We start from the raw sequence: 260,224 nt of genomic DNA, 5'->3' as shown, positions 1-260,224 counted from the left end.
ACTAAAGGTAGCATACCTCCGTGTGTGTGTGTGTGTGTGTGTGTGCATGGCCTGCAGAGTGATGAAGTCAAGCCATCTGTTTGCACGAGACAACAAGAGCACCCTAATTAAAAGGCATTGGTGCCTGGAAGTAAACCATTAGAGACAGCTGGGAGACAATAGTTTGTGGGAATGCAGGTTAGCCCCAGCTCAGTTTGACCAGTTCAGAAAAATACAAAAATAAATAAAATGATAACTATAATGATTATTTTTTTTAGGTCTGATTTCATTAATTTAGTGCATCATTTAGTGAATTGAATTGAAAATTCTCTCAGCATTTACTCATTCTAATGTCATTTCAAAACCATAATATTTTCTATCTTCTGTGGAACCCATTAGGAGAAATTCTGAAGTGTGTTGACACTTTTATATATTTATTAATTTATTTATTTTAATATAACAATTAAAGTGCATGGAGACTGAGGTTATCAGTCCATAACATTCTGCCTAACATCTACTTGTGTGTTTCATGTAAGTTAGAAAGTAAAATGGAGTTGAACATTTTCATTTTTGGGTGAACTATTTCTCTTCGGAAAACAGCAAGAACTGACACAAATACAAACATATATATATATATATATGCCACACAAATTTGTAGCTTAGACATATTTCTCACTCTGTCACCCAGTCTTTTACAAACAAACACCAAGCTCACATGCATAAACCAATTTCACATTCAAAGATTCAAAAGAAACTCTGAAACATGCAGAGTAAAATTCAACACTTTTAAGATTATTAGTATATACAGGACATTTCAAGAAAATGCATAAAATCTTACCAGGTCCAGTCATTGTGTAGAATATGCAGGTTAAGCAAAATATGTGTTTTATATTTAGCAACATCTTCTACCTAGGAGATGAAGAGAAAAATTATTGAATCAGTAACTGGATAAGATGTCTTCGCTGTAAGTAGTTGAATGTTGAACTGATTGACTGACGCATTTGCGGTCTAAAGGCTCACGTGTCTGCCCGCTTCACTCGTCTGACTCTGCGGTGGTCACAGCCATAAGGGAATGGGGGGACAGAGGTTGGGGGGGGGTGCAATCCCCCTGCGGGGGTGACACACAAACTTTTTGCCTTCGCGAGACCCACTGACCATATCAGGATGAAAAGGTGATGGACAACAACCCAAAACACACAGTTTGGTCTGTATTTATTTGATATATCGTTAAAATAAAGAAATAGTGAAAGCTAAAGGACGGAAGCCTACACTTTGAATGTGGAACGTCTCATTTATTTACTGTATCAAATCTGCATTTGATCGTTTAACAGTTGTTCATGGACTTCAAACACGTAGGCAGGAGCCATTAAAATTAGTCTAACTCAAATGAATTAGGACTAAGGCTTTTCCTCAGAAAATCATCTATACGACAACATGGAAACAGACCAATTCTCGTCATTAAAAACAAGTCTAACGGGCAACATCATTCTTGCTAGACTAAATCGAAGCTACTTTTTTATAATTTCTTACGTGCATTATAGGCAAACCAACCAGTCATCCATTCAAACGCTCTCTCTCTCTCTCTCTCTCTCTCTCTCTCTCTCTCTCTCTCTCTCTCTCTCTCTCTCATGTTTCTTTTTTTTTATTTATTTTTTTATTGAAAATTGACAATCGCTTATCTTGTTCCACAGAGATGTCAGTTCTTCAGAGTCTCATAATTAGACTTGCCAGACCCTGCTGTTCCAGTAGGCAATCTATTGCAATGAATGCGAATACATAGGCCTACTATTGCCTATTGTATATAGTCAGCATCAGCTGTGAAGGATTGATAACTTCATATTTTGTTCACGTGATAATTCTCTAGTAGGCCTATCATTAACTTCGTAAATTCATGGAAACTTCGGATAATTCCGTGACACTTACGAAAGGTACGAATATTGAAGAATATTCTTTTCTCGAAATCGACTTGGAGTGATGCAAATAATAAAGCATGATGATAATAAATTACCAATGTTCAAATGCATTTACATTAACATGTAAGTCGTGATAAAGCCAAAAGTGTCTCCATATAAAGCTAACAGGAAGTTTTTAAATGAATGAATGGATCATTTGACTGACCACCCAAGTAACTTCATGTTACACGGATTTTTTTTTCTTTGCAAACTTAGAGAACAGACTAAAATAACTCAAATTTCTGAATAAAATAGTGCAGCCTACCTTTCCTGAAAGTTATAATTCCAATAGAAAAATGTGTTCCCAGTTCACAATGAGTCCATATGAAGTTTTATAAACTTTGAAAAACAAATCTTAATGTCAGTTAAAGGATGTGAAATGTCCCGTTCTCCGCTTGAACAATCTCTCTGCACCGTATGCTGCTTGTTCTGGTCCGGTAAAGATCCGGACACGAAAAGTGAAAGCTAACAACCAATTAAAATCCATTTTACACCGAGAGGAGGGGCTCTCTGCCCACCCCAAAAGTGAGTGGACATCACATCACAGAAGGGAGGTGCGGGGAAAGTGAGTGAGACACACATCACATGTGTCCCAAATTGAGAAAACACTTTTTGTTGAATAAATAAATACATCAAATTAAAATAAATTTAAGAGCAGAATATTTACATCTAATTCCAATTGTACATAAGTTATCAATTGCACATTAACGTTTAATCGAGTGTTTGTTTGTTTATTTGTTTGTTTGTTCAAATGTTTTATTTGACCATTAAATAGAAAATAAAAATCCTTCAGGCCTTTGGTCGGTCTGGATGACTGTTGGAGCTGTACGAAGTGAACGAGGAATCATGTCTCGTGCACACAGAAACTAAAGTCAAATTAAAGTAAAATCTAAGTAAAAATGATCTAGTTTGTTGTTCTTCACAGTCACACTTTATTAAGCGCTAATACGCTATCAATTATTTTTACATTAATTTTATCTCTACAGTTGTTTGGCAGATATCAGGGTTTTCCACTGCATCCTCCACATGGAGAAGAGGTCCCATCAGCAGATAAGTGATAAGGGAGAGCAACCGGGTGTTTAAAAGGTAATAAAAGACTCTGTGAACTTTGTGACAAGTCCAGCAACACATCTGGCTTTGCTTTAGTGACTTTTGATATGGAATTTAGTAGTTGTGTTTACTCGTTTTATTTTAATAAAAGGTCATTTGGTTCAGGTTGGTCTTAGCAAGGAAAACTTTTATTATCATCTTAAAGAACATCACCTTTACTTTACAATAAAATCATTCATATGTCCCAAACCAGCACATCTAAAATGAGCTTATTTGGCTGGAAACTAAAAAGATGAACACAGATTAAAATGACGATCATCACTTTTGAACCAGCCTACACATAAATCAATCTAATATATTCATAGATCATCAGATTTGAAGTCTAGGCAATGTGCAATTGTAGCCTTTATCATTATGCATGCAATTTGTGACTAATATAAACAAACTACTAGAGCCAATTTGAGCCATTGGAGGAAGGAAGAAGAGAGGGAAAGGGAATCAATTATTGCACACTCTCACTCTTAAACTCCTCTGTTAAACCATTCCTCCCTCCATATTCTTAAGCCGCTTGTCCTGTGTAGGGACGCAGGTTGTGCTGGAGAATATCATAGCTGTCTTGGCTGAAGGCAGGGACACACCCTGGACAGGTGGCCAGTCCATCACAGGGCAACACACATAAACATTCTCAGTCTTATTTACTTGTATATATGTAAATAGGCATGCAATATAAGAAAATAATCAATAGTAGTTAACTAATAGTAATTAATAGTTAACTATGCAGGAATTAATGCAGGACAAATGAGTTGTTCTACATTAACAATTCAGTTACAGCTATTAACTAAGATGGGAACATGATTAACCAATCAGTAAGTAATAGTGAACTGATGACTGAGGTAGTTCACTGTTAGGTAATCAATAATTACTGAAGTTGATTTGCCTCATTGAGAACTATTAACTAACTATGGCTAATTTAAAATGACTACTGAATAAATAATAATAAAACCATTAACGTGTGTCTAAAATTTGAATGTGTGTTTTTTGTGATTCTGGTTTTCTCTCCATTTTATGTTGAAGTCTTGTGGAGATCAACGCACATGTCCTTTAGACACATAATGTTATTATTTTACTTTATGTTCAGAGATAATACTTTTATAATATGTAGTAACAGTGAGCACCAGCAATTAAAAGCATTATCCTGATGAAATTATGTTAAATGATTTCAATGATTCATAATTCAATGACAGAATATATATATATATATATATATATATATATATATATATATATATAATTTCGGCCCTGCGATGGACTGGCGACCTGTCCAGGGTGTCCCCTGCCTTTCGCCCAATGTTAGCTGGGATAGGCTCCAGCCCCCCGTGACCCTGTACACAGGATAAGCGGTTGATGATGGATGGATGGATGGATATATATAATTTCCATGAATGTTTGTTAGATCTGATTGATTAAATAAATACAATGTAAGAACAAACACTTGATTATTCATTACTAACTAACTAGTTACACCTCCGTTACTGTTAATTACTTTAACTCCCAAGGAAGGAAACAGTAAGATCTCATTAATTAATAATGCATTACCATGTCCCTCATTGGTCCAGATCACTAGTAATTCCTTCATACTTATGTGGTAACACTTTACTCATTACTTATGGGTTACCAGAATGATTTATAAAAGACCTTCAGCAATATCAAACTTGCAGAAGTTAATCATTTTTTTATGAACAGAAGAGATGTCCCAGGGTATACACAGGTTGGGCACATACATCCCTGTATTTCGGTAAGGTAAGCTGACTATGATCATTGCTGTAACATGCTGTAACAGGCTTTTCTGTTTGAGTTTTGAAGGCTTAAGGAGTAATAGTATTTTGTGTGTGATTTAGTCTGTTCACTTTTGTGTATGGGTTTGTATGTAAGGGTTAATAAACACTGTTTCTACATCTCAAACTCTAGGAAAGCCTTATTCATATGGAGTTAAGAGCGCTGCTGTTTATAACACACATCATGATGGATCTCTAACCCATGATGAGATAAAATGAGATAAGATCCTCTCAACAGTTATTGTTCACATACAAACACCCACTTAGCAATAACAAAAGTTGACCAAAACTAAACAAGCTGCAAAAATGTGTACTCTTCAGAAATACTGTTACACTATAACATAACATAGCACAGCATGACAGCTGAATAGTCATACAAATACTGTGGATATATAGTAGGCTATATTACAGACAATATAAATTAAAGAGGAATGATCATTCAACACCACCTCCCAAAACAGACATGCTTGTGTGTTGACATGTGGTGCAGTTAAGTCATTTGCTTTTATTGCTGATTTATAAGACTCAATGGACCATACATACATTGTGTAATTTCCAACAGATAATCAGCAAAATTACTGGGACGGGCCAACTTCCACCCTACTGTGAAACGAATGTGTTAATTTGCTCAGAGTGGGTTAATCAGAGTGGGTTTTAAAAGAGAACCTCTGGTCTGATTAACACTTGAACAATCATCAGAGTCCTTTCTTTTCCTACACAAGCTCTGATAAGATTGTAAACAATAGAGTCACAGTCTAGACAAAGTAAAGTAATTTTATTCAGATTATTCAGATTGGAGTAAATCCAGGGAAATATTTCAAATATTGTTCTTGATTAATTTGAGCATGTACCACTGAATTATTAAATTAATAGTTCACAGAAAAATGAAAATTATCTCATTTATTCACCCTCATCCCATCCCAAACTTTTCCAAATGTTCTTTCTTCTGCAAAACACAAAGATGTTTTGAGGAATGTATGATGTGTTTTTGTCCATTCAACATTAGTCAATGGGATCGAACATTTTATATATATATATATATATATATATATATATATATATATATATATATGTCTTTAGAAAACATTACTTTGCAATATTTTCAGTATATTTCCCCTTGATGTGTGTCTGCATGCTCATATACAATCCCAGCTTCAAACTAAATCTGTAGTGTTTAGAAACTCAGATATGGTACCATAAAATTAAGACATTTACCAAAAAATAAAAATAAAGGGCATCACGATTCAATTGTAAAATGTTATGAGAAAACAAGCTAATGTCATGGTTTACTCCCCCCTCCCCCACACACCCACACAACAGATGAACTTTGTTCTGAGATGACTGACTCCTCTAATGAAGCTTAATTTCTCTCTGTTTGTTTCTCTCTCCCGCTGACCCATCTAATCTTATCCTTTATACTTTGACAGCTTAACAACTTATGTCCACTGCTTTGCCATGTAAACCAAAGACCCCATGGGCCCAGCCCCAGCCCCAGAAACAAACATCATACTTAAGGCAGATTTTGTACAGGTAGACTGTGGTTGAGCCTAAAGAAATGGAAATTAATATACTGTACGTTCACAGCATTTCACTCTAACAAGCTGATACAGTAGGGCTGTTGCTGTAGCCAGTAACATAGACGAGGTAATTGGAGGCCTTTCAAAAAATTTGCAGCCACAGGGTGGGAGTCTGTTCTTAGTCAATTCACTGGCTCATTTCAGTACATACAGAACCTGGACCTTGTAGAATTGAATTGCAGTTACTGTAGAACTGATCGATACTGAGACTCTGAATATATGCCATACAAATGAGACTTCTGCTTCAACCAATGAATCTAAAGCTAATTGGAATGGGGAGGTGGGGGGCACTGAAAGAACTAATTATCATTGTTTGAGCAGGTGAATTATCATTGTGAGAAGTTATGACAACTATTATCTGATTTGTGTCTTAACCCTTCTGTTCTGTTATACAACCAAAATATCCCTTGACTTTCATGGTTTGATACAGGTCAGCAAAACTTTAGAAACCACTCAAGCTTTGCTTCTCATGAAAACTCTTAAATTTCTCTCTTTGGCCCACATTCTCAATGCCCAAACAGACTCAACAGCTGGTTTCTCCACTGCTTATAGAAACTTAACGCTGGTCTTCCCTGTTCCCCTTTGCTCTCTTCTTGTCCACAGCTGTGCGAGGCTCTTGTGCTATGACATAAGCTTGATATACTGATAATGGTTCATTAGAGGTTAGGGATCAGGTGCACTACAGTTGGATGAAAGAGCACAAACACTGTGATGTTCTAAAATAAGCTGTGGTGCTGAACTTAGAGTGTTTCTGTGTGGATGTGTTCATGTGTGCAAGACCATATACAATTTGTTTTAATCAGATTTATAATGGTACAATATACAAGCAATTTAAATCATTGGCAATCATGCTTTAATCCTCCCAATACACAGACAAAATCATATAAAAGTAAATAGAGCATCTATTCAAATCCTGACCATATTAGACAACAGAGTTTGTGATACCCACTACTAATGTGCGAGAGCGAATATACAACCATTATTGTGTGCTGATTACAAATAAATCAATATTTTAACAATTTTCTGCTGGAAGAGGAGACCACCCAGATATATAAATAAGAGCTAGTCCTGGACCCTGTACTTTTTGTACCCTCAAAACACACAGAACCAAATAAAAGAGGATGCATTAAAATGCCACCAAGTGATCCTCTACAGAGAATTAATGCACTCTAGAATGGTACATTTCATGCAGGATTAATTCTAGGATAACTCACACTCCCTCTTCCCCAAAATAGAAGCCCGACCTCCTCACTTTTATAATGATATTCTGAACCATAAAGGTTTAGTTAACCCAAAAATGAACAGTCTGCCATTATTTACACTCATGTCATTCGAAACCCACATGACTTTCTTTCTCTGTGTAACACATGCGGAGGAATTGTAACACACGTTGATGCTCTTTCCCATACAATGAAATATAATGGTGACTGTGGTTGTCAGTACAGCTAGGTATTGATACAGATTTCCCAATTCGATTTGATTCAGATTCACAAACTCTTGATTCAATAAAATGTTTGCTTTTATATGAAGAAAAAAAATATCTCTCAGCGAATGCTGTGAATTATACAGAGGACCTTTAAACTAGCTATATTACAAAATATTCATTTTACAAATTATTCATCATTTTTGGATGATAAATGAGTTACATTGATCTCATCTTTGGACACACATTACATGGAACAAGTCAAACCAAACTTTTATTCTCAACACACAGTGGAATAATCTCCGTTCTGAACTCTGTTGCCAATACACTACTCAATTACTGGTGAGTAAAATGTGATTGGCTAATCACAGACATTTTTTGCCACATAAAGTGAAATTTGGTTGCATATGCCTTATGCATTAACTTGCATTGTAGAGCATTGCCACATAGATCGATCTTGGGAATCGATATCGAGATTGATCAAATGAAGATCGCAATGCAGTGGAAAAATCCATATTTTTACCCAGCCCTAGTTGTCATCCAATCTAACTGTGGAGGTGAGAGCGTGGTCGAGCACCCATCTGGGGAGAGAGAAAGCGGTAAGGACATCCACCTGAGATGAATTGTGACTAATTACCATCTCTATGTTCACAGTGAGATTCGGGGGAGATGAAAAGAAGTCCAGTTCACAGAGAGAGGAGAGAGACAAACAGACCAGAGTCTTCTTGTCTGTCCCCTTAGAGAGAGAGAGAGCCTTGTGTTTTGAGTGAAGCTGTACGACGACTGCTGGTTATTTGTGAATAAAATGGACTCGGTTCCCGCTTCCTCCGTTATCTGCCCAATTCAACCCTTTGTTACACTGGTGCCGAAACCCGGGAGGAGGAGGAAGCGGGAACCGGTTTTCACAGTTCACGTGAGTCCGTTTTATTCACAAATAACCAGCAATCGTTGTACAACTTAACTCAAAACACAAGATGGCTTTTCAGCATCATTCAAATAAACAGTCTGCTTTTCAGCTTCACACAACACAAGGCTCTCTCTCTCAGAGGACAGACAAGAAGACTCTGGTCTGTTTGTCTCTCTCCTCTCTCTTTTATCTCCCCCGACTCTCACTGTGAACATAGAGATGGTAATTAGTCACAATTCATCTCAGTTGGATGTCCTTACCGCATTCTCTCTCCCTAGACAGGCGCTCGACCACACCCTCACCTCCACACTAACATTCTGTCTAATATATCTTTATGTGTTTCATGGAAGAAAGAAATTCATATGGGTTTGGAAGGACATGAGTAAATGCACTCATTGGGGCCACTCTATGTCATCTGTGTTTAAACAGAGCGAGCTATGTTTATGACTCCCTGCCTACTCCTCTAAAACATGGCTGGCCTGGGAGGATGCACTGACCAAGCATTTCTTCTCAAGAGGACGACTAGTGCCAACACACATATATGCCTGTTCACACACATCATACACACAAATAAACGTACACATACAGTAAATGAACAAAACGGATATCATAGGAGTGACAGAGTGTTGTCATAATCAAATATTGTACTGTAATACCATATGAACAACTCTGTCGACACTTTAAACTTATGAAGATGAAATGCTAGTGTCATGCTAACAGTAAGTAATCATAAACAGTAAACAATAAACAGTAGCTCATGGCAGTTTGCAAGAATTCCAGGTATAACAAAACCATAATCACACTCCATATGTTTGGAAGTGAGGCTGGTAGTATCTGAGATCCCTGTTGGACACGGATGCCAAACACTTCCCTTGAGTCCCAAGTGTCCCAAAATTCCCCATCAACTCCTGTTGCAAAGTTATGAAAAAATAAACAAATTTCATAATGCAACACTGTTCCCTCAAATCAAAATGTGTTTTCCTATCTGATATGTAGCAATTTTATAAAAACAATATATTTATTTTCAGTGCTGAATTAGACTGAGCCATCTCAAGCTCTGCAACAACCCAGAAACTGAACCACATAAAACTCATTTCATCTAATTATTTAAAACAGATGCACCATCATGAATTGGCTTTCATCACCATGGTGATAAACTACACTTGACCATTGCTCATCATGTTGACACAAACTACAGTACCCTTTTGGTTGAGTTAGAATACAATCAAAGTGAATGAGAACAAATATTATGTTGTGTCAATGGATCGTGATGTCACAACACAACCCTCTTATCTGCAAAGGTTTGGTGTTTTCTTGTTCTTTGGAGATGTTAAAACGACTTGCAAATGTGTCAAAATTTTCTAATTTAAAAGACACACCTTACTCAACACAGAAATGAAGCCTGGTCACTTGTCTTATATATACTAACCTAATGACACAGACTGGTAAATGACTGTGAAGCAAATCATTGGTTACAGAGTAAGACTTACCATCTTAATTACTTTCCAGTATGGATATTTTGCACAGTAATTAGAAAGTTATTGCTCCTTGTTCATTGAGAGAATACGCTTTTATATTTTCCAAATATTCACAGTCAGTTGTAATTCCCAAATATTTGCACTACATTTTCCAAACACCCAAGTTAAAATTATACATTTAAAACTCTTGATTTTCTGAGCTGTAACACCCACCAACTAAAAGGTCATGATCAACATTTTTGGCAGGTCAGCTGGTTGTGGGTAGATATTTGGAGAGGCACGAGACATTTCATTTTGCATGCAGTTAGAGGGTGAGGAGACTCCCAAAAGTGGTGACCTCCTGATTATTGGTGCATGTTTTTGACTGTGTGATTTGCAGGTTTTCTAAATGAACCATGAAATTAATTAATCACAGTGAGGACATACCTGCTCTGAATTACACAATTGCTATCCATACTCGATCAAAACACCCCAGAGTGAAGTAAACACATGTTGGATTTACCTGCGAGGTAAATTTAATCTTTAAGTGATTACTCTAAGCTCTTGTTAAGCTTACAGAAGTATAAACCTTCTGGAAAAAAAACTCATCATTTTATCATAAATTGTGATCAGCTCCGTGATTTGAAGTCACTTTGGCACAGACACATTTTGAGTGCAATGCAAAGTACAAAGCAAAGTCTCTGCCAAAATGTAAATGATTATATCCCATTAGCATAAAAATAATATTTTTTAGAAAGCTAAGACTTTCTGTTTGACTTAAATGCATAAACTCAATGGGCCTCATTCATGAAAATTTACAACAGACCAGCTTTACGGACGATTTACACAAAATTAGGCCCATGATGTGTTTCTGGGTCAAGGTGAGTTAAAATGATAGAGTAGGTCAAAATGTATGAAGTTAACAATGTATAGTTGTTCAAACAACCATATAAAGACCTCTTTTTTACATTCAAAGATACAGTATGCTTCTCAATTTAGTTGATTTGCCTTTTGTATAACTTTGTTAATCTTCACTGTTTGGTGGAAGATCCCGTCTTTAATTTTAGTCCATTAATAACAGAGACAGAGACAGAAAGAGGAAGAGGACAGTTGTTGTGTGTCTCTGGATCATGCCCACACTGTTACCCTCCAAGCAGTGGCACAAATCAGCCTTTATCAGTTTGCAGACTGGGAAGGCCTGTGGCCTCTAGAGCTGCTAAGAAAGGGCTGTGAAACCGTAGGTGTGAAAGAAAAGAAATTCAACCCTGTAAAAATGTTACCATAACACACAGTGGGCGCAAGAGGAGAAAAGCATTCCTCATTCAACAATTGAGTCATTATTTAATTCATGTACGATTTTGGAACACCCACTCCCAACATAGATAGCGCATCACTCGCCTGGACCCATTCACACTGAGTGAGCAAGTCACTTATGTTAATACACTGCTAGAGTAATATCTCCTAATAGTCAAAATAAAGTACATTCCACAATGGGAATTCATGTATGCTTGTGCAGAAAAACCTAGACAAAGAATACACAAATGATGTACAAAATTGGTGTCCCAAATCTACAAAGGGAGTGCATAGATTATTTCCCATTCTAAAAACAGAACAATATCTCCTAGAGATAAAAAGACAGATTTTAATGCACGTGTGGAGTGGGTGGATAGGGTTGGAGTCTTATTTACCAGAAGTAGAGTATCAAACGTTAAGTGTGCCCCCTCTGTCTGGGAACCCACCTTGCAGAGGCGTCAGGCAGATAAAAAGTGGAAAATGCCCTGATCAGCCAGGAGCACACTATCATTTACACCCGTCTCATGGCTTCCAGGACAACAAAGGTCTGGGAAGGAGTATATAAAGACTAATATTCTAAAGGCTAACTGTATCAGTTATTAACATATGAATGTGAGCAAAGACCAACAGTTGCCTAAGTAATGCATGAGACCAATACTGAGTGTAAGATTTACCAAAAGAGCCAAATGTGCTTCAAGCAGTGTTTGAAAGGATCATTTGAAGCAAGAATAAATGCAATTGAATGCAAACATCATTATTCACTCATTCAACAAGAGCAAGATAAGCTCATCTACATTACAAAGAAAAGAATTGAAGTGACAGTTCAAAAGAAATAAAAATTATGTCATGACTTTAATCATGTTGTTAACCCATATGCTTTCTTTCTTCCATGGAACACAAAAGGAGATGACCATTCATTTTCATTTTATGGAGAGAAAAAAAATGCAAACGTTAATACATAGTATATAAGGCCACCTAATATAAAGTGTGACCGTTTATATGTATTGCAAATTTCATATACAATGGTAATTCAAAGAGCTTTACATAGACATTAAAGACAAATCATTTCAATAAGGAAATAAATATAAATAAAAAAAATATTTACATATCAATTCAAATACAAGAGAAATAAAGTACAAAAAAACGTGAATTGAAATAAAATAATGCAATGCAATAAAGTTGAGTTCAGAACTGCGCTACATTAATCTCAGTGAAAAGAGCATGATTGATTGTGGTTTAGAGACAGGTGGGAGGAAACGCCGATCAGACCTTTAGCAGTGCTAATGCCACAATTCACTGTTTGTGTTAACCTCAGCTGTGGCTCACAGTGACATTGTTGACACAGCAGGCTTCTGTCACTGGCCAAATGACCTGCTGTTTACCCCCCCCCCCCCCCCTCAGGACAACAGCAGGGGAGGCAGCTTTCAAACAAACATTTCCTAACATCCTTTCTTTGTAAATTAAGAACAAATTGCAAATTAGGAATACTTATTTTTCTAGTATTCTCAGTTTTTTTTTTTTTTTTTTTTCACAAAATGTATACTTAGCAAAGTTAAGCATATTTAAGTAAATTTAGCTCAAACCATTTGTTTAAATCTTACGTCTACTAGAATTATTATATATGTATGTATGTTTTTTTTTTTTTATCTCTGATATTCCAACTCAGGCATACAGATGGATAAAAACAGTGCACACAACCTTAATTTTTCTCTCAGACTTCAATATATTCTCTTTCCATCTCATCACCTTTCTTTCACACCCACACAAATTGGTAGTGTCACATTGAGGGTGGTCTTTTTTTGGCTGTCATCACATATCTGCAGCATAGCAGTAAATAAAACAAGATTCCAGTGATGGCATCATTCATTTCTTGCTATCAGTCACCCCAGGGAAATGATTGGAACCACTCTGCATTGTACATACATATATAAGACTTTCACACTTGGTAATGTATTGTTTAAGTTGTGCTGGGTGGAATATGTAAGATGCTGTACTGCTTCATTGATACTGATATAAGTGCTGCTGATTTCTTATAATAGGAACTAGGTCAGTGTAAAGAGAGTTTGTAGAGTAATTTCATGATTGGTGTTTGTATGGCAAATTACAAAATGCAAATGATCACATGGAGGATGTATTTGTTTGCCTTTCCTCTGGTGGGCTACTTGCTGAGACAAAATGGGTGGCCTAGCAGTAAAGTCACCATTCACTCACACAGTCACATTCACACTCTCTCTCTCTAACCCACACACATGCTCTCACACATTCTTAGCCCTATCAGTTACATGTGTAAAAACAGGCTATTTTGACATCAGTCTCTGTCAAGCTGTAGTGCAGTGTCATGTCATTGTTTAAAGCAACACCCGTTGTACGTTTTTTTAGAGATTACAAACTTTGTCTAAATGAAAAATACCTTTTTCTCAGAGTTACAGCCACTGTAATCACCAGGTGCACAAACATGTGTAAACGGAGGGGGCACACAGAGATTTGATTGTCTCCTGTGTTCAGAAAAGTTATTATCAGCTGGTTCAACAGTAACAATTAAGCAATATTCCAACTATCAGTGAAAGATTCAACACATGTGTTTGGGATTCTGTACCATTCTGTATCAGCCAGGTGGGCAGACGCACTCAATTGACTTCTTTGTCTTCATAGTCTTCCTTTCTATTCATCAATAACACCTGGAAAATTCACAGACAGTTCTCTTATTGTAATTTCTTGGCATTGTGTGCCCTTAAAGGGCATTGTGTTAATCGAATTGTCAATCCAAATTAAAGTGATCAATTAGGAATTGTTAACACAAAAATAAAAATTCTGTCATAGTTTACCCACTCTAACGTCACTTCAAATCTGTATGATTTTCTTTCTTCCATGGAACACATAAGGAGAATATTTTACGTCATGATGTTTGGTCACGAGACACGATGAAAACCAATGAGGTTTGATGTTAGTGACGTAGCCACCATAGTTGATTTACAGAGTTTATCAATGATTTGATTTGAGAGTGAATAACAACCTAAAACCTTTAATTATTTTTATTACGCAAAGTGCTCATATGGTATTTGGGAAACTTGAAATACAGTGCATGAACACTATATTTACTGTGGTTTTATGTTTTGTTTTTTTACCGACCCTGTGAGTGTGTTTTTCAAAGAAGAAAGAAAGTTCAATGGGTTTGGATCAAAATTAGGATAAGTAAATAATGACAGAATTGTTTTGTGAACTATTCCTCCCATCAGAAAAGTGAATTTAGCCACAAGGCCATTTGTGAAGTGTACTTGTAGTGGTCGCTTTAAGGATGTACTTTTACTATTAATGATCATGTATTCTGGGTGGTACTCAATGTGATACCTGCGGTAATTTATTTATTTTACCTGGAATTTTGCTCATTTGCTCTTGTACACTCAAGGACAGTCAACAGAAAATGTTATCTACAAATTTACATAAATTGATTTGTTTGTTTGTTTTTACTAAACTCCACATGGCGAGACATTCTGCAAGTTGTAATAAATTGGAATTAAAGACTCAATGATACAATATTTGAGGTTTTATTTGCACCGCAATCTTAAAGGTTATAAGCATGAGTGTGGCGAGGTCATGGTTGAGCGTTCATCCAGGGGGAGGGGAAGCGGTAAGGATTCAACCCTGGGTGATAATTAAGTCTAACAGCTGTTTCTGGATTCTTGTAATTCAGGACGAGCGATAAGATGAGCCCACGCCAGAGCCCAGGAGAGAGAGAGAGAGAGAGCGTTACACAGCTGAAGCTACACAAGTGTTCTTAAAAACTATACAGACTATATTGAGCATGAATAAAGAGGTGTGAGGTTACCTGAACCCGCTTCCTTATTTCTGCAACCAGACCTGTTAATTCCTCACCAGCATGCAACATGCCCAACACCAGGCCCTGCTGGAGCTTCATCAAGAGCAAGATCAATGCTTCCAGGCAATTCTCTGAGCTCAAGTGGAGGACCGGCAGGCATTCCGGAGCTTGCTACACCAGAGGGAAGGTCCAGCCACAACCCCGGACCCAGCAATCTCCTTGCCTTCAGTCACCCTTATGAAAATGGAACTACAGGATGAACCGGAGGCATTCGTTGAACTGTGTGAATGATCAGCAGAGGTCTGGAGATGGCCGAAGTCACAGTGGGTGGCTCGCTTCCAGCCCCTATTGTCTGGGGAAGCCCAGCTCGCAGCCCAATGCCTGCCTTCAGCGAACCTCCTGGTGTATGAGGACTTGAAAATAGCCATCATGCAACGAGTTGGCCACAGCCCTGAACAACAATGGCAGCACTTCCGCTCACTGACGCTGAGCAAGTGAGGCCACCTGTTTGCATTTTCCTAACAGCTCCGTGATACCTACCGAATGGGGCTGTTGGCAGAGGAGCGTGATGCCAAGGAAGTTGTTGATCTGGTGGTGCTAGAACAGTTCGTCCTTTGTCTAGTGACTGGAACAGCAGAGTGGGCCCAGTGCCACTGCCCGGCTCGGTTTATCTGTCTCCTCATTCCCTCTCTCCTCCCTCTCGCTTTCCCTCTACCCCGACCGGGGATATTCAAAGTTACCCTATAGTGACATTCACTATTCCTTTTCATGGACAGAAACATAGTATTGAGGCTGCGGTTAATTCCCACCTCGCCCATCCACTAATTTTGGGAACTAATTGGCATTTACTGCTTTATTGAGGGGAATGTGTGTGGATGGGTCCTGCAATAAAGTGTTCTGGTGTGTGGTGTGTGACTCCAGGGCCCCCCACGTCAGATCCATGTCAGGATGACATAAGGGCGGGGGAAGTCCCGGCTTCCCCAGTCCTTACTGGATTCCCCAGTGGGGATTTCCCTCTCTAGCAGTCGTGAGACGAGACCCTTTAGCACAAATAGTGAACAGATAGAAGTGATGCACGTCAAATATACCATCTCAACCTACTGAAATTATGAAGGGAGGTGGTCCCCTGTGACGTTGGTGATGGTGGTGCTGGAGAGGGCGGAGCTCAGGCTGGAGGTGAACATAAAAGCCAATCATCTCACCCCTTGTGGAGACCACCTCTCACCATCTCAGCTCACAGATGTTTCCAAGTAGCAAAAAAAATGTTGTGTTCTTGCCTCTACCTGGTCATACAAACCTCATAGAGCACCACATCAAGACTATACCCAGGGTAGTGATACGTACTCGTCCCGTCCCAAGCACAAGAAAAAAGTGGTACGAGAAGAATTGGATGCAATGCTTGAGATGGGAGTAATAGAAGAATCCAACAGTGACTGGTCCAGCCTGGTAGTGCCAGTTCCTAAGAGCGATGGTTCAAATTGGTTCTGCATGGATTATCGAAACGGTAAACGCTGTGTCTAAATTTGATGCATACCCAATGCCTCATATTGATGAACTGCCTGGTCGGTTAGGCAGAGCTTGTTATTATTCAACACTGGATGTGCCAAAGGTCTATATGCAAATCCCCTTAACCCCAATATCCCATAAGAAAACTGAATTCTCCACACCATTCAGCTTACAACAATTCGTAATGCTTCCATTGGGTTTGTTTGGCGCCCCGGCTACATTCCAGTGGGACATGGACCGAATCCTCAAACTGCACGGTGCTTATGCCGCTGCCTATCTTGATGATATCATTATTTACAGTAATGATTGGCAGCGGCACCTGCAAAATCTGCGGGCTGTCCTGAAATCGTTGAGATGAGCGGGGCTCACGGCAAACCTCAAGAAGTGCACAATTGGGCAGGTGGAGGTACGGTATCTGGGCTTCCACTTGATCCACGGGCAGGTGCGGCCCCAAATTGATAAAACTGCAGTATTTGCAGCCTCCCTGAGACCTAAGACCAAAAAGGAGGTAAGGCAGTTCCTGGGGTTGGCTGGCTAGTATCGTAGGTTTGTACCTAACTATTCGGCTGTCACCAGTCCACTGACTGATCTTACTAAAAAGGCAGCACCAGATCCGGTCCAGTGGATGGAGCAGTGTCAACAGGCATTTATGCCTGGGGGGGAGTGGTGGGCAGGCCAGATGGCTCCCTGGCCTGAGATGGGCAGTGAGGGTGTGTGGCAAGGGCATGGTTGAGGAGCCCACGCCAGAGCCCAGGGAGAGAGACAGTGTCACACATGCTGAAGCTATACAAGTGTGCTTAAAAAACCACACAAACTATATTGAGAGTGAATAAAGAAGAGTGACGTTACCAGGACCGCTTCCTAATTTCTGCAACATTCAGACCTGTTACAATACATTTTTCAGCTATGTTTTCATGGTAACTTTTTATTTATAACGTACTTTATTTCTTTGTTTTTGGTATCATTTGGACTGAGTTTTGTTCATAGTGATGCTTACATTTGAATTTAATTATCTTACAAAATATTAGAGCATTATTGCATGTGTCTGATTAGACCAATTGAGTTCAACTTGTCTGCAGCCCACCAATTACAAATTACAAACTGTTACTTACATTGTATTTCATCATATATGGACAATAAGTTCACCCATTCTAAAGTTTTCTCATGGGGGGAGAGAGCAAACAGCCCCTTTGTGTAGTCTTTAAAAAAAAAACTTGTGTGAAAAGTGACAACAGCAAAACCACACATTACACATATCATTACAACTTCAAAGGTCATATACATAAAATATTAATGTGAGGTTGAGTTCAACATCTGTTGTTTACGCCTGGCTTGCACCCTAATATTGGCGGTGCCGTTAAAGGGATAGTTCACCCAAAAATTAGAATTGTCCCATCATTTACTCACCTCAATGCAATTTCAAAATCGCATGACTTATTTTCTTCTGCACAACTCAACTAAAGATATTTTGAAGGATGTATGTTTTATTCCATGCAATAACAGGGACCAAAAATTTCAAGCTCCAAAAGCATATATCTTGAGTGGTTTTATCAATGTCTTCTGAAGTGAAACAATCGGCTTTGGGTGAGAAACAAACCAAAAAATAAGTCCTTATTCACTATGACAGTGAAACAGTGTTTGAGAAAGATAAGGGTCCCCTTATTTGTGTCACCAATATTGAAATTAATCGATCTATTAAAAATATGCCATAAATGCCTGTAGTCATCAATGTATACACTTAAGAAACATTAATCCCCTAATAACTCTTAAGAACTTTTCAATACTGTTCAGTCTACTGTATAACTTCAGCAGCAAATCAGAGGTTTCCTTAGTCATATTTTAAATAGGCAATAAATGTTATCTACTGGCTGTTATTGTTAAGTAAGTAGGTGAGGCAGACGAGGAGTGGGGATCAACATGCAGGTTCTTTATTGAACAAAATGAGGGCGGCTCAGGGGGCGGAGCTGTGGGAGACTGGAGAGGCGGAGCCCTGGGAGGCTCGAGAGGCGGAGCCCAGGATGGCTCTGGGATTGAAGCCGAGGAAGGCTCGAGGGGGGGGGGCGAGGAAGGCTCGAGGGGCGGAGCCCTGGGAGGCTCGGGAGGCGGAGCCCTGGGTGGCTTGGGAGGCGGAGCCCTGGAAGGCTCTGGGATTGAAGTCGAGGCTACTGGCACTGGCTCTGGGACGGTCGAGGCTACTGGCGCTGGGACGGTCGAGGCTACTGGTGCTGGCTCTGGGACGGCTACTGGTGCTGGCTCTGGGACGGACGAGGCTACAGACATTGGCTCACTGACGTTCGAGGCTTCAGGCACTGGCTCACTGACATTCGAGGTCTATACAGGCACTGGCTCACTGACATTCGAGGCTACAGGTACTGGCTCGCTGACGTTCGAGGCTACAGGCACTGGCTCGCTGACGTTCGGGGCTGCAGGCATTGGCTCGCTGACATTCGGGGCTGCAGACATTGGCTTGTTGACCATGGTATGCATTTACATTTACATTTACATTTATGCATTTGGCAGACGCTTTTATCCAAAGCGACTTACAGTGCACTTATTACAGGGACAATCCCCCTGGAGCAACCTGGAGTTAAGTGCCTTGCTCAAGGGCCCAACAGTGGCATCTTGGTGGTGCTGGGGCTTGAACCCCCAACCTTCTGGTCTGGTAACCCTGAGCCTCAACCACTGAGCCACCACTGCCCCCATGCGTATGCGTGAGCTCTGGTTTGTTGGACACAGAGGGCAGAGCCGCGGGAGGTTCTGGGGACGGAGCCGTGGAAGGCGGAGGCTGGGGTGCAGAAGCATTCCCTCTTCTCCTCCTCCGGGCGGACGAAGCTGGCAGCGCTGGCTCGTTGACCAAGGCAGGCGTGGGGGTTGGCTCACTGACAGGTGGGGCAGGCGTGAAAGGACGAGCCATGTACGACTGGGGGGTCACCACTGTGGGAGGAGAGGCAGGGTCCTCCTCAACGACGCCCACAGTGAACGGTGAGCCGCAGGCCAGCAGAGTCTCCTCCATAAATTCGAGGAGCCGCCAGCCGCGTGTCGCCGGTGGAAACCACTCCTTGAGCGAACTGTTCAGGTTGTCCCTGAAGAAAATCACCAGGGAGGAGTCCGGGAAGTCCGCGACACTCGCCAGCTCGAGGAAATCAAGGATGTGGTCCTCCGCAGGACGGTCCTCTTGCTTTAGGCAGAGAAGTCTATAGTTCGCTTGTTGAACCACTGAAACAAAATGAAAATAAACAAGACAGGAACAAAGGAAACAACCACGAGGGGAAAAATTAAACCAAAACATGAAAACATCAAGGGAACACGAACAGGGAGAACAGGGAGAACAGGGAGAACAGGGAGAACAGGGAGAACAGGGAGAACAGGGAGAACAGGGAGAAGCATCTACATCAGACATCCACAAACAACGATCGACAAGGAATGGAGAAACAACAGGGTTTAAATACACAGGGGTAATGAGGACTAAACGACATACAGGTGAGAACAATGACTTAGTGCTGGCAGTGATGAGGGCAGGGAACTATGGGAAGTGTAGTTTGTGACAATGACTAGTGAAACACGGGGCAGACAACAAGGGAATCGTGACAGTTATAAAGTAATTCAAGTTTTACAAAGATAACTTAACAAATTTATTTAATTTATGACCTCAACATTTCTTTCCTAGATTTAAAATCTACATGTACGGTCCAAAAAGTGAAGTACTCCTTTGGCTTATAGCAAACAAATCCAATGAAAAGTATGCAAGACTTTGTTAAAAAGAAACTGTGTTGAGTACATTTATAATATATCAAACCATATTTTGTTAATTTCCCAATCATTTCACACAATTAAACACTGCCTTTTAGTAAAGGAAACTTTGTGCATGTGCAAATAATTGTGTAAGTTATACCTATTTAAAGGACACAAATGCAGACGTATGTTGTAATTCCATCATTCAACTCCTGCAATTGTGAAGACTCCTCAAGCAGATTGAATGTAATCTGATGAATGTTGCTGAGGTGGGCATCAGCCTGCTCCCAGCTGTTCTCAAAGGCTTGCAGAAGAAGACTAGTAATTACCCTAGCATACAGCACCAGATCTGGGCCATCTTTCATCTGGCCAATCAGAGCAGGGGCGACAGAGATCACAGGTGTCCATTCCAAAGCCAGCTGTGTAGTTCTATAAAAAAAGGAAAACTTTGCTCACCCCTTTCCTTAGAAACCAAATTCTAGAAAACTAAGATTTGTGTATTGCAGCAGAGGGTCTTATACATTTCATAATGGTTTATTGAATGCTCATTAGAGTAATTTTGCAAGTAACTGACCAATTATTAAAAAAAGTTTTCTGTCTTATCATAAAAGTATGTGAATACAATACTTTGTTAATCAGACCATGTAAAGGGAATTGCTTTTATAAACCTGCAGTTGTTACATTGTGTTTGTTTTGCATTTGTGTATAACATTGTGGGAGTTTATAATAGAAAATAGTGTGCCAAAGCCAATTAGGAGACTCACAATGTTTGGCAATGATCAACGACCCCCAGTTAATGCAGTCAAATCACCCTCAGTATGACATCATACGTAAGAATGTTTAATATTACAGCAGATTACAGAAGATAACTGATATCTTTAAAGGGTTTTCATCAACATGGCAACCGTCATCACTATGCAAAAGTTGCCAGTGATATAATTTAATAACTACTATCTCACACTTTGAAGAATTAAAGATACTTGAGGCACCATTTGGTATTCATCAGCAGGCACACTGGTAGAACCCTCTAGAGATCCTCCTGACACCCTTTCAAAGGACATAAAAATGTATCTGTTTCTCACCCACACCTATCATATCACTTCTGAAGATATCGATTTAACCACTAGAGTTATATGAATTACTTTTATGCTGAAATTCTGGTAACCATTCACTTGTATCGAATTAACCAACAGAGCTATTTTTCTAAAGATATTTGTGTTCAGCTGAAGAAAGAAAGTCAAACACATCTGGGATGGCATGAGGGTCAGTAAATGATGAGAGAATTTTATTTTTTAATTTTAAATCAGCAGCAAGTAAAGTTTGCAAAGCACATAACTACAATATGGGCATTCACACCTATTGATACTGTTGTTTTACTATATGTTGGATGCATAAATATATAGAAGAAATTTTGCTTCTGTGCCAATAAAAACTGTATTAATGTGTTAAGTCAAATTATTTGCTTTTACTATACCATAGATTGCCTTAAAGGGATAGCTCACCCAAAAATGAAAATTATGTAATTATTTGCTCAACCTCATGTAATTTCAAAACCCATTTTTCAGTGAAACAGGTTAGAAATGAGAATATAGAGTAAATGATGACAGATTTGTATTCATCACAATGTGTATTACATGAGTTCATTTAACCAGCATTCAAAGTTTGCTTTAGAGGCATGTCCTTGACAAATTACTCATACAAACACAAAAACTGAGTGCACTTTGAGGAAATCCTTATGTCTAATTATGTCTGTGGCTCTCAAGTAAAGCACAATACTAAATCAAGTAGACCAAGACATGGTCAAACATCAGTCCAAGAAAACTATATGCTTTTGTCTGTCCAAAAGTCTTATTACTGCACATGTGAGGGTGAATGGGGAATTGCAGTTAAAGGGTTATGTGTCTAAACCCCAAGCCAGAGGGACAGGTAAATTGACAGCTGGCAATTTTGGTGATGAATGGTGGGTACTGTTCTTTTTTAGGTAAGAGCTGTGAATTACTCCCATTCCAAACAACAAGCCACCTTTCTCTTGTACTCCAAGACAAGGTGACATTGAAGTAGCAGAACAGATGATTCTCACATTTGCTAGATTAAACCTGACCTAAACCTGACATGCTCAACTTTAACCTCATAAAATGAATCTGGCTACTCATTAGTAACTGTAACATCTGCACTAGGACAGATGATCCCATCATAATGACAGACAGACAGCCAAATTAAAGAATAATGTGTTGCCACTGTGGAATGGAGGACCAGAGAGGTTCTCCAAAGCTAGCATATTCCAGCATCAGACAACATTATGGCTCAAATTAGTAGGCAGTCAATCATCCAAACTTACTTAACTGTTAAATTGCAGGAAATCTTAGAGTCTTAAAGACTTAGAGAAAGTGCTGAAAGTGAAGTCACTTAGGCTGCGCACCTTTATGTGACTGTTTGTTACACCATGAAACATGATTCCAGTTTATTTTTCACGAGCAACGTTTCAGTGCTTGATAAACGTTAAGACTGTGTATTTCCCTTTTGCTCTGGTGTGCATATTTAGTACAATAATTAGACAAGTTATATGTAATTTGATTTTAAACCATTTAAAAATCAAAGCACCCTGAAGAGGCTATTAAACCACAGCAGTAGGACTCCACGCACAGGACAATACTTGCGTTCGCTCACTCACAGAAATGTGAAGCTGCCCTTGAAGAACGCATGCATATAGGTTTAGTTTAGTATTTAGTTCTTGCACACCCAGTTTTCTCTTGGCACACCCAAATTCTTATTTCTGGCTACACCTCTGACTTTAAGGGTTAGTTCCCCACAAAATACAAAATTATGTCACCATTTATTTGCACTTGTGCATGGCATTCCAAACTCATATTGACGTTGCTCTTTTCCTTACAATGTAAATACGTGAATGTGAATGAGGCTCTCCTGTAAAATCATACAGGTTTGGAAAAACATGAGTGTGAGTAAATTTAATTTTGGGGTCAACTCTCACTTTAAATAAATATTTTTTCAGTGAAATGACACTCAATGACACAATTTACTTTAAAAAGGGTTAATTTTGGCAAGATATAATTACATAATAATTGCAAAATGGTAATCATGGTGTGAAAATTATATCAGATTAAACTGATCTGTCCATGCTGGTGAGCCCCCATGAGCATTAAATATTAGAAACCAAGACCCTTAGAATTATGATAAAGTGATGTAATTATGTCTTAAATCATTGCTAGTGATCACCAGTGGACTCAACATTTTTCACATTATGGTTCATAATGATCAAAATAATAATGATCCTTTTCTGGCAGTAACTCAAGTCAGTGTCATCATTCCATTAAATGATCACAAGCAACATTCTCATCTATCTGGTAGTATTAAGGTAATAGTGTATCTAATTGATTTATAGGCCTCCATGGTTTACCACTGGGGAAACGGAGAGATGGAAAGCTGAGAGAACTCAATGGTGAAACTGTGGGTGGGGTTTGAACCATAAAAACCTTCTTAATCGCATAAGTTTAAACAAGATGCTCTTATCTTTCTCTCCTCTTCTCTTTTGACACCTTACCAAGCTTAGAATGATAGTTTTATGTGTTAAAAATTCTAATGACAAATAACAAATCCATCTTTAAGAAAGGGATTTTGTCTTATAATTTGCATGTAAATGCAATTTGACTGATAGTTCCATTTAGGAGTGTCCACTGAATACTCAAGTCCTTTTTTCATGGCTTAGTTTTGCATGTCATATTCCACTGCTGTTTTTAAAACATATATGTGTATCATCAGGACATGAAGCTTAATGCTGGGAATGGAATGCAGCCGGTAACGGAAGCCAAGAATAGGAAAGTTAAAAATTGTGCCTTGTGTCAGCTCTTTCTGAAGTATCCATAAGCAATCAATATTCTGACTTATAGGTAATATGGTATGTCAATTTTAAATCTTAATTTTAGAATTTTAAAATCTTAAAAAAGAGCTTTTGCTGAAAATAAAACCCAAATTAATAATAAGAAGAAATTAATATACATGAATCAGAAAATGTTTAGTTACCTCTGAATCAAGCACCCCTCATATGATCATGTCTTGTTAGAATCTTCTGGTTTCCTTGCCAGCATACCTAAGGAATACCATGGTGCTAGAATTTCTCAACACTGCCCCCTTGGTGTAATACTCTCAATTCTCTGTAACGAAAAGCCAAAATGTGTTGCTCCATTTCACTATTGTTCCCTGTCAAAAGCTACACTTTAATGCTGCACTGATTTAGCGCTTTGGGAACAACTTTGCGTCACAGGTGCATCGTCAGATCTTTTGTCTTCAGATCATTCTGTGTGTGTTGTGCGAGCATTGCAATCTGTTTACAGTCAAAATGCTTCGCACTCGTCTCACTTACTTCCAAGAGCCAGCGCCCACTCTTTCATCGTGGGGCTCTCGCATATATCTGGCTGAGGAGCGAGAGACGGGTCCGTCCCTATCGCTCGCTCTCTCCCCAGATTCAGCTGATCCTTCTCGTAAGCCTGATGCGTGCTTCGGCGCCTCTTCGGTTCACGAGGGGGATGCAGAACCTCTGAACATTCCACACACAATAATAAATGAGGAATTACTCAAGGTGGTTACTCGGGCTGTAGCCAGACTATAGTTAGACCGGCCATACGAACAAGAGACCCCCCAAACACTCCAAACTAGAAGACAGATTTCTGTCTGGTAGCCACAAAAAAAGGAAGGGAATGCTATTAGTCCATTCCTTTCTACGAGCTCTCTTGTTCATGGAGGAAACCTTATACTTCCTGTGTCTTCGTGCCCTCGACGTTGACATATTTGACTATAGTGGGTGCTAAAACTAAACTAAAGCATAAACTAAAGTGTACGATTTTGGAAGCTTATCAATAATTTGACAAATAATTATTTTAAAAACTTTTCCATATTACACAATTTGTACAAAGAAATAAATAATATTACATTAAATAATAAAATAACCATTAAACCATTACCAATTTAGTCAAGTTTAATAACCATATTTGAGCTTTTCAATAAAATACTCTTTTCTGAGATATTGCCATATGTGTGCATTCATGTGCAGCTGTGAATGTGTGCACACACGTTTTGGTAAATCAATGAGAAACTATTTCTGTGGTTTACTTCATTTGGGTGGAAAGTGCTGACTCAATGTCTGAAAAAGTAGCCTGGAGTCTGTTTAATCTCAAGTAAGCATCAAACTTCCTCCATAAATTTGATAGAGCAATCGAGCAGCTTTCTGCCAAAATCTTTACATGTACTGGTACCAACAAACTGACAGCACCATAGAACACAGATTGCTATTTGTGTTGGGCTCTCTTTTCTGTGGTAGCCTAAAATGATTATCAAAAAATGTGCCACTTATATGAAATAAAAATAGAATTAGTGTTAAGAAGCAGCTGAAGACAATGGTCTGACATATCTCCAGAACATCAGATATAGCACTACCATATCATCTCCTGGGGAAAACCCAGAACAATCCAGGCAGTGCAGTCATCTTTGGGCATGTGTACGGTCCTTTAGAGGGGTTCGGAAAAGAAAGATGCTAGTGAGAGGGACTCTTGAAACCAGGACATTCACTAGGACAGTTACAGTTTCCTTTTTATTCCTCACTTTTCCACTTGGAATTAATAAAGTAGGGTTGAATGATCTCAAAGTGAATTCGTCAAACAGTAGGTCAAAAGATTTGCTGCTGAAATTGGTCTGTGCTTACCGAAATTCAAACCCCAGAGACCTAAGCTAGAAGAGTTGTTGAATGAGCACACGTGAAATTCAGATTTCACAGTACACGAACTTTCGGAAACAACACAAGTTTCCTGTGTGATGTTGTGTGATGTGAAGGTTTAAAAGTGTAGGTTTTGCTCATTTATAAAAAAAAATGGGCTGTTGATTTAACACGTTAATTCAGTGCGATTAATTTTACAAAATATAACGTATTAAAAAAAATTTACGCAATTAATCGCAATGCCCCCGGACCATAATAAGGAAGATTCTTGAGAAATGCAAGCTTGTAGTACCACCTGATTACTCCAGAGGGCAGTAAGTGAAATTTCAACTGTATGAGCAATGTGCAGTTTATACAGTGAACATAACAAACACTTCAGTAGGCAGAACAACACAAACATGCCTTACGTTGTGTTTAAAGATTGAATATTAAACTATATTTAACTTGACACAGTGACCTAAACATTTTATGTTTATGACGCAATGCACCCGAGACACTGCAGAAGCATGTCTGATGCAGGTTGTGACTGGATTGAGATGGTGCAAAATTTGGAAATGTATTTTCTTAAACTTATTTATAAGTACTACCCCAAAAATTATTTTCTTGTAGAGAGATTTAATTGTGATGTCGATATATTCTGTACATTTTGTGGTCTGCAGGCGGAAACATTTTTTCATTTATTTTGGAGTTGTCACTACTCGACTTGTTTTTGGCCTGATTTCTGAAAGATTGTTATAGATCATATAATTTCCAGCTTTCAACTTTGGTTTGAAAATGTTTATTTGTTTTTTATAGCTATGACTTTTCATAAGGAATATTATTTGATACATTTTCTGCTTTTAATGGCAAAGTTTAGTATTCACAAATGTAAACCATTAGTTTTAATTTTTAATTCAGAGGTTCAGCAATACCTAAGGACAATTTCCAATTTGAGTAACAAGAAAGCTGTAAAGTGTATTGAAATATGTAAACAAATTGATATTTGTATTTAAACTGTTTATTTATTGTCCTTTTTGTTACTGTTTGTTTTAATATACCTCTTGGCTCTAGATGTAAAAGTTTTGTAAACATTAATAAAAATAAAATAACAATTGTTTGACGCAGATGTATATTGACGGGTCCTTAAACAAGCCCTCATAATAAATCTCCAACTGATTGACAACTTCACTTGTGAAATGGATTGCTGTGAACTGTATGCCAGTGATTGACTTATGTTCAATAATATGATAGTAAACAATACATTGTATTCTAAAGCTGATTTTTGTATTGTCTTATTATTAACTCTTCTGCTACAAGAATGTAATGCATTTTAATTATCTGAATATTTTTTATTATATATACTGTATATATATAATTTTTAAATATTTAAAGATAACTATGTATAATTACATATTGATATAAATATGTATAATCATTATATATTGAATTATTGTTATATGAGGGGCTTTCTCAGCAAATATTGTACAGTATTATGCGATTAAATGCGATTAATTAATCGGGACACCATGTAATTAATTCGATTAACAATTTTAATCGATTGACAGCCCTAATAAAAAATAAAAAAATGTTTCGCTTAAACATTTAAAAACGTTATCTTATTAGCATAACATATTAGCATTCAACTTTGCATTAATTATCTGTGTCAATTAAATGTTTATTTCAACTTTATTGCATTTAAACTTAATCGATTCAGACAATTAAACTGTAAGCACACAAAGACCAGTGTTTCCTTAATAACAACCATGCTTTATTATTGTAACGTTGGTATATGATAAATGTTACAGTAAATGAAAAGGTCAATTATGTCTAATTTGTAAATAATGATATTTTATATGTACATACTTCCATGCCATATACAGTATGTTATGTTAAATATTTAGTCAATACAGAACACAAAACAAATCTCAAGATTATGAAGGATAACAAGTGACTTCAGTGTGCCCCTCATCCTTTGTGTTATATTAACATATTAACAAGTGTGTAATAACCCTCTCATGTATAATAGATGAGCATTTGTTTTATAGAATTTTTGTCAGTAGCTTGTCAGTTGTAAAAAAAAATTGGCTGCAGTTCCTGTTTGCTTCCATCTTCATTCTCACTACCTAAACTCTTAATGAGTCAAAGCTTACAGTGGCAAAAATTAATCCATGAAGCTCTGAAGCTTAATTGAGAATGTAGAGCATGTGTCCTTTGATAATCTCTGATTCCTTGTTTACAACTGAGGCTCCAGCATGTTGACAGGCTGTACACATCACAGGACAGAAGAGGAGCCACTGTCCTGCCTTCTCCTCAAGAGAACTGTGGCACATTTTGTGGCACCTTTCCACTGCACATTATGGATAGACTCGAATCGACTCTACTCGGTTTACTTTTCTGAGCTTGCTTTTCCACTGCTGTTAAGTGTCGCCTCAACATGAGTGGGATTATAGTCTGATCATCATAGTTGATCCGTCTCTACTGCCGTGACATCATCTTAAACGCCACACAAAACAATAAACAATAACACGACTGCTAGATGTTAGCAACTAGCTCATTGTGCTGCAAAAAGTAGTTGTTGCATGGTGATTTTACACAAGCGTAACAGTTAAATTGGCCTGGTTGTTTTAGAAGCAAGCTTTCCAGTCAACTAAACTTCCAGTCAGCTGGTCAAATAAATAAAGTGCAGCTTTCAAGCAGAGTATGGAGTTAACATTAAAAAATGTACCATCCTCCATCGAGTCCAGGGCACTCTCCCTCTCACTGCTTGCCGGTTTAGATAGCATCCATTTGGTCGAACCACTTCAAGGCTCTGTACTCACTTTTAAGTTTTTTTTTTATTTTCCCTACACTGTTGGTAGGTCCGGTGGTAGCTGTGTGTGGACAACAGCTGAGACATTTCCTGAAAGACTTTTCCGTTTCGTTCGTCACTAACGAGAGGAACGTCTACACCTTGTTTATTGACCACGGCATGGTTTTGCGAACAGCCATTTCTTTTTACAATTCAAAAGTCACGTGAACAAATGACACCACTATCGCTGTAGCTAACTTTAATTCTAGCGGGTTGATGTCCCGTGTCGCAAATCCAGTGACATTGCTAGTGATGATTCTCTCTGACCAATCAGTGATCTGCAGGGTTTTCACGTGACATTTAGTATCAGCTCAGCTCGCTTGGAACCTCGACCGAGGAGGTACTAAAAAAGTATCAAGCAGGGCTGGACTGGTAATACCGGGCATTTTCCCGGTGGGCCGATGCACTTTGGGGCCAATCAGGGGTCGACAAGCCATCTGGAGAACCGAGCAGGCTGGTGGGTCGGCACATTATGCAGAACGGACCACAAAACAGCGAAAATGATTTCTCTTCCCAGTCCAGCCCTGGTACCAGATAATATCCACAGTGGAAAACCCCCAAAAAGCGTTTGGTGTGTCGAGAGTCATGTCGAGTCGAGCAGTGGAAAAGCCACATTAGATGCTCCATATTTGAGCCCTTCCATTCTAGCACATTGCAGTATAAAAGCCCACCCCCATGTTACTTTCAGAAAATTCTCTGTGCTTTTATACTGTATACAGAGAGAAGAAAAATAAAAGGTTGCCAATTCCCACTAAATCTCTCCAAAGAGTAAAGCTGTCAAAAGAAGAAATATGAAAAGCTCATGTACTCCCTTAAGGGGAATAATAAAAACAAACAAATGTGTGAACAACAATAATATAAACAATTGTCACATTGAAACCTTTATTCAACACAGTCGAACATTGTAATAATTGTGTGTGTGTGTGTGTGTGTGTGTGTGTGTGTGTGTGTGTGTGTGTGTGTGTGTGTGTGTGTGTGTGTGTGTGTGTGTGTGTGTGTGTGTTAAAATACTAATGAGTACATTTTATTAAACCAAGTAGACATTGGTGGCATTTATGTACTACACCACAAATGAAATTTACCTAATTTATTGTTATTATTTTATTCAAATAACATACATAGTTTTAACAGTAAGAATTAAAAACAAGTTTGCATATATGTATTTTCATATATTGCGATACTTTAAAAATATATTTGTGTTTTTTAACTTTACAGGTGTTAGGAATGCAGACGAGGGCAGACGAGGAGTGAGGATCTAGATGCAGGTTCTTTATTATTAATTAGAGTGAACACAAAACAAACAGGAACAAATGAAACATCCATGGTGGGAAAACAAAACCAAAACACGAAAAACATCAAAAGAATAAACAGGCTGGGGAAACATCCACGACGGGGAAAGGTAACATAAAAACATCTATATTCATCAAAACATACAAAACATCTGAAACATACAACGATTGACAAGGAGTGGAGAAACAGCAGGGTTTAAATACACAGGAGACATGATGATAACAAACGACAATCAGGTGAGAACAATGACACAGGGCTGGCAGTGATGAGGGCCGGTAATTGTGGGAAGTGTAGTTTTTGACAAAGACTAGTGAAACACAGGGCAGACAACAAAAGAATCATGACATAACCCCTCTCAAAGGTTCGGCTTCCAGACGCTCCTAAGGAAAATAAAAAATGAATACCCAAAAAACAAAAATCGTCCAAGGAGTGAGGGGGGGCAGGCAGACCAAAGAGGGCACAAGGGGCAAACAGACAGTCCAAGGGAGCACAAGGGGCAGACAGGCAGTCCGAGGGGGCACAGAGGGCAAGAAGGCAGTCCAAGGGGCCACAGGGGGCAGACAGGAAGTCCAAGGGGGCACAGAAGTCCAAGGGGGGCACAGAAGGCAGTCCAAGGGGGCACACGGGACAGACAGGAAGTCCAAGGGGGCACAGACGGCAAACAGGAAGTCCAAGGGGGCACAGAGGGCAAGAAGGCAGTCCAAGGGGGCACAGGGAGCAGACAGGCAATCCACGGGGAGCACAAGACAGGGACTGGGTCAGGCGGAGGCGGAGCCCTGGGAGGCTCGAGAGGTGAAGCCCTGGGAGGGTCAGGAGGTGAAGCCCTGGGAGGGACAGGAGGCGGAGCCCTGGGAGGCTCGAGAGGCGGAGCCTTGGGAGGCTCGAGAGGCGGAGCCCTGGAAGGCTTGGGAGGCTCGAGAGGTGGAGCCCTGGGAGGCTCGAGAGGCGAAGCCCTGGAAGGCTCGAGAAGCGGAGCCCTGGAAGGCTCAGGTGGCTCGAGAGGCGGAGGCTTGGGAGGCTCGGGAGGCGGAGCCGTGGGGGGCTCAGGAGGTGGAGCCGAGGGAGGCTCTGGAGGCGGAGCTGAGGTAGGCTCTGGAGGCGGAGCTGAGGGAGGCTCAGGAGGCGGAGCCGTGGAAGGCTCAGGAGGTGGAGTTGAGGGAGAGAAAACAGATACACTGTCAAATTAATTCAAAATAAATATTTTTCAGATACTATTTTAATAATTTGCTTAATTTAAATTACCACAATGAAAATATAATTGCCAATTATTTAACTGAAGATGTTGTCTTTATTACATCATGCTCACTGAAGTGTCTGGGGGGCAGTGATGGACTGGCGATCAGGCCTTTTACCAGGCCTTTGCCTGATGGGCCGGTCGGGCATTGGGCCAGTCAATAGAGCTACACTTATTTATTAAGCAATTTAATTTACTGCTGTGATGATCAGGGAAGACAGACAAGAGTGCGGATCCAAACGCAGGCTTTATTGGGATAAAAAATAAACAAACACTAGAACAAAGGAAAGTCCACGATGGGAAAACAGGCAGGAATGCGAGAACAGCAGGGGAACCTTGGACGGACGACAGGGTAACCATGAACGGGTAGACAGACTGACAGGGAACACGGACAGAAGGCGTTTAAGCAGACATCGGAACTGATACACGGAAACGTGATACTAACATTAACGAACGACAACCACAGCACAAACAGACAGGGCTTAAATACACAGACAGAGAACAAAGGAACCAACGACAGGTGCGGACAATAACGCTGTGACAGCGGTGATGAGGAGTGAGGACGAAGAGAAGTGTAGTTCTAACAGAGACAGTGAAATACAGGTGGGCAACAAGGAAGACATGACAGGGAGCGTGTTCGGTGAAACCGAAAACACGGGACGGATACCAAGGAAGAGTGACATGGAACGTGACTGGCGAGGGTGAAACAGAAAACACGGGACAGACCACATGGAAACGTGACATGAACGTGACTAGAGAACACAGGGATCGTAACATAGCCCCCCTCAAAGGACCGGATTCCAGACGGTCTAAACAAACTTAAAACACAAAATGTTCCAGGCGAGGGGGGCTAGAAGAGGGGGAGAAAAGACAGACCAAACGGGGCACAAGGGACACAGGGACAGATCAAGGAGGCACAAGGGGCAATTAGGCAGACCACGGGGGAAAAAAGGGAGATGAGACTGAACACTGGGGCAACTAGGCAGTCCATGGAGACACAGGGGCCAGACAGGCAGACCGGGGATGAGAAAAGGGAAGGCAGGCAATCTATGGGGTTGCGATATCGGGCTAGGGTCAGGTGGTCTTGGAATCCTCCACCGGGAAGGAACTGGTTTAGGAGGCCAGGGAGGTATTGACTGGGCAAGGGCAGGTCTAGGTGAATTGGGAGGTGGCCACAATAGGTGAGCAGGTTTGGATGGCCCGGAAGTTGGCCAGGAGACAGGGACAGGTTTAGGTGGCCTGGAAGTTGGCCATGACACAGGGACAGGTTTAGGTGGCCTGGGAGTTGGCCACGGGGCAGGGACCGGTTCAGGAGGCCTGGGAGGAGGACACAGGTCAGGAACAGGGTCAGGGGCCCTGGGAGGAGGCCCTAGGATGGAAGCAGGGTCAGGGGGCCTGGGAGGAGGCCACAGGACAGGGACTGGGTCAGGGGCCCTGGGAAGAGACCACAGGTCAGGAACAAGGTCAGGAGGTCTGGGAGGTGGCCACGGGACAGAGGCCGGTTTAGATGGCCCGGGGGCTGACCACTTGGCAAGGGCCGGTTCAGGGGACCTGGGAGGTGGCCACAGGACAGGGACAGGTCGAGGAGGCCTGGGAGACGGCCACAAGATGGGGACGAGTCTAGGAGGCCTGGGAGGCGGCCTTCGGACAGGGACAGGTCTTGGTGGTCTGGGAGATGGCCGTAGAGCAGGGGCCGGTTCAGGGGGCCTGGGAGGAGGCCATCGGACAGGAACAGGTCCTGGAGGTGGAGCTAAGGGAGGCTCCGGAAGCTCAGGAGGCGAAGCCGCAGGAGGCTCTGGTGGCAGAGCCGAGGGCGGTGACGCTGTAGGCAGCTCTAGAGGCGGAGGCCTGAAAGGCGCTGGGGACGGAGCTGAGGAAGGCCCAGGAGACGGAGCTGAGGAAGGCGGCGCCGTACGAGGCCCTAGAGGCAAAGCCCTGGAAGGCTCCGGAGGCGGAGCTGAGGGAGGTGGCACCGTAGGAGGCTTTAAAGGCAGAGGCCTGGAAAGCTCAGGAGACGGAGGCCTGGAAGGCTCAGGAGGCGGAGCCGAGGAAGGCTCAGGAGGCGGAGACGAGGAAGGTGGCACCGTAGGAGGCTCTAGAGGCGAAGCCCTGGAAGGCTCTGGAGGCAGAGCCGAGGGAGGTGGCACCGTAGGAGGCTTTAAAGGCAGAGATCTGGAAGGCTCTGGAGTCTCTGGGGTCGGAGCCGTAGGAGGCTCTGGGGGCGGAGCCATAGGAGGCTCGGGAGTCTCTGGGAGAGAAGCCGTAGGAGACTCGAGAGGCCTGGGAGGTGGAGCCCTGGAAGGCTCGAGAGGCTTGAGGGGCAGAGCCCTGGCATGCTCGAGAGACTTGAGAGGCGGAGCCCTAGGTGACGTGAGAGACGGAGCCCCGGAAGACTCGGGAGGAGGAGCCCTGGAAGACTCGAGAGACCCGAGAGGCAGAGCCCTAGGAGGCTCGAGAGACCCGAGAGGCGGAGCCCTGGAAGGCTCGAGAGGCGGAGCCGTAGGAGGCTCGGGAGACGGAGCCCTGGAAGGCTCGAGAGGCGGAGCCCTGGAAGGCTTGAGAGGCTCGAAAGGCGGAGCTCTGGAAAGCTCGGGAGGCTTGGAAGGCGGAGCTCTAGAAAGCTCGGGAGGCGGAGCTCTGGAAAGCTCGAAGCGAGCTCTGAAGCTCGAGGCGGAGCTCTGAAGCTCGGAGGCAGAGTGTGGAGCTCTGGCTCGCTGGCCGTGGCAGGCGTGGGCGCTGGCTCGCTGGCCGTGGCAGGCGTGGGCACTGGCTCGCTGGCCGTGGCAGGCGTGGGCGCTGGCTCGCTGGCCGTGGCAGGCGTGGGCCGGGAGGCGGAAGCCTGTCTTCTCCTCCTCCTCCGGGCAGATGAAGTGGCCCGTGCAGGCTCACTGACCAAGGCAGGCGTGCCACGGGCGAATGGAGGGTTACCACTGTGGGAGGAGTGGCAGGGTTCTCCTCGATGACGGCCACAGTAAACGGCGAAGCGCAGACCAGCAGAGTCTCCTCAACGAACTCGCGGAGCGTCCAGCCACGCGTCATCGGTGGTAACCGCTCCTGGAGCGCACCACTCAGGTTGGCCTGGAAAAACGCCACCAGATCGGAGTCAGAGAAGTCAGTGGCACCCGCAATCAAGAGGAAATCGCGGGTGTACTCCTCCACCGAACGGTCTTCCTGCTTGAGGCTCAGCAGCTTGCAGCTTGCACGTAAAACCGCTGGATCCATGTTAGAGGGTCGTTCGTTCTATGATGATCAGGGAAGACAGACAAGAGTGCGGATCCAAACGCAGGCTTTATTGGGATAAAAAATAAACAAACACTAGAACAAAGGAAAGTCCACGATGGGAAAACAGGCAGGAACGCGAGAACAGCAGGGGAACCTTGGACGGACGACAGGGTAACCATGAACGGGTAGACAGACTGACAGGGAACACGGACAGAAGGCGTTTAAGCAGACATCGGAACTGATACACGGAAACGTGATACTAACATTAACGAACGACAACCACAGCACAAACAGACAGGGCTTAAATACACAGACAGAGAACAAAGGAACCAATGAGCAAACAAAACCAATGACAGATTAATGAAGACAGGTGATAATAAAATAGACGACAGGTGCGGACAATAACGCTGTGACAGCGGTGATGAGGAGTGAGGACGAAGGGAAGTGTAGTTCTAACAGAGACAGTGAAACACAGGCGGGCAACAAGGAAGACATGACAGGGAACGTGTTCGGTGAAACCGAAAACACGGGACGGATACCAAGGAAGAGTGACATGAACGTGACTAGAGAACACAGGGATCGTAACAACTGCGGTGGAATTTTTTACTACGTGGAAAACACCAAATACTCCAAAAATATGAAGAAAGACCGCTACCTGATTAATCTGTGCAGCTTGAGAGCAGAGCGAGAGTGGGACCGGCCCTCTCTGACAAACTTACTATGTGCTCGCTCCATGCAGTCCCGTGGTAAACAGCGCAAGATCTGAAAAACCTTAAAGACTCCATGCAAAACTCTCTGAATCCAGATTAAACATCCCAGACATTCTAAACAGCAATGACATGGTAAACAGGAAAATATTGTATCATTCACAATGGTAATTGCATTCTTTTCAAACCACACATCACCATACTTGTTGCATTGCTGTTAGTAACACTAACTGTAGAAACAATGTTGTTTTGGCAATTTTTAAAACTACTACAAAACTACTTTTTGCTATTTAAAATCATTTTAAATTCCATAGTTTGTTTTTAAGGAACCATAAATACATCTGGTAATAAGGAGCATGGTTTTACCTTTGATCAACATGCTTTTACAATTACATACTATGCAAGAACTGTGGTAAATTATCATAAAGGCAAGTACAAAGGAGAATTTAACAAGCCTGACCCCCGTGAATTAAGGATGAAGTTATGAGTTTTCCCCTGTAAATATGGTCAGTTATAATTAACTTTAATGAAAATAGTAATACTTAAGATCCTGATGAAAGAGAAATATTAGTTCCCCTTCTGTAACTCACTCGACGTTGTGGCGAATGAAGTGACACAAGGGGTCTTCCTGGGGTGCCAAACATATCTGTGGACCTGAAAAAAGGCCAATATCAAGTTGGCAGACAGAATTTGCATGCCCCACCCGGACATACGAGTATAAAGGGAAGCGAGGCAGCGAGTGCCAGTCAGAAATTTTCTTCGGAGCCGAACGGTTGTGCAACAGCAAGCTGAAGTTCATCTCTGTTTCAGTCACCTCTGTCAGCAAGAAGCATTGCTGTTGGATCTATGGTGCATTTCCAGCTGGCGTTTTCTCTCTCTCTGCACGCTGTGCAGTCTACGCCCCTAGGCGTTTGACGGCGCTTTTCACTGTTAAAAGATTGTTATCCTCCTAAAAGAGTTTTGATTTCTCTAAAAGAGTTTGTCCCCCTCCACCTTGAAGGTGTATGTATCTGCTATCGCAGCCCACCACAACGCAGTAGATGGCAAGTCCCTAGGTAAGCACAACTTGATTATCAGGTTACTGAAAGGCGTCAAGAGACTGAACCCTCCCCGGCCTAGCCTATTCCCCTCCAGTGATCTCTCAGTGGTCCTCTCGGGCCTTCAGAGACCCCCCTTTGAGCCGCTTGATTCAGATGATCTCAAGGCCCTACTGATCGCGTTAGCCTCCATCAAGAGGGTTGGGGACCTGCAAGTGTTCTCTGTCAGTGACACCTACCTGGAGTTCGTTCCGGCACATTCTCACGTTATCCCGAGTCCGTGACCGAGTTACATGCCCAAGGTTCCTAAGACCCCCTTCAGGGACCAGTCGTGCAAGCGCTGCCCCAGGAGGAGGCAGACCCAGCCCTTTCGTTGCTGTGTCCGGTACGTGCTTTGCGTATCTATTTGGTCCGCACGCAGAGCTTTAGATATTCTGAGCAGCTCTTTGTCTGCTTCGGCGGATGGAGGAAAGGGACTGCCGTCTCCAAACAGAGGTTAGCTCACTGGGTCGTTGATGCTATTTCCTTAGCTTATCACACCCAGGCCGTGTCCGCCCCCTTGCGGGTTCGAGCACACTCTACGAGAAGTGTGGCATCCTCGTGGGCACTGGCCCATGGCTCCTCCTTAGCAGACATCTGCAAAGTAGCGGGCTGAGAAACACCCAATACCGTTGCCAGATTTTACAATCTCAGAGTTGAGTCGGTCTCGTCCAAACCCACTACGAGTCACAGGTGCTCTGTACTTAGTTACCTTTTTTTTAGGCTAACTCCCCATGATGTATTTCCCACAGTACGGTCCCCCTGTCGGTGGACCCGCGTTTCCCTTGGGCGACGTTTGCCCCAGTCGCCGTGCTTGTAGAGTCCCCCCTCATTAGGCTGGACCTAACACCGTGCCATTTACAACGTATGGCTTCACAACCCTCATGGTGTATTTGCCAAACGTTACCTCCCCCTAGACTGGGCAGGATGTGGCCTCCACAGGGTCTTTCCCCCTGAAAGAATAGGACCGGGAAAGACCGCCTTCCCTGATGCATTTCATAGTGTTAAGATAGCCCCAGCCGCTTCACGTCCTATGAGAGAGACATAGTGATAGAAAAGGTGCGGCTGCTGGGCTTGCTCCCATGCTAGTCATGTAGCGCCTGTTCCCCCCATCAGGGGTGCGGGAAACCTAAGGTCTGTATGTGACACCTCTTTGGGGGTGTTGGGGAGGGCTACGTGCAGATGACACAGTTGCCTCTAGTACACAGTAGCCTGCTTGCACCTGTCTCGGCAGTTCACGTAACACAGTCAGTGCGTGCCATTTTTATATGGGACCCCTTGTGTCACTTCATTCGACACAACGTCGAGTGAGTGACAGAAGGCGAATGTCATGGTTACTGTTGTAACCTCCGTTCCCTGAAGGAAGGAATGAGACATTGTGTCCCTCCTGCCACAGCACTAGACCTACCACTGTAAATGGCCGTACCTTATTTTCAGCTCCTCAGTGCAAAATCCTGACTGGCACTCACTGCCCCACTTCCCATTATAGCCGTATGTCCGGGGCGGGGCATGCAAATTCTGTCTGCCAACTTGACATTGGCCTTTTCTTAGGTTCAGAGGAACGTTTGACACCCCAGGAAGACCCCTTGTGTCACTTCATTCGACACAACTTCTCGTTCCTTCCCTCTGGGAACGGAGGTTACAACAATAACCATGACGTTAAGAAGTCTTGCTGTCATAGCCTTACGTAGATTACTGTTTACAGATTTTATTGTTGTTAATTTCAGTAAATTCACATCTGCCTCCCAATCTAATCATGCAGTATTAATATTTAAAACTGAGATCAAAGAGTGTTTGGCCTATCTCCTGGGGGCGTACAAAATCATTGAAAGCATGCTGAAGGGTTTGCTTACTTTCAGCTGACCTGACCCTTAAATATTACTTTAACTGGTGTAACCCCAACTATTCAGGTTTACTCTGTAATTAAACAATGTATCTATCTAAAATGAGTTGAGTTAGATGTCAGTGCATTAACACAGGCATAAGTGATGATTCAAGGTATTTTCTAATTTTGTTATAAGGTAAAAATGTGTTGCGTTAATAGCAAAAAGTAGTTTTGTAGTAGTTTTAAAAATTGTGAATTTGACCTGATCTACAGGACCTAAAACTAATAACCAGTGAGGTTGTTGCAGTGCATACTGTTGCTTTCTCTAAGAATACTTTTTTTTTTTTTGTCAGTTCAATCTGAATTAATTGGTCATTTTGATAAGCTTACATCAAAAGGTATTCATAACTGATCCTTCCTGTTAACACTTAAAATTAACAAGAGCATCTTCTGGGTCATTGGCCCATAGCCTGAAGAGGAAGGCTCAGCATGTTCTCTTTGAAGCCTATGCATTTAATCTCAGACTGCCCTACTGCGCCAAGGGCTCCAGGGTAAAGTTTCTGGTAACAGGCTTTTCCCAAACAACCTTAAAGCCCACTCATACTGATAAAGCCCTGACTCAGCCAAAACTAGCTTTGTTCGAGGAGGAGGAGGAATAAAACACAAGGATCACCAAAGCCATCTGCTCAAAAAGGGTAAAAACAGATGCTTTCAATTAGATTAAATTATGATACAGCAAATTGTTTCCATCCTCTCCATACTGTTAACTCTTAGTCTAAGATGTGGACATGGAAGTCAGAGGCTCAGAGCGATGGTAGGACAGAACTGAATAAAACACCATAAACACTTTTCTCTTACATCATGTGAACACATGGAGGTGTGATGCCAATTTTGCACTGCAAATTTAGCAATTTCCCCTCTATTATGTTTTCCATAAAAAAAGAATACCATTCAGTTTTTGTGATGCAGTAAAGTGATTCATGGTGATGAAGGAAATTGTCATGTTTTAAAGTTAATGGGAGCTTGAGCTGCCTATGTTAAAATTCTAACACTACAATTCGCCAGCTGGAGCAAGAACTGCTGGTCTGATTTGCAGGTAGATCAAAGTGGTTTCTGTCATTGCAGTGTTTTCCCCTTCATCACAACTTTCACAGAAACCAGTGCAATAATTCTGCTGCTTCCTTCACAAATTCTCAGATTTATTGAGAAAAAGTCCACTGCACTGCTGCATACAATGTGTTTCCTTCCTATTTTTTCTTTACAGCATGGAAAAAACTATGCTATGTTATAGTTAAACTATAATATTTGCTTACATTGAGATGAGCTAATCATTTGTCTTGTGTGCTGCAGAAGCTTGCACCTTCAGTTGTTCTGCAGATGATGCCAGTTTGCACTCCTTTGAAGTTATCCCTAACTGTCTTTTGAGAAAAACCCTGTAAATTTGCCTAAAGAGTTTTCTTTGGGCGGTCACTGTTTGGTGCACATTGTTGGCCATGATTCTCTGATTGGTGGAACTTTCTCTGCTGAATCAGGGGTAATGTAGTTTTTCAACAGGAATCCTGTTATTAAACACAATTTTTATACAATAAAGTTGAAATAATGTGGTTTGAAGGCTTCAACAGATACATATACCATCGATCAACAACCTCAGAGCTCACGTTAAGTCTTTCTTTAAAGATTAACGAATAAAGTTATTGTTTAAAAAAAGTAGATTGCCTGTAGAGAAAATTAATGGTATCTTTATTTCCGTCTGTATTTTTTTCAAACCCGACTATTGCACTCATCCCGTTTATACCATGATTTTCTTTTTATAGAAAATATGCATAAATTATGTGGAGTGACTATTTGCACCCCAATAGTATGTTGGAACTAGAGAAATGTCAGACAAAATAAACAATAGGTGTGAGGTGTTAAAGACGGAGTGAATGTGTACCGACCCTGGTGCTAGCGACCCTGGTTAGATACCGCCTTTTGTCCCCAAATTTGATTTTAGATGAATATTTCAGCTCTGTAGGTCCATATAATGCAAGTGAATGGGTGGCAAAATGTTTACGCTCCAAAAAGCTCATAAAAATAATCCATATTTTAATCCATATTTTCAGAAGTGATATAATAAGTGTGGGTGAGGAACCAATCAATATTTTAGTCCTTTTTTGCTTGTAATTCTTCTCCCTGCCCAGTAGGAGGCACTATGCATGACGAATGTGAATCAGCAAAAACAAAAGAAGAATGTAAAAGTTATCTGTTTCTCACTCACTGTACCTATCATATCATTTCTGAAGATATTGATTTAACCACTTGAGTCTTATGGTTTACTTTTATGCTGATTTATGTGATTTTTGGAGAATTTCTTCTGAAATTCTTCATTTGAGTTCAGAGAAAGGAAGTCATACATATCTGAGATGGCATAAATTATTCCTTTAACATTTTCTTTAATGCTACTTACAATAATAAATAAAAAATTATTTAAAGTTTGATTTCATTGCAGTGATTTGGTCAAAGTGAATGTTGGGGAGTGTAGAGAGTAGTTTGAACTGGAGGCAGGGCCTGTCGATCACACTTGTTCCTTTACTCTTACTCCTGCCATTCAGCATTCCTTGTGTGTAGATTGCATTACTGTATTGCTATAGTAATATTGTAGTAACCATGTTTTTTTGGCAGAAACCATAGTTTTATTGCAGTTAACCATGGTGGTACTTTTCACATAGTGGCAGATATTATTTACACCCCAAACCTGGTGCAAATAGTGGCACCAGTACTACAGTGGTAATGTTGTAACCATGGTTAATTTTGTGGTTACTATTATTTTTCTAAAAATATATAATGGGGAAACTGTGGTTACTGCAGTAAAAACAAAGGTTATTTTTTCTAAGGGAAGGTTAAGGTTAGATTTAGGGGTAGGGGTTGTTATAGGGTGTATGTGGGGCTCTATATGAACACAATAAACATGCTGCAGTGATTCCCATATACTGTATGTAACTATTTAAATATGGGTATAAACAGAATATGCCACTATTTGCACCAGGGTTGGGGTGTAAATAATATCTGCCACTATGTGAAAATAACATCCGCCTAAATTGTGGCATTCTCATTCTAGAGAACATTTGATTGGACAAAATCTGTTGTGCAGGATGAGTCAGCAATATTTTTTGACTGTTTTTCTGGAGGAGAAAGACTGTCAGTTTTAAATGTATATAGCTACTAAAAGTGAATGAGAGTCCCCCAAATCTAATTTTGATTTCAAGGAGTTTCTAATCTTTTCCCACACAGTACTAACCCAGATTGATCACACTGAGAAAGTACCATGGCTCCCTATATGCATATATACACAGTCTGTGTAGGGCACCAACTCACTAGTGGGACACCATCTTACCCTACGGGGACACCAGAAACTCTGCTGAAATCAGTCTATGCTTACCGAAATCCGAATCACTGCCCCCAGTGGCCGAAGCTAGAAGTGTTGTCCAACATATGGGCATGTGTTTTCTCCAGTTTCCTGGTGAAATGTCCACATAATGGCACCAAAAGCGAGTTGTATTTTTAGTTGTAAATTATGTAATACAGTCAACAGTAATGCATATTTTTAACTGTACACCCTAACCCAAACCTCACCCTAAACTTAACCATCAGAGGAGTAAAACTGTCATTTTAGAGTGAAAATACTACCTCCGAATAATGCTCAACATTTTTTTAAATGAACATATCTGCATGGTTTCCACTGGACCAAATCCCATGTCTCAGAGGATTCTTGTGCAAAGAACTATCAGTGGCATTAGAGCAAAAGGTGATTATGCTTGAGTGTCCCAGTGCATTTTGAACTAAGTTCATACAATATGGTTCAAAACATGGTATTGATACTTAAATGCCAATGTTGTTTTTGTGAAGTATATCCTTTCTTCTGTCAGCTATAACCACGATTATCAAACCATTGCCAGTCAGTTGATGTAAAACTGTTGCATTCTATAATTATACGATAATGCCTAATCAACAATGCTGTAAAGCTATCAACAACAAAAATGTAGTTGCAGTGAGGGGGTCTGTATATTTAGACCACAATAGTCACATAAACACAAAGACTCATTTAACTTCAAGCTCAAGGACAGGATCCTGCTTACACAGCAGTTTTTAAACAGCCCCAAGCAACCATTGTATGACACAGTGGGAAGGAAATCAATAAACTTGGAGAGAGGGTGATTATATTATGCAAGAAAAACAAATTACATTATTTCTATATAGTACAAATTATTAAATATTGTCTTCGCATACTCTACATTATATGTAATCCTCAGGTAAAATGCTGTAAAAAATTATGAACCACATGTGTGCCATGTTTGCTTAGTCACCCACTGGTTGGTAAGACCATAGCTTATGTTAACCATAATAAACCTAGGAAGAACTCACCATGTCATCTTTGACCCAGCATCTTACCTTATCAATAAAACTGTGTAGTCTTTGATTTTTTTCTGCAATGGCTTGTTTGTTCTGCCATCCCAAGGGAAAGTGAACTCTATACACACATAAACATACTTTCCTTGTATTTTATGAGAATACAGACCAGGGTTCAAAGGTTAGTATGGGAGGTCATGCCACACATTTAAATGCTGTAGGCAAATTAATTTAAACATACCACATAATGTTGCTCCAAGCAGTGTCTCTAAATAATGTCTGCCATTGCACAGGTTAATGATTCTTTATCTATCAGAGTCTGTCATAAAAACTAAAGGAGTCTTTATTTATACCATATTCATACCGTAGTTCACTGGTTTTCCAAGGAAAATTAGGCAGCGTATTGCATTTTTCTATGCCCAGACAACTTATTTGACCATGCTAGTTATTACTGAATCAACTGCAAAGGAGTTCTGAAGAGAGTTGGAGGATATATTTTCCCTTCACTATTAAATAAATAACCAAGAATACTGCCGTTATAAAGCTATGTTTTCTGCTTATAAATATTGATTCTTCATATGTGCAGTTCCAATTTGTTGCTTAAAATACAAAATATTAAAAATATATTAATAAAGGGGCCTGGGTAGCTCAGCAAGTATTGATGCTGACTACCACCCCTGGTGTCGCCAGTTCGAATCCAGGGCATGCTGAGTGACTCCAGCCAGGTCTCCTAAGCAACCAAATTGGCCTGGTTGCTAGGGAAGGTAGAGTCACATGGAGTAACCTCCTCATGGTCACGATTAGGGGTTCTTGCTCTCCATGGGGCATGTGGTAATTTGTGCGTGGATTGCAGAGAGTTGCATGTGTCTCCACATGCAGAGTCTCTGCGGTATCATGCACAGCGAGCCACGTGATAAGATGTGCAGATTGACTGTCTCGGAAGTGGAGGCAACTGAGACTTGTCCTCCACCACCCAGATTGAGGTGAGTAACCGTGCCACCAAGAGGACTCCTCTGCCCCGTTCCTCCGCATCCAGGCCACTGGCAGCAACTCCTCCATCTCCCAGCCACAGCTGCTCCTTTGGGTGGATGGCAGTGGCGAGGACTCCATGAGAGCGCATCCCTCCTCCTTCCCAGGCATGAGCACAAATGTAACAAGTTTCTAAGTTCTGGGCAAAGGAGGAGTCAGGAGACATAAAACAGTCAAAGGTGAGTGTTTTATTACTCTCTCTCAGTCTTAATAAAACTTAAATAAAAAGGGCTCTTGATGGCCAAACAGCTTCAGGTGGTGGCTCTGGTCTCTCTTATACTGCCGCATTCCGCTCCACTTATCCCTCTCCTCAGCTGATTACCCCAATTGGGGGCCGGGCGTGCATGGTCATGGCCATGCCCTGCCTTCCTCCTCATCACATACATACATTGCAAGAAAGGGGAGAAGAACACTTAAAAGTGCATATATTTTTTTAAATAATTTTTTTTATACAGTTTCAATACATGTTTTTCATTTTTTTGGCTTACTCTGACTTTGTGTAGGTGCTGGGAGCTGGACGTTTGCTGGATTCCATTTCTAAGATAACATTAGTGTTGCAATTTGTTGTCACTGTTGAATAAATATCACAGCGCATACATTTCACATTATAGGATACAATTCTTATTTCAACAAATATAACAGCTATTTTGTGGTTTTGAATTCCAAATATTTGTATCAACTCTGGGGACACAAGTGCGTAAACTGAAACATAGTCATACATAATGATTGATGTGTGGAGAGTGGGATTACAGCAACATTTTGGGAACACAGCAACATTTTGCTATTGAAACATTATTGGAAATGTTGGGAGTTTGCTTTTAATACAGATTTTATTAAGTGTATTAAAATGATGTCTTATCCAGAAGATTACAATTCACCAAACATTTATAATAATCAGTTATATTTATATTAATTCTTACATATTACATTAACGCTCACACCAAAAGGAATCACATGATCTAGAGCACTAAAAAGCCAAAAGGTTTTTGGTTTAAAGATATATTTTGGCTAAAATACTGAATTTATCCACAGCCGAAATAGCCCCTGATTGATGCATAATGTGGAGGATACAAGTCTTTTTTCTAGCTTTTTCAAACAGGCATTTTCGTATGTGCCACACATATTAGGAATTAGTCTGATGTCATTTTATTTTAAAACTGACAAATAATCGGTTTGACTTTATAAAAAAACATTATGTATTTCTAGTCAGTGTACAACAATGTGCCTATTGTGAAAGATCTGTGACTGTTCATCGGGGGGGAGGGGGTTAACAGTCATCCAACACGCTTACAAACATAGCTGCATTTACATCGTTGTGCATCTGAGATATCTTCTCTGACACCTGATCATTTATTACAAGGAAAGGCTTGTGGAAAAACAATTCTTAGAACATTAACATTTCACCATAAATTTTAGCCAGTCACTTCTTTTGTCTTGCTCACTGTCTGAAACTTGTCTGTGAATGTTTTCAGTAGGTTATTTTAAGATTAAAGCACAAAAACTGTGTGAAAGCACAATTTTATCGCTACACCACAGTATGATGGCAGCCTGAGAAAAAAATCAAGTCTGGATTACTCATGATTAAATGAAGAAACCTGGGATTCACTCAAAGGGCTGCTACAAAAGAGATTGACTGGATTAGACTGAGGTTTGCTTGCTCACACACATCTGCTGGGATTTCCATGATGATGATCCATAATGAAACAGAAGTGGTGTGGATGGGGTTATGAGATTGGACTTTTAAAAATTTCAGAAATAAGCTACATGCTTTATAGCACATCTATTTGCAAGCAAACACTAAACTCTTTTAGAAATTAAAATTATGTGGCAAAAAGTGTAACTAAACATAACAAATTAGTAAATCTGTATACATCTCAGTGTATCACAATTGTTGTCATTCACCACTGATTATTATTTCAAAAGGACTTATTTCATTCTTTTTGTATATGTAACATTTAATATCAGCACTGGTGTATTGTATGATACTGCATAATGATTTAGCATTTAAATGACAAACAACTGTGTTTGCTTAATTCTGTTCATTGCATCTTTATTATTTTATATATGGTTGATGTTGTGTCATATTTAATCTTTAAGGGTAACACTTTACAATACAGGTGCATTAATAAGCATTAATTCATGCTTAACTAATGCACAGATAATATTGAGTTAATGTATGACTCATGCTTAACCAAGCCATTCATTAATGATTGCCACATCAGCAACTAATAAAGAGTCTCTCTGATTAATATATTAAGTCATGTATGAATTGCTATTAATTAAATGTTATCCTGGATTAATTTCCTAATAACGTATTATATGAACTAATAGTGTCGATGAATGTGTTAATTACCATAATGAGCTGAAGCCATATATTTGAACTTCCACCCAATATGGGTGCACTAATATGTTATTACTTAATTACTGCATTATTACTGCAAATGCATGTGTTAATTACAACAATCACTTAATAATGAGTTAATAGTCATGTGCCTCAACAGGTATAATATAATGTCACAAGTCATAATATAATGATATCTTTGCAAACCATTAGTTAATAATTAATTAAAACTGCTGATACATTCAATGTACTAAAAAGTCATGATTTGAGGACACATTTATCTTTAATGACCATCATTGGACTTTATAAATGCTGTTTATTTAACATCGGTTTCCAAAAACATTGCCTCACTAAAGAAAAAGAAAAAAACAGTGGGATGCAGAGATAAAAAAGTGATATATAAAATATCACATATAAATACATATATGTAATATTTTGTATATCTCTTTTTTTAATTGTTTTAATTAACACATTAATTTGCAGAAATAATGCAGTAATTAAGTAATAACATGTATTAATGCATATTAGTGCACCTGTATTGGGTGGAAGTTCAAATATATGGCTTCAGCTCATTGTGGTAATTAACAAATTAATCAACACTATTAGTTCATATAATAAGTTGTTAGGGAATTAATCCACGATTACACATTCAATTAATAGCAATTCATACATGACTTAATATATTAATCGTACAGACTCTTTATTAGTTGCTGATGTGGCAATCATTGCTGAATGGCTTGGTTAAGCATGAGTCATACATTAACTCAATATTATCTGTGCATTAGTTAAGCATGAATTAATGCATATTAATGCACCCGTATTGTAAAGTGTTACACTTTAAAGTAAAATAATTATATATGTATATAAAATACTGTATTATACTTCTACATTCAGCATGGCCCATGTTAGTCCATTACTGTTCAAATGTTGTGCAATACAAACAACACGAGAGATTGAAGTTAAAGCCAAGTATACACGAGGCAATCCAAAAATGATATTATATTTAATAGCATTTTAATTGCAAGTAATCTCTACACAGCTTTCCTGTTATTAGTCTTTGTTTGCATTTTCAGTCATAAAAGAGCTGTCTGATGGTGAAATGCAATGAATGATGTGTTTAGTTAAGGAGGGACGAGATGCTTATTTAAAGCCCAGATTCATCACGATCACATGCCGATACACCCTGTGTACATCACAGCATCTGTTTAAATCATAGAACATGCAAGGCTTTATATTCACATTTTATTTTGAAATAGACAATCTAGCTGGCCTTCTGCTTATGTAAACTACAACTCATATAGACTGTCCTCTTATGCAACGGTTTGGGCCAGAAACCAGTGCCTTTGAAATTGCCTTCTCAGAATATCAAAAGAAATCAAAGTGGCCAAAAAAGTGTTTCTCTATGGTTAAGAGCAATTACTGTTGGATCTGGTTGTCTGTTGGAATAAAAAGAGCTTAGTTCAGACTTTATCCAAAACCATTACTAACACAATTCATCACTGATTGGAAACATGTGTTATGACCACAAAAAGTGCAAAGATGGCTTGATGGCCTTTACCTCCCAGGGTGTGTGTAGGGGTATCTGAGAGCAGTTCTCATCAAACATCTTCAAACTGTTTTAGGAAGCAAATCTGGTAGTATAAAGCAAAGAGCTTTCTTTTTTTCACGTATTATTTGTAAGTTAAAGCTAAATGTGAATCCTGTTTAATTCTATGACCTAGTAGTTGTAAGAAGTGCAAACAGAATGTTATATAGAAAAAGAGCCAATACTCATCCTCTGGAATAACTTGAGACGACGGCTCTTATATAAATAGGTTGAACTGTAGCTCTCTCTAGTGGTCATTGATGATAACTCAGCATGTTTAGGTCGGCATAAAATCTAAATGGTATTTTTCCATGCCGTTCTCTCTTTATTGTGAGTATGGTCAAATAAACTTTTCGTCAAATAAAACTTTATAAGTACATTGAAAGCCTATTTTGTCTCAGATTACAAACATGATCTCAGAATATCTCATTCATCCTTAAGGCCATGAAAGATAAATTAGTCTGACAAAAAGATCCAATGTTTGCATGCACATTGTTGCTCAGCACTGGAGTTATAGCTAGATTTTAAGGGTTGGATATATCTGTATTCCATTGGCCCTGTTTGCTAAATTCCTCAGTTGAGTAGAGACCTCAGCTGGAACATGAAGTAGATAATGAAGTAACACTGATGCAATTAAATTTAAGGGATCCCTCTGGCAGAGCCTGCCTGAATCTCAGGGGTGTTTACTCCTGTTTTAGAACCAGTAGCCATGCTTACATCACAAGGAAATACGAATGGGCCACAAAAAGAGCACCAAACCCCAATAGATCACTTATAGTATGTCACTATATTCCTTTTACCATTTGATTAGGAAATAAGATGTTCATCTTACTTCATTTGCATGGTATATCATTCCTCTTAAGGGAAGACATTCCACACAGGATCACACCAGCTAATCCAGACCAGAGTGCACACCATCCAATGCAGAGCTGGCTTTTTTTGTGTGTCAGCATAACAGGGGGCATGTGTCACTGCTAGTTCAGAGATCCGTGCTGCATTAATATAATAATGCAGAAAGGCAGTAGTGCTTTATTATTCTCTTGAATATTATATTTAATTAAAATTTAATTTAATGAGCTACATTTTCAAGTTAGAGATTCTAAGGGAAGGATATTATAATAAAGTAACTAATTCATTCATTTGTCCATCCATTTGCTCTTATGTCAGCAACAGAGAATAAGCTGACTAAGGTAGCCTACTAATGGTAATTATAATATGGATAAGAAGGGACGCTGAATTGTATAAAGGTAAATATCATATGGCAGCTACATTAATGATGAAATTAAGAGGTTTGTAAAACCAATACAACATAGAATTTATCTCTGTCTGTTGGCTACTAATTCTCCTTTTCATCTCTCCTCCATTACTATCTCCACACTCTTTCATGTAGGCTACTCTGTGTCCCTATTGGTCAATGTCTCTCCACCCCACCAATAGAGTTTCTTTGAGACTGCAGCAACTGAGTGCTCTTGGAAAAGTATTTTTTTTTTATTTTTTTTTTACCTCAGTTTTTGTTTGAGGTAAAAAATGTTGTGTTTCTGTCACTGTCACCATGTAGCCTATTTTGCAAATATTAAAGCTCAAAGTGGGTGCTTGTTTTATTTGAGTATAATTAAGACGTAAAGCGATATAGTGTTTCACATGCACGAACAAAATTAAATAAACTCATCACAATGTGTTAAATTACGGGCAGTTTCAAGCATGGGTGCGTACTTTGTTATGTTACGTTAATCATGGTTCATATATTCATCATGTTGTTTGAGTTCATTATTCTTCAAAGAGCACTTTTGTTATAATTACACACAACCAAGTACACACACATAAGATTTATGCATTTCAATTTCATACAGCGTAATCTTTAGCTAAATAAAAAATAATATACAGTATTAGTATCTAATATAGTTTAAAATAATGAAACTTCCTCATAGCCTACTGCTGATACAGCTCAAGATGGATCCACCTTTCATAAAAATGTGCTGAGAAAAACCCAGTTATACGACAAAAGCAGTTGTATCATTGTAAGTATTCATCTGTTCGTCTAACCTACACCTTGGCGTGGAAAAACAAACAAACGGATATATGCTGTGATAGGGCAGGCTAGCCAGGTGCAACGTCAGAACACTTGTCACTATCATTCTCAATTTAAAAACTGGCGCTTTATCGGCTCTTTAAATCTAGAATGGTCGGTGTGTCTCAATGCATCAAAATAAGAAAATCTTAGTTGCAATTTCCAACCTCGAATCAACGCAGAATTATCAGATACGTCAACGCTATAGCTATTCGAGAAATACAAACGATAATGACTCATTATTATTATTTTGCAGTATTATCTATAGGCTCCCTAACGTTGTATCTGATGTATCTACGGGCGCATATGGCCACGCACCGAAAGTGGCATGTGCCAACGGGCATTAAAACAGCAAGCGGCCATCTGCCAGCCTATCGAACTAGCAGCAACCCCAGCTGCCTGCAGTCGCAAAACGCCCTTACAAAGCAGGACATGCAAGCAGCTTCTGACGTCTGCGGCCACAGTGCGCTACAAAGCGTACCAACGCGGGAGCGGAAACCATGAGAAACTATCCTTCAAAACAGCGTGATTCAGAGACCAATGAGTTCTCCGGGTGCACGCGCGAGAACATTTCAGGCGATTTTGAATGTGCGATTAGTTTTGACGAACATTTGCCCCGCTAAAATAAATAAAGGACTCATGCAGGGGCAGTTCAATACCCCGTCATGGCGGCAAGAAAAAGAGGAGAGCTTTTTACTATTTTGGAAACTAGCACTGACACAGAAACGAACGCGGTATCCGACAGCGAGGACTGTCCCATAAATATCCCAGTCGATGTGAAGTGGTTCGAGATTCCCTTCAGAAAGTCCGAATCGGACGAGGACGAAGAACTGCAGGAGAACAAGGGGGAGTCTGAGCTGGAGATCACAGCGGCAGCAGAAGAAGAGACTGCGGACTCCGCCATCGCGGGAGGCGACTGCAATATTATTTTAGTCACTGGAAACGGGATCACGCACGAAGAGTACGAAGAGGACTCCTATTATGCGACTTCCAATAATTGCTCTGAAACCTCTTCAACCGATTCGGATATCGATTTTTCCGATTTAGAAGAAGAGGAACACTCGGATTTATTCAGCACATATGATGCTATAGAAGAATGCACCTCTCCGGATTTCTGGGGAGAGCCTGATCAGGTAATATCAATTGAGCCATTCACCTCTGACAGTGGCCCTCAGCACTCACTTGGGGATGATGCTGACATTTTAGACTATTTCCGGTTGCTCTTCCCAGATTCATTGTTTGAACACATGGTAGAACAAACAAACAACTACGCCCTCTTTCGGCAAAGGAGGAGAGGTAGATCGGACACTCACTGGCACCCAACTGGCATTAGAGAAATGAAGGCATACATCGGTCTTAACATTCTAATGGGTATCAATCAACTCCCAGATTGCGGCATGTACTGGGCAAGTGACATTTTTATAGGGAATGCTGGATTTAAAAAAACAATGACTGCCCGGCGTTTCGAAAAACTCAACCAACATCTGCACATATGTGACCGCGAGTCTGAGCCGTCCAAAGGTGAGCGGGGCTACGATGGACTTTACAAAATTCGACCTTTGCTGGATATGGTTGGAAATACCATTTGGGACGCCTATCTGCCCAACCGTTGTTTGACTATTGATGAGTGTGCCATTGTCAAGAAGGGACGCTTTTCCCCAACTCAGTACATGCCTTATAAGCCTTTGCATAAGGGCCTTAAGGTGTGGATGCTTTGTGACTCTCGCTCAGGCTACTGCCACCGCACTCGTATTTATGTTGGGAAGCCTAGCGGCGATGTGGCAGCTACCGCGGTGGGCCACAAGGTAGTGACATCACTGGTGAGGGGGCTTGAGGGTAGATACCACCATCTTTTCATGGACAGCTTCTTCACATCTGTGCCCCTGCTGCAGCATCTACTGCATCAAGGGCTCTACGCATGTGGCCCCACCAACCCGTGTCGCCGTGGATACCCTGATGCCCTCAAGCCTCGCAGTGTTGGAAAACTTGCACGGGGCGAGTTCTATCAGTGTCAACACGGCAACATTGTGGCCACCGTCACAAGGGATGCCAAAGTTGTTAGCTGCCTATCATCTAACTCTGCACCTGGCATTGTGGGCATCGGGCCAGGCAAGCGGGAAGGAGATGCAAGCGATGGGGATTGCGCTGGTATGGCAGGGCTTGCAATAACACGTCCACTCCCTCTGCTTTTATATCAGGAGAACATGAGGGGTGTTGACTTATGCGACCAGCTAAGGGAGTGTTACCACGTTGGGAGGCCGTGCAAAAAATGGTGGCGCTACTTCTTGTGGTTTTACATTAACCTCTGCATCGTCAATGCCTATGTGGTTTTGCGTGAGAGTCGAGGAGGGTCGCCACCAGCAGGCTTTAATGGGAAACAGTTTACTCAGCGTCATTTCCGTATTCGCCTGGCACAGCAGCTGATTGGTGACTATCAGGGGGCAAGGGCCATGGAACGAGCCGCCCGTAAACGGCATGCAGATTCGCCCCTGGAGTATGGGCACCGCCTTGAGCGCATGTCGAACGCTCACGTCGCTGTCGGAACTGCACAAACAAAGGCCTGAGACACGAGAGTGTTTTTGGCTGTAAGATCTGCAATGTGCACCTATGCAGAGGAGGGTGCTTCAGTGAATTCCACAAATAAGCATTTTTTAAAGAATTTCCACATTCTGTGTGTTTATACAGTATCAAAAATGTTAAAAACAGTGGATTTCTAATCTAAAGGCAAACACTGCAAGTACTCTACCAATCATAGTAGTCAGATTTGATTAGTAATTGTATTATAGTAATAGTTGTCATAGTACTGCACGATTTGGAAGTAAAGAATTCTACAATTATACATTTGCATTAGCATAGAATGTTTTATCTAATTGACTTTCATATTGCCAACAAAAGGCCTTGTCACTTTTTATATGCATTTTTTTGGATGAATAAAACTTTTCAACACAAACATTGGCAACTGAAATGGCATATGCTTTCTGTGAGAAGTTCTTATGCTTTTACAATATAAATATGTTGTGGAGAGAGGCTTCTTTAATTTCAAATTGGTTTATAATACCACCAAATCAAAAAGCTAATCCCTACAAAAAGCACATTTTAATCAAATTTGTTTCATATTTTGCCTTTTACTTTTCAGAAGGATTTTTATTTTCACTTTTTTTGTTTGTTTGATCATTTTGTTGTTTTTGCCTCATTTGAAGTATCTAAATGGCTTGTGTTTTGTTTCATTTTGATGGCATTAACCTGTCACAAAAAAACAAAAAAAATCTGAGCCTTGAGTCTTAATCTAAGTGCAATTGATGTTGAGACATCTTTAACTAGGGTATGAAGATTACTCTACAAAGCTCAGTCCAAAGCTCTTTATTTATATACACCTGGTACAAATATACTTTCATGGTTGGACTTATCATATAGCTCTTTATTAACCAAAAGGGTAGGCCTACACACATTTTTAAGGTTTCCTTTTTTCTGTGTATTTATGTATTTGGTGAAATGTTTAGGAGTAATATTGACATTGTTAGTGTCTTGCGCACAGTCAGGTCTTTATTTTTTTCTTCTTTTTTGTGTGTAGTGAACTGAATAAATCTAATGTTTTTCCCCCTTTCATTTTTGCATCACATTATAGTGAGGAATCTAAAATCACTTGTAGTTATTATTAATACAACACATATCAGCAAGCTTGTTCACCAGCTTAGCATATTGAAGTGCCGTTGCTTGCTTGTTCCCTCGGCTTGTTTTTGTGAATCATAGTGTTAGGCCTCTATGCATGGTCCTCCTGAGGTTTCAGTTTCTCTCAGATCCACAGCAGTATTTTCCCTCTAGCTCTCTGACGAAGAGCGTGTTAGTCAACTGGATGCCCCTCCTGTCGATTTAGGGGGAGTCCCACGGGGAGTTGCCATGGCAACTCCAACATGTGAAGACAGTGAGTTGCCAGCAAGCTCAAATAGTTGTCATGGGTACTTGTAGGCTGGGAGATAGCTCAAACCACACCCTTTGAGCTACAGTCCACATTCAAATGTGAAGAGGGACAGACGCAGAATCAACTGCAGTGTTTTGTGTTACAACTAACTACAAGAGTTTATGTATTTAAATGGTATTGGGGGTGTTGGCTGTATTCCAATGTTTTGTGGGTCACATACAGTATTTACAATACATTCAAACAAATCTTATTCACTTCAGAACTGTGTAGACCATGTTGTAGAAATGTTTGATTTTGAAATCTTTTCTGATTTAATTTTTCATTATTAGTAACATCAGGGTTTTTTATTATTACAAATTTATCAGCAAAACAATTTGGGTGAAAATTGTACAGGAATTTCAGAACTTTGTATTTAGTATTTGGTCTGTCCCTCTTTTTCTTTAATGACAGCATGTGCTCATTTAATGACATGGACTCACATAACCTGATGATCCATGTCATCCAGCATTGTTTGAGATTGTTCCAAAGAGCATCTTGTATGCTTCAATGTAAGGAAAGCAAAGGAAATCTGACATTTTGTACAAAGGAGGCAGCATGGCCATCAAATGGTGCAGAATCTACAGTATATACACCAAGTATTTTTTATTTATTTATTCATTCATTGCATTTTCATTCAACTTATTTAATTATTTTCAGGTTTTAATGAAAAAATACTAGAGCCTTCTGTTTAAGGCTCTAAGGTTGACACAATCAGAGTTTACAGTTGTGCATTAAATATTTGCAAGCAATATGCAATATAAAGTATTTGTTGACAATATTTGTGTATGTAATGGAAACAAACTTTAAAACAAACAAACAATAAAATCTATGCATTATCTTTGGTAAAGCAAATCTGCACAATAGTGAATGTGTTGAGAGACTATACATCTGTTAATCACAATGAACAACATGGTGTTATTTCCACATAGTACAGGAGTCTAACACTAAGCAATCTAGAAGTAAAACAATAATAACTATGATTAACTGGTAAGTTTCAAATTAAATGCAAACTAAAGAGCCAGGTAACACTTGTGGAACAGTATTTACATAAGACAAGAGTGGCTATTTGCTTCTTAGTGCCTTTTTAAATGTCATAAAAAGTTGATATGCACATGAGCAAACCATGCCACTAGTAATAAAATTAACCACCAGCTTCACATTAAAACGAACACATTGAAAAAAGTTATGGAAAAAAGAAAAAGGTGAGCCAGTTGTACTGCAAATATGATGTGTGATCCTGTGAAAATTTTAGGGAGATAGCAAATGAACCACACACATTGATCACATTATTAAAGGAAAACGATACAATTAGGGTTGGGCATAGTCAGTAACATTTCAAAGCCCAGTGACATGTGAACGGCTCAGAAACAAGCAAAATGCCTTTTATGTAACTCTAGCTTTAATTTATTCCAAATCTACATAAACACTACAAAATTTGACTATTCAGTTGTGAAATGATGAAACTTAAATGGAACTATTGGTTAAAAAAAATAAACTTTTTATTAAAAGTTAAAAATGACTTCTAATTCTCAAAATCTTGCAGTGAGGTGGTAAAAAAAACCATGGCAAAATAGCTGTTCTATCCAGTGCTTGGTCTAAACACTTATGTTGGTGCTAAAACACCATCATTCTGGTTTGAGGGAACTGGTAGTTTAATTTATGATTCTCTACAGGCAACCACTTCTTCTGTGAAGTTCATACTTATCTTGGGAACAACACCATGTTGTTGCATTTGCATTTATGCCCCTGCAGAGGGAGCCATGCCTATTAGTGCTGCATTCATTCAAACACAGTTACTGCCGTGGTAAAACAAAAAGAGAATGTAGCCTACTGTAGAAATGAGCTTTGTTTAAAATATACAAAATTATCAAAATACATTTCCCTATAGTCATGTTGATTTCATAGTGATGATTGAATATTCAGTGTTATCTCTATCAAAAGCATTTTTAGCAGCATGGTATGGTTGTTCCATTGACTTCAATCAGTGGCGGACTGGGACTAAAAAGTGGCCCTAGACTTTATGGACCAGAGCGTCCAACCAAACCCCGCCCACAACACACCACACCATAACACACCAGCTCATTGATTTCATTGTCTGGCTCAATTTAAATTTTTGAAGAAAAAAAAATAATAATAAAAAAATATTGACTGCTAGTCATGACAACAGGCCCCACAGTGCAATTATTGCCTTAACTTTATAAACATATAAATCCACTGTAAATGTGATGAGTGGATTTTTTAGAGAAAGCACTCAAATAAGCACTTTATAGCTCAGACTAATAACATGGCCAAAACTTTTTTTTCTAACGTACAGATGTCAGGTTAAAATGTACATGAAAGTACAAGGGAAAGGGTGTATGTTAGGTGCTGTGACAAGTTAGAATTTCTTCAAAGTTTTTAAAGATCTTTGTTTAATGGAAAGAAGGAGGCGTGAACCGGTTTAACAATATAAATAATAGTTTAATGATAAACTTAAACAAAAAGATAAATACACACACGTGTCAGGCTGCTGCCCGAATCACGACCTGGCCCGCCCACCGCCCTGCAACATTTCTCCCTCGTTCTCTCAGCCCACGGGGGGACGGATACAATAATACAAAATAAAACACAATAATAATATTTAAAAGAAAGGGAATGGCCAACATGGAGTGGCAGCGGGAGAAAGAGAGGAGAGAGAGAGAAACTTACTGGTTCTCCGTTGCCTGGTCCTTGGCCACTCCTCCACCCTCTAGCGGATGACTCACGCCTTCCCGGGTGGATTGGAGGCAGTCCTCCGGCCCCTGGTGGACGGAACGCCCGCAACATTCCGGTGGATGGAAGGGGTCTCCCATTGAGAAGGCTCAAGAGAGACCCCTAGTGTTGCTTCTTCGACACAACGTCTCATTCCTTCCATCAGGGAACGAAGGTTACATCCATAACCTAGACGATCTTTACTGCAGAAAGTCCAGAACTGAAGCAATCTGACAGTTAACTGGATCTGCATTATGTGCACTGCACCATCTTTCAAAGACACCCCATTTATTGGCATAAATTCTTCTAGTAGGGGGAGCCCTAGCACTTAGAATGGTCTCGATAACTTCAGGTGAAAGCCCAGTGTCCCTCAGTTGGTACCCTTCAGGGGCCAAACATGAAGGTTCCACAGCTCGACTAGGCCAAATGGAAGAACCCAATATTGGAAAGCTTCTCCCCCGAAAGCGAACCTCAGGAACTTCCTGTGTTGTGGCAGAATTTGCCTGATAAGCCTTCCCCACAAGCGTAGTAGTGGTCTTGAATGGCTTTGTGGCGAGAGTGGGTCTTTTCAGCAATGATGCCGAGCCAGGCGAGAGATAACCCGCAAGTGTCTCTTCTACCGGCGGCATCACTGAATACCCCCGTGCCTCATCACCCGCGATAGTCGAATATGTCGACATCAAGGGCATGAAAATACGGGAAGAATAAGATTTCCTCCATGAACGAGAGAGCTTGTCATGGAGGTCATCAAAGAAGGGAAGGGACTGATGAGGCGTTCCCTTCCCTTGGCCACCAGACAGAAATCTGTCCTCCAGTTTGGAGTGCTTGGGGGTCTCTTGTTCGTGTGGCCAGTCTAATTGAAGCCTGGCCAGTTCTTTCTCTTTTTTTTTAAAGCTGAATAACAATTCTAACTCCTAACAGAGGAAAGTAGAAAGTTCTGATAGTCAAGAAGCACAACACACACAAAATGATCTGAAGACAAAAGATCTGATGATGCACCTGTGGCGCATCTATTTATAGCCCCTTTACCGGCTCATCCTGATGATGTCACCGGCGGAGGCTATACATTTTGTCAATTTCATTGACGAGTTGCACACATATTCACAGCTGGTCACTCCTAAAGATGTTCCCAAAGCACTAAATCAGCGCAGTATCAAAGTGTAGATTTTTGATAGGGAACAGGCACCGCTCATCACCTGGCCAATACCATCGCTACAGTGAACCATGGTGGTGGCAGCATCATACTGTGGGGATGTTTTTCAGCGGTAGGAACTGGAAGACTAGTCAGGATCGAGGGAAAGATGAATGCTGCAATGTACAGAGACATCCTTGATGAAAACATGCTACAGAGCTCTCTGGACCTCAGACTGGGGCGAAGGTTTATCTTCCAACAGGACAACGAACCTAAGCACACAGCCAAGATAACAAAGGAGTGGCTACGGGACAACTCTGTGAATGTCCTTGAGCGGTCCAGCCAGAGCCCAGACTTGAACCCAATTGAACATCTCTGGAAAGATCTGAAAATGGCTGTGCACCGATGCTCCCCATTCAACCTGATGGAGCTTGAGAGGTCCTGCAAAGAAGAATGGGAGAAACTGCCCAAAAATAGGTGTGCCAAGCCTGTAGTATCATACACAAAAAGACTTGAGGCTGTAATTGGTGCCAAAGGTGCTTCAACAAAGTATTGAGCAAACGCTGTGTACACTTATGTACATGCAATTTATTTTGTTTTTTTATTTTGAATAAATTTGCAAAGATTTCAAACAAACTTCTTTCACGCTGTCATTATGGTATTGTTTGTAGAATTTTAAAGAAAATAATGAATTTAATCAATTTGGAATAAGATGAATACTTTCTGGATGCACTGTGTATACAGGTGAAACTCGAAAAATTAGAATATCGTGCAAAAGTTCATTAATTTCAGTAATTCAACTTAAAAGGTGAAACTAATATACTATATAGACTCATTACAAGCAAAGTAAGATATTTCAAGCCTTTATTTGATATAATTTTGATGATTATGGCTTACAGCTTATGAAAACCCCAAATTCAGAATCTCAGAAAATTAGAATATTGTGAAAAGGTTCAGTATTGTAGGCTCAAAGTGTCACACTCTAATCAGCTAATTAATCCAAAACACCTGCAAAGGGTTCCTGAGCCTTTAAATGTTCTCTCAGTCTGGTTCAGTTGAATTCACAATCATGGGGAATATGGCGTTATATATGTGCCTCATTCCTGAGCGAGTAATTGTAAGTTTTGAGCACAGAGAACTATATTTTGCTAGCACATTGCATTATATTTTGAACAGAAATTAACAATCGCAAATAAAAAAATCGTTTGAGCAAAGAAAAAAACGATTCCGTGCTCAAAAAAAGATCGTATAATGTAGGACTATCTGCGTTCGCTTGACGCTCCATTTGATCCATATTATTCTATTTTATTCAATACATTTTTAGGGTGATGACGATATAAAATATGACGACAGACATTAGAAGCTTCATTCTAAAACCTCAATAGAAGTTTCGAATGTAAATATGACATGACATTTGGTACAGTCTAGTATGAACGGTCAGAATGACCACTATGGCCATTCTAGTAGTTCTAGAATTCCGGTAGTTCTCGTGTAATTAGTGTCCTTTGGAAGATCAAAGCGTGTCTCAGCCATGACAGTATTACAAATGTCATAGACAGTAATGTCTTTGTATTGAAGGCCAAGTTTAAAATATATCTCTATAAATTCATAGCATCCAGCTAAAATAGAGCTCCTGGCAGGATTTTGAGGGATCTCATTAATTCAGAAAAACAGAGCAAAAACTTTTTTTCCATGAAAAATTATCTCGTAATTCTGAGATAATTAAATCGTTAATTCAGAAAAACAGAGTAGATTTTTTTTCTCAAGTGAATGCAATACGCTTCCGTGAGATAATAGCAGGGTTTCATCAAAGGCATAGAAAACCATAACATCATAAAACTAGAAATTACTAACTCACCTGACGTTGTGGCATATTGTTGCAGTTTTCACCATTTGACTCTGTCATGTTTGATGGTGGCTAGAGAAGACATCTATCCATAAAATACATTTTTCGTCATCTTTGTGCTGCGTGGTGATTGGAGACCAACAGCCAATCACAATTGACCTTTACTTTTCCGATTGGTTGATTTTGTGGCACACTTGTAACGCTGTTGCAAGTTGAGCGAGCGTGTGTGTAAAGAGTTGAGCGCGCACAGAATTAAGAGGTTGAGCGAGAGAGAGAGAGAGAGAGAGAGAGAGAGAGGGACTTGACAGAGCGCAGAGAATAAATTTGTGAGAGCACCTGAGTAAACTGCGTGAGAGGGTTATTATTGCATGTTAATATGGATAATAGCAAATACATTTATTGAGCACGGAATCCTTTTTTCTTTGCTCAAACGATTTTTTTATTTGCGATTGTTAATTTCTGTTCAAAATATAATGCAATGTGCTTGCAAAATATAGTTCTCTGTGCTCAAAACTTACAATTACTCGCTCAGGAATGAGGCACATATATAACGCCATAGTATGGCCATAGGGGGGAAGACTGCTAACCTGACAGTTGTGCAGAAAACCATCATTGACACCCTCCACAAGGAGGGAAAGCCTCAAAAGGTAATTGCAAAAGAAGTTGGATGTTCTCAAAGTGCTGTATCAAAGCACATTAATAGAAAGTTAAGTGGAAGGGAAAAGTGTGGAAGAAAAAGGTGCACAAGCAGCAGAGATGACCGTAGCCTGGAGAGGATTGTCAGGAAAAGGCCATTCAAATGTGTGGGGGAGCTTCACAAGGAGTGGACTGAGGCTGGAGTTACTGCATCAAGAGCCACCACACACAGACGGGTCCTGGACATGGGCTTCAAATGTCAAACGTCTTACCTGGGCTAAAGAAAAAAAGAACTGGTCTGTTGCTCAGTGGTCCAAAGTCCTCTTTTCTGATGAGAGCAAATCTTGCATCTCATTTGGAAACCAAGGTCCCAGAGTCTGGAGGAAGAATGGAGAGGCACACAATCCAAGATGCTTGAAGTCCAGTGTGAAGTTTCCACAGTCTGTGTTGGTTTGGGGAGCCATGTCATCGGCTGGTGTTGGTCCACTGTGCTTTATTAAGTCCAGAGTCAACGCAGCCGCCTACCGGGACATTTTAGAGCACTTCATGCTTCCTTCAGCAGACAAGCTTTATGGAGATGCTGACTTCATTTTCCAGCAGGACTTGGCTCTGCCCACACTGCCAAAAGTACCAAAACCTGGTTCAATGACCATGGTATTACTGTGCTTGATTGGCCAGCAAACTCGCTTGACCTGAACCCCATAGAGAATCTATGGGGCATTGCCAAGAGAAAGATGAGAGACATGAGACCAAACAATGCAGAAGAGCTGAAGGCCGCTATTGAAGCATCTTGGTCTTCCATAACACCTCAGCAGTGCCACAGGCTGATAGCATCCATGCCACGCCGCATTGAGGCAGTAATTAATGCAAAAGGGGCCCAAACCAAGTACTGAGTACATATGCATGATTATACTTTTCAGAGGGCCGACATTTCTGTATTTAAAATCCTTTTTTTTTATTGATTTCATGTAATATTCTAATTTTCTGAGATTCTGAATTTGGGGTTTTCATAAGCTGTAAGCCATAATCATCAAAATTATATCAAATAAAGGCTTGAAATATCTTACTTTGCTTGTAATGAGTCTATATAATATATTAGTTTCACCTTTTAAGTTGAATTACTGAAATTAATGAACTTTTGCACTATATTCTAATTTTTCGAAGTTTCACCTGTGTATATATATATATATATAAATATATGGGGATGTACAGAGACATATATATATATATATGACAGCTCATACTTTTGCTGACATATATTTATTTATATATATATATATATATATATATATATATATATATATATATATATATGCATTTGGCAGACGCTTTTATCCAAAGCAACTTACAGTGCACTTATTACAGGGACATTCCCCCTGGAGCAACCTTGCTCAAGGGCCCAACAGTGGCATCTTGGTGGTGCTGGGGCTTGAACCCCTGACCTTCTGGTCAGTAACCCTGAGCCTCAGGCACTGAGCCACCACTGCCCCATAATGAATATGAGCTACCAATGACAATTGCTATTAATACATGAACACAGGTGTGTAAAATGACTTGAACAGTGGGGGAGACACGTTAATGCACCAATATTGACTATTTTTTTTTAAAGATGGGGTTAAACATAGCATTTCTGAGGCTAGTCAAGTTCTACCACACCATACTCAGTAATACCATTTCTTTATGGACCTCACGTTCAATAAGACACAAGAAAGTAAAGTTCATATTTTGTACATGACCCTGAAGCTATGATGCCAGTCATTCAGTTTTTATGGATTCCATCAAATCCAAAGTGACATGTAAATGGTCTGCACTTATATAGCACCTTTTTAAGCCTTAACAGTATTCAAAGTGTTTACACTGTATCTCATTCACCCACATACACCAATGGCGGCAGAGCTGCTATGTAAGGTGCTAGCCTGCCATTGGGAGCAACTTGGGGTTCAGTGTCTTGCCCAAGGACACTTCGGCATGTGGAGTCATGTGGGCCGGGATTCGAATCACCAACCCAGCGATTAGTGGCTGACTCGCTCTACCAACTGAACCACATTTAAGAAAGAAGTGTTGAATTTGTAACATTAAAGAATTACAGTATGTATTTTAAATGATACATTTAACACTGCCCTCAACGGATCTGTTTGGGTCATGCCACAAATTAATCTTGCCGTTTTGTTTAGTAGCTGATAGGGTCAGTATTAAGGAGTATCTTAAAGCAGATATTTAAAAAAACATCATCAATAAACAATAGAAAATCCACTTTTACAAATGATTTTATTTAAATACAAACAGTTTTACTTATTCTACTGTATATTCCAGTTATAAATTACTATATATAAATTTCAGTCTGGAGTCATCGCATAGAAAAATACTGTGGAAGACGGTACTTAACTTTGTCATTACAAATTACAGGATTTAGGTATTTTCTTGGGATTGCAAATTATAGTATGCAGGAGGTTTCAAAACACACCACAGAAAAATTATAGAATCTCATAAGGGTTGTCTTAAAATGTAACATCACTTTCTAAAAATACATTTTAATATGAATTGTTCTAACTAAAATAATTTTGTCAGGATTTTGGGGGCAGTCCAGCGTCTGTGGATATAATTGATAGTCCTGATAAGGTGGAGCTGATGAGTCAGACTTTGAATCTTAAACTGAAGGACCAAGCTGACCTCTTGTACCAAATTGACCTGGAGGTCCAGGGTAGCAGGAAACTGACTTGGATGTCCAGGGTAACCAGTTGCAGCAATTTGAATAGGAGGTCCAGAGTAAGGGGCAGCAACCTGAGCAGGAAATCCAGAGTAAGCAGGGGCAGCAAATTGTCCAGGGGTGACTGACACATATGAAAGGTTTGTTTTCAACATGTGTTTAAAAAAAAAAAAACTTTCAAAGCACTGTATCAATTGCAAGAAGCTACAGGCACACATGGCTATGTTACATAAAAAATAAAAAATACAGACTCTTTAAAAACGAAAAAGCATAATAATTAAATTAAGCACTAGTTATTGCCTTTAGTTACTTGGTGATGTACAGTAATCATGTAATCCACAAAATGTCTAATTGCAGTAAGCATTGGGGAGAGCGATAAACTGCGATCACGCCATGACTATCTGCAACAGCTAAACCTATGATACGTTGACCTTGGGACATCATTATTATAATATTTTTTAATCTCATGACATAGTACATTTGATTTGGAATGTGTTATGTATCATATTTAATATTTTAGTTTATTTTGTTCTTCCACTATTACAATTGGTTTGAGTACTTTATGTGGTTAAATGTGAAGCACACATCAGTTTAGTCTCAAACAATGTCTACAGGTGTGTCCGATGACGCGACGTGCCGTAAGTCGTGTCAGCCTGTCTGTATAGGATGCGTCAAAATGAACGTGCTAATTTTCTGAACCGCAGTGAATGCTTCATTAATTATAATGGAGTTTATTTGCTTTTAATGTGACGTGACGCTTATGTCCAGTGATGAATGCCTGTCAGGAACATGTAACATTTTTTACCTAGGAACATCTTACAGTTGCGTTGTTCAGTTGTGTTGATCTAGGGACATCATGCAGTTGTGTTGTGTTATACAGTGATGTTGATCTAGGGACATCATACAGTTGTGTTGTGTTGTTCAGTTGTGTTGATCTAGGGACATCATGCGGTTTTGTTGTGTTGATCTAGGGACATCATACAGTTGTGTTGTGTTGTTCAGTTTTGTTGATCTAGGGACATCATGCAGTTGTGTTGTGTTATTCAGTTGTGTTGATCTAGGGACATCATGCAGTTGTGTTGTGTTATACAGTGATGTTGATCTAGGGACATCATACAGTTGTGTTGTGTTGTTCAGTTGTGTTGATCTAGGGACATCATGCGGTTTTGTTGTGTTGATCTAGGGACATCTTACAGTTGTGTTGTGTTGTTCAGTTGTGTTGCTCTAGGGACATCATACAGTTGTGTTGTGTTATACAGTGATGTTGATCTAGGGACATCATACAGTTGTGTTGTGTTGTTCAGTTGTGTTGATCTAGGGACATCATGCGGTTTTGTTGTGTTGATCTAGGGACATCATACAGTTGTGTTGTGTTGTTCAGTTTTGTTGATCTAGGGACATCATGCAGTTGTGTTGTGTTGTTCAGTTGTGTTGATCTAGGGACATTATGCAGTTGTGTTGTGTTGTTCAGTTTTGTTGATCTAGGGACATCATGCAATTGTGTTGTGTTGTTCAGTTGTGTTGATCTAGGGACATCTTGCAGTTGTGTTGTGTTGTTCAGTTGTGTTGATCTAGGGACATCATGCGGTTTTGTTGTGTTGATCTTGGGACATCATACAGTTGTGTTGTGTTGTTCAGTTGTGTTGATCTAGAGACATCATACAGTTGAGTTGTGTTGTTCAGTTTTGTTGATCTAGGGACATCATGCAGTTGTGTTGTGTTGTTCAGTTGTGTTGATCTAGAGACATCATACAGTTGTGTTGTGTTGTTCAGTTGTGTTGATCTAGGGACATCTTGCAGTTGTGTTGTTCAGTTGTGTTGATCTAGGGACATCATGCATTTGTGTTGTGTTATACAATTGTGTTGATCTAGGGACATCATACAGTTGTGTTGTGTTGTTCACTTGTGTTGAAATAGGGACATCTTGCAGTTGTGTTGATCTAGGGACATCTTGCAGTTGTGTTGTTCAGTTGTGTTGATCTAGGGACATCATGCAGTTGTGTTGTGTTATACAGTGATGCTGATCTAGGAACATCATACAGTTGTGTTGTGCAGTTGTGTTGATCTAGGGACATCATGAAGTTGTGTTGTGTTGTTCAGTTGTGTTGATCTAGGGACATCATACAGCTGTGTTGTTTTAATCAGTGATGCTGACCTAGGAACATCTTACAGTTGTGTTGTGTTGTTCAGTTGTGTTGATCTAGGGACATCATACAGTTGTGTTGTGTTAATCAGTGATGCTGACCTAGGAACATCTTACAGTTGTGTTGATCTAGGGACATCATACAGTTGTGTTGTGTTAATCAGTGATGCTGACCTAGGAACATCTTACAGTTGTGTTGTGTTGTTCAGTTGTGTTGATCTAGGGACATCATGCAGTTGTGTTGTGTTAATCAGTGATGCTGACCTAGGAACATCTTACAGATGTGATGTGTTGTGTTGTTCAGTTGTGTTGATCTAGGGACATCATGCAGTTGTGTTGTGTTATACAGTGATGTTGATCTAGGAACATCATACAGTGTTTTTCTTTTGGGATACATAGGCTTGAACAGGTGTCCAGTCCATCACAGGGCTAAAACATCAAGACAGAGAATAAATTATAACTCTTTTTCATACCTAGAGCCAATTTAGTGTTTCCAATTCACCTGACATGCATGCTTTTGGACTTTGAGGGAAGGGTTATACCCCCAAGTAAATATTGATCCACAAAAAATTGGTATTTCCCTTTCTGTAAGAAATCTTTTCAACTGCTTAGATTGAAAAAAAAAAAAAAAACCCTGCTTTGTCTGCCTTTGTAAGCTTGTCCTAGGCCATTTGTCTGCTTCGCACAAAATTTTGTCAACATTGTCTAGAGTGGCTTTTAACAAAAGATTAAATCGTTTGAAAGATATAAGGCAGCACATTTTTAGTGTGTGGCCTCTTGCGAGAGGAAAATAGTTAAGCTACATACCAAATTTAATAATTTCCAGTACAAGCGTTACTATAGCTGTATAAATGAGATGAAGTTAAAAAATCTGGCACCAAAACAATTATGTCCACAGGATCAGTTCTGTCAAATTGTGATACACATAATAATTGCTGTTTTTTGTAGATATATCTATAGAAAACTTTGTATAAAACCTTTTGTAGACTCATTTGACAAACTATATGACTTGTGAGTTAACATGACTAAACTATTTATTGATAATTATTATATTTTTGTCCATTCAGGTGTTTTATGGTGGACAAGATAATGAATGCTTTAAGGAAAGTCTTCCCAGAGTCAGTTATTCTGCTGTGTTGGTATCATGTTATGCAAGTATGTACATTCCTTATTCATTTATCATCTGAATACTCAAACACTTGAATCGTTTACCAACTTTAGGAGAGAAGTGACAAGTTATTGAGGTTTGCTACTTTCTCTAGTTTTTGTTTGATTTCTTTATTTTTTGGCTGTCATCTGTTGGCTCTCAAAGAATGATTCTGAGGCTTATCTAACACTGATGCTCGGACAGAAATAATTTCCTTTTTCAAACAGTTTAAGACTTTTGCAACAGTATGTAAAGTTAATTAACCAGTTTTGTTTTATTGACTAAGAGATAGATATGCAAAATATATGTGAGGAAAGAACTTAGCAATGTACATTCTCATACAAAAGCAAATGTGCTTGTCTTCTGCTGGCTTGTGAACTGTTTGAGGTCACATTAATATCAGAGGAACCTACTCACCAAGTTTGTCACAAAAACACTTCTTAGCATTTATATGTGAATCCCAAAGCAAACAGACCAACAGAAGTACAGAAATTAAAGGAAATATTGCTGATGGACAATGCAGAAATGGACATCAATTCCTCAGCCCATGCATGATGCAGTAACAAATGTCAGCATAACTGCAAGTACATTTCCAACAGTATCCCGTGATTACACTACAAATACAAGGCCATCGTTTCCACACAGAGCAAAAAATGTGACAAGAAAATATAGAAAGCTTTCTAAAAGACTACAAACTAATCATAAATGCAGTCTGGATTTAAAAAACACTATCCAACTTCCTACATGCAGTGTATGGGCACAAAAGTGAATGCTGTTTGAGTTCGTATATAGTTCATCAATTCAAATAGTAATAAACAGGCCTCTATTCACAACCACAAAAGATCAGTCTGAGCAGCAGAGTGACCATATTACACTGAGATGATAACATCAACAGCTTGTGGTCCAAATGTATGAGTGTGAAGACAGAAAGGTGATTCTTCCAGTTTTTCCCTCAGCAAGTGATGGATAGTGTATAGTGAATTCCTGTAAAGGTGAGAGAAAAGAAAAAAATAATCTTTTTATACTATACACTTGATTACTATATTTAGTTGAAGATCCTACAAAATCCAGCAACTTACACCCCTGCCTCGGGAATACTTGTGCTAACATCAAGGTGGACATGTCGTCCAAGCATGGCTCCCAGCTCTTGGGCTAAATCGGTGGCCTTCCCTTCACTGAGAGCAGAGAAGATACTCACTTTGGTCTTTACTTTTTTTGGTCACGGTTCCTTGGGGAGATCCTCTTTACGAACCTTTGAATGAAACCATTTTGTTACTAAATGAACATAACAATAATTTGGAGCAAGTACAAACCCTAAATATAGCTGCAAGCAGCAATACGATTCATCCTCCAAATGGCAAATCATTCAAAATTGATCAGTAGAGGGTTGGGGTTAAACCCTCCCAATGGAGGAATCCAAAAAACATGTCTTTCTGTCTTAATCCTAAACGAAAGATTTTGACATAAGGTCATGCCGGACCTTATGGATCCTTGAGGCGTTTTTGTTCCCAATGAGAAATGAGGTATGTACATTAAGTTTCAGAAGAATTGGACAAATGGGGTGGAATTGGAATCTAAATATAGCTGCAAGCAGCAATGAGGATTCCTCCACAAAATGGCAAATCATTTAAAAATTGTTCAGGATAATTAGCTGCAACAGGAGAATCTGTACATAGGTTTGTTTAATGCAGATTACATTTCAGGAGAATATTTGTTTTAAATTGGAATTGTTGTATTTAAAAGTAGACATTTGAATCTTTCTTTAGACTTGTTTTTGTGATAAGTATTCGCGGAGCTTCACTTCATTTTTGTGACGTGTTTCAAAAAGATGCTAGCAGAGACAAGAGACGGCTGAAAGCACACACTTTTTATTTTAAAAATCACAAGGTTTTGTTGTTATTGTGAGTGTACACAAAAGTAGACTGTTTATAGTTTCTAATGATGTCTTACACTTATCTGTATTCCCAAGAATTATGGAGTATTTTTAGTTGTTGTTGCTGTCATGAGGTAAAAATCCAGCAGGACGTGCTGGCGCTGGGTTCAATCTAAATTCTGGACTGATTCTGGAGTGATTGATGAATCCGCCCTAATTAATAAAAGACTTGCCATATTTTATCTTTACACACTTTTGTCTGCTTCATATCACCTAATAAAAAGGCAATTAATGTAGGCAAGAGCTGAAAATTTTAATATTACCTTATACCATGTTATATAAGCATGACTGAATAGTAAATTTCTTTGAGTTACATCTGTTGTCTTGTAGCTGCTGACTCTTTGCCAAGTTTGCTTCATATATGGTTTTAAAACGTCTAATAAAAGCAACAGCAGACAATTGAATATTCCCACTACATGAACATGATTTAAATTAAATATTTTCATTACCTGTATCTTTTTTTTTGAGAAGATGTGAAGCTCTACTCTGAAGCTTGCAGTGTCTGCAGCAGAATTTCCTATTGACATAAAAGTTATGGCCCAATAAATGACTTATTTTCATTGCTGCCTCCTATTCCCTGCTCTGAGACATTAACCACTTGTTTCAGCGTCACCTACGCCATGGTCTGAGACATCCAGCACTAGTCCAAGCTGTTGCATACACCAATTACCCAAAAACTGGTAACTCTGAAGAGGACATTGAAATATCCATGTTTTTTGTTTATGTACAGATATCTATATTTATTATTATCTATATTGTTTATGAAGGCATTGCATTTAAAAAAAAATAATTTCCATAAACTTTATTATAGATGTAAATGAGATTTCAAATTTGAGTTTCAATGATTCAAACAGATATGTCAACCTTTCACCATAGACTTATACACAACAAGTGCGTTTATCAACAAAATTGAATTTATTCCACAATGAACATATTACTTGGTGCAGTGACTTTCTTAATGTTTCAATAGTAAACCTTGTTTAAATAATAGTGAACAGTGCAAAAAAATGGCCACACTTGACACAACAATGTGTCAGTAAACAAAATGAAAAAGATACCACATAAATGAGGTAATTAGCTTCAACAGAGGTCATAGTGGTTCAGTAAACATGTAAAAGATACAACGTGTCAGTAAACAAGTGCAAAAGATACCACATGAATGAGGTTATAGCTTAACTGACATATTGTTGCAAACATAATTATGATCAAAGACATTTTGACAGAAGATTCTACAAGAAGACCATATGCTGTTTTTACTTGTTACTTGCCATTTTGGTCTTGCTGGTGCATTTGCCAGGTGTTGTCTGGTCTTCATTATTTTCAAACAGTATTTGAAGAAAATTATGTTTATGTACTTAATCAATTCAACTTAGTCAAGTGTCTTTAGTCAATGCCCAGCTACAAAACATTGCCCTTGTGCAGCAATAAGGACCATAAGGTAAATTAACCTCCGTTTTCACTTACTAGTAATAACAAGGATGACCTATTAAACTAGAACGTGAATAGTCAGTTAGTTTGCAAAATTCACTGTTTGCCATATCAGGCTATCGGTGGCGGCTGGTGACTCAAACAATTGGGGAAGACAGGAGGAAAACCAACCAATGGTGTGTTGTTTGTAACAATAATCCGACTAGCAACCTATAGCAAATTTACTATATAAATAGGGTTAAGTAATGCATCTGAAGTTTATCCAGTGGTCACCCATGACCCATTTGAATTTTACATAGAATTCTCTGTTATAAACCCATCTGATACAAGACACTTAAAGACTCCGTGCTAAAGCTAAACAAGATTAAACAGCCCGTCATATTAAACTACAGTGAAGAGGTAAACAGGAAAACATTTTTCTATTCACAACGGTAATTACAGGCTTCTCATTACACAAATCAGCACCTTTATAGAAATATACCCGACTGTTACTGTAGTAGTAGCTATGGTTTTTTTGCCATAAATAGTGTATGTGTATATATATATATATATATATATATATATATATATGTATATATATATATATATATATATATATATATATATATATATATATATATATATATATTAGTAATAAATGTTAATATTGTATATTAGGGCAATAAAAGTCACTTTTATAGAGGTTGTTTTTATTATTTCTACATGCGTTTAGGATATAGTTTTTCCACTACAAATTCCATATATATATATATATATATATATATATATATATATATAAAATATTTTTTTTTTTTTTTTAAATGTATTACATACAATAATTACATCTAACATTTTTTGGTTTTTACATTCTTACTAATACTATATTTAAACTCTGGATACTATGCATGAACAATGGTAAATTTAACAACAAAAAACTTTAAAGCCTGGACACTCATGAATTAAGTATGAAGTTATGATTTTTTTATCTCCTTTGTAAATATGTTTACTTCTAATGAACTTTCATTGAAAAATGTGAATTAAAGGGTAGCTTCACGCAGTAACTTTATAATCATGTCATTTTAGACTTAGAGTGACACCTAGTGGTGTTGATGCAGCATCATTCAAAATCAGCAGTTTTCAGTTTCAGATGCCATTTTAGAAATTCACTATTCACAATAAATCATGATTAATTTAATCAATGAGTTAAAGTGTCCAATAACAAGACGGTCAGTGAGATTAAGCGCGACGATCGAGTTAATTTTTTTCGGTGGGCCGAGATACTTTGGGGCCGGTGGGTGGACCGCGAAATGAGCCACCGCGCTATGCAGAAGGGACCACAAAACGGCGCCGCAGAAAAGGACAGCGAACACCCCACACACACACATAACAAAACCAAGAAAAGTATTTTTATATATATATATATACTTTTCCAGTCTCCTGTAACTTGAAAAACGTAATTTGAATAGAATAATATTACGAAATTGCTCAAACACATCCCAGAGCCCCACCCCCCTTTCAGCCTGAAATTATTAATTGGTAGGAGAAAAAGCGGAATATTTGTTTAAAACTCGTCTAGTTGTCGTAAATACAAACGCATCACAAATATAATTTTGATTACATGTTACACATTTCTGAATGAAATACAATTTATATGGCCTTTGAGTAAGTAGTATTGCCATAGCCATGGTAAAAGCTGATCTAACACGTGTTGCTATTCTAGACTCACGGTGTTCCATCACCTAAAACACGGCACTTAAATAAAATTACTTCCAGGTCAAATGTTTAAATAACTGTTAAAAAATACATTCTTTCTAATCAAAGCTAAATCAAATCGACAACTGTCCCGATGTTGACGAGGTAACAGTTAGTGGCGTATAATTGCGGCGGTACATTGTTTAGCTGTCAACAACATAACTCAAATAAAGTATAACCATATCCTAGTTAAACAACTATTAAATCTGAAATCACACGTATTTTATTACCAGCGTTGTTTACTTACTCGTATAATGCAGTTTGTCAAACAAATACTAGCGTTGACTGAAAATGTTCGAATGCATCTGTGTCTGTTTTCTTACCTGTGGCATCAGATTTCACTGCTCAGATGCACAATGTCTTGGTATTTGATTGGCTGTGAGTGAAGAGCAGTTAGGAGTGTGAGGGGGGGCTGAGACATGCCTCCACATGTCCGAACCATGCCCAATGTCAGTGTACAATGCACACTCAGGCAGTGATAATTTGGCATGTTATGTTGACGCATCTTTAGTTTTTGCATTTGTTGAATTACTATTGGGAAAATAGTTTTTTTTTTTGAACCGGTAGAAAATGTAAAGTGGATGAGTTGAAATACTACAGCAGTTGTTGAAGAATAAATAAATCTATTGTTAGCCATTTTAATGCAATCCAGTTCTCATTTGTGATATCAGTGTCCAGGAGTTGAGGTTGGAAAAAATAAAAAAGTGGCGATTTGATTGTTAACATAAATCAACAACACAACACAACTGTATGATTTTAATAGATCAACACAACTGAACAACACAACAGTAAGATGTTCCTAGGTCAAAAATGTAAGGTTGACCAAACAACCTGTGATGTAATATCTTTGATTTTTGAGTCAAACAACTCTGTCGACAACATGTAGGCCTACAGTATTATCAGCTCAGTCCCTTGTGATATCCTTACATTAATACAACACTAGATGGCACTCAGTTCCTGGTGGTAGTTATGTCTTTTAAGAAAACAGAAGAGTGAGAATGCTGCACATGTGCATGTTTAGTTGCCTGTTGGTTCGGAGCATTTAATTAAATATTCCTGAAGGAATATCCTTTTTGTGTTTCTTGTCTACATGAAGACATAATATCCCTCAGAATGGAAACAGAGCAAATGTGACCCTTATTTGGCACTTCATGTATAAGAAATATATGTGCTGTTTTCAAATGCTATTTATTTCTTTTCAGTTTCCATTGGGTTCAGGTGCTGATTTTACGATGGACGGCATGGCAGGCATGGAGCCTCATCAACATTATGTAGGACAACTATAACTGACACTGCACAATGCAAAAGTAAACACAGGTCTTGTTTTTAGTCTCACCCCCATTGCTAAGAAGGCAATACCCAATCCGTAGTGGAGGCATTCATAGAACGACATGTTTTTAAGGCCAGAAACATATATGTTACCCAAGTATGCAAAGGCAGATGTGTGCACTTGGTCAACACATTGCCAACGCTTGGGCATGCATTCCTGCATTTATATTATTATTATTATTGGTAAAATACACAGATTACTGACTTAAAACCAACATAAATAAATGCATAAATAAATAAAACATATGTACTATATGGCCATAAGTATTTTGACACCCTCTTCTAATTAACGAGTTTGGAAAACAAACCATAATGCTTCTCCATACAATTGCATTCTAGGGCAATGCATTCTGTCTAACACATTCTTGAACACAACATTTTCAAGAATTGTTAATACCCAGAAGTTTTCGGAAGTGCTATCATTCATGTATGTGGCTGTAAACAGTGTTGGGAAGTAACGAAATACATGTATCAGGATTACGTATTTAAAATACAAAATATAACTGTATTTAATCATTGGTAATTAGAAGTTACATTCATAAAGTATTTTGATTAATGAAAAGATTACTTTGCATTTTATTGTCTTTTTTTCATTTAATGTTTAGTCATTTCAAATGGAAAACATAGAAATGATGCGATCAAAGTGCATTTGAGCAGCGGTGAAACACTTTCTTATGATGTGTTACATTAATACAAGCAGACAGAGAAGTAAGTTTGAAGTAAGTTTGGAGCTGAAGAAATAGAAATAAACCTTGTGTAAATTGCCAGCTTTATGCTAAGCTAAAATGCTATTTCTAGCAATTTTACGTGCACATTTTTTTTATCAAGAAAATTCACATTTGATCATATTTTCTTCTTTTCAAGTAAGACCTTTGATATTAGGGTAAAAAAAAATCATATTTTGATTATAATTTTTGTATTGTTTTCCTGTGAAAGTATATAAAAAAAAATCCTTAAAACAAGATCAATTAGATTGATCTTGTTTTAGAAGCAACACTGCATAAGATAGGCTATTTCATTCTTTTTCAGTGAATGTATTTATAACATGTGTATTTTGTTATTTATTTTGGCAGAGTTTTTATGGTCAAAACAAGTGAAAAAATCTACCAGTGCTGAAGAAGTAATCCAAAGTATTTAGAATATGTTACTGACCTTGAGTAATCTAACAGAATATGTTACAAATTACATTTATGTAATTGCATATATTCTGTAATCTGTAGTGGAATACATTTCAAAAGTAACCCTCCTAACCCTGGCTGTAAATATATTGACTTTACTTGTTCAGCAATATTCTCTTCAAACTGTTGCTCTGCCATTACAGTAGTTGACCTGAAAGCAAAAACTCACCATAGAAGTGGACGGTTCACATTAATGTCCACTAGAGCGCCCCTTGCGGCAATGCTGAGAATGCACCCGATACATGCGTTATGTTATGACACATTCGGAACCCAACAACAAACAAAATCAAGAGGCATGAAATACTGGCGCTTGTGCAAGAGCCCAGTGTGTCAATATACAGATGCCAAAAGCAGCCTTCAGCGTCTGCTTTCCAACCTGACAGATATGCCTTGGGCAGTCTCATAATGCACTGTCAATCTTCATATAGTACTGTGTGTGTTTAACAGCAACAACTTTTTTATAATACTTATAAATATAGTAGAGAAGTTAAATTGTACATATCAATATTTATAGGGGACCGTGTGTGTTGAATAAAGACTTAAATTTGTGTTAAATTTCACACCAAGTGAATGGAATAATTTGTATAAACCAAGAATGAAACGGGTAACTTTAGCAGAGTGGAATGTTTACAGAAAACAATGGACAAACATTAACCACTATGAACAAATAAATATTGCTGATTAAACTTTAAAGTCTGTGAATATATGTTGCAGAGTTCAGATGAATTTTATATATAAAAAACATACCCCAACATATGCCATGATGGCAAAATTTTACCTGACATACTGTATAATATGTTCACTTGCATGGGGTATGTTTCAGGCTAATATTTCACCAATTTATGCAGATTTTCTTTTGAATTGTATGTTTTCCCCTTAACTTTTCTCTTTTTTTCATTTGACATGATCTGGTGACATTTAAAGCCTCCCAAATGTATGGCACATCTGTTTCAAAAGACAAATAATAAAGACAACAAAGACAATACATTTCTCTTGAAATTCCTCAAAATTCTTTTTCACATTAAACAGAGTTCACCAGCAAACCATAACATGAATAATCAGCCTGGCACACCTAGAGATGATGGAGACATGGGCGGCAACTTTTTCAGAGTGAAAGTGGATGTATACGGAAAAAACATTCCATAGGACCATTTATGTTTATTACAGCTGTCATTCATAACTGCAGTATTCTCTGAAGAAGCCTTGAGGAAGCTTTTTTTTTTATTATTATTTTTTTACATTACATGGTTTATGTGTCCTGTCTCCTTATTCCTGTTAGGAATCACACCTGCTGGAAAAATATCAATTTTGGAATTTCAATTTTCTCAAGATGGGTACAGTCAAAATTATTTTTATGTAACTTTTTCTTCAGCTGATGATCTGAGAATGTAATATTTATACATTTTTTAACCTAATGTCCATCTGTCATTGTTTTATTGAGTTGTGTTTCAAACATGCAGTATTCCAAGGAGAGGGCAGTATCAGCGTGCACCAGTTCCATAGTGATGACCTTCTCTTTTAGATCCATTATTACACAAAATGATTTACTCAATACAACAGCTTGACAGTATTGACAGAAAATCATGTTTATACATTTTTACTAGTCTTGTTTTTGAGTGGATTGAACATTTAAGTATTACATGTGGAGTCCTTCATCAAGATTTTTCATGGCTTTAATTTAACGTTTTTGTTTTTATTATTATTTTTATTTATTTTATTTTATGAAGTTTAGTTAAGGTCTTTAGCCTCAAGCTCACTGACTTATTCTAGACTGTTAGTATTTTTTTAAGGCTACCATCACCTCACCAGTAAGCTGGGACCCTGTATTAAATACATTCAGTTTAGGCAAACCAAGATGTATGGAATACTTTTATGCTGTCTTTAAATGCTTTTTGAGCTTTAAAGTTTTGTGAACCTGTTTACTTGCAATGTATTGACCTACAGAGCTGAGATACTGAAAAAATATTTGTTTGTGATAAGCAGAAGTAAAAGACATACACCTCTGGGATGGGATGAGGGTGCAAATGATGAGATAATTTTAATTATTCCTTTAACTTAATTTGCATTGTTATATGTAATGAAACAAGACCATAAAATTAACGTTTGAGAATATTCACCAAGCAACATTAGAAAAGATGAGTCAGCTTAATCAACATACATATTACATTCTACACAGAGATATACCCACCCTTTACAGTTTTATTTTTAGTCCTTACACGCATCTGATACTGTTTGTACAAAAGTGTTTTAGTAACAAATATACAAAAGTTTTATAAGAATGTCACAAAATAACACAAAAATAAATCAGGAATCTATACATTAGAAAATGAGTTTCAAGAGCACAGAAACAGTTCAAGCTCCAATAGAGAGACACCTCTTTTAGCTACAGTACAAACAAATCAATAGTTATCAACAGAGCGCTACAGTGTCCACCCACTTTTTCTGCCATGTTGGTTTCCCGGAAGATTTTCTCCATTAATTTGTTTTCCATAGGGATTTCATAAGTCTTCATAAAACAGTTCAAAATTAAGCATTGCAAATTACTAAATCAAATAAACAATGAAAATGTATAAAACCTTTTAAATAAGTTGTTGATCATAAGTGTAGAATCAATATATTTGAAGTATATTTCAAAATAATAATGTGTGTGTATATATATATATATATATATACATACACGTAGGTTGAGAGTATAGGGAGACCAGCTGGCTAACGTCATTCACATCATACGAGTGGATGGTCGCTGCCAGGCTCGTTTGGTGTGCCTTTTGCCATGATTGTACATGACAATAAATTCTGCACTTATGGCTTCAGCATAAGCATAAAGGCTACCATTGATTAACAACCTCAGAGCTCACGATAGGACTGGCTTTAAAAGTTTTATAAGTTATTGTTAATTATCATTTCCCCAATAAATTTCTTTTTTACTTCTGGTACAAGACATTTATAGAGTTCCAATTGTTGACAGTGCAAAAAACTCCAACATGCTAATTGAGCTTGACCTGGTAAACCATATACTGACTGAAAGTCCTCATACGACCTTGCGGCTCATGCCATCAGCTTTCTGTACTGGTTGCTCATGCTGCTTTTTAAGGTCTCCAACTTGCTTGACCTGGTGCTGCTGGTCAACTGTATGCTCCTCTCAATGCCTGGTATCCCTTGACACTTCAGATATGTGAGAACCTGCTTTTGGCACTGCGACGACCCAAAGTAGTAGATGAGGGGGTCCAAACAACAGCTGACACTCCCAATGCACATGGAGACCAGAAAAGCAGCGTAGGACGTGTCGTTGTACTTGTGAGCAAACTGCACATAATGTGACAACAGGATGATGTTAGTGGGGGTGAAGCATATGACGAAGACAGCAAAGACCGTGACACCCATGAAGACAGCCCTCGTTTGTTTTGCACGGTTTTCCACGTTGGCTACGCACAAGGCTTGGATGATGCGCACGTAGCAGACAGTGCTGAAAATGAGTGGGATAAAGAAGAAAAGTGAAGAGATGATGGGAAAGAAGTATAGGTAATACTCGCGGAGGTGATGAATGTCAAGGACGTCGTGACAGGTGATTATTCCCAAGTCAGGTAGGTGAATGGTCTGGTTGGAGACCAGCAAAGGCATCACACCGCCGATGGACAAAAACCACATGGCGCAGCACACAACGGATGCAGTTTGAGGACTGCGCCAGGTGAGTGAATCCATCGGGTAGACTACAGCCATAAACCGATCTACACTAATGCACATCATCAGCAGCACAGAGCAATAAATGTTGCCATAAAAAGCAGCCGTGACCAAACTACACATCCCAGCCCCGTATATCCAGTTATTGCCATTGAAATGATAGGCTATCCTAAACGGGAGTACGAGCACAAAGAGGAGGTCAGCACAGGCTAGGTTCATCATGTAAATCACAGCTGGTTTCTTAGGTTTCACTTTGCACACAAACATGACAAGCGCCAGGAGATTCAGAGGAACACTTATGATGAACACTAAAGTGTATATTGTAGGGATGACAGTGGTCACCACATAGCCAGTTAGGAATTTTGATGTTTCCTTAGAGATGTGGTAGTGCTTTATTGTCACAACAGGGTGGTGGTGATCTTTCTTGGGTTTGGATGAATGGTCGAAACCAGAGCCACTGCCCTCCTGAGCATCCAGATAATCAAAGGGCTCACCATTGAAAGGCCGGAAATCAGCTGAAAATGTCCGAATATAGCTTGAATCTTGGGGGGGGAAAGTTATTAACTAATATTATTAACAAAAAATTTCTTAACTAAAATTCAGGTGTAAATGTTGGCAACAAGCATGGGTGATTCTCACGAAACTGTCAAGAAAATGTTTGTTGTGTTTAGAAGGGAACCGTCTGGCTGGGAAAGTTGCACCAGAGTCAGATTTGCTGTTACTTTAGTTAGGGTTAAGGTTACATTTAGAGGTAGGGGTAGGTGTAGAGTTTCTGTAAGACTCCAAATGAACGCAGTGAAAAGTGCATGCGAGAAACTTTTGCCAGCCCGACCCTTCCCACATGTCAGAAAATGTCCTTGTAAAAAAAATATTTTAGCCTATTTTTAAGATTTACACATTTAAATTTTGTAACAACATTTACAGAATTACATAAAATTCAATTGCCTATTATTATTATCTTTTTATTTTTTTTTACAAATTAAAAAATAAAAAAACATTATTAAATTAATACATCTTAAAATTGTTTTTTGAGTGTATTTCACTCCAAAATCAAAAGAATCAAATAAACAAAAAGCACATTTTGCATACAAAGTAGAAAATTAAGCCTATTTTACGGTCGTTGAGATTTCTATTTATTTTATATTGTGATAGCCTTTTTATAGCCTTCATATTATTTTTATGACAAAAATGTTACCTCCTAATTTTCATTTCCATCATATGATATTCTCATTACTGCAATGTAAAAACAAATACAAATAAAAAACGATAGTACTATATTATTTACTTTCAATTTTAAAGTGTTTATACATCATTCAAATTGGCTCATTTTAATTTGAAAAATCATTGTACAACAGCATCTTACTGCAGTAAAAACAAATGACTGTTACCTTAATGAAATTAATTGAAAACAATGGGAATAATAAAAGGGAAAATGCCCGGACAGTAATGAGAATTGGACAGTAAAATGTGTTTAAGTTTCCTGAAAATAATGCACAAACTTTAATGGTTCTAAATGTATACATTTTCTTTATGCAAAATATAAGACCAGGGCATTTTCTTGACATATTTTGCGAGAATCACCCTTTTATACACATCAAGGCTATTTTAAAAGTAGCCTAGAACAGGGGTTTTGAAACTTGGGGTCTGGGGACCCTCAGAGGGGCAGTGGGGGAAATTTGATTTTTTTTTTTCATTTTAAACCCCTTTAAACCCTGGTATCACAATTCTGCTTTTCAATTAACAACCATAGTTTAAATTGAAAGGTAAAATCAATGAAAAACATCTGTTAAAAAGTTAATTCTCTGTTATGAATATGTTCATTATATTTTAGCATGTGCCCTGTACACACACACACACAAAAAAAGGATAAAAAAAAAAGTACAATACAAATGGAAAGTTGTTTACCGTTATTCGGCAGCACAGACGCAGCAGCCTCGAGTGCCAGCAGTCCCATTAATACCACAATCCGCATCATCGTCTCTGAAGGAAATTATTCCTCTCAAAAATAATGAAAACCAAAAACGGGCAGAGTTTTTTTTATTGTCCAGATCAAGCTTGAATGTTTGAACGCGCACACTACTCACAGATCAGGACAGAGTTGAGGGAGGGATGCATTTCTTGGGGTGGGGTTATTTTTGAAAGTCATTTTATGCTTGTATTGGCACATAACCAAGTCTTCATTAAAACAAAGTTATTGTAACATTATATCAAGTAAGTTGTCACAATAGGAACCTGCAGTTTTTTTTTTTTTTTCAATTGATTTCCGAAGAATACCTTTTTTAATTGACCTTATGACATATTGTGATATATAATCAAATAATTGTCATTATAAAATAAAATACAACATACAAGAGTCCAAAAGAAGAAGCCTGGTCTCAGCTTTTTAATGTTATAATTATATTTCTATGAACTCTAAAGATCGCGGAGAGAGAGAGAGAGAGAGAGAGAGAGAGAGAGAGAGAGATGAGAGAGAGTGCGTGCGTGCGTGCATCCAGAACAATCGTAAGAAAAAAAAGATTAGAACGTTTCAGTAATATAAATATTCTTAACTTTTTCTTAAGTTAGAAATTAAGAAGAAAATGGTAGTTAAGAAGAAATGTCTTAAGAACTTTTCATGAATCCAGGTGCCAGTTGCATAAACATAGACATTATGGTAAGACTTCGTCTAACATTTAGTCTGACTAGCTAAGACACTAATGTGCTCAACTTTTGTTGGTTATAACATAGATTTATTAAAATCCTTTTTAATGAAGTAAAAGGGAGCAATTTATGTACAGCTTGGCATGTATAATCTTCATCATGTATCATCATATATAGTTCTTAAGTGTGATATCTCATTTTATAGTTAATACCAAAGACCTTCAAAAACAGTTGCACAAATGCCCTGAATGCTCAGAGAATTTTATTTTCTAAAAAAATCAATTAAAAACCAAACGCACATTCTATTCTTTTTTGCACAATTTGTGTAAAGTAACATACAATTATGACACTTTTGAAAGCGACTTAATAATTGAAAGCATATGTGCAATGAATTCAAATTTTAAAACTCCACAGGACTTTTCATTTTCCATAGAACTTTTTGTTCAAAAGGAAGATCAGTAGGTTGACGTTGACTTTGGCCTTGTCAAACATTTTCATGACAGCTACTCCCTCGTACTGAAGCTGCAACAGGTCCTGATAATAAAACACAAAAGATGGAATGCAGTTCTATATTGATGCATCCACAAATTAAAATGTTATTATAAGCAATATAGGTAATGCCAACTTGTACTGCTGCATGCCTGTGAGAGGAAAATTGGACTAAGCGCCATATGCCATGCACTGTTGACGTTTGTGCACATGGGAACTGACCTGGAAATGCAGTTGAACCTTCTCCATCTCAACTCCCATAAACTTGGCCTTTATTTCAAAGTCAGCCACTTCCTCACAAGGAGAAATGTCAAACATTACATTTTTTAACCTGAAATATACAAAACCCAGACTGAAGTACTGGAAGAGGTGGAGCATAACACAATGTTGTGTGCAAATAGTTTCGTGAAAGATAACATTGGTGGGCAAATTCCTATCCATACATGTCTCTTCATCTGCCTTAAAAGCACCAAAATAACAAAAAATGTTGGCTTGGTAGGTACTCCCTAAACTCCCCTTTGGTTGGCATAAGACCAAAAATGTGTGGTTAACTCCTCACAGTGCAATCCTTCACTTTCTAATTCCATACAAAACTGCTAACCCAGCACTTGCACACATTATTAGTATTCTCTGAAGAGCATTTTATGCAGTCTGTCCCAGAAACTGGTCAGTTTAGATATTCTGTGCTTGATGATTATGGCACAATGTGAAGTTAGTACAATTATTTATTATCAATGGAATGACAAGAAATGGTGAAAAGGTGAAGAACATACTGATTTGTCTGCAGGCCTTCAATTTCTAGAATTACTCCTTTCTCGTGCAGTTTGGCAGCTGTGTACTTCAGGGATTGGACTTTGGACTTCTTACTGCCCTTAACCTCTTCCTTTCTGTCCAGTTTGATGGACCTGCGAGAATTCCTGTAACAACATAAATATCAGTGTAATATGTCCTAAAGCAAATGACTGTAGCCACTTAACAATTTTCACAGCAGCACACTCAAAGTGCACCTCAATTCATTGTGCATTATTAGCATGCTTGTCCAAATAGGAGATTGTCAGATTATTTCACAATTACTTCACTCACTTTCTGTTGAGGTTATCCAGGCAGGTTTTGATGTACGTGTCATAGTAGTTGATCTGTTCCTGATAGAAAGCCGCCTTGGAGTTGAGTGCAGTCAGAGTCTGCTGCAACTTTACCAACTCTGCCTTCCTCCTCTGCCTGTAGCGCCGCTGGTATCGAATGTCCTGTCAAGAGCTGAACACTCAGTTATCTTTTTCATTTACAGACAAGATTTAAACAGCCTAAATCATTTTTTTAAAAGTGCTTGCGGTAACTTGCAGCACTTGCAGTAGCTAAGCACTTGAAGGGATAGTTCACTCAAAAATAGAAATTCTGTCATCATTTACTTACTCTCATGTTTACCCAAACTTGTATAGCTTTCTTTCTTCCATGGGACACAAAAGGTGATGTTGGGCAGTATGTTAGCCTCAAAGGTGACAGAGGATCTCATTCTGCTTGACATCTCCTTTTGTGTTTTTCAGAATGAAGAATATAAGTTTAAAACAACCATCCTGTTCCCCTACTTAAAGTCATTATGGCCTAACCTTGGAGATGTCATTGATGACTTCCTGGTAATTGTGTTTTGAGTTGACCAGACCAGATTGCTCCAAAGTTCTCAGATTCCTCAGGATCTTCCTCTTCTTCTGCTCCAAAGGCAATTGTCGGTCCTCCAGCATGGCCTGGCTGCTCTTCAAACCCTCTGGAGTCTGAGAATCCTGCACCACTTGTCGCTCCACTAGCTTAGCATGCTCTGACTCCTATAGTACAAGTAAGAAAAGGTTGAGGCATATACTCTCTGCTCTGAGTAACAACTAACTGATTAAGTGTAGAGATAAAAAAAAAAACTTAAATGAACTTCTGATGGGCCAAATGATTCCACTCACATTGATGACACCATAGAAACAGAAGCAGTGTATATGATCTTAATACATCAATATTACCTTTGAATCACTGTCTGTATGTTGGATGTTTAATAGTCAATGCATTCTGCCTTATGCTTAGTCTTTGTGTGGACAGACAGGTTGGAGATGGACACCTCGGTAAGCCTACCTGTGCAGCAGAGGCTGGAGTTTCCAGGATATTGGTCAGCGTCTCCCCCGGTTGAATTCTCACAACATCCACTATAAGTTTCTTTGTTCTGCAGAGTGACAGGTAAACAAAGAGGATGATGTGCTTGTCAGGCTTATCAGAATGTCTCAGCATGTTTTTAGTCTTAAATCTAGCTGTGTATTCTTACTTTGTACTTTTATCCTCATGGTGCTAAAATAATTAAACTAAGCACTAGGGAACACATTAAAATTATTCAACACAATGGTGACCTGATGAAGTCTGCAATATCTTATAGATATATAGATAATATGTTAGATTTATAATGAAGGGGACCCATTTAAAGCTATACTGACATTAAAATCTAAATACATTAATATCTTTTGCTTAGGAGTGTCAATTAATTAAACTATTTTATCAAAAATAATTACATGATATGTTGATTCATTTATCAAATTGTCAATATTTGCCTAAGCAGGCCCCCAGATAATGCTAATTCAATATATAATAATGAAAATAACATGTGTAATGAAACATATTAATTCAGATAATTCAAAGACATACATTATTGTGGCAGGTGAGTATTGAAAAGCATATATAATTAATAAAATAATAAAGTAAAAGCTGTCCTGAAAAAATGTTTTAAGATAAGATTTAAATATACCTAAAGTCTGAGCTTCTCCTAATTTAATAAAAAAATAAGCCTATCACAAGCCTACAGCAATCCATTTTTCAACTGAGTTCATCATTCTGTAGACTTGGGCTGTTCTGATCTGCGCTTTTGTGTTCCATCTGCAAAAATGGTTTCGTGACATTTCACAGTTTTTCAGTGTCTCTAGACATAAATAATGCTTTTTATGACTGTAACAGGGTAAGGGATGGGCAAGGAGGAGGCAGGAACCGGCTGAACAGTCAACGTGAAGCGTGCACGCACGCACACACACGCATCTCTCTCTCTCTCTCTCTCTCTCTCTCTCTCTCTCTCTCTCTCTCTCTCTTTTCCACATTATGTTTCTTTCTAAAAGCACTGATACTGTGCTTGACAGCAATGTGTCTATGACTGCATAATGTATTTATATCCAACATTTTTAGTGAAGATTGTCTAACTTACTTCACCATTAATCCCTTCATATCCTTGTCATCTCCATCTACCAGCTCAAACTTGTTGGTGAGGGTGAGGGAGATCTCAGTTTTGGCCAGTTGACTCTTTGAATTCTCCTTGTTGGGGTCATCTGGAACCACAGCACCTTCACCTGTGTGCCAGAGAGTTCTTAATATTCAGATTGTGACATAACTCCTGCAAGTTGCTAATAGGAACACACACACACACACGTAAACACACGTACACTTACGTCTGTGTGAATAAATGACAATCTATTTTTGGCCAGAATATCCTGCAGTTATAAAAACTTTACAACGTGGGGCCTGAGTAGCTCAGCAAGTAAAGACGCTGACTACCACCCCTTGAGTTTGCGAGATCGAATCCCAGGGCGTGCTGTAACTCCAGCCAGGTATCCTAAGCAACCAAATTAGCCTGGTTGCTAGGGAGGGTAAAGTCACATGGGGTAACCTCCTCATGATCGCTATAATATGGCTCGCTCTCTGTGGGGCACGTGGTGAGTTGTATGTGGATGCCGCGGTGGATGGCGTGAAGCCTCCACAAGCGCTATGTCTCTGCGGTAACGCGCTCAACAAGCCACGTGATAAGATGCGTGCGGGTTGACGGTCTCAGACACGGAGGCAACTGAGTTTCATCCTCCGCCACCCAGATTGCGGCAAGTTATTACGCTACCACGTGGACTTAGCGCATTGGGTATTGGGCATTCCAAATTGGGTGAAAAAGGGGAATTTTTTTTATTATTGTTTTTTAAATAAAAAATAAAAACATCAATGTTTCCAATAAGTCAAAACAACAGCATAATATTTTGCACTTACCTGCACAGATTTAATGTTTTAAGGTATCCATCTTTTCATTTATTTCATTATTTAATTGTCCATTCGCTCTGATAAGATGTTCTGTATCCCTGTATACCTCGAACCACATTCATCCGCCCAGAGGAGCAGAGCCGAACCACAACCAAAACAATGTCCTTCCACAAGATGCATGCAGTTTTATTTTGTATCCGCTAGAGGGCCAAAAGTTACATAGTGTAGCTTTACAAATTGGTCCCCTTCTATTGTAAGTGCCTCACTGTACCCCATATTTTTGCTTTTTTTATAGAAAAGGAGTCAAAAGGAGACGTCAAAATAATTTTTTGTGGTAATCAATATTATGCCACAAATGCTGTCAACTGAGGTAAACTTGTCTTGTTGGGTGAGGACATACAGTATAAGCATAATCAATGTAACATCCAGGTGAATATCACTGATGGTGCCTGTAAGGTGTTCCTAGTGAATGCATGACATTAATTATTAGTTAACATTTGTTCTAATTTTACCCAGTAGTGACTCGAAATCAGGAACATCTGCCAGATCTTTCAGGAGTTCATGAAGAAGATCATTGTGATCTGGTGCAATAGCTTCCTTATGTTCCAACACCAGCTGCAAAGGAGGAAAACATTTGTCTGCATGAGCTACAATACAACACATCATGATATCAAGTACAACCATACTCCAAATTTTGTGTTACTGTCAAAGAGATATGATGTCAGCAGTGGTGAAGTCATTGCACCATGGAAAGAAAAAGGATAGACTGCCTCATTAATTATATTCAATTGCTTTATTCTCCAGATTTGCAGATTAACAAAATATGCAAAGCAGATTTTTATCCTATTAACCATGATTTCTATCATAAGATAAGGATGTCCATCACATGGGTTCACAGCAAATCTTTTTTTACACTTTATTCTGAGAACAGGATGAAGAGACTCTACATACAGTATACTGCATACTGTATATGTTGAATCTACCAGAGGTAGTATAATTTTAATGCGTGTGCCGAAGCTAATATATCGAAGAATGTTTGAAATGTCAGAGACTTTGGAGGCAATACAAAGTTTTGGATGTATTTTACAATGTACAGCTCCTAAATATTTGTTTTGAAGCCCATGTCTTCTCAAATCATGCAATATCTTGATCTTACACTCTTATTTAAAGATTAAAATTATTATTGCCCCGTGATCTTTAACTATAATGTCATAACTTGCTCTTACGCTGATATGACTGACTGTTCTCTGCTGAAGTATGCAAGGCTGTGCGTCAGTTAAGCCAATAGTCAAAAGATTTTAGTCAGTTTTAACCCTGCCCTTTCAAGAACCTGTCATATACAAAGTTGGTGTAGAGATGGTAAAAGGGTGCATTTTTGGCTGTTTCCCCCTCAAAAACCCTGTTCAATTCCCCAAACCTTGTTGGTTACGGGCCCGCTGACTTGAATTTTTACATTTAAAAGAAGGAGGAATAACGGCAAATACACTATTGTGTTCAAGGCATTTCAGGCCTCAGATGCATCAGATGGATGTTGAGCAAGTGGCTGGAGTTTATTCCTATTTTTTAATGCAGGCATTTTCTGGATTATTTTAGGATGTACAGCACAAGTAAGTGTTCTATATTCTTTACAATTAGTGCATAATATTGAACATTTTGAAATATGATATAAATGAAAATAACAGTCTGTTTAGGGAATAGCAGCTTGGCAGAGTTTGTGAAAGTAAGGGAAATAAAGTAGGCTGTGACACTTCCTCACACATATGAGCGAGTAAAGTTTCTACTTACTGCCATCTTTTCTGCCAAATGACTCACAGATTAAAGATCACGTTTAACTTATAATGATTTTGGAGATTTAAAAAGCATTTGACAGCACATTCTGTCATGTGCCCACACTATTAGCTTAAAACTTTTTCATAATGGAGTGTTAGGAAATTAATGTAGATAAAAGAGGAGGTCATCTTCTAAACTGAAAGATGAGCTTGCTGCAGCAATAAAAGCAACTGCACTCTCAAAAGGAAAGCTTGAATTAATTGAAAGCTCAGTTAGTTTGTGTGTCTTTCTGTCACAGAACGCGCTACAACACCTCCCTCTGGCATCATTCGATCCCTTTCTCCTGAGTATTAAGACCTCATCTCCCATCTCCCCTCTCTGCACTCATCACCATCCAGCCCTGCTGAATTCCCTCGTTATCTTCAGCATTATCACCTGTTGCTCCCTATCCTCCCTTTATATGGACTGCTTACTCTTTTGTTGTCTGTGAAGTATTGATTTACCTACCCGTCTGTGCCACACGTAATTCTGTTATCTCTGGACCTTCGATCTCTGACCTGGACTGTTTAATGAACTCTCGTACCGTCGCTGCCTGTCCTGAACTTGGCCTGTGTTTCACTTTGAATATTGGATCGCCCCTCTACTAATTCCAGCCTGAGTATTCTACTTATGCCTGCCTGAGTTCTCTTCGATTACCAGCTTGAGTTTATGTCAGCTTTCCTTGTTTTGTTACCTATGTTAATAAACCTCTGCAAATGGATCTAACTGCCTCAGCCTCTACATCACACTTACTGAGTGTGTGTTGATGATTTCCTCAATTGAGATGAAGATGACAGGTTTGCTGAGTGTAACCATGTCAGAGTACTCATCCATGTCAAACTTCTCCTCTGGAGCTGGGACATCACAAGCTGCCTGGAAAAATCCCCTAAACACAAAAATGCCAAAGTTACCACCTACCTAAATGCAATAAATCATGCAAAACAATATCAAAATGAATGACAGTTTTGCTCATATGCATAAATTAATTAATGGATTCTATAATGTTTTGATATACTTAAAGGGATAGTTCACCCAAAACTGAAAATCTCTCATCATTTACTCACACTCATGATATCCCAGGTGTGTATGACTGTACTGAGCTATTTTTAAATTTTTCTTCATATGTGTTCTGGTGAAGAAAGAAAGATATACACACCTGGGATATCATGAGGGTGAGTAAATGATGAGATAATTTCACCTTCGGCTTGCTCACTGGGTTTCTAAATACAATTATAATTGAATTACTTATTTTATACACATTTCATAATCATATTTAATCAAACTACAAAATGATAACTTAAGTCTTTATAGATATTACAGTTTCATTTTCTGTTAAAGCATGATTTTCTGTAAAGCTGCTTGAAACGATGTGTGTAGTGAAAGGCGCTAATCAAATAAAAATTACTTGACTTGACATTATTGGGTGAACTAATCCTTTAAGGAAGATATTTCCATATTGTACCATAAAAAGGAAAATAAAATTTCTGTTGGTCGTGAAAATCCAAGGAGATCAGCAGTTACAGAAATGCTCAAACCAGCCAGTCTGGCAACAACCATCCATGTGATTATCTAATCAGTCAATCGTGTGGCAGCAGTGTATAAAATCATGCAGATACGGGTCAGAAGCTTCAGTTAATGTTCAACCATCAGAATGGATAAAAATGTTATCTCAGTGATTTGGAGGTGGCATGATTTTTGGTGCCAGATGGGCTGGTTTGAGTATTTCTGTAACTGCTGATCTCCTGGGATTTTCATGAACAACAGTCTCTAGAATTTACCCTGAATGGTGCCAAAAACAAAAAACATCCAGTGAGCAGCAGTTCTGTGGACAGAATGCCTTGTTGACAAGAGAGGACAATGGAGAATGGCCAGACTGGTTCGAACTGACAAAGTCTATGGTAACTCAGATAACTGCTCTGTCCAATCGTGGTGAGAAGAATATCATCTCAGAATGCTATTCTAAGATGCAGTTTCGTGCTGTTTTGGCAAAACAAGGGGGTCCTACACAATATTAGGCAGGTGGTTTTAATCTTGTGGCTGATTGATGTAAATTAAATATGGATATAGGTAGGAATGTAGTGACATTCATTGATGTAAAAACATGTTCCACTGTCTCTCATTTTCCCCATTAACTCTGTGGTGCGATACGCTTTGAACAGCTGGAAGCCCGGTAGATGTAATGCACTGTCCTGAATGGCTTCACTCAGCCAGGTTTCCGTGAAACACAATGCAGCAGAATTTGCAAAGTCTTTAGTTTTGCAGGTGAGTAAAAGTAATTTGTCTGATTTTTTAGGAAGGGAGTGGAGATTCGCTAGATGGATTCTTGGCAATGCGGTTCAAAAGCCGTGCTGTCTGAGCTTGACCAGCGCACCGGCTTTCTTCCCTCATTTGCGTTTCATAGCACGCTTGAACAACATACTGCGACAAAAATGTCCAACAGAACATCCTAATAATCAAAAACCGGTAAATGATTGTCTGACGTATGCTGCCCTTCTCTGGTAAAACTGATCGGACACAGGACAAACAAATAAAAAAAGCAAAAGAAATGGATAGCTGCATCCATGGCGCCATATTAGGATATATAAACCAGATGGACAGGATATGAGAAGAAGGTCTGTTCTATTTTATATACATAATTTACTAGAAGTTACAGGATAAGGGCTGACTGGAGACGGCAGTGCGTCAGAGAGAGAGAGATTTATGGGCAGCTGCCTGACACCTTTGTGTGTTTGTGTCTTTTGGTTCAATTCTTCATTAAACTATTGTTTATATTGTCAAGCTGGTTCTTGCCTCCTCCTTGCCCATCTTAACCCCTTTACAGCATGTTTACAAAAACAGCCTCAATACAAAAGAGCAATAATCCAGCTAAAATATAAATATCCAAATAAAAAAATAATCCAGTAAGAATGACATTTGCAGCTATTGAGTGTTTGCTTAATCTATAATACAGAACATCATCATAACATTGAGAGACTATGAGAGTCTAGTGGCACTGCATTTTCTTGTGCCTATAATGTCAAAGCTATCAGGCTGAATTTGTAATAAACTAGAGCAATAATTCAGCTCAAGTGTGAACTGCCAGGTCTATCATGGACATGTCAATTGGCAGAGCTGCTGAGAATGAAAGAGGAAAATAAAACAGTGGGGAGATTCCAGTAAATATTACTCACTGGTGTGGGAAGCAGGGTCTCTGGGGAATAAGGTCATTTAGCACTTCAAACTTCCCCCTACACACACACACACACACACACACACACACACACAAATGTGCCCAAAGTGGCTCCACATGTCCCTACTCTATGCTGATTCCTTACTTTCATACAAAAACACTTCCTCACCTTTCACCTCCATTTCCATATATTCCAGAGTCTGTCATGACCCTCAGATCTTTGTATAACCTTCCACTTACTTAATCAGTTTTCCTAGGAATGTATTTATGCTTTAAAATATGTTTGTACCTGTTGCACATGAATAATGAAAATCCTAAAGCTGCTTTGAAAATGACAGCTTACTACAACATGGTGATATATTGGAACAACTCTTACATTGTACATTTCTTGCTGAATTTCATAAATTTTAACTGTATTGGCCAATGGGTTGTTATTATTAAAATGATTAATGTTTCTGACTCATAAATCACCCTGTTGAAAAGGCTAGCACATCTTGGGGTTTGAATGCTGATGTCCGCACTAGGCTTCTTAAAGGTAATGTTTATCATCCATCTATTTCCTATAGCTTCTATCCTATGTAGGGTCACGGGTAGTGCAGGAGCCTATCCTAGCTGTCTCAGGCCGATGGCAGGGAAACACCCTGGACTAGAGATCGACCGGTAGTGTTTTTTTAACAATACAGATAACTAAGTTGGGCAGTACCTGCCGGTAACCGATTAATCAACCAATATTCTTTATAATTGTAAAATTATACAAATTATAAAAATAACACTCAAAGTAAAATATTTTGTGTAAAAAAAAAAGTGCTCAACACAGAAAGGCCCATGATGAGTGGGACTCAAACCGGTGACACTCTTGCTTTGAGGCAACAATGCTAAACACTGAGCCACCATGCCACCCCTATAGTTCATAAACCTGACTTAACCAGTATGCAAATTCATACTGGTGTAACCTGGTCTTTTTTAGCATGGCGAGTCTGTATTTAACATATTTTATCTTAGTAATTCAGTCTATTTTAGTAGTAATGCATACTTGGTAATCAGGCGTTATGTTTATGGTTTGTCGTTAAATTTCCCTGAACGTGGAACCTGAAGTGTTCACCTCACCTGAACTTTTGGTAGGTCTGTGAGATGTAGCTGTTCATAGGGGTAAGGTGGTCACTCTCATCCTCAAATAGCTTGTTGGCGGCAGCATGCTGTAGCATCTTGGCCACTGAAGCCAGGTTCCTTCTCTGCTCCGAGTGCACCTGACCTCCAGCGGTCATGTCAATGATGTCAAAGCCATCTGGAGCCACAATGGCAGGGTTCATGTAACGGTAATAGAGCAGAGTCCCTACAATCTGTTGGAAGAAGTTGTCACCATTAAAACAGCACATAATTGATGTGAACAGATAGGAATATTTTGCTAGGTTCGACATACAATATGAACTACTAAACCTGTTGTAGTTTCATGTGTGAAAAGAACTTTAAGATACTGTTTTAATATGATTACAATGTATCTAGCCTTACTGACCTTGGACCAAGTGCAACAGGATAGACTCTAATGTTTTAAAGTGAAAATATATTTTAGAAGAATGATATTCTCGACTAAAATGTAAAAAAATCTGACCTTTAATAATTCATCCTCTGTGGCGTCAGGGAATTTCTCATGAAGTGTGTCCTTTAGAACTTTAGCAATATATCTCATGCCATAACTGCATGCAAAATAAAAAACAAATTATATTACAAGATATAAAATGGTGCAAAATAAAAAACTCAGCAGCAGAAAAAAACGAAAACATGTTTAGCCATACCTTAAAATAATGAGAGATTAGCAACACATGAGAAAATTTTCTAATTCCACAATGCTGACAATATATTGAAAGAAACTACAGTATCTTGTTTTGGGCTGGCTCATTCTGTTTGGTGTCATTTCTTCATTTATTTATCTAAATTGTGCTGCCACCTTGTGCACAATGAATCCATGAAGGTATTTCAAATAAAGGAACCCTCCATTATTTCACAAAAACAAAATAAATAAATGAAACTTAATGAAGAAAAAATGAACAGAAAGTATCTGCATCTGTTTGAAAGGTTGGGTGTGGCTGGTTACGGAATTGTGTCCAGCGATGACGTGATAGAGCCGAGTACTTTGTCTGTGACTGTACGGAGTATCTGATTGGAGCATTCCAGTTTGGCCCTCACTTCCTCGTGTGAAACAGCCTGCTCTGGTGTTACCTCATATGGCAGCTTACTGAGAAATAAAGTTCAATTGAGAAAAAAAATAATTAAAAAAAGTTAAATATTCCAGTTATAACATTTGCAATTTAAGATAAACTTTTTGTGTTCATATGTGAAAAAGTATATATAATTTTAGCAAAAAGAGAAGGAAAATAAATGTGAAAGATTTTAAATGAGAGTTCAGGGTGTTTGAACATGTGTACAAAGTTTGTGAAGTGTGAGATGCAAGTATGCAAGACCATTATTTAAGAGTGTGTGTATGAACCTGGCCTCTCCTGTAGCTGTTTCCAGTTGATTAACCCAGGCCTTGTAAATGTCTACAGGGTTAGTGTTTATGCCCAGGTTCTTGTCCTCAATGATCTCTTTAACCACAGGGCCCAGCAGCTGCCTGAGGGCATTCTGACCGCGAGCACCACGGTAAAAGCTCAAAACCATCTTTATGACTGTAGGGTTCCCTGTCACTATTTCCTGGATATGATCCACCTTAGATCTGTCATGGAGGAGATCGAAGAGTTACAATGACTGCATACTGTATATTGTTGTTATATTTGCAATATGTTATAATGCTACTGTGCACAAATGGGAAGTTGACATGACAGGTCAGTCAGTGTCCTGCAGTATAATATGTTATACAATATCTAGAACTATTTTAAACTGCATTTACAAATTCTTTTACATTATTATCATTAGTTGCAGCCCTATTACTGTGGCAGATGAATAAAGCACTGATTAGCCAAATCAAAAAGTGGCTGAAGAACTAAATATTGTTTTATTCTCATATCAATGAACAAGCCTACAGTTGACAGAAATATGTTTTGTACTAAGTTTGTGAATGTGTCAAGTTTTCACAGAAAGCATTCTTGAGGTCCGTCTGCGCTGTTTATAATTGTTGCTCTATGTAAATGCGCGTGCCTCAGACAGAGGTGCGTTTGGAGTGTCTCACTGGTTTTCAGCGTCATAATCGCCACATTTTTAGGACTCAGTGTCAAGTTAAAAGTAGTATAAACTTTGCAAATCGCATCTAAAGATTCCTGTTTTCTGTTGTGCTTTTCAGTGAGCGGTTCTCATTTAGTGGCTGTGCTGCTTATGAGGTTGGCAGCCCGTAAAAACAGATACACTTCAAGCTTGTATTGCTTGAATGGAAGGAAAATCTGTACTTGTATTACAGAATTTATGTATGCGTCAGTGTGCATCATTAATTCATTGTGTTAATTATTTTAACACATTTATAAATAGAAATAATCACACTAAATTAACACAATAAATCGACAGAACTGACAGCGTCAGTTCAGGCAGGTCACATGTGTCAAGCTCACAATCAGCTGACGCTTAGCTGATCATGACATCTACCAATACAATTCAGACACTTATCAGAGCAGTTCTATTTAAGTCCCCCATTTATTCATTGCCTTAGCTGTCTTTCAAGAAGCTTGATGCAAAGTTTCTCTGCAAAACACCAAGTTGTTTTTCTACTACACTGATATTCCACACAGAATCACAGCTCTACAATCACAGTGTTCTGTACTAAATATTTTCAAGTTAACTACGAGTATTCTCTGTATCTTACTTGATCTCCTCTCGCAAAGCTGACTCAAAAAGCTTCAGCAGCAGGTATTCTTCACGCTGGTTAGAAGCATAGTTATACAAAGTGAAGATTACAGTGTCCATAAACTTTGTGGATTTGTTCTGGGGCATTTGGAAGATTAGCTTGGCAAGGTATGATGGGTTGGTCTGTTTTAATGGAAATAAACACATAAAAATTACATTTCAAAGGACCAATAACAGATTATTGGCTTTGGTTAGCTGTTGTAAGGTGTTTAGCTGTTATTCAGCATTCCAGTCTGTTTCTAAACATATTTATATTGATTGAATTTAGTCTGTGAATAGAACAACAGGGGCTTGTCTCACTTGTAGAAGGTAAAAGAAATGCTGATAGGCCTCCAGTTTCTTCCTCTTGTCTTTGTTCAGGCCCTTGATGCCCTGCTTCTCTCCCATTGCCCAATCCTCTTTACTCATTTTGCTCTTTTTGCTTTTCAATGTTTTGCTGTGTGACACCACATCCTGTCAGAGGAAACAACACAGCACTGGTTGGAAAAATTAAGATGAACTGCACGTCTCCTGCTGTAGGTCAAGGGCATTATTTGAATGGTTTGTATGTCTTTAACTGCTTGACTCCTTTAAGACTCCTAAAGGCTTTACACACTGTGCTTCACACTGATGAAAAAACAGTATTTCATGCAATATGTGGCATATTTCAAAGACGAATGACAAACAGAGCTGAATTGCATGGCAACAATTCAACAGAAGAGCAGAGCAGCTCCATTGACAGGTTGCATGTCCGTTGTGAGCTGTATTCATTCAATCATTGTTATTGATGTTAACCTGGGGTTTATAAATGTACAGTGTGAAACATCAGAACATGATAACCCAGGATTCTGTTTACCCAGGGTTTAGAATTACTCTGGGGTTAATGATTTCAAGTGTGGAAAAACCCTCTAAAAAATAAATAATGATTTCCCTCTCATTGTGTTTGCTTTAACATTGTATGTCATGGGAATACACAAAACTATTCGCAGAAAGTCTAATACAACTTCAAAGAATTCATTGAATTAATTAAACCATGGTAATATTTACAGGTTGACCAACATGGGTTTTTGAATAGCAGATGCTGATATTCAGAGGGCAGGATGGCTGTTAGGCCGGTATAATTTTGATATACCTACCACACAGTTTAATGTATTAGTAAATGGCATATACATACATTGGTTAAAAAAAAATAGTTAACTTATATTTAGCATTATGTATACTCTCATACAAATTTTATCTTTGTAAAAATACAAATATAAAAAAAAAATTAGATTTTGTGTGTTTTAGATGGTTGATAGCATTTTCTCCTGGATTCTGTTTAGTCTTCCCACTTTGGTGATTGTTTGCACATTAAGAAATTGTAATACATAATGCAGAAGGAAATAACAGTACACACAGTAGTCCAGCTACCATGAGCAATCACATTTTCTCATGAAAAGCCCAAATCAATATAATTGCACATACAGTTTACATGGAATATTACATTTACTTATAGTTGAATTTACTTCAGTTGCTCTCACACTCTAGTATGGATCCAGCGAGAGCAGCAATCTCACAGACATTAATGTCACGTAACATTAAGAGGAGTCAAAGGAACAGAGTTTTGATGAATAAAATCGGTTTAAACAAGACATCTGCATATTTGCAGATGATGTATGACAGAAGTTTTATTGATATTTACCTTTTTCTCCCCAATTTGGAATGCCCAATTCCCAATGCACTCATCCTCGTGGTAGCCTAGTGACTCACCTCAATCTGGGTGGCAGAGGACGAATCCTCCATGTCTGAGACCGTCAACCCACGCATCTTATCACGTGGCTTGTTGAGCATGTTACTGCAGAGACATAGCGCGTGTGGAGACTTCACGCCATACACCGCCTCGCGCCCCACCGAGAGCAAACCACATTATGGCGATCACGAGGAGGTTACCCCGTGTGACTCTTCCCTCCCTAGCAACTGAGGCAATTTGGTTGCTTAGGAGACCTGGCTGGAGTCACTCAGCATGCCCTGTGATTCAAACTCACGAACTCCAGGGGTGGTATTCAGCATCTTTACTAGCTGGGCTACCCAGGCCCCCTTGAAACATGTGAGCACTTTAAGCATCATGAGTTCATACATGTCTACACGCAGCTCTGATATGCAGGAAATTTTAAATGAGAAGTTGTTGCACACCGGTCTATGATTGTAGTAACACAAAGGCACGTAACAAAAACACAATCTATGATTTGTCATGTACTTGTCTCAGATGGCACCCTCACTTGCAAGCAGGCGATTCTCGGTGTCGTCGAGCTTAAAAACTACTGTAATCGACCAAAATGAAAACATTTATCAAAACATTAAAAAAAATACCTGCCATATATCGGATGACCACTAGTAATATTCAAAGCATACTCTAAAATTTAAAGAACAAGACATTAAAAACCACCAAAAGAAACCTCTTAAGGAAAACTGTAGTTCCCTTTACAAAAGGCTTCACTACGATGTTGTGCTGCTAAGCGCTACGGGGAACAATCTTGCATTGTGAGCAGCTGTGAATTTGTGTGAAACACGTCAATGAACATTGACCTGAATTTATAGCCTCGGCTGGTGAAGATCATTAGATGCACCTGTGGCCAGGCTATAAAATAGAGGCGTCACCACCGTGTCGACAGATACTTTTCATTCAGAGCATACTATGCTGTGTGTCTCACAACCTGCTAGAAAACTTTCTTCCCTCTTTGTTAGGAGTTAGAAATTGTTAGGCAGTGCGCAGAACTTTCTTTCTTTCTCTCTCTGCTCTGAAAGAGTATATATATTTATAAATAAAAAAAAAAGAAGAAAAAAGAGAGAATGACGGAGAAACAGAGCAAACGATGCGTGTGCACGATGCGTGCGCATCGTGCGGCTCTCGCGTTGGGGCGGGGCAGGTGCGCGCATTGTGACCTTCTTACGGTCGGAATGCTTCGCGCTCGCCTCGCTTACTTCCGAGAGCCAGCAACCGCACTTCATTCGTGGGGCTCTCGTATGGATCTGGCTGAGGAGCGAGAGACGGGTGCGTCCCTTTCGCTCGCTCGCTCTCTCTCCCCAGATCCGGCTGGTCCTTCTCGTGTTCTTGAAGCGCGCTCCGGCGCCTCTTCAGTTCAGGAGGGGGACCTCGATTCCCTTGGGTCTATATATTTCGAGTTACCCACATCAGAGCACTCAAAACATGATGCAAAATCCTCTGAGGAGTTACTCGATGTGGTGACTCGTACTGTGGCCAGACTTCAATTAGACTGGCCACGTGACCAAGAAACCCCCAAACGCTCCAAATTAGAGGATAGATTTCTGTCTGATGGCCAAGGGAAGGGAACACCTCATCAGTCCCTTCCCTTCTTTGATGACCTCCACGATGAGCTTGCTCGTTCGTGGAGGAACCCTTATACCTCACGCGTTCACGTGCCCTCGACGTCGTTATATTCGACTATCGTGGGTGCTGAGGCGCAAGGGTATTCGAGGATGCCGCCGGTCGAAGAGACACTTGCGGGTTATCTCTGCCGGGTTCGGCATCGTCCTTGAAAAACCTGCTCTCCCTCTAAGACATGCAGGACTACCTCCATGCTAGTGGGGAGGGCTTATCAAGCGGCAGGTCAGGCTGGTGCTGCGCTGCACACCATGGCTGTGTTACAGGCGTACCAGGCTGACCTGCTAAAAGATCTGAGTGCAGGTGAAACTCTCGACGAAGAGGCCTTTTCAGAGCTTCGTCGAGCTATGGATTTGTCTCTCCGCGCGACCAAGCAGTCAGCCCGTGCCATTGGTCGGTCTATGTCCGCTTTAGTCAGTACGGAGAGGCATTTATGGCTTAACCTGTCAGGCATCCGAGACAGGGACAGAGTTTTCTTAATCGATGCCCCGGTTTCGCCTTCTGGTCTCTTCGGAGAAGCCATGAATACGGTTATCTCCAGATTCCAGGAGGCGAAAAGCCATGAGGAAGCCTTTGGGCAGTTTCTTCGTCGCCACACTCAGGGGGTGGGGCCGTCGGTCACCCAGTCTCGCCCCGCCTCTGCTAGGAGAGAGGCTCAAAAACAGAGCGTGGCGAGTCGTGCTCCCCCTCGTAGGGACTGGGGACAGGCTTGTCACCCTCAGCAGCCGCCCAAGGAGGACCTCAGGGCTGTGATCTCTAAAAGAAGGAAGCCCTGACGTTCTTGTACCCAACTTTGTGAGGGTAGTTCCCTTCGGGACGGGGCGCGTGTATCATCCACTTCGGCCCTCCCGATACCCTCACGAAACCTCTTCACTCCCGCCGCCTTTGGTGTTTCGGGTGATAGAGGCTTCCAACAAAGAGTTGGGTGTACCGTTGCTTCCTGCCTTAGTCCAGGACACGGAACACTCAACACCCCCTCAACAGGAAGTGTTGAAATTAGTACCCATCTCAGAGAACCTGGCAGCGTGGAAACTTCTGCCAGGTATTTCTATGTGGGTTCTAAAGACAGTAGAAAGAGGCTACAGAATTCAATTCGCCACGCCCTCCGCGTTTCAACGGCGTGGTTCCCACTACCAGAAGACCGAGCAGGCATATCTACTGTGGAAAGAACTGCAAAATCTCTTGGCAAAAGGGGCCATAGAACATGTTCCCCTTCCAGAGAAAGAGTCAGGCTATTACAGCAGATACTTCCTGGTTCCCAAGAAGGGTGGGGGGTTGCGTCCGATTCTAGATCTTCGAGGCTTGAACCGCTCGGTCAGGGTGTTCAAGTTCAAGATGCTAACTGTCAAGTCGGTCGTGTCTCAGATCCAACATCTCGATTGGCTGGTCACGATCGATCTAATGGATGCATATTTCCATATTGGAATTCTGCCACAGCACAGGAAGTTCCTGAGGTTCGCTTTCGGGGACGAAGCCTTCCAGTATTGGGTTCTTCCATTCGGCCTAGCCCTATCACCCCGCACATTCACAAAATGCATGGATGCAGCACTGGCTCCTTTGCGACTCCAGGGCATCCGCATTCTGAATTATTTAGACGACTGGCTGATACTAGCACAATCTCAAGAACTGGCAGTTCAGCACAGGGATATCATCTTGGCTCATCTAGGTTCTCTGGGTCTGAGACTCAACGTCCAGAAAAGCGTTCTTTCTCCAACCCAGGAAATTACCTATCTAGGGATTATATGGAACTCGTTCACGATGCGGGCACAGTCGTCTCCCGCTCGTGTCAGATCCATCCAGAACTCCCTGAGCAATCTCAGGCTAGGTCAGAGTTGCACTGTTCATCAGTATCAACGAATACTAGGTCTCATGGCGTCTACGTCCACGGTGATTCCTTTGGGCCTTCTCCATATGAGACCGTTTCAGCTGTGGCTAAAAGCCAGGGGATTTCATCCAAGGGCCAGTCCCCTAAGGCAAATAAGGGTTACGCGCCGAGCACTTCGTTCCCTTTCTATGTGGCTCAGACCCCGGTTCCTTACCTTGGGTCCCACTCTCGGTGCGTCATGTCGTCGCAGGATGCTAACGACAGATGCCTCCCTGACGGGTTGGGGTGCGATCTTAAGTGGTCGTCCAGCCCAAGGGGAATGGGAGGGTCATCAGCTCGATTGGCACATCAACTGCCTCGAGCTGATGGCGGTATTTCTGGCCCTGAAATACTTCCTCCGACGTCTGAGAGGCTGCCATGTCCTTGTGCGGGTGGACAACACAGCAGCAGTCTCCTAAATAAACTGTCAAGGAGGTCTACGCTCTCGCCACCTGAATTTGCTGGCACGTCGGATTCTCCTTTGGGCCCAGGGCAAGCTCCTATCACTCAGGGCAATTTACATCCCTGGATGTCTAAATGTGGGAGCAGATTTGCTGTCCAGACAAAACATACCGAGGGGCGAGTGGAAACTCCACCCTGAGGTAGTACAACAAATTTGGGAGAGATTTTACAGAGCAGAAGTGGACCTCTTCGCCTCTCAAGAGACTGCGCAATGTCCCCTCTACTTCTCTCTGAGTCACCCAGCCCCCCTGGGTCTGGACGCATTGGCGCAAACATGGCCCAGAATGTGTCTGTATGCTTTTCCCCCGGTTTCTCTGCTCCCGGGAGTCTTAGCCAGAGTTCGCCAGCAAGGGTCTTGCCTCTTACTGATAGCGCCTCACTGGCCGAACAGGATTTGGTTCTCAGAAATTATATCTCTCCTCAACGGCTCGCCTTGGGCGATTCCGGACAGGAGGGACCTTCTGTCTCAGGCACAGGGGACGATATTTCATCCCCGACCTGAATTGTGGAAACTTCATGTTTGGCCCCTGAAGGGTACCAACTGAGGAACACAGGGCTGTCGCCTGAAGTTATCAAGACCATTCTTAGTGCTAGGGCTCCCTCCACCAGAAGAATCTACACCAATAAATGGGGTGTCTTCGAAAGGTGGTGCAGTTTACATGGTGCAGATCCAGTTAACTGCCAAATTGTTTCAGTTCTGGACTTTCTGCAGGAAAAACTGTCAGCAGGCATATGCCCCGCTACTCAGGGTTTATGTGGCCGCCATTTCGACTTGCCACGCCTTGATGGACGGGCGCCTTTGGGGAGGCACCCTCTACTCGCTCGCTTCATTCGGTGGAGCCAGGCTGACTGAGGCCTCCTGTTAGGACCAGAACTCCCTCATGGGACTTAGCAATAGTCCTGGAGGGTCTGGCCGAAACCCCTTTGAACCTCTAGAGTCAGCGTCTGATAGACTTCTGACTCTCAAGCTGGTTTTTCTTGTGGCGATTACCTCTCTTAAGAGAATCGGGGATCTACAGGCTCTGTCTGTTTTGCCGGCCTGTTTAGAGTTTGCCCCAGGTATGGCCAAAGCTATCCTGCATCCTCATCCTGACTACCTTCCTAAGGTGCCTTTTTCGACACTACACTCTGTCACTCTGGAAGCCTTCTGCTCCCGCCGCTTTTAACGCCGGAGCAGGAAAGTCTTCACGGACTCTGCCCAGTCCGTGCCCTTCAAACTTATGTCCACCGCACTAGCCAGTGGCGTAAGTCTGGGCAATTGTTTGTCTGCTTTGGGGGCCGCAACAGGGGGGCAGCCGCTACCAAGCAGACTATGTCACATTGGGTGAGGGATGCTATTGCCCTGGCCTATGAGGCGCGCGGTCAAGCTTCGTCAGTAGGTGTCAGGGCTCACTCCACCAGAGGGGTCGCCGCCTCTAAAGCCTTGGCTAGAGGGGTCCCTCTGCAGCAGGTTTGTGATGCACAAGGCTGGTCCTCTCGGCACACATTCATCAGTTTTTATGACAGGCTCATGCCTGAACAAGTTTGTGATGTGGCAGGCTGGTCCTCTCCGCACACATTCATCAGATTTTATAGTTTGGATGTTCATGCTACTCCGGGCTCCTATGCCCTTGAGTAGACATCTCAGCTCATGCCTGAACAAGTTTGTGATGCGGCAGGCTGGTCCTCTCCGCACACATTCATCAAAATTGAATGGTTTAGATGTTTATGCTACTCCGGGCTCTTATGCCCTTGAGTCGACATCTCAAGCTCATGTCTGAGACCTCTCGCATTTTTGTGAGTACACTGCACAACCGTAGGGGTCCGGACAGCCCCAAGTGCGGCGGCGTGGGTATTGCGTTGCCCGTAGCGCTTAGCAGCACAACATCGTAGTGAAGCCTTTTGTAAAGGGAACGTCTCGGGTTACATGTGTAACCCTTGTTCCCTGAAAAAGGCGGAACGAGATGTTGCGCTGCTGTGCCGCACTGGGACGTCCCAGGACTGCTCTTCAGAAAAAGGTATCTGTCGACACGCTGGTGACGCCTCTATTTTATAGCCTGGCCACAGGTGCATCTAATGATCTTCACCAGCCGAGGCTATAAATTCAGGTCAATGTTCATTGACGTGTTTCACACAAATTCACAGCTGCTCACAATGCAAGATTGTTCCCCGTAGCGCTTAGCAGCGCAACATCTCGTTCCGCCTTTTTCAGGGAACAAGGGTTACGCATGTAACCCGAGACGTTCCCTATCTGTCACTCACTCAACGTTGTGTCGATGTAGTGGCACTAGGGGTCACACTTGGGAGCCCCAAACACCTCTGATCTTTGAGAAAAGGCCAATGGGAATTGGCAAGTGGAATTTTCATGCCACTCTCCTGGACATACGAGTATAAAAGGAGCTGGCTCACAACCGCTCATTCAGATTTTCTTGTGTGTCAGGGAGCTGAATTTCTGGGCAGCACGAATGAAGCGAATGGCCCGACTCAAACACGCGAAATCGCTTCATTAAGTAAGTGAGACTCGAGTGAAAAATCAGCATGACGCGTTGTCATGAAAGCCTATCAGCATTGAGAAGCCCCTCCTCCTGTCCTTTTCCAGATGAGAAGGGGAATTACTCACACGAACGCAAGTTTAAATACACATTTAAAATCCAGCGGTCAAACTCGTGTGAGCAATGCAGGTGAAATTTTTTTTTGTGTTGTCTGTGAACGGACCATTAGGCCTACAGTGCCACTGCACAGGCTGCCTCCGCCCTGCATGCCAAGGCTCTCCTGCATGTGGAACAAGCTAAGGCACTGAGAGAACTGCACAAGGGTAGTTCTGACCCGGGATTGATGAAGGAGCTGCGCTCACCAACCAATCTCTCCCTCCGGGCGACGAAGGTCACGGCACGGACTCTCAGGCAGGTGATGTCCACCTTGGTGGTCCATGAGCATCACCTTTGGCTCAACTTGGTCTAGATGAGTGATGCTGACAAGGACGGTTCCTTGATGCCCCCATCTCCCAGGTTGGCCTATTCAGTGTTCCCCCCAGTGAGCCTACTTGTACAGAACCTGTGCAAGGTCAGTGTGGACAAGGAGCAGGTCGTCCTAGTAGCACCCTACTGGTCCACCTTGGTTCTCGGACTCCTTGCGACAGCCCCCATGGCGAATTCCCCTGAGGAGAGATCTCCTCTCTCAGGGACGGGGCACAATCTGGCACCCACGACCAGACCTCAGGAATCTCCACATCTGGCACTTGGTCGGGAAGCGGAAGACCTAAGTGGCCTAGAAGACATGATCACACAGTCTAGGGCTCCCTCTATGAGACAGCTGTATGACTTGAAGTGGTGTCTGTTCGCTAAGTGGTGTTTTTCCCAACACGAAGACCCCCAGAGGTACACAGACGGGTTGGTGCTTCCCTTCCTGCAGGAGAGGTTTGAGGGGCGGCTGTCCCCCTCCACCTTGTAGGTGGACGTGGCCACTGTAGCAGCACATCATGGTGAATGATGATGACGGGTTCCCTACTCTCCCATTGCTGACCGGTCCTATGGTTGGTGCACGGAGCCAGGTAAGTGCTTTGATGTCCCTAGACTTGGCCATGAGTTCAGGGTTCGAGCCCCCTTGACGTGGCAGCTCCGCCCCGCTGCAAGACCCCACCCACCGGTATGTCCGACGTGATTGTTCCCTTGGTCCCCCTTGTCCGGAGCTTGGAAGTGTGGCTTGCACACCCCAACCCATCGCGATGGCTAACCAGGATAGACACAATAGAGCCTGTCCCTCCAGCTGAAATGAAGAAGGGGTTCTACAGCCCCTACTTCATCGTACCAAAGAAAGGCAGTGGGTTACAGACAATATTGGACCTGCGAGTACTGAACCGGGCCTTGCACAGACTCCCGTTCAAGATGCTAACGCAGAAGTGGCGTCTGTTTGCTAAGTGGTGTTTTTCCCAACACGACGACCCCCAGAGATACACAGTCAGGTTGGTGCTTCCCTTCCTGCAGGAGAGGTTTGAGGGGTGGCTGTCCCCCTCCACCTTGTAGGTGGATGTGGCCACTGTAGCGGCACATCACAATGCAGTTGACGGTAAGTATCTCGGGAAGCACGACCTGATCATCAGGTTCCTTAAAGCAGTGGGGAGGTTGAGTCCTCACAGGCCATGCCTTCCTCATAGGATCTCTCCGTGGTCCTGTGGGGAGCCCCGTTTGACCCCCTGTAGTCAGTTGAGCTGAAGGCGGTCTCTTTAAAGACTACCCTCCTCACTGCACTCACGCCCATCAAGAGGGTAGGGAACCTGTAGACGTTCTCTGTCAGCAACCCATGCCTGGACTTTGTTCTGGAATACTTTCACGTGGTCACCATGCTATATGCCCAAGGTTACCACGACCCTGTTTAGGGATCAGGTGGTGAAACTGTAAGCGAAGCTGCCCCTGGAGGAGGCAGACCCAGCCTTGTCGTTGCTGTGTCTGGTGCGAGCTTTACGCATCTATTTGGATCGCACGCAGAGCTTTAGATGCTCTGAGCAGCACTTTGTCTGCTTTGGAGGACAGCGGTAAGGGAGCGCTGTCTCCAAACAAAGGATCGGCCACTGGGTCATTGACATCATCGTTTTGGCATATCATGCCCGGTGTGTGCCACGTCCCTTGGGGCTATGAGCACACTCTACAAGGAGTCTGGCGGCCTCCTGGGCTCTGACCAATGGTGCCTCTTCAGCAGACATCTGTAGAGCAGCAGGCTGGGCAACACCCAACACCTTTACAAGGTTCTACAATCTCCGGGTTGAGACTGTTTCATCCTGTGTGTTGTCAGGTACGAACAGGTACAACTGGCCTGGTGTACCACTTGCGTACAGCGCCTTTCCCCACAGGGAGATGTGTGCTCTCCCCAGCATGCAAATTCCAGTCGCCAATTCCCATTGGCCTTTTCTCAAAGATCAGAGGTGTTTGGGGATCCCAAGGGTGACCCCTTGTGTCACTACATCGACACAACGTCTTGTTCCCTCCATCAGGGGGATTATTATATATAAGACGATTGTTCATCTAACCTGTAGTGTGATCCTGTTCTTTACTAACAGGCCAATTTTAATGTCCATCAAATTCAGATCATTTTCCATTTGCTGATTAGCACGAATCTTGGTGACCACTTCCTCTCTGAGCCGTGTTAAGTCCTGTTCCTCCTGTAGATCGAGGCTACTTTGTTCCAGCAAGTGTACAAATTTACGCACCACTGAGAGAGGGGGGTGCTGAGCACCAGCTAGAAGAAAAAACAAACACAATACTCTTTTAACGGTAAAACTTTACAATAAGGTTCCATTCATTAGTAATAGTTAATACATTAGGTATCATGAACAAACACCTTATTCTAAAGTGTTACCCTTTAACATACAGTTTTTCTGAAACACATTTCTTAAAACAGTAATGTTTCAAAATCAAACAATCATCTCAAAACCATTTCATCTGTGCTCAAAATCAAACAATGCTTTCAGATAATACACACACAAAGTCAATATATAAACACTACAGAGCATTTATTAGACACAGCATTCCAGGGCATGTAGTCATGTTTATTGTATATAGTAAGCACATTTTAGTAATCATATTGTATACAGTAAGTTCTGCTAGTAATACTGCATTGATTGTCTGTATATTCAGCACTTGCATACTTTAAAAATACAGCAGAATAACTGCAAAATCCCAAAGAACAAAGAACACTCTAAATGAAAAAACACATTACAGTACACTCAAACATGTTGTGCAACTGCTAAATCAAAGTCAATGAGAGATTAATTCTGCCTCAGCATCACATTTTCACATCATGTGAAAAATGTTGCATCGTAAACAATGGCAACTGTGCTGCCCATGTTTTCCGTTTTGCAACACAAGTGCATCACAGTGCGAAATGTCTTTGTGAGTGAGAATGTGTATAGAGTTATGCAAAAAGGAGTGATTGATTCGTCAAATGGGTTTAGGCTACTGAGCATTTGGTTCTGAGAATGGATTTAATATTTTAGCAATTCAGAAAAACTGTAATAGTAAATCAATGAAACTAAACTACAAAATTAAATATAATCAAATATAGTAAATATTACAATAAAAATTATGATTACATTTACTCACTCAAAGTTCTGTAGTCATCTCTTGCTTTGTTTGCTTTGAGGAAAGCTTGAATCTTCACTATCTCTTTCTCCTTAACAAAAAACAGGCCACAGAATAAGTCTGAATGCATTTCAGATTATGATCATTCACATCAGTGCTTGTAAATCATGACTTACATGGTCTTTAAAGTACTGCAGTCTCTTTGTGTACCCTCGTTTAGCTTTCCACATTTTCACCAATGACTGTAACTAAATAGAAGAGGCAACAAGGTTTCCTACGACCGAGCCATTGAGCCAGCAAAACAACAAGAAAAAGAGATCATGGTATGAAATAATGAAAATAATCAAACTTTTACCTTAATCACAGTGTTCACACCATCTTGAAAGGTCTTTAATCTGTCTTTATAGGCCTTCCTTTGTTTGTAGCCCTTCCAGGATGCCTGTAGTCATAAACAAAATCTGATGTAACAAAAAATAAATAAAATAATAAATAACTTAACAGTACATACAGTATTTGTTGCTAATACACATAGGTAGTTTATTTTCTTCTTAACTGAGTTGTAATGAAACCAATACAATTCTGAATTTTACAATTTAGTTTAGCTAATAACGCTTAGCTAATGTTTTGCATTTCTTTTCAATGCGTTCTCTGAATTACGTTTCTATTGTATTGTTAATGCAAACTTTTGTTAACTTACATTTTCAGTGTCTTTTAATTCTATTTGGAAAATTTGTTTTACATGTTAACATTCTGAGAAGACATTGTACAATAATGTAATTTTGATTTTGCAAGTTTTTTATGTGTACTCCTAAGAATTTACTAAGAAAGAAATGACTGTCAATAACATTTCAAACACAAACCAGTGGTCAAATATTAAAGCTGGAGTCGTAAAACCTGAAGACAATCTAGAACATTAAAATTCTATTTTGTTTTTCAAGATTTAACAATTTGGTAATAGCATGCAGTCAAATTTAAACAACATATCTGCACTGCACAGTGGCCTTGTGCCAGTAAGGTTAAAGGATTTGTTCACTCAAAGTGAAAATTCTCTCATAATTTTTGCACCCTCATGCCATCCCAGATGTATCCCTTTCTTCTGCAGAACACAAATTATGATTTTTAGAAGAATATCCCAGCTCTGTAGGTCCATAAAATGCACATGAATGGGTGCCAAAATGTTGATGCTCCAAAAATCACATAAAGGCATCATAGAAGTAATCCATACAACTCCAGTGTTTTAATCCATATTTTAATAAGTGATATGATAGATCAGTGTGGGTGAGAAACAAATAAATATAAAGTACTGTGCAAAAGTTTTAGGCACTTGTGAAAAATGTTGCATAGTGAGGATGTCTTCAAAAATAATGCCACACATAGTTTTCATTAATCAATTAATATCATACAAAGTCCAGTAAAAATAAAAAAGCTAAATCAATATTTTGTGTGGCCACATTTGCCTTTAAAACAGCCCCAATTCTCCTAGGTACACCTGGATACAGTTTTTCTTGGTTGTTGGCAGATAGGATATTCCAAGCTTCTTGGAGAATTTGCCACAGTTCTTCTAATCTATTGAGGCTGTCTCAATTTTTTCTGTCACTTCATGTAATCTCAGACTGACACAATGTTCAGTGGGGGGATTTGTGAGGGTCATGCCATCTGTTGCAGGGTTCCCTGTTCTTCTATTCTAATCTTTTCTATTTGCAAAAGTAATGTTTAGGAGTCTATAATGTATTTTTCCTATTGACACACTAAAGCTGAAGAAATAAATAACTATCTTAAGACAAATGTTTTTGTGAAACATCTTAAGTGCCTAAAACTTTTGCACAGTACTGTAAAAGTCCTTTTTTTTACTTGAAATTCTTCTCTTTGCCCAGTAGGGGGCAGTATATATGAAGAATTTGAATCTCCAAAAACACAAGAAGAATGTAAAAATTATCTGTTTCTCACACACACCTATCATATCGCTTCTGAAGATAATGATTTAACCACTGGAGTCCTATGAATTAATTTGTTGCTGGCTTATGTGACTTTTGGTGCTTCAGAATTTTGGCACCCATTCACTTGCATTGTATGGACCTACAGAGCTAAAACTAAAACTCTTTATTTAAATTCAGCAGATTAAAGAAAGTCATACACATCTGGGATGGCATGAGGGTGAGTAAATGATGAGAGAATTAACATTTTTTGGATAACTATTCCTTTAAGTAGCAACAGTGTTTTTTTTTCACAAAGAATGCACCTGCAGTTTGATTACACTTGGCTCTTGGTTTTGTAAGTACTGCAGTCTGTTCTTGTGGGCCCACCTCACCAGGTATCCACGAATCAGAGCCTGCAGCTGGATGATGAGCGGCACATTGGCCAACCACAGCTGCTCTCTGTTATACTCTGCTGTTACGCTACTCACAACACTCTAGCAAGAGGAATATATGTACATATAAACTGAAATGCCTGAAAGAACTGTTGTGCTAATATATTTTAATTTAGCACTAAAAACTATAAACATATGTTTGTGCTAAAGATATACCTGTATATCTTCATTGGTGAGCTGTGAGCTGTCATGGCCAAAATGATTTGGCTCAACCCATGTCCCTTCTTTGGTTCCAATGTTATAGAAGTAATCATATCTATTCTTGATCTTGTGTTTCACCCATAAATTGCCACTGGTCCCTAAAGACAGCACAATTGAAAGCAGTGTGAATCGTATAAAGCTCCTGTCAGGATAAGCATACAGGATGTTACATTAGACTCTTTTTGAAATCACATTTACCCATACATACAGTACTGTAGATGGACATTTAAAGGTCTGTCATGTCTGTTCAGTATTTAGAACTATGCAAGTATTTAAATATGAATGAAGAATAATTGCCTCAGGATCTGTTCTGCATTTCAAATGTGTGAGAATGTTTAAAGCTGAAGTGTGCTTTTTCTGTGCTACTAGCACCACCAAACGACTGCCATTGGTCAAACATAAAGATAGCCCCCGTTCCAAACTTATACCATTGGTTGAATCAAAGTTTATGTGTCAGGTTGGATGGGATGCTCAAATAAACAGCAATGTTTTTTCAAGCCCCACAGAGCCAAATGTTTACCATTTTCAAGAAAATCTTAAGATGTGAAAGAAGAAAGTATTTTAACATCAGAAACATTACACACTTTAGCTTTAGTTAATAATTAATAATTTATTACATTTCATGAGCATAGGGTAGACTGGATATTTTCAAGCCTTTAAGATAAAGCAGACAGAGCTACTTAAATGCTAAATTTAAAGTTACACCCAAATGATCACAGTCAGTATTCAATAGTGTGATAGAGTTACCTTGTTCTATTTGAGTGGTCTGCAACTGAGAGAGTTGAGTCTGATAAATATGAGCACATTCAGCCAGCAGTCCTTTAAGACCTGCATCAGAACACTGCAAAGCAGCCAGTGTGACCTTAACATCTCCCTCAGATATTGCCCTGTTAATGTCTGCTATTGCCTGAGCCACTGAAATGATACAGACAACATAGCCATGATTATATGAACTGTATGTTATACTGTGCTTATGCACTGCAACCACGTGGCAAAAATACTACTATGATTTGAGATTAAAATACAGCAAATGTCATTAACATTCAATATGATTTTTTAATTAGCATCTGGTTTATTAACCTTAAATGGGTAACACCATGCCTTTTTTACCATTTTAATGTTCATTGAGGTTCACTTCTAATATTAGTTGTGTTTTGCACAAAAACATTGTAAAGAATTTGTAAAACATGATCATTTCCCACCCTCATTCTAACCATCACAATGTGAAGTAAATAGATGACAAGTCATTTAGGCAGTTTGGTTTCAACAAATGGTCTTTTGCAGTGAGTAGGAAGTTTTGAGTTCTGAAACTTACAGTCTATTTTTACTGCAATGACCTATTATTTGTCAAAAGATGGAACATTTTATCCCTCATGTCATGACCCCTTTAAACGTATGTGTAAAAGAAATGAAACACCTGTAAATTAACTCCTGATATTAGGTTTATATATGGATATGTGTTCATCTTACATTTGATTGCGTGCTCCTGGTCCTGGTTGGCTTTATGCACTTCATCCTGGATCTGGTCAAGCCGCAGTACAGCAGATTCATCTCCTGCGCTCTATTACAACACAACACATTACTCATCACATGCTCAATACAAACATGCACTGCTCAGACAAGAGCAAGAAATCCACAGGCTACAATACAGACAAACTTATTGTGAATTTTTGTGAATTCATGTGAAAAAGACATTTCTGGATTTCTAGAAATATAAGGATTTTAGGTAACTAATCACAGTGTTCTCAGAAAATATGATTAATTATTGCATGAGTACAGTACAGTATAGTCTGCCACACTCATTTATCCACTCTAGTATTGAGTTACTAATGAGCCAAGAGAACCTTCCAGATTATCATCTAAGCATTCCTGAATACAATTTAGACATACTGAACAATTTGCAGCACGCTGTTTGTAAACAGTTTGGTTGAAACCTTGCAACGGAAGTCTGACATCATGAAGTATTTCCTGACATGCCTGACACATGAGAGCTGAGCAATTTAATCCAGACTCTCCAACCCTTTAACAGGAAACCAGCACACTATGCCCTTCAGGACCGTACTGATATATATATATAGATATATATATATATATATATATATATATATATATATATATATATATATATATATATATATATATATATATATATATGAGCATAGACGTGTACCTTGACTGTTATTTTCAGCTGAAAGATGGGATTGTCTAGAAAGCCAAATTATCTTTAGAAGAGACTTGTAGATCATGTTTAGTTTGCCCAAAGTTGCTGTGCAAACATTCACTGAAAAAACCGGCGGAGAGTATTTGTGGCGCTATTATTACCATTAATGTTTAAGGACTCATTTGAAGACTCGGGTAAGTCAAACCCATCTCTCGAAGAAAACATATACAGTACATATAGATCATAGTTACATATAGATCAACAGCTGATTGCTACAGGGCTCCAGACTTGAACTTGGGTCACAATTTTAAGGGGCTTATGACAAAAGAATATTTGACAGCCAACTTTGTTTTCCCAGTTATTTGTTGACTTGACAGTTACTTGACTCTTTCAGCTTCAGCTTTGAACAAAAAGCCCTTTTTCTCTTTGTTAGATTAGACATCAAATGTATGTGGAGGAAACTCCTATTATAGTTTAAATGAAAATGCTAGAAGATCTAGTTATCTTTCACACATTTTTTTTTATTATTTTCAAATGGAGCATGCCAGAATTATACTGCTGAGAGAGTGACAAGTTTGAGAATCAGAGACAGTATGTGCAATACACAACATTGATCCTGTCATATAAAAAAACAAAAACACAAGCACAAAGTTGTATATTAGTGTTTATTTACAAAGTTTATTAAACTTATTATAAAAATGTATTTGAATTAACTAAAAAACACAAAGTGCTTAATGTTGACTGCTTGCACTAACATTTGCATTTGTCAAGTGCAATTAATCTGGACCATCTGTGCCAACAATACCGTGTAACAAACTGAAACTAGATTTGCTGAGTCACACTAAGAGCTCATTAATAACTTTGATGAGGTTATAAAGAGTGTATTAATGGTTCCAATAAATTGACACTTGTTCTGGTATTCTTTATGTAATGATTTCAGCTCAAGTCACCTTTCAATAAAACAACCCAAAATAAAAACTTTACAAAATATGTATACAGTATATTTATGGCCAACTTGCTTGGCTAGCTGGCATGCCTGAAATAAACCATCACAGCCATGGATGTCACAAATCCTTGGATGCTTACAAAAATATGTGTATGTATGATATTGCCTAATTCCTCCAGCATGTTCATTTGAAGCATTTTAGTACTGCTCTCTCTGCAAATGCGTACTGTCATTTTCAGACTATAGTTTAGGTTTATAGCATAGCAAAAGTACAATATTAATTAACATTTCGGATATGGTATCCTGGTAATGGCAAAATGTTTTTGGCTATTTATTACTTATACTGAACAATCCCAAACTTCAATTTTGGGCAGTTTCAAAAACAGCTGAAACGTCTGTGTCAAACAAATGTTTATATCCACATTAAGTGTGTAAACTTAAAAAAAAAAAGTCAAATGAATGGAAGGAAGGAAGGAAAAAGCTTACACACCGTCCACAGGAAAAAAAAAAAAATTCTATGCATTATTTTATTTTATTTAACTGAGCACTTTTTGCACTATTTAGATTCTGAATAGAGAAAAAAAAGAAATACGATTTTGTTTATGGACACAGTGTGCACATTTTGAGCAGTTTGAAATAAAACATTTAATCCAAGAACACATTTTATAACAATACTTAATTATTTGTATATATTTATTTATTTTTTTTAAATATCAACAGGTTACAGCGGCCATAAGTCACACACACTAGTTCAGCCAAAAACATTTTATGGAACAACAGTGTGTAATGTTACACATTTCCCCAACTCATCCATCCATCAGCATGTGATAAACATCAGTGACAATCAGTGGTGGACGAAGTACACATACCATGTACTTGAGTTAAAGTAAAGATACTCAAGGTAAAATATTACTCAAGTAAAAGTAGAAGTGCTGCCTTTAAACATTCACTTGAGTAAAAGTACAAAAGTATTTGCCTTCAAATGTACTTAAGTATCCAAGTACTATGATTTTTTTATGGCCATAATGTCCTATTATAATTTGTCACAAGACTCTTGCTTAACTCAGTCTACATGAAGACTAATGTCACTCTTGGCACACCAATCTATTAATAAAATGACATTACTTAGTCAGATGTGTATATATATATATATATATATATATATATATATATATATATATATATATATATATATATTAATTGATTGTGTGTTTAATTTTGGAGGGAAGGGACTGTTCCCATAAGGTATAATACATTTACAGAATTTACTGTATATATTTTTCTCGAGTGTCTATGGTCATAATTATTAACATCCTAATGTTATGATACATTCACATAAACCTGCACAACGGCATTAAATATATATATATATATATATATATACATACACACACACACACACACACACACACATATATATATATATATATATATATATATATATATATATATATATATATACACACACACACACGCGCACACACACATACTGTAGTACGATGCACTGTTGAAGAAATCAACTTGCTAGTCACGCCTGTTTCCCGAAACCGTATTGTCGCAAATTGGTTGTTCAACCACGTTGGTTAATGATGTCACACATGTGGTGGAGTAAAAACTACTTTTAATGAATCTGTTTGCGATCGAATTAATGCTAAATGTTTTGCTATAAATTACGGACATGTCATCTGAGGACCATCTCATATTTTTCTCAGTTATTTGCTTTATTTCCAGATTCAATCATAGGCTCGTTCTTACGCACTAGAGCACGTTCACACATGCGCACTCTTCAAAAACGGTGCTTTAAATCTATTGACAAACTAAAAGACATAAAGGACATTTGTATGTCTTCTAAATAAAAGATACTGATTGTACTGAATGTCATCTTGCTTATTTGGCTCAAGATAATAATTTATTAAGCCCACATGTTATAATAACAAGAAACTCTGCTTCTAACCACAGGTCGAGAGTTGGAACGATGGTTTCGGGAAACACCGACTCGTTGAACTATGATGATAACAACGGAACTTGCGACCATAGTTGGCTAACGATGCTTTTGGGAAACGCACCCCTGGTTCGCGCTTAGTAGATGCTGCCAAGGCAAGTTCAAAACAAAGCGTGCGCACGCTGTACTGTGATTGGTGGCTCGTTTGACCAGTTACGTTTTTATCCACTCATAAATAAAAAGGAACGACTGATTTTGAAAATGTAGTAGAGTAAAAAGTAAGATATTTGACTTTGAAATGTAGTGGAGTTAAAGTAAAAGTCTCCCCAAATTTAAATACTTCAGTAAAGTACAGATACGCAAAAAAGCTACTTAAGTACAGTAACGAATTACATTTACTTCGTTACTGTCCACCACTGGTGACAATGTCTTCAACCACACCACTGGAATTCTCAGCAGTAGGATAATTCCATTCACCTATGTCTTGGCAATCATTATTGGAATCCCCTCAAACATCTTTGTGTTAGCTTGCCTCAGTAGAAAAAGGAATTTGTCCAGCGACATCCTGTATTTTAGCCTAGCAGTTTCAGATCTACTCCTGCTAGTTTCTCTCACACTTAAGAGTCCATTATCACCTCAGTAATAACAGCTGGATCTTTGGAGAGCTTGTCTACAAAGTTGGTGACTGCCTGCTTTTATGGTAACATCTACTGCTCGATCCATGCCCATATGCGTATTTGTGTGATGCGATACCTTGCAGTGGTTTACCCGTTCTGTTACAGGGGATTACCAAAAAGATCCTGTGCGATCTGTGTAAGCTTAACAGTGTGGGTGGTTTTTACTATTGCGATGGTACCAGAGTTCCTGATTCAGCAGAGCTACCATGTTTACGTGCAAAAGATCATAACATGTCATGACATCCAGCCCTATGACGAAGAGTCTTACCGAGCTTTAATTCCATACAGATTAAGCCTGACGTGCCTGGGATTCATCCTGCCCTCATTGATCATCGCCTTTGTTTATGGATCTATCATCCATCACCTAAATCGCTCCAGCCGTGACTGGGAACACTACATCAAGGCAAGCACACTGGTGTTTGGGATCTTTTTAGTGTGTTTTACCCCAAGTAGTGTAATCCATTTTGCACACTATGTAAAGCTGTACACTCAGCACCAAGATGGCTTATATCAGTACTACAGAGCAGCAGTGTCTGTGTTCCTTCCACAGCTGTCTAGACCCCTTCCTCTCTTATCTCCTAACAAAGACTTCAACATCCCAGTCTAAGTTTAGATAATTTACTTCTGGAGCTCAGAAGCCTTCATCCATTCTCTAATACCTGGCAAATTCTAAACACCAGGATGTTTTGCTGTGTACCCTGCAAGGAGGACTTCCTTGTCTACAATGGTTCAACAGTGGGTTAAGGATGCTTTGTTTGGACTAAATGCTTCTAACTCTGTCCCTAAGTAGAGTCTGTTAACAGTTTACATTGTGAAAGAATACCTATGTACATTTATAGCATAAGCTGTGAACATAAAAATCAATTCAAGGAGAAGTGAATGTTTTTGGGACCAAAAAGAACATTCTGGTCCAATTATTTCACCAGCACTAAAGTAAGGGATAATTTACAGTCAAGGCAACTTATAAATGAATAAATGAATGGGCATGAAATATTGATTTGTTTAAATTATTTGATTATGTGAGAAGAAAATAAGACTGAAGTGTAACACAAGACATGAAACAAGCACAGTGTGCGAAATTGGTTGACAGTGTCAATTATAGAGTTTAGCGATCATTACACAAAAATGATTGACCGCAGAATGTCATGAATGACCAATTAGAATTGGGTATTCCAGAGTGCTGGGTAATCAGCCAATGTATTAGGGGTGTAAGGGTTTAACGTGATACAGTGGTTAAACAATTTTACAATGCGCATCCTGGAGACAAATCGCTTCATTGCAAGAAAGGAGATCTAAAATGTACACTAGCAGCAACAGGTGTTTTATGACGAGTTCTGCTGAAACTCCAAGGAGCACCAGGAGTGGGAGAGAGGTGTGCCTTTTCAATGCGGGGATCAAATGTCAGTTTGAGGTGCAAGAGTGATCTGCTCTGACTGTGTAAATTATGATTATTTAACTAGACACGCATGCACTTTCATAATGCATTTCTGAAAGGAATGTCAGAGTAAGATGTAATCAGAGGCAATATTAGAATTTAGAAAAATACTATTTTAATTTTAAAATATTTAAATGTATGTAATCAGTGACAGTGTGCATGTAGCATACTGTATGTATCTGATATAATTCTGTATTTCAGGAAGCAGAATTATTAGTTAATATTTCCATTTAGTGTCACCATTGCCCTGTTCTGGGCTGATTTCTAGTCCCAGTACATCTGTGATGGATCATTTAGCACTTTAAAGAACACTACTTTCAGGTTAATATTAAAGGAAATTAACTGTTTTACATGTCTTTAAAGTAATAATAATTAAATAAAACTTTCAATCTTGATTCCGGCTTAGTTTAAAGGCTCATGAACGGAACTGAACGGAACTGAGACTTCAGTTTCATGAACCAACCCAAATCGTGAGATGGGTCGATACACCCCTACATTGTTTAATCAGAGATCTGAAAATCTCAAAGATAGCTTACAAGTTAAAGAACCAGATTAAACACTAGATTGCTCCAGATGCAAAAAGTAGCCTTTAATTTCAAGGAAACAAATACATGTATCATTGGTTTTGGTTTTCACTTTCACCTTGTGGATGAGGTCTTTGGTGTGCAGCAGCAGATCATGAAAGTGTTTGGCTATGGCAGGGTTGACGCCCTGTAGTTTAGCTGTAGGGAGGAGTAGGGCGGTGAGTGTCTTCTCTGGATCTCCAGAATTTAGGGCTTCATTAATCTCAGCTATAGCAATTACGCCTACAGAGAACACAACAATTTGATATGCAAATCAAAAGTATTTCATGCAGCTTTATTTTTAAAATCATTAAAAAGTAAGTGAAATAGAGAGGGTAAAATATGTATCTACATTGGAGTGTATGTGTATTGCTTCACTGTCTTTTGGGAAAGATCAAGCATACTTTATCTATATTCATTAATTGAACTATAATTGGGCTGTCGATTTAACGTGTTAATTTAGTGCAATTAATTACTTACGTAAAAAAAATAACACGTTTAAAAAAAATTACGTAATGAATCATGCCCTCACCCTTTATGTACATTTCATAATAAGGAACGTTCCTAATATCAGACCAATTCAAGATTGATGAACCACCTTGATGCAGTAGGGGTCAGTCAGCGTTCCTGCTGTACAGGCAACACACCTTGTCAAACCAGTGAGCTGGTATCTCAGGATTACACAGACGCACTTTAGCGCTCAAAGACAGCTGAACAAGGGATCTGAAAGCTGGGATCTCAAGATGTGTTTTTCAAAGTTTCAAAACTATGTTTCACTTGGCACATCATCCTAAAAAGGCGCTTAGGAATAGAGGCACTGAAAACTAGTGAAACGAGATACAACCAAACTGAAACGCTCCAAAAGCGTCCTCCTGACGCATGAGTATAGTGAAGAACAACATTTAAATATAGAGCTGAGGGAAGTAGGTCATAATAGGGTTATGTTAAATGGTACTGAAATAAAACAAACAATATTTTGACTTTTAAATACACTTTCTGTATTGTCTGAATGTTTTACTTGTCTGTTGCTACAATATATGTATATGAAGTAATGTATTTGAATTGTGTGAATTATATCATTAATGTATGTGGAGCGGAGGGGGGCGGGGCCGGTCGGAATATCGCGTGCCCGGTCCCCAATCGGCCTGATGAGGCGCGCGAGGGATAAAGGCAGCCGGTGACGATGGTTCGAGAGAGAGAGAAACCGGTCCCGCCCCCCTCCGCTCCACAATGTATATTATATTTACAATTATTTTAATGATTATAACGGAAGTAGCTTTATTTGGGGGCCTATAACAGTAAATATTAATGTGCTGTTAATTGAGATTAACATGTTTGATTAATCGGCACATCATGTAATTAATAAAATTACACATTTTAATCAATTAATTAATTTTATTATCCTTAAGTTTGTAAAAGTATGAGAGGTGTAAAAGACTACGTTTTGGGACTACTGTTTGACTTTGATTCAATAAAAGTCATCATTATCTTACAATGTAATCATTTTACACCCCCTTTCTTAGCTTCTGGTAATAAGTTTCTATTTTGAAACAATAACATGTTTATGTCATTTACTCTCATGCTCCTCATGGATCTGCATGTTTACAGTGTCGATGGACTTCTGAGCATCATTCCAGGTGAGGAAATCTTGTCCTTGGGTGAGAGACTCTGCTCTGAGTCTGATCAGTGTGTCTGCATATCTAAGAACAAACACATGAAAGACACACAGTGAGGTGAATTTCAAGCTGCATCTCAGTGTAATAGTGCTAGGCACATTTCTTGTTTACTGAAATATTCAGTATCATTGTTACCTCTGCATATTGTCAGCATCCAGGTTACTGAAGCCCAGTGGAGAGTCACTGAGCTGCTCAATCACAGCCACAGAGTCTTTAGTGTCCAACACCTCATTTAACACAGACACAGCGGAAAGCATCTCCACAGCCACATACAGCTCCTCATGAGTTAGACCAGTCTTCTTCTGATGCATAAAAGAGAAAAATTGCAAAAAATTAAATCATGTTTTGTAAGTAAGGACAAGAAAGAGAGAGAGACTTGTGAAACATAGAGATTTGACCTGAGAACTGTGCCACAGAGGGCCGTTCCATTTGTAGTTGATACAAATGTGACCATTCACTGTTTTTAAAAATGAACAGTTGTTGATATTGAGACAGCATAAGGGTGAGTAAATGATGAGAGAATTATGATTTTTGGGTGAACTTTACAGAGGTTACATTTGATATAAATGTACTGTATACGTGTAAGAGTTTCTGTAACTAATGATAATTTCTTTGAGGTTTTTCACCATTTAAATCACCATTTTGCCATCACTAGTTAATTTTAAAGGAGTCATGACTTTTAGTAGTATTATTTAGTCTTTTAGTAGTATTATTACAATTTGTTTCTTGAGGTTCACTTATAATATTAGTAAAGTTTTTTGCACAAAAAACAGTCATATATTTGTAAAGCATGATCATTTTTCACCCTCATTCTGACCTTCTGTCAGAAACTCTTGGTTTTGGTGCTGCTGCTCCTTTAAGACTTGACAGTAAATGCCCACTGTTATGATTTGTTCTCTGCTCTTGACTGACCTGCTCTCTCTTTGCCATCTCACCACTACTGGGCGGGGCTAAGGAACTTTTTGCAGTGAGGAGAAAATTTTATGTTTTGAAACTTACAATATGTTTTCATAGTACAATGAACACTTATATGTCAAAAGATCAAGGAAAATATTATCCCTCATGTCATGACCCTTTTAAATGGTCTTGCAGTGTAACAAAAATTAAAAATATTCCATGTACTCTTAGTTTGTAAAAATTATATGAAATTACAATTATTTCAAATGTATTTAGATGGAGTATACAGTAGTACATTACACAGAAGGATTTGTCAACTTCCCACAAGTATTTCATGTCAACTACCTAAATACAAATCAGAAAGTATAGCTGCGTTCACACTGCCAGTGACACGCAGCGACAAAACAACCTCATCTCGTTCATTTTCAAAGAGAGCTGGCGACTTCCGGCAACACGAGCGACGGCAAGCGTTGGCGACCGGATGTGGGCATGTCCAGCGACGCGACAAAGTTGATTTTTATTTTACTTTATGCAAATGAAGAGCGACTTTCAGAAGCAACAGCCAATACAAGATAAGATGGTAGAGCTCACGTGATCCTAATATTTTAATAATAATATTAATTGTAAAGAAACAGTGCTGTTTAGACTCTCCATACACACCACTAGCGATCTAACCGCCAGCCACAGGTGACATGCAGCGACAAAGTAGCTGGTAGTGTGAACGCAGCTTAAGAGAGCTGACCTGAGAGCCAATCTGCAGGTTGAAGAGCTCAGCCTGGTACAGGCTGGCAGCAAAGTGGTAGACGATGGGTAACTGGGCCTCTGGGTTCAGAAGCTCCTCCACGGTCTCGTCTGGAATGCCACGCTGAATAGCTGCATTGATTACAGCAACAGCCTCCTGCTCTGTGTCCATCAACAATCAACAATATCAGATAAACATATAATCCAAAAATATAATGCAGTGAATGTTTTGAATGACAAACTATGAAAAACTCTACACTCTTAAGACACTTTGATCTTGTAACCTAGTTACATATCTTTGTTTTTTAACTTTAATTGTATCTGAGGAAGAGTGATTGTAACAAAACAGTTTATGGAAGAAATATATGGAATAAACCAATAAATGTAAATATTAATCAAACTATGCATGTTTTCTTCCTTAAACTCTGTAAAACCTTAAGTATGAAATATAAGTCTGAAAATTATAATGTTTTAAATTTAGCTGATAGACAAAATCAAATAAATACATGGTGTAAAGGTGATTGAGAGATGTACCTAAAAAAAACTGTTGTATCATATTTCAATATTTCAATGGATTTCAATGTGCCTTTCACATAAAACTTTACAAGATTTTAACCATGCACAACTTGATAGTATTCAGCTCATTTTAAAATATCAGTAACAATAAATCTGTATTGTGACTTTGACTATATCAAAATCAGCAAAGATTTCACATCAAAAAGAAGAGTGTTTTGCAATACAAAGGGCAGCCATTTTTAATTAATGTTTTACTACTTTATTCTACTTTAAAAATAATGCACAGAAAAGGTCCACTGGGTGGCAATAAAACAGGATTTTCTGCTAAATTTGTATTATGTTAATGATGCAGAGGCTTTAGAAAAATGTTATACCAGCGCCGAATTAAGGTTAATATATTATTTTGAGTGTTTTAAGAGTGTTGTTAAAGAATTATATTAAGAGTGTTTACGCAGTTTGACATAACAACACATAGAGTACACCGCCCATATTATTTTGCATATGTTACACAATAATCTGTACATTCTCTTACAGCCAAGGGTACATGTACGTGTGCAACATACTTCGTCTCTCGGCCTCTGCGAACTCGTTACAGGATGTGATGACCCTCTGAATCTCTTCCCTTTCTAGGTGAGCACTAGCACCAGCATCCTACAAAGAGATGTTCATCAAACTAATTTCACCTGACTTTGACTCTTGGTCAAGAGGAAACAGAGTCTGCTACGGTACCTTAACTTTATGTTCCCTGTAAGACGTGAAGTGCTCCAGGTAGCAGTGTAAGTTGGAGTCAATGACTCCCACAAGACCAAGAGCAGGTAACCTAAGGCTGGCCAGGAGGGTTCTCTGATCCTGAGCATCAATAGCCTGGTTTAATTGATGAACAGCTGCTGACGCTACAAAGACAAAATCTGCATTACTTTTAAAGCCTAGAATAAATTTTATGTACATACCAGACTTGAATGCCATATATAAAAATGTTATGTTCCCCTACACACTGCAAAAATATAAATTATAATAAAAAAACATACATTTTAATTAGTATTATTGTCTTGTTTTCCAGTAAAAAAAAAAAAAAAAAAAGATCTAAATATTTATAAATAAGTAAATACGTTTTTTTTTCTTACCTCACTGGCAAAAAGTTTTTTCTTGTTTTAAGAACAAACCTAAATTTAGTAAGATGTCTCTGAAAACAAGACAACATTTCTTATGCCATTTTGCTTTAACATCTTGTTTTAAGAATGTTTATATATTTTTACGGCAAAACAAAAATCAAAATTTAGAAAAAAAACATTTGCAGTGCAGGCCCATTAGTGAGGTTCAAGTAACCTTTTATTGACACCATGCATTTTATGTCTCTTTTAACCCACTGCTTTTGCAGAAAACTAAATTCTTCCAGTGGTTTATATGCTATACGGTATATTCCACACTTAAAATAACTGGGAAAAATAATTAAATGTATCCTGATTAGTTATTTTGATCTATTGACAGCCCTTATATATATTTTTTTACTATAGTTCGAATTTTTTGCAAAAAGTAATTTTTTCCAAGTACTCCCTTGAACTTGCATAAAGAACACCTACACATGGTTGGAAATTGCTCATCTACCAATATACTATTAAAAAAATAAAAGTATCGAGGTTCCATTCTCATAAATGGATTCCCCAGAAAGCATCCAAACACCTTTGTATGTTCTCTTAATGCACATGTGAAATCATAAGGAGTTAAGTATAAATACAGGAGCACAAAAATGAATAATAACGCCACACTTACTGTTTACAAGATCTACACTGTTTTGGATCTCCTGCTGCGTCAGTAATTCTTCATATACATCTCTCTCTTCAGAAGCAATAGAGGAGCGCTGACACACATAAAGATACAGTTACGTGAGTCACAATCAGTGACTTAGTTTTTAAAAAGGAAATAAAACAAAAGGAAAATCAAAGACTCTTCGCTCAAGGGCGATTGTCACTTTAATAAGTACATTTGAATAAAAGATAAATAAAAAAAAATGCTCTGAGCAGTTATTCAGAGATCTGACACTGCCCCAGTAAACCATTCACACACCCTTGCATGTCTACAAACAACGAAATGACTCTTTTTATTGAGTCAACATCAGGTAATCGGTTGATACTGGAGTCAGCAAAGTATGTGAGGAGTGTTAGAGAACATCAGCATGAAGGTGAGGCTGATGCAGTGGTATTTTTATTATCTAAATCCTGCTGATTTGTAGTAATGCTGGACCTTGTTGGAAAGGAGGCTTTTTAAAGAAATGCAAGCAAACATGCTTTGTATGTACCTTTTAGTTGCTAAATAATACAAATTAATATATTAATATGTCTAATGTTCTAAGCAAGTTATTAACAGTTGTGCATTATTGGTGAAAAGGTTCAGATGTTCACTTGTTTGGGAGTTTTCACTTAATCACAGATAATAAATTTCACAGATCTTTACTATGAAAAATGCTAGTTCTTACACTATACTTAGACACGAAGCACTGGATACTGTATATTCCTATGGCCTATTATCCAAGTTAGCTTTAAGGCAATGCATTACATTGCATAGTAACTGATGACTTCTGCTAAAACTGACCCCAAGAGATTTTACCAACAGCAAGTTCCTACACATACTTTACTGTACCTACACTACCAGTCAAAAGTTTAGATACACTTAACTAAGTTCAGGCACGAAACAGTGAATGGCGCAAGCTGATAGGCTATTTGAACTTCTCATCTGTTAGCCAGTTAGCTTGCTCACATGTGATGCATCAAGCCAATCGGCTCACATGATGAAAGCTGACAGGTCTTTGATGTGCAATCGGGAAGCCAATTGGCTAACCGATTTCACTGCACCACACTGCGAGAGTTGTCCCTGAAACCCTCCTCCTCCCCTGCTCCACCGGTCTAGATCTACTACAAGTGGATTATATTTATGTGTAATTGTGCAGCAGCATGTCATACATGCTTGATGCAGCATGTCTTGTGTTTTCTAATTGCAGCAGCATGTCCACATGCTTAACTCAGTATATCTGCGTATGTTCTAACAGTAGCAAGTCTCAGTATTTGCTCTCCAGAAGCAGCAGCGTAGCAGATCTAGTCCACCAAGACCAATATTCTATCAATATGTCATACCCACATAAGCATGCTAAATCTTTCATTAGTTTTGCTGACAAATATAAATAATGCCTACATATAAAGGTAAATAAGATTTGATTTGTATAACTTATTTTGGTTATTGCATACAGTAATTCATATAGTGCAATTTGTATTATTTCATAGTTTTGTTGACTTAACTATTATTCTAAAATGTTGACAACACTAATAATAAAGATACAGTGGCTGTGTCAGTCTTAAGGATATCTACATTTCTAACATGGATATCTAGATTACCCGTCCCAAGGCCTGATTCTCTTTCCTCCTCTTGGCTTTGCTTAGCGTGTCCTGGTAGGCTTGGGCCAGTGGTGTTTGTGTGTTTCTCAGCAAGGCATTTGGATTCTGCAGAGCTACCATTGTGCTCTCTGCGTGACCTTTGTCTATGGCCTCATTAATTGCAAAGACAGCAGCGTGTACTGCAGAGAAAAGACATTAAAACATATGTTGTTTTGAAAAAGTGCTTCAGGATGAGGCTAATGTACATTAAGTGTATTTACATGCATTTATTGTAAACATACAGTATGAAATTAAAAATACATATTTATGTTTTTAGGAGATAGATTAAGTAGCCACTCACATGCTGCTTCATCTACTGAAAGCTCATTTGCCAGGATGCCACCAATCTTGCTGAAGGTGGGCATCTGGATGCCATATTTCTCCAGCTCCTTCCTCATATTACTGATCTCCTCCTCTGAAAGAAAGTGAATATTAAATGGCATAACTTTTGCTGGTATTCATCATTTAAGTTACATACTGTATCTATTTACTATTACAGGGCAGCACCAGAAGCCTGCTCTTTAATCTATCAAAACAGATGGAGTGGCACTGATCAAAATTATTTCATTTATGCCGGCAAAAATATCTTGCTCTAATTTTAAATGGGTTTCCACCTCCATCATACAGACTACATTGTTATGAATTGAACTCTGTTTACCTGATTAGGTGTTCTATTAGAAAAAACACAATAGAGCAATGATTGAGACAAACAGTTACACTCAGAGGCAAGCAAAACCTGTATTAACCTGTTATTAGATTGCACTCTGCTCATTAATCAAATACAAGCATTCAGGCAAATTTCTTCTCATCATCTCACTTTCACTAAAACCTACATGGCACTTTTCTGGCTTAGGTGAATCTACACTTCAGTTATAATGAATAAAAGCCTGTGCTTTGAGTTTCATTATTGTAAAGGAGCAATACTACCAGAATTTACTAACATTTTTAAGTAGTCTACATTTTTTTAATTCCAAAGCTACTCTGACAGGATTTAAATAATTAAGCGCTTTAGAATTAAAAGATAAATAAGTACAATATTGGTACTTTACAAGGCTGAAAAGCTGTGGTTATGGCCCTGGTACTTTGAGTCAGAGGTGGGGAAAATATGATTAATTGAAAGTTCAGTAATAAACTGTTCAAATAAGAAAAACATAAATAAAACCTTTCCTCCCAATGACCCTAATAATTGCTGTACTTTACCTGTGAAGTCTACTTTCCCCAACAGGTCCTGGATCTGAGGGGCAATTCCCAATTTGTAGAGATACAAACTGCTCAAAAAAGAAAAAGAATAAAATGCATTATATCATGAAGTTAGCATGATCAAACAGCAGGAAGATAATGATAGATAATCTTCTCAGAGATAAAAGAGCAGCTGGTCATGAGAGCAGGGCAGAGGACACACAATGAGTTTGAGGTAAAAAAAAAAAAATTAATGATCCAAAAAAGTTTTCCCAGAGACAACTGTTCAAACATTTAACATACATCACGCGAGACATTAGGAAGAAGACACCATCTACACCAACTATATGTTCATCTAAGAAGATAGATCTTAAAGGAATAATTAACCCAAGAATGAAAAATTATGCCATCTAAGATGTGTATGATATTTTTCTTCTGCTGAACCATATTTAAGTCTCCATAAATTCTCCTCCCTACCCAGTAGGTGGCAATACACACAAAGAATGTGAATCATCAAAAACAAAAAGAACACTTAGGATAGAAGAGAACTTAGGAGGGCTGTTTAAAAGTGGACATTTAATGTCATGTTACTGTCGTAACCTCCGTTCCCTGATGGAGTGATGTCATGACACTAGGGGTCACTCTTGAGAGCCCCGAACACCTCCCATTCTTTGAGAAAAGGCCAATGAGAATTGGCGAGTGGAATTTGCAAGCCAATCCCCCTGACATATGTGTATAAAAGGAGCTGTAATGTGAATCCATTCAGGTTTTGTGCTGATGAACCAAGACAAGGTCTGGCCATTTCAGCGGCTAGTACAGTGTTGTGGCAAGAGGGACACAAAGTCTCGTTCCATCCATCAACAGGTTTACAACAGTAACCATGATGTTCCCCTTCTGTCACTCACTCGATGTTGTGTCGATGTAGTGACACTTGGGGTCCCTATAGAAAAACGCCACAACAGATGAACCGTGTTAGGTGAACTGCTGATAGCAGGAGAATCAGTCTGCACATAAACCCCCCCCCCCCATGCCCCAAAAGACCCCACATCCCTGGGGAAACAGTCCATGCCAGCCACAGCCTTTTCTTTCTATGTTTTTCTCTCCACAGAGTATTAGATTTTGCTTGGGCAAACTAACACTATTATACGCTTTGGGGAAGGTGTTCTTTTCCTTTCCTATTCTTTAAGGGGGAAAAGACGAATTGAGAGTTGGGACATGCAACGAGAGTGTACGCCACCATATATATATGCCACTGTCGCGGTGTTGTTGAACCGGACAAACACATGCTTGCCCTGAATCAACGGCAATAGCCTCCACAGGGAGAGTAGTACAGCCAGTAACTCTAGGTAGTGGATGTGCCCACCCGGTCCTGACCAGGAACCGGCAGCTGCGTGCCCGTTGCACACGAAGACGCGAGGGGACAGGGCGAAGGGGAGGACCTTGTATTGATATGCCTGGCCATTGAATGCAAACTGTATGAAGGGTCTGTGTCGAGGTAGAACAGAGACGTGAAATTACGCATCTTTCAGGTCTACCACCACAAACCAATCTTGAACGGGAGCCTGTGAAAGGCCTGGTTCAGAATTTGCAGGTCCAAGATTGGCCGCAAACCACCGCCTTTCTTTGGCAGGATAAAGTAAGGGCTATAGAATCCTTTCCACATCTCGGCTGGAGGGACAGGCTCTATCGCGCTCTTGCGAAGAAGGGTCACGATCTACGCACGCAGGGGGGTGGTATTCTCGCACTGAGTCGGATGGTCCTGGCCAGCCATCGCTATGTGTGGGAAAGCATTAGCCACTCATCCAAGCTCTGGGCGATGGGGCACTAAGGGGACGATCGTGTCTGACGTACAGTATATGGAGGTGGGGCCTCGCGGTGGGGGGGTGCATGTGACGCCACATAATTGGCTCGTCCCGAGCGGGCTGTGCTGAGGGAAACCTCGATGCACTTACCTTGCTCTGCGTACCCGGCATAGGGCGGGTTAGCGACTGAGGAGGAGGACCTCTTGGGTCGGCCTTGAGAATCGTCACAATTCTCGCCATGGTATGGCGGTATGGCACGAAGGCAGGGGGGTCGCGTTCACAGGGCCCTGGCTGGGGGTGCTCGGTGTCTGGTCGCTGTGACAAAGGTGGTCGTGAACATGGATTCTGTGACCCAAGGAGCCCATTGAACCCATTAAAACTTTTTATGACCTTAAATTTTGAAAAACTGAAGACATTTTAACACTGTAGTAATGCATTTTAGCTCTTGTTAATGTACTGGTTAAATAGAAATATTTAACCTAAAAGGATGACATAGCGTAATTTTAATTTAGTTAGAAAAAAAAAACTGCCCTAAAAAAATGTAGAAAATGCCCCTGAGAATCAAATATAAAGGAGCAAATATTGCCCCTTAACTGAACATGTCATTTCTGACATTCAACTCCTTTTGTGTTCCAAGGAAGAAAATAAGTCATGGAGGTTTGGAACAGCAATAGTTTGAGTAAATGGAGGCAGAAGTTTTAATTTAAGTGTTTAATTATGCCTCATATTCTAAATAGGGCTGGGCGATAAAACGATATCTATATTTATTGCAATAAAAAAAAGTCCACGATATCTACGATAAGCTTTTGAGTAATTCTGTGTTCTACATCTAGACATGTGTGTTGCTAAAAACACTAGCAGTTTGGCTTTCTTATCGTATGTTTCCACTGGTGCCTAGTGAGCGAATGTGAGCGAGCGCTTTCAATTCCTTCCTATGGAAGCCGAGCGTCAAGCTCACGAGGTGGATTGTAAAATTCACAGCAGCGCGAGACAATCAGTTACCTAGTGTTGGGAGTGGCGTTGTGCGGATTTCATCCGCTTAAGTGGAAACGCAGCATCAAACTGTATGAAGTTGCTATTGCCCCCACTATGCAGGTGACCTCGTTCTGGATCTGAACCCCAGATTGATTCCATCTTGACTGCAAGACGTCATGACGAAGGTTACGCCCTCTCATCATAGGGAGCAGTGCAACAACAGTTCCGGTTACATCATATCTGATCTTTCTGCGCTGTATTCTTGAATATTTTTCTCTAGCACTGAAACATGCTTCACTGATGCCCTGTCCCATTCCACACCCGCTTCCTCTTTTCCCCACATGTGAGTAAACATGAGGTGCGTGTTTCCAGAGCGCCTTTAGACCATAACGTTTTTCTTTCTAAATTTAGTTTTATTAATCAGCATGTTCTAAACCTTTAATAATAAACAAATAGATTTCAGTTCTAATTTTGTGAAATTATTCAGATTTCATCATCTCTGACAAGGATGAAAGACAAAACAATTACTAGTTTGTAGCCTAGTTTTCACTTTCACTTTAATGAAAATAGAAAAATGGTCCATTCAGACTTTTACATTTTCAAAATTTTCTCTCTGGAGATACCCCTGAACCCCCTTACAGTATAATTCCTTCAGGGCTTCTATGTCCCATACTTGGAAATCTGTATGTAAATAAATATGAAAATAATTTTAATGTAAAAAAATAATATATACATACAGTATACCTTCATTATGATTAAAAATTAAAAGATCATCTTACAACATTCATATCCAACTGCACACGATTGATAAACTGCACACGATTGGAAATTCAAAAAAAATGTGCAAGGTGCAAATGTGATTGAATATCCTGATAAATATCGATATCGAATGATATGAAAAAAGAATATTGTGATAATATTTTTTGCCATATCGCCCAGCCCTAATTCTAAATATGCTTTTTCTGCAAAAAAAGACCAATATGATAGATCACAAAATATGTAGTTATAAGATTCTTCCACAAGATGGGAGTATAAAGCTGGACCAATCCTAGCCCAATTGCATAGCCTGAAGTTAGAGTGAAACACAAGTGGAAACTGCATTAAACTTTTATCTGTCCGCTGATTGAGGACAAACAAAGTAGTGAATTATTGAAGAGTTTAGAGTGCCGTGCGCCTGAGCCTATTTGTGTAAAAGATAAAGTTTACGTGCCTCCTTTAACTTAGAACCCTAACATCAATAGACAGACAGACTGACACAGTCTGATGTGAATTTAGCCTCCGTACTACAGAAGGTGCAAAGGTTAAGTGGGTTTAACTCCTTGTAAAAGAGGTGTAGGCCACTAAGGCTGATGAGTCACAAAAGGATCAATTACAGTGCATTGTTTAGAGCCAAACTGATAGCAGAGCTATGCGGACTGACATGTGACTTCAGATATATTTATACAGCACATATATACAGCAAATGTTTTTTTTTTTTTTTTTTTTAAACATGCCATCTCCATCTCAAACTAATTTAAACAAATTGTATAGTTACACGAACAGATTTTATGACCCAAGTTTAAATGGAATATTTATAATGAAAACATTTATATCTCGGACCATTTAAAATGTGGGGCAGTAAGTTGTGTAAAATTGGTTTGAAAGAAATGGTGTCCAGTTAAAGCACCAAAAATATACACTTTCCATTTTTTTTTATTACCTAAAATCTTCATGTTGGTTAAAAAAAGATTAGTCCATTGGCACGTTGTACATCAACTACCCATAAATAAATTTTTACCTAAAATTTTGATGTTGGGAAAAACAAAGTTCACAAATATGTTATTTATCAACTACCTAAATGCAAAGTATGTACTTGTGGTTGTCTGGCCCGTTTTCACAGGGGTCTCTGCAGTGTCAGTGTTGTCTAGTTTTACTGAAGGGGTTAACTACAGGTTCAGGAAGGAAAAGCGTGTGCATGGCAGAGGGAGGAAGCCAGCAACCAAAACACGAGACAAGAGAGAGAAAGAGAGAGAGAGAGCAGGAAAACACTATAAATCATTTACCAAAAAATAAGTCTTCTTGTAGTAATTTATTAGACACATTCCCCTGATCACGCTGGCTGCAAAAGTCTGACTGTTGAGATTTGCATATATTAAGATACCTATGACTGTGACAAGGATTTCCATTAAAATTTTATCCTTAAACAGTTTTCTGCTTTCCGTCACAGTGCTTTTCTGATCAAAAACGTATAATAAATATAGTTCACAAAATATCACAGCTGAATACTAAACTGGATTTTTACATTTCCTGGAGAAAATGTGAGTGACGACAGGATGCTAGGATGTTGCCAAGACTAAGAGTGTTTTTTGACCATGTTGCTGTGCAGTTGTTAGGTGTCCAGGGTGGTTGCTAGGTGGTTATAACAGTCATGCCCAAGTATCTATGAAATTCTGATCCCTAGATATGGCTTGGGTCCATCCTACAATTCAAGTCTTTGGGATTTTTTCATTTGTTTCATTTCTTAAATTCAATGTTCCCTTACAAAAGTCAATGCAACAATGTTAGAGTGTTATGAGTGATCGCCATGAGGTTATGAGAGGTTTTTCACATGTTGTCATGCAGTTGCTTGGCTTAAAAGTCAAAAGATCCAGTTCACATAGAAAAGTAATAGCACACCTCTCCTCAACAATGTAGGGGTTCTTATTCTTAAAAGGTATATTTCATGTCTGTGCAAAAGGTGCAGGCTAATTTATAAGCCAAAGTTTAATACTGAGCAATCATCCCATGCGCAATAATAATTCTGATGCTTGCCTTAGCAAACTACACAAATCATATTTACTGTATTTATTAAATATCACCATACTGTATAATGCCTAGATGCCATACAGATGAGATCAAAAATCAGTGCCTTGACTACACCTTTATGCTTAGCTCATCTGGAGGGATTCCCCTTGAGCTTTCTAAGCATAACTTAGAGTAATATTTACAGTAGGACAGATGATTTATCATGATTATGTATATGTTTATTTTGACATTATTGTTTTTACGTGATGAAATAAAGGTACATTTCTAATTTCAGCAAAATTTGTCATTCAGACATTTGTTTTGATCGACAATAAAGACTAGCCTCATTCCACATGACCCACAATTGGGTTTCAATCATTGAAAATGTGCAGCGTTTAACTATTAACACACGGAGCCACATTGAGAGCCTCATATTTCAAAGATTTAACCATATGGGGACTTGCATTAAGATACAAGGAAAGTTTGTAATGAATTAGAATCTAAAAGGATTTTAAAATATCTTTAATAAATCTGGAATCTGGAGTAAAAGGCACTTTAACCTCGGAAAAACTCACAACTAGATTTATTACATTTTTTTTTTATTTGTAAGTCATTGACATACAGTATAATGTAACAAGTGGTGCTGGAGTCAACTGATTTTAGTACTATAACTACATCTCTTTGTAAAAAATAACAATGATGCTGCCATCTTTTTAAGGTTGTTTTTTAGACCAGTATTTTTGCTCTAAATCATTGGCAAATCATAACACCCCTCTACAAAATAATGGATTACTACGTAATGATCCCTAAAATTGTATTTTGCCTGTGATCATCATTTATGTAAGTCTTTCTTCAGAAAAAGTATAAACAAAAAATTACAGTTGGGGAAATTTCTGAAATTTGACAAGGAATAAACCTGAAGGATGTGTTTATGATCCACAGCATTGCTCTCAGGAAGTCAATGATCTTAGGACACCATTGCCCAGAATGTACAACAGAGCAGGTGTAAAAAGTTAGAAAGGTTTGTCTCTGGAGGTAATGGCAGAAAATAACAGGAATCAGTGACAGGAAATGACTCAAGACAGACCGGACATTAACCAGCGGGACTGATGGGTAGAAACACATCAGGGGGACCACCTAGTCAAGCCACTACCCCACAAAAACATATGCTTTTCTCAGTGGTGAGATTGTTGTGAGCAGTCATACATACTGATGCTTTACAAACCTGTTTTCATAACTGATAGATCACAAAACCGTGACCACAACCTAACCACCATTTTTATAATTCTACGGTAGGTTATGAAACTTGATGAAGTAAGCAAGCCTTTCTATGTCCATAGCTAAAGGTTTCCTTTTTTAGGTAGTCATTTCTACAAGTTTTGAGTGATAGAATAGAATGAAATGTTTATAAAAATTAGGTAGTGTCCTGTACCTCAGTGCATGTATGCAGTAGATGACCTTGGGCATATTCTTGCGATCATACACATCGGTTGTCTCAGGATAGAATATCTGAAAGAGAAAAAACGCACAAGTCTTCCATTTTCTTTTGGTCCCATGTAAAACATTAGACAAGAACAAGACAGAATTCATTAGAAACTCTGTTCAAAATCTATGTAGAATCAAAAGCCATACAATAAGTAAGAGTACATGCTAGAAGATAACGAAACGTTAAAGACGGGGAATTTGAATATTGGGTGCCATGTCCAAATGTCTGTGGTGGTTAATAATTTAATATTTCAGTATTTTAGATCCCATATTCATAAACTATAGCATTGAAATGGTATTTCCAAGGTACCGGAAAGTATACACTGGTATTAACATGGTACATATTATAAACCCAGTTCCGAAAAAGTTGGGACAGAATGAGAAAAGTTCATAAAAATGAGTGATTTGTAAATTATATTCACCCTTTGCTATATTGAAAGCTCTACCACTACACATTATATGATGTTTTACCTTGTAAATGTCATTGTTTTTTTTAAATATACAGTCATTTCAAATTAGATGATTGCAACATGTTCCAAAAATTTTGGGACAGTCCATTGTTTACCACTCATTTAAGCATTTGGGCACTTTTCAGTTTAGAAAGTGGAATTTTCCCCCACTGACAATTGAACGGTGTCTTTGTTCCTGTATGGTATGCTTTATAATGCACCACATATTCTTAATTGGAGACAGGTCAGTACTGCAGGCAGACCAATCCAGCACCCACACTCTCTGCTTATTCAATTTATACACTTGCAGGGATGTCCATGGAAAAGATGAAGCTGGATGGCACTATGTTGCTCCAAATTTGTATCTATCTATTTATCTATCCAGCTATCTATCTATCTATCTATCTATCTATCTATCTATCTATCTATCTATCTATCTATCTATCTATCTATCTATCTATCTATCTATCTATCTATCTATCTGTCTGTCTGTCTGTCTGTCTGTCAAATGTGCTGTTTTCCTTAGAGATAGGATGGCAAAGAAATGTGTCAGCATGTGTGTGTTTGTGGGTGTGTTGACTTACCTTAGGCAAACCCACAGACTCCATGGCTCTGAGCCACTGCACAGTGTTATCTGTGTGTCTGAAGTGCAGTCCTGAGTGCTGGAGAGAGCACACAACAAAATAAATAATAAATACAATAGCAGTACATTAGTACATTTTAAATAAATTTCTGTCGAAATATAAAGCTGTTTTGAAAATGTTGGGAGACTTTTCCCTACTGATTTTGTTTTGAATGTATGCAACAAATTGAAACAGAAATATATGATGTATCGTTAATGAGCATTTGAAACTCATCAGATTGTTAGTTAGTTGTTCTGTTTTCTCCTCCATTGGGAATTATATTTTGAAGAAGTGAGGATGTATGTGATGCAAGTTTAATCCTGACAATGCATTGTGACATTCTGTCACAAACAACTGGACTTTGTAAGTGTCAGAGCTAACAATTGTGTAACTGGTGAATTCTGGGTTGAGTCTGTTTAGGTTTGTTTTTGGGGGGAAGGGGGTTGTGGAGAAGAAAAAAAAAGCAGCCTAAACCAGCCTAAGATGGTTTTCTGGTCTTAGCTGGTCTCCCAGAATGGTCAAGCTAGTCCATGTCCCTGTTGGCTGGTTTTATACAGGTTTTAGGCACTTTGTTGATGGTCAGCTGAATGCCATCTTGGTCATGTTGGGAGACCGGGGAAGAATACATGACTAAAACATGGAGAAGCAATAAGTAGACATGAAGCCATTTAGCTATTGTGGCTTTGCATGGTGCCGTACACATTGCACTGGGTTCCACTTTATACTGCAATACATATGCTTTACTCATACCTTTTCTGCCCTTGATTTACTGCCAGCTTAAACCCGCAAAGATCACTAAACTAGCTTAGGCTAGTTTAAGGTATGTTTTTTTTTCCCCCTGGAAGAGGAGCGTGATGCAGGTTCAGACTCTAACCTCCATCACCAACGTAAGTATCAGTGTGTCAGGAGCATGTGTACTAAACACTATGCCACGGCAACATTTTGGTCTGATTCTGTCTGTTTACCTATCAGCAAATGACTACCTTATAACGAGTTTGGTCCCTGTCATAAATCTTCTTTTCCGATACCAATTCAGGGGCGAAAAACTTGGCCAGTTTTCCAAGGTAGACCCCATTCTGCAAACCATCCTCCAGTTCTGTGGTTGGAGGCAGCTCCTCCTCCAGACATGCCTCCATCCATCTGAAATCAAAGGGCCCACATTTTAGCTTAATATGATTAAAGCAAACAGTAATTGTTATAAACTATGTTTCACTGGTCTGCCAAAGTTCTTCACTTTAACATGAGAGACAACTGACTACCTCACATAACAGGACAGGATAAAGAAATCCCACAGAGCAGGAGCAACAAAAAGGAATTGCAATATATTAAATTCAGATATAAGAGAATTACAGAATTTCAGTTCCTCCAAAAATTTGAGAAACACAGAGGACCGCAACTTTTTTGTAATATTCTCTCATTTCTTTGCAAAACCAATGATAACTTTCTCCATAGCAACCTGTTAAATAAAAAAAAAGAATGACATTGGACCATCCCCAATTTACACCATCAAAACGTGTGTGCCAAAGAGTGAAAGGACATCAGTGCTTTTAACCATATTGTAAATATTGTCTATTCCAGCATGAGCAGTAAATAGTCAAGGTTAAGCTACAACATTTACCCTGTCCCCCTAGGTGCTGAAAAATCTCCTGTCACACTATTTTACTACAGCAAAGAGGAAAATAAATGTTGGCTTTAGTATTAATTCTATTATGAACACAAACATGTGTGCACTTACAATCACAGGTTATTTGACACTGTTTTCAAGTCAATCCAACAAAATGACTGTTTTTGATTTTGAATTATGAATAGGATACTGAAAAAAGAATGTACACCTTATTTATTTACTGTGCATTAGTTCATGAGTCTGCAGTCTATCACAATAAGCATGTAGTCGGTTCACTAATCAGTTTTTCAGATCACTGAATCAATGATATTCTACTTGCAACATCCAGGTCAATAAGTTCCTTTTCATACTAGTTGCTAGTTAGTGACCAAGTGAAAAAGTAACATTTGACATACTGAGAGACTGCTTGTGAAGGCACCTACACTGGAAAAATTGGCATTTCCCTGAGCACTGAAGAGCTCTGCTGCACCTCCAACATGGAGAAGTCTCCATTTACAGTAAAAAATAATTCCTAATTCAGGGATCCTGTTATCAACAAATCACAGATGACAGATTTGTTAGCAAAAGTTTAGCTATTGTCAGTGTTAGAACTAATAGGTCAAGTAAAGAAAATTTCACCCTAAAATGTAAATTCTGTCATTATTTACTCACCCTTGTGTCATTCGCAACTTTTATAATTGACTTACTTTTGTCTTCACTACCTGGCTGCTCTTTTCCAAATAATGAAAGTGAAAGTGGACTGGAGCTGTCTAGCTCCAAAATGACAACTAAAAAAATATTTAAAAATCATGCACAACAAAAAATTGCATTTAATGCAAGCGTTATAAAACCTGTCAATTTGACTTATGCGCTACATTTCTTTTATGATGCATTTTTGTCATTTTGAAGCTTGACAGCCCCAGTTTTTCACTTTCATTAAAAAAATGGCAAAGATCTTCTACTAAAAATATTATTTTGTGTTCCACGACATGAGGACATTTTTGGCTAAACAATTCCTTTTATATAGACAAAGCAAAACTTTAAAATATGCAGATTTAAGTTAATCCATTAATATGCCAATGCTATGCTGCTGTTTTCAAGCCTTTGGTTAATAATTTGCTCAGTAACTCTTGAGTTGGTCAGCTGAACCAACTTATTTCCAAGACAACCAAAAGTACTGAGTTGGTCAAATTTGTCAGTTTTGCGGTCACAAGCATGCTCACTAGGCCGAAGTCGTTGGTGCAACACAAGCTGCTGACTTTTATTATGCTCTAACTGGGCTACACCATTATATTTTTGATGAAAGATACATTGCTTGATATGTTATGCTTACTTTCACATAGGCCAAATGTCTACATTCCCTGAAAGCCCATTAAGCTCTTTAAGTTGATTAAATTAAAGACAACATAGAAGAAACAACAAAGGCAAGGAAAACATTCTGCAAAGGCATGTGTCAGCAATTTCCCAGCCTCCCACAAAATCTGTTCTCTGTCAACAGTTGCCGACCAGCAAGTAGCAAATCATGGCTAATGGCTTTGAAAAACTAAAATCTATTGGCTGTTTAAAAAGACAAGCCCTTCATTATGTCCCACCCAAACTTCCTGTTTCAATAGGAAATACATCAACACAGGGCAGCAGATTGCACAAGCAAAACAAATGAATGGGGTCAGGCCTTAAGGTGAATGCTTCTGAGTTGACAGCTAAACTGTGAAACAAGAACACACTGTGGGATAATATTGGTTCAGTTGGGGAAGGAAGAATGCAATGATAAGCACCAAAAATATCCACTTGGTTTGGTGAAATGACTTGACTGTTGGTCCAAAGAGTTCAGTTATAAAAGATGAATATGACTGCAATCCTGAAGCAGAGATGTTGTTGACCTCTTATGACTTTTCACCTATTTATCTAAACTGCATGTATCTGTCTCACATGCTAATGAATTGAATGACTACTTTTGCTAAAAAAAATATCCAGGGGCTGTTTATTGACTAATGAGTGGGTGATGGGGCAGCTGAGCTCATAGCTTGTTATAATAGTGTGTATAACTAGTTAATTGAACCATAACATTACCTCTGAATTCACCTTAATTGTATATAGCTAAACCAGGATGGTCTCCCATTTTCCTGACTTGGCTAGTAGTGACGGACCTGGAAAGACGTGGGTGGAAAACATTTTACTGGAGTACTAAAGTACAGACTGTCTTTGGCACTCGTAAGTAAGTAATACTGTATAGATAACTGACAAGGAAACATTGGTCACATAATGCTTAAGTAACATCTAAAACAAAATACCCTGGTACGGCATAAAAAAACCTTGTGACAACTAATAACCAAGGTTTAGGACATCACACAACTGGGACCCTCAATCTAAAATTACATGCTCTGTTTGCTTAAGTCAGCAGGTACAAAGTCTCCCTGTCACAGTACTGACATGGGAAGGCTGGGGGTTGCAAGGAGGCATGTGTCAGCTGGCAGGTTGCAACAGGAATCCATTAGATCTCAAATGAATAAATAATTTAGTAGAAACAATGCACAACAATGTACTGTATACAAAAGAAAAGTTTATCTGACAACTATGCAATTATTACGTAGAGGTTAGACGGAGTTCAAACACTTTAAAGGGATTTTTAAAAAATGAAATTTTTCAGCATTTACTCATCCTTCATGTCGTTCCATACCCTTATGACTTTCTTTCTTCTGTGGAATATAAACCATGGTGACCACGGCTGTCAAGAACTTTAAAAGCAAGATTTTCAATGAATAATGAATAAACTTCTATTTTAATCTGATAGTCACACAAAACTATTATATGGTTTAAGATAACGGCTGGGACGATTCATCGGCTTAATCGATGTCATCGATTACAGAAATACGTCGATTTGCATAACATGCGTCGGTGCGTCGCAATGGAATAATTCAAATGGCATCACCCGGTTTAAGCATGGGTTCCTTGAAGAACAAACTGCAGCTAAAAAAACTTGCCCAATGTGATCTAAAGCATGGGAGTATTTTAACCTGAGACCCAACGATGTGGTGCTGTGTAAGATATGCAGATTGAAATGGCTTATCACAGCCGTACAACCACCATGAATGAACACTTGAAGCGAAAGCATCCCAGATCGCTTGTCAAGACGGCAGCACCGTAAATCCTGTTTACTTCTTGTCCCCACCCAAACACGATATAGTATTACAACATGTGTTTCTGTTAGTAGTAGACACTTAAAATATATGTTCTAAATGTTTCCTCATCGCCCACATGTTAAAAGTAATTTCTGCACCGCTGCTAATGTAACTTCACAACATACGTCATCTAATTGTGTTATTTGGCCATTTTATATTTTCATTTTACTTTAACGGCCATGCAGCCCTCTACATTGCGAGTAAATCACTCGCATATGTAAGTACATTTCGCACTATGCGACAAAAACTTCTGTTATTAGCCACTGGCAACGAAATTTTTACATTTCACTCGCCAGTGAGTGCTGAGGAAAAAGCACTTGTGTCAATAGTGTGAAAGTGAAGAATTTAAGGCAGAAATATTTTACTATTGAATAATATAATATATAATATAATAGCTATACAGGTTAGCTGGGTTACAAAAGAAGCAAAAGAAAACAAAACATTGAAATTCCAATCGATCAAAAGTAAATTGGACAAATAAGAGAGATATATTTTAGTTATTTAGACATATTTTGGTGTCTTATTTTGGTGTCCACCCGCACCATGTCTTTGTGTGGGTGGACAACACAGCAGTAGTCTCAATCCATCAAGGAGGTCCACGTTCATGCCAGTGAACAGACTGGCATGGCAGATTCTCCTTTGGGCCCAGGGCAAGATCCTGTTAATCAGAGCAGCTTGTATCCCTGGATGCCTGAATGGCAGCAGATTAACTGTCCAGACAGAAAATACCAACGGGGGAGTGGAAACTCCACCCCGAGGTAGTGGAACAAATCTGGGTGAGATTTTACAGGGCAGAAGTGGACCTCTTCGCCTCTCAACAGACAGCGCAATGTCCCTTCTACGTCTCTCTGAGTCACCCAGCCTCCCTGGGTCTGGACTTGATGGCGTCTGTATGCGTTTCCCCCGGTTTCTCTGCTCCCGGGAGTCTTGGCCAGATTTTGCCAGCAAGGGTCCTGCCTCTTACTGATAGCGCCGCGCTGGCCAAACAGGGTATGGTTCTCGGAGATAATGTCTCTCCTCGACTGATTGCCTTGGGCGATTCCAGACAGGAGGGACCTTCTGTTTCAGGCTCAGGGGACAATATTTCATCCCAGCCCGAGCTGTGGAACCTTCATGTTTGGCCCCTGAAGGGTACCAACTGAGGGACACTGGGTTTTCACCTGAGGTTATTGAGACCATTTTAAGTGCTAGGGCTCCCTCTACCAGAAGAATCTACGCCAATAAATGGGGTGTCTTTGAAAGATGGTGCAGTGCACATAATGCAGATCCAGTTAACTGCCAGATTGCTTCAGTTCTGGATATGCCCCGCCACTCTCAGATTCTATGTGGCCACCATTTCGGCTTGCCACGCCTTGATGGACGGGGTGCGGTTGGGAAGACATCCTTTACTCGCTCGCTTCATTAGTGGAGCTATGCGACTGAGGCCTCCTGCTAGGACCAGGACCCCTTCATGGGACTTAGCAATAGTCCTTGAGGGTCTGGTTGAGACCCCCTTTGAACATCTAGAGTCAGCGTCTGATAAACTTCTGACTCTCAAGATGGTTTTTCTTATAGCGATTACCTCTCTAAAGAGAATTGGGGATCTACAGGCTCTGTCTGTCTTGCCAGCCTGCTTAGATTTTGCCCCAGGAATGGCTAAAGCAATTTTGCCCCCCTCATCCTGACTATCTGCCTACTGACTATCCGGTCACTCTCGAAGCCTCGAAGAATGCACTTTACTTTTACTCGAATTGAACAAGTTCTTACTTAAAATCACTCCAAAATACAATTAAAGTAATCAACATTTAGCAATCCAACAACAAAATAAATTAAACAAATGTAAAATTCAAGTCACTTTCAGGAGGAATATCAAAACATTTTGAGATTAGCAGTCCAACATAAAATCTCTCAAAAATAAAATTAATGTTGAACTGTAAAATGGAGATTACCAGTTAAGACAGGGCTATTTTTGTAGCAGAATAATACCCTGCAGTGCACACTTTGTTTCTTGTACATTTGTTTGTGTTGAAGAGAAGATCATTTATTAACATTTTTAAATATTAATGAGACAAGTTTTTTATATTTATTTTGGTTTAATTAATTGTTATATTAATCAAGAAATAATAATAAACATCTTTAGAAAAATATGCAAATTAGTCATTAGATTAATCAACTAATCGGAAATATTATTGTTAGATTAATTGATAAAAAAATAATTGTTAGGTGCAGCCCTACTTAAGATAACTTGGAATATACAGTAATTCTGTATTCTGGATTGTCTTAAGGAGAGCAGCACATAAATTCTGCTAAACGTCTCTTTTGCCTTTAAGACTTAATTTTGTTAAATCTTGCATGTAGTAATAATTTAGAGGAATTAAAACTTGCCAGATATAATCAGGTCTGGAAAAATCAAGACTATTAACATTTGATCATCTGATTTGCATGCTCCAATTATTTTGGTGGCTTGGCTAACCAGCTCTTTATTACAAATTTAAAAAAAAACATTTGATTGTTAAGATCTTGTGCAGCAGGGGTCAGATATTCAATTAAACCTGTCAGGCCTCTACTGGTGACTCTTGCTGTAAGTGGAACACGGGGTTGAAATGTTACTCCATTGTTAACAAGCAGATTAGTGGCCAGCATCATAATCCTGATCAAACAAGACAGGATTCCCAGAACAGAGGCTTTAAAACAAAGTCATGATCATGATTACTCCATTAGGAAAGTAGGGATCTGAAACAACTGATTAATTAATTAATGTGAAAAAGAAACTTTGCTCTATTTTTACAGTTTATCATCATTTGAAGTACTGCCTAGATTTTAGAACGGTTATGTTAAGAACAAAGCTCTGAAAGCCTCATCTTAGAACAATGCATGCTGTAATATTCCTTCACATTCTTGTATGCTTTCATCAGATGTGGGTCAAGTTCCCAGTGATACAAATGACCAATGATGCATTTAAATGTTCTCTGTGCCATGATGACAAAATTAGTCCCTAATCCCACAGTTGGAAATGCTCTGGCCATGCACACAATATGTCAATTTAATTACCAAAGTATAAAATGTATTGTACATCTAAAAGAAACTCTTACAAGAAACTACTTTATTTCTCAAATATAGTTTGCAGTAATTACTGCCAAAAGTGTTGCTTCCTTGGAGATTGAAATAAATTTCATTCTGTAGTGAATAGTAGTGATTTGCACTGCACTTTGGGGAGGGTTGGGGGAGGTGTTTAAGAATTTCAGAGCTGTAGCATATACAGTATGCTACAGCTATGTTCTTGAGACATGACTACCCCATGGGTTCAGGCCGTGATTCTACAGCACAATGTTGTTGTCAAGATCCTGTCACTCTGTCAGTCTAGCTTTTTGTGTGACAGGGTCATGGCATCATTGTTCTGTGTCTGTCTTGTGCTTTATTTCTGTCTTTGTGTGAGCGCATGGCTTTGGTTGTTATTTTCCTACCATGCGCTCCTCAGTTGGTCTCATGTTTCATGTTCAGAGCATGGTGTCTGGATCCTGACTTCCCAGTCTGGTTCGTTTCGATTGGTGTCGGGATTCGGACACTCATGCTCCATGTTCTATTTGTTATTGGCATGAGTGCTTTGCACTTATGTCATCTTGGCAGCATGCACTCACCTTCAAATACTAATCACTTAAGTCCATACCCACAGTGTTGTATCTAACCCATTTATCAAATCCCATGACTATGGCTGGATATTTATCTGTAGTACGACTGTAGAATGACTGTAATATGAAAAAACACAGTTTTGGCCAGTTTTACTCACTGTTTGGCTTCTTCTAGGTGACAAAGGTATTCATATGCAATATTCTGTTTCCTCTTTTCATCCATTTCTTCTGCCGAGAGCCTCTCCTCATCCGCAATGGCTGTAGGATAAACAAAGAAATATAACAGTTGGAGAATGTAGCAATCAACAAACAGAATAGATTTTTTACATACTGGTAGAATATCATATCAGAATGCTGAGTGTGAAATATCTTTCCCATAAGTCTATGTGTGTATGTATGTATGTATGTGTGTGTGTGTGTCTGTGTGTATGTGTGTATATGTGTATATATGAATGTGTGTATGTACTGTATGTGTGTGTGTCTGTGTAAATATATATATATTAAGGCTGGGTATCAAGTTCGATACATTTTAGGCACCGACCGAATTGCCTCTAAACAATCGAGTATCAAAAAATATCTTGTCGTTCTGTACCAAATTTCAATACCTTAGGGGTTAATCTCGTCAAACTCAGTGATAATCTAAAAGTGCTGGTGATTGGCTGTGGTTAGGCATCAAGGAAAAACACTAGTTTATGCCGTTTATGCCCAGAGACGCAGCTCACATGTGAGGCTGTAGTGTGTATGCTTCCCAACCCCAATAGATGTAAAATATGTGGAAAAGATCAAAAGTGTGGCTACATTTCACCAGGCTTGATGCCAACAGCACACAATGCAATATTTGCAATAAGATAATTGCTGCCAAGACTGGCAACAGGACAAATCTGATTAAGCACTTGACAGAAAGAAAGAGCAGAAAGTTGCTCCGTCTTCAACTGCAAGAAGACTGAGCCGCTGCAGTCATCCTCTCAGCATCCTCATGCAACAGAGCTTCCTTCAACATGCCCACCACGCAGTCCTCCTTCAAAACTACTGATGAGTGCAGCAGTCCTAAGACTGGGACTCTGACAGGTAAGGTTAAAGTTTAGCAAACAAAATCGGCTAACTTGTAGTGGTACATGCTTGTGTACTTGTTAAATTAACGTTTCTGTTTGTGGTGAACTCTGACAGGTAAGGTTAAAGTTTAGCAAACAAAATCGGCTAACTTGTAGTGGTACATGCTTGTGTACTTGTTAAATTAACGTTTCTGTTTGTGGTGACATAGTCCTATAAACTGGGACCTACGTAACGTTAGATATTGTTTGGATGTGGGGCTATAGAACGCTAGCAAAATCGATGCTAGAAACGCTTTAAGGTTGACAGTAACTGGTCAAGTTTTACTCACATTAAACTAGTTATCTTGTTAAACTGTGCTTATCCTTGGGGTTGGATGAATTATCAGTTTAGCTTTGTTGTTTGGCTTTCTTGCCTGGCTAAACCTGTTCTTAAAGAGAAGCAGTGTCTTCTAGGTAAGTAGAAATCCATATAGATCAACCTCAGTGCAAAACTCTTTGGCCAATTAGTTTAGAAAAATCCTTTGTTAAATCATTTAGTAAAATATCTCTGCAAATGAACAACCACTTTGATAACCACACACACCAATTTCCTCCCTCTCTTTCTTTCTCTCTCTCTCACTCTAGGCCTTCCAGAAAATGCTGTCATCCTGGATGTGAGGACGAGGTAAAATAGCCTGTTTCTGATGGTGGAGCAATTCCTGGAGCAGTTCCCTGCATCCAGGCCGCCTTGGACCCTCGGCATAAGAAATCAATGGAGAAGTACAGGTAAAGAACTTTGTCATTAGCTTATACCATTTTCAGTGTTAACCATTGCGCTCATAAAACTATAGTCCATCTAATAAAAGTGATTATATTTTTCAGACTGCAGAGAGTTTCTGATGAGGATTTCAGAAAAGCAGAACAGTTTGTCAAAGTTACAAAGATACTTTACACTTCAACCATCTGCATCTCTGCTGAAAGTAGCCCAACCCTGGGTCAGATTCTTCCGATCTTGGAAGCCAATCTTGGATCCAGCACCACTTCACAGTTAATGATGAGGACACCTCCTTCACAAACACCATCAAGGACACTATCTGGAATGACCTCTCAAAAAGATACCAGGTGTGTAGTGTAATCCTATTGATTTCTCACTTGTATTCATTAGTATTATTCAGGGACTCATACTATGTTTTTGTCTAGCAGGTTGATATCATCAGACAGTTCTTAGAGAAGGGCACAGCCTTGGATCCCAGATTAAAGTCAAAAGTGCCAGATAAATTGTGGACCAGACAGGAGGAGCTGATGAGAAAGACCTCAGAAGAACAGGTGTTAATTGTTATTGGTAATCTTCTACTTCTCTTTAACTGTAAGTCAACATATATAACCCTCAAATTCTATTAAATACTGACTCAGGCTCAGCAAATGGAACAGGGACTCAAAGAGAGAGCAGGTGACCAAGATGACAGCTCATCTGATGAAGAAAGTGCATCTGCAGTAGCAACACTGGTAAGAAAATATAAAGACATCCTATTTTTTCCCATTTAATTTTAAGAAGAAAATTTACTTTGCATTTACCTTGATAACGTTTAATATTTTTCTTTATTTCTTTACTTATTTGTTCACAGATGAGGCCAAAGCTGTCTGCCTTTCAGGAGCTGTTTGCTGTGGAGGACATGGCAATTGAAGTAAGAACAGAGACCACTCTCAGCAGCACTACAGAGAAGATTCAGGCAGAGATACAGTATTACAGATTACTTCCATCTGCGCTGTCCTCAGTGAGTCCAGTAACCTGGTGGTGGGACATGAAGGACACTCTGCCAATGCTTTTTGATTTCGCAACAAGGTATCTGTGTATGCAAGCATTATCCAGAGTGTACATTTTCTACTGCCGGGGACATTATCAGTCAGGAGCAGGCTTGTTTGTCTCCTGAAAAAGCAGACATGCTAATTTTTTGAAGAACTGATGAGTGATTTAAAGATCTTATGTATGCAGTAGTGAGCCTCACATACTGACTTGAAACTGTTCATTTTCTGTTCATTTGAAACTATTTCAAATTTATTTAAACTATTTGCACTGATTTATTGTGTTGGTGACATTTTGTTCCTTTGTGCTCTTTTGTTCCTTTGTTCCTTTGAGCTGCCGTGGCTTAGGAGATGAGTCTTTGAGTCTGTAAAAATATTCAACAAACTGAAAAAATAAAACCAAAGTTTTTATGAGGTACAGTAATGTTTGTAATCTTGTTAAAATGGATTTCATAAAATTGGTATAAAAAAGTATCGTTTAGGAACCGGTATCAAAGTCAAGATATCGGTATCTGTATCGAGTTCGAAAATGTTTGAACGATACCCAGCCATAATATATATGTATGTATATATATATATCATATGTGTGTTTGTGTGTCTATATTGTCTTATTGTGTATTCTATATATATATATATATATATATATATATATATATATATATATATATATATATATATATATTACATTTTCTACTTACATTTGATACATTTTTACTAATTTTTTATATTATCTATGTCTTGTTGCTGTTTTATATTTGTAACGTAGTTAAATGGGAAGGAGGAGGCGAGAACCGGCTTGTCAATATAAATAATACTTTTAATGATAAACTTAAAAAGACACAAACACACACGACGGACATGTCCGTAAACAATCTCTCTATCCCGCACAATCCTCCGCAGTCGGCCTTTATCCCTCTCGGAGGCTTGATTAGCCTGATAAGGAACCAGGTGTGTAGAATCACGACCTGGCCATGCCCTCCACCCTGCCACAATATTGTTGAGCACTGGAAGCTCCTGTCACCAAGACAAATTTCTTGTATGTGTAAGCATACATGGCAATAAAACTGATTCTGATTCTGACAATACATTTTTATAGTATTTATGTCACTTGGTGAATTTATCCTCAATCTTCGCACCTCCCCTGACATGCTGCCCCTTTGGGGAGGCGCACATCCCAGTTTGAAAACCGTGGCTATAAATGGTCATAATATGCAAATATTACATTGTTATTGTAATTTATGATGACACTGCATACAGGTGTAAAAAAGAATGTTAATTGGTAGAATACAGACAAAAGGATGATGATAGATAAATCTTCCCTATGTGTGTGACTAGCTTTCGGCTGCAGCTGGCAGTGAATGAAACACTTAAGAGTTTTTGAGTAGATTTGATTCTTTTTGTTGACTAATTAAACCAAACAAAATTACATAGCAAGTTCTTGGAAAATGTCTCTACGTCAACGATCATAGGGATGTAGCTAAATTTGCACCAGCTCGCTAATAACTCTACACACCAGTGTGTTCAAGTTGACTGATATTAAATGACTGAACGGAAATTAGTAGTCAGCACCAAAGTAGGTGGAGCTCTAGGTCACTACAGATGACCCAGACCAATGGCAGTAAGAAGATGTTAAGCAACTGGTAAGAAGTTTTCCAGAAATTCCCCTCTGCGAGCTGTTATGAACCACCAAAACAAACTCAAACACATAAATGTTTTACATTATGTCACACCCATTCATTCTTCGATTTCATAAGAAGTGTGCAGGGGCCTTAACATGCCCATTACGTCTATCTACTGTCAGCTCTCAGTACTTTTTGAAACTGCCAAAACCTGGCCTTTACCTGACTGTTACTACATTCAATTTCCATCTTTACAACACTGCTAAATCCAACACAATCACTTTATTTCTGGTTAAGTGGAGCTGACCTTATCACTGCTTAAGCTGGTCTCAAGTTGTGGTTAATTAGCCCTCAGTCAATGTAGCTTAGTGGGACAAACTAATGGATTTTACAAACTACTCTTATAAGGAAATGCAACTGACTTTCCTTGCTTTCAAAACCCTTACACAATTATTATTTTTAATATATATATATATATATATATATATATATATATATATATATATATATATATATATATATATATATCATTCACATATCTGTAAGACTTCAGATGAAGCATCATCTGTACTGAAAAGAGAAACAATTAGTGGATATGCCCTCAGAATAGTCAAGGTATAGTCATGACTTCTCATCACAATTACACCACAAAGAATTAAAATACTACAGTTTGAAAGATAAGGAATTGCCTAACTCACCCAAAAATGAAAATGCTGTCATTATTCACTCACCCCATGTTGTTTCAAAGCAGAATTCTTTTATTTCTTCTGTGGAACACAATATGAGATAATAGGGAAAATGTTTGATCTCCGTCACAAGACGAAATGAAAGTCAATAGTTACTGAGGATATCACTTCTGAGCATTCTGCTTAATGTCTCCCAGATAGCACCTTTGTCTCTGAGATGTCTGTTTAAAAGCATTTCATCTGGGAAGCATTGCATCCTTATCCTCTACTTTGCGAGTAAATCGCTAGAATATGCAATCAAATTTCATGTTATTCAACTAAAATATGTCTGTTATTAGCCACTGGCTAATACAAATTCCCATGTTACTTGCCAGAGATTGAGTTGTGTTGTGGCAAAGAAGAACTTAAGCACTGCAATCCTTTTACTGAATAAGATGCTGGCGATTAAGGGTTGTTCACACTTGTCAGGTTTGGTTAGATTAAAACGAACTCTGGTGCGATTGCTCTGTTAGTGCGGTTCATTTGAACAAGTGTGAATGCTGCAATCCAAACCTCGGTGCACACCAAACAAGTGGATTGTGACTGCCTGAATAGTGGGTCTCGGTCCGCTTCCAAATGAACTCTGGTGCTGTTTGATTGATATATGAATGCAACATGGACCAAAGATGTCTAAACAGACAAAAAACAAGAATTCGGCAAGTTCCGTCACAAAATATACGTCATAAAATCTGTCCAATCAGGTTGTGACTTCTTCCTGATGCCTTTGTTTTGTATCTTTAGGTTCAGTGTTAAAAATGCCAGTGTGAACGCTAAGCGAACTGGGAAAAAATTTATAATTTTCTTTTGACCAAAAGAACCGAACAACAAGTGTGAACACACCCTTAGAAGCTGAATTCAGCCTCGTCTTTTACAGTGTGTTCTGTCTCTTGAGCACACACTTTGAAGGAAATGTACCTTATTTGGCTGCAGTGGGTCTTGAGGTGTCTTGATCATGCTGTCACCATTGCTTTAGTTGAGCCATGAAATTGCATTGACATTGCATTTAACAATGTCAACTCTGACTTAGGTTAAACTTTTTCACTGTCTGTTTTCACAACATTCTCCATTTTAAAGCATGACTACAGACCAGAGACACGCTTGTTGGACATCTGTTAGAAGGTAAAAGTGTTGCAAAACTAGAGAGCTTGTAGATTTAAATTTGAGAACTTGTATAATACAAATTTGCAGTTTCACTTAAAGAGATAGTACCAATATATAAACTCAATGTAAAAATGTAAATTGTAAAAGTGCATATAAACAAACATGTTATAAAATTTATTAATGTGTAATAAATGTGTATATACAATATTTAAAAGGTACAATCATACATTGTGAAATATGTTTACTTCAGAAAACACAATATTAAATGATTTAACAAAATAGGCTCATTTTGCATTGTAGTTTTGATGTAGTAGCACTTAAATTATTATTATTTTCATAATATATTGTGGAATTCTATTTTCATTATTAGCTTCCAATCTTGAGGATATTGTTTTTAAATGTGTATGACATTTTAAACAGTGACAACAATCATTATTGAAAAAGCAATTTCATGACGTTATATAACTTTTGTATACTTGTACACAAGCTAAACATTTTATTAAATTAATCAAAATTGAAAAATGAAAATAAAATTTACAATCTTGTATCCTATATCACATGAAAACCATATATATGTAATCTATACGTATGTGAAGATGCCCACTTCTCAGTTTGCTCAATATATTTTTCATTTTTCTATTGCATTACACTTAGGCTATGGCGATTCTTTCTCCAAAGTTTCTGTAAATGGTTGATTAACATCTGCTAAATATCTTAAAATGATTATATTTACAAACTTTCTACATCATAAACATCATCTACTAAATGTCTTGACATCCAAAAGGAAACGAAGTTCAGGCCATGGTGTAATATTTCTATTAGGACCATAACAGAGGGCTAAGCTCTGATATCACCAGAAGTGGAATGATTGTTGTGTTAGGTGGTGGCCTTCGTTTGACTTACTGTGGCCTCAATTGTGAGTGAAAACATCTCAGAGCCCACAAATGACCATTTATGAAAGTGGCACAGAATTTCACAAATCGCAAAACATCAGTTGAATTTACAGTTGATTCTTAGATCAGGCTACTAGAAGATGTAGCGGCACTCAAGTCACTAAGTTAAATGAGATTTTTGCTTTTACAAGCACTCATACTGAAATCTATCACTATGGTGTATCTCTACAGCCTGGTAGGGCTCCATATATTATGATCAGAATGCAGTTGAAACATCAATAAAATAGTAAAATATGACAGTATTATGACTATTGGTGAGGTAAGTCACACTAATTTCTCACACAAGCAAATAGCAAAACCAGGGGATAAATTGTGGTGCTGTAACTTTTGGTGTCCTAGGAGTCAAGAGGAGATGCAGGAGTGGAACTTTAAATCCTTTAATTACCATCACTGGAGTGGAACAAACACTGGAGTGAAACAAACGCAGGAGTAACATCAAACATAATACAATTCAAGGACTGACAACTACTGACAAAACTAGAGGGTATATATACACGTGGAACTTAATAAGGGAATGACATACAGGTGGGGATAACGAGGGAGAGATCAGGGCAGTGACTTCTGTGAAATGTAGTGCAGGAGAGAACTTCAAAATAAGAGTCCTTGAATGTGGTGAAGACAGACTGTGACATTACCCCTCTCTTTAAATTGGCGACTCCTGGCGCCTCAAGACGATGATGGTAGGGAAACACAGAAGAAAGATCCCAGGAGGATGATCGGGGCCTATGGGGGCAGCTTCCGGGCTGGGAATGGATCAGGAGGTCTGGGAGGCGGCCGCAAGGTAGGAACTGGTTCAGAAGGCCTGGGAGGTGGCCGCAAGGCAGGAACTGGTTCAGAAGGCCTGGGAGGTGGCCGCAGGGCAGGAACTGTTTCAGGAGGCCTGGGAGGCAGCCACAGGGCAGGAACTGGTTCTGGAGGCCTGGGAGGCGGAGGCAGGACAGGGACTGGGACTGGAGATAGAGGGTCAGGAGGCCTGGGAGGCGGCCACAGGACAGGGACTGGGACTGGAGACAGAGGGTCAGGAAGCCTGGGAGGCAGCCGCAGGGCAAGAACTGGTTTTGGAGGCCTGGGAGGCGGCCGCAGGGCAGGAACTGGTTCTGGAGGCCTGGGAGGCGGCCGCAGGGCAAGAACTGGTTCTGGAGGCCTGGGAGGCGGCCGCAGGGCAGGAACTGGTTCAGGAGGCCTGGGAGGTGGCCGCAGGACAGGAACTGGTTCAGGAGGCCTGGGAGGCGGCCGCAGGACAGGGACTGGGACTGGAGAGAGAGGATCAGGAGGCCTGGGAGGCGGCCGCAGGGCAGGAACTGGTTCAGGAGGCCAGGGAGGCGGCCGCAGGGCAAGAACTGGTTCTGGAGGCCTGGGAGGCGGCCGCAGGGCAGGAACTGGTTCAGGAGGCCTGGGAGGTGGCCGCAGGACAGGAACTGGTTCAGGAGGCCTGGGAGGCGGCCGCAGGACAGGGACTGGGACTGGAGAGAGAGGGTCATGAGGCCTGGGAGGCGGCCACAGGACAGGGACTGGGACTGGAGAGAGAGGGTCAGGAGGCCTGGGAGGCGGCCGCAGGGCAGGAACTGGTTCAGGAGGCCTGGGAGGCGGCCGCAGGGCAAGGACTGGTTCTGGAGGTCTGGGAGGCGACCGCAGGGCAAGAACTGGTTCTGGAGGCCTGGGAGGCGGCCACAGGGCAGGGACTGGCTCCGGGCCTGGGATATAGTATAACCACGTGCTGAATTCTCAGGGCCAACAAAGCCTTCTCTGCTGGTCTTACGTGCCAAATAAATTCATATTTTTCATCCTTTCATTCTCAATCGCCTTTTTGACTATGCATTTTTAATCGTTTTTCACTCTTAATTAATCTACAAACAAATCGAGAAAAACTCAAAGTTTATCCAGTCAGAATTTACTCCTTGATGCTTATAAGCAAAGTATGACAACTGTTTCACAATTCGCATGCCCGAAGCCAAAGCAGCGAGTGAGTCTGAGCTCCCTTCAGGCCTACAGAATTTCCACAGAATCCTTCATCAGTGCAAATGGGCAACTAAAGTCAGACTGTCAGATTCATCAGCCAATCAGATTGATTTATTTGTTCTTGGTGGGTGTGATCTTTAGGATATGTCCCAGTCAAGGCCTTCTAGCTGGCCTTGAGTGACGCAATCACATAGATTGATGTAATTTGAAAACAAAGAGCACGAGATCTTGCTAACAGTCGGCTGCCATGACTGCTGTTATCACCGCTGAGAAAGACAAACATGAGATGTTCTGCATGACGGTGTGATTGCTTAAATTATTAAACAGGAAAGGAGGGCTGATTTTCACTTATGTAAATTTGTATGGGCGTTTTGCATTGTTATAGCAACATCAGGAGTTTTCTAAGTGTAAATTAAGCTGCTTGAACATTCAGTGTCGGATCAAGTTTTGAAAATAGTGCTGCGTTCCATTCAACTAGGCAAGTCAGATTTTACAACTTCAAACTAGGAAAAGTGCAATGGAATGCCTCTTGAAGTCAGAATTACAACTTGTAGGCTCATGCAGAAATTCTCATACAAATTCTCATCTCATGATATCATACAAACATGTCCACACTCATGGAGATATACAAAGCAAATGATAAACATTCACTTTATTAAGTAATATCGATAAATGAGTTTGTTTCCACATTACATGATATTAAAGCTTGCTTAAAAAAGGAGGTTGGATGGCTGGCTCACTGGTGCAATCATAACAACCTGGAGATGAAAACGCTCAAAATGGTGGAGATGTTTGTGGACTTTAGGAGGAACACCCCAACATTGACCCGCTCACCATTCTAACAGCACTGTGGCAGCAGTGGAGTCATTCAGGTTCTTGGGCACTACCATCTCACAGGACCCACATTGACTCCATTGTGAAAAAGGCCCGGCAGAGGTTATACTCCCTTGCCAGCTGAGGAAGTTCAACCTGCCACAGGTACTGCTGATACAGATTTACTCAGCAGTCATTGAGTCTGTCCTCGGCACTTCAATAACTGTCTGGTTTGGTGCAGCTACGAAATCAGACATCAGAAGACTACAAAGGACAGTTCGGACTGCTGAGAGGATTATTGGGTGCCCCCCTTCGAGAACTATACACTTCCAGAGTGAGGAAAAAGGCTGTAAAAATCACTCTAGATCCAACTCACCCTGCCCACTACCTTTTTGAACTGTTGCCTTCTGACCGACACTTCAGAGCTTTGAGAACCAGAACCGTCAGTCACAGGAACAGTTTTTCCCCTCAGGCTATCCATTTCATAAACAGTTAAAGCCACCCCATTGAGCAATAATTATGTGCAATACACAGTTTAGTCTATTTATATTATCCAACACATCCTACCTCTTCTGCCATTACAAACATAGCACTGTACATAAAATACTGTATTTTTGTACTTTATATAACGGATTTGTATTAGATTTGCATTTTTGCAATATGTATGTGTGTGTATGTATTACGGTGTGAGAGATTAAAATCCTATTTATGTTATCAATAGGGCTGGGCAATAAAACATTCTTGATGTTTATCTGAAAAAAAAGAGATGTTCGCGATATGGATGATAAACTTCTAAATAATTTTCTATATTTAGCCTATGTTCAACATCTAGAACAGGGGTGTTTATTACATTGATTGTAATAGCAAGACAACCACTGGTTGGTTGATCTAGATAAAATAGAAAACATTGACATTTTATTTCCTGAAGTCTGTCTCTGCATGCTGTTTGATTGACATGAGCTAATGTTTGAGCACTATTGGCTATATTGCCTAAATGATCAATACACTTTAAAATTCTGCCAATGCCTGACTTGATGAGACATTATTGTAAACACAGTTGTATTAGCATTAAAATGTTGGACTTGAAGTTGAACACTTTCTAGTAGGCTATGTCATATAAAATCTACTAATCAAACAACAATAACAAGGAAACGAGAAACCCAATCACTACTTTTTGCTGAAAAATTTTGAGTAGCTTTAAAAGTATTCAAGTCAAGTGGTTATGTAATGTAATGTAATATAATACATTTAATGAAAATATTTTTAATAATATTTTTAGTTTTTTAATATGTAGAGAGTGTGTTAATTTGTATAATAAATTACCAGGAAAGTAGACATGATAAAATAATTTATAATTATGCTCAGCCTTTATAAAGATCAACAATATTTCAGCAGAACATTCCACCAGTCAAAAACTTCAGAAAATGTTGCATTATGCATTAGAATGAGAACAACTATTTCTGGGCTTAAAAGATCTAAATCAATGTGGAACATTTTATCTCAAAAGGAGGACAATCATTCCATCTGTCTATGACTTTCTTTTTTCAGAACACAAATTAAGATTTTTAGAAGAATATTTCAGCTCTGTAGGCCCATAAAAGTAAGTGAATGGATGCCAACATTTTGATGCACCACAAAGCACATAAATGCAGCATAAAAGTTATCCATATGACTCCAGTGGTTAAATCCATGTCTTCAGAAAAGATATGATAGGTGTGGGTGAGAAAAAGATGAATATTTTAGTCCATTATTGCTAGAAATTCTTCACTCTGCCCAGTAGATGGCGGTATGCATGAATAATGTGAATTACCAAAAACAAAAGAAGAACGTGAAAGTTAAAGTGGAGATTGACTGAGTAGGGAGGAGAATTTACAGTAAAAATTTACTTTTTTGTCACCCAACCTATCATATCTCTTCTGAAGACATGGATTTAACCACTGGAGTCACATGAATTAGGCTACTTTTATGCTGACTTGTGATTTTTGGAGCTTCAAAATGTTGGCACCCATTCACTGGCATTGTATGCACCAAAAGAGCTGATACATTCTTCTAAAAATCTTACTTTGTGTTCTGCTGAAGAAAAGGTCATCCACATCTGAGATGGCATGAGGGTGAGTAAATGATGCATTCCTTGGATTGTTTGAACATGTTTTATGCACAACAATAACGCTCTGTCCGCATTTAGGGAAATTTAGACCCTTCACATAAACTGATTTTAATGTAATTGTTTAATACATTATGATACTGAAAATAAAATTTTCATCTTTGACTTTCTGTAATCATGTCGCCCTTTTATTATTCTTTATATTCATCAGATTAATGTAGTGTTTACAGTATCATAAATAAGTGATGCATTTTAAAAGCTGTCAATCACAAACACCTATAAAATACCTGTATTTCGATTTCTTTCGGCAAACAGCCATAAAAGGGGAATGTAAATTACGGTATGTGTGCAACATTTATAAATTTCGCAACTCAGTACTCAAAACTCACTACTCATGACTACTTTTAAATGAGCTACTAGTTTATAGGACAGGTACTTTTACTCTACTCATACAAAATTTTTTAAGATTTAACAGTTCTAGAGTATTATTTTTCAGTACTCTTTCCACACCTGTAGACCTCCTTGGTAGATTCATATGAAAATATATGGAATGTCTGCTCAGGAGACGTTTCTTTCACAAAACAGTCGGTCAACAGTTAAAATTAGGCTTGCTTCAGCATTAAGTGTTGTTTCAAGTTCTGGCTTAAGTGCGTGGATGTGTTTTTAAAATGTAATTTGGCATTACTAGTTAGCTGCAATATAATGCATGACGCCCAAAGGCATAGGGTGTCTTATTCATTGTGAAACTGTGTTTTCTTAATGGCATGAATCACACATAAGGTCTCTAATTTAAATGCATGGCCCGCCGCTGGAATAACCACATTTTCAGGACTGGAGGGGAGCAAATATATCCATTGAGAAAGCCATTTAGATTGATCACTAATCTGAATCTTAGGGGCATCTGTCTGTGGTGTCCATCCACTTAATGTCAATGGTTGTTTGGTCCTGTCTTAGACACAGAGCAAGGCTGTGTCCAACTACCAACTGTTTTCTATGGAATGATATTCCGGACATTATTCAAAAGGAATTGCAAATTGTATTTGCAATTTCAATTATTTGTTGATTTTTCCCCTCCACTCAAACATACTCTAAAGAAAGGGAAAGCTGTGTTGGTCATTACAACCATAGATATTATTATTTAAAATTTAAATTTAGTTTTTACTGAAATTATGGGTGAAATATGTAATTAAATACATTTAATGTGTTTAATACATTTAATAAATGGTAATATTAAAACATTTAATAATGCCTATAAAATGAAACATAAAATAAATTAGAATACCATTAGAAATTTATTTTATTCTTCTTCATTGTATTTTCTGACATTTTTGCCATTGAAACGTAAGTGTCAGGTTTACAGATAACGGACTGAGTTGTACAATTTCCATCATGGTCTATTTCATCCATCATATTAGTTTAAACATCCTTGATATTTCCTAGCATATTTGATTTTGTTTCGATATAGTCAACATTTTCAGTTAGAAATGACTTTAAGCCAGAAAAATCACACGTAAGGACATATATGCTTAAATGCGCAGTATCAAATACACAGGATGTATGAAAGTGCTAACTGTAGCGAGCACATCATTATGAAGACAAAGCCAAATCCCAGATATTTAAAAGCAAACACAGCCGGAAGCTTTTTTCTGAGATTCATATAGGTTTAACCACAGGAGACATATAGGTTAGTGTTATGCTGCCTTTATGTGGTATATGGAGCTTCATATTTCTGGCTACCATTTACTTGCATTGAATTTACCAACAGAGCTGAGATATTCTTCTAAAAATCTTTGTTTGCTTCAGCAAATGTAAGAAAGTCATACACATCTTGGATGAGGTTATATAAATGGTGGGAGAATTTTCATTTTTGGGTAAACTAATACTTTAAGGTTATAGGAATTGCTAGTAGATAAACTGCAGCCAATGAATCTCTTACTGTATATGAGTTTGTGTCTCAGCTGCATCACAAGATAATGAGGTGCAAAGCAATGCAGTTCTTTTTCAGTCTTTCAGAGTTTCACAACTATGAATTAATTCTTGTACACTTACACTCAAGGTTAATTCTATTTAAAACAAAAGTATCAGTGTTCTCAACCATAGAATGTTACAGTACATGTAGTGATGCACAAAAATTGTCTTTGGTCCAATTTATAGAAAGCATACTTGTGGGATGTCTTCAAACAGAATCAAATAACAAAAGGGCCAATGCAAACACCCTATATAAATTTGCAGTATAAAATATACCACCAGCTGCCTTGTCAGCAGTTTAACTGTAATGCAATCTTTGTGCCAGTGTTGACATGACTTAAATAAACATTAAATAAAGGGTGGATAAAAAGTTAGCAAGTAAACCTCCAAATCGATATGGTGGTGTTAGTCTGAGAGTTATCCTCAAACCAGAAGTTTCGAACTAGCAATGTGCTCCAAAATCAAATATATGTTAAACTATGTTCTTCAGGTGCTTTTATAAAGGGCAAAGGTAATGTTTAACAGGAGAAAACTCTCATGGAGCTTCCCTTTGCACAGGACACAGAAATCTAATGCCAAGAATCAAAAAGCAACTTTCTGGAGCAACATACATGCCAAAAAAGGATAGGTCAGTGAAAGAGCAGAGGTTCCAGTTCTGGACAAAGAGACAGCTCAAGGAGCATCTGCAGGGCTAAAAAGACAGGCAAAGGAGTTTAACTTGCCTTGAAATAGTAACTAGAAAAAAAAAGTTTGTCGAGACAAACTTTAAGTTGGCTTGTGAAAGTTTGGACCAGAAAGTTTGAAGAAGTTTAAAGTAGTTTGAAATTTAAATTAGTTTAAAGTAGTTTATAGTTTAAAGTAGTTTAAAGTTTAAATTTTAAATTAGTTTGTAGTTTAAACTAGTTTAAAGTTTAAAGTAGTTTGTAGTTTAAAGTAGTTTAAAGTTTAACTTAGTTGCTAGATAGATAGATAGATAGATAGATAGATAGATAGAGAGGTAGACACTCAGATAGATACATAGATAGATAGACACGTTTTTAGCATGTTTTAGCACTTTGATAGGCGAAGCTAGCATGTGTTAACATGATGCTAGCACATATTTAGCATGTTTTAGCACTCCGCTAGGCGATGCTAGCATGTTAGCATGATGCTAGCACGTTTTTAGCATGTTTTAGCACTTCTCTAGGCTATGCTAGCATGTGTTAGCATGATGCTAGCACGTTTTTAGCATCTTTTAGCACTTCGCTAGGCGATGCTAAGCATGTGTTAAGCATGATGCTAACGACGTTTTTAGCATTTTTAGCACTTCGCTAGGCGATGCTAGCAAGTGTTAAGCATGATGCTAGCACGTTTTTAGCATTTTTAGCACTTCGCTAGGCGATGCTAGCATGTGTTAGCATGATGCTAGCACGTTTTTAGCATTTTTTAGCACTTCGCTAGGCGATGCTAGCATGTGTTAGCATGATGCTAGCACGTTTTTAGCATGTTTTAGCACTTCGCTAGGCGATGCTAGCATGTGTTAGCATGATGCCAGCACGTTTTTAGCATGTTTTAGCACTTCGCTAGGCGATGCTAGCATGTGTTAGCATGATGCTAGCACGTTTTTAGCATATTTTAGCACTTCTCTAGGCTATGCTAGCATGCGTTAGCATGATGCTAGCACGTTTTTAGCATTTTTTAGCACTTCGCTAGGCGATGCTAGCAAGTGTTAGCATGATGCTAGCACGTTTTTAGCATTTTTAGCACTTCGCTAGGCGATGCTAGCATGTGTTAGCATGATGCTAGCACGTTTTTAGCATTTTTTAGCACTTCGCTAGGCGATGCTAGCATGTGTTAGCATGATGCTAGCGACGTTTTAGCATGTTTTAGCACTTCGCTAGGCGATGCTAGCATGTGTTAGCATGATGCCAGCACGTTTTTAGCATGTTTAGCACTTCGCTAGGCGATGCTAGCATGTGTTAGCATGATGCTAGCACGTTTTTAGCATATTTTAGCACTTCTCTAGGCTATGCTAGCATGCGTTAGCATGATGCTAGCACGTTTTTAGCATGTTTTAGCGTGTGGCTATGAAGATTTTAGGTCATTACTTTTTGGCTGCTTGATAAAATAAATCCTCTGAGGGAGAGAGAGAGGGAGAGATGCAGGGCTGACAGGCCCTTTTTGTCTGTGTGTGTGAAAATGTCAGTTGGGATTTAAATTTCTGAACATTCTGCAATGTTAAGTCAATGGGAGTTTTTTCCGAGTTTGATCGTCATTTTTAGGAAAACCGTAAGTCCGATCAGTTAGAAAAGATATAGCACACTATTCAGGATTAGTCTGAAGGTCTGTGCTGAGTTTGGTGCCTGTAGCTTAAAAGCTCTAGGAGGAGTTAGATACCGAAATTTCACCGCTAAGAAGAATAAGAACTAGATAGGTACATTTCCTGAAGAAAATGTGAGTGGTGCTTGCCGTGGCAAAACTCGTCAAATAGCATGTTATAACTTGAAAAGAACAAAAATTATGGTCACAAATAAATCAACCCAGCAGTCTGTACGATTTTCTGGTGCAGAAATATGTGATTTGTTACTCGGTTGCTAGGGTAAGCCCATGTGGTTGCTATGCAGTTACCAAGGTAATACAATACATGGCTCCTTTCCATCCTGAGTGAAATAAGTCAACCCGGAAGTCTCTACTATTTTCTGGTGCAGAGATATGTGATTTGTTACTCGGTTGCTAGGGTAACCCCATCTGGTTGCTAGGCAGTTTCCATAGTGATACTAATGAAGTGTCCTTGCCATCCTGATTGAAATAAGTCAACCCAGAAGTCTGTACTATTTTCTGGTGCAGAGATATGTGATTTGTTACTCGGTTGCTAGGGTAACCCCATCTGGTTGCTAGGCAGTTAGCATAGTGATACTAATCAAGTCTCCTTGCCATCCTGATTGAAATAAATCAACCCAGAAGTCTGTACTGTTTTCTGGTGCAGAGATATGTGATTTGTTACTCAGTTGCTAGGGTAACCCCATCTGGTTGCTAGGCAGTTACCTTAGTGATAGTAATGAAGTCTCCTTGCCATCCTGATTGAAATAAGTAAACCCGGAAGTCTCTACTATTTTCTGGTGCAGAGATATGTGATTTGTTACTCGGTTGCTAGGGTAACCCGATGTGGTTGCTAGGCAGTTACCATAGTGATACTAATCAAGTGTCCTTGCCATCCTGATTGAAATAAGTCAACCCGGAAGTCTCTACGTTTTTCTGATGCTGAGATATGTGATTTGTTACTCTGATGCTAGGGTAACCCCATGTGGTTGCTAGGCAGTTACCATAGTGATACTTATCAAGTGTCCTTGCCATCCTGATTGAAATAAATCAACCCAGAAGTCTCTCTGATTTTCTGGTGCAGAGATATAGTTATTGCTAAACGGTTGCTAGGGTACTCTGTTTAGTTGCTAGGGAGTGGCTTGGCAGCTGCCAATCATGAAACTCCAAAGGCTGCTTATCAGTATGAATGATATAAACCAACTCCCATGCCTCTGTGACATTCAGAATGGAAGATATCCCTCTATGGATTTTGGTTGCTAAGGTGTTCGACAATGGTTGCTAGGGAGGGGCTAGGAAGTGTTGAGGTGATTCATGATTGGCTGTTTGCTGCCCCGAGTCAAACGAGACCACCCTTGTGTTTCTATGACATTTCTATCCGGAGATATCCCTTTGATGTCTTTCATTAGAAGTCTATGGGACTTGTTGCTAAGGTGCTCTAAATTGTTGCTAGGGCGTGGCTTGATAGATTCAAAATGATCCTGAGAGACTGATTGGTCGTCTGAGTAAAATGAGCCCGCCCCCTCGTCTCTATGACACTGTGATCCAGAGCTATGTTCAATACAAAATCCCTATGCCATTTCATTTCATGGGCCGTCCTACACCATTATAACTCAATTGGGGCATATTTGGGCAGCTCCTGCCCCCCAGGGGTGCAACTTTTACCCCATATTGAGGTATGCTCTTACAGAGCCTGCCAGCCTCTTCAAATGTGGCAAATCACACGTTTCTGTGAAATCCTCGATCGGAGCTGTGACGCGTCAAAGTTTGTCGCAATGTTAAGTCTATGGGATTTTTCGGCCGCTTTTTGCCCCTGGGGCAAATACCGTACCCCCGATCGCTTATAAAAGTCATAGCACACGTGTCATCAATAGGCCGTTCGATTTGACACCTCATTCGTGGGTCTACGCCAAACGGTGCGGGACGAGTTAGGTGCCGAAGTTTTGTTAAGAGATATAAAAATAAAAATAAAAATAAAACTAGATAGGTACATTTCCTGAAGAAAATGTGAGTGGTGCTTGCCGTGGCAAAACTCGTCAAATAGCCTGCTTGAAAAGAACAGAAATTGTGGTCATAAATAAATCAACCCAGAAGTCTGTATAATTTTCTGGTGCAGAAATATGTGATTTGTTACTAGGTTGCTAGGGTAAGCCCATGTGGTTGCTATGCAGTTAGCAAGGTAATACAATACATGGCTCCTTTCCATCCTGAGTGAAATAATTCAACCCAAAAATCTGTACTGTTTTCTGGTGCAGAGATATGTTATTTGTTACTCGGTTGCTAGGGTAACCCCATGTGGTTGCTAGGCAGTTACCATAGTGATACTTATCAAGTGTCCTTGCTATCCAGAGTAAAATCAGTCAACCAGGAAGTCTGTACGATGTTGTGATCCAGAGATATGTGATTTGTTATTTGGTTGCTAGGGTAACCCCTCCTTGTTGCTAGGCAGTTACCATAGTGATACTTATCAAGTGTCCTTGCCATCCTGAGTGAAATAAACCAACCCAGAAGTCTCTACGTTTTACTGATGCAGAGATATGTGATTTGTTACTCGGTTGCTAGGGTAAGCCCATCTGGTTGCTAGGCAGTTACCATAGTGATACTAATCAAGTGTCCTTGCCATCCTGATTGAAATAAGTCAACCCGGAAGTCTCTACGTTTTTCTGATGCAGAGATATGTGATTTGTTACTCGGTTGCTAGGGTAACCCCATCTGGTTGCTAGGCAGTTACCACAGTGATACTAATCAAGTGTCCTTGCCATCCTGATTGAAATAAGTCAACCCGGAAGTCTCTATGTTTTTCTGATGCAGAGATATGTGATTTGTTACTCGGTTGCTAGGGTAACCCCATCTGGTTGCTAGGCAGTTACCATAGTGATACTAATCAAGTCTCCTTGCCATCCTGATTGAAATAAGTCAACCCGGAAGTCTCTACGTTTTTCTGATGCAGAGATATGTGATTTGTTACTCGGTTGCTAGGGTAACCCCATCTGGTTGCTAGGCAGTTACCATAGTGATACTAATCAAGTGTCCTTGCCATCCTGATTGAAATAAGTCAACCCGGAAGTCTCTACGTTTTTCTGATGCAGAGATATGTGATTTGTTACTCGGTTGCTAGGGTAACCCCATCTGGTTGCTAGGCAGTTACCATAGTGATACTAATCAAGTCTCCTTGCCATCCTGATTGAAATAAATCAACCCGGAAGTCTGTACTCTTTTCTGGTGCCGAGATATGTGATTTGTTTCTCGGTTGCTAGGGTAACCCCATCTGGTTGCTAGGCAGTTACCATAGTGATAGTAATCAAGTGTCCTTGCCATCCTGATTGAAATAAATCAACCCGGAAGTCTGTACTCTTTTCTGGTGCCGAGATATGTGATTTGTTTCTCGGTTGCTAGGGTAACCCCATCTGGTTGCTAGGCAGTTAACATAGTGATACTTATCAAGTCTCCTTGCCATCCTGATTGAAATAAGTCAACCCGGAAGTCTCTATGTTTTTGTGATGCAGAGATATGTGATTTGTTACTCGGTTGCTAGGGTAAGCCCATCTGGTTGCTAGGCAGATACCATAGTGATACTAATCAAGTGTCCTTGCCATCCTGATTGAAATAAGTCAACCCGGAAGTCTCTACGTTTTTCTGATGCAGAGATATGTGATTTGTTACTCGGTTGCTAGGGTAAGCTCATCTGGTTGCTAGGCAGTTACCATAGTGATACTAATGAAGTGTCCTTGCCATCCTGATTGAAATAAGTCAACCCGGAAGTCTCTATGTTTTTGTGATGCAGAGATATGTGATTTGTTACTCGGTTGCTAGGGTAAGCCCATCTGGTTGCTAGGCAGTTACCATAGTGATACTAATGAAGTGTCCTTTCCATCCTGATTGAAATAAGTCAACCCGGAAGTCTCTACGTTTTTCTGATGCAGAGATATGTGATTTGTTACTCGGTTGCTAGGGTAACCCCATGTGGTTGCTAGGCAGTTACCATAGTGATACTAATCAAGTCTCCTTGCCATCCTGATTGAAATAAATCAACCCAGAAGTCTCTCTGATTTTGTGGTGCAGAGATATAGTTACTGCTAAACGGTTGCTAGGGTACTCTGTTTAGTTGCTAGGGAGTGGCTTGGCAGCTGCCAATCATGAATCTCCAAAGGCTGCTTGTCAGTATGAATGATATAAACCAACTCCCATGCCTCTGTGACATTCAGAATGGAAGATATCCCTCTATGGATTTTGGTTGTTAAGGTGCTCGACAATGGTTGCTAGGGAGGGGCTAGGAAGTGTTGATTTGATGCATGATTGGCTGTTTGCTGTCCCGAGTCAAACGAGACCACCCTTGTGTTTCTATGACACTTCTATCCGGAGATATCCCTTTGATCTGTTTCAATAGAAGTCTATGGGACTTGTTGCTAAGGTGCTCTTAATGGTTGCTAGGGCGTGGCTTGATAGCTTCACAATGATCCTGAGAGACTGATTGGTCGTCTGAGTAAAATGAGCCCACCCCTCGTCTCTATGACACTGTGATCCAGAGCTATGTTCAATACAAATCCCTATGCCTTTTCATTTCATGGGCCGTCCTACACCATTATAAGTCAATTGGGGCATTTTTGGGCAGCTCCTGCCCCCAGGGGTGCAACTTTTACCCCATATTGAGGTATGCTCTTACAGAGCCTGCCAGCCTCTTCAAATGTGGCAAATCACACGTTTCTGTGAAATCCTCGCTCGGAGCTGTGACGCCTCAAAGTTTGTCACAATGTTAAGTCTATGGGATTTTTCGGCCGCTTTTTTGCCCCTGGGGCAAATACCGTACCCCGATACGCTTATAAAAGTCATAGCACACGTGTCCTCAATAGGCCGTTCGATTTGACACCTCATTTGTGGGTCTACGCCAAACGGTGCGGGACGAGTTAGGTGCCGAAGTTTTGTACGGAGATAGAATAATAATAAAAAGAAGAAAAATAAAAATAAGTATGTGAGATTACAATAGTGATGCTTTGCAAGCACCACTAATAATAACTAGATAGGTACATTTCCTGAAGAAAATGTGAGTGGTGCTTGCCGTGGCAAAACTCGTGAAACAGCATGTTGTAACTTGAAAAGAACAAAAATTATGGTCATAAATAAATCAACCCGGAAGTCTGTACGATTTTCTGGTGCAGAAATATGTGATTTGTTACTCGGTTGCTAGGGTAAGCCCATGTGGTTGCTATGCAGTTACCAAGGTAATACAATAAATGGCTCCTTTCCATCCTGAGTGAAATAAGTCAACCCGGAAGTCTGTAGTGTTTTCTGGTGCAGAGATATGTGATTTGTTGCTCGGTTGCTAGGGTAACCCCATCTGGTTGCTAGGCAGTTACCATAGTGATACTTATCAAGTGTCCTTGCCATCCTGATTGAAATAAATCAACCCAGAAGTCTGTACGTTTTTCTGATGCAGAGATATGTGATTTGTTATTCGGTTGCTAGGGTAACCCCATGTGGTTGTTAGGCAGTTACCATAGTGATACTAATCAAGTGTCCTTGCCATCCTGATTGAAATAAACCAACCCAGAAGTCTCTACGTTTTTCTGATGCAGAGATATGTGATTTGTTACTTGGTTGCTAGGGTAACCCCATATGGTTGCTAGGCAGTTACCATAGTGATACTAATGAAGTCTCCTTGCCATCCTGAGTAAAATAAGTCAACCCGGAAGTCTCTACTGTTTTGTAGTGCAGAGATATGTGATTTGTTACTCGGTTGCTAGGGTAACCCCATCTGGTTGCTAGGCAGTTACCATAGTGATACTAATCAAGTCTCCTTGCCATCCTGATTGAAATAAATCAACCCAGAAGTCTCTCTGATTTTCTGGTGCAGAGATATAGTTACTGCTAAACGGTTGCTAGGGTACTCTGTGTAGTTGCTAGGGAGTGGCTTGGCAGCTGCCAATCATGAATCTCCAAAGGCTGCTTGTCAGTATGAATGATATAAACCAACTCCCATGCCTCTGTGACATTCAGAATGGAAGATATCCCTCTATGGATTTTGGTTGTTAAGGTGCTCGACAATGGTTGCTAGGGAGGGGCTAGGAAGTGTTGATTTGATGCATGATTGGCTGTTTGCTGTCCCGAGTCAAACGAGACCACCCTTGTGTTTCTATGACACTTCTATCCGGAGATATCCCTTTGATCTGTTTCAATAGAAGTCTATGGGACTTGTTGCTAAGGTGCTCTTAATGGTTGCTAGGGCGTGGCTTGATAGCTTCACAATGATCCTGAGAGACTGATTGGTCGTCTGAGTAAAATGAGCCCACCCCCTCGTCTCTATGACACTGTGATCCAGAGCTATGTTCAATACAAATCCCTATGCCTTTTCATTTCATGGGCCGTCCTTCACCATAGTACGTCCTTCACCATAGTAAGTCAATGGGGGCAGCTCCTGCAACTTTGGGCAGCTCCTGGCCCCCAGGGGTGCAACTTTTACCCCATATTGAGGTATGCTCTTACAGAGTCTGCCAGCCTCTTCAAATGTGGCAAATCACTTGTTTCTGCGAAATCCTCGCTCGGAGCTGTGACTCGTCAAAGTTTGCCGCAATGTTAAGTCTATGGGATTTTTAGGCCGCTTTTTTGCCCCTGGGGCAAATACCGTACCCCCGATCGCTTATAAAAGTCATAGCACACGTGTCCTCAATAGGCCGTTCGATTTGACACCTCATTCGTGGGTCTACGCCAAACGGTGCGGGACGAGTTAGGTGCCGAAGTTTTCTTAAGAGATATAATAAAAATAAAAATAAAAATAAAAATAATAAGTATGTGAGATTACAATAGTGATGCTTTGCAAGCACCACTAATAAAAATAAGTATGGAGAATAACAATAGTGATGCCTTGCCTTTGGCAAGCACCACTAATAAGTTTAAGTAGGATTTCAGTAAGTTGGCTCTCACAAGCCAACTTAATAACGACTCGACTGTTTTATAATAAGGGTATTACAATTTTTGATTGATCAGGCGGATTAAATGGCCGATATCTGGCTATTTTGAGAATATGGCACGGGCTGATAACTGTATAATATATACAGTTATGTTTGTTTATATTATGCACAGGATATTATATATTATTTTAGATATCGAGAAAAGCCGTTATTGCGTTATGGCATGACAATTCATATCACAAAACCACATTATCTGTGTAAGGCCAAGTACCACCAAAACCATCCATTGATCATGGGCAGCAGATGTTTGCCAGGTTGCACGCGCGCAATGGCACGACCACAGTGCATTCATTTCAGTTTGCATATAGTTTCAGTGACATGAAGTGACGTTACTTACATCCATATCGCGGTCTGAGAGAGTTTGCGTCGTCTTCATGGTACATCCTGATCTGAAATTCTGCTGAGCAAGCCACAACCATAAACTGCGCTCGGACTTTCTGACACTTGTTTCAGACTTCTTTTCAATGTGACAACTTGGGATGATGTGAAAATGTGCTCCTCTTGTCATAGCATTGGACCCCAGCAAAGCACCGTACCCATTCTATTCAGGCGCTTTCGGTTACTGCGTCTCTTCCTATGCCTGTCAGACTGATCTAATATAAACCCCCTCGATCTGAAGCCTATATTGATCGCTCGTCTCTCTGGAGTCTGGCAGAAGACCAGGAGAGCTCAGACACTGAATAACACAGCTCCACCTGCTGGCGATTCATGCTCTCCTGACTGAACCAATTGTCAAAAGTTACATTGTGCAGTTTCTATTTTTCTATACATTCTGACCCCCTGGAAAATTATTTGAGTTAACGCAGTCAAGTTGATACAGTCATTTTAAATTATAATATCTGTTGTTAGTACATGAAGCACATCTTTAGGTTACGTGATAAAATATTTTTTGCAAGGGAGGGTAGTGTCCTACAGGACATTTTACATTTAGGGAGACATTTAATCAGTTAAAGGAATAGTTCACCGAAAAATGAAAATTCTCTTATCATTTACTCATCCTCATGTCATCCCAGATGTGTATGACTTTGTGTATGACCAATATTTTGAAGCTCTAAAATTCACATAAAGGCAGCATAAAAGTAATCCATACGACTCCAGTGGTTTAATCCATGCCTTCAGTAGCAATAAGATAGGTGTAGGTGAGAAACAGAACAATATTTAAAGGGATATTTCACCCAAAAGTTTTAATTCTCTTATCATCTACTCACCCTCATGCAATCCCAAATGTGTATTACTTACTTTCTTCTTCAGAAAACAAACTTAGCTTTTTAGAAGTGTATCTCAGCTCTGTAGGTCCATACAATGCAAGTGAATGGTTGCCAGAACTTTGAAGTTCCAAGGAGATAAAGTCAGCATAAAGGTAATCCATAAAAGTTTGATTAAAAGTTGTTTAATCAATGAGTTCTGAAGCAATCCAGTTGTTCTTGGGTGTGAACGGACCACTCACTGTACATCTTGTAATTGCAATCTCTTGGCATGATCATGATTTCAAACTCAACTGCACAAGTGCTTTAAGCATGCACAGAGCGCTAGTAGAGATTCTTTTAAATATTGAGATAACACCCTCCATGGCTCTATCATAGGAGAGAGCGTAACCGTCAACTAGCGGATTGCGACAGTATGTCACCATTTGCAGATACCATACAAATGAATGGGGAAAGACGTAAACTGGCACACACCTGTCACAAAATTGTCCATGTCTTCTCTGATAAAACAGCAATTTTATCTTAGTAAACTCTACACATAGTTTGTTCCAGAAGGATTATTTTGAGTAAAACATTTTGAAGATTAGTGGACAGGCAGTCAGATCATTAGTGAAAAAAAAACTGCCTTTTGTCTCTGGCGCAATTTACCACCAATAGATGTCTATGGAACAATGGAATTATGTTTTTTTATGCTATGCTTGTAGGATCCCCTTAGAAGGACTCTGTCATGTTCTGCTTTTGGAGCTTCGAACGCCCGGCCACCATTTGCATTGAATGGACCTAAAAATCTGAGATATTCTTCTAAAAATCTTTGTTTGTGTTCTGCAGAAGAAAGTCATACACCTCTTAGAAGGCATGAGGGTGAGTAAATGTTAATATACTTTTTTTTTTTAACTAAGAATTCTCCTCCCTGCCCAGAAGGTGGTGATATGCATGAAGAATGGGAATCAACTAAAACAAAAGAAGAAGTGGATATTTATAGGCACTCCTGCAGGCACAGTGTATGGTAAGTTATTTAAAAAAGTAATCCACTGCTACTATTACTTCACTAATATTTTAATCCGATTACTCTTTACTTTATTAACACTTTTCTGCTCAATAAACTACTCAAGATCAGAATTGTATTTCCTCGTTTATTGTTACACAAGGCACCCCACTTTTTTCCCTTACAATGACACCGTAATGACTCAGACGCAAACGGACATATATTTGAATATTGTATCATTCATGTTTCAAATGTATTCTACTTAAAGGATATTATGTTATACATTTGTTTAGCCCAAGTAGTGTACTTAGTAGAAAAAGCTGGTAATTTGCTCCGTAATTATTTTTCATAGAGGTTATGAGAAAAATGTTCAATTAGGACAGGACGGGATAAGAATAGTACATGATTTTTCTTACAGTAACATCCTCAGGGAGCACTAATCCCGTCCGAATAAGGTTACTGACATGAATACTGGTCAACTTTGTGAGTGTGTTGTGCACTGGTATAGCGCATGCCTCCTGCAGATGTCAGTGTTGCACTAGAACGCCAAATAATTTAAATACGTGGTTCAGGTGCAGAAACATTTTGTCTTTGCAAATAATGTTCCCAAAGTGGTATCTAACAAAGCCAGATCTCGTCTTTCATTTTATGTAAAAATAAAATAAATACAATATTATACCAAAAGCAAATTTTAAATGTTGTTTAAAAGTTGTTTAACAGAGTCCTGAGACATATTTTAAGTTTCAGTCCCCTAGGAAGCTTCCATATCAACACCACGTGTTCAAATTAAATGGACCAGTAAAATTGAACATCGAAAGCATTGTTGTAAACAAATAAATCAATAGTATTTTTATTCTGATTCAGTTGGCATGGCATTATTTGGCTTATGGCACTATAAGAGTGATTAACTTGAGTTTTACACTAAGAAAAAGTAAACAATATAAAGAATAATTATATTTTAAAATGGAAATAACATTAAATTGTTAGAGCATGTACTAGCATAATTTATTAAATTGCATTTGCACATATGAAACCTCATTTTTGCAATACCGTTCCCTATCAAAAGATACACTTTGATGCTGCGCTTGATTTAGCGCTTTGGGAACGTCTTTTAGGAGTGACCAGATGTGAATATGTGTGCAACACGTCAATGAAATTGACTGGAATTTATAGCCTCTGCTGGTGACATCATCAGGATGCGCCGGTACCAGGGGCTATACATAGATGCGCCACAGGAGCATCGTCAGGTCTTTTGAACTTTCTACTTTCCTCTGATAGGAGTTAGATTTGTTAGTCATTGTCCAGAAAAACTTTTTTCTTCCTAAATATGAGCAATAAGCAGGCAAACGGTGTGTGTTTCCGTGTTTACGCCATATGGCTGAAGTGAACACACACCAGTTTTGTTTTGTGTGTTTGGGGAAGAGCATGCTGCTCTTGCATTGGGGCAGGGCGGGTGGGAGCACTTTGAGCTGTTTAAAAGTGAAAATGCTTTGCACTCATCTCACTTACTTCCGAGAGCCAGCGCCCACCCTTCCATCGTGGGGCTGGCTGAGGAACGAGTGATGGGTCCCTATCGCTCGCTCTCTCTCCTGATCCAACAAGTCCTTCTCATGATCTCGAAGCGCGCCCCGGCCCCTCTTCAGTTCATGAGGGGGACGTTGAATCTCTTGAGTCTGCGGACTTTGAGCTACCTACCTCTGAGCATTCCTCACATGATAGTAAAGCGGTTGAGGAATTACTCGAGGTAGTTACTCGTGCAGTGGCCAGATTACAGTTAGACTGGCCACACGAACAAGAGACCCCCAAACGCTCTAAATTAGAGGACATATTTCTGTCTGGTGGCCAGGGGAAGGAACACAAAATTAGTGCCTTCCCTTCTTTGATGACCTCCATGATGAGCTTTCTCGTTCATGGGGGAAACCTTATACTTCCTGTATCTTTGTGTCTTCGACGTCGACATATTTGACCATCGTAGGTGCTGAGGCATGGGGGTATTCGATGATGCCACAGGTAGAAGAGACACTCGCGGGTTATCTCTCGCCTGGCTCGGCAGCGTCATTAAAAAGACCTTCTCTCCCCACAAAGCCGTGCAGGACCAACTCCATGCTTGTGGGGAAAGCTTATCAGGCAGCAAGTCAGGCTGGTGCTGCACTAAACACCATGGCAGTGTTACAGGCGTACCATGCTGATCTATTGGAGGACCTGAGTGCGGGCAGTATGATCGACAAAGAGCCTTTTTCAGAGCTTTGTCGAGCCATGGATCTGTCTCTCCGGCTGCTTTGCATGGAGAGACATTTATGGCTGAACCTTTCGGGCAACAGAAATAAGGACATAGTGTTTCTGTTAGATGCCCCGGTTTCACCTTCTGGCCTGTTTGGTGGCTCGATGAACAAAGTCATCACCAGGTTTCAGGAGGTGAAGCATCATGAGAAAGCCTTCTGGCAATTCCTTCCTCGCCGCACTCAGGGGGAGGGGCCACCGGCCACCCAGCACCCGGTCCTTCTAGAAGGGAGGCTCAGAAACAAAGTGTGGTGGATCACGCTCCCCCTCGTAAGGATTGGGGATTGGTTTGTCACCCTCAGCAGCCTCCAAAGCAAGACCTCAGGACCATTATCTCCAGAGAGAGTCCTGATGGTATTGCGCCCAGCCTTGTGGGGGTAGCCCCCCCGGCACGGGTCACGTGAAACATTCACCTGCACCTTCCCGATATCCATATGAAACCTCTCCATTCCCGCCATCTCTGATGTTTTGGGAGTTAGCGGTTCCAGCGAAATGTTGGGTGTTCCTTTGCTTCCTGCCATAGTCCAGGACACGGAACACTCGACATTCCCTCAACAGGAAGTGTAAAAATTGATACCCATCTCAGAGAACCTGGCAGCGTGGAAGCTACTGCCGGGTGTTTCTACGTGGGTCCTAAGGACAGTAGAAAAAGGCTACAGAATTCAATTTGTTTCCTGTCCTCCGCATTTCAACGGCGTGGTTCCCACTTCCATGAAACCGGAACAAGCACATCTACTGTTGAAAGAACTGCAAAATCTCTTGCTCAAAGTGGCCATAGAACATGTTCCCCTTCCAGAGAGAGAGAGTCAGGTTACTACAGCAGATACTTCCTGGTTCCCAAGAAGGATGGGGGATTGCGTTAGATTTTAGACCTTCGAGGCTTGAATCGCTCAGTCAAGGCGCTCAAGTTCAAGATGCTAACCGTCAAGATGGTCGTGTCTCAAATCCAAAATCACGATTGGTTGGTCACGATCGATCTCATGGACGCATATTTTCATATAGATATTCTGCCACAACACAGGACGTTCCTGAGGTTTGCTTTTGGGGGCGAAGCTTTCCAATATCGGGTTCTTCCATTCGGCCTAGCCTTATCACCCTGCACATTCACAAAGTGCATGGATGCAGCACTGGCTCCTCTGCGACTCCATGGCATCCGCATTCTGAATTATATAAATGACTGGCTGATACTAGAACAGTCACAAGAATTGGCATTACAGCAAAGGAATATCATCTTAGCTCATCTGGTTTCTCTGGTTTGAGACTCAAGGACAAGGATCTCCTACTCAGAGAACTACATATCTGGGGATCATATGGAATTCGATCATGATACGGGCACATGGATACGGATGCACCTGTGGTGCATCTATATATAGCCCCTGATACCAGCGCATCCTGATGATGTTACCAGCAGAGGCTATAAATTCCAGTCAATTTCATTGACGTGTTGCACACATATTCACAGCTGATCACTCCTAAAAGACGTTCCCAAAGCGCTAAATCAAGCGCAGCATCTCGTTCCGCTTTTTCAGGGAACAAGGGTTACAGCTAAGTAACCCAAGATGCACCTCAACTCCTTTTGGAGGAGCTATGTTAGTGTGGTTGTAAAACAAGGAGGGTTATCACTTTGCTAAGCATTATCATGTTGCATTCATCATTATCAGTCTTAAAAGATGTAACTCTTGTAAAGATGACATTTTTAAGTTCTAAAAACAATTTATTTTCCATTAACAGGCACATACACTTTTCAACACATCTTTATTACCTTCACAAAATATTACAGCTGCTTCTTCTGTATTTTGTTGCAATAAAACATACAACAGTGCTACATTCTCATATTTACTCCACTTCTTCTGTTTGTTCATCAGTAATGGGAAGCACAAGAACTCAGAGCTGAGCACACAGACCTAAAAAGTTAAGTACATGCAATTTTGTTTAGTGGTATCTTTTAGGACAGCCGGCTCTTGGTACGTGGGGATAATGCTGCAATGACAAATTAATAGGGAACGGTTTCAACAGTGTTTATACACTAATGCTGCATCCATTGCTGTCCCCAAAAATGTATACACAGTTTGTATATCAGTCACAGTAACCCTATGTACAAAATGTACACAGACAAGGACACAATTTTTACTCATACACATGTATTTAGAAATACTGTATGTACTGTTCACAAAAGCAGACACACATCATTTCAGACAGCATGTTAACACTACAATATGTAAACAAATTAAAGAAAAAGTCTTCGTACGAAGACAGGATTACATTAAATACAGTACAGCAACAGTCATTTCTGTAAATGATAACATAATCTCATTTATAAATAATGTTTTCAGGAAACTGCTTTGCTGAGACGGAGACAGCATTAAGCCACTAATCAAAACATATTAAAAGCTAGACATATTTTTCTTAGAGCTAAATTAATTCTGTATTACTACTAACTGCTGAGTCTTGTAAGTACTGTCAACATTAAGTAATACTTTTCACTTCAGGGGTAAGTTACATATTATTAAATATACTGTAAATATATATTGGACTGTAAACTGACCTTCAACACCAAATTATTAAGTAAAGAATCTAGATATAAAGCATTAAACAAAACGTATATGCTATAACTGACATTCTGTATCTGTATAAAAATATCTTTTACTGCTCTGGCTTATGTACCTGTTTTTCCAAAGTCTGTTCTGGTACCTTAATTAAAATCTAAATATAACCCAAATATATGTAATTCTTTATGAACAAATAAGCAACCACATTACAAATTCCTGACTGTTAATGAACTCAGTGTCCTGCCCATGCTTGGAAATTACACTTGTAAATGAATCACGTGTTGTGTGATTATCAAACACATCTCTCTTGTCCTCTCTACAGATTGTAGACCCCATATGTTGAGGCGGGCCCTCATAATTCCATCTGCACCTGCAAACCTGGCTGCTCTGTCATGTCAAAAAGTTAAGTCTTTGACATTGTACATAAAAGAGGCTTTCCAGCACAGTAGCATCCAATCTTTCTGTCAACGTCATATTAAAAATATTGAAGAGGTTTTGCTTGAGTGACCGTGGGACACACACTCTTTGCGTCACCTCAAGGTAATGTTATCTGCTTCTTCAGTTCATTTGTGATAATAGTCTAATGTAGGAGAGGCACAGCTTCAAAAGGCCATTCACTGTTAGACAACTTAACATCACAAATAACCATGACTAAGTGGCAAAACAACATAATTTATGCTTAAAATCTGCATAAAGTATGGATAACTCAATACGATCATCTAAAGAGCAAAAAGACAGGAAATGCAATAAACCTACTTTTGTAAATCTGGCTTAAAGTACATCTATAGAGTTAGCATGACAACATCGCACAGTTGACGCCATTTCATCAGAGGCTGGAGTACATGTCCAAAAGGTTTGGTAATAAAAGTACTGGAATAAATAAATGCCTGAAATGCAAAATGTATATTAGTTGCAACTTTATGGGTATTAAACATAATAACCAATTCAATTAATTCACTAGCAAAACTTACTAAAATAGATCATGTATTACATTTGATTACCTATGTGGCTGATCAATGATATTAGAATATACTATACTGCCAATTCCCAAAGCTAGGCACTAGCAGTAGAAGCTTGTTCATTGGGAGAGCTGTTTATCAGTAGACACTTTTTTAGTCCTACTTTTCTATTGCTCTAGCTATTCTCTCATCTCTGCATGTAATTCTCTGGGTTCAGTCAACCAGCTGTGATACAGCTGTGCAGCAGGTTTTTTCTGATCATCCAGGTTCTCTGCATATTTACAGCAAGCTTGGACTGCTCATTAATAGCTTGTTTTGCACAAGTCTTAATAAGGGGACATAAATATTTAAGTTCATTTCCATGTGTAGGCTGCTACAAACCCTTAAAAAGCCACCCAGGAAAGCCAAGGGTCATTTGTAGAATAGTGTTAAAATGATTGCAGAGAAAAAATGACAGATTAGATTATCAAGACATTTTATCATGGGAGAGATTTTTTACAGAAAATGTAGATTCGGTAGTGCTTAATAAAGGAATTATCTTGTAATGAACACAACTGCCTGTGGGACCAGCTATTCAGCAGCATCAATGAATTTTGTCGTGAATGAAAATGAGGCAGTGAGGGATATACTTACTGTCTCTTCAAGGACATGCACTGTATAAAGCTATTAAAAAGATCCTAGATCTAATTTTCCACAACTCTTGTTGTCTGGAGTTTTTTGTCTACTGAAATTCCTTGGAAAGAGATTTTTTCAATGTTAAGTTAGCGGAACGATCCAAAAACACTTTAAACAACTGTACAACCCATGGAAGAGACTGTACCTCTATCCCTCACAGCCTCATTGTCATTCTGTCAAAACATCTAATATGTCGCTGCTGTGAATAATTTCTATACTGTAACTAAACCACTGTTTCCTATATTTGTCCAGTAGAAACATCACAAAAAAGTAAAATAATTTGTCTAAAGAAGTGCACAATGCACTGTAATGAAAAATGAGGGTTAATTCAAGCCTTCTGAATGTCTCCATACCTCTGACACAAGGGTTACATGAGGACATTGGACCTGGTGTCAGGTAATCGCAATCCCACCAAACCACCTCCGACGAGCACTGATGATGCCAGAAGAATAGGAATGGCTTTGGTGATGCCCACTAAAGAGCCAAAAATCAGATTGCCCATCACTGCAGCTAGTTTGCACAATGCATTACAGAAGCCAAATCCAGTGCCTCTGAAATAGAGAGATAGTTAGATTGAAGGAGAATGGAAGAGAAAGAAGGCAATAAGAAAAATGGCTTAAACTGATATTTGAAGATCCCCTGAAATTAAAATAAGAGTTTTGTGACTTTTCAGTTGATGTCTTTTAGGTTTGAGGCCATATATTTGCCACTGTACTAGAAAACGTTGGCAAAAGTCAACAGGTCAAGCAGATACATGCATTTAAAATTGACATTTTTTCTCATTCATAAATATAGACTAAAAATAATGATGACTCACCCTGCACTACACAGATTTTTGTCCAATCAAATGATCTCTATGAGAATGTGCCCTCACCCTAATACCACCTGCAATCCACTAGCAAGTATGTTTATTGCTTTAATGTAACTAAAGAATATTGGCTATTTGCTACTTAAGGGATACTGCCAGGTGGAGTCCTTCAATATGTCCCGTCCAATCATTTGGTTTTAACAGGAAATGCATCAACTTAGGCCAGAAAACTGCACTTTTCATGTGATGACTACAACCCCACCTTCTGTCTGTAGGGTAAAGCTCAACTGTCACAATGTCCAGGGAGTTCCAGGCGGAGATACTCAGTCCATTGTACAGGCACAGCATCCCAATCATCATAGACTCACTGGTGCCAAACCACAGGAAGAAGCAGCTGATACCAGATAGGATCATGGAAAATCCTAATAAAACGTAAAATATTTACACAGTGAGTGAAAGACATGTTTTTAAATGACAAAATATACAATAACTGTGAATCACAGTATAGTTTTACTGTACTTTGACAGTAAATGAAGACTGATAGAGGATTTTGCCTATAACTTAGGTTGTGGAAAGGGCACATAACTGATTAATTGGCTGATAGTTTTTAAAATCAATTTATAGAATGTAAAAAAAAATAGTAATTTATTACTGTGACAGGCACTGACATAGACACTACAAGAGTCCATGGAGTTTATTATTCAACCAAAATCTCAATATTGACCAGAAACAATTCTGATTTGGTGGATAACACAGGACTTTTAAATATAGACAAGCCTGAAAACGCAACAGACTATAATTTTAAATGACAGAGATTTGTTACAATGCTCTATATTAAAAAAAAGCTTGATTTGGTAAAAAGCCTATGTATTCACCAGATGAAGGGTTTTGTATACATATATCACCATTTGAGCTGTAATGAGGAATAAGGTTTAAAATTATGTATAAGATATTAAGTTTTGGCACGTTTCTATATAGTCACATTTTTTTGCATGCCCTTGCTTTAATTTAGAACATTTAATTTAATGAAAATAAGAAGCAATGTCTTGTGAGAATAAACATAGGGGTGACTGATAAAATGGCATTTAGATATAGCCAATCCCCACAAGGTGTCTGTGATTGTTTTTATTTCAGTTCTACAGGCTGTTGCCATACATTAGAATCAAGCTCATCTAACTGTAGATTCCTCCAGCGCAGACCACAGAGGAATAATTTTTATTTGTAACTATCGGCATAGATTTGTACAGCTAACCGATATTTCCAAAAAGCAACTGTCGGCACAGATTAATAGGTACTCTGATATATCTGTCTAAATCTATTTGACAGTAGTGCAAATGCTTCAATCCACATAACAAACATTATCCTCTAGCTATTATATTGTAATGTAATGTAGTAATATCTGCCTCACCTAACATAGACAAGCGGCCAATTTTGTCCATGAGAAGAGCAGATACAATGTTGCCAGGAAGTACAGCCAATGTTCCCAAGAAATTGACAAAGTAGACCCAGTAAGCACTATAATCATCCTCAAATGTCATTTGACAGCCTGTTTTGTTGTGGTAAAATGTGCTGTTTACAATGTCCGTGTTTAGAAGTTTGGAATCATCAATATCTGTCAAAAACAAAATATTGATGAGATTTTAGAGCACTGTAGATACAGACTGAAAGGACATGCCACAAAGTGGTAAAATGCTGATGCCATGTTTTGTGTTAAAAAAGAAATGCCTTAATTTACCAGTGTTATAGAAGACAGCCTGAATGAATGTGCAGTTTCGAAAGAATGATCCCACTGAGGTCACATCGTCAAAAAAGCAGCTTTGAAAGGTGGAATTGATGAAAGTGACTGACTTGAATTTCATACTAATAAACCTGAGGATTGAATAAAAAATAAATGAATGTGATAATCTGCAGGAACAATGTATACCTCAGAACATTCCAGTACCAGTTAGAGCATAATTTCAAAGATAACTGTTTCATTAGCCTGTGAATAAGTCACCTGTCATTGACAAATAAGCCATTAGTGTGTATCTGGTTTTCTAGGGTGAAATTGAAGGTGAAGTCTTCAATACATTCGTTGGAATGCCTTTGTACTTTGGAGGCATATTCATTGGCTTGAAGGTGTTTGATGACATCAGGGAACCACACAGATAAACCATAATACCTGCAGGAGAAGTGAAGTTCTTTAAAAGACATTTTGAGCTAGCTTAAATATACTTTTTGTTAAGACCAGTGTTTAGTCAAGAGCAGTGGCCAATTTTAGAGATACAGAGGAGGGGAAGATTTTCAGTCTATAATAATTAAACTGCTCACAAAAAGCTATCACATAACTTTAGAAGATTTGGAATACAGCACACAAGTCATAAAGACTACTTTCTACTATACTTTAATGTTGCTTTTTTTTTTTTGGCAGCATCTGTAACCTTTAACTTTAATTTAGCAGTGTAAAATATGTATTTTTGTGTTCCAAAGAAGAGACTAAGAAGAAGATTATATGAATAAGTAGATGAATTTTCATTTTTGCACTAATACTTTAAAAATAAATCTAAACTCATTCTTTATTTTACCTACATGGCTAACAGTGCACACACACGCACACACACACACACACACACACACACACACACACACACACACACACAGTCTTTCCACCTTGCAGCAGTAATCCTGCCCTTTTCAAATCATGAGCAGTTCTTTGAATGTTCAGTAAAGCTGAGTCACCTGTAGTTACATATATAAACGACTTACCCAAACGACAGTGTAAACCACACAATCGCTAGCTTCACTGTACTGTCTTTCACTGGATAATTAAAACACTTCAAGAAGTTTAACCAAATCTGGAAAACACAGAAAGGTTTTTTTTTTTATTTTAGTCATAATCACAGGTACACTATTATTCATATCAATTATAGAACAAAATGTACCCCGTGAAGTTCAGTCTTTACTCTGAAGATCACTTTAGAGAAAAAGTTGCCATCGGTCTGCATCTCTACAAGCTCATCAATCTGTTTTGGAATCTTAATTCTGTTCACCTACAAGAAGAAACACGTTACCAAGATTAAGCAATGAGTGTCCAAAAAGTGTACAAAGTTACTTTTGGGGCCCACTGTATTTTGAAGAAGGTAGAATACAGTATGTAAAAGAAAGTATAGTGACAGTTTGATCATTGGTGTGTTCACAAAGCCTTAATGCAAGTTGCAAGCTTTCTCTATACTTGTAAAGCTCAGTAAATGACACAAGCCATCTTTAAAGTCAATATACCAGGCAAGATGAGACAATCATTCATGAATTTAGGCAACTTTCAAATATAGTATGGTTGTTGAGCTAAGCTGCTTAAAGTAAGCGCAGTGAGGGAATCGACTCACGGTGAAGATTTTCTCGGGCTGTCCACGGGCTTGCATGTTTGTGTCATGAATGTGCTTGAGGATCATCCAGGCCTCGTCGTGCTTTCCCACCTGAAAGGATGGAGCAGAAACAAATCACTGAGAGATTAAGTGGATTAAAAGCCAACCGCAGCGCTAAATGACAGCCGCCCACCTCCAATGTGATGGCAAGCCCGAAAGAGGGGTGTAGGGAGTCACGACAAGCACGAGTCATTAGCTTCAAAGAGAGTCGTGTTCCCTTAAGTCAGGCAATTTCCTCAGATGTTCAAGACTGTTGTAACACTGAATGGAAGTACTTGTAAACATTTAGCAATAGAGCAGCCCACTCCAATAAAAGAGACATCATGGTGTACTATCATTAGAGTCATCCCTGTTATGTACCTTTAGTAACTTAAACTTAGACTATGCTTGTGTTGTATTTCAAGGAAGTATTTCTAATTAAAGGTATCACAGATGTTCAGAAATATGCTCTGTTCAAGCTCTGGCACTTAAAACTTTATTAATTATATATTGATTGTTTACTAAATGAAAAGACAATTAACAGGACATCCAACAGAATGGAACCCAACAGGGTGGACATAAAGTAGACTTATGATGACTTATTTATTTATTTACCTTCTTTTGAAATTGTGATATTGTACAGATTTCTGTACTAAATTGTATATATAGCTTTAAATTACTCACTGGTTGTATGGTACTATTTCTTGTAGTTGGTTTAGAAAAAAGTATCATTGCAAAAATGTGCTATACAAATAAATTACAATTTCCTAAACATGTCCTTAATATTCCAATAAAATAATAAATAGTTTTGGTTTTAGTCTAAACAATATATATATATATATATATATATATATATATATATATATATATATATATATATATATATATATATATATATATATATATATATAAGCTATATCACAAGAGCAAGAGTACTATATGTCCCTATATCAGCACTGCTGTGATTCGGCTGCAGGCAGAGTGCCGTAAGTAAACACAGCAGTGCCACACAAAGGGATCATCATTTTGAAAATCAGTTTGAAAGTCCCTGTTATACAGGACTAACATGATAGAAAGTGATTGTGGATACAGGAGAAACCTATGAAATGGTTGCCAGTTAAAACAATATTCCCATGAAAACATATTTTGCTTGTTGTCGTATATTACAATTAGAGAAATGAAAAAAATATGTTTCTTAATATATAGATTATTTTATCCAAATATGTTAAGAAATATTCAGTGTGATGGGGACATGAAAATATTTGTAATGATCTATTATACCTTTCCTCTTAATTTCTGACTATCCTTACCTCCAAGTAGAACCTGGGGCTCTCTGGCATGAAGGTTAAAGCGACCACAGCACAGACACATGGGAAAGCACACACCACCACAAACACCCTCCAGCTGTGAAACTGATAAGCTGAACCCATACTGAAACTCCAGCCTGAGGAAACAACAAACAATTTTTCACGTTATTGATCCAGCAAAGACAGAAGTCTTGGCTTGTAGCACTTCAAGTTTGGTTCAAGCCATACAATATGATCTGAACTTGCAACATTTGTCATTAACTGACAGCATGTCACAGTGTTTATGGGCTGAGCAGACACATCCATTTCATTTTCCAAGTGCTGATTGATTACAGTACAATTTAGTCTGTTGTAAATCTAGAGTTTACTCAGACAGGGAGGCCTACATCCTTTACAAAGGACACCACAGTACAGCGATTGGGATCAGATGATAACAATACCAGTGTGTAAGATCGTACTTATACTGTAGTACTTCGATTTATTATTTTATTTGTACTGAATAATTATACCATATTTAAAGTATACATGGTACTTAAATGGTACTTCTTTGTTAGAGATATCTTATGCATCAATAATTTTGTGAATTTGGGTTTCATTGGGTTATAAATTGCAATCCTGAATATGGAATAACACAACAAAATCTGTAGCAACAGGATGTGGCGACTCAAACAGTAGGCGTAGACATTTTAAGTTTAAACATAAACATATAATTTTCCTATGGAACATTTTTCTTCCAGAATGGAGACAAAGACATAATGAATGCAAGATTCCAGTGAAAGAAAAGGAAAGATGGTTTAATGGGATGTGTTTTGTATCATTTACATATGAATATACGTTGGTGCACACACTGTGTGTAACGAGTGGCAAATCCAGCACTCGTAGGGACATGCTGTGTCTGCATTATTACAACACCCTCAATTGAATCAAAATACAGCATATATCTCACACTGAACTACATATGGACAAAAGAGTAACATTGTGGTTAGGGGTGTGGAGCATCATACATTAGAGACTATAAGGTAACAGAGATCCCACTACAACTCTGTTTAATTATATTCTAAAATAATGTATATAAAAGGACTCGGTGCAAGCAATCCAAAATTGTTCTACATTTCTATTTGAAGTGGTGCCAGGCAGGTTTCTGAAGTTACAAAAAGCAGCTTTAACAGTGTGATGGGATCCCAGTGTGCTGTAAATGTATTCTAAGTGTGATAATCAAGCTCGAAAATGTGTTTGTCTGATTACTGTACAGTTTAAGTGCTGCCTTTTATACTTTTGCACCGTTTGGATCTTTTTTACCAGTAATGTCTGATGCACTGAGCTGTAAAACAGTGCAGGGAACTAATGATATCATTAAAGTGCAAATGTCCTGTTGAAAGGCACAAGTATCTTTCCTGGCTTCAAATGCAAATTGACATAGCCACTAAAGGAAATACCCATGCTTTATGCATGATCAGAATTAGAAAATGAAACATCTACACCAAATATCTAGGGATCAACTACAAATTCCGGTATTTTTTATGGGTTAATCTCAAACTAAGAGGAGACTTAACACCTTTTGGCCTTGTTAAATCTATTTACATTTGATTGTTTTCCTATTAATGTACTTTTCTCTAGGCATGATAGCTGTATAATTTTTTTTACAGAATCATCATACATTTAATCCAAAAATGAAGTGGGAGGTAACTGGGGTTTATCACTGCATTAAAATTACAGATTTAAATAAATCCTCATGTGTTCAAATAAGACTTTGATGAATGCCGCCAATTATACATGGATGTTGGGATTACAGTATGTGTTCAAAGAAACCTACATTTTGTGACTGATGTGGATGTTGAAGCATGATGACAAAAATCTGCACCCAACAAGTAAGACATTACAGCTTTAGGATGGAGGTATATATATATTATTTATGTCTGAATGTGAGTGAAAGAGGTATATTAGTAGTTCTCTAGTTTTCCTTTAGGGCCCAGATTTTACATTGGACACAAAAAATGTTAATAAATGCCCTTAAACTCAAACACTTATTATTTTAATAATAGGCTATTTATTAATATTACCATGATTTGCATAGGCCCAACAATATGCAGCATTAATAAAGGGTTAATTCACCCCAAAATAAAAATTCTGTCATCATTTACTCACCCTCATGCCATTGCAAACCAGTTTTTTTTTCTTATGATGAACAAAAAAGGAAACATTTTATTGAATGTCCTGTCTGTCTATTCAGTACAATGGCAGTTGAAAGTGACTCATTTCAAAGCAGTTAAATCCAAGTGCTTCAACCAAAAAAGAAATGGCAAGTGTTGTTATAGTTATATATATATATAAACAACAGTTAGTTCTGGTCCTCGAATCTGACTGGACGAGAGACGTTCCATGAGCACTGATGGTCTGACACCATCAGCACTCGGACGCTTCACTGTGTTTATAACTCCACTTGTGTTCATCGTCCTAAACTAAAGTGTAAGAGCAGTACATATATGTTTAGAGCTACTGTAGGCTATGTGTTTCTTTTAACATTAGTTTATTGACATTACATATATTAGCCAGCAGGTGGTGGCAAAAGATAATTTTTGTGTGTAATATGAGACAGAGGTGACATGAAGTGAATCCATTAGTCATTGTTTACATAGAACAGCCTCCATGCTCTTATTACTACTACATTACTAAAGCTAGGAAATAGCTTTAAACGGATTTAAATGAACAACTTCAGCATAAAGGCTCATCACAGCTGAGAAACACAACAGATTGTTATAGTTAGTTGCATTTTATTTAATTTTTTCCAGCTGTCCTCGACCCTATTCAGAACACACCTGCAACCCATTTTTGGGTCGCGACCCACCGGTTGAGAACCACTGCTGTAGATTGATGAAGCACTGTGTGTGTGTGTGTGTGTGTGTGTGTGTTCATTCGGCTATCTCTGTAAGGACCTGTGGTAAGTAATGAAAGCAACACTACACTGAAGTATAAGTGAGTGCAATGAAGCTGTGACTGTGACAGCAGGCAGGCCCAGAGGGTTAATGTTTCGCCCATGTCATTGGAAATCTCATTACGTAGATTATGTGCATAATTGACTAAAGGATGACTGAGTCAACAACTAGCAGACCTATCGGTTTTTCACTCATGTACAGTGGTTTGCCTGTGGGTCTACTACTTTGACATGTATTCATGATTGTAGAGCAGACTGTAGCTAAAAACACATGCAAATAAATACTTAACTGTGTGAATGTTTCAATGCTCTTATGATGGGAAATGTTTCCATTTTTCTCTATGCTACCACTTTGTATCCTTTTATGAATAATGCTAAATTAATAAATGTCAACTTGTGTTCCAACCTTTGAATATTTTTTTGGAAGTTATTTTTTCAGACTTTCTGAAGTATTACAATATACATCTTCATATCTTTCCTATTTGCATTTATTACTTTCCATCACTATTACTATTGTTCATGCTTAAGACTTGAGTATGCTTCATAATTCGTTATGTTAGAGCATTGTATTCTTTAAAAGTATACTGTAAACAGAGAATGGCCAGACTGGTTCGAGCTGACAGAAAGGCTACGGTAACTCAGATAACCCCTCTGTACAATTTTAGTGAGCAGAATAGCATCTCAGAATGCACAATATGTCAAACCTTGAGGAGGATGGGCTACAACATCAAAGGACCACATGGGTTCCACTTCTGTCAGCCAGGAACAGAAAGCTGAGGCTTCAGTTCAATTATAAATGTATGTTATTATATTATAATTTGTTAACTGTTATTATGTATGATTATTTAGGGCTGGGCAAATCAGTTCAAGGTCCTCCCCTTCAGTCTGTACCTGTCGCTACCAGACCTCTGGAATCTCCTTGTCTGGCCCCTGGATGGGACGCGGAAGACCTAAGTGGCCTAGCACCGGCGGTGGTAAACACAATCACTCAGGCCAGGGCTCCCTTTACGAGGCACCTGTATGCCTTGAAGTGCCGTTTGAAGTGCAGCAGAAAGGGAACGCTGTCTCCAAACAGATGCTAACCTACTGGATCATATATGCCATCACTTTGGCATACCAGGGCCAGGGCATGACCTCTCCTTTTGGATTATGAGCACACTCAACAAAAATGTGGCATCCTCCTAGGCACTAACCAACAGAGCATCTCTAGCATACATCTGTAGAGCAGCGGGCTGGGCAATAACCAATACCTTTGCGAGATTTTATAATTATAAAGAGTCCTGTTTTGTCAGGTACGAACAGGTAAGAACAGGCAGCTGGCCGGGTGTACCGCTTGTATACAGTGCCTTTCCCCTCCCGGAGGGGAAGACGTGCACTTTTTCCCCCCATGTGAGTTCACGAGACGGTGAACCATGGATGTCTTTCCTCCCTATCCCTGTGGCAGGCGAATTCAGCAGAGGAATTCGGAGCCGGGCCCAGTACATGTGCTAGTATGCCCTGTATTGGGATAGGTGCTCCACTGTATTGGTTACCCGTGGTAACACCCTGTGATGTATTTTCTGCCGTACTGTTTCCCTGTTGGTAAATCCGCATCTCCCTTGGGCAGAGCTACCTCTGCCTCCGGTCACCGTGTTTGTAGAGCTCCTCCCCGCCGGGTAGGACCTACCACGGCACTTCTTCCTCATGCGATACTGCCGGTCGGTAAATCCATGTGACATATTCTCCACACGTTACCTCCCCTTCAGGCAAGGTATGGTCCCCATAGTGACTTTCCCATCGGGAAAGGACACCCGCTCCCCCCAACCCGACATGGATGCATATGGCCCCAGCTGATTGATATTCCATTTTTGTGAGAGAAAAAAGAAGAGAAGAATGCCACAGCTGACACTGCCTGTCCCAACTATGAGTTTGTCTTGTCCCTGGGATGCGAGGGGATGTACGACACTCGTGGAACGTTGGGGGAGGTTATGTGTGGGCCGGGTGCACTTGCTACGAGGTAAGTACACTACATCGACACAAAGTCTCGTTCCCTCCATCTGGGAATGGAGGATACGTCAGTAACCAAGACATTTTACAGCACTAATTAATCTTAGTTCATGTTAATTCCAACATACACAAATGTTTTATCTACTATTTATATACATCTATTATTTTACATGAATTAACATTAACCAAGACAATAAATGCTCTAAAATAATATTTTTCATTGTTAGTGCATGATACCTAATGCATTTACTAATGTTAACAAATAGAGCCTTAATGTAAAATGTTACCATGTTACTGTATCTATTTAGATACCTATCTAAATATTTAGGTATCTTTCTAGAGAGGGGTACAGTAAGTAATCTCTGTATTGCATGTGAGTCTATACGTCTGAGTGTGTGTGTGTGTGTGTGCTCATTCTCTTGACTCTGTTTCCTTCCCACACATGCACATTCTGTATCACTTGATTACCATTACTTGAGGAAAGGAGAAACTGAATGTATACTAACCATCCATGACTGCTGCCCTTCCTTGCACCCCCTTGTCCCACACACACACACACACACACACACACACACACACACACACACACACACACACACACACACACAGACTCCCAATTTACAGAGCCAATGATTGTTTCCCATTGATTCCCAGCATATACACTGCCTAATACTCTCCTAGCCACTGCGCCTGTCCCCTGCCTGGGCTCCACCGAGGGCCATTCATAAATCAAGCTCTCCTCTCGCTTTATCTCTCAAGGCAAGGAGAAAAACCTAATTACGATCTGAACAATTCAGCTTCATACCTCCTCCTTTACCCTCTTATTCATCATTACTTTAGTGATGAGTACAGATTATTTCTAGAGTTGAGGTTCTCATAAATCATGAGCTATGCCTTCCCCCACCAGAATGCCTTCATCCTTTAAATATCCCAGCAGTGCTCTGTTTCTACATTAATCACTTAACCTAAAGCTCAACTCTTCTCTGCCGCCTTAGTCATCACTGCAGCTGAGAGGACATCCCACACGTGTTGGAGAAAAAGCAGGCACGATGACTTTAGCTCCCCGAGAACCTGGTTGCACTGTAATAAGCCTATAATACCTGATTTTAATGGAAATTAGGAAATTAGGTTTATTACCTTCAGAGTTTGTATCACTTCCAAAAAAGTACCATGGTATTACCATGTTTTTCATAGACAGGGTAACTTGATAAGACCATGCATTTGGACATGTACCATGGTAAAACCATGTTATTTTAATGGAAGATCCATGTTATAAATATAAATAATTATAAATTACTACCATGACTATAAATGCACATCTGTTACTACACATTCTAGCCTATATTAATGTGCCAAGTTGCTACATTGCTTGTCATTCCCAAACTCTTGCAGTTAGGATAATGAACTGTATTACTTGAGTTTGGAGTACCATGAAAATAGCATGATATATGAATATGGTAATCCTTCAGTACTTTGGTATCAAGGATTATATATTTAAAATTTCCATTATATTCCCATTTGATTCCACCTCTGCATCATGGTACGACCACAGTACCACGGTAAGTGTTAGGAGGCTTTATTGTCTTTTCAGTTGAGAGTCATACTGATCTGATTAGTTGTGCTATGACAAAGAATGTAACCAAATATTCAACATATTGGTGGTTACAGCCCTGGCTGTGACAGATTATGACCATATGCATAATGTATTTGAAGAATTATTACTTCACTGTACAGTAATAATGGCTATAAGGTCTAGCAAAATAATACAGGTAAAAAAGAGTGCTCTAGAGCTGATATGAATAAGCATGATCTTGTTCTCTTACCGTAGTGAGGTATGATGGCCCAGGCCATGGCTGAGGCATAGATCTCTCCAATCATCCAGAACATGCAAAGCCAACTCAGATGCTCTCCACGCTTTTCTCTTGACAACACCTCAGCAAAGTATGAGAAGACGATGGGAACTGCTCCACCAATTCTAAAGAACATAGAAATCCAAGAGCAAGATAAATTATATGCAGAATCCTTTGTAGTAACTTCATATGGAAAACAGTAACAAGTGTGAATCTGAGTAGCTTTTTTGATTCAACTAAGAGAAAAAGGGAAACAACTTAAAATAGTTGGTTAAAATACAAGCTAATCGGTGAGTGCTTTGATTGCAAAAATGTATCAGAGAGTTCAAAAAAGAGGCTAGATTTTAATATATGACAAAGCAAGCAAGAAAGAAAGAAAGAAAGTAATCACCATCATTAGACTACATTTAGGCTACATTGAATTAAACCCCTATTAAGTAATTTACACAGAGGAAAAAAAGCTGAAGTAGTCTAGTCTTGCATTTAACTGCAACACAGATTTAATTAGTCCTCTGTGTCTTCAGTTGTGCTGATCAATATCCCAAAAAACTGTAAATCAAGAATCAATGTAAGCCTGAAATTTCCAATAATCAAATGTTAGCATGTAGAAGAATCATTGATTACCTATCTCTATATCTTATATCTGGGTTGTACTGAAATTCTCGACATGCTCTGATGTACTTTGAATTATTCACAAAATCTTGAACGAATAGTTTAGCCCAAAATAAAGATTATCACATAATTTACTCACCCTCGTTTTGTTCCAAACCCCTGTAATATGTTTTCTTCCATAGAGCATAAAAGGAGATGTTAGACAGTATGTTAGTCTTAGTCTCAGTCTTCATTCACAGAAAAAAAGATGCAATTAAGTGAATGGCGACTGAGTCATTTTGCCTTATATCTCATTTAGTGTTGAATGAAAGAAAACAACTTGAGGTTGAGTAAATTGGATAATTAAACCTTTAACTCCTTCATCTGTAGAAAAACACATAACTGCCTATAAATTACCTAATAAATTACAAGGATTTAAGGAAACTTAAAAAAGGAAAAAAAAAGTCCTTTACATTTTTCTTTACCAGCAATAATGGTTATCCGTCTGAGGGTTTGTATGAATACCTAAGCCTGTCAATGACCTTAAAACTTATTATTCCACTATGAAATATCTGATTTATCACATACAGGTGAAACTCGAAAAATTAGAATATCGTGCAAAAGTTCATTAATTTCAGTAATTCAACTTAAAAGGTGAAACTAATATATTATATAGACTCATTACAAGCAAAGTAAGATATTTCAAGCCTTTATTTGATATAATTTTGATGATTATGACTTACAGCTTATGAAAACCCCAAATTCAGAATCTCAGAAAATTAGAATATTACATGAAATCAATAAAAAAAAAAGGATTTTAAATACAGAAATGTCGGCCCTCTGAAAAGTATAATCATGCATATGTACTCAGTACTTGGTTTGGGCCCCTTTTGCATTAATTACTGCCTCAATGCGGCGTGGCATGGATGTTATCAGCCTGTGGCACTGCTGAGGTGTTATGGAAGACCAAGATGCTTCAATAGCGGCCTTCAGCTCTTCTGCATTGTTTGGTCTCATGCCTCTCATCTTTCTCTTGGCAATGCCCCATAGATTCTCTATGGGGTTCAGGTCAGGCGAGTTTGCTGGCCAATCAAGCACAGCAATACCATGGTCATTGAACCAGGTTTTGGTACTTTTGGCAGTGTGGGCAGGTGCCAAGTCCTGCTGGAAAATGAAGTCAGCATCTCCATAAAGCTTGTCTGCTGAAGGAAGCATGAAGTGCTCTAAAATGTCCCGGTAGACGGCTGCGTTGACTCTGGACTTAATAAAGCACAGTGGACCAACACCAGCCGATGACATGGCTCCCCAAACCAACACAGACTGTGGAAACTTCACACTGGACTTCAAGCATCTTGGATTGTGTGCCTCTCCATTCTTCCTCCAGACTCTGGGACCTTGGTTTCCAAATGAGATGCAAAATTTGCTCTCATCAGAAAAGAGGACTTTGGACCACTGAGCAACAGACCAGTTCTTTTTTTCTTTAGCCCAGGTAAGACGTTTGACATTTGAAGCCCATGTCCAGGACCCGTCTGTGTGTGGTGGCTCTTGATGCAGTAACTCCAGCCTCAGTCCACTCCTTGTGAAGCTCCCCCACACATTTGAATGGCCTTTTCCTGACAATCCTCTCCAGGCTACGGTCATCCCTGCTGCTTGTGCACCTTTTTCTTCCACACTTTTCCCTTCCACTTAACTTTCTATTAATGTGCTTTGATACAGCACTTTGAGAACATCCAACTTCTTTTGCAATTACCTTTTGAGGCTTTCCCTCCTTGTGGAGGGTGTCAATGATGGTTTTCTGCACAACTGTCAGGTCAGCAGTCTTCCCCATGATTGTGAATTCAACTGAACCAGACTGAGAGACCATTTAAAGGCTCAGGAACCCTTTGCAGGTGTTTAGCTGATTAGAGTGTGACACTTTGAGCATACAATACTGAACCTTTTCACAATATTCTAATTTTCTGAGATTCTGAATTTGGGGTTTTCATAAGCTGTAAGCCATAATCATCAAAATTATATCAAATAAAGGCTTGAAATATCTTACTTTGCTTGTAATGAGTCTATATAATATATTAGTTTCACCTTTTAAGTTGAATTACTGAAATTAATGAACTTTTGCACGATATTCTAATTTTTCGAGTTTCACCTGTATATTGCATACTCTTTTATATAGGCATGATGATACCACTAAAATCATTGTTACCCATGTATACATTTTAATCAGCAACAACATCCTGTGAAATGCTCATTAGGATGCCCAGACTTTTGTGAAAGTCATTACAGGCTGAATGTGTTCAAAGAATCACAATAATCCCATCATCAGAGAGACAAGTGCGGACCCACAGGCAGTCTCTATCAATGATAGAGTCAAGAAAGCAGCACTGCAGAGGCTATCGATCCAGCCAAATGTAATGTATTGTCTCTTTGAAAAAGACTATTATCTAAAGAATAGGGGAGACATTCTCGTTTAGAAGACAGTTGATAAAAGATGCCCAGTGAATAATTTGTCATGATACCATCTCAGAACACTCTGCAGAAACCCAAGTCAAAGTGCAGTTGAAGACTACATCCTGGTACAGGGCTTGACATTAAGCATTTTCATGTGCTTGTACTCTGGACAAGTAAATTGCCCATTGTCCAGAGAGAAAAAGGGACATTTAATTTACATGCTCAAGTAACATGACAAGGTTTATGTTGTAAGTTTCCTAAAATTATGACTGATGCCCAAACTAATAGTGTACCTACTGTATGCAATCAACTCAATTTTCTGCGACAGAAATGTAAACTGCACGGGGTAGGGGAGGAGGCTATTGTTATATGATGATGATTTTATGTCACGTAAGGTAGTCAAATAAAGAAAAGCCTCCATCGCCATCAATTACAGCAGGGACGATCACAATAATACCATCATCAGTTTAAATCTAGACTAAAGACTCATCTATTTAGCCAGGCATACACCTAATGTATCCTTCAACCCACAATTAGGCTGCTTTAGTTTAGTCTGCCAGAAACCAGAAACACTGATCATGATTTATAAATCTGCAATAAATTGAATGGCATCTATGCTTATATTATTTTATTTGTTTCCCTGTCTCAACCTCGGGACTCCTATCCTGATGTCACCAGAACCGGCTGGATCCAGCTCCATTCCTGCTTCGTGTTGGACTCCTCTGCTATGTGTTGCTGTGTGATGATGACTAATAGCAGCCAAACACCACTTCAGTCTACTATGATGGACTTCAGAGGATGAACTGATGCCAGCCATAAGACATGGGATACTTCATATGCCATTGTCTGAACCTTGGATTCAGACAATAACTGGCCAGGTTGAACTGCGGCGCACCTCACTGATCTCTGCCTGCACCACCTCGGTCTATTGATGGACTACGCTCTTATAAGGGAATATATAGACTATAAATTGCCAACAAAAGCCTTCATAAGCCAATTAACAAGGACAATTGCATCTATGTGAACTTCTGCAGTTAATCCAGGATGGATTTCAAAGACATTGGTCATTAATCTTACAGTTCATAAAAAATCTGTGTTTAAACACTGACTCTTAACACTTACTTAGTTTAATAATTTTAAACCATGTCTTTACCTATACATAAGTAATATTTACATTACATTCATAATGTTAGCCAGAGGGGAACTGGCCCCCACAGTGAGTGTGGTTTCACCCAAGGTTATTTTTCTCCATTAATCAACATCTTATGGAGTTTTGTGTTCCTTTCCACAAGTTGCTTTCAGCTTGCTCACTGAGGTTATTAATACAATTATTATTGAATTACTTATTTTTATACACAATTAACAATCATATTTAATCTAATTACACAATGATGATACATTGACATTATAGACATTACAGTTTTATCTTTTGTTAATGCCTGATCTTCTGTAAAGCTGCTTTGAAACGATGTGTGTTGTGAAAGGCACTATACAAATAAAATTGACTTGACTTCTAAGGAATGAGATCTAAATTTTCATCCTGTTATTGCAGCAATATATACCATGTACAATAAAGGATATACATTATCACAATACAAAAATGACAGAAGTGAAGTCTGATGATTTTAACACTAGCTTCAAAACCACAACAAGTAATAACACAAACTAATTTGTTAATTATGGAAGAATGTTTTCATGTTCTTAAGTAATTATTCAAGACCAGTGTAGAGCGGAGGAGGGCGGGGCGGGACAACGCACACCCGGTCCCCAATCAGAATGATGGGGGCATGCGAGGGACAAAAAAGCGTCCGGTGACGACAGTTCGAGAGAGAGAGAAATACAGGCAGCTGCTCTGTGCATTTATGTTTGAGTGTTTATTTCTTCATTAAACATTATTTATATTGTCAAGCTGGTTCTCGCCTCCTCCTTTCTATTGAACTTCTTTACAACCAGTAAATGGTTAGTAATAAAATAACAATAAAAACAGCAATGAAGAGAAATAGATTAAAAATAGTAGAACAAATTAAGTAAATTCTATGCTTTTTATTTATTATTTAAGCTACTAAAGTTACCCAGTCAAGAGCAGTGAGTGTTTTCTTGTTTTCTTGTTATGGTTGTTTGATAATTATAATGACACACTAGACGGCAGCAGGTCTGTTAGCTTACATTTATACTTACAAGTCCGACATTTTAATACAAATCCACTTTTTTCTCAACTTTAGACATAACTAATTGTGTTTACAAGAATACCTCACCAAGACGGCATTTTGGCAGAATTTTGAAATGTATTTGACTGTTCAGGTGCGCAAGCATTTTCGGAACACACGCGCATGTTCAGCACCCAGCCTGTCAATCAAACAGGGCACACTTGTTACAAGATCGCAAGTGAATTATAAAATTACACACTCTGGATTATTTTCAACATCAGAATAAGAATATGAACTTTCTAACAAGTGATTTTAATCAGTCTGCTAATCCGGTTGGGCAAGTAAAATTTTCTTTGACGTGCCCCTTCAAAAATCCACTTGTCCCAAACAAGCTTTATTGTTGAGCCCTGCTGCTAACATGTTAAATGGACAGTTTTATATGTCTGGGAGAGGCTGATATGATATATTTTCTTATGTGTGAACATTCTGGATTTACCTGGATTTCTGTATAAATTGGTCATGAAATTTGATCTGATCTTCAACTTTAAAGTCAATTAAAGTCACACCACTAGACTATCTACTTCAGCCCATACTTTGCATTGTAGCAATGTACATAATCTAAGTCCAAGTTCACACAGCATCAAAATACGGCTGTCAGACCTGTTTTGAATGCTTAATAGCCTACAGTTGTGTTCACACACATGACGGTTATTTACAGGTGTGACAACAGCATTCTATAACCGAACTGACACCTACAAATGTTCAGGTCTCAACCAGATTCTAGGCAAGCCTGTGCTGTGTGAACGGAAATGCAGTGGACAACTAGTTGTTAGTTACGTCTGCACTGTACATGAGCGTGTTTCTTGTGTGGGGTTTCTTTAAAGGAGACGGAGATTTTAGCTGATTTCCTCGATTAGACTTGTTTATTTAATAATGCAGCATTTAATAATGCACCACTTGCCTGTGTTATGGATGTCGCCTTCTTTAGTCACTTTCTCTATTATTACAGCTGTTAGAATACGGTTGTGACTTCGGTTGTTCGTTCATACAGACTACTACTGTAAGATGTTGTATGAACAGGACATTTCAAGACTCCGAAACACTGACTGTGTGAACATAGGATATAGTCGCTCTCAATACCCACATTTTGTCAGGATTGAATGCCACTCCATATCGAACAGGTTTTACAGAATATATTTACCACAGAACAACGTGGTAGATCGAGTGGAGTGGGAGAAGGACTCACCCGAATCCAGCTATCATACGACAGAGCAGGAAGAAGCCATAGCCCTGCACAAAGGATGACAGAAAGGCGAAGAAGCCATTCATGGACATGCATATGAGCAGACACTGCCGTCTTCCCACCTTGTCAGCCATGCCCCCCCAGAAGAAGGCCCCTACCATCATCCCCAGGTACACAGTGCTGCCTAAAGTGAAATAAGTAAGAGAGAGAGGAAGAATAAGTGAAGAACAAGTTGAGACAGAAGGAACACATACCTCAGGCAAAGAAACATGTAGATGGAAGTAGAAATACTCGACAGCAAATAGAGCCTTCTGAACACCTTATTGCAGCTTTGATATTGTATATTAGTCGTGGACCATTGTTTTGAGTCTTTTAAAATGTACTACGCATATGGATTGTCAATTCTTGTAATTACCCATTTATTTCTAGTATTTTGACTTTCTTGCAATACCAACACTACTTCTAATTTTTGCTATACTGTTCTCGCTATTAAAACATTGCAAATAGCTATGGCGACAAGAAATCTCCAAAGAGGCTTGAAGGGCCCTTGCAGAACCATAATCCACCAATCACAGACTGACTTAATAAAAGCAAAATAGCTCACTTGAAACTGCTTCTCAGAATAAGAACAACTTTGTGTTGACTGTTTTCATATGATGACTTGCTATATTCTTGTGAAATAAAGGAGAATTTACATAATAATGCTGGTAGCATTCCAAGGAAGTTTTTCTCCTGTACATTAAAAATGTTGATTATATAATTAAAGTAGTCCAAAGGAAAAACACATAACATTAAATAGGTATAAAATCTCAGCAATATCAGAATTATATGGGAGTGTTCTGAAGTCAATACAAAGGATGCTTTACTACCAGCTTTTGTTCAATTTATCTAAAAATATCAGCATACTTAATTTAAATTTAAATTTAGATTTAAATGAATGCTATCCACTATCATACATTGCAATAAGATGTCCTTACAGATATTTCTAGAGCACAGAATACAGTAGATGGTCTGCAGATAAAGAGGAGGAAAAAAAGGTAAATACAGATAAATAAAGAGACTTGTGTGTGGTAAATGTGAATGATTAGATGATAATGAACTTTACAGGTAGTCTTTCTGCATTCATCTAGTTCTTTGGTGAATCACTGCTTTATAAAACTGACCAATGTTATTTAGCTGTTCGATAACTGCACTATGAATAATTTTTTCTGTAGCAATTTTCTGCAGATAATCATCCATATTACTGTACACATACTGTACGACAGGCTACATAACCTGTGGATGAATTCAATTTAAAATTATAGTTCACACACAAAAAAAAAAAAATTCTATCATTTACTCACAATATTGTTGCAAACCTGTGACTTTAGCTGCAACGCACAGACAAGATGTTAGGGAGAGTGTTAGGCTCCTTCACCATTTACTTTCATAGCATCCTTTTTTTCATACTATGAAAGTGAATGGTGAATAAGGCAGTCATTCTGCCCAACATAGAAAAAAGTAATCCAAGTTTGGAATGACATGCTGGCAAATAAATGACGGCAGAATTTTCATTAATGGGTAAACTAAACTTAAAAATGTTACATAAGAATGAACATAAGCTGTCCAGTCAGACAAAGAGAGCATAATAAAGGAAAAAAAGGAGAGAAACTGGTCAACAGATGGTTTAATTGAATGAAGGGCAAACAGATGTGTGAAGAGATGCTGTTACACTTTTTACACTGACCATAGCAATGTACAAGAGATTTTGCTGATTTCTTAAAATGTGAATACTTTTCTGGTACAGCAGCTTTCTCTGTGACCAAGCACTTACAATCTGCTGCTGTAGAACAAGCACAGCAATTACTGTAATAGTAAGCACTAAACTTATTGCTTTGCTGGTAGTAGCAAGAATTTAGGAGTAATCTTGAAACCAGGGCAACTTAAGATGGACTATTACTAAGGAGAGAAGGATTTTAAGACCATATTGAATTATTCAAGAGTGACGAGGAGGAGGGCAGGGCCGGGTGTGTGTCAGCCGAAGAGAGGGATAAGTGCAGTGCAATGCAGCAATTCGGGAGAGAGAGAGAGACACGCAGCTGCAGTGTGTACATTTGTGTTCTGTGTCTTTTTGTTTACATTTTCATGAAACCATTATTTTGACAGTTAAGCGGCTCCCGCCTCCTCCTTTCCCATGAAGCTAGTAACCTTGTTACATTGGTGCCGAAACCCAGGAAGGAGGAGGGATGTGCTGTTGCGGAGTCCTCGCCACTACCAGCCAACCTAGGAGCAGCCACGGCCGTCCGCCCGGGGACAGAGACGTCACTACCAGATGCAGAGGATCTGAAGCATGCTGCCGTTTCCCCCCATAGAAAAAAAGAAAAGAGGGGGAGGAGCGTGACCGTCTGCCTGGGGCAGGATGACATACTACCGTCCACCGGGGGAGGAGCGAGCTATCGTCCGCCAGAGGTTGGGGAGTGGATGAGGGCCGGCGATGGCGTATCTGGGTGCCGGCGAACCAGGTTATTCTTCTCTCTCTGTTTCTCTCTCTCTCTCTCTGTCTCGTGTTGTCGCTCCGCTTTGCCCTTTCCCTCTACTCTTTTTATTTGTTTTTCACTCCACAGCCCTAGAGAGGTCGGGAAATGCCTAACGGTAGGCAGGGCCAGAAGGGTTTAAGAATATACAAAGAAATCAAAAAGCAACAAGTCATAAAAAAAGTAAACCTATAGTATTGAACCAAATATAATTTTTCCCCGTCTTCCCTTACTGAACCTGTAGTGAGGTAAAGACAATGTACAGCTTTGGAACAGCCAGAAATGACTGTCTGATAGCAGTTTAGTAATGACTGGGGCTGTTGACACAGCAGGGAGAGCTGAAGTATGGAGATCTGTCGAGAACAAGCTCTTACAGGCTGATTGTGTTTTTCCAGCAGGCTCCAGAGGGGCTTATTGTCAACTCAACACAGCTGAGAAGCATTGCTCCTTCTATACAAAATAAAATAATAATAATTATGACTGTTGCAGAGACACTGAACAATAAACTTGTTTACATGCACACCAATACGCTGATTACTTCCAAAAATTAAACAAAGAAATCTGTGTTTACATGACCACACACGTTATCTGTGTAAGAATGTGCATGTAAATGTGCTCAATATAAAGTTGGGATGATTTATCAGTTCAGATTTATCATGCAACTTACAGTATATGAAGCCATAATGTTAAAGTTAATTAGTTAGTAATTTGCTAAATAATTATTGCTTGAACTGCTTTTGTTGAGCTTTTTTTAGAGAATTGGAGTATTAAAGATGACTTTGTTTAGTCAATATTGGGAATAATTAAGATTTTTAATAATTAATTTTTACCATGCTATGCCAAAACACTATACAAATGTGTGTAATGGTAGACAGCTGGTACGTGATAGCTGTGCAGTGTGTACACCTTACTCTCCTGGCCTTACGAGATGGACTGTGACCAAGGCTAGAGGCCATGGTTTTATAGCCTCCTTGTTAGCGCATCCGCCTCCCATGCCGGGGATTACATGTTTGAATCCTGCTTGGGGCAGGTCGAGTAGGACTGGTGATACTGGTGCCTTGACCCAGATGGGAATGAGGTTTAAGGGTGAGTGTAACAGTAGCCAGCTGGTATGTGATAGCTGTGCAGTGTGTGAACCTCAATTTACTGGCCTTAAGAGACACTTCAAAGGCCATGGCTTGATAGCTTCCTTGTTAGTGTGCCCACCTCCCATGCCGGGGATTGTCAATGTTCGAATCCAGCTTGGGGTGGGTTGAGTAGGACCTGTGACATATGGAGATGTCATACGGGTTTGGAACAACATGAGGGGTGACTAAATGCTGAAAGAATATTCACTTTTAGGTGAGCTATTCCTTTAAGAAACTGTGCTGGTCTTGTAATCTTTGCAGTGGTGATATAACTGAAGTTTAGCCAAGCTCAGCTTCCCCCAGAAACCAAAGCACAAAAAGAGGCAGATAAAGAAGAGAATAAGAGGGAAACAGAAAGAGGATTATGATGAGATGTATTAGATACAACAGCCACTGATTAATAGACAAAGATGGACTCCTGGATCTGAGCCAAACATAATGGAGGATCCCACACAATGTGTTCAAAACCCATCCATTATCGTAATTGCTTGATGCATTTTGGTTTCTACTTTCTACGGAAGACTAAATGTCCTTTAGGTGCAATTCATAGATTTTAATCAGGATAAATGCTTAAAGTGTGAGTGACACAGTAACAGTAGCTCAACTGGTAGAGCATGGTGCTAAAACAATGCATAAATGTAAAAGCAACTGAGAATGTGATAGATGGGTAACAGGGAAGACCAATAGAGAATGTGGTAAGATTAATGACTGTAAAACCACATGAAGTAGCCCCAGGCCCAATGTATCCACATCTAACTCGGGAATGCTCAGGATTTTACAGGATCCTGTTAGTGATTATAATTCAAAAGTAATTCACTCCTATAATCTAATCAACAATTGTCATGCTCATTCAATATTATGAGCTTAATATATTTTTTCTAAAACATCTCAGTAAAAGCCATCTCACAGTCTTATAAAACAGTTTGAGCAAATTTGTCAGAATCACAGATCGCTGTTGTGGCAATGTTTACTGAAAAGATCTTAGCATTATCATTAGCATCACCAAATGCATTAGTCTTTAATGTTAACAATTAAAAATTCCTTTTATTTTGTCACAGGCAAATAGATTTTTAACAATAGCTTATAAACCATTAAATACAGACTTTTCATGAGCTCTGAGGTTGATAATTGAGCGGAAATGCTTCTGTGACATTAGTCCATGTTATTTCAACGTAATAAAAAAAAAAAGGGTTTATTAGCCGAATTCCTGGTGAAGTTCTACATTAACCATGCACTTGAAGAGAAAGAGCCACAAATTAGAGAATAGCGGCCAACAAACCATGCCCAGCAGTGACCGGCCACTTCCATTAAAGGAATATTCCGGGTTCAAAACAAGTGAAACTCAATTGACAGCATTTGTGGCATAACGATGATAAACACAAAATTTTATTTTGACTTGACCCTCCTTTTCTTAAAAAAAAACAAAAAAACTTGGGTTACAGTAAGGAATTTACATTGAAAGTGAATTCATGGGGCCAATCCACAAACATTAAAATGCCCACAATTTCAAAAGTATAGCCACAAGACATAAACAATATTCATGAATCAATAACATGATTTTACTGTGATATAATCACTTACAAATCATTTCTGTGTAAAGTTAGCCAATTTTACAATGTAATGTCAACAAACCCTAAAACAACTGTAAAAACAACTTTACAGCTCAAAAATACACAAGTATTAATGAAGAATTAATGTAAGTGCTTTTAATAAGTTATAAGCTTCAAATTTCTGCCTTTAAACCCACCAAAAATTGGCCCAATTCCCTTCCATTGCAAATATCCCACTGTAACCTTGATTTTGATTTATTTCTTTATTTTAAAGAAAAGGATGGACGAATCTAAATACATTTTCGCAGTAATCAACATTATGCCATAAATGCTGCTGATTGAGCTGAACTTCTGAAAATTCTGAAGCCAGAATATTCCTTTAATTAAATTGTGTTATTCACAATTCTTTCTGGGTGGAACACCCTGCACATTCTGCAAAATATCTCCTTTTGGTTCCATAGAGGAAAAATCTGGATTTCAAATGACAAGAGATGAGAGGATGATGACTAAACTTAAATTTTTCAGTGAACAATCCCTTTTAAGCAATCAGGCTTTAAGATCAGATGCGTAATGTGGTATTGTGATATTGCATTAGGTGTGACAGAGCAGAAAATAATGAAAGACAACAAAAGGCCTGGGAGAGACTCAACGTTAGAATACTAAATAAAAGCTGCAGACTATACACATTCTGACAGACAACACCACAGCAAACCTTCACTAAATTTGAACTCCACCACTGTGAGGTTCCAAAGATGACTTGAGAGTAGCCATTACCTTACTCACATCACACACTGAAAGATATTTCAATACATCAGTTTTTAAAATGACTGAATTAGATTGTGTTGATAGTCAGCAGGCTCTGAATATAGCCTGAAAATCTGATAGAAATTGTGTATTGATCTCTGAGAAACAAGCCTAAAGCTTTTCAAAACAAATCAGCTAAAATAAGGATAATAAAGCCTTGAAAGTTGGGACTAAAAATTAAATGTTTTTATTTCGGTTAGTTCTGAGCAGAAACAGTATTTGTTTGTTCCGGTTCTGGTGTTTCACAGCCTCCTTTCCAAATGGTTAGAAGAACGAAATAAAAGAACGGTTAATAACTTTCTTTTTAAAATGACAGTATTCTGTCCTAAGGGAGGGTGACAAGACACCTGTTTTGGAAAAACAATCTTAAAATAAGCGACTTCACAGAAATCATAACAAGTTTAGTAGTGTATTCAGTAGCCTATATAAAGTAACGTCTTTTCAATAAATGTATTCTTAATATTAAAAATACCTCCAAAAATATTTCAAATATACATTTGGCCACCTAAAATCAGTAAAAGCCTGAATCTCTCTCTCCTGCATGCACACACTGCATGGGCGCGTTCGAACTAAACGTCACTTTTTGCAGGTTGAATTCTTTTTTTATATTGTTTTTTTTTAAACTTCAGAATCAAAGCACATGCTAAAAAGAGAAAAGCCTCCATTTTTAGAGCAAAAGGAAGTGGCCTTTGGGTTCATTAAAAAAAAAACTTTTTAACTATTAAATAAAAAATAAATAAAAAACCTTAACCAGTAATTCACTGGTTAGCAGCATTTAAAAATAATGTTTTCACTCCAGAACAACTGAAAAGGGATTAATTACCATTTTCCTTTTCTTCCATGAACCATTTTTACACCCTGCTTTAATGTGCATGGTCAAACACAACCAAGGACATTAATGATAGATGCTGTTGTGGACTGAAAATACATTTTTACTATTTTCAAATGTAAAAATGCTAAAGTGATATTAAAGAAGGTCATTTTAATCACACAACGTCATAATTAACAATTCATAAATATTAGCCATTGACTGGCAAACCTCTCAAAAGACCAAATAGTCTAGTGACACCACAGAAATATATGACAAACTAAACAATAGATGACGCTAGTGGTGTGGGGTGTAAAGCCGGGGTGTGAATGTGTACTGATGTCCTAGTGATGTGGTTTGAATCCGTTTGTCCCACTCTTTTTCCAATCTGATTTCCTGATTCCATCCTTAATATTTCCTATAATACTACTTAAAATAATAGATATACATTTATAAAATCGATCGCACTCGTTCCCGTGTGAATGGTTACTGTAGAAGATACAGATAAAGATAAGATAAGGTTAAGATTAGGTTTAGGGGTAGAGGTTAATGTAGCATGTCTGTGGGACTCTAAAAAAAACACAATAAACACACTGCAGTGATGCCCATATACTGTATGTTAGTATTTATATATGGATGTATCTGACACTATTTGCACTGGGTTGTAAATTGCATCTGCCAATATTTTGGCTTCAACAGTGTCAGAAATAAAATGCAATTGATGTTAAATTAGAAATATATTAATTTTGTAACAAATTGTGTGCATGCATATGTATGCAGAGTGAGACAGACAGACAGACAGACAGACAGATAGATGAAGAGCAAGTCCTTCAGCTGATGACTGTATCGGATCTCAAAGGCCAGGCTGTGGCGGCAGTCGGCCGGCTATGTCCGATTATGTCTTAAAAGAGTAAGGACAAAGGGAGAGAGGGAGCATGAAAGACACAGAATCAGAGCATGCCACACAATGCCCACAGGGCTCTCCAGATGAGTGCATAAGGGAAGAAAAAGAGAGGCCAAGAGAATAAAGAAAGATAAAGAGCAAAAGTGAGAAAGAGAGATGTGTAGACTTGATTAAATAGATAAAATGCATAAGAATGTCAACTGATAGGATAACCCATTAATTTCATCCCCAATTTCATTCATTTAATTTCCTTCTATTTCATATTCTGAAATTGTTTTCTTATTTGAACAAGTCAATTTTATTCCAATTTCAAACTTCAAATCTATTGGAGATTTGATATTCTGACACAAATACTGACCTGATGAAGATGTATATTGAAGACCTTTGTGGGGGGCACTCTTGATGGCAAATATACAACTTACAATATAGTTTTAAACTTTTTTTAATTAATCTATAATTAAAAAAGATTTTGGCTCAATCAAAAAAAATTTTACCTTAAAAACCTATTGATCTAAGGAATTATGCTTAAATGCTTGAAATTAGTATTGAAAACAAATATAAACAATTTTACCTTAATTTTATATTTTCAAAACTACAGAACTAAAACTTTATTTCCTTTAATACTGTTTAATAATCATCCCAGATGGAGTGTGTACTTTGTACTTTTTACTTTTGTAAATATTATGTAGTTCTGATTTTTTTTACATTTTTGGTTGCTACTGTACATAATTCCCATATGCTGTGTTATTTCATAGTTTTAATGATGTCACTAATATTCTAAAATGTGGAAAATAGTAATTATAAAGAATGAGTAGGTGTGTACAAACTTTTGGCTGGCAATTAACCTAAGTATATATATGAGGTAATATTTAAAATAACTGCTTATTTCAAGTAGTGATGGCGCAGTGGCGGTTTGTTTCCTGAGAGTAAAAAGCTCCTTGAAGTAACAACTCCAGGTTACTACTTTTTTCAGTGTATACTTGTCATGTATGTGTTTGCCTTGTCATTAAGGTCATTCTTTTTATTCTTACCTAGCCAACCAGAGCTTGAGTCAGGAACACACATATCTGTCTCTGCACTAGGCAGAACAAAGCCCACCAGGAACACCTCCACACCATCCGACATGAGCGCAAACCCCAGTGTGAAGAACAGCTGCCACTGAAACCTCCCATGTCCACACTCCTGTATGATCAACTCATACTGCTGGGCCAGCTCCTCCTCATCCGCCTGCCTCTCACTCTCCAGTTCTCGCTGGCCCTTCAGACCGTCTGCCAAAGATTTCCCCAGAGCCACCTGCCCATCCCTGGGCATTGCATCTGAGGGGATCCCCTGGTACTCCCCTTCATATATCTCATCCTCATCATCATGACCCTCTGTGGCATCACTGGAGCTCTCTTTATCGTTGGCATGATCGCCTGTGTAGTTCCCATCCGGTTGGCTGTAGTAGGTGTCATCTTCGTCCTGGAAGCGGTGGTAAGCACGACTGTGGGAGTACTCATCTGAGGCACGGTCAACAACTTTGCTGACCTTCTTAACAGCTTGTCGTTTGGCAACCTTAGCAATGTCTCTGGCTCCCTTAATGAGGGATGAGTCACGTGGAGCTGTATCATCCATGATTAGAAGGTGATGGAGATAGAGGAGGATAACAGGTCTGCAGTCACCACAGAAGTAGAGCCTTGTCCTTTTTGGCACTCGTGATTGAGTCTGGAAGAAATACAGGATCAAGGTTATTTTGTGTGTCCTAAGAAACTGGGTTACATTAGATTGAAATAATTAACAATTACACAAAATAGTTTGGAAAAGACTTAAAATGAAGCATTTTGTGATCAGAATGCTTCCCAGGAGCATAAAAGCCATTTATAGTTATGGAAAGTTTGTATAAAGGCTGTTTATTTTAGTTAAATTTAAAGATTGCAACAGATTGAAAGATCAATTTCCCTTTCACAAGGCTAATATATTATCTTCAAAACTATTTAACTTGGCCAAAATATTTTCTGAATCTCTTCACTTCAGAGTTTGATTCAGTATTTTCAGGTTCAGCGTCATGTGACAATTGATTTAAGCTATGCGTATGTCTGAAGAAATGCAACAGGTGGAGAACTAATAAAATACTCATTTTAGAATTAATGTCTTTATGTAATTAAGCAGAGTTCCGTATCTGTAATGAAGCCTCAGGCAAGTTGGGATCCATCTGCGGTATTTATTGAAAACAGCACACAAGTCGTACAGGCAGGGTCAATGGCAGGCAAACAGAGAATGTAGAAGGCAGGCAGAAGAGTAACAAGAACAGGCAGAGATCAGGGCAGGCAGCAAACAATCGTAGAACTGGGCAGGCAAGAGATAAACAAGGCAGGCAGCAAACTAGCAGGGTCTAAACAACAGGCAGGAACGGTACACAGAATGACTAGAATGTAAACTGGAGATAAACTTGCTTGGTAGAGTCGCCGGAGCAAACAATAGTTCGCAAAGAGAGAATTAACTGAACAGTTTATATAGAGTGTGGGAAACAGGGAACAGCTGAGGAGTAATCAGACCTAGGTATGCGGGCTTATGGGAAATGTAGTCTTAGCGGTCAATACTCCGGTGAATCAGATCTCCGATGACTGGAGGGGGAGGTGCTCTCAGTGTTCGTAACAGTATCTGTCACTCACTCGACATTGTGACGATGAATTGACACTAGGGGTCACTCTTGGGAGCCCGAGATACCTCTGATCTTTGATAAAACGCCAATGGGAATTGGAAAAGTGGTATTTGCACGCCACTCCCCATACAGGTATAAAGGAGCTGGCGTGCAAACCGCTCATTCAGATTTTCTCTTCGTAGCCGAGTGGTCGCTATTTCATTGAGCTGAATTTCCATGGCTTCCATTCACCTCTGCTGGATTCTGATGCCGCATTACATCGGCTTCTCCCCCCTCTGCACTGGTGCACTGTAGAGATCGGCCCTGAGTGCTTCGGCAGAACAAATTAAAAGAGTATATTTTAAAAGAGTATAAATCCTAAAAGAGTATATTCTAAAAGAGCGGCACACACGGAAATGTCTTTTTAAAGACACATCTTTTTAAAGATGCCTTTCTGCCTGTGTGTTATTCCTGGTTGTGCTCGTTATCTCTTTCCTTCTGATGGCCACAATCGCTGTCTTTTGTGCCTTGGCGCTGCCCACGCGGAGACATCATTTGTGGATGTGTCATGTTCTCACTGCGAGAACATGACTATGGGTCGTGGCTTGTAAGAAAGCAAGCCACCCCAGCGGCTCCCCACCTCGGTCCTTCTACCTATGGGTTTGAGGCCAGCGCGGCTAGCACTGGGGGCGATTTGGGGACCTCAATGTGACCACCTCCACCAGGTAAATCCCCACAGACCTCACGGACGCGGAAGACTCAGCTGGGCTAAAGTGGAATTCTCCGCTCTCCCCTGTACTCGATAATTGGTTCCTGGGCCCGCAGTGCTTTTCACAGCCATGCCCCGCCCCAGTTCCTTTCTTCCTGGAAGTGCAGAAGGAGCTGACAAGATCGTGGATGGCACCTTTTACTGCCCGGTCCCGATCTTTCGGCTCCCCCGCCCTCACTACCCTCGATGTTGGGGCGGCCAAGGGGTACTCGGTGATGCCCCCGCAGAGCACCGGCATCTAGCACGGGCGCCCAAAGCACCCATCTAGCACCTGTAGATTTCCGTTGTCCCTGACGGCCAAAGCCTACGGTGCCGCTGGCAAGCCGCCTCCGCCCTGCATGCCATGGCTCTCCTGCAAGTCCACCAAGCCAAGGTGCTAAAAGAACTGCCTGAGGGTAGTTCTGCCCCTGGATTGATGCAGGAACTGTGCTCGGCGGCTGACCTCACCCTCTGGGCGACGAAGGTCAAGGTCTCTCGGATGGGCGATGTCCACTTTGTTGGTCCAGGAGCGCTACCTTTGGCTCAACCCCCATTCCCCACCATCGAGGACTTTGCCCAGCAGTTCTCGACAGTGAAGCAGCAGACTGAGACCATCCAACATATCCTGCCCCAGCACAGCTCAAGATCCCGCACCTCATCTGCTCATCGCCAAGGGCATCCTCCTGCGGCAACTGCACCGGCTCCACTGAGGACCACCCCTGCGGCCATGGTGAACAGACCAATCCATCCCCCGGGGGAGGGCCGTAGGAGAATTTTTTGTTCTCTTTTCACTTAATTATGCCGCATGCAAAAGTAGCTGCAGTACCCAAATGTTACCCACATATCTGGTGTGCATGGCCGTCACTATGACCACCGTCCACCATTCCATTTTGGCAGGTCCGGCGCTCCAGCTGCACCCCCTGCCTCCAGCTGTGGCACAAACAACCCACACCCAGATGGTTTCGAAGGACTGTGGGGATGATGTACCTCCGCTCCCCTCCTTAACCGATCCTCTTGTGGGTATCAGGAGCCAGGTAAGTGCTTTGATGTCCCTCGACTCAGCAAGGCCACAGGGCTCATACCTCTTCAACGTGGTGCCTCAGGCTCTGCCTTGCCATGAGGCCCCACCCACCGGTACCGTTGCGATGTGGACTCGGTCCATCCGACTCCACTACATGATTCAGTTCACCAGGCATCCGCCCAGGTTCAGCGGCATCTACTTCACCTCGATGAAGTCCGAGAACTCCGCTACCTTGCGTGCGGAAATCGCTACCCTCCTACGGAAGGGTGCGATAGAGCCTGCCCCTCTGGCCGAGATGAAGAAAGGGTTTTACAGCCTCTACTTCATTGAACTGGAGAAAGGCGGTGGGTTACGGACAATCTTGAACCTGCGAGTACTGAACTGGGCCTTACAAAGTCTCCCGTTCAAAATGCTGACATGAGATTGGTAGACCTGAAGGATGCGTATTTCTACGTCTCGATTCCACCTCAACGCAGACCATTCCTGCCGTTTGTGCTCGAGGGTCGGGCATACCAGTACAAGGTCCCCCCTTTCAGCCTGTCCCTGTACCCTCGCGTCTTCACGAATGCCGCAGAGGCAGCTCTTGCCCTGTTAAGGGAAGGGGACATTCGCATCCTCAACTATCTCGACGACTGGCTAATCCTATTCACTCTCAGGATGTGTTGTGTGCGCACAGGGACCTGGTGCTCATGCATATCTTTTCTCGGCTTGGAGTTGGACTTAGTCTCGTTGACGGCGCGCCTCACGAACGGGTACAGACAGAAAACAGCATTTCCACAGAAACTATTTCAGAGGCTCCTGGGGCATATGGCTTCCTCAGCGGTGGCAAAACCGCTCGGGTCAATGCATATGAGACCGCTTCAGCACTGGCTCCAGACTCGAGCCCGAGATGGGCATGGCACCACGGGACACATTGCGTGGCCATCAAGCCGGTCTGTCGCCGCATCTTCAGGCCTTGGACTGACCTCACATTTCTACGGACAGGTGTTCCTCTTGAGTAGGTCTCCAGGTGCATTGTGGTTATGACGGATGCCTCCAAAATGGGCTGGGGCTCTGTATGCAACGGGTATGCAGCAGCCATATATCGACCGTCAAGATGACTTACGCTACCATTGTGTCACAACTCGCCCACCGTCTCCTCCTCTGGTTGCACCTCAAGTTCCAGCTGATTTGGAGTCGATTTGGGACATGTTCGCTTTCCCAGTCTCAGAGCAGCTCTTTGTCTCCTTTGATCGACAGCGGAAAGGAAGCGCTGTCTCAAAGCAGAGGATTGCCCACTGGGTCATTGACCCCATAGCGATGGCATATCACGCCCAGCATGTGCTGCCCCCCGCAGGGCTACAAGCCCATTCTACCAGGAGTTTGGCGGCCTCCTGGGCACTGACCAATGGCACCTCTCTAACAGACATTTGCAGAGCAGTGGGCTGGGCAACATCCAACACCTTTGCGAGGTTCTAAACTCTCCAGGTTGAGCTGGTTTCGTCCCGTGTCTTGGCAGGAATAAACCGGTAAGTCCGGGACAGTCGGCCGGGTGTATTGCTTGCGCATAGCGCCTTTCACCTCCACTGAGATGAAGACGTGCGTTGTTGAGTGTCAGTAGAGTTACAAAATGTGTTTCCTGGATGACCTATCCCTGTGGCAGACGAGTTTGCGGAGAAACTCACTGCCAGCTCAGTGCACATGCTAACTGGCCCTGTTGTGGGGTAGGTGCTCCGCATGTGCTGGTTTCCCGTAGGAAACCCCATGCAACGTATATCTTCTTCTAAATAATTTCCCTGTTGGTAAACTGCATTTAGTCCTACCATGGGAATTCTCCACATGAAATACTTCTGACAAAATAGAGTTGGCAAAGCCATGTGAGGTATTTCCACTCAAAATACCCCCACCCCCCTCTCTGGGTGGGGTGTGGTCTCTGCGGTGTCTTCCCATTGGGAGAGACCCCCCTCACCCCCGACGTGGACACAAAAGTACATTATTTTTGGGGAGAAAAAGAACAAAGAGGGAAAAAGGCACAACTGGGCTACCCTGTTCCTATTTTTTGGGCAGTCGACTTGTCGACTTAGGGATGTTCGATGCTCATAACAGCGTTGGGGAAGGTTAAGTGTTGGCTTGGTGCGCTGGCTACGAGGCACACAGTAGTCTGCCCAACTTGCACCGCCAGTTCACGTAACACAGTTCAGCTAGTTGTGGCGTTTTTGTAGGGGACTCCTAGTGTCACTTAATCGACACAACGTTGAGTGAGTGACAGATAGGGAACATCCTGGTTACTTCCGTAACCTCTGAACAAGAAACTGTGTATGTTTGGTATAGGCATGAAAATACCACTCGCCAATTCCCATTGGCCTTTTATCAAAGATCAGAGGTATCTCGGGCTCCCAAGAGTGACCACTAGTGTCAATTCATCAACACAACGTCCCATTCCCTCCATCAGGGAACGGAGGTTACGGAAGTAACCAGGACGATTTGTTGCATCACTTTTCAAAGCGAATGGCAGTCCAATCCTTTTTACACATGCTTAACTATTTTCATAAACATAAAGAATGTTAATTTAAAGGAAGTCATAAAGAGACAGTGCATTTCTATTCTAACTATTCTAAAGCCTGACCTTAAATGTACTTCTAAGCTTCTTGAAGGGCTAAAATCAAACTTTATGCAATTATAATTAAAATATGAATGAATAATTATGAGTTATAATGCAAAATAGGATAATACTCAATACAACTTGCATCCTTTTCTGTCAAACTATTCTGGGCCAATAATTTTTCATTGGAGGTTTAAAGCATACTGACTAGGATATGCAGAGCTCTACTAAATACTGAAGCACTGGCAGGAGAATGCTCAATGCAATCTATCAGCGGCTGACTACTAGGTCCCAACAACTGACTATATACTCGGCCACAACCACTGATTGCTAATAAACTCTGACCACTGTTAATTGCCAGCTAAAATCAACCCACTGACTGAACAGCTTAGGCAATATGTCTATAAACAGGGGACTCCCTGATCTTTAGTTCCAGCCCTGCTCTTAAACATCTCACTGTAATTTTTAAGTAAGACCTTGATTAGATTAGGTAAACTAAATTCAGCAGAAATTATGCACCTTCCAGGAATAAAATATATTATAATGTTATATATAAAATTATCCAAAAACTAAAGAAACATATTGATTGAAGTATATAGTTCGGCCCGTTATTTTATTTTATCAGTTTTCTGTCTTATTTTATTTGAAGTTGTAACACTTTTTGTGGTGTACGTAAAGAAAATATTCTCTAATATTAAAAGTGAATAGTTACAGCAGTTATATACTGTATATAATTAGTGATCAACCAATATGGGTTTTTTAATGACAAATATTTACACATAATTTTAAAAAATGGCAACAGAAAATGTCAATACATTTACAAGAATGAAGGTAGATTTTGGAACTGACACAAAGCGGGATAACCACTTCTGTTTTTGGCCACTCAAGCACATTTATCAGCCAGTGCTGATAATCTCAAAATGGTCAAATATAAACTGATTAATAAGCCTATCACTACTTATAGGAGGTCTGTAGATATGTCTCTCACTACATACAATTTTACAATGCCATGCAAATATTGACAAACGATTACATTGTATAGGTCTTCCAGTTGAATTCTTCTGTATTACTTTCTCATGTAAACAGCATGCCTACCAAGTGGTGGAAAGAGATCTGATTTTTATTTCAATGAAACGTACTGCTACTGAAGAAATAATTCACGAGTACAAGTAGAAGTAATGAGAAATATTATGACGGCAATTCCATAAAAGTTGGGAGAGTATGAAAAATGCCAATAAAAAAATAAAATGAGTGATTTGTAAATTATAATCACCCTTTACTATATTGAAAGCTTTACAACTACACATTATTTGTTGTTTCATCCTGCAAATCTCATTGTTTTTTTTGTGTGTTTTTTTTAATGTACTGTAATTTCAAATCAGATGATTGCAATACACTCCAAAAAACAGAAACAAAAACAAAAAAGTTGGGACAGTCGAGTATTTACCACTGTGAAACATCACCATTTCTTCTAATAACACTTATTAAGCATTTGGGCACTGAAGACACAGGTTTGTTACGTTTAGAATTTTTGGAATTTTCCCCCATTCATCCATAAAGTAGATATTTAGCTGCACAATTATACAGGGTCTTCGTTGCCGGATGTTTCTTAATACAATGAAGTTGTCATGTTGGAAAATGCAGGGACGTTTCTTGAAAAGATGGTGCTGGATGGCAGTACACTGTATGTTGCTCCAAAATGTTTACATATCTGACTGCATTCATGGAGTTCTCACAGATGTGCGAGTTACCCATGTCATGGGCACTGACACACCCCTGACTCATACGGGCACTGGCTTTTGGACCTGACATTAATAACAGCTTGGATGGCCCTTTCCTCTGTGGCCCAGATAACATGACGGCTTTGTTTTTCGAATACGTTTTGAAATGTGGATTCTTCAGACCAAAAACACACAGTTACACTGTTCTAATTCCATTTAAGATGAGACAGAGCCCAGAGAAGTCGGCAGCACTTCTGGACAGTGTTGATGTAGGGCTTCTGCTTTGCATAGTAAAATATTAACTTGCATCTGTGGATGCAGTGGTGAGTGGTGTTGACTAATAAAGGTTTACTAAAGTTATCCCAAGCCCATGTTCATGATATCCAAAACAGATAAATTACATTTTTGTGAGAATTTTAGTAAGGTAGTGAAGTCTGAGGGATCAGAGATTGTAATAGGTAAAAAGGGCAAGACGAAAACCACTTCTGAATGTGCGCGCATTCAGAAATAGTTTTCGTCTTGCCCTTTATGCAGTGAGATTTGATCAGATTACTTGAATCTTTAATGTGCACTGTAGAGGGTGAAATGCCCAAAATACTTCAAATTTGATGTTGGGGAATATTGTTCTCAAAATGCTAGATTATCAGCTGAAGCATCTGTTGGCAAATAGACAAGTCTTGAATGATCCTTGCTCTTGAAGGACTAGTTTTTGGAGGCTCCTTATACAGTATAGAGTACTATGACACAATTGCCTCACCTGTTTAACATCTTGTGTTTCACATCGCCTCGTTATTTCAACTTGTCAAATTGTTATTAGTCTTAAATTTCCCGTCTCAACTTTTTTGAACCGTGCTAAAATCATCTGATTTGATTGTACATTTAAAAAAATGTACATGACTGTACATTTAAAAAAAAAATAAAAAATGTTGTTCACCGAAAAACTACTAAAGAAATTACATTACAAGTTACTTTAGGAAAATTATATAGTATAGTTTGCTTCCATTTTTAGAACACAAAGACATTTTTGGTGCACAACAAAAAGACAAGCAAATCACAGTCTCTAGTTTGAGAAATAGACTCCTCACAGGTTCTAAACTAGCAGCTTCTAAATGCCAAAGACCTGCATTGCTGCAAGAGGATACTTGGACAAACAGAACATTTTAAGAATACAACATTTATGGGGGCCTGGGTAGTTCAGTGAGTATTGACGCTGACTACCACCCCTGGGCATGGGTGTAGTGACTCCAGCCAGGTCTCCTAAGTCTCCAACCAAATTGGCCTGGTTGCTAGGGAGGGTAGAGTCACATGGGGTACACTCTCTCGGTGGGGTGCATGGTGAGTTGTGCGTGGATGCCATGGAGAAGAGCGTGGGCCTCTACACATGCTACGTCTCCGCATTAATGCGCTCGTCAAGCTGTGTGATAAGATGCACGGATTGACGGTCTCAGACAAGGAGGCAACTGAGATTTGTGCTCCACCACCAGAATTGAGACGAGTCACTACGCCACCACGAGGACTTTGGAAATTGGGCATTTCAAATTGGGGAGTAAAGGGGAGAAAATCAAAAAGAAAAAAGAAAAAGAGTACAACATTTATTTAAATAGCCATTTGTAACATTCTAAATGTCTCTAAATCGTCTCTAAACTACATACTGTGCATTGTGACTGAAACACATTCCTATTTCAGGTTTATTCTCATTTACGTATGTCCAAGTATTTTGGCTATTAAGTTAACATAATGTACAAAACTAGTATAATGCAATATCATAGAGGAGGACATTTATCCTCTATGATATTGCAGCAATTATCCAGATATGGAATGAGATCATTAAGCAAACATTTATCAACTCCTACATGCAAACTGAATAAAATAAGGCAAAAATAAACATTTCAAACAGTGTTTTGTGAGAGATATACTCTATATATGTATTATTGTATTAAAGTTGTAATAATAAAGCATTAATTAAACAACATTAATTAATGGTTATTTTACATATTAAGATATTATTATTAATGCGGGGAGTACAATACAAAACTGATGCAGATTGATTAAAGCGGAGAAGCCCGTCTGTGCGCACGATGGTGCGAGAAACCGGATGGCGGGGAAAACATAATGTTCAGTGACAAGTCGCAGAAGTCATAAACCATCACAGTGTATGTAATTGTAATATCAGATATTATTAATAAAACATGTGAACTCGTTGCGTGGGCATTTTTTGCCTCCATATTTTGAATTTCAGTGACATTTTTTCCCCCGAGTCCCCGTTCATTTCCGACGTTAATTATCTCCCTAAGGTTTTTAAAAAGTATTTATAGTAAAAGTTTTAGATATATAGTAGCAAGTAAACAAGATATCCCCACATGTATGCCAAACTACATTGTGTTAATGTTTGACACAGTAAAACATTGCCTAAAAACAAGTGGTTAAACGTGTTCACACGGTTCCCTTGTACCTGAATAAACGGCTCCTTTCCAGAATAAAATGAAGTATGCAGAAAATCACAGTATTACAGTTCTTGTAGTGCCAGGGAAGAAAGTCTTGGAGAAGCTAGAGAAGAGAGAACACCAACGGCAGTTTGAGCTGCTGTGCTCATGATGCTGTGCCCTGCAGGCATCTACCATGCCAAACACAGCCACTTATAGATTATGATTAGATTTAGCACTTCTAACTTTCTTCTTCCCAATAATTCAGAAATATTATGTATTTTGTTGTACTTTGTAATTGTGGTGAAAAATAACTATAGTGAAATTGAATGCTTAATTTTTACTCAAGTAAAAGTACTATTATTTATTTATACTTACAAAAGTGAAAAATGTTCTCAAGTACTGTAACGAGAGTAGTTGTAATTTGTTACTTTCCACCTCAGTCCCTACCATACGTTGACCCTAAGAATGAGTCTGTGCTAGCCTTTACAACAGCTAATGGATCAAAAGACAGAGCTTGTTTCACTTTCATTGTGTTTACATGCCGTTGGGAAGCTGAGTGCTCAAGCTGGGTAGTAATCCATTATATGCATGTGGACCATGTGTCTGTCTGAGAGGTCTGTCATGTGTTTGGCAGCCCCAGTGAGCTGTATGATTGGACCCCTGGTGAAGAGACAGCACTTCCCCCAATGCCTGCATGCTGCCAGGGGCAGAGGGGTGAAAGTGAATCTCGCTAGATCAGACAGGACTGCAGCTTACAGGATTGTATCCATATAATAAAATAGCATCCTTAAAATCCTAACAAGATACATATACTTTAGAATCAAAATTACACATATAGAAGTTTTGTTTTTAAAGAAGTCTAAAACAAAATGTATTAAGAATTTTTCTTACCACATTGGCAATTAGTTATTTCTTGTGTTTATCATAAACCTCAATAAAGGTACTTAAAGAGATAGTTCACTCAAAAATGATAATTCTTTCATAATTTACCAACCCTCATGCCATGCTAGGTGTTTATGACTTTCTGTCTTCTACAGAACAAAAATGAAGATTTTTAGAATAGTATCTCAGCTCTGTAGGTCCACACAATGCAAGTGAATGGTGACCAAAACTTTGAAGGCCCAAAAATGACATAAAGGAGGCATAAAAGTTATCAGTAAGACTCAATAATCTAAATTAATATATTCTGAAGCAATATGATAGGTGTGGGTGAGAAACAGTTCAATATTGAAGTCCTTTTTACTAACAATCCCCACCTTTGACCAACCCCAACCGGTAGGTGGCTGAATGAGGAAGTGAAAGTGAAAGTGTACATTTACAGTTCAAAACGTTCTTAAATATTGATCTGTTTCTCATCCACACCTGTCGTATTGCTTCAGAAGACATGGGCTTAACTGGAGTCTTATTGATTACTTTTATACTGCCTTTTGGACCTTAAAGTTCTGGCCACCATTCACTTGCATTGTGACCAACAGAGCTGAAATATTCTTTTAAAAATCTTACGTCGAGTTCACACATACTCCGTGAGCAAAGCAAGAGCGGCAAGTGAGCGGGGTGGTCGTGTTGGACATTCACATTGGCCGCGCCTCTTCCGCGAGAAACAGCAGCGCCTCTGCGCAGAAAATAAAGTTATCTATGGGGTCATACGCCACATTTTTTCTTTAATAAGGTCATAATAAGCTGAGGTTATTGCATCTTCAATGACAACGGTGGGTAGTCACGTGAACCTCATCTTTATTAGCACACTTGGTTGTAATTGGTTATTGTTGTGTACACCTATATACACAGAATGCAAAAGGTCCTGCAGTTCATTAATTCTTTCCTTTAAGCTATTTTATTGAGTTTACTTGCATGCAGATATACACATTAAAGTGTACTATAGGTTCCGTTTTAATAATTTGTATTTGCTTTTGTGTATTTTGAACAATCTCCTGATTATTTTAGTCTTGTACCGCACACATTGTGAGCTCAGCATAAGCGGCAAGGCAAAAATAGGCTCAATGCTTAAACTATCTGCTCACTGCCTCACTGGGATGTGTCACCTAGCGACTCACACTTGCAGTGTAAACGGTGTAATCTGTTAATACGGGTGCCGAAATGAAAACACGCCGCTCACATCTCGCTCACAACCTGCTCATGGAGGATGTGTGAACCCAGCATTAGTATTAGAGATTTGAAGAAGGAAGAAAGTCATACACATTTGGTATGGCATGAGGGTGAGTAAATGATGAGAGAATATTCATTTTTGGGTAAACTATCCCTTTAAATTTGTCTGAAAATTATGACTATGGCCTCTCGTGCTTAGGATGTTTAGATATTTTCACTTCTCCCGAACTCCACTATCATCTCCACTGTTTTGAGCATGTTCAGCTCAAGGTTGTTGTGACTGCACCAGACAGCCAGCTGTTCAACCTCCCATCTGTATGCAGACTCATCACCATCGTGGATGAGCACAATCACTGTGGTGTCATCTGCAAACTTCAGGAGCTTGACAGAGCCTTTGCAGCGCAGTCATTCGTGTACAGGGACAAGATCAGTGGAGAAAGAACGCATCCCTGAGGAGCACTAGGTTTAATAGTGAGGGTCCCGGATGTAAGTTTCCCCAGTCTCTCTAGCTGCTACCTATCTGTCAGAAAGCTGATGATCCATCAACAGATTGGGTTGGGCACGGAGAGCTAGATCAGTTTGTTTAAGAGAAGATCAGGTATGATGGTATTGAAGGCTGAACTGAAGTCCACTATTAGGATCCTTGCGTAAGTCCCAGGTCTGTCAAGGTGTTGCAGGATGTAATGCAGTCCCATGTTGACAGCATCATCCACAGACCGGTTTGCTCGGTAAGCAAACTAAAGGGGGTCAAGCAGGGGTCCAGTGATGTCCAAAACCAGTCTCTCAAATTACTTCATGTCCACAGACGTGGGAGCGACAGGTTTGTAGTCATTAAGTCCTGCTATTTTGGGGTTTTTGGGGACAGGAATGATGGTGGAGCATTTAAAGCAGCAGGGAATTTCACACTGCTCCAGTGATCTGTTGAAGATCTGTGTGAAGATGGGGCCAGTGTGTCAGCGCAGACTCTCAGACGGGCAGGTGAAACACCATTGGGGCCTGAAGCTTTCCTAGTCTTCTGTTTCTTGAAGACCCAGCAAACATCCTCCTCATAAACCATAAGTGCAAGTTGATTTGCAGGAGTGGGAAGAGTGGGGGTTGCAGGAGGTGTAAGTGGGTGTGTGAAGTGAAGATCAGAGTGGGGAAGGGGTGTAAGACTGAAATTTTCAAACCTGCAGTAAAATACATTCAAGTCATCAGCCATTTGTTGATTCTCTACTGAGCAAGGAGGTGGTGTCTTGTATTTGATGATGTCCTTCAGGCCTCTCCACACAGGATCGTTAGCTGAAAAAAAAATTCTGTTTTTTTTTCTTTAGTGCGTGCGTTTCTTGCCTGGTTGTACAATATTTTATCCCCACTTCTGTACGCATCCTCTTTGGCATGACAAGGCTGACGGAGTTTTTCTGAAACCCATGGTTTATCATTATTGAATGACAAAAAAGTCCTTGTAGGATGCACATATCCTCACAGAAACTCATATATAATGTCACAGTATCTGTGAGCTGATCCAGGTCTGTGGCTGCAGCTTCAAAAACACTCAAATTAGTGCATTCAAAGCAGGCTTGTAGTTCCAGCTCTGCTTTATTGGGCATCTCTTTACAGTCCTTATTACAGGCTTAGCTGATTTTAGTTTCTGCTTGCAGGTCGAGAGAAGATGAACCAGAGAGTGATCAGAGAATCCTAAATCTGCATGTGGGACAGAGCGATATGCATCCTTTAAAGTGGTGTAGCAGTGGTCCAGTATATGTCTGTCTCTGGTGGTGATGTGCTGTTTGTATTTGGGCAGTTCACGTATGAGGTTTACTTTGCTAAAATCCCCAAGAATAATAATTAGTGAGTCTGGGTGTTGTTGCTCTGTGTCTGTGATGTGATCAGCCAGCTGTTTCAGCACTACATTCACGCATGCTTGTGGCGGGATGTAAACACTCACTAGAATGAATGAGGAAAACTCCAGCGGCTAGTAGAAAGGCTTACAGTTGACGAAGAGCACTTCTAAATTAGGACAGCACATCTTCTTCAATGCTGTTACCAACTTTAATTGATGTAAATGCTTGTCCCGCCACCTCTTGTTTTCCCTGATGATTTCGCAGCACGATCCGCTCTGAATAGCTGGAAGCCCGTCAGATGAAACGCACTGTCCGGGATGGCTTCATTCAGCCAGGTTTCCATGAAACACAGAGTAGCAGAGTTTGTTTGAGTGAGCAGAAGCAGTTTGTCCATTTTGTTGGCAGATGAATATCAGCAGCAGAATCCTAAAGCCGTATTGACGAAGCTTCACAAGCGCACTGGTGTGTTTCTCTCGCTTGTGTCTCCTGGATTGATTGTACAGCACTGCTGCGCCTCCAACTATGTTGTCTACCAAAATGTCTGATTAATCAAACACTGGAAAATATATATCAGGTATGCTCTGCTGAATATTCAGTAGTTCTTCCCTGGTGAAAATGATCAGGAAAGAGTGACAAAAAAAGATGAAAAACAAAAGTAACAAAAGCACTCATGCCTATATCATTTCTAAATGATATATAGCTTTTCTGTTCCTTCTGATTTCTCTGGTGCATTGAGAGCCAGCAGGTAAGATAAGAACATTATAGCATCTTTTACAAGCTGGCTAATTAAAAATTATTTTAAGGGGCAAGCTGTCGAATTGGATGTTGATATATCTGAAGATATGGTGAGCTGGCCAAATAAAATAGAATAAAACAAAACAAATAAAAAACATTTTTAAAAGTCTGTGAACAGGTCATTTTGTGGTATTTATTTAATTTATATAGTCTGATACATGTAGGAATTAGTTCTTCACCAAACTGACTAGAGTGGAATTCAAGGACATTCTGAAAATACATAATTGGCTGAGCAACTGATGGGTGTTGTCAAATGTTACATCAATGGCATGGCTTAATTTTTTTTATCAGGTTTGAGTTTGACAGACAGATCTACAACAATGCTAAATCTAAATCTATCTGAAATGGTGAAAAGTGGAAAGAGTAAATGTCCTTTTCTTTGTTTTCAGGCAGTGTAAATAAACCACGTTCAATCTCCTAGTGGTTTAGAGAGGATATAATCAAATTAAAACAAATAACTAATGACCTTGAAGAGGCTGAAGCGTATAGCGCTAAGAGACTGCTGTAAGTATTCATGATATTATGGAGTATGAGGCAGAAAAGGGGAAAAAAAATATGGGGGAGGGCGAAATTAGCTGTCTGGACAAATTTACTGGCATGTAACGTGTTCTGATGAATTTCATTTTTCACAAAGAAAAATTTTTTCTAAGTGTCATAGTAATGTCGTTCTATAAAAAAAAAATATTGTATATTACTCAAAAAAGCTTGCATCTGTGTGACAGAGGAACATACACTAATATCATTGTATTTTAAGAATACTTTTTTTATAGCAATCTTGCCATGGATTACAAAAGCATTACAAGCACAACTTTATTTACTACACAACTCACAACTATATTAACTGTATTTTTCCACGTCTATGTTAATTATGTCATAATTACCTAAATTCAACAGCTACTTTGACAAATCTGACCCTTTACATCAGGGTATCATATTTGGGCTATTAGCATGCACTGCCACACACACTAAAGAGACATCAGATCAGATTATATGAGGCTTGTCACTTTCAATCAGGACACAGTTGGCTACATCACTCTGCAGGTAATTCAATAAAGCCTTGTCTTAATGGGCAGAGCGATGGGCCAGCAGAACCTTCCCACATGCATGAACACTTCACTACAGGGAATGACTACACAACATTCTCCTCTTAACATTGGACATGTGTAATATGTAATATGAATTAGTTTATTCACTAAATATTGTAAATGCTCACTAATAATTTCTTGTTCAGCCAACTATCAATTCACAACATGAGCATTTTCATTTTGTCATCATTTCAATTATTTTTTATAAGAAGTTATCTGCAATATTTGCCTCTGAAGAGAGAGGTATGACTTGCAAGGCAGTATGTACAATTGTTTGATGTAAACACATAATAGACCTCAATCCTTAACACACAAATCTCAACAAACCTCATATTTTAGCAAATATGTTTGAATTGATCATTGCTTAAAACACAGCCTAATAAGGCAAACTGATGCATTATCATTAGTGAAAGCAATTATAAAAGACTGGTAAATGCTGTATTTTATAATGCTGGAATTGTGGGATATATAATACATTGGATATATAATTATGTCCAATGCTGGATGCAACCTTGAGGTTCGGATGCCTCTGAAGAGTTGAATGAGTTTAGGGAGAGACTGAAAAGAATACCTTTAAAGGTTTCTTCTTGTATAGAAAACATTGACCACAACTGGCTATTTTTATTCATTTATTTGATAAAATTACTGAGAATGAGAATATTAGTCTTAGAATAACCATCTATTATAATTTCAGGGGAATTTAGATTTAAAGTTTCGAAATTTCTCTGGACAGTAGAGTTAGTTGGTGCTAGCTGCATTCTGTAACAATTTTTAAGAAAATCTTTCGTATTCAGTAATATGTTTATCTACAGTATGTCCTGATATATTTAAAGGGATAGTGCACTCAAACATGAAAATTCTGTTATCTGTCATAATTTCCTTATGTTCATGATTTTCCAAACCCATATCACTTTCTTTCCTCTGTGTAACACAACAGGATATGTTTGGCAGAATGTTAGCCTCTGTCACCATTTACGTTAATTGCATCTTTTTTCCATACAACGAAAGTGGATGGAGACTGAGGCTGTATTTCTACCAAACATCTCCTGTTGTGTTCTACAGAAGACATAAAGTTGGATAAAAGAAAGCAATCAGGGTTTGGAACAGAGAATAAAAACGGTTCAAGGAAGAATAAATGCAGAACCTAACCGAACACAGGAACGAATGAGTGAAAACTTTATTTTTACATTCTGGTAACCAGTTAATAACTAAGGATGTAGCATTTCATGACAGCTGAAGATCTTTTTTGGCAACTATAATGTATATACATAATTACTACTACATATAAATGCATAATTAATTTTTCCGTGTCATTTTGAAATCTTCACTGGTGATGCGTTAATACAGATTTGATATTGCTGGGTTGTAACTGAGAAGCAGATCTGTAATTGAAAAAAATATTAAAATAAAATAATTAAACAATTATTAAATATTTTAAATAACTTAAAAAAATGGAACAAGATGTGTGAGCTTGTATGCAGGAAATAGAGATTTAAGCTATTAATTTATTTTTTATGGTCAGATGTACATTTAAAATATTTTAACTATTTGTGGGGACATATTTAATATATAATATATATTTATAAGAATACATTAATTGAAAATACGTTGTGTATGGAGGACTAAACGTGCATAAATAATAAATGAATAAATGTAATAATCCAAAAATAAATAAAGGAATAAATGTCTTGATAAAACAAATATAATTAGTTTTTAATTAAATTTATTCCTGAATTTATTATTGTATGACTTTATTCCTTTATTATTTTCAATATTTATTTTTAAATTTATTTTTATTCTTTTTAGCTTTTAATTATTTATTCATTTATTTTGCATATTTTTTTATTTATCTGTTCATTTATTTTTTATATTTATTTATTCTCACATATATTTATTTCCATATTTATATATTCCCATATATATTTATTTATTTATACATGTATTTATTTTTACTTTTCTGTGTGCAACATGTAAATGAGTGTAGCGAACACAAGTTGAGACAGTCACAATGTCGGGGAAAAACTGCTTTATTCCAACAAAGCAGGCAAAAGTACAGAAACAGGGCAAATCCAGTGAAGAATGGTCAGGGTGAGCGTTAAATCGAAGCCGGGGAATCAAGATAGGGTAAAGGGGCAAATCCAGGAGAGAGTGGTCAACGAGAGCGTAGGGGGTCAAAGCCGGGGTAATCAGAATAAGAATAACAAGTGGGAGCAAAAGACAGGGGAACAAGGGGAGCTGGCAAGCCAAGAGGAAGACAAGAGGAGGTCAAAACTAGACGAGACTAGCGAGGGGCAAAGACACGGGAAACTAAATACAATAACCAACAACCGTGAGATGAAAGGGTAGTGATATATATAGGGGCGAGTGCAGGTGTACACCATGACAGGTGATGAGACGAGTGCAGGTGAAACTAATGTGCAGGAGTGCAGATGACGCGAGTGCAGGTGGTCATAATGTTCTGGGGGATTGGAAACGCGTGAGAAACTCGAGGAAGGGAGATTGCCTACGAGCATGTGAGCGAGTAGGAGCAAAGTGGGCGTGAGGGCTCGAGCGAGCAAAAAGAGCGTGAAAAGCTCGAGGGGGCGGAGCGAGGGAGTGAGGTCGAGGGAGTGTGCGTGTGTGTGCTAGACGATGCGGGGAGAAGCAGAGGAGCGGGGTTCGTGACAATGAGGGAGGCGGTCCTTGCGGAGCTCCAGTGCATCATTGGATGAGAGCTCAAATAGTATTATCAGAAGCAGATGGACCTATGGGCTGAAATATGTGCCACCAGAAACTGAATTTGAACCATTTATATTTGAATTTGAATGGCTAAACTTGAGCCCATAATGGACGTCCCACCTCAGCACACCCTTACTCGCACAGATTTAGAATATGCAGGAAATGTTTTGCAGAGAGTTTAACAATCCAGTATGTGCTTCTACATTCATACCGGCATACAGCTCTCCTAAACCATCAATAAGCACCTCTACTCTAAATGAAACAGTTATTTGATAATTCTCTAGATATAGGCCTATGTGAAGCGTCAGCTATAGATTTATATACATGCATAAACGATCAGGGAAATGAAGCATGGTTGTATCTTTTACAATGAACAATCATAACAACAGACAACTATATTATAGATTTGCAGACATCAAAATATGAAGTTATATACACAGAAAAAAGAAAAGGACAAGGTTAAATCATATAATTTATGAAACTTGCTCATTTTGTGGATTTGTTGAAGAAACAGCTCCCCATTTATTTTGTGATTGTAGTATACCAATAAATCTTGGCTTGACTGAAGCTCTTATGTTTATAGCCCCACAAATAGCTATAGTTTACACGCGATATGGCTATGACCTAACGTCACAACAAAACAAGTCAAGAGTAATCGAGCACACACTTCAATCTATAATAAGCCAATGGTGAGCAGGACCCACCCACATCATTATCACACAAGAGACGGAAATGTAAGAATAAATACAAAAATAAATACATGTGGGAATATTTAAATATAGAAATAAATACATGTGGGAATATTTAAATATAGAAATAAATACATGTGGGAATAAATAAATATAAAAATAAATGAATGCATAAATAAATAAAAAAAACAATAAACAAAAAAAAAAAAAAAAACAAATGAAAGAATACATTTTTTTTAAAGAATAAAAATAAAAAGAGAAAATAATAAATAAAAAGAGAAAATAATAAATAAAGAAAAAAAAAGTCATACAAAAATAAATTCAGGAATAACTTTCATTAAAAACGAATTATATTTGTTTTATCAAGACATTTATCCTTTATTTATTTTCTTATTATTACATTTATTTATTTATGTATTTATTTATTATTTTTGCATGTTTAGTCCTCCATAGTTGTTTCATATAGGCTACTGTAGGCCTATATTATGCTTGCCTACTGAAGCTAAGCAGGTTTGAGCCTGGCCAGTACCTGGATGGGAGGCCTCCTGGGAAAGCTAAAGTTGCTGCAGAAAGAGGTATTAGGGAGTCCAGCAGGGGGTACTCACCCATTTGGACTGTGTAGGTCCTAATGCCCCAGTATAGTGATGGGGACACTATACTGTAAAAAGACACCATTCTTCCGATGAAATGTTAAACTGAGGTCCTGACTCTCTGTGATCATTAAAAATCCCAAGACACTTCTGGAAATGAGTAGGGGTGTAACCCTGTTGTCCTCGCCAAATTCCTGCTATTGGCCCTAATCAAACATGGCTTCCTAATAATCCCCATCCATTAATTGGCTGTACCACTCTCTCCTCTCCACCAATAGCTGGTGTGTGGTGAGCTTACTGGCGCACTATGGCTTCCGTCACATCATCCAGGTGGATGCTGCACACTGGTGATTGTTCAGGAGAGTCCCCTGTTCACTGTGTAAAGCGCTTTGAGTGTAGTGTCAGAAAAGCGCTATATAAATATAACGTTCATTCATTCATGGATGGCATGTCCACGTTAGCAATCGCATTTTCTCCAAAAATACAGAATCAAACCAATTGTACATACAGTGCATAGTGAATAAGACATTAACTTATAGCACATGTGAAGCGCTTTTACCTTGAAGTTGCACCAGAAACTATTTAGCAGAGGTGGACCACTTCAATCCACCTTTTTCCTCTGGGTCTTACTGAGGAAACTAATGTGGGTGGGACTTAAGCTGGAAGTTGTTCTATAGCATTCCCTGGCTCTGGCTGCAATCATTTTAGACCCTGTTTACAGCTGGTAATAAGACGCTTTTTGGTTGATTCGATTGTAAATGGTCAGCACTAAATATAGTTGTAAACGGTGTGCAAAATATTTTGTGGTTGGATCACAAAAACACATACAGAGGTGGTCAAAACCACATCGCATTTGATGTTTAAAACACAAAGCACCACCTTTCACCAGTCAATCACCCACCAAACAAAAGGAAATAACCATCCAATTGGAAAACTTGAAAAAGCAATAACAAGAATGAGAACATCACAGCTCTTCCTCAGTGTGCCTGTCTGATTTGATAATGCAGGGTGATGATAAGTACAAGCACACACATCTGAAGCTGAACTAACACAACGCGACCATTTTGATCAAAATATTGCTTTGTGCTTAGATTCAATCTCAACTGCATCTGAGAGAAACAGCGAGCTAGTTTTGTTTGCGCTTTCTTTGTCTTTATGACTTTATGACTGCAGTTATCATTCAGTAACACACTGATATAGTGATTGCTGTATGTCCTCGTGAAATCATACACACTCTCCTCAAAATCCCAACACTGCAACGAAAGAATGAATGGATGAACAAAAATTGTGTAAGGTTGGTTTATTACATTTGTTTAATTGATATGTGCATATTCTCTAGTGAGATCTGGCAACACTGCAGCTGCAACCCTGAGCACATAGTACAGTCATTTTAAAAAGAATGTTATTAATCGTCATTTTATTTAGTTCTAAGTGGTTTACAATTGGAAAGGAGGCTGAAGCGGATCAAATAATTAACGTTTCTGCCCACTAACCAAAATGAAAATTTGGCTTTTAGTGCCTGGTTTGGAACAACATGTGGGTTAGTAAATTATGACATAATTTTCATTTTTGGGTGAACTAGACTATCCCTTTACAAATGTTAGAAAAAAGCTAACACTTCACATTAAACTGTCCACATGTCAAGCTAGACATGTAAGCTAATAATGTTAGCTATTTTATAAACTAACAATTTATTAGTATTCTTCTGTACACCTATTACTAAGTTCATTAGCACTATTCTATAGATAACTGATTATTAGGCTACACACAATAATGACTCTGTATTGAAACATTAGAAGCCATAGATCAGTATGCGTATCTATGCCCCCCACACACACACACCAAAACTGACTTTTAGAGGAGCGCTGGATCCCTTACTTCACATTCCCTCCAACAATTAAATAAAACAATTAGCCGAAAAGAACCGAATCTTTCAGTTAGAACATACGCACTTTATAGTTTAGGATTTTGGACACTGCAAGTCTGAATAAATAACTTTTGTTTCTTGAACAAATTCTGACTTCACGCTCATCATTCGCTTTAATCCACTGACAATCTTTAATAGAACCACGCGAGCGTTTTTTTTATTTTTATTATTATTTCGTTCTTTTTCGAAGGAATAAATTGATTGCCGAAAGTCTGAAAAGATTTCACTCACCCTTTAGGGAGATAAGGAGATGGGAATCTGATGTTGGGTATCCATTGCTGTAAACGAGATGTCAGGCGCTTCTAATGAATAAAGATTTATTGTATCCTAAAGACATCCAACAACTACAGCAAGAGCCGAAGGTAAGTGTTTTACCGCTGCAGTTCTGTCTCTGCAGTACAAGAAATGAGAGCGAGAGAGAGAGAGAGCGAGAGAGAGAGAGAGAGAGAGAGAGAGAGAGAGAGAGAGAGAGAGAGAGATTGCTGTAGCCTATTGTAGAATGCGGACAAACCTGGCGGAAACACCGCGGTGTGACGTAAAAGAAACCCCCATTCAAGAGATGCGCTTGATTTATGACGTAGCGCCTACTCTATAGCTCATCATAGAGTCTATCACTTCCCTAGATAGAATATATTGTCGTGATTTAACCTAAGCCACTCTATTTCCCATCAATCTTTTGAACTCAAAAGTTAAGGCCTACTTATTTATTTCAGTATGCAAACTTTTCCTGTAGCAGTAAGATATATTTAATTTAATGGTGTTGACTAAACATTAAATTACCGCCATTATACATGAACACATTTCAAAGGAGCTGTTGCCACCTACAGTATTCATTGTAAATTCCTGGACTGCATAACTCATAGAACAACCAATTTATTGTAAAAACATTCAATGACTTCATATTCATTAGTACTTTCTGGTATTCTGAATCTCTTATTTGAGATCCTGTGTGTAGCTCTGAAGATAGGGTTTGAGACACATAGACACCCTATAATGCAACAGATTCAGGGTATATAGCCTACTTGAGAATTGTTTTACCCTCCACTGCATTTGAGTCATTTTATTTTATTTGTATATAGAACTATGGCTATTTAGATATAAAATAAAAATATTATACATAATAAAAGCCCACCTATAATATTATATGCGTGCATCTGTGAATGCATAAACATACTTTAGATAGGAATGTGTGTGTTGGCCTACCAGCAGGGATTTATTAATCACTGTCCTCTAAATGAGCTGATTTCTTCTGGTCTGTGACCTTACCCTGTTATGTTTCTCATTTATGACTGAAATAAAGAGGAGGTGGGGTTCTGTGCTTATTTTTAGCAGGAATGAAAAGCCAAGAAGCACTTACCTTAATGAGCCAATCTAGAATATGGAGTTCCTGTATTAGATATATGTGTCCCCTGTTGTAACTACAGTAGAGTTCAGTCTGTTCCAGTCTAAGAACAAAACCTGATATAACATTATTCTTATATATTAAATCACAAATCTATTTAATGTCACTTTAGCAGTACCTGAAGGGTAGAAATTATGCTGTTTTTTTAATAGTAGACGTTTTCGTGGTCAATGCTAGTTAGAAATCATTTCATAATTTTATTTAATTTTATTTTTTAAATGGCATGAATTATACAATTTCCAATCACATTTTATTTTACTGTGTATTTACATAGGTAATAATTACTGATTAATATTAATAAACTATGTATTTGCTGTGTAATTATTTTGTAATTGCATGTACTTCCATTAGTAATTGCTATTGTTATTACTATTGGAGGGTTTAAAGGGAGAAATTTGAAGCTAATGATTTTATTATGATTTTTACATAAATTCTTCTGTTAAAACTTGTGTATTATTTGAGCTGTAAAGTCATTTAAATTGTAGTTTTCACAGTATATTTAGGGTTTACGCATTATGTTGTCATGACAACGAAAGTTGTAAAATTGGTTATACTTTACACAGAAAAGGTTGGTAAGCAATTTTATCATGCTAATAACATGTGTATGGTTCATGCCTTGTACTATACTTTTGAACAGTGAGTACTTAAAGGAATAGTTCACCCAAAAATTTTAATTCTCTCATAATTTACTCACCCTCATGCCACCCTATTTGTGTATGACTTCCTTTCTTCTGCAGAACACAAATTATGATTTTTAGAAGAATATTTCAGCTCTGTAGGTCAGTACAATGCAAGTGAAGTGATGCCAACATTTTGACAATCCAAAAAGCACATAAAGGTAATCCATATGATTCCAGTGGATAAATCATTATCTTCTGAAGCGATATGCGTTGGTGAGAAACAGATCACTTCCACATTTTTCTTGTGTTTTTGGTGATTCACATTCTTCATGCATATGCCCACTGCTGGCCAGGGAGAAGAATTTCAAGCAAAAAAAAGACTTAAATATTGATCTGTTTCTCACCCACACCTATAATTTCACTTCTGAAAATACTGAAGTCGTATGGGTTACTTTTATGATGCCTTTATGTGCTTTTTTGTGCATCAAAATTTTGGCATCCCTTCACTTGTATTGTGAGGACCTACAGAGCTGAAATATTCTTCTAAAAATCTTAATTTGTGTTCTGCAGTAGAAAGGAAGTCATACACAAATAGTATGGCATGAGGGTGAGTAAATGATTAGATAAATAAATTTTTTGGGAGAACAATCCCTTTAACATTTACAGATTTGCCCCATTCACTTCCATTTTAAGTGATAACCTTTTTTAAAGAAAAAGAGGGACAAGTCTGATTTTTTGTGTGTGTGCTAATAACATTATTACTCAAATGCTGTAAATTAAACTTCATTTTTATTTGGAATATTCCTTTACATTTTTTCCTTGCCTTTGTCTAACTTCACAATTTGTTGAGCTCTTATATCCTCTGGCCTGAGGCTGTCTCTCTGCACTTCGGCTCTTGCATTCTCATGTTCTTGGAATTTAATAACAGCAAAAACGTAATGCATTATATAACAAACATCTGAAAATTCAGATTTTATCTGATAATGCCTCTTCTCAGACATCCAATAATGCTTGAGTCAATCAAAATAGATTGTTACCATCTTACAAGTTTAAGTAATAACATAATACAGATCTAATATAGATCAGTTTGCATGGACAGATCAGCTTAAGAATCCTCTTTGCCTACATATATTTTTCCTAATAAAATAAATCATGTCAGTTGCTCAAACAGAAATGAGTAATTTTATGACACAAATCTTACAGTAATTCACAATTAGCTTACAGTTTTAAGCATTGATAAATTCCACAAAGGCATTTTACATTTTTACAACAGCTGTTGCTGCCTGTGAAGATTTCCCTGCATAATAATGGGGTGAGAATGAGAGTGATGGAGCTTTTAAACCAGTTATGTTGCATTATATGTTGTGTAAACATATAATGATTCTCCTTTAAATTTAAAGTGTAATTAAAGAGAAATATGACTGAAAAGAAAGTGGAACCAGTTTAAGTCTAATAGCCTACCTCCACATATAGGTGTGATTCGCTCATGCTGATATGGACAGGAAAATAAATTGTCAATTTTCAAGCACACACTGTTGTGAAAGTTAATATTTCCCTGAACACCACAATTACATGATCTTGACACCCAATAAATCTCTTTAAAACTGGTTGCTTGTGCAAACTGAAAACCCCCTTATGGCTACTCCATTAACCTCTAAACTCAACTTATTTTATTACTTTTGTCCTCTGTCTACAGTAGTTGTATCCTGAAGCCCACAAATACCACTATAAAGCACTACAAGGGAGAAAGTTCATTTAATGGCTTGAGACTATTGTCCTGGAACAAATTGAAGCAGGTTGTGGGTAAAGGATGTGGGTTGACTTTCAAGTGTGTGCAAACAGGGACAGGGTTGTGTTTTTCAGGGTGAGATTCAGAAATGATATTATGTTTTAAATCATGATGAGCTGTACAAGAACAGTGATACTTTATCAAGGTGCTTTTGCACTTTTGATGAGCCAAAATTCCAAATACTGAACTGTCTCCGAGTTGTTTTCATTCTATATCCCTGTGCTGTAATGCACTGGGGTCTGTGTCAATGTTTTTCATGCCAGTTCATTCTTTATAGCCAAGCTCACCACTTTGCAAATTATTTAGCTGTGCCTTTCAATTAATAATATAATTTTTGGCCAAAATATTTCTAAACTTAGAGCTCCTGATCAGCATCCATGCCCTAAATTTAGACCTAAATTTTGTTACTGTGAAATGTAGTGCACTAATGTACCTCCAAAAGTAAAAAAAAGTGTCCACTCAGGAGGCTATTCTTATGGTCGAATAAAGCACACCCAAATACCTGCAGGGTTTATATAGGATGAACTAACATGCTTTTATTCATGAAAGTGAATGCATCTGTCATTCTGTGATGAGATGCTTGTCTTCAATTCAGTGCAGCTCAGATAATTGAGCCATGTGTTTCTGTTATGTCTATGACTTAAACTAGAGACAGTTTAGCAGAGATTGCTGCTATTAAAGGAACACTCAGTAATTTTTCCTCATTAAAAAAGTTATCAGTAACCTTATAAAAGCTGTTTTATTCTACATGGAGAGGGTCCCCTCATGGGGGCTGCCATGTTATTATCACATGACCAGACCGTTTTGGAGATTTACGTCTTTCCCCATTCAAGTAATAAGAACTGTTATTTTTTGCTGCTTATTTGCATTGAAAATAGTTGCCCAGCTTGCCCAGGAGAATTCCAAAGATGGCCGTCGATTGGACTCACTTGGGATTTGCTTAAACGCATTTCTAATGCATTTTGGAATGAATAAGTGACCTCAGTTTTCCCCTCAGAATTTGTTTTAATTATTTTTTGTTCTCTCTTATTGTCTTCCTTTGCTGTATTTGTCAATCAATAAAAAAGTGAATACAAATATATAAACTAAAACTATCTAAACTAACATATATAGTTAATATAATTATTTAGAGTGCTGGGTAGATTACTTCTGAATTGTAATCTGGTACTGATTACAAATTGCATGACTAAAATTGTAGCCAGTAACATAATCTCTTGGATTACAAGTATCTGATAGCTGAATCTGATTGCATACTTGTTATGTTCTAATTCTCTGATCAAAATATTAAATATTAAAATGTATCAAAATATTAAAATTTATATGCTTTTGTGTGTGTTTTACTTGCTATTTGCCTGTTTCCGAGAGAAATAAAACACTTAAAAAAATTACTCTGGCAATTTTGCCAAAAGCCGTGATAACAGATCAGAACAGTTACAGTATATTTGTGAATCAACATCACAAAAGTCTCAAAAGTTTTTGCAATAGTGCATTTATTTACATGTTTGAGGTTGAGTACTAAATTTAACAACACTAAGGCAATAAATTCTGCATTTATATGTGGATTACTGCTCCATCTTCACCTTCCCCATTCCATAAACATTTGTTGGAAGACTTATCAAGATGTAGGATGCATTAGAATTAAAAATGTAATATATATATATATATATATATATATATATATATATATATATATATATATATAGAAGAATTAGAGCGATTAATCAGTTATGAGCAATTTACTGCATTTGCCTGATCATGTAATCCATAAAAAAGTACCTGTAATCTAATTGCATTTTAACATTTAATTTAATAAAAATAATTAGACTACTTAATTTTGTAATCTGATTATGTAATCCAGATTAAATGTAATCCAATTACTACCCAGCACAGACTATTCATTTATAAAGTAAAAGTAAAGTATAAATGTAGTTATTTAGTTTATTTAGTTATTAGAAAAGACAAGCATATTCATATAACAACACTTAAATAATGAATTGTTACAAGTGAATCAAGGATTTTTTCTGGTGTTGTGACTATAGATCTGACGGCAAGGAAAGCGCTGTTACCATGGTTACTCATACATTCTCATGAGGAAAACGGAGAGAACCATTCCATAGATTTGGCTATTTTAACAATTAAAAAATAACAAAAAGCTGTTGTGTAGTTTTTTGCACTTTTAACAGTGCCACACAAAAAAAGAAGCTGTCTTTTTATTGCCCACCAACTGACAGAAATATAAGCCCAAAAAAGAGCACTGTTGAGCCATAAAGTAATTTCTAGCAGCACCAGTCCTCCCCAACAGAACATTTACGTCACGGTAATATTTTGTCATTCGATTGGTATCTTTAAACATTTGTATTTATACATTTTAACATGACTATTGATTAATGAAATGACTACACATAAAATAGCTCAAATTTCACAGCAACTTTACCAGAAACCCATTTACTAAACACTTCGCCAAACGAACTTATTGTTAAATTAATTCCCTTAGAAATGTTTGATTGAAGCATGAAAAACAATAAGCAGCACTCCACTCAGATCATGACAAGTTCACAAATGTATTCTTGTTACTAACTTTTATTTAATATAATTTTGTGCAATATGTATAATACTTTTACAAACTTTTTATTTTTGAAATCTTTGTGGTTATGGTTAGGTTAAGAGTTATGGATAGGTGAAGGTGTATGATTGCTGCGGGATTCTAAATAAACAAAACAATCAGTGTATGAATGTGGCATCCAACTGTTCAAAAGACTTCAGGATTTCGCTGGATATTGGAAGGGGCGTACCGTTTATTGGGCGTGGCTTGTGTGTAGTGTAGTCGTCTTGCAGGACGCAGACAAACCCCTTCTCAGTTTGGCGAATATACCTTTTTAACACTCCGGGTTTTGGAACACGGAAGTAAAACATGTTTAGGGTAAACTTCGACAGCGGTGAATGGAAGATCACAGTAAATATTATTTTCATTTACCAATTTGCCCCCAGAGCAAAATAAAAAAAAACACTATTACGTTTGAATGACTTTCCAGAAGAGGAAAAAATAGAGAGCGTTGGATTGAGACAGTCAGATGGGAGAAAATGCCAAATTTACTGTCACCCCCTCGCAGCTGTGTTAATTCATTGTTTTAAAATAATTCCAGAGTAGTATAATTTTTTCTTTTTTTTTAATATTGCGTTATTTATGCTGCTAAATAAGGCGGAAACGCGTCATCACAGTTGTGGAAAAAGGTCGAGGGACAGATCTCTTGATATGGATATTTTGACTGGAGCATGCCATTACAGTTTGAATGTACCCTTCACTAAAAGTCTTGTGAAAGGGCCCTTTGTGAAAAAAGACCGACCCTTCGAGTGGCGTCCCTTTCCTGAAGTGCCCGTCAAGGGCGCAAAAATGTCAAGTCTTTGGAACGATACAGCAACAGACGCTTCCGCGTCTCCGTTACTACGGAAACGTTCTATCCAATCAAAATAGCCAAGATGGACGCATCAAATTTCAAACCAATCACGTCAGCTTTTACTACGGTGTCTAACAGTTTGAAACAGTGAAGTAGGCATGTTGACGGCTTTCGTTGTGTTGAATAGTTGTTAACAGAGCAACAGGTCCATTTAAAACTCTCACAGAAGGTAACGGCAGTAGAGTTGTTTCCCAATCCCTATCGCACACTACATGCTGTAAGGAGGCAGAAAAGTAACGTGGAATTTCTATTGACCTTTGTACTAACTGAGTGAATGGCTTTTTATGTTGCCTTCCTAATTGACTAAAATGAAATTAAAGATCACGTGTCGGCATTTGGCTTTATTATAACGACCGTAAACATACATCAATTTTGGCATGTGAACTCTTACTTATGTAGTGGAGAAATCATTGCTGCTACTGTTGCTACAAGTCAAACGTTACTAAGTACAACTTCTGTTCTACGAGTTTTTAATTATTAGTTGTATTTTGAGTTAATTAATAAGCTTTTTTTCTGATAGGTTGGTTCTTTTCCCTATACAAATTATTTGGTAGAGTTAGATAAGTTATTGAGGTGTTAAGTTTTAAAAGTAAACAATAATAGCAATTAAGTGTATCTCTTTAATCAAAACATGTATCCTGCTGGAATTAATTGGCACTTTTTTTTTAACTCATTTTATAAATCCGTTCTCTGTTTCAGATGTCCTCCAACGAGGGGGAGTGCAGTAGTCCCGTGTTACCAAGAGATTCAGACAGAGGCAACTCAGTTTCCTCTGAAATTCAGGTAAGAGTTCCTCCAAATCTCCTCCATCAAAAAAAATGCAGATGTGCTCTGACATAACTGATTTCCTTTGATCTATGTCTAGTAAACGATTGTTTGCTTATTCTTCCCTCTCTTTGTTTTTTTTTTCTTCAGGATGAATATGAAGAACTTCTTCGGAATGCTGTTGTGACTCCGAATTATGAACCAAGTCTTCCATCAAAGCTTTTGAGCACAACTCAACTCTCCAAGTGTTCACTGCATTCTACTAAAATGGATACAGCAGCTCAACCTCCTGCAGGTATGAAAGTTTCTTTACTAGTTTGAATAATGCTAAAGGATTCTCTAATTAGCAGTAAGTTGCAGATGATTGTTCATTGCAAAGTGCAAACAATGTGTATGGATTGCATGTTAAACTGATACGATCATAAGTGTTGTTCCCTCTGTTATTTCAGATGATGAAGCACACTCAAATACTGAAGTGACACTGACCAGGGCAACTCCTTCCTTACAGAAATCCAGACCACCAAGTTGCATGTCTGAGGGTAAAATCATGAGACCAAATGAAGTGGAATCTCTCAGCCCTCCCATTTCTTTTACGTTTCTGAAAAATGTTACACCTTTAGTTTTAGCGACGACCAGTTATTGGGGTATTTTAATTCACAGAATATTTAAAACAATAAGCCTGTAGAGGCCACGTGTTAATAATGTTGCCAGTCGTAAATGGTATAGTTCAACCTAAAATATATTAAATCCACCTCACGTTCCAGTGAGGTTTGATGTTATTGGCTTAGTCACAATGTTTGATTTTTATTGATTTGATTGGAAAATGAATATTAACTTCTTTGTGTTCATAAAACAAAGTGATTGTATAGCTTGCAGGGCTGGACGATATGACAGTATACAGTATATTGTGGTCCCGTTATTAAGTGTCAGTCGTTAGATATTTTGCTAATTCGTGTATATCGCAAAATTTAAATATTCATGTACGCAGCATGGGCTTATGTATCTTATCTATCAATGGGCAGGGCTTCACATGGGTTCTATATCTTATAAACTCTTACTATGCTTCTCATCTGGCGTACACATCTGAGTGTTTCATGTGAGCATCACATGTGCTCTCTCTGGAGCACACAATTGCACTCGAGTACAGCAGGATTCCTGATATTTAAAGGAGAGTGCAGAGCGAGATCACGTATACTACTTAATAATTTTTTACCCAGGAAAAACCCTAAGATAAACATCACCACAGAATGGGACGACTCCCAAACAAGTCAAGGAAATGAAGAGCAGTTTTTTTTTTTTAAATGGCAGAAAAATATAATATGCATTGACGATAATCACTCGTAAAAAACAAACAATTAGTTGACTTTTATTTGTTTATATTTATTTGATATTTATTTTCTTCTAGAAGTGTATTTTTTTTTTTTTTTTTACTTGTGTATTATTCTCTATGTTGTATTGCTTTGGGAAGATCTCGAGTTTCTTGAGGATAGTTTATAATAATATTGGTCAACAAAATATCAGAAGGAAATGTGGCATAATGTGAAATTTAGCATTGTGGTAAGAATAATTTAAAACCAAGTTGTTGTTTTTTTATTTTTTTACTTTGACTATTTTCAAGCTCCAAATAAAGATAAAAATTATATAATAGGAAATATTTGAAAGTATTTAATTAACTGACAGAATTACCCAAAATAGACATTACAATATGGTTATTCAATACATAAGCAAATTTGTATTGATTTTCCCCCAAAATTTACTATATCATGATGTATATCGTTACCGTGTTATAAAATGACTCATATTGTGAAATAAGATTTTGGTCATAATCGCCCACCCTCAATGGCTTGTATAACAGTGCATAAGTCATATGGACTAATTTTACTGAGGTTTTACTATAAAACCATTATATTAAAACTAACTTTTATTTTATTTTTTATTTCATTTGACATTTTACTGCCCTAAGTCACTATTCACTTTCATGGTGAAAAGAAGAGAAGATTTAAAAAAACTAAAAAAATCCTTTGTTTTCCATGGAAGAAAGAAAGTCATGTGTTTGAAATGACCTGAATACATAAATTAAATGATGACAGAATTTAAATCTTTGGGGGAAGTATTCCTTTAATTGTGGTAGAATCACTGCCTCTCATGGTTATTTTTTATATTTTTTTTTAAGCAGCAGCAACAAAAATATTGTAAAAGACAACAATGGTCAATACATTTATAAAATTATTTTAAAAAGATGATGATCAATATAGTTATTTAGACTAAATGCAGGTTGTTTACTGTTGTCAAAGAACATATCAACTTGCATCAATATAGAATGTACAGACACTTGTGCATTTACTTACAATTTTACAATGGCCCCAAAGGCGATCAGAATGTAGGTGGAACTATCTGTTTTATAATGCTGTTTTTACTGCAGGTGAGAGCATAGCAACCGGGTCTGTTGCATCTGAGGAAATAGAGAGGGCACAGACCAGGTCAGACAGATCAGGACAGAGCAGCCCTGATTGTCTGATCACTGTCATGACTGAAATGTTCATCTCGGAGGAAAACCTGAATAAGATGGAGAACATTTTGGACATCGGGAGCATGAACATTAAGGTTTGCATTACAATAGGATTTTAATTAGTGTTGTGCCTTATATCATGAAAAACATTGCAGAAATTGTTTTATGGTTTGTGTGCAGAATAATGTGATGATGGAGCTGAGGAAGTGGAAACTGGCCTTTGTGGAGCAACACAGACTGGAGCTTAAGAAGGAAAGGGAGAAACATGCAGCACAAATGGCAGCTGTAAACGCTGAGATGGACAGACTCAAAGATCTGATCAACACCTATGAGATCTCTAACCAGAGGAAAGATGAGGTAAATGAGAAATTGACACTAAACCTATTTCATAAGTGTTGTTATGTATTGGAATCAATAGTCCAGTCCAGAGGCACATATATGGTAACCAGTTATATCACCAGTTATAAAGCTATGTTTTATAAAATGTTAGGAAGATACAGTATGATGGATATACACCACTACCAGTCTAAACTTCAAACTATGAAATAACACAAATTGAATTATGGGCATTACGCAGTGACCAAAAAATTTAAAAAAGAAAAGTTATCTTATATTTGAGCTTTTTCAAAGTAGACACCCTTTGCCTGATTACAGTGTTTGTTTTGTAAATAAATTGATAATGCATAGCCACATAATAATTTAAAGCATTTAAGCATATGTCTTCAAAGCGTTGTTATGATCATGTATTCAGAAAGTATCCAGACCCCTTCATTTTTTTCACATTTTGTTATTATGCAGTCTTATGCTAAACAGCTTTAAATTAATTTTTTCTCATGAATCTACACTCCATACCCCATAATGACAAAGCAAAAAACAGATTTTTGATAACTTTGAGGAAAAAAAGTGAAATATAATATTGACCAAGTATTCAGACCCTTAACTCAGTACTTGGTTGAAGCACCTTTAGCAGTGATTACAACCTCAAATCTTTTTGGGTATGATGCAACAAGATTTGCACTCCTGTATTTGGGGGTTTTCTGCCATTCTTCTCTGTTGATCCTTTCAAGCTCTGTCAGGTTGGATGGGGCCTGTCAGTGAACAGCCATTTTCAAGTCTCTCCAAAGATGTTGTTTAGGTTTTTGCTCTGATGTGCATTTTCAGCTGCGACACCTTATATAGACAGGTGTGTGCCTTTCCAAATCAATTTAATTTGCCACAGGTGGACTCCAATTATTGTGTAGAAACATCTCAAATCATCCAGAGAAATGGGATACACCTGAGCTAAATGCAAAGGGCCTGAAAACTTGTCATATGATATTTCAGTTTTTTATTTTCATTAAATTTGTAAAGATATCAAAAATCAGTTTTTTGCTTTGTCATTATGGGGTATTGAGTGAAGATTGATGTGAAAAAAATCAATAATTTAAAGCATTTTATCATAAGGCTGCAACATAACAAAATGTGAAAAAACGAAGGGGTCTGAATACTTCCTGAATGCAGTGTAATTCAAATTAAGTGGAGTTTGACCGATATTGGATTTTGCTGATACCAATAACTAAGCTTGAGGGGTAAAGTTTAATATACGTTCAATATTTATTAAATATTCCCTTGTGGTTCATAAGAGATCATCTGAAAAGTCCACACACTGTGCTAAAATGTCACTAGTGTCCAAGTTTTCAATGCAACTGTCTTGCAACTGTCCAGACCCCTTATTAAAAAAAACAAAAAAACATTTACACTTTCTAAAGATGGTAAATTTTATGCATATCTTACACTTGAATTGAATTAATTAATAAATGAATACTTGGACACTTCTGACTTTTTAGTGTTGTGGGTGGAATGTTCAGACAGTCCCTTACAAGCGCTAGTTAATGAAAGCCCATCGGAGCATTTTTAGGCATAATTCTCCAGCTACAACAAGTGTTGACTGTTTGAGTTCAATGTTTTATGCCTGTATGATATAGTCACATAATCCTTAACCTAATTGTGCCAATGATATCGATATAGGTGCCAGAGAGCACGGTTAGGAGAAACCAAATGTCAAACGAATAACGAGCTAACAACTTCTGGAGAAAGGTAGAAGATCAATGTTAGTTTTGCATCTTTGGACCTGCCAGCTTCAGTTTCAGTTCTACTTAATATGGATTATACAGTACATGCTAGTGTAAATGTAAGTCTAATTTAAGTTACATTTATAGCACAATTTCACACGTTATTATCATGAAACCCGATCTGATTTGAATGCACCGAAGCCCAACTCATTAGAGATCTCCCTTATTTGGCAAGCATTCATTATTCAACATTTTTCTGTATGTGTATCTGTCAGGTTTTAATTTCTGAAACAATATACAGTGCACTTATTTTATTTTAATGAGGTATTTTTTTCCACTGTCATTAAGGTTTTGCACTGTATAATGCAGAAAAAAAGACAAATGTAGTGCAACAAGTTTGGCAGAACAAACAATTAAGTGACTCAGCATGTAGGATCAGATGTTAAGAAACAGGTATGAAGAAACAGCAGCTAGCATTTTACAGGCCCACACTGCACCTACAAATGTATTATGAATACACTTAAATGCTTAAAATTGGAACCCTTGTAAACCACCCCACTAAAACACAAATAAATACCTTACCTTCAGTGCAAAAGGCTCTAATACACTAAGCTCACCACATCAACACACTTTAACCGAATAATATATACAGATTAATATTGGTACTGTTGGATACGGGTGCAAGAATAAAAAGCAAACATGCAACTAACTGGGAGAGAGAGAACAAAGATGTTGATCTTGCTGCTTCTCTTGCAAACAAAATGCAAGAGAAACACTTAATAGTTTACAGGGAAGATAAACACAATGTCCTCTTATGAACACCATTTATCAATCAAATACTTAACTAATTTTAGCAATTGCATTCTCTAATATGAGGGGCCTGGGTAGCTCGGCAAGTAAAGACGCTGACTACCACACATGGATTCACAAGTTTGAATCCAGGGGTGCTGAGTGACTCAGTCAGACTTCCTAAGCAACCAGTTGGCCCAGTTGCTAGGATGGGTAGTGTCATGTTGGATTAACCTCCTCATGGTCGTTATAATGTGGTTTTCGCTTGGTGCGCTTTTTTTTTTTTCATTTATTTTATTTTTATTATAACGTGTTAGTTTTATTTGATTGTATTGTAGATTCATCTGTACAGCACTTTAGTCAGCTTTGCTGTGTTTGAGTGTGCTTTAGAAATAGATTTTACTTACTTTTACTTACTGGTGGGGCGCGTGGTGAGTTGTGGGTGGATGCCACTGAGAATAGTGCGAGAAAAGGGGTGAAAAGAAAATTATGTTTTATATGTGTACAGGGGACATTTAAAGTATAATACAGTTGACCCCCTACAAGCACACCCGGCCCCACCCTGGCCCCCCCAGTCAAAATGGTCTAGAACCTCCCCTGTGTATATCCCACACAATATGTGTGGCATTTCTTGTGTGGCTGTCTCCAATTCACAATTTTCAACAAAGTAAACATTTTAATTTTCTTTCCTGTGTAGGTCTAAATGTAACCTACATTGTGAGCAGTTTTACAGTTTGTCATTTCCTCTTTGACTTTTGCCATCTTCAGGTGATAATGAATCTGAGCAGAGCGGTTGACAGGCAGAGAGAGAAACTGGAGCTGATGAGGAGTTTCACCCAGTGGAGGTTACAGTACTGTGCTGCTAGAGTGGAGGTGAGACAGGGGCAGTACAGAATGACAGCACACATACTCACAGGGCAGAGGATTTTCAGACACTTGTTTACTTGTCATAGTGATTGTGAGATTTATTCATAGTTTGACAGACTTGTGTTTTCTGTCTTGTGTCCTCATGGGAGTTTTTAAGAAAATAAATTATTTTCTGTCTCTTTCTTTTTTAGAGCATCTGTCACATGGTAATAATAAATGTAATTAAAAAGTGAATACAAATTTATCTGAGTATCTTTAATTATGCTGCATGTAAAAATGTGGTATTGGTCAAACATGTCATGAAAGCATATCTGAAGGTGTTTAGATTTTGTTACGACAATTACATTCATATCCAGACATAGCTGCATCCGAAATCGCGTACTGTCTGGGTATCTACTGTTTTTTTTTATTAAGGGTGCACTTCTCGGCTGGGAAATAAGTACATTCTTTAGGTGTGCTTGAAAGTAGTATGAATAGATATATAATGTGGTTCTCTCTCCCAGTAGTGTGTGTGGCCAGTTGTGCGTGAGCCGTTATCTCCGCGATAACGCGCATTCAAAAAGCCACGTGATAAGATGCGCAGATTGACTTCGTCCTCTGCCACCCGGATTGAGGCGAGTCACTACGCCACCCAGAGGACATTGGGAATTGGACATACCAAATTAGGTTGAAAATCACACAATTTAAAGACATAATTTAATGTCAAGGAGCAACATTCTTGGTTTATATATATATATATATAAAAAAAACACTTACAGTTGAAAGAACCATCTGACTTTTTTAATGTTTTTGTGTCCTCAACTCCTTAGGGATTTTGGGATGGTTAAGTGTCGATCCGTACTTGAAACTTGCTTGAAATAGTCTGGGTATTTCTCACATACTATCTTTTGAATACTGAGGATTCGGACCTTATACTCCATTGGCATACTGTTTTTGGCATACTATATAGTAAAGAAGTAATGATATAAAGATGCAGCACGTGACTTCATATTTAATTTATTCAATATATTATCATATTTTATATATATATATATATATATAAAAAGTCCTTTTAAAATGACACAGCATCTTAAAATTTATTCGGTGTGAATGGTCCGAAGGACTGTATTGGCAAGAACATTTCATTTTATGGTGATTTGTAATATTTCAGTTGCATATGGACAACAAGTTGTGTTGAAGTTTTGGTAAATCAGTCATGCTTTCTTTTTTTGTGTCATAAGTATGATCATTAATCCATGTTCAGTCACATTTAATTCAGAATTCAAACACAAAATTCAAAACCATTTCAATTGGTTTTAATGGCTGTGTTACAGGCGCAGGGTAGCAGGCTGGCTGAGCAGCACTATCATTTGCAGCTTAAGAGGAAGGTGTGGGCAGGCTGGCACTCACTCATCCAGAACAGGTGGCGAGAGCGTGTGGAGAGAGCATGTTGTGCCAGGGCAGAGGATGTCTGCATACAGCTCTCTGCAGACTATGAGGCCAAGATGGCACAGGTAAGTGTAGCCCATATCAGGGTCTTGGTAAAAACAATACATTAATCTTTTAGTTTTGTTTTGGTACCTACTGTTGGTGTAAGTGATTTGTGTAACATGATGTGGACATACTAAATATCAGGTTTTGTGTGTGTTTGTTTTTAAGCATGTAGAGGAGCTCCAGAAAGCTCAATCTGAGATCCAGAGGCTGCACGGAGAGCGAGAGCGTTATGAGGACTCAATGAAGAAAGCTTTCATGCGTGGGGTCTGTGCGCTCAACATCGAAGCCCTTAGCATGTTTAACACTGCAGAAGCAGGTAGATTGGACCGTGGTAAGTATATCATGCGATAATTATCTGATTTACAAAGACACAATGTACAAGCCTGATGCGAATGTTGCGTAATTAATGTTAATGTTATGAAAAATACCTTTTAATAAACCGTTATTCCCATATATTATGATACATGTCCCCTACTCACAAAACCGTTTTGCATGTAATAAAACCTCTTCATATTAGGGCTCAAGTGTTGGAAAAAAATTTATTTGACAAAAAGCCATTTCTAAATCATTTAACAAGCCTTAGGCAGGCAACTAACGTTTGTATGGCAGCTAAATCAGATTGATTTCAGGAAAGGTTTTACTAATCAAAAGTTTCACATTCCTGCATCTTAATCAAGCTGTTTCCCTACGGACACCCAGAATGAAGCTGTAGTTGCAACATGTAGCTCATTTATACAGTGAAATAAGCAGAACTTGTATAAGGAGACAGCTGTTCACTTTAAAATTTGTATGTTTTTTTTTTTTTTTTTTTTCAATGATAAAATACATTTTCTTTACAACTTAAGTAAACCATTCATAACTTGATAAACACTTATAATTATTTTAACATTGCTCTGTTTGTTTGAGTGTTCAGTCATGAGTTTTTATATACACTGGCGGCCAAAAGTTTGGAATAATGTACAGATTTTGATCTTATGAAAATAAATTGGTACTTTTATTCACCAAAGTGGCATTCAACTGATCACAATTTATAGTCAGGACATTAATAACATGAAAATTTTACAATGTGAAAAAAATACCTTAAAATACTTCAGAGTTCTCATCCAAAAATCCTCCATGTGCAGCAATTAAAGCTTTGCAGATCCTTGACATTCTAGCTGTCAGTTTGTCCAGATACTCAGGTGACATTTTACCCCACACTTCCTGTAGAATTTGCCAGATGTGGCTGTCTTGTCGGGCACTTCTCACGCACCTCACAGTCTAGCTGATCACACAAAAGCTAAATGGGGTTAAGATCCATGACCCTCTTTTCCAATTATCTGTTGTCCAATGTCTGTTTTTCTTTGCCCACTCTACAAATTTTTGTTTTGTTTTCTGTTTCAAAAGTGGCTTTTTCTTTGCAATTCTTCCCATAAGGCTGCACCCCTGAGTCTTCTCTTTACTGTTGTACATGAAACTGGTGTTGAGCGGGTAGAATTCAATGAAGCTGTCAGCTGAGGACATGTGAAGCATCTATTTCTCAAACTAGAGGCTCTGATGTACTTATCCTCTTGTTTAGTTGTACATCTGGCCTTCCACATCTCTTTCTGTCCTTGTTAGATCCAGATGTCCTTTGTCTTTGAAGACAGTAGTGTACACCTTTCCACCAGGAGCAATTTGGTGATGATCCATGCATATTCCAGCATGATGGAGCATCATGTAATGAAGTGGCTCGGAGATCATTACATTGAAATTTTGGATCCGTGGCCAGGCAACTCCCTGGATCTTAATCCCATAGAGAACCTGTGGTCAATCCTTAAAAGGCGAGTGGACAAGCAGAAGCCCACAAATTGTATTCAACTCTATCACTAATAAGCACTAATAAGGCAAGAATAGATCGCCATCAGTCAGGATTTGGCCCAGAAGCTGATATCCAGCATGCCAGAGTGAATTGCAGAGGTTCTGAAGTACAAGGGTCAACACTGTAAATATTGACACGGCTGTATATTTATATATAAGTGTGTGTGTGTGTGTGTGTGTGTGTGTGTGTGTATTTATTTATTTATTGACCGATCAGCCACAACATTAAAACCACCTGCTTAATATTGTGTTAGTCCCTCTCGTGCTGAAAAAACTTCGCCAACCCGCATCTCAGAACAGCATTCTGAGATGATATTCTTCTCACCACAATTGTACAGAGTGGTTACCTGAGTTACCATAGACTTTGTCAGTTCAAACCAGTCTGGCCATTCTCTGTTGACCAGTCATTTCCTCTACAAGGCATTTCCGTCCTCAGAACTTCCACTCACTGTTTTTTTTTTGTTGTTTTTTTTTGGCACAATTCAGAGTAAATTCTAGAGACTGTTGTACGTGAAAATCCCAGGAGATCAGCAATTACAGAAATACTCAAACTAGCCCATCTGGAACCAACAATCATGCCACGGTCCAAACTAACTAAAGCTCCTGACCCGTATCTGCATGATTTTAGGCACTGCACTGCTGCCACACTTTTGGCTGATGAGATAATCGCATGGATGATAGTTGGTGCCAGACAGGCTGGTTTGAGTATTTCTGTAATTGCTGATCTCCTGGGATTTTTACACACAACTGTGCAATATGAAAATTAACTGAAGCTCCTAACCTGTATCTGCTTGATTTTATATATTGCACTGCTGCCACACGATTGGCTGATTATTTATATAAATATATATAAACATAAACCCAATTTATATTAGATGGCCTTAACTACTATATACTTAACCATTTGTTTGATACAATGTACTTATGTGCATACATGTTGTTGCATTGTAATTTAATTTAATTTAAGTACTTGCATTTAATTACATTTGTAGTTACACTGTTAACTTTACCCCTAACTCAACCCTTACCCCAAAACCTAACTCTAACCCCTAATCCTAACCCTACCCTTGCATCTAAACCTACCATTTTGCGGAACAACATGTAGTTACACAGTAAATACATAGTCTTGTATGAATTTAATGTTAGTAGTTAAGTCCACCTAATATAAAGTGTGACCATATATATTTATAAATACAGTGCTGTGGAAAGTATTTGCACCATCCTAATTTCTTCTGTTTTTGTGTATTTTTCATACTAAATTGTTTTAGATCTTGAAACGATTATTGGAAAACTATATATTACTCAGGTTGCCTTTGTTTTATGAGTAATATACAGTTTTCAATATATATATATATATATATATATATATATATATATATATATATTAAACTTAATAGCTGGTTGTGCCACCTTTAGCAGCAACCACTGCAACAAAGTGCTTCCGATAACTGGAGATCTGTCTTTTACAATTCTGTGGTGGAATTTTGGCCCACTCTTTGCAGAACTGCATTAGAATTAACTACTCATTTAAGGTCCTGCCACAGCATCTCAGTCGCATTCAAGTCAGGACTTTGACTAGCCCACTCAAACTTAAATATAGCTACTTTTGAGCCATTCAGTGGTGGACTTACTCCTATGCTTTGGATCATTGTCTTGCTGTATAATCCAGTCGCGCTTGAGCTTCAACTCACGGACTGATGAACGGACGTTCTCCTCTAGGATTTTCTGGTAAAGAGCAGAATTCATGTTTCCATCAATTAGATAAATAGATAGATTTATTTTCCTCAAAGTGGAAATTTGTTTCCATCGTCGGTGCGTAGAAAAACAAACACAACAACACAATAAATATTAACCGTCAAAACTATCACAAACATAGAGGGACAAAAAAAAAAACCCACGAGATCATACAACAAATGCCAGAGCATACGATGGCATCATAATGGTTGATTACCTATGTGTTTAAAGCTCGTATAGCCATAGGAACAAAACTCCTACCATTACTGGCCTTTCTGCACATGGGTAGTCTATACCTGTGGCCAGAAGGAAGTAGGATGAAATACTGAAAAAGTGGATTGTCCGGATCATTTAAAAGTTTATGTGCCTTCCGAAGTGTATATAAAGTAACACAGTCTGATAAATTCGGGGTAGGAATACCAATATTTTTCTCGCTAGATTAGTTGCAAATTATTGCAAGCCGCCCTGGCCCTGAAGCAGCAAAGCATCCCCACACCATTACAATACCATGCTTGACTGTAGGTATGATGTTTTTTTTTGGAATTCTGTGTTTGATTTACAAATGTAATGGGACCCGTCTTCCAAACTGTTCCACTTTCGATCAGTCCACAGAACATTCTCCCAAAAGGTTTGAGGATCATCAAGTTGTGTTTTGGAAAAAATTCAAGCATGCCTTAATGTTCTTCTTGGTTAACAGTGGTTTTTGCCTTGCCACACTTCCATGGATGGCATTTTTGGCCAGTGTCTTTCTAGAAGAAGAATCCGAATAAACCTTTATTTTGTCTAATTATAAAGGTTTTACATATACACTGTGAAATTATTTTTTTCACATATCCCATCTAAGCTGGGGTCAGAGTGCATAGTGGAGTCATGAACAGTGACCTTTATTGATGCAAGAGAGGCCTGCAGTTCCTTGGATGTTGTCCTTGGGTTTTTTTGACTTCGTCGTCGCTGTCCTCTTGGAGTCATTTTGGAAGGTCTGCAACTTCCGGGAAGGATCACTACTGTGCCAAATGTTCTCCATTTGGAGATAATGGCTCTCACTGTGGTCCTTTGGAGTCCCAGTGCCTTTGAAATAGCTTTGTAACCCTTCCCAGAAAGATGTATTTCAAATACCTCATAATTTTTGGAATTTCTTTTTGACCTTGGCATAGTGTGCTATTGGGTACTTTTAGCCAACTTCATGCTAATAAAAAGTTTTATTTGGGTGTTGATTTGATTGAACAGGGCTGGCAATAATCAGGCCTGGTTGTGTCTAGTCCAGCTGAACCCCATGATGATTGCAGTTTCATAGATTTGGGGATTTGGTAACACAGGGTAAATACTTTTTCACAGAGGCCCAGTTGTTCTTGGATAACTTTTTTGCTTCAATAATTAACATTATCATTTAAAACTGTATTTTGTGTTTACTCAGATTACCTTTTAGATTTTCTAATTTGTTTGAATTATTGAAACAATTTAGTATGAGACATACACAAAAACAGAAGAAATCAGGACACACACACATAGTTTAAGTCATAAGTTTACATACACTTAGGTTGAAAAAAATGTATCCACTCCACAAGATTTCATATTAGCAAACTATAGTTTTGGCAAGTCGTTTAGGACATCTACTTTGTGCATTACATGAGTAATTGTTCCAACGATTGTTTACAGACAGATTGTTTCACTTTTAATTAACTATATCACAATTCCATTGGGTCAGAAGTTTACGTACACTAGTTAACTGTGCCTTTAAGCAGCATGGAACATTCCATAAAATTATGTCAAGCCTAATTTAGCTTATGATAGGCTAATTGGAGTTGATCGGAGGTGTACCTGTGGATTTATTTTAAGCCTGCCTTCAAACTCAGTGCTTCTTTGTTGACATCATGGGAAAATAAAAAAAAAAAATCTGCCAAGACCTCTAAAAAAAAAAAAAAAAAAAACTATTTTGGACCTCCACAAGTCTGGTTCATGCTTGATAGCAATTTTCAAATGCCTGAAGGTACCACATTCATCTGTACAAACAATAGTACTCAAGTATAAACACCATGTGACCATCCAGCCATCATACCGCTCAGGAAGGAGACACATTCTGTCTCCTAGAGATGAACGTAGTTTGGTGTAAATCAATCCCAGAACAACAGCAAAGGACCTTGTGAATATGCTGGAGGAAACGGGTAGCCAAATATCTATATCCACAGTAAAAACGAGTCCTATATCGCCATAACCTGGAAGGCTGCTGAGCAAGGAAGAAGCCACTGCTCTAAAACTGCCATACAAAAGACAGTTTGCAAGTGCACATGGGGTCAAAGATTTTACTTTTTGGAGAAATGTCCTCTGGACTAATGAAACAAAAATTTAACTGTTTGGCCATAATGACCATCGTTATGTTTGAAGGAAAAAGGGTGAGGCTTGCAAGCAGAAGAACACCATCCCAACCATGTTGCATGGGGGTGGCAGCATCATGTGTGTGGTATTTGTAGTCCTTATGTAACAAATTGTAACCACAGACATTCTTTAATTCAAATTAAAAACTGCCATTATAAAGGCCCATAAAAGTTCCTGAGGGAAACCATAGCTTGGAAATGCTATTTGTCTACAGGATTTTAGGTCTAAATCCTGAACGGTGCTATAGGCCCCTGCAAACTTCATCATATTTAAGGTCAACGCAAAGAAATCTGTTGTCTAATGTTCAAGGCTATAGATTATATTTGATGCAATGTTGTCATTCCTGATTGCACCATTAATCTGGTCCCAATAATTTCTTGTAGATGCTCCACCTCAAGGGGATGAGCCAAGAACCAGCTCATTGGCCAATCACCCTCCAAGGGTCTCGTCTGCACGGCTCAGTCCAATAGTCATGGACACTTCAATACAGCTGTCCCCCTTACACAGCTATACAGAGGATGCACAGGCAAGACACAGACTGGCTGGATAGGATTCTAATTGGTTTCTTGTTCACAAGCAGTATCGCATGCAACAATATGATGATGTTAACGATTCAAAATCAGCTTATTCAAATGTTTATTTGAAAATAAGAAAACATTTTGATATTTGAAATTATTTAGATTTTTGTCTGGTTTTGACATCAAAACGAAAAGAGGCATGTGCTCAACTTTTGTGGATATTGGAAAAGCCGGTTAATACACTAGTTAAGGTGTTTATGTGAAAATAAAAATCGGTGTAATGGGCAAAAAGTTTATGTGTGACGATCGGTATTTGATTATACCATTTATTAATTTACCCTGGTAAAAGAACCATTTCAGAGGTTTACATGACTTTACACATTGTTGGCTTATTACACATAATGGGTGTAAGATTGTGCTTGTATACCCACTAATTGTTGCGCAATGTGTATAGTATGAAATGCTCTTTATTTGAAGATAAGGCTTGATGGAACATTTAATGTAGTTTTCTTTGTTATTTTTATTTGGTTGCTCCTGTAAAATGCTAATTTGCCCAGCCAATTTCCCATAATGATCCACTTTTTCAGGATCTTTCAAAATTGCCATATTTTGGGCCTAATTTTAACATGTAACATGCTATAATCTTTTATTTTTTTTAATTCATCTGTCTGTTTACAGGTGCAGTTTGTCTCTCAGCCTGGCTCAAGCACAGTGCCAAGAAAAGAATCTGTTCTTTCAACCACAGTTGTGAACACTTCCATACCAACAGGGAGCAGTACAACCTCTATGAGACACATACTACCAGATGTAACTGCAAGCATTTTCTATGAATATTTAGTTGGAACCTGCTGAAAGCATTTATTAGTTTAAAAATAGGACTTTGCCCGCTCTCAAAATGTATGTTGATCACAGTGACATGTATACTTTTATAGACTAAATATGCTGAAAACTAGTTGCTTTTAATGCCATTACTATTGTTTGCTTTTACTACTGCTTGTTTATAATATGTTCTCTTCTTTAGGTAAATACACAGATAGTAATAGCTGGCAAGCAAAAAGCCTCTAAAACAGTTACTGCTCGTTTGACAGGATGGGCAGAGCCTCACCGAGTAGGACGGCCCCCTTGCACCCTGCATGTTATGGGTGTGGCCCCTCCTATGAGTTCCGTCATTGTAGAAAGACACCACCCTGTCACTCAGGTATCAGTGAACAAGTGTCTAACTACACATGAGGATATCCGAACATCAAACACAATAGTGAGTTTGATCAGTGCTCATTCCCTTTTTCTTCCTATATAGCTCACAGTTGGCCAGGCAACAGCAGCTAAATTCCCTCACTTTGCTCTTCAGAGTCAGATTGTTTCAAGCAGCAAGAGCTCCTTCAGACATCCCAGAGACCCCTCCTCATCCACCTTTGACATACACTCCATCAAAGTAGTGGACTAACACATAATTTGTCTGTCAGGCCTTGAGTCTGGATACCTCTTTATACAGTTGTACACATGGTATATGATTTCTCATGCTCTAATGTTTGGCCTTACAAGTCTGGATATCTCCAAGAATCATTAGTTTGTCAAGTTAAAAAGGCTGTTTATTCAGCTTTAAATTAGGTTAATAAATTTTTAGTTCTACGTTTATTTATTTTTTTATGAAACGTTGGAAATGAAGGTAAGGGGTTTTGAAACCACAATTGCCAAATTGTGTGTATATATATATACACACACAATTTGTATTGAACTGTATTGAACAGAAAATACAGTTCAATACATACACAATTGGAAAGCTCCCCCTTTCACAGACTGGATGTAGAGGTCTGCTTACAGGTAACCAATCTATTATTTAGACAATGTTAAATGCTGAATATTCATGTACAGGACAAGATCCTCAACCCATTCCCAGTGGTGGAAGAGACCCTTGCCCTCAATGTCTGATTCTAAAAATTGTTAATCTAAAAAAAGTCACAAATATTATTTAATATGTCTGAATCAACCTGACTAGATTCCACCAACAAATACAATTTTAAGGGGTAGGTCTGGTAGAAATAGCTCCTTAAAATGTTTAGTGTTGTAGTAACGGTAAAAATAAATCATAATTTCTGCTCACAGTACATACTAAGGTGAAAATGTTTGGGTCACCGTCTGCCTCAGGTTCTCTACACAGTCTTCATGAACTTTGTCTGCCGCAAAATACAGAACAATCTGTCCAGCTTACAGCTTACAAATAAATCAAGTGAAAACTTTGATAAATGTGTCTCATTCATGTTATATGTGATTCGGAAAGTGTTGCTTAGCTTGTACCAAAACGTTTTTTATATTAAAATATGTAGGACAGTTTACCTGGTTGACCTCACCTAATGGGTCAACTAAATGTCAAAAGTAGCTGCAGAGCTTCACGTTGACCCTCCCTGGCTGCCAGGTGCAAAGGTGTGTCCCCAACCAGTCAAAACCAGGTCCATTGAAAACACAATTTGATTTTCATAAGGGTCAAAAGCACAGTAGACCGTATAAACACAGTGCCTGGCATCTCCTTAACAATGTAGAACATGTGAATTCAGGTAATTTGGGACTTTTTTGCACTTATGATTTCTACAATGTGCAATGTGATTTCTGCAATGCGATTATAACTTGCAGTGCATCAGGAAGTATTCAGACCTTTTCATTTTTTTTTTTTCATATTTATATATGTTGCAGCCTTTGGATCATCTTTGAGATGTTTCTAAAGTTTGATTGGAGTCCACCTGTGGCAAATTCAATTGATTGGACATGATTTGGAAAGGCACACACACACATATCTATATAAGGTCTCATAGCTGAAAATGTATATCAGAGCAAAAACCAAGCCATAAGGTCGAAGGAACTGCCTGCAGAGCTCAGAGACAGGATTGTGTCAAGGCACAGATCTGGAGAAGGCTACAAATAATTGTTGCAACATGCCCAAAAAGAGGCTGCAATCACTGCCAAAGGTGCTTTAACTAGGGTCTGAATGCCTATGCCAATGATATATTTCCATTTTTTATATTTAGATGTAAAATTTGCAAAGTTATCAAAAATCTATTTTTTATTTGTCATTATGGGGTATGGAGTGTAGATTGACGTGAAACCATAAAATAATTTAAAGCATGAGGCCACAACAAAACAAAATGTGAAAAAGTGAAGGGGTCTGGATACTTTCTGAATGCATTGTATGTTTCCAACATTACACAATGTCACAGATTACTCTAACTTGCTTTTCCTGAGAATTGTTACAAACACAAAATGCACTTTGTTGTAAGCTGCCTAGTTAATGAGATAACTTTAAATAAATATATACATATACAATATATAGACAAAAGTATTTGTAAACCTAAATTAATAGATTTGGTTATATCTATAACCCACTTCTAGCAGATGCGTAAAATCAAGTATGCAGCCATACAATCTCCTTATGTAGAATTTTTTTTAGAAGATATATATATATATATACACACACACACACACTTCCGGTCAAATGTTTTGAAACACGTATGTGTTCTTTACAATAATTCTTTATATTTATAGATATTTTTTTTCACATATGTGTATATATATGTGTGTATATATATATATATATATATAATAAAAATAGTCATCAAAACTATGGAATAACATAAATGGAACTATGGGAATTATGTTGTGACTAAACAAAATCCAAAATACATCAAAACTGTATTCATAGTAGTCATCCTTTGCCTAGAATTTTAAGACATTTACTCTTGACATTTTCTCAGCCAGCATCTTGAGGTATCACCCTGGGATGCTTTTTAAACAGTATTGAAGGAGTGCCCATCTATACTGGGCACTTATTGGTGCTTTTCTTTATTATTTGGTCCAAGTCATCAATTTCAAACAATTTTTTTTTTATTATTATTAAATTTGAGTTTTATAATAAATGAAAGAATATTGTGGTACAAATATATTTTTGTGTACAAAAATAATTTCAAACATTTAAGCATATACATTCAAATCAAAAGATTTTTAAGATGAGAAACATTTCAGTCAAGTGTTTTAAATTTTTTTACCAGTAGCATATATATATATATATATATATATATATATATATATATATATATATATATAAATAAAAGCGTTTGAGAAAGATCACATCACAAATGCTCAATATCAAGTTAACTGAAGGGTCTAACTGAACAAGGTTATAAGTAAACCTTATTTTCCTCCATGGTGGCCATGTTGTAAGGTTACTCCATTACAACAATGCAAATTTATAAACTATATGCTGTTAATGTATTTGTGCGTGGTGAATTGGTATAGTTGTCATGTTATGGAACAATGGAGCCAATGGCACGCCATAAGTAAAATTTGGCAACTATAATCCATGCGATTATCTAATCAGCCAATTGTGTGGCAGTAGTGCAGTGCATAAAGTCAAGCAGATAGGGGTCAGGAGCTTTAGTTAATGTTCACACCAACCATCAGAAAAGGGAAAAAAATATCTAAGTGTTTTGGACCGTGGCGTGATTGTTGGTGCCAGATGGGCTAGTTTGAGTATTTCTGTAACTGCTGATCTCCCGGGATTTTCATATCTCTATAATTTACTCTGAATGTTGTCAAAAACAAAACAAAAATCCAGTGAGTGGCACTTCTGCGGATGGAAACACCTTGTTGATGAGAGAGGTCAACAGAGAATGGCCAGTCTGGTTTTGAACTGTCAACATCTACAGTAACTCAGATAACTGCTCTGTACAATTGTAGTGAGAAGAATATCATCTCATAATGCTGAGGCATTCTGACATGCGGGCAGGTGGTTTTAATGTTGTGGCTGATCGTTGTAGATAACGAATGTATTATTATTGGTATTATTATTAGGCTTTTATTGTTGTTGTTGTTGCTGTAACTTGATTACTCGTCCGCACAATGTGATATGCATTCAGGTGTTTTTTTAGTTTCAGTTTTTGTTTAGTGGGCGGATGAGGGAGGCGGAAGTGCGTGGGCATGACTGCGACTCTAAAAATCTAAGTAACTGTTAGATTAATGTAATACTGAAATATACGTAATTTCTACTAAAGATTCTCATATTGATCGGCCTCGACAAGGGTTTAACTGTTAATTTGATTGTTCGTCTCTCTTCCAGAGATCTAGACATTACGCCACATGATCGCTTCTCTTTGTTCACAGTAAGATGAATCCAGTCGAGATTTCCAGCGAAGGAACGTGCTTATTTCCTCGGGAAAACCAGCTAGAATGACGCATTCACGACCCGCAGAGTTCATGGTGGAAGATTCAAAGTAATCGAAATGATCCGCTACATTTACGCAGTGGCGCATTTCATACTGATGATCGATCTCGGTAGGTCTCGTTACATGATTTGCAGGATTGCACGACGCTTATTGCAATTTTTAGCTCTAATCTTTTTTATAATAATAATTGAAAAAAAAAAAAAAATCGTGACCTTCATGTCCACACCACAAATCATTCACTATCTTGGTTTTATTTCAGCCAAGACAGTTGACTTAAAGCCTCCAGATATTAGGCTAGTGGGATCAGAACTACAGTGGACGTCTGCCAATGATGACAGTGTGCTGTATTCAGTTCAGTACAAACGTGGCTCGCAAGTATTTGGGTATCTTTATCCCATAATCTTACATGATACAGATTGACAATCCACTAACCTAAAAGTACCAGAAAGTAAAGTAACCTTTTTTACTGTATTAACCATGGTAGTGCTGTGGTGAAATTTGAAGTACTTGTGGTCCATTTACTTTGAGGGTAGGCCCTATATCATTACCTGTATATCAAAATACCATGGCATCATCTCTGAGGGTCTTGCCATTAACAAAGTCTTCAGCATAAGTGCATCAACACCATGTAGTTCAGTATTTCTTCTTTTTTTTTTTTTTACTGGTGCTTACTGGTTTGGGGATAAACTTAAGCTTGGTCCAGCATTTTAATCTGGTCTAAAATGTATCCTCTCCTGTTATTTCAATTTCAGGAATCCAGCGGATGATTGGCACAATGTGACAAGTCATATTGGGACAAAATTAAAAACATTATACATCACTGCTGAATTGTATGGAGCAGTTTTCCGAGTGCGCGCAGAGAAAGAAAACCGCACATCAGAATGGCAGAATTCGAAACCAGACACGTGTGTAAATAGTAAGGAATTATTTATTTGTTTAAATCTACCTTTGTGTTTGTCCATGTTAAATAATTTAAAATGTAACACTTTGTCTTTTCACCTCTGTTTTTGGTTTTTCAAACATGCAAACTCAAGCACATACATATACGGGGTATTTACACTTGGTAACGTCATGCCATTTTACTGATCGGATAGCTATCCAATCATGAAATGACAAAGTGTAAACACCCTCCAAGAAGGATTTGAGACAGATATAAATCCGATCACTCAAACCACCTCCGGAGGGAATTGAAGATCGGATTTATATCTATTTGACAGAGACACATTGATGTGGCCAAGTTAAATGGAATGTGCTTTTTCAATCGGATTGCTATTTTGATCAGTAAAAGCACATGAAGTGACCAAGTGTAAATACCCCCATACATTTCTTTGTTTCACAGTACAGTATTGTGTTCCTTTGATAAATCTCACTGTTAAACCTGGAGTGGCTCACCTGCAAATGGAACATATTGACCAGAGCTGGGTGAAAGAACATGGACCTGTAATTGCCTTTAATATATCGTACTGGAAAGTTGCTAATGGAGGTCCTTCAGAGGTCTCTTGCTTCCATTATTATATATATATATAACCTGTATAAACTCCATTAATTCACATTTTTAAACTACACCAGTGTAAAACTGACTAGACTTTTAAATCCTCCAGGTAGAGTTTTTTGTTACAAATGGCAAGAGTCAACATTTTCCTAACCTGGATTCAGGACAGAAGTACTGTTTTCAGGTTCAGTATTTGATGTACAGTAAGCCCTATGGAAATGCCAGCAACCAAAGATGTGCAATTATCCCAAAAACAGGCAAGTCTGAAAGTCTTCTCTGTTATAATAAATTGTTGCCCATTTATTATAAGGACAAAAATGTTTTTTTTTACTTTAAAGATATTTTGATGAATCACACACTGCAATACATTATATATTTCACTCCAATGCATTTAATTTGGTTTACTAACAATTATAATGTCATTTGTTTTGTTATTTTCATTCCTTTCTCCCTGTGTAGCTGAAGAGGCAAAGAGACGTGTTTTTCTCTCAAGTATACTAATCACAGTTATTGTTTTGGCCATGTGTGGTGTCTGCATTTTTGCACTTTTCAAGAAATACAAACAGTTGAAACTGGTCTTTCGACCACCTCTGGAAATTCCTGACCATTATCGAGAGGTAAACATCCTGGTTTTATTTTCATCACATGATATAAATAAAGTTCTGTAGCTGAATATAACTCCATTGTCCTTGACACACTATGTTACTGAACTATTTTTAAGTCCATGTTTTTGTTCATTTATTGATACTGTTTTAGTTTGAGTGCATGCCATTAAATGTATCAGCCCAATACTTAAAGCTATATGTAAAGAGTCCTTTTAGCAGGCAACAGACACCTCTTAAATTATTATGCATGAGTTAAAACAAATAGGTCACTTTTCTGGATGAAGTTGTTTAGAAAATATCAATAAAAGTAATAATGCATTCTCCTTTCAGTTTTTGACAGGGGAGCTTCCTCAGCAACCGTCTCCAAGTTCCAGCAGTCAAAGCTTACAGCCATGTGACTTTGTTGTATTAATTGAGGGCAACAATGTAGAGGTGAATGGCCTTGAGGAGCAACAAGAGAGAAGATCTTGATTCTGTGTTTGACAAAAATACTTTGATTGTCTTTATATAGGTATTTTACACTGTTTGTTTTATATGTATTTTTTCATGAACATACATGTGCATCTAAAAAAATTAGAATATCATGGAAAAGTTTTTTTTTTCCATAATTTAATTAAAAAGTTACCTAATGGTAAGTGATTTGAGGTCTAAAGCACTTTTAACACTAAATATGAGAATCACCATTTTGTGCCACAATATAGTTAGGACAATGTGATAAATCACTATCTACAACTAATCAGCAAAACTAAATCAGGGCTGTGTTCAATAGTGATTTAACTCCAGTTTAGCTCCACTTAATTCTTGACCTGCTATTTAAAAAAAGTTACAAAATATGAGATCACAAATCTGCAAACGTCTTTGCTTTTTGTTAAATATTAGCCCTACTACCTGGGTGGCACTGGGCCATGCTATTTGAGCATCTGAAAGGTGGAATGTGTAATTTTATTCCAGCACACTTTTTGTCCGATTCCCTGAATATCTCTTCATGCTCCGCTAGATATCTATTCTTTGTTTGCGCTGAAAACATAATCGGGTGTTTGTACACAGCCCTGGCTTTGTAAATGGGAAAATAAAGTGGATCAGACAGGTCCACACAACACTGTTGCAATCACACAGCATTGGCAATGGGCGTGCATGAATTTGGGGGGCGGAGCCTCTGAAGGAGCACTGAAAGGAGGGGTGTGTTTTTTAGTTGTTATTCTATAGTAGAATAAATATTTAATAAACCTATTTGTTCATATGGAATCAGAGAGTGCAAAAGGGCGTAATGAGTCTGAGGGGTGTTGGCAAATATTTGAATACTTAAAAAAAAAATGCATTCTGTTTGGTGTCACTAGTAGTGCAGAAATTAGACCTTATTTTTCTAGAGCCAACTTTGATTTGCATGGGAATGACAACGAGGCTGTGAGGGATAGACTTACTCTCAAAAAATATCTCTTCAATGGCACGAACAGTATAAAGCTCCTAGATCACATCTGATTTTCCACAACTCATGTTGTCTGGAATTCTTTGTATACTGAATGGTATTGGACAGATATTTGATCAACCTTTTGTCCGTGGAACGATCCAAAACACTTCAAACTGCAAAAGTGTATCCCTTATGGTGCGTTCACATACAACGCAAAGAAGATTTTCACCTCTCTTTGCTCTCGCGAGTTTAACCGCTGGATTATAAATGTGTGTTTAAACTCGTGTTTGCGTGAGTATTCCCCCTTCTGAAAAATGACATGAGGAGGGGCTTCTACGACTTGGTTTATTGTAAAGGACAACCAACAGCTGGAATAAAGTAGTCACGCATTTTTTCTGAACTTACCAGGTAGTCCAACTTCCTCGCTCAGTTTCCTCAAAGCAATGTCTTTTTTTCATCCGGTCTCTGTACATGTATGATGTTGTGTTTCTCAACTTTTTCATAAATGTTTCCAGATTTCTTCTGCTACTACGTCAGTGACATCCGGACAATCTCAATGCTGATAGTCTTTCGCGATAACGTGTTATGCAGATTTATTGCTAGAGTTGAAAAATTTGCAAATTAACCTATTTCGTGTGTTCGAGTCACGGCATTCGCTTCATTCGCGCCGCCTGCTGCAAATTTGTGTCTTTGCATTGACTTTGTATGTAATCGTGCCGCATGAAACGCTTGCTTGTGAACGCAATATTACAGTCAAAATCATAGATGGCGCTATTGTGAATAAGATCTATTATCTTTATATATTTATGGGGTTTATTTAAAAAAAAAAAATTAGGCTGCACTTAAGAAATGATGTAGAGTAGTATGTGGTTTGAGCAATGATTATCATAGTCTTTGTCATTTGTAACATCACTATGTGAGAATGTAAGTGTTTCATAACTTACTGAGAGAAAAACTCATGTTCTCACAGTTTTTTTTAAGACAAACAATCTAACTTGTTTTTGCAGTGGTAATAAGGTTCTTATTATTAAAACAGTAGTTATTTTATTTGTAATATTTGATAGATGTTGATTTACTGTTTTTAAAAAACCAGCTCTAGGAGATGTGCAAAGTTTCACAGTTGTGAGTTAGATGATACTAAAAAAAATTAAATGATACTAATCCAAATAAAATTAAGCCTCTGACCTTTCTTGGATACATTTGAAATGCTTAAAAGTTGTTACTACATGAAGTGAAATGCGGTATACTGTACACATTTACTGGAAAATGAAGTTTTCCCCCCAACCACAAGAGGGCACGAGCTTACTTGACAAGAACTGGAAGGTATAATTCTGATCTTCTGTTCTAACCCATCTTCAAGCTTTCACTTAACACCCGGTATCTCAGAGAACAAAATCTTATTTTTTCAGCATCTTGTTTTGCTGGATGAAAAGTCTTATCTGACCCCTAAAGCCATCCAATGCATTGTATGCCACTGGCACATTCTTTGATTCTTTGACTTGGGAGCAAAATTCCAGGATCATTTTAGACTGGTCTGTGAACTTTTGCACCCTGGATTTCTCCACAGAACATCCTAGCACAGCATGAGTCTGAATCAAAGAATGTGCCAGCGGCATACAATGCGTTGGATGGCTTTAAAGATGACAAGGAACAATATTATGCCCCTTAACTGTTACTCCAGATGCCATTTTCTCGACATCTCCATCCAAGGAATGTTATTTAAAAAAGCCTCCATGCAGACCCACAGAGAGAAGGAAAAAGCTTAAAATACTTGGTGGCAGACAGGTGTTTATGCAGCTTATGCTTGGACTATGGATGTTTTGTGACCTGCTAAAGACATGCTTCTATTGTTATCCTGTAGTTGACAATTTTGAAAATGTATACACTAAAAATATTTACATATCTCATTGTGATTACAATAATGGCTATATCAAATAGTAGTCTACTGGAAAATAGTGTTTCTCTGATTGTATATATATATATATATATATATATATATATATATATATATATATATATCAGGGTTTCCGTTGTCCGGTAATTACCGGACATTGGCCGGTAAAAAAATTAAATCTCTCCGGTCAAATTGTCCGATTAAAATTGCCTAATAGGCCTAATCCCGTCCCCCCAACACAATCTGAATTTGAGAATAAGCCTAAAATGTATAAAGCAAAAATACACCGATCTCTTTCTATGTTATAAAGGAACAGGCTCTATCGTTTGAAAGTTATGAAACAACATCGCATGCTGCATTTCAAATAAAGCGCACGCCTAAAACGGCTGCAATATAGACCTAAACAACGAACGATTGAGTGAGACGTTTCAAATATGGCCAGGCCCAGGCAGACTAGCTTTAAAAGCTTTTTTCAGAGGCCAGACGATGGTGAATCAGGAACATCTCATTATAGATAGATCAGTGCTTCTAATCCGCGCATTCGTGCAGTTTTTTTCTCTATCATCAAAACTGAATAGCCTATGTTCATCAGTGCATGGTTACAGTCTATATCAAGCAGGGACACGTTTGTGTGCATTTTATTTTGTGATTTCACCGGAATTAATAGAGAGTCTCCGCAACGGCGATAGATTGAAACGCGCGTCCTAGTGAAGATTGCGCAACTCGCGCAGCGCGTCGTCCATGCAACTGATAGCAGCGGACACGAGCGCTCAGCTTGATTTCAAAAACAACAGATTTTAGCGCTAGATCTCTTATTTAATAACGGACTAAATGAATGATCTGCTAGTTAACTGGAGATGTTTTATTTATTTGTATTAGGTACATCCGTGCCTCAATGTTTCAAAAAGTGAATGTGTGTGAAACCACAGTAAAAAACAATTGGCGTTGATTGACGCCAATCGGACGTTCATGTTTTTTTTTCGTCTATTTGAAAGTTAAGCTAATAATAATATGTTGCATTCTATACGGCCTGATTATGTCATTTTTTAAGTTACATAGACTGCCTCCAGTTTTCCTCAACTTGACTAATTAAGAGGCGATATATTTGACCGGCATATCATCAAAATGTCCGTAAAACGAAACCTCTGACCGGCACCATTTTTTCTAGCGGAAACTCTGATATATATAGGCCTATATATATATATAGGCTATATATATATATATATATATATATATATATATATATATATATATATATATATATATATATATATATATATAAGCATATGTAAATTGGGTAAAACCTACTCTGAAATACTGAAGTAACCTTTGAGTTCAATGGGTCTAATAAAACCATTCTTGTGTGCAAAGGTTCACTGTCAGAAACATATGTGCAAAAATTGCACCTTTATGGGTACAAAAGCTTTTCACTGGGCAGAGCCCTCAAAGGTACACCCACTGTACACTCTTTACATGTTTGGTACTAAAGATAACAGTACCCTTTAGGGACTGAAAAGGTAAAAAATTATTTTTGACTGACATGCAAAATAGTGGTTATACCATTGAGGATACTACCAGTGATAATCTGTTGTATTCCAAAAGGTACAAATGTTGCAAAAAATAAAAAAACAAATCTGACAGGCAGTTTTTAGATTTTAGTGGTATAAACTGGCGCTTAGGGCCCCGAGCCACCAGGGGCGCCCGCAAAGTATAATTTTAAATTTTTGGTTTTAAGTCTCAGGTATCAGTTATGGTTCAGTAATAGGGGGCCCCCTTGTGGCTCAAGATGTGTTGCAATGCATTGTGTCCCATAAGATTTGTTTGATGCGTTTTTTGCCATTTTATCCGGATTGCATACTTTTGACCCTGCTGTTTCTGTTATGCATGAACAATGTCTTATTTACAGCCTCATTGCAGTTACACATTACAGTCACACATGCAATGCAGTGATGCAAAATTGCCACCCATGGGAAAATACTTTGGAATCAAAATGTTTTAAGCTGCAGAACACTCTACTACCATAACTGTCTAGATATAAATTCTTATCTTTGACAAGCTTAGGGATTTATGTTATCGAAATGGACTTTCAAACTAACATGAACAAATGGGTGGCAATCAGTGATTTATGTGGTATGTACTACAGATTAGTCGCACAAGATTCAAACTGCTTTAATAGTTTATTCATTTAACAAATCAGGTTTGAGTGTTCCCATGTTGGTGTACAGAACATGTACAGGCTGGTTTTTGAGTTCTTGAAAAGTCCAAGCTTGTCTCTTTGTTTAAAGTGATAGTTCTCCCAAAAATGAAAATTTCTTTGAAAAAAGCAGGTTGGGCATTCTGTTATGAATATCTCAATTTAAGGAAGAAAGTCAGAAAGCTATTACCCTAATAAATAAATGATGAAAGAATTTACATTTTTGGGTGAACTTTATCTGTAATAGTATGCTGGACTTTGGAAGTACTAACCATTCTAAGGGCTGCCCGCATTTCATAACTGGCAGAGTCTGCCATTATACAACTTGAAGGCAGAACACAGCAGTGTTTAGGTGACATGAGATCCAGGAAGTCAAGACAAGGCCCCTCTCACTCTCTTGTTGAGTGTGTGTTTATGAGTTGTTTTTTTGTGGTTTACAAGGACACCCTTTTTAGGTTACACACTAGTAATTACGAGGGTATTATGTAGTAAATGTGGTTTATGAGGACACCCCTAGTGTCCCTGGTATTCAAATGGCTTTAAAAACATTTGAAAATGTAAAAATGCCAAAAGGTTTCTGTGAGGGTTAGGTTTAAGGGTGGGGTAGGGTTAGGGGATAGAATATATAGTTTGTACAGTATAAAAATCATTATGTCTATGGAGAGTCCTCGTAATGATAGGAGTTTCAAGGAGTGTGTGTGTGTGTGTGTATTGTCCTCTTGCCTCGAGAAGGGATGATCTGAACAGTCTCCAACATGAAACATAACACTAATGCCTCACCAGAAACTCCACAGACTCAACTGAAGCTTCAAAACTGTGGTATAAATGCTTAAGAAAACTCTCAGTGTGATGTGTTGGTTTAAAAGAACAGGGATGGATTCTTGAAGGTTGTTTGGTAAGAGATTGCCTGCCAAGGAAACATCAATGTTGGACAACAGAGGGCTTGAAAATACACAGTTTGTGTTATAAACTAAATACATTGCTTGTTTTGATAATTAAAAACCGCAATTTAGCACCAGATATAATCAACAGAGTTAAATGGTTGCTTTGTATTAATTAATGGTTTTATTGCATACATTTTCAATTCAGGGCTTATTTTAAGATAAATGTTTCCTGAAATGTTGATTATTCTGTCCCTTCTTGTCCACATCTAAGAATGATAACCTGTAACACCCTTTTTGATACAGTTACATTACAGTAATGTATACATTAATTTCTGCATAAATGTGGGCAGAAATCACAGGAGGGCAACCTGCTGAAAAGACAAAATTTGTGTGGGAGGAAGGTAGAATACAATAGATTGAGATAATCAAATAATCATTGCAAATATCACGATTTGTTTGGGTTACTTGATTCTCTCTATTTTTTTATTTTTACTGTAAAGCATTGATTTTAAGTTGGGATGCACATGTGAATTTGCTAATATAAACAACAATAAAATCTGTAAAAAGTTAATTAACACCTAATTTATATAGGGCTATGTTTAAATATTCTGACAGGAGGACTTCTTTACCGATATTTATCTTCCTCCAGGCTCTTAATTATTACATTTTTTTAATTAAATTAGAACTGAACATATTTACAGAGGACAAAAATGCATAGTTTTGTCCTTAATTGATGGTGGTCCAGGATTTAAAGCTTTGAACTTACCGTTATGAAAATTGACCACAGTTCTGGGACAATAAGTAACTGTGGTATTAGATCACAGCTAAAACCATGCTCCTCATAACCATGTTTAGATGCAATTATAGTTTCTAAAACACTAGCAAATTTCTACACTGCAAAAAATGATTTTCTTGACAAGTATTTTTGTCTTGTATTCCTGTCAAATTATCTAAACTTTCTTAAAACACGATTTATTTACTTGTCAAGCAAAATGGGATAAGATATTAAGTCTTGTTTTAAGATAAATCTGACTAAATTTAGTGAACTTTAGACTCAAAACAAGAAAAAAAATCTGCCAATGTGGTAAGCAAAATAAACTTAATTTAAAAGGAAAACAAGTTTATTTTGCTTATCCCATTGGCAGATTTTTTTTCTTGTTTTGAGTCTAAAGTTCACTAAATTTAGTCAGATTTATCTTAAAACAAGACTTAATATCTTATCCCATTTTGCTTGACAAGTAAATAAATCGTGTTTTAAGAAAGTTTAGATAATTTGACAGGAATACAAGACAAAAATACTTGTCTAGAAAATCATTTTTTGCAGTGTAACAATTGTTGTTGTTGTTTGTTTACTGTAAATCTATACTTTCACTTACACATTCTGGTGTGGAAGTGACTTTCATTTTCACATTCAGCCACCTTCTGGTTGGGGCTAGTCAAAGATGGGGATTTATAGGAAAAAAGGACTTAAATATTGATCTGTTTCTCACCCACACCTATCATATGGCTTCTGAAGATATGGATTTAACCACTGGAGTTGAATTGATTACTTTTAGAATCAGAATCAGGAAAAAAATAGAATCAGAATGCTGCCTTTATGTCCTTTTTAGACTTTCTGAGATCTGGTCACCATTCATTTGCATTGTGAAGACCAACAGAGCTTCTAAAAATCTTCATTTGTGTTCTGCAGATGAAAGAAAGTCATACACATCTGAGATGGCATGAGGGTGATTAAAAGATAATTTTAATATTTGGGTGAACTATCCCTTTAATGAGTTTGTCCGTGGGTCTGCTGTTTCATGAATTTAAAATAAATTCACATTATGCATAAATGCAGTTAAAAGTACTTGTTAATAAAGTTGTTTTCCTTTTCTGCTTCTTAAAATCAGACCTTCAAGTTTGAATAATCAAAACCTGTTAGTGCTAAAGAGCTAATATTTTATTAAAACCATAATGTTTTCTTGTAAAATAGTCCAGTAAATGTTATGCTACAGTTAAGAAACTCAAAAGTGCAAATACTATAAAAAATAAAGACAACTAAAGTAAATAGTTACCAGCCATGGGCCGTGCATTTCAAGTCCAGGCCTTCTGTGCGATTCAATGCAAAAAGCACTTACCATTTTCCTTGAAGTGAAAATCAGCCCTCATTTCCTTTTTCATTAATCAATCACACAATCATGCAGAACATTTCAGGTTTGTAAATGCATAAGGATCTCTTTCTCAACAGCAATAACAGCACTGATTACAGCCTACTCATCAGCAACATCTCGTGCTCTTCACTTTCAAATAATGTGCATCACTTAAAGCGTGATTGCGTCACTCAGAGCCAGCTAGAAGACCTGGGCTGGGAAATACTCTAAAGACCACACCCACCAAGAACAAATAAATCAATCTGATTGGCTAATTAATCTGACAATCTGACTTTAGATGCCTATTCAGTGTTGAGGGATTCTGCAGAAATTCTGACACCTGATGGGGTAGAGCTCAGACTCACACGCTGCTTCGGCTAAGGAGCATGGCTTTGGGCATGCGATTTGTGAAAAAGTTGTCACATTTTGCTTGTAAGCATCGAGGAATAAATTCTGGGCCATCTCAGGGCCAGCTCTGACCAATTTGGTGCCCTAGGCAAGATTTTAGCTGGTGCCCCTTGCATCACAGCCAATTCCACCACTGATCATTGTGTACAAACTATCATTCTTTTTTGAGTACATAGCCAGCTTCTTTTGATTTTTTCTCCATTGACTAAGACTCTAAAATAGTCATGCTGACACTT

The 260,224-nt window shown here is 38.7% G+C and overlaps 5 protein-coding genes across 10 annotated transcripts; 2 read left to right on the top strand and 3 right to left on the bottom strand.

The window, feature by feature from the left end:
* Positions 1-66,269: 66,269 nt before the first annotated feature.
* On the bottom strand, positions 66,270-79,661 carry LOC127642944 (proteinase-activated receptor 1-like). Of its 3 annotated transcripts, none has more exons than XR_007970437.1 (3): positions 79,328-79,461; positions 67,222-67,394; positions 66,270-67,126 (listed from the first exon to the last, which is right to left on the bottom strand). XR_007970437.1 is itself a non-coding variant. In XM_052125411.1 (2 exons), the coding sequence occupies exons 1-2, from the start codon at positions 79,395-79,397 to the stop codon at positions 76,790-76,792; spliced, it is 1,245 nt and encodes a 414-aa protein (XP_051981371.1). In that variant the 5' UTR covers positions 79,398-79,661; the 3' UTR covers positions 75,775-76,789. The 3 variants fall into 3 exon arrangements, 1 of the variants encoding a protein (XP_051981371.1); XR_007970438.1 differs by lacking the exon at positions 79,328-79,461 and adding an exon at positions 71,482-71,544; XM_052125411.1 differs by lacking the exons at positions 66,270-67,126; positions 67,222-67,394 and adding an exon at positions 75,775-77,964 and having other exon boundaries at positions 79,328-79,661.
* A 468-nt stretch (positions 79,662-80,129) lies between these two features.
* On the bottom strand, positions 80,130-164,290 carry LOC127639215 (ras GTPase-activating-like protein IQGAP1). 2 transcript variants are annotated; one of them, XM_052121126.1, is made up of 38 exons: positions 164,020-164,290; positions 140,502-140,601; positions 132,937-133,093; positions 131,915-131,992; positions 130,829-130,905; positions 123,878-123,945; positions 122,979-123,092; positions 122,639-122,817; positions 121,023-121,110; positions 119,982-120,145; positions 119,816-119,903; positions 118,738-118,898; positions 117,234-117,400; positions 116,998-117,122; positions 115,502-115,665; positions 109,169-109,259; positions 108,446-108,613; positions 107,654-107,796; positions 107,369-107,539; positions 105,485-105,568; positions 105,306-105,377; positions 105,151-105,220; positions 104,079-104,287; positions 93,690-93,842; positions 93,349-93,512; positions 92,047-92,271; positions 91,654-91,794; positions 91,171-91,255; positions 90,669-90,901; positions 87,146-87,278; positions 85,096-85,198; positions 83,769-83,910; positions 82,661-82,748; positions 82,156-82,368; positions 81,635-81,795; positions 81,325-81,468; positions 80,774-80,882; positions 80,130-80,596 (listed from the first exon to the last, which is right to left on the bottom strand). In XM_052121126.1, exons 1-38 carry the CDS (start codon positions 164,099-164,101, stop codon positions 80,483-80,485), a joined length of 5,028 nt encoding a protein of 1,675 aa, XP_051977086.1. In that variant the 5' UTR covers positions 164,102-164,290; the 3' UTR covers positions 80,130-80,482. The 2 variants fall into 2 exon arrangements, with proteins under 2 accessions (XP_051977086.1, XP_051977095.1); XM_052121135.1 differs by lacking the exon at positions 105,306-105,377.
* A 5,598-nt stretch (positions 164,291-169,888) lies between these two features.
* LOC127642783 (synaptic vesicle glycoprotein 2C-like) lies at positions 169,889-221,936 on the bottom strand. 2 transcript variants are annotated; one of them, XM_052125275.1, is made up of 14 exons: positions 221,812-221,936; positions 199,762-200,434; positions 191,028-191,208; positions 184,572-184,723; positions 177,834-177,967; positions 176,506-176,595; positions 176,065-176,172; positions 175,889-175,977; positions 175,140-175,304; positions 174,879-175,012; positions 174,552-174,755; positions 173,406-173,565; positions 172,689-172,886; positions 169,889-171,588 (listed from the first exon to the last, which is right to left on the bottom strand). In XM_052125275.1, the coding sequence occupies exons 2-13, from the start codon at positions 200,342-200,344 to the stop codon at positions 172,703-172,705; spliced, it is 2,184 nt and encodes a 727-aa protein (XP_051981235.1). In that variant the 5' UTR covers positions 200,345-200,434; positions 221,812-221,936; the 3' UTR covers positions 169,889-171,588; positions 172,689-172,702. The 2 variants fall into 2 exon arrangements, with proteins under 2 accessions (XP_051981235.1, XP_051981231.1); XM_052125271.1 differs by having other exon boundaries at positions 169,889-172,886.
* Positions 221,937-228,263: 6,327 nt separating this feature from the next.
* Positions 228,264-245,967, top strand: LOC127642796 (centrosomal protein POC5-like). The gene is made up of 13 exons (XM_052125284.1): positions 228,264-228,344; positions 229,546-229,629; positions 229,762-229,906; positions 230,061-230,150; positions 232,034-232,215; positions 232,301-232,477; positions 235,729-235,833; positions 237,141-237,320; positions 237,466-237,631; positions 243,630-243,772; positions 244,443-244,571; positions 244,786-244,962; positions 245,062-245,967. Exons 1-13 carry the CDS (start codon positions 228,303-228,305, stop codon positions 245,206-245,208), a joined length of 1,767 nt encoding a protein of 588 aa, XP_051981244.1. The 5' UTR covers positions 228,264-228,302; the 3' UTR covers positions 245,209-245,967.
* Positions 245,968-248,663: 2,696 nt separating this feature from the next.
* Positions 248,664-253,642, top strand: LOC127642854 (uncharacterized). 2 transcript variants are annotated; one of them, XM_052125309.1, is made up of 8 exons: positions 248,664-248,753; positions 248,913-249,083; positions 249,234-249,357; positions 249,727-249,890; positions 250,314-250,468; positions 250,576-250,723; positions 250,926-251,083; positions 251,402-253,642. In XM_052125309.1, the coding sequence occupies exons 2-8, from the start codon at positions 249,032-249,034 to the stop codon at positions 251,540-251,542; spliced, it is 942 nt and encodes a 313-aa protein (XP_051981269.1). In that variant the 5' UTR covers positions 248,664-248,753; positions 248,913-249,031; the 3' UTR covers positions 251,543-253,642. The 2 variants fall into 2 exon arrangements, with proteins under 2 accessions (XP_051981269.1, XP_051981264.1); XM_052125304.1 differs by having other exon boundaries at positions 248,702-248,753; positions 248,869-249,083.
* Positions 253,643-260,224: the final 6,582 nt, after the last annotated feature.

The sequence above is a fragment of the Xyrauchen texanus genome, chromosome 4, assembly GCF_025860055.1.
Source record: "Xyrauchen texanus isolate HMW12.3.18 chromosome 4, RBS_HiC_50CHRs, whole genome shotgun sequence".
NCBI classification, from domain to species: Eukaryota; Metazoa; Chordata; class Actinopteri; order Cypriniformes; family Catostomidae; genus Xyrauchen; species Xyrauchen texanus.
This window is presented reverse-complemented; position numbering and strand designations above follow the sequence as displayed.

What these genes read in the sequence shown, in the direction of transcription:
- LOC127642944 (XM_052125411.1), bottom strand. Translation starts at nt 79,397, where the DNA reads ATGATGCGGATTGTGGTATTAATGGGACTGCTGGCACTCGAGGCTGCT. An exon ending in GTCTGTGCTGCCGAATAACG is followed by an intron (nt 77,965 to 79,327) that starts GTAAACAACTTT and finishes TCCCCCCCCAAG; the next exon opens with ATTCAAGCTATATTCGGACA.
- LOC127639215 (XM_052121126.1), bottom strand. Translation starts at nt 164,101, where the DNA reads ATGGTTGTGGCTTGCTCAGCAGAATTTCAGATCAGGATGTACCATGAA. An exon ending in CACCTAGAAGAAGCCAAACA is followed by an intron (nt 133,094 to 140,501) that starts GTGAGTAAAACT and finishes CTTTGATTTCAG; the next exon opens with ATGGATGGAGGCATGTCTGG. An exon ending in CTGGATAACCTCAACAGAAA is followed by an intron (nt 81,469 to 81,634) that starts GTGAGTGAAGTA and finishes ATGTTGTTACAG; the next exon opens with GAATTCTCGCAGGTCCATCA.
- LOC127642783 (XM_052125271.1), bottom strand. Translation starts at nt 200,344, where the DNA reads ATGGATGATACAGCTCCACGTGACTCATCCCTCATTAAGGGAGCCAGA. An exon ending in GGCCATCATACCTCACTACG is followed by an intron (nt 177,968 to 184,571) that starts GTAAGAGAACAA and finishes TTGTTTCCTCAG; the next exon opens with GCTGGAGTTTCAGTATGGGT. An exon ending in TGGCCGCTTGTCTATGTTAG is followed by an intron (nt 173,566 to 174,551) that starts GTGAGGCAGATA and finishes ACGTTTTATTAG; the next exon opens with GATTTTCCATGATCCTATCT.
- LOC127642796 (XM_052125284.1), top strand. Translation starts at nt 228,303, where the DNA reads ATGTTTAGGGTAAACTTCGACAGCGGTGAATGGAAGATCACA. An exon ending in ACCAAGTTGCATGTCTGAGG is followed by an intron (nt 230,151 to 232,033) that starts GTAAAATCATGA and finishes TTTTTACTGCAG; the next exon opens with GTGAGAGCATAGCAACCGGG. An exon ending in CTAACCAGAGGAAAGATGAG is followed by an intron (nt 232,478 to 235,728) that starts GTAAATGAGAAA and finishes TGCCATCTTCAG; the next exon opens with GTGATAATGAATCTGAGCAG.
- LOC127642854 (XM_052125309.1), top strand. Translation starts at nt 249,032, where the DNA reads ATGATCCGCTACATTTACGCAGTGGCGCATTTCATACTGATGATCGAT. An exon ending in ACCAGACACGTGTGTAAATA is followed by an intron (nt 249,891 to 250,313) that starts GTAAGGAATTAT and finishes TTTGTTTCACAG; the next exon opens with TACAGTATTGTGTTCCTTTG. An exon ending in TTCCTGACCATTATCGAGAG is followed by an intron (nt 251,084 to 251,401) that starts GTAAACATCCTG and finishes TTCTCCTTTCAG; the next exon opens with TTTTTGACAGGGGAGCTTCC.